The sequence below is a fragment of the Ambystoma mexicanum genome, chromosome 1q (assembly GCF_040938575.1).
Source record: "Ambystoma mexicanum isolate Mex_15411 chromosome 1q, UKY_AmexF1_1, whole genome shotgun sequence".
NCBI classification, from domain to species: Eukaryota; Metazoa; Chordata; class Amphibia; order Caudata; family Ambystomatidae; genus Ambystoma; species Ambystoma mexicanum.
This window is the reverse complement of record NC_090922.1, coordinates 1,551,235,320-1,551,469,868: the sequence shown is the minus strand read 5'-3', so window position 1 is coordinate 1,551,469,868 and position 234,549 is coordinate 1,551,235,320. Positions and strand designations below refer to the sequence as shown.

The following is a 234,549-nucleotide window of genomic DNA, read 5'->3' as shown; positions in this document are numbered from 1 at the left end:
TTACATGTGGTGTGTATCCCTGATCTCCCAGCCTTGGAAAGGATGCTTCTGGGAGGCTGTTTACATGTGGTGTGTATCCCTGACCTCCCAGCCTTGGAAGGGATGCTTCTGAGAAGCTGTTTACATGTGGTGTGTATCCCTGATCTCCCAGCCTTGGAAAGGATGCTTCTGAGAAGCTGTTTACATGTGGTGTGTATCCCTGATCTCCCAGCCTTGGAAAGGTTGCTTCTGAGAAGCTGTTTGCATGTGGTGTGTATCCCTGACCTCCCAGCCTTGGAAGGGATACTTCTGAGAAGCTGTTTACATGTGGTGTGTATCCCTGATCTCCCAGCCTTGGAAAGGATGCTTCTGAGAAGCTGTTTACAAGTGGTGTGTATCCCTGATCTCCGAGCCTTGGAAAGGTTGCTTCTGAGAAGCTGTTTACATGTGGTGTGTATCCCTGATCTCCCAGCCTTGGAAAGGATGCTTCTGAGAGGCTCTTTACATGTGGTGTGTATCTCTGATCTCCCAGCCTTGGAAGGGATACTTCTGAGAAGCTGTTTACATGTGGTGTGTATCCCTGATCTCCCAGCCTTGGAAAGGATGCTTCTGAGAAGCTGTTTACATGTGGTGTGTATCCCTGATCTCCCAGCCTTGGAAAGGATGCTTCTGAGAGGCTGTTTACATGTGGGGTGTATCCCTGATCTCCCAGCCTTGGAAAGGATGCTTCTGAGAAGCTGTTTACATGTGGTGTGTGTATCCCTGATCTCCCGGAGGATGCTTCTGAGAGGCTGTTTACATGTGGTGTGTATCCCTGATCTCCCGGCCTTGGAAAGGATGCTTCTGAGAGGCTGTTTACATATGGTGTGTATCCCTGAACTCCCGGCCTTGGAAAGGATGCTTCTGAGAAGCTGTGTGTATCCCTGATGTCCGAGCCTTGGAAAGGATGCTTCTCAGAGGCTGTTTACAGCCTTGGAAAGGATGCTTCTCAGAGGCAGTTTACATGTGGTGTGTATCCCTGATCTCCCAGCCTTGGCAAGGATGCTTCTGAGAGGCTGTTTACATGTGGTGTGTATCCCTGATCTCCCAGCCTTGGAAAGGATGCTTCTGAGAAGCTGTTTACATGTGGTGTGTATCCCTGATCTCCCAGCCTCGGAAAGGATGCTTCTGACAGGCTGTTTACATGTGGTGTGTATCCCTGATCTCTCATCCTTGGAAAGGATGCTTCTCAGATGCTGTTTACATGTGGTGTGCATCCTGATCTCCCGGCCTTGGAAAGGATGCTTCTCAGAGGCTGTTTACATGTGGTGTGTATCCCTGACCTCCCAGCCTTGGAAGGGATGCTTCTGAGAAGCTGTTTACATGTGGTGTGTATCCCTGATCTCCCGGCCTTCGAAAGGATGCTTCTGAGAGGCTGTTTACATGTGGTGTGTATCCCTGATCTCTCGGCCTTGGAAAGGATGCTTCTGAGAAGCGGTTTACATGTGCTGTGTATCCCTGATCTCCCAGCCTTGGAAAGGATGCTTCTGAGAGGCTGTTTACATGTGGTGTGTATCCCTGATCTCCAAGCCTTGGAAGGGATGCTTCTGAGAGGCTTTTTACATGTGTTGTTTATCCCTGATCTCCCAGCCTTGGAAAGGATGCTTCTGAGAAGCTGTTCACATGTGGTGTGTATCCCTGATCTCCCAGCCTTGGAAAGGATGCTTCTGAGAAGCTGTTTACATGTGGTGTGTATCCCTGATCTCCCAGCCTTGGAAAGGATGCTTCTGATAAGCTGTTTACATGTGGTGTGTATCCCTGATCTCCCGGCCTCGGAAAGGATGCTTCTGAGAGGCAGTTTACATGTGGTGTGTATCCCTGATCTCCCGGCCTCGGAAAAGATGCTTCTGAGAAGCTGTTTACATGTGGTGTGTATCCCTGATCTCCCGGCCTCGGAAAGGATGCTTCTGAATAGCTGTTTACATGTGGTGTGTATCCCTGATTTCCAGGCCTCGGAAAGGATGCTTCTGAGAAGCTGTTTACATGTGGTGTGTATCCCTAATCTCCCGGCCTCAGAAATGATGCTTCTGAGAGGCTGTTTACATGTGGTGTGTATCCCTGATCTCCCGGCCTCGGAAGGGATGCTTCTGAGAGGCTGTTTACATGTGGTGTGTATCCCTGATCGCCCGGCCTCGGAAAGGATGCTTCTGAGAGGTTGTTTACATGTGGTGCGTATCCCTGATCTCCGGGCCTCGGAAAGGATGCTTCTGAAAAGCTGGTTACATGTGGTGCGTATCCCTGATCTCCCAGCCTCGGAAAGGATGCTTCTGAGAAGCTGTTTACATGTGGTGTGTATCCATGATCTCCCAGCCTCGGAAAGGATGCTCTGAGAGTCTGTTTACATGTGGTGTGTATCCTGATCTCCCAGCCTCGGAAAGGATGCTTCTGACAGGCTGTTTACATGTGGTGTGTATCCCTGACCTCCCGGCCTTGGAAAGGATGCTTCTAAGAGGCTGTTTACATTTGGTGTGTATCCCTGACCTCCCAGCCTTGGAAGGGATGCTTCTGAGAAGCTGTTTACATGTGGTGTGTATCCCTGATCTCCCGGCCTTGGAAAGGATGCTTCTGAGAGGCTGTTTACATGTGGTGTGTATCCCTGATCTCCCGGCCTTGGAAAGGATGTTTCTGAGAAGCTGTTTACATGTGGTGTGTATCCCTGATCTCCCGGCCTTGGAAAGGATGCTTCTCAGAGGCTGTTTACATGTGGTGTGTGTCCCTGATCTCCCGGCCTTGGACATTATTTTACTTGAGCATCTGGGCTGCATCCACATTTGTAAAGAGATGTTGATTACCCCTGGTGTTCCATTAAATGCAGTTCAAATAGATGGTGGTTTGCAGTAGTTCGTTTATCAGGTGATCATTTCTCAGAATATCCTTAATTCCACAGGGCTGAGGTGATTTGTCCCCAATCTTTCATTTCTCCGAGTTGTCCTCTAAATGGTGCAGGGGTCCGTTGTTCCTGAGTATTTCTTTATGGTCGAAAAACCTTTGTCTGGTTACCCTTCTATTCAGCCTCTGTTAGGGAGAATTCTCATAAATGTCTGATTTCCCTTACCTAATGGGTCCCTCAGCAGCTTTGCTGGATTTCTAGGGTTTATTTTTTTCACTTAGTAAGAGTGTGAGCCTTTTTCCCACTCTTACATGTGTTTTGCTGTGTGTATTTTTACCAATTGTGTGATCTTGGGCTCTGGAGCCTCACCTACTCCATGAGCATAATTTGTATGTGTGTTACACAGCACATCATGGCAGTTACACAGGGTTGTCATTTAGACTTCCCACTGACTCAATTTTTCTGGGACTGACTACTGTCCCCCAGAAACAGGTAAAGTTGCCATTAACTTTATGTAGTCTGTTTAAATCACAGACCCAGTATAACCCATCTAACATGGAGTATTGGAAAGGGTTAACTCTTATCCCTTTTTGTCTGCATCTCTTGGAGCATTGTTTCGCACCCTTTTCATCACGTCTGGGCTGGTGGCAGTGGTAACTACCTTATTTTTCATACTGTGGTTATCTTAAATAACCATGGTATTGTTTTAGGCTATTATATTAGCCTCAAATATAAACCTGCTTGACCAAATATATTTTATTTCGGCTCCGGCTGGGTTTATTCGCCATTTCTTTTTGTTAAAGTCTTTCTCGTGTTTTACTCTGCGTGCCAAACCAGGTTTGGTCCCTTTGTTCCCCGTCTTTTCACGGGCTTCTGCACAGAAGCCCTCCTTAAGGCGCCTGAAAGTCTGGGTATGCAGGATGTGATGTCGGATCTTAGGACCTCTGCCATGGGTTCCCTTGGTAACCCAAGTCGCACTCCTGTTTGATTGGCTGGGTGACTGTCCTTGCCAGGACAGCCACCCTGCTGTGTGATTGACAGCCAGGCTGTGTGAATGGGGGAAAACTGCATAAAAAAAGGTTTCTGGGACTGGAAAGGCAGGGTCGCCACTGGAACAAAAGAACCAATGAGGAGCTGACAGAAGAGGACCCCTACAATGACTGAACCGCCCGGTGAAGCCCTGCTGCAGGTCTGAATCTTCATAATCCGACGACAGACAAGATCCTCCGGGAATCATCTTCCCTTGAGCTGGTGGGACCATCCAGTTTGCCCAAACTTCAAGCCAGGACCCCTCCTCTGGTCGAATTCGCTGTACAGAGCTACAGTGGGCCAGATAGCCAGGAAGGTCGGATCAGCTTGGGTTTTAAGGAGCGCACCTTTTGTTTGTTGTTTCGCTCTGCTGCTGGTTTCTTCCCTGGGTAGCGCAGGACCCTCCAGTCTTACTACTTCTTGTCAGTCCGACAGTCACTTCAGGAACCATGAGCCTGCAGGAACTACCAGGAACGTCCGCCTCAGCTACAGCTTCTTCTCCGTTTTAAGGTAATGTGCAAATCCGGTTGTTCGTTTTGTTCAACCGCGGTGAAACTCTGAGTTGTCCTCTAAGTGGTGCGGGGGTCCGTTGTTCCCGAGTATTTCTTTGTGGTCGAAAAACCTTTGTCAGGTTACCCTTGTATTCAGCCTCTGTTAGGGAGAATTCTCATAAATGTCTGATTTCCCTTACCTAATGGGTCCCACAGCAGCTTTGCTGGATTTCTACTGAAAGTGTTTGAAATCTTTCTCCAATCCGAGGGCTTGTCCTTCTCTTCTCTTTGAACTAACATTTCTGCCAACCAACCTCTTCCGGAACCCGTGGCACGAACTTTACCGCGAACTACCCTGAACCGTGTGATCTTGAGCAAAAGAATTTTGACCTATTGACTTTGGCCATAAGCCTTTTCTACCTGATTCTATCACTGTAGTTCCTCTTGCTCAATTGTCTTGCTCAATTGCCCCGAGTACCTACCTGTTGGTGTGGTTCAAATTCTATTAACTTTGTCTTTCCCTCCCTTTTAAATTGCTGGAGTGCCATTTTGCTCCCACTTCATTTTGTGAGCTTAACTTGTCTGGAACTTATTGGGAGTGGTGTGGTGTATTAAGAGTGTGATTTTTAAACTGCTGAGAATAGATAAATGTTATACGACTGAAGAGTAAATAAATGTATATTCTTTTACTTGGAAACCTTGAGTCAGTGTTTGTTTGCATCATAGTAACTGCTGTCCTTTGTGTAACTATTTGTACTGTCACATGTTCTTGAGATAAGTCTGGCTGCTCAGCCATTGCTACCACTTTACTGTGTAGTACAGGCTTGTACCAAAGGTGAATTTGTACTGTCACTTGTAGTCCTAATTGTGTGTGGTGTTCCCAAAGGGTACTGCATATAATTCTGCCTAACAGCCTCATTTTGCCTTTTATTAGGGGTCTGTTCTAGCTTCAGGTTCTTAATTTCGAAGCACAGCTCTCTCAACTCTTCACTTTGACCCATTACCAAATTGAGAACAACCCTTGACTTAAAAACGATATTAGTGATGTCGCATCGGCCTTTAAGCGGGAAGAAGATCCTCTCTAGGTCACATGAAGACAACAGGGATAGTGATGGTAATTGTGAGAAAATTTCCAAGACATTGGGCCTCATTACGAGCACGAGCTACCGCCATGCTCGCTACTGGCCCCGCCCCCGCCCCCGCCCCCGCGATTGGGCAATAGCCAGCCCATTACGAGTTGAATGGGCCGGTAATTGCAGATTCGCGGGTGGCTGTATTGCTGGGCTCCCGATCCCCATTCTGCCCCATAGGGCAGAATGGGGGTTGGGGAGCATGGTTGCACCGGCACCGTTGATAATGGTGCCGGTGCAATCACGAGTTCTGCGTGCAGGTGCCGATCTGGCGGGCTGTCGGGAACCCGTGAGCAGACCTCGTCATGCGGCGGGACGGAATGAACGGTGCCGGTGCCTTACCGGCACCGTTCATTCCGCCACCGCCAGGGTCCTAATGAGGCCCATTGCCTCGGTTCAAAAAAACTGGAAGATCCTCTCCCCAGAGGCTCAATATCTGTATAACGTCTAAATATTCAATTTCAGCAGTTGATATCACACAGTGGGCCTCATTACAAATTTGGCGGTAGCCGTGCTGGTGAAACTGGCACGGCTGCCACCAAACTCGTCAAAATACTGGCACCCGACAATGAGGAATTACTGGGGTATTCCGACTTTGCCGAACCCGATAATACCTCCATTACCGGGTGCCGGTAAATGTCAGTCCCCATTCCCATTGGAGCCTCATAGGGCTCAATGGGAATGGGGATGTTGGATGCACCGGCACCGGCCAGTGACTTTCCTTATTCCCCCTTAATTCCTGCCTATCCAGATCCTGATGTTCAGGGCCTCTAGCCCCTCTAAGAAAAGTGCAGTTCCCCATATTATGTGGTCTCAGTTGTTTTCTATCATAAATCCCAAATGGTTTGGAGTTAAAGTCCCCCATCTCTGCTCTAACTGGAGGCTTTGGTGCATATAGCTCTTCCAAGAAATGTAAGTCGGGTTGAGGTTCCCTCTTAGTTCTAAAATTGTCTCTCATCTAACACTTCTCGTCCTAACATATGTAGCAGATTTAGAATTAGGGGCATTTTGCTCCATGATGGGCACTATAGCCTTAGCGGATCCTACCACCGTATTAGTACCTTGAGTATAGAGCTCTTGCGGTCGCTATATCAATTAATATAGGGCTCTTTATCTCAGGAACCTGTGCTATTATTGCTATTATTGGCTCTGAAACCGACACCTGAGGGTTCTGGTTTCCAATTGGGGCAGGATTGTTATTTCCCTCCTCTTTATTAGTAGGGTCTACCATACCGCAGACTCCATTTGCAGTTTGCGCTCTTAAGTCGTCCGCTAGAGCTAAATGAGGAGCCGCCACTACAATTGGGGCCAGCACCTCAGCTACCACAGGTTGGTCTGTTTGGATTCCTGTATCTACCCTCAAAGGGTGTATAACTTTATCCTGCTCACTATTTGTTAGACAGGCAGTGGAGTCGGGTATGGATGGATATACTGTGGCAGGAGAATACTCACAAACCCTAAGGGAATCCTTAGCCACCGTACTAGCTACTGGTTTATTCTCCGAGCAAGAATCCACATGATTGGGGGTGACCCTCCCTTTACAGTGTAGTATTTCAGGTATAGTCCAGTTTCTTAGGAATTTAGATGTTAAAGAATTGCGTTTTTTTAGGTCTTTTTGATTTTTTGTTTGCCGCAACTTTATTTTACCTATCAAAATCTTTTTTTACAGGGCATATCCTCTTTAGTTAAACCGATAATTCGAGTCTCCTTATTTATTACAGAGTTCGCCGTCTTGGTGGGTATACACTCATCATTTATCCGAATCTCGTGATGTATCCCATTACTAACATCATAAGTAGGATCCTGTTTGGCGGGTATAAAATGGGCAATATCTTGTCCCTTCTCATCTATGCCCTTCCCGGATTCAAATATTGTCCCGTTGGCTAGTTCGGGCTTAGCAATATTAACTACCTGACCACCTATCTCAGTTAACAGTAATGGTTTAGGGGCAAATAGGACCAATGCTATTAACTGGGGGTGGTACAACATGCCTTAGCTGCTTCACCAAACTATCAAGGCCTTCCAGTCCCTCAAGTCTACTGTATATTGCCGTAAGGAGGTCGGTATGCCCATATGTTGTCATAGAGATTGACAAATGTGCTTAAGACCATATTTAGTGCGGAGACCGTAGGTTGGGTTAGTCGAATTCTTTCGTCGGCTTCCCTTAATGTATGATGGAGAGGGGCATTGTCGGGAATGTCTTTTGGTATTTCCGGCAGTAGTCCTCTCTCTCTCAGCCAATGTTGTTTCTCTGTGTACTCATCAATGAAATTGGTGCGTTCAGAGGGGGATCCGATGTATGAGGCATCAAAAGTCTGTTGGATAACACTGTTAGATTGGCTAAGCATATGTCCCCGGTTACTTTCTGCAATCGCCTGATCGGCACATTCAATAATACTGAGGTCATCTATATCATTATGTGTTAGATCACTAACTGCCAGATTTTTAACAACTTCAGCCAGTAAAGAATGATCTAGTCTGGCAACAGAAATGGCCGAAATAGCTGGTTTGATTTATTTGCTTGTAGCAGTTCTCTTGACAAAAAAAATAGAATTTTTTTTGCCAGCAATTGGGACTCCTATAACGTACTGTTAGCTGGATTTTTGTGTGGGATTTTGCCCAAATTTCCAGCTATTGATGTTTTTTCCCTAGATGTAAAACTCTCTTGAGTCTGCTCTAAGACAAGGGGCCTCATTACGACCCTGGCGGTATGGTGATAACGGTGCTGGTAAGCTTACCAGCACGGTTGTCACCGTACCGCCATACTACGAGTTGTGCTTGCGGGTCTCGCTTTGCCCACCAAGTCCGACCGGGCGAGCAGTGCGGCAACCGGCAGCACAACTCGTGGATGCACCGGCAGCGTTATGAACGGTGCCGGTGCATCCAAGCTCCCCATTCCCATTCAGCCCTATGGGTCCGAATGGGAATGGGGAGCCCCTTATCACCGGCATCCGTGAATGGGCAATTTCCGGGTCCGCCGAACTTGGCATGACCCGGTATTGCCCATTCGTGGGTGCCGGTAAAATCATGGGTTTGGCGGCAGCCGTGCCTGTGTTACAAGCACGGCTACCGCCAAACCTGTAATGAGGCTCAAGGTCTTTCTTAACGGATAGTAACTTCAGTTTTCTCACTGATGGAAAACATTTTAATGGTGGTTTACTGAAAAAAGCCCAATTTTTGGAATTACAAGTATTAGTATTGTGTCCCAAATGACTATAGTTACACCCTGGAGTGCCATTTTTGATCATAGAGTCGAGGGACTGCATAGCCTTAATGGCTTCCTTAGTAAACCTGTTAAACTATCCTTTTGCCCAATTGGGGTCTCCAAAGCTTCTATAATGGAGATCCCATCCTTCTCATTTCGCCCCTCACTATATCAATTATTTGTTGTACTACTGCCTTCCACAAATGTTGTGCCAGTTTGGCCACTAATCTATCCTCCTGATCATTAATAGAAATAGTATTGCTTCCCTGCAGGTTACAGCTATTGCCCCTCGCCACTTCCCATGATTTGGGTAGATAATTTTTGACAATGATTGGAAGCTCACCATCTCTCTGATTGTGCACTTGGGCCACAATCAAACCAATATGATTCCCTGGAACCCCAGCATCGAAATTAGAGCTCCCAGAGCCTTCCTCTATTATTACCTCTTGCTCAACTAGAGGGATGATTTCTCTAGACAAATCGAGAGTTCCGACATTAGTAACCATCGCGGTAGAGGTATTTATCGGGCCACTAAAACCTTTTGCTTCATCTGCGACCAGTTGGCTTCTAAGGCCTGTACGGGCCATAGTAAGAGATAACGATATTCCCTTTTAAGACTAGAGGAGAGGTCAAACAGCCCCACCTGTACCAGGCCCAAGACGAAATGAGGATTTACTGCCTTTGGAACTTACGTTTTTTTTAGAAAGAGAACATTTACCTGCCTCTCACAGCACAGCACTGCGAGCAGAGTGTGGCTCTTGCTGTGCTCCTGTTGCTTCCTGAAGGAGGCGGAGCAAAGCGGCGACACGTGACTGATCACGTGACACCACCTGGCCTTATCTTCAGCCGTGAGCCGCCCGAGCGGAGTGTTTTAATGCCTTTGGAACTTTCGTTTTTTTTAGAACGAGAACATTTACCTGCCTCTCACAGCACAGCACTGCGAGCAGAGTGTGGCTCTTGCTGTGCTCCTGTTGCTTCCTGGAGGAGGCGGAGCAAAGCGGCGACACGTGACTGATCACGTGACACCACCTGGCCTTATCTTCAGCCGTGAGCCGCCCGAGCGGAGTGTTTTAATGCCTTTGGAACTTTCGTTTTTTTTAGAAAGAGAACATTTACCTGCCTCTCACAGCACAGCACTGCGAGCAGAGTGTGGCTCTTGCTGTGCTCCTGTTGCTTCCTGGAGGAGGCGGAGCAAAGCGGCGACACGTGACTGATCACGTGACACCACCTGGCCTTATCTTCAGCCGTGAGCCACCCTTGCGGCGTTAAGCCCTGGAGGTAGTAAGGGCTGGAGCCGCTGTTTGGCTGTTCGGCTGTGAGTAATCTGGTCTACTGCTACTAACTTTTGACCTACGTCCTTCTTAAAGCTTCCAAGGTACGGGGTGGAGAGTCGGACTCTGGCAGCTCCACTAGCCGCCGGGCGTTCCCAACCCTGCAACTGAGTGCTTTTTTTAAACCCATTCTTTAAATGTGGATATTTCCAATAATTATGCTTCTTAGCTGACCCAATTATAATTATATTAGAGGCCGCAAGCTGATCTCCCCTCAGGGTGTTCTTTTTTTTCTAATCTAATATTTTTTAATATATTTCTTTTCTGGTTTTTTTCTTTTTTTATAATATGCCCGCACTTAGAAGCGGGTTTGAAACTGCGGTGTGTCAAGCTACTAAGATAGTAGAGGTCCAATCAGGCTCTCTGACTCATTGTGAGGCGCTTATTAGTATTGACCACACTGAAAATATGGCTGCCTCGATTTTATTGGCTGAGAATATTAATGAAAATTCTAATATTAGAGCTGAAGGGAGCCCGAAGGGATATCCCACCACAGATCCTGCAACTTTGAATGTTGTAGCCTTGACTGAGGTAAATGTGGACATACCAGACAGAGGATACGGGGGCTAATAGGAACATTCCAGACTCCAGACAGGAACTTACAGATGAGGAATGTCTTCAAAAAAGTCGAATTGGTACTAAAAGGGTAGTTCGGTATCATGCGTCCACTCCTCTTCAGAAGAGGATTATTACTGGGAAATTACAGGCAGGGGATAATCAATGCGTGGAGTCTCTGATATGGAAGGGGAAACAACCGTGTGGAACTCTGCAATTCACGCATATTTCACCGGCAACATTTATCTTTGGGAAGGATAATAAGGATAAGGTTCAGTCGGGGAGCTCTAAGCAGGCTGGAGGGGGGGACCAATCTAAAGAGACCCCCATTCGTTCTAAGTATAATCTTAACCAGCCCATTGGGGAGAGTGATTTGGATGATTCCTTCTTTATTACGGCAGATGCTACAGGTCATTTGCTGAGGGAAATTGTTGATCTAGAGATACCAGTAGGTAGATTTCTGTCCAAAGACAAGGGGGCGAGGAGCCTATCAGAGGGTGCGTCTATTGATACACTCTCACAAAATAGAAACACTCCTATAATGTGGAAACAACAAGAGGGTAGGCACCTATCCCCTATTAGACCGATTATAAAGACATTTATACCACCTATATATAGTAAGACCAGCTATACCCAAACTGATAAGGAAAGGGATTACTTACCCATAACGGTAGATAAAGCTACCGACCCTCAGCAAACCATATTGGAAAGTCGTGGGGTAGACGAAGATAAACAGGAGTCTCCTGGTTTGAGAAGGGAGGAGAGAGGAGATTACCTGATACCACTTCTATCCAATATACACATTAGCTTGAATTTGGCTTTGAAAACCCTAGGTGAATCCCAAGAGACTATTGGTTGCTCTATGGTAGGGCAACAAGCGGCCTTTAACCAATTAGTGACTCGTCTGGCTTTCTTGGAGGGTATAGTGGAGGCTAAGAACATTAATGAACAGATTACTAAAGAAAAGAGTCTACTTGATAAATACAGAGAGGAACAAGAGACTAGGTTAATGACCATGGATGCTAAGATTACTACTCTGTTGGAAGTTATGCTTACAGGAGATCGCCCCACCTCGTCAAATACAGTGGTAGAGGATTTAGTCTCTCAGGGTAAAGGAGATAATAAAATCAATAATGAAAACTATGGAAAGGATCTGAGCTGTCCAGATAGTCCTTCGGTCCTTCTGGATGCCATAATAATGGCAACAGAAGGGCCTATTCAGGAACAGGACACGGAAAAGTCCAGCGCTCAGATGCAGGTGAGAGAAATTATAAAAGAGGGGGAATGTTTAAACATTAGTAGTGAGGGTTCAATAATCTCCCAACATACTTCCTCTAAAAAAGGGCAAAAATGTAAACAAAAGACAAAATGTATAGAGGAAAAATTAGCAGTCCAGGTATTAGAAATAGGTTCAAACATGAAAAATGATGTAACAGCTCCAGTAAATAGCTTGGACTACGATATAAATGAGATGCCCCAATCCCCTGTAGGTAGACGAAAAAAGACAAAAAAGCAGGTTAGGATGTCCAAAAAAAGCAAAAACATGCCTAACATAAAAATTAAAGGCAGAAATGCGAATCTCAAGGGAATTAGAAATATCCCGCTTCAGGAAGAGCCAGATGATGGGGGGAGCCATAAGGCATCTAATAAGGAAGAGGGTCAGGTTCGGGGGGAGCCTATTAATAAAGACTCCCCGCCCAGGGGGGAAATTAATACTGACCTAAGTACGGAGGAGAATAATATACTAAAAGTTGGCCTAGAGCGCCTACAAACTAAACAAACAAAGATGACAGCTTTTGGCAAAATAATTAGTACTAAACACGCTAGAACATCTATAGGCACACAACAAATTGGGCACCCTATTATTTCCCAAGAAATTCCAGTAGTAGTATGTCCGAATATCACCGCCTTACAAGGGCTGATGGTGTTACCTGAGAAGGGGATTGATTCCACTAGTAATAATACGGGAGATACCCCCCAAGATATACATCTCTCCAAAACCCAAGATCCTCAAGAAAAGGCTGTGTTCAAATCTAGTGTGGATCACATAAAGAAGCAATCTATTCCGGCCCAGCCCCCTTTAAAGATCTGTACAGGGAAGATACTGGGTTGGATTAATAATAATAAAACGGACTCGCAGGTTTATTTAAATAGAACCTACCTTCTAAGCCTGTTTAAAAAGATTCCCTTATTACGAGCAATTACAACAGATGATATAGACGCCATCTTTTTACCCAACCATAATAACCATCGTATGGTAAGCTGTTTTCATTCAGCGATGGTAGCAGACATGGTACGTGCTCAAGAAAAGAATCTTAACTTTGGGTTATGATATATCTACTTTAGTAGATGACACAGAGGTTGATAAGTTTCTTCAATATAAGGAAACAGATAACATCCAAACCCAACAAATCCCACAATTAGGTAACAATAAACTAGAAAACTTTGGTCCAGGGTTGGCTTTAATTTCTAGCCTTCTAAATACTGGCCAGGATTGGTCATGGTTACAGCCAGCGCTTAAAACCTTGGAGACACTCAGACAGGATAGTGGGCGTTCCTAACAGCTCTAATATCGATGTGATTTCCTGGAATTCATGCGGGGGAGCACACCTCAACACGTTTTTGAATAAAAGGGATAATTATGTGCACCCCCGTATTTATTTTTTTCAGGAAACCATGATGCTGTCTGATATATATATAGAAGGTTTCTATACTTTTTCCTCTTTAGCATCGCGTGGACCTTTGGGCAGACCTAGTGGTGGTCTGATTATTGCCATTGATCGTAATTTGGGGTTTCACGGGGAGGTGATCTTCAGGAGTGATTGGCTCTTGGGTATTATTCTCACTTCGGAGAATAGGGTAGAGCCGATCCTCATGTTGAATCTCTATTGGAACGCGTTAAAAGTGGCTATTGATGAAGTGGAAGATACTCTCAATATGATTCTGGGAGGATGGTTCGAGAAAGGGTTTGGTAATCGCATTATCTTGGGAGGGGACTTTAACTCGGCCTGTGCTGAGGGTTCCACATTAAATGAAAAGGGGGGTGATTCCTAGATTGCTCCTTCCACATATCAAAAGAGGTATATGGTGGGATAATTATCTTGATCAATGGGACTTGGGTCTTTTAGATCATGCCCGGGATTGGAACTTACCGAAATTTACTTGGAAAAGAGGAAGTAATAATTCTAGAATAGACTTTTTCTATGTTTCAAATAGCTGGAAGCAAGCCTGTGGAAACTTGATACTTATGGAGGTAGAACTGGGTGATCATAGTCCCTTATGTTTTTCTCTTTCCATTCCCAATGTGGGTAATTATATTAATCCCACGCTGTGTGGTCTAAAGGCTGGAAATAATGGGAGAAAGGTTGTATGGAATAAGAAAATAATTACGAAATTTAATAGTCTGGTTTTGGGTAACCTATCCAGAAGGCTGCCTCATATTATTAGAGGTGAAGACATCGAATTGGGGGGATTCTTCTATAATACTATATTGTCATGTGTTTATAAAATTAGTAGCACCAGTGAGAGGGAGGTCATAAAACCTAGGATGAGGGTGGGCGACTCCAGAATTCAAACCTCCAAGCGTAATAAATACAGTGAAATTAAAGCCTTGAAGAAACTGCCCATTCCCTTTTTCGAATTACAGCTTAGAAAGAAAAAAATTATATTGAAACACAAAAATCTTATCAAATCACTGAGAATGGATCAATATCATGAAGCACATCAATTGATGATGCATAATCTTTGTAAGGGCAGAGATGTTAAATTTTGGGCAACTATTAACTCTATGCTCATGCCTGCAAAAGACAAACTTGACTGCCCGATCCAAGCAGAAGTGTGGAGTGCCTTCTATAAGCAAAAGTTTGCATTACCTGTTTACTTTACAAGGGAACAGGATTTGGATTTAGGTCTCCCCGTGGTGGAAGATTGTGGGTGGGATTTAGAGGATATCAAATGGGCCATTAATAAACTCAAACCTTCTAGAGCACCAGGCCCGGATGGCATTCCCCCCTTCATCATAAAGACATCCCCTGGAATATGGGCTGATTTGCTCAAACCTATATTTGATGATATTTTTAAATACCATACTATTCCTAAAACTTGGGCCCAGAGTATTATTGTCCCTATATTTAAAAAAGGGGACGTTCTTAACCCTCAGCATTATAGACCTATAGCCCTTTTAGATGCAGCTAGTAAGGTCTTTGGCATTCTACTTTTAAGGGACATCAATAAATTTACTAGAAGGAATGCCTGCTTCAGTAAATTTCAGGTTGGCTTTAGAGAAGGCTTGGGAACAGACTTGAACGGAAATATTTTGGCTCATTTAAGAGATACAGTCCATCAAACTAAAATGGGCGAAGTCTATATGGCATCCTTGGACCTCTGTAACGCTTTTGACGGGGTCATTAGAGATAGACTGTGGACCAAAATGTTAGCAATGAATTTTCCACGTAAGACTGTTCAACTCTTGGCTCTTTTACATAGAAATACCTCTGTCAGGGTGCGCTTATCCTACGAAGGTTCCCTTTCTGATGCCATAGAGACTGAGGTGGGGGTTAAGCAGGGCTGTTCACTTGCACCCACGCTCTTCAACCTGTATGTCAGCGATGTGGAGGATATGTGGCGGGGTCCTTCCATCGCTCCCGTTAGGATGGGAAGTTTGGTTATTGAGTGGATGGCATTTGCGGATGATTTCATTCTTTTTGATCGTACCCCTCGGGGTCTCCGTAGAAGGATGGATATCTTCTACCAATATGCTATGATGAATAATCTTTCCCCCAATGCATCGAAATCTCGAACGATTGTAATCTCTAAGAAGAGAGTTGTCAAATCTTGTGTCTGGAATATGGGGGACAATCTGGTGGAACAGGTGCAGGCCATAACATACTTAGGCTATAATTTTTCTAACAATTCTAGCCTAAAGAGGTGGAAATTGAGCCTTGCAGAAAAAGCGTCTAAATTAAAGACTCAAATGAAATTTTTGAGGATTCGAGTATGTACATTTTCGCTCCTACATATTACACGTTTCTACCTTGCTAAATGTGAGCCGGTTCTTTTATATGGTCTGGATATTTGCACAAAGGATATGAGTTCCTATTTAAATGTGGTTCAGGGGAAATTATGGAAGGAAGTAATGGGCCTTTCCATGGCAATCCCCAATGCCATTATCCGGCACAAACTATGTCTTGTCTCACTCAAAGCCAGATATTTGTGGAGACAGCTTTCCTTTTTTTAGAAAAATGAATGATCCTCGTATAAATACCCTGTATGAGTTGTTGAATAGGGTGATTAAATCTGGGTCAGTCCAATCAATTAAGGGATTCAGCGACAGAATGAATGCTTTGTTATATATTTTAGGCTCTAGTTTAGACGACTTGGTGCAACGACCCGGCCTAGTTAAGAAACTGTTATTCAAGGGGGATTGGGTGGATACAGTCAAGGAAATAGAGTCCTATGCAACCTATAAGGAATATGCCAAATGTGTACATGCAAGGGAATGTATCCCCGTTTATTTACTTCGATTCCCCCGTTATAGGGCGAGAACTACATTTATGCGTTTTAGACTTAACCAGATGCCGACCCTAGAAAGAATTCACTATTGGATACATAAAGAAAAGGTGCTTAATTATATTGTACCTAGCCTTACATGTCGTTTTTGTGGAGAAACTGACATGTTAGAAACTCTCAAGCACCTCGTCTTAACATGTGTCCATTTTGGGTCGAAACGAGCTCTATACCTCACCGATAGATTTGATGAGGATTTAGAAATGTCGAAAAATCTGTTCTGGAGTTGCTGCATGTGGGGTGCTAATATCTCCCTAACTCTCGCTTTGAATTTATTTCTTCAAAATATAACGGAGGAATTGGAAGCCAAAAATAAAGAATTAATTGTGTAGGTACCTATAGGGTAAAAACGGGTAATGATATTAACAAGGCATATAACTTCTATGTAATTTGATTTTAGGGCTGGGAAGGAATCTTTTAAGAATTTTGTAAAATGCTGACGTCTTAGATGTTTTAGATGAAATTTCTTTCTCTGTTTCTTTTTTTTGTATGGTATGATAACTTTGTCTCCATCTTATATATCAGTGCATTCTTATATGCTTATGTATTGGTTGTATGAAAGGTATAAATGTGTTTTTCTTTTGTGCTATATGTTGTATAAGGTTTTATGCAAACTAATAATACAACAATAAAAAAAAAAAAAAAAAAATTACAGTTTACTGCCCACTTTATAATACACTGGCCAAAAGAGCACCCACCATCAATTGACCTGGACTGGCAGTGGGTATAGTAAACAAAGAAAGAGGGGAAAACAGAAAAAGAGAGAGTGACCCGTTATAGCCTATTGGCTGGTAGGGTCTACACAGAGTGAATCCTATCAAGGTTCTCCAATATTGTCTACTGGTTTTCAGTGGAATATTACATTTTAGTGTACAATAAATAGTGTGCATTCACACAAGGAATACGGTGTACTTAAAAATGATTTGATTTTAAAAGGCTGTGTCTGAATAGAAGTATACAATAAAATCACATTATAATACAACCATAAAGTTATTAATATCAGTATAAACAGCAGCAGACGATAAGCAGAATAGCCAATGCTGGATAAAACCAATAAATTACATTAGCAAAGAGCTGGGAAAAAAGAAGAAAAAAGGACTTTACGTTCCTAAGGAGATATTTATGTTAATCAAACATCATCAAATGGGTGTAGAAGCCAAATCCAAGGCCCCGGAAAGCAAAAAGTTATTTGCAACTCGTGTAATAAAAAAGATTGTAAGTAGGCTTTTTAGGATGCAGTGTTGTATAACAGTAAAGTTCAGAGGGGAGAGGCAACTTTGCAGCCCCTTGCTATATTATTGCCGCAGTCAATGTGAAGTGAGAGTTCCCAGGAAGCACAGGGGGGTGGATGCTCTCACAGCTTCCCAGAATAGATAAACAGAAAGACTGCGCAAGTATATGTCACTCAAAGATCAAGGGGAGAGGCGACCCCGCAACCCCATGTAATTAAATTACTATTATAAAAAAAGAAAACAAAAAGTGAATAACAATATAGAGTTGCTGTCACAAACAAATAAAAGTACGCCTTATGTGAGTCCAACCGTACCGGTAAACGGGGCGAGGAACGCCTGACAGCTCAGGGAGCAGCCAGAGTCCGTCTCTCGCCCTCGCCCTGTAATATACCGAGCAGTGGATAAGTTGAGTGCAAAACAAGAATAGCCAGGAGGAATAGATTATCACTCATGCACACTGGTCTCTCCACAATTCCTTAACTTGGAATCAATCATAGTGCAACGAGGAGGATTTGAGCGCTTGATGACACTTCACGGAGTGTAAAAAAAAGGCATCTTGCATCCCGCTTCCAGCCAAACAGCTCCAAACAGTGCAGAGAGGCGCCCTTTACTCCTCAGCAGGCATAACGCTGCAAGGGTGCTGGCGTGGTCAATTTATGGTCCCACTTCCTGGATGGGCGTGTTCACAGCCCGTAAAGCGGAATGGACCGTTAGAATTCCAGGAACCTTTAACCAAGGTAGCGTTCTCCTCCGCAGCGTTATTTCACAGCAATTTACAGCAATTTCTGTACTCAATGCTACCACCTCTCTCTTCACCCCACCCTACACCCCTTATCTCCCCACACATCCTAATGATCTCCTCTATTCCTCTACCCACCCATCTTACCCCATCTTCCTAATTCGGCTCACCCTTCCTCTAACACTCGCGCTTTATTTCTTACCATCTCACACTCACCCTTTCTCACTCATATTTCTTACTGATGGCACGCTCTATCAATGACTTCCTCCCTTGCTCTATTCCCCTTCTCATTCTATTGCATACCTGCACCGTTTATTTATTTATTTATTTATTTATTGTTCGCTTGTTATGTGCTTGTACAGCAAGTAAATACAGTTTCAAAGCACCCACAGGGGATGGAGGGAACAAGGGAGTGGAGGGAACAAGTAAAAAAGAATGAATCTACTATGCCTTGTGAGTATTCAGAACGTGCAAGTGCAGCAAGGAAGAGGGCAGAGGGTGTAGGTGCTGAAGTGTCTGTGTTTGTGGGTGAGCCACAGATGAAGTGCATGGTATGGTGAGTGCTTCACTGCCTGGAGCCGCGTTGGGTGTAAGTGCCAGCCTCCAGGGTGTATGTTGTGCCAAGGCAAGTGCTGAGGGTAGACAGAAGCTGGGCGATTGGTTGTGGAAGGTCAGGGCCCTAAGGATGCATATGGCCCAGGACACCAATCACAGCAACTGCATCCTCCCTATCGCATGCCAACATTCCGGGGCACCTGGGAGGGAGATTTCGACAAGGAAATCGGGAGACTATTTTTTTCATAGAAATGCATTGGGACTACAGTTATTTTAGGTGGCAGACAGTGAAAATTGCAATATTTTTCACTGAAAAATCAGATGTCCCCCGCATAAATCGGGAGGGTTGGCATGTATGTTATTGCATCGTCCTTTTAAACTTTGCACCTTTTAAAGTTTGCACCTCTCCTTCTTTGCATCCTGGTGCAGATTGCAAAGAACAGCAGTAAACGCCAACATGTTTGGCATTGCCGATGCTTTTTTTTTTAATCATGCATTGGGGCCTCATTACGACCCAGGTGGTCCCGTAATGAATGGTGCCTATCGTCAGCTGCCGAAGTATTTCAGCACGAAATTCTCAAAGTTCTCACTGGCCTAGAAGGGACAACAAACATTAGCGATGACATCATCGTATAGGCCACTAACGAAAAAGAACACCTCAAGCGCCTCATGGCGGTCCTACGCAGACTAGAAGAAGCTGGACTAACCCTAAAAGCAGAGAAGTGCGAATTCGGAAAGGAAGAACTATGCTTCTTTGGATACATCTTTAACGCAAGAGGGGTGTCGCCGGATCCTGCCAAAGTTAACGACATCAAAAGCACTAAGGCCCCACAGTCTGCCACTGAAGTAAGGAGCTTCATGGGAATGGCAACGTACTGCGCGAGATTCATCCCTGACCTCGCTACCATCGCAAGCCCCCTCCGCGAACTAACAAAAAAGGACCAAAAGTGGGAGTGGTCGTCCACTCACCAACAAGCATTCCAGCGAATCAAGGACACACTGTCCGCCGCCACAACAATGGCATTCTTTGACATTGAGAGACACACTGAACTGCTAGTCGATGCCAGCCCAGTCGGCCTAGGGGCTGTGCTCATCCAAACAAAGAAGGGAACATACACCCCATTGCTATTACCAGTCGTGCGCTAACCAAAACTGAACAGAATTACGCACACATAGAAAAGGAGGCCCTTGCAATCCTGTGGGGATGCAGACACTTCAAAGTCTACCTGTTAGGCAAGCAAGCAAAGGTGTTCTCCGACCACAAGCCACTCATTCCAATATTCAGATGGTCGGTGCCACATCCCCCAGCACGCATCGAAAAGTAGATGCTAAAACTTCAGCCCTACAACATAGAGGTAGAATACTGGGCGGGTGCGGATAACCCAGCCGACTACCTGTCCCGCCACCCGCGGTATGCCACCGATCAGGAGGAGACTGACGAACACGTGTGCCATGTGATAGCCTGTGCCCGACCACGGGCCCTGCCCCTGCAAGAGATAGCCAACGAGCCTGAGGCTTACGCCATTTTAACACACACCACTCTCGCCATCCAATCAGGGAATTGGAAGAACTTCTTGACCTCCATGGATCAGCGCACCACATCCGCCCAAGAAAAAGTACAAACACTGTTCGGAATCCGCCATGAACTTACCGTAGCCCCTGAAGGGGTGATAGTCAAAGGCCATCGAATTGTGTTGCCCACATCACTAGAAGAAAGGGCCCTCAAGCTAGCTCACAGCGGGCACCAAGGAATTGTGAAAACTACTGCGTACCTAAAGTCCAGGATGTGGATGCCCAACATGCGACAGCGAGTGATGGACCTAGTGGGGTCATGCGCGGCCAGCCAAGCTACCAGGAGAGCCGAGAACCCAGAACCCATCATCAGCACCCGGACAGGCAGGTATACCGAATATCAGCCGGTATCCCGAAGTTGAAACACGTGGCGTCCACCAACGCAGAGACCATGACTCTAGCATTAGAGAAAATATTTGCAATACACGGAATCCCATCAAAAATCAAAAGCGACAACGGGCCACCCTTCACCAGCCAAGAGCTACGCTAATTCTTCCAGGAGCTCAACATACGTCACAAGCGGATCACCCCAGGATGGCCACAAGCAAACGGCGATGCTGTGCGATTCATGGGGTCGCGCAATAAAGTCATCCATATCCCAAAGGAACGAGGAAACTCCTGGCTAAAAGCAGTATATCGTTTCCTGAGGACCCACAGGCAGGCCCCACACTCCTCGACAGGGATCAGCCACACAGCACTTATGTTTGGGGTACCCATACAGGCAGAAATTCCCATGCACCCAAAGTGGGTGGCACCTGAGCCAGACATCGCAGCCATAGACGCCAGGAGGGCTAAACGGAACGAACAAGAGAGCCTCACTCGAAGAGCTAGCCACCGGGAACTAGTGCCCGGAGACACTGGGCCTCATTACACGGAAGGCGGTAATGGTTAACGGCCACCGTTAATGGTAACGGTGACCGTTAACCATTACCGCCTTACTACGAGGTCCCTTAGCGGGTTGGTGCTTTAACGCCTGCTTTTTGCAGGCGTTAAAAACCAACCCGCTAAGGGACCTCGGAGCTAATTACGGCACCGCAAAATTGTGGTGCCGTAATTAGCGCCTTCCCCATTCCCATAGAGCCCTATGGGGCAGAAATGGGAATGGGGAAGGGCAATGGCGGAAGGGGGATTTACCGCCCCACCAACCTTGGAATGGGGCGGTAAATCCCCTTTCCGCCAAGGCGGTGCCGGTATTTTACCGGCATGAGCCATGGTGCTAATAGCGCCATGGCTCACCGCCTTCCGTGTAATGAGGCCCACTGTCTTAGTTAAGAATCGAGCCACGCCCAAAAAGATGTCCATGAATTTCGAGTTCCAGCCCTGGACAGTCAGCGCTGCGAATCATAGCATGATCACCGCCACCAGAGAAAGTGAGACAGTGACTAGGAACATATCGCACTTCAGGAAAGTACCGCCCGAACTGTGGGAAGAAAACCCAAGTGCCGCAAGTGAAGAGACTAGGTCACCCTGTCGGCCACAGGACCAGGTGACACCTGGAATTTACGAAGTGCCCCGAGAGCCAAGGACACCCAACCGGCACGAAGAAGTAATCGTGCCGGAAAGCCACCCTGCGGAATATCCAGAGAGAAACACCCCCGATACCACCTGCGGGAAAGGCCAAGACCATCCTCCCGCCTCCAAGGGTATGTCGTAGACGGGATCTACCAGCAGGTGAGCCTGCCCAGGCGCAATCTGAGAGAATAGAATGAACTACAGCTGTTGTGATGTGATACTGTTAAATGTTGTGAAAACCATTCCAAGTTGGGGAGGAATGTGGTGTCACGTGCCGGAATCCTCCGGTCACGTGTGAGGGGCGGGGAAAAGGAAATAAAGGCATCACCAGAACTGGCACGAGTCAGTCCAGGTTTATGCAACACAGCGTGTGGTCCTGTTATCATTACGCGCCACACGGCCTTATCCAGACACCCTCTCTGCTGCCGGGCCCTGCGACGCCATAGGCCCAACATCACAGCCCTATTACGAGGTTCCCTTGCGGGCCCCGCCCACAGCCACACAAGACTCCGCCCATTTGCACACGGCTCCACCCACACGCCCCGCCACCTGTCAAAAAGGTAAACTCGGTCGTTGTAGCCTTCAGTTTGGTTACCATAGCATTAATTGAAAGCTATAGTAAGCAAAATGAACGTGGCACCACCGTCGTAATAATGGCATGGATTGAAAGCACTATTATTATAGTGGTGCAGGCAGTGGGCAGGAACATTTCGCGCCGTTTCCGGGTCCAGTCATATTGGCCACCTGATTGGCTACGGCGGCAGGCCGTGCGCATGCGCCTCTCAGCGCGCTCTTTTCTTCGCGTGGGCTGCGGGTCCGTATCTTGGCAATGCGCATCCTCCTCCTGTCACCCCTTCCTGCCTCTGCTCTCAGAAACCATCTCGTCAATGCGCAGGTGCAGGAGAGCCGGCCTTCGTTACTGCGCATGTGTAGGAGATCAGTATATTATCACTGCGCATGTGCACGTGGTCAGTGTCTTGTCACTGCGCGTGTGCAGAATATCCATTTCTCGTCACTGCGCATGTGCAGGAGAACCGGCTCTCCTTACTGCGCATGTGTAAGAGAAAATTTCTCGTCACTACGCATGTGCTTGTGAACCGTCTCTCGTCATTGCGTATGTCCAGGAGACGATGTCTCGTCACTGCGCATGTGCAGGAGATAAATATCTCCGCGATGCGCAGGTTTGTTCCTCGGCTCTGCATCCCGGGCTGGCAACTCTGCAACCCCCCCCTCCCTCCCCCCCCCCCTCCCCCCCTCCCTCCCCCCCTCCCTCCCTTCCCCGCGAGGCCCTGCTGATGGTGGACGCGCTCTTGCAGGTGACCCCTCCCCTGCCTCCCCCTCATTTATAGCCCAAATGCTGAATATTGCAGTGGGAGGCGCTTCACAGGGGACGAGGCAGTGATTATGGGATGATAATTCCCTGCAGGTGGGGTCAGTGCTTTAAATGGAGTATTGAGGGGGGCTCAGTTGGGGGCGTGGCGTGAACAGGGGTGGTCTCCTCTACATAACTAAGCGCATACTGCAACACTGCTGCTACACCCAAAACCTGTGATCCTGGGCACATCATTTCATTGCACTGTTGAGGGTGAGGCTTTTTAAAAAGAGAGAAAGTTGACTGCTTTTAATATAAAATACAAGCAGTCCTTGCATTCGGGGAGGGGGGCTACTCAGGGGGCTTGACATATAAAAGTTTGTATACCACTGCCATTGCCCAATGCTGCCAGGGCATGGTTGCAGAGCCCAGCGCCTGCACGTGGGTGGGCTGCTGACAGGGTAAGGTGACAGGTGGGAGATTGGCTACGAAAGCGCACTACCGGGGGCTCTCGTATCCTCCCACCCCTCATGTCCTCTCGCAGGGGCCATTGTGTAAGAAATAAGAGACGGTTATGACCGTGTGAAGAAGAGAGGGGGAGAGCAGGGGAGAAGCGGGGCAGAGGCGGTCGTGTGCGTTTGGGTGCCACTGATACGCCAAAGTTGTTTTCTCCGTCCGTTCTCAGCTCTGTTCTGTTTATGCAGATGAAATAACAATGACCGGCCGTCAAGTGGTGGGACTGGAGGGCTCCGGCTCGGCCTCACTTTTTGGAGTCTGCGGGACTAAGCCCAGGCAGGCCCCAGCCCACTTAAAGCACTGGGTGAGGGACAGGCAGAGCCCACACTCTTCTCGATTCAGGAGAGATGTCGCCCTGGCGCTACTGCTCCTCCATGAACATCCTGTCAGGCCTCCCTCCCGTGCATGTGATGGGGGTGGGAACTCTGTAGTGATTTAGATTATATATTTTCTCTGAATGTCATATGAATGCTTCGAGTAGTTAATTCAGATCATTCTTATTGTAGATTAATCATATGATAACTTTTGCTTTCCACAGACCTGAACACTTTATTGGTGTGTCCTCATGTTCAGAAAAAGTCAGGATCACAGACTACAAAGGGTAAGTAACTGCTGTGATATGTGTCTGTCTCTCTAAACACATTGTGCTTTGCTTATGAGACAGCTTGTCGCCTGCCCTGCCCGTCACCTCTTCCCTTACTCTGCTCTTTTTACAAACAAGATGCAGCCCGCCATTTGGACCACAAGTCTGTTTAAGACTGTGAAACACAGTGGGACACTATTTTCAAACTAATGAGATTCCTTTACCCACATTGGAAATGGTGAACAGCTCGCCTTTAATCTTTTTATCCATTAGTAATACGGAAGAAGTCCACAACATCTCACAGCATCCTGACGGCTTCAGAACATGCAATTATTATATAGCAGGTGTCATGTTCCGACATCGTTCTGTGGACGTTGGGCTAGGGTGGGGGCGAGACCCAAGGGAGGGGAAGTGATGCGCGGGACAGGGGAAGAGTTGGTCAATAAAGAAAGGAGTTGAGACCGGACGTCTTCCATGTGGTCCTGCGTTATTCGTAGTGGTGCTGCGCATTTACTTGAGCGGCTACAGTGGTGACTTCACCCTAAGGAGAGGACGCACACAGGCTGCAAAGGCCTCCTGGTGGCCACACTTGCTACCAGCATACGGAGAAGGCCCAATCCCTCCAAGAATGGTGTGTGATACAGGAACACCCTGCACAGAGAAGTTGGGTGTGGTGTGGCCCATCCCACGTGCAGCCAGCCAAGAAAGGCCTCTGCGGACAGCAAGCACACACTGCTACCAGCACAAGCCAGTCTTCTGCCTGCAAAAAGAGCAACATGTTAAAGGAGAATGTTGGAGGAAGACACCCCAGCACTGTGCCAACACGGCTTTCAGAAGCCATCCCACATGGCCACGGTGAGACTAACCAGTGGCAACTGCCACAGGCATCAGATCTCAGAGACACAGACAACCTAGGACCCCGGTGGGTCAGATGGATGAAAGACTTCAAAGTGTACATGGGGGCAATGGACCCCATGGACGAAGAGAGAAAAAAGAACATCCTGACGGCAGTGGGGACTGCTGTGAGAGACATACTCTAAGAACTGGATAACGAGGAAAAAGCAACGTACCAAGTGATCTGAGAGGCACTTGACACCTATTTTGCCCCACACATCAACTTTAGTGCAGTGACACAGGGATGTCTTTTAGACTTCCCTTGTGAACTCCTTTTCTGGGGATGACTACTGTCCCCCAGAAACCTGTAAAGTCACCATTGGCTTTACTAGTCCTTTTAAAATACAGATCCAGTACAAACCATCTTACCATGGAGTACTGGAGGGGAATATCTTTCCCCTGTCCTTCTGTACCTCAAGGGGCACTTTGTGTCCCCCTTCCCGACTCGACATGGCTGGTGGGAGTGGTAACTATCATTTTTACATGGATCCCCGTGTTAGAGTTCTGGCTGTGGTGACAGACTTGAACATAAAATCCGCTACCCCATATAATTTTTATTTTGGGTCCTAACATGGTTTTTCGCCATTTCGTGTTGGAAAGGTCTTTCTTGTTGTTTGCTTTTCACGCCAAACCAAGTTTGGTTTCCTTGTTCTCCGTCCTTTGGCGGGCTTCTGCGAAGAAGCTCTCCTTTGGCGTCTGGGTGTCTAGGTGGGCTGAATGTGAGGGAGGGGTTTAGTAACCCCCTGCACAGGGTCTCTGTGGAGACCCAAGTCGCACTTTGTGTCCATTGGCTGAAGTGGTTGTCTGGGCTGGAAAACCCCCCTGCTGTGTGATTGACAGCCAGGCTGTGTGAATGGGGGAGTTTGGCATAAAAGGCAGGACTCTTGGGCTGGAAGTCTGAGTCGACACTGGAACTACAAGAACCAAAGAGAAGTGGACAAGAAGACGGCTGCTGCAACTCCTGGATCCCGGTGAAGCCCTGCTACAGTCTTGAGCTATCTACCCTTCAACGACAGAGGAGATCCAGTCCGGAGTCTCCTTCCCTTGTGCCTGGTGGGATCAACCAGCTCCCCTTCTACAGCCAAAGAATCCTCTTCTGGGTCGAAATCACTGCACTGAGCTGTAGTGGTCCGGATAGCCATCAGAAGAGCCCTCCCCTGTATTTAAGGAGCGCACCTTTTATTCATCGTTGCTTTGCTGCTGCTGGCTTCATCCCTGGGTAGTGCAGATCGCTCCAGACGTCCTCCGTCTTGTCCCCACGACTGAAGCTTCAGGAACCGTGAGTCTGCAGGAACTACCAGGAACAACTGCCGTAGCACCAGCTTTCTTCATCCGAATAAGGTACTGTGTCCATTTGGTCGTTCTCTCCGTCCGACCTTGAGGAATCGGGGTGAACCCTTTTCCTCTCCGAAGATTTGTCCTTTCTTTCTTCCATCTTATAACTTTTACCTCCCTTTGACAATATCCAGTACTCCTGGCAACATTAATCTTGAACTGTTCTCCCCTTGTGATCCTCGACAACAGAGCCCTGCTCCATTTGACACTGGCGCAGGCCTATTGACTTTTATCTGCCTCTTAGAACACGTCCTCTGATTCTATTGCCTTGACAAAAGTATTGCCTATGATTTGTATCCATTATTCCCTTGTTTTAATTCTTTGTGCTAAGTGTGTTTGACTACGGTTACATTTCTTCCCGCGGGTACGGTTTTCTTTAGTAAGACCGAACTGTCATTACTGTCAAAAAGTGATTGCGTAAGAACCCACGGTAACACATTTGTTTCGAAACACCAGTCTGTCAAATCCTAATGTACCTACATTGAATTGACTTGAACAAGGGGAATTGGTTGTGTGTAGTATATTTAGAGTGTGGTTTATTTAATAGAAGTGAAGTGTTTTGTGAACAGATGGTTTAAAAATAAATGTACTTATATTTTTAACCAGAAACCTTGAGTCAGTGTTTGCTTGAGTCACAGTAATTGTAGTCCTTTGTGTAATTCCTATTACTGCTCATTTGCTCTTGAGATAAGTCTGGCTGCTCAGCCATCGCTACGACTTTACTGTGTAGTAAAGGCTTGTACCAAAGGTGAAATTGTACTATCACTTGTGGTCTTAATTGTATGTAGTGGTCCCTAAGGGTACTACATATGATTCTGCCTAACAATAATCTACATGAAGTGTGCAGGGCCCTGGAAGCAGCCAACGTCACGCTCAACAAGTAAAAGTGCGAATTTGTAAAGCAAACCCTCAAATTCTTTGGCCACACATTCTGTGACCAAGGCATGAGATCAGACCCGGAGACGGTCAAGGCGCTACAAGACACCCCACAGCCAATGGACGTGTGGGACCTCGGGTCATTCCTAGGGCTAGCTAGCTGCTGTTTGCGCTACCTGAAAAACTTTGTGACAGTAAGTGCCCCACTGAGAGAGCTGACCAGGAATGGCCAGGAATTAATCTGGACTGCCGAAGGTGAGACTGTTTTCACAGACATTCGCGCCCGCATTTCATCGACCTCAGACATGGCCTACTTCAGCCCTGCCAAAGACACTGAGGATGCCGGCCCCGAGGATTTGGACAGATATTGGCACAATATGACCCCAGAAGCCCCCACGTCAAGAAAGTTGTGTCATACGCCAGCTGCAGCCTCTCCACAACTGAACAAAAATACTTGCAAGCAGAGAAGGAAAGCCTGTCGTTAATCTGGGCCACTTGACATTTCCATCTGTTCTTGTTCGGAAAAGCATTAACTGTGGTCACCGACCACAAAGCCTGCCTCACCATTTTTGGCAACCCCCAGGCCCAGATGCCCCTGCGGATAGAAAAGTGGGGACTCCGCCTCCAGGTCAAGAACCCACTCGACTATGTCTCCCGTCGCTCCACAGTGCCGCCAGTCCCAGAACAATCAAAGACATAAATCTGCAGTACATCATGCACCAGCTAAAATCTAACAACCCTGTACTGGCCATCCTCGCCCAGTGCATCAGCCAAGGAAAACTGAAGCCTGCAAGAGAACGAACAAACCACCTTGAGGAATCGCTGCAAGGGGATGTAAAAGCGATGCTGCTAGTAAAGAGGCACACACCACTACAGAAGAACAAATAATAATGAAAGGTTTTAAATCGTCCTGCCCAAGTCACTGCAACAACAAGTGGTCGATCTCGCCCACAAAGGACATAGAGGTGTAGCTTCAACAAAAAAACTTCTGGGACAGAAGATCTGGTTTCCAGGGCTGGACAAACAAGTGGAGGACACCCTAAAGAACTGCGCAATCTGCAGCGCCATAGTGCCAGTCCCGCACCCAAACCCATTGCAGATGTCACCACTCCCTGGGGCATATGGGAGGAGCTGGCCGTCGACTTCTTTGGACCCCTCCAAGACTGCACATAACCCTTAGTAGTGATTGACGAATAATCAAGGTACCCAGAAGTACAAATCGTACCTTCCACGGCCGGGAACAGTGGTCATCACTTCTCTGAACCACATACTCACGGCCTATTGCATCCCTCAAATCATAAAGATAGACAATGGCCCAACTTTCACCAGTCTGGGCTTTGCAAACTTCGCCCAGTACATGGGCTTCAAACATCAGAACATTACGCCTCTCTGACGCCAAGCCAATGGCATGGCCGAATGCTTCATGGGCAATCTCAAGAGAGTGTTGCAGGTGGCGCATCTGTCCCACAAACCTGTTGAGCAAATGTGGTACCAGCTCCTCCGTGACTACCGCCTCACCCCCCACAGCTCCACTGGCAAATGCCCTGCAGACCTCTTGTTTGGTTGCAGATTGATGACAAGGCTGCTGCAGAGACCCCAGGAGGGCAACAACACACCGGAGGATGACAAATTGAGGGCAAAACAGCAGAAAATGAAGAACGCGGTCGGTGAAGAGAGGGGCGCCAGAGAACACAGTTTCAAGGATGGCAAAAGAGTGCTGGTACGTCAGGCCCAGAGAAGGAACAGAGACTCTCGCTTTGCACTCAGCCCCCTCACAGTCACTAAGGTTAAAGGCGGTGGGCAGACAAATATGAAGCTCAAATCGGTATATTCATTTTATTAAGATTTGTCTAAAAAAACACATAGACGCATATTAATTTAATTAATTCTAAAAAGCATTTTACCAATCATACATCCATACATTCACTCTCTAATGCAATATTTAAATAGTATATTGACATGCTAAGAATTTACAGAAGCTGATCATTTCATTAAACCACTTCTTTTCCATTGTGCTGTAAATCATTCACAATGTAATTAATCACAGTTCATTCCCAATATAATATTGATAATAGATTTTATATTGGGAATGAACTGTGATTAATTACATTGTGAATGATTTACAGCACAATGGAAAAGAAGTGGTTTAATGAAATGATCAGCTTCTGTAAATTCTTAGCATGTCAATATACTATTTAAATATTGCATTAGAGAGTGAATGTATGGATGTATGATTGGTAAAATGCTTTTTAGAATTAATTAAATTAATATGCGCTATGTGTTTTTTTAGACAAATCTTAATAAAATGAATATACCGATTTGAGCTTCATATTTGTCTGCCCACCTTCTTCAGTCTCTCTTGCTCTCCTGGTACCATTTTTGTTCATATTACTTGGTGTTACCGCTAGGTATCAGTGAAAGTTGAGGTTCCCACTTTGGGTTTGTTGTTTTTTACTAAGGTTAAAGGCACCATGGTCACAGCGGTGGATGCAGGACAGACAAGTAGAAGGAACGTGTCACACTTCAAAGAGTCCTGGGGGGACATGTCATCCTGGTAAGCTTCGGAGGAGAAACAGGACTGTGAAGACCAAGTGACGTGGACTGATGCAGAAGACCTGTATTGGGGAGATGAGGAGGTCTCTGGCGGAGAGGTCACAGGTGTTGGTGTTGAGTGACTTATGGACTGACCCCCCCCCCCCCATACAGCCCAGAAATGCGAAGGGCAAACCACCCCATCCTGGCAAAGACTAAACCCATAAGACTCATTGAAGAGATGGGTTAGCCCCGACTCCGTATTTAAAAAGGGTGAAGGTTGTCATGTTCCGACATATGGTTCATCCACATCGTTATGTGGAAGTTGGGCTAGGGTGGGGGCGGGACCCAAGGGAGGGGAAGTGATGCAGGGACAGGGGAAGAGTTGGTCAATAAAGAAAGGAGTTTAGACCGGACGTCTTCCATGTGGTCCTGCATTCTTCGCAGCGGTTCTGCGCAGCGGTTCTGCGCATTTACTTGAGCGGCTCGGTGGCTAACCTGTTCTGTCTTGATGGTCGTTCAGATATAAAATACCTCCGTCCCCAAGTACCACACGAGCAGAAGAAAAACCACTACTCATGCAATCATTGAGGCCACAGGTGTAGAGTGTCGTAGGCCTGGAACCAGGAACGCCGGAAGAACCCCAACCACTGTAAGGCAAGGAATGATGGTTAAACAATGGCAGTGGCGTTCCACAAACAACAAAGGGACAGCACCAGGGGCTTACTTAATAATAAATGGAGGGAGGCTCTGAAGAACAGGGTAGTAGCAGAACAACCGGCAGCAGCAGCAGGCTGATGATATCTTGTGGACACTCTGAAAACACACCTGAGCAGAGGCAAAGCAAGAACGTGATCCGTAATCAGTCCATAGAGCAATCCGAGGTCGAGAAACAAGGTGGCAGCCATAGTCCAGAAATAATCTGAATGCAGAATCAGGGAACAATCCGAGGTCAGTTACCAGAGAGTGATCAGCGCATCAAATCCAAGGGTAATCCAGAGACAAAGTCCAAAAAACATCCCGTGGTCGTGAAAGGAGCCAAAAACAAGAGCAAAACAAAACAGCAAACAGTCCTCCGAAGAAGCAGCTGTGAAGCGAGGCATTTGCGTTCCCTCGATCCATTTGAATACGAGGGTTGTCACGTGAAGCAAGTCACGTGACCACGAGCAGCGTGTCACGTGTTCCATGTAGTAGCCAGTGATTGGTGTTGCTTTGCGTGCGTCCGCTGCTTACGGATCATGTGAGGCCGCTGTTTCCTGATCACATGACGTGACAGTCCCCGAATGCTCGCGCGGCACCGCTGAGCATGGGGGAATCGCCATGGCAACTTCCAATGCAAGAATGGCTGCAAGTTACCAGTAGGTAGACCCTGCTTCCGGGTAATCCGCCGCTGCTGCCGTTGGGTATGTTAGCGGGACTGGGGGATCTCGGGATTTTGGCGGGCGGTGGATAAGTGTGAATGTGTAACATCACCTCAGAATGACACACATACACTCCGACCACAGGCTATAGCAAACAGCTCCCCTTTGTTCATTTCACCACGCTTCATGGGAACATATAAAGTACCTATCGGTATAGATGAAGCATGGAGCAGTGTAAATGGAGTGAAAGGAATTCTCAGGGTGCGTGCCGCAAACACCCTGTGGCTGCCAACACCCGCTGCCCTTTACCTTGCTTGATTAGTGCATAATGTGGTGATCCCAATGAGTGAAGGATTGCATGATGGGAGTTGTTTGGTATACTCCATAAACATAACACAGAGACACTGATAACTGAAAGGCACCCCAAATAGACAGCAGATGAGCTGGTATTGAGTGAATGAAAGTCTTTCTTTTTATACTGAAAGCACGAGATAAGGAGATTCCCTAAGCAACACATCTATCTGCTAACCTTTTCCCATTTGCTACATCGATTTTCAAACAATAAATCCTGTTGGTTTGCTTTAATCTGACTTCAAGAACAACGCAACGTGGGATCTAAACATATACGCATTCTAATATCTTTATATAAACACAAAGAACACAAGTCCAGGCCAATAAGGTACTAACCAAGAATAAATGCTTTATTAGGACACACTGGTCATAGAAAACCCTGTGAATAAAGCACTGGCATCTTTTTATATAAATGCACTAGGAGCAGTTCAGCTATTCAAGATCTGCACACACACAGAGGCGTTCACAATCTGTACAGTTCCGTGCTGGTGAGTAGCCTCCAGAGGCACAGATACAAAACAGAGTTAGATGTGGGTCGTTAATTCTTCACACATCTCTTAGACCTAGACAATTCCAAATACACCACATGTACATAGCAAGGGAAACATGACAGTTTCAAAAGGATTCCTCGGGCTACCGAAACTGCACAGGAACATTGTGAAGCGGGATACAGAACGTTCAAGAAGGCAATCCAAATTGGTGGCTGTAACCGGATGGCATCTATTGTACTAATGAAGCTTTAAACGCCCATCTAGAAAAAGTGGATTTAATCATAAAGAAATTGGCTTCAAAAGAAAATATACTCAATTAAAAAAAAAAAAATTGCACAAAGAGGGCAATATGCTAACATGGATTTGGTATTGGGTAATACTATGTCATACTTGTTCAGTAGCCCCTTAAAGTCCTTGAGCATGCCAGCCAGGGCATCAATAACTGAATATCCCTTCCACTCTGCATTGATGCCATGTCCGCCACCAAGATAAAACAGGTCTGATGGACTGTCACAACTGGAAAGTAGTTCCCATAGACTTGGGCGCTGACCCTTCCATCCTAGATCAACGCCACACCACAGAGATACTCTGCCCAGGGAAAATGGGGGAACCAACCAAGTAAAAGCAGAAACTGGCTCTTCACAGGATCACTGTGAAGCCCAAAAGAACACAAGCTGTCTGTCCTTGTCCATCTGCCAGGGCCAGCAGTGCAGGCGAGGCATCTCTAGGGCTTGTGGAGGCAGCACCCCGATGATACTGCGATGGTGCAGATAAGTCCAGTGGCGCGCCAGACCACGCACCCGGCAGTCCCTAATCGAGAACGGAAATATAGAATAAGCAAAACAGTTTGGTTATAGTTCTTTGTTTCTTTGTTTTATTTTATTGTTTATTTCTTACGCGCACCAGGCAGAGAAACTGCATTCGGGCGCAGATGTTAACTACAAGTCGAATTCTATCTGTGATGGACTATATATGCCCTTGATACTTAGAGTTATTTGAATAGAAAGGTTTTCAGTTCTTTCCTGAACCTTTCCAATGGAGTGCTCGCCAAGATGTGGAAACGTTCCCTTTTTCTTAGATGAGCAGTTAGCCTGACTGCCACATTCTGGGCCCTCTGGAGTCTCACCATCTGTTTCACAGGAATCCCTGTCATCAGACTATTGCAATAGTCGAGATGGGAGTTTACCAGAGCTCCTACAACCATGGAATGATATGATATGATATGGCATTTGTAACGCGCCTATACACAAGTGTTTCAAGGCGCGACGAGGCAGGGGGGGGGGGGAACAAGGGGAGACAGACAACGATCTTTCTAGGCCAGGTGTCATTCAGATCGCGCAAGTGCAAGGGTAGCGGGGAAGGGAAAAGTGCATGGGGGAAAGGGAGAGGGGAAAGTGCAGTACAGGGTTATAAGCATACAGCATACAGGATAAATAACAAGGGCCAGCTGGTGGCAAGTGCGAGGTAAGTGCAGACAAGTGCTGGGAAGGGGGGCTGTATGGATACAGACACAGTCCCGTAGTGCAGGGGTTGCCGTGGAGGCAGTGCAGGGGAGAGCGGCTGGGCCGAGAACGGTGAATGGCCCAGTTGCAGATTCAGTGCAGTTTCAGTAGTATTAGCAGGGGAGAGGGGGAGAGAAAGCGGAGGCAAAGAGGAAGGTTTTGAGGTGCTTCCGGAACCGGAGGTGGTTCTCCTCAAGTTTCAGGGAGGTAGGAAGGCTGTTCCAGAGGGAGGCCCCTGCAGTGGAAAGAGATCTGCCCCCAACTCGTTGTTTGGAGAAGCGGCTGACCCTGAGGGAGTTGGAGGCGGATGAGCGAAGAGCTCGAGGATATTTAGGAAGAGAGAGTTGAAGGTATTTTGGCCCAAGGCCCCAGACGGCCTTGTGGACAATGCAGAGGGTTTTGAACTTGATCCTCGCAGTCACTGGGAGCCAGTGTAGTGATTTCAGTCCTGGAGAGATACGGTCCCTGGGCTTGAGGCCAAGGACAAGTCTTGCAGTCCTGTTCTGGATGAGTTGCAAAGGGCGGAGAGTAGAGGCGGGCAGATTAAGATAGAGGCTGTTACAGTAGTCCAGCTTAGAGAGAACCAGGGCTCTAGAGACAGTGAGCTTCTGGGGGAAGGAGAGGAAAGGAAGGATACCTCTGAGGAGGTGTAGCTGGTAGTGTGACTTCTTAGATACGTCGGATATGTGAGGAGAGAAGGAGAGTGTGGAGTCGAAGATGACCCCAAAGTTTTTTGCCTTGCAGGTAGGAGTAGGAAGAGGGCCCAGAGAGGCCGGCCAGAGAGCAGCAGGGAAGGAGGGAGTGGGAGTGCCGATGAGTAGAATCTCAGTCTTACTGGTATTAAGGCAGAGGTCGTTGGCGGCACACCATTCCTGGATAGCAGAAAGACAGTCAGAGATGAGAGAAGGAGAAGAGGAGGCCGAGGGTAGCCTGAAAATGAGTTGGGTATCATCCGCATAGCACTGAAAGTAGGGGCAGAGAGCGGCGATGTGGTGGGCGAGAAGTGCCAGATACTGGTTGAACAGCCAGGGAGAGAGGTTAGATCCCAGGTAGAGAAGAAGATGTCAGAGAGGAAAGACCCCAGTTGGACCTGGGAGGGTCGATTTGAGAGGAAAGAGGTCAGCCACGCCAGAGCCTGACCAGTGATACCGAGGTTATCACGGAGACGGTTGAGCAGGATGGTATGGTTGACAGTATCAAAGGCAGAAGAGAGATCAAGCAAAATGAGAACACATGGAATGTTAGAGTCAAGGTTCGAGAGCAGGTCCTCACGGATGTTCAGGAGAGCAGTTTCCGTGCTTCTGGCAGCTCTGAAGCCAGACTGATGGTCATGAAGACTACCAACACATTCAGCATGGAGATTAAGCTGGGAGATGGCCAGTTTCTCCAGGAGCTTGCCCAGGAAGGGAGTGATAGAGATTGGGCGATAGTTAGCTGGGCAGGAAGGGTCGGAAGAGGGTTTCTTAAGAATGGGGTGCACAAGGGAGTGCTTGAGAGGGGATGGGAAGACTCCAGAGGCGAAGGAGTGATTGCAGAAGTCAGCAAGGGCAGGAGCCAAGGAGTCAATGTGGTCCTTGATAGTTTTGGAGGAACAGGGGTGGACCTGTTTTGATGAGACTTTCATAGATCGGACTTGTCTTGAAACCTCGTCAGCAGAAAAAAGGGGAAAGGAAGAGAAGGAGAGAGGAGGGGTGGCTGCAGAAGAGCCAGAGGAAGGGCAGGGAATAGAGGGGGGGAGGTTATAGGAGGAGAGTGAGGACAGGATGTCCTGAGTTTTTGAAATGAAGTGAGAGGCCAGTGCCGTGCAGAGGGCCTGGGAGGGGACAGGAGAGGTAGAGACTGCAGCAGGGTTGGCCAGCTCCTTGCAGATTTTAAAGAGTTCGGCCGAATTGTTAGATGCCGCAGAGATACGAGCTTGAATGTGGACTCTCTTCTTGGTGAGAACGGAGAGCCGGTATTGCCTTTGGAGCAGGCGACGGGCCAGTTTGTCAGAGGATGAACATGAAGCACGCCATTTCCTCTCTGCCACCCTGCACTTGCGCTTAATGGTGACGAGATCCGAGTCATACCAGGAGTTACATTTGGCTTTGGGCTTCAGGCGGACTCTCATGACAGGGGCAAGGATATCAAGAGTATCAGATATAGCGGAGTGGAGAGGGCTGTGTCAGGGTGGGAGTCAGCCGAAGGGGGAGGAGGGGGCAAGAAGGTGGCAGCGAAAGCCTCAACTGACACGCGCTTCATGGGTCGGATGACCGAGAAGGAAGGTGGCAGTGATGGGGGTGGCTTTGCCTGTGGGGTAGGGAGGGTGAGGTGGGAGGAGAGGAGAAAGTGATCACTCCAGGAGAGAGGAGTGGAGAGAGGGACAGAGAGGGGAAGGTCGGAGGAGATCAGGGCATCAAGAGTGTGCCCTGCAGAATGAGTCGGCCCAGACGGGAGAATAGAGAGTGAGAGAGAGTCGCAGAGGTTGCGAAAAAGTCCAGAGGGGGGACAGGAGGCATCCAGGTGGATGTTGAAGTCTCCAAGAAAGAGGAGTTGAGTGGTTGAGGACAGGAGTGAGGAGGAGAGGTCCGCCCACTCGGAGAGGAAGGAGGAAATTTGACCAGGTGGCCGATAGGTAGTAGCCACGGTAAGGGAATGGCTAGGAGAGAGAGAGAGTCGGCAGACAAGACATTCAAAAGAGGAGTAGGTCTGCATGGGAGTAACAGTGGCAGGAATCCACTCAGGGAAGATAAGGGCCACACCTCCCCCCGCACGGTTGGGCCTGGGCACAGAGAGGATCTTGTAACCGTCGGGTAGGAGTGTGTCAAAGCTGGTGACAGAGCTGGCCGTGAACCATGTCTCAGTGAGACTGAGTACGTCAAGGTCAAGTTCCTCAAGAAGGCGGCAGATATCAGAGGAATGTTTGACGGCAGAGCGAGAGTTAAGAGTGGCAATGTGGAGAAGTTTGCCATCTTTGAAGGACTTCCGGGGAGGGGTACAGATCAGAGGTACGCCCTGCGGAGGTGAAGAAGGAGCATGAGAGGGGGTGGGGAGGGAGGGAAGAGGCAAGTTAGTCGAGGACAGAGAAGGGGGCACAGCAGGAGAGGAGAGGAAGTTGATGAGGCGTGGGAAGCGTCTATCGAAGAGGTGAAGGTTGGCCTGAGGGCCTTGGACCAAGACGGTCCCATTAGCATAGACATTAATGATGGCCTTAGAGGAGTGGAAGGAAGCCAAGAGGACATCCCAACGGGTGCCACCATTAATGGGGGAAGAGGAGAAAGGAGAGAGCACAGAGACCATATGAAGGGTCCATAGGTCAGGAGAAGGCATGACCCCACCAATTTGGTGTCGGACCTGAATGATCTTGAGGTGCTAAAAACGGGAGTACATTCCTAAGCATACGCAGGGAGTAGTGCACTGCTTTTACTTTGGCCCCTATATGGGCTTCGCTGGCCAGATTTTCTTGCCAGATACAACCAAGGTTGTTCACTCTCTTTGAAAACGGAATGTCTACACCCAGGATCTGCAGTGTTATATTAGTTTTTTCCTTTCTGTTTTTTTTCTCTGATCTAAATAATATTACTTCTGTTTAAGTTGCTTTCAGCTGTAGCTGGTTGCATGCCATCCATTATTTTATGTCTTGCATGCACCGGTCGATCCCTTCAAATGCCTCAGGCAGATTATCTTTCTCCATGTAGATCTGCGTGTCGTCAGCATATGAGTGGAATCGTAGACCGTGTTTCCTCAGAATATGAAACAGCGGTCGGATATACAGATTAAAGATCAGAGGTGAAAGTGCTGAGCCTTGGGGGGTCTCCACATCTCAGTTGTATTAGCTCTGAAAGAAAGGCTCCCAATATCACCTGCTGGGTTCTATCCTGTAAGAAGGAGTCAAACCAGTCCACCACTACTTTGGCAGCTCTTCCTATTTTTCCAATCCATTGAAGGATGATCTTATGATTAATTGTGTCGAACGCTGTCGACAGGTCGAGCATCAGTAATATCGTATCGCTTCCCCTGTCTGCAGCTTCCAACAAGTCATCCTGGACTGCCAATAAGGCAGTCTCTGTCCCATGATTTGGGCGGAACCCCGATTGATATTCATCTAAGATATTTTTACTGTCTAGAAACTGCTGGAATTGGTTGCAGACAATTTTTTCCAAGATTCTAGTGGGCCAGCATAAGTTGGCCACTGGGCAGTAGTTTTTCAACACCATAGGCTCTAAGTTGGGCTTTTTTAATAGAGGTTTTACCAACGCTCCCTTAAGTAAACATGGGACATAACCTCTGTTAAGGATTTATTAACAAAGGTAGTTATAAATGGGGTAAGATTAGCTGCCAACGAATGGCAGTACATGCTGGCATAGGAAAAGCCAGGTCCTTTGTGGGTTTTAGTTGGAGTATTAGTGCTTGTACTGCTTCCTTCTCAATGGATTGGAAGCAGAAACTCTCCTCATTTTCCTGGTTTTCTACCACTTCTAGCTCTTCTCTAGATACTTCCCACTCTTCCGCAATCATCACTTTGTTAATACTCTTCTGAATGTCCACGATTTTTTGTTCAAAAAAACCATTGAACTTATTAGCCTGCTCCTGTGAGTCGGCGGTGGGTGCTGCCATACATTTAGGGTTCCTAAACCTTGTCACTACGTCGAATAGAGCTTTAGCCTGATTACCTGCTAGCTTGATTTCTCCTTCGAGGAAATCCTTTTTTGCCACAAAAAGGGCATTTTTATATTCCTTTAGGCGGGCTCTCGCCTTCTCAGCATCTTTATCTAGTTTGGAGGACCTCCAAAGTTTGTTAGCCTGGCGTACCTATTTACACATCAGATCCAATGCTGGACTAATCCAGGATTTGGATTTTTTGGTGGTCTTGAGTCTAAGTGGTGCTTATTTATCACAGATTTCCTTTAGCAAATCTGCCCCGTTACTGAAAAACTCTTCACATGCCAGATTAATGTCCAGGCATGCCAATCGATTTTCAACTTCCTCCCCAGGGAGTTTTTCTAGATCTGACGCCTTCCGACACCAAATTGGTGGGGTCTCCCGTCCTTTCCCCCTCTGTGGTCCCGTTCCCCTAACGGTAAATAATTGTAGACAGTGATCCGACCACAGAAGTGGAATGGTCTCACTGAATTGAACGACTCCTCCTCTTGCTGCTAGGAGATCTAAGCAGTGAGCCTTCTTATGAGAGAGTTCCCTAGTAATGACCTCCAGATCATGATTATTTAGGAGATCCATCGGGGCAGCGTGGTTAGGAGGAGAATTGTCCCTCTCCAGCAAATGTTCCGGTCTCCTATGCATAATAGGTAGTAATACTTGCTCCCCATTAGTGTAAGGTGAGCATCTAAAGTTTCCAGAACATTCTGTAGGGGTCCAGGTGGTCTTTAGCCCAGCAATACTTTTAATGCTTGAGTATGTGACACAGAGATGGACAATTCCCCAAACTGGGTATTGTCATTCCAGTCCAATCTCTCCAAATGTGAGATGGCCATGGATGACTTGTATATTATAGCAATGCCCCCTCCTCTCCTGTCCTTTCTATTGACAAACTGAATAGTGTACTTCTCTGGTACCAGCTTGTGAAATATAGTTTGAGACCCTTCAGTAAACCATGTTTCAGTCAAACATAGCAGCTCCAGGTCTAACTCTTGGATGAGTTCTCCTACTTCAACAGCATGTGCCACTGCTGAGCGTGCATTAAGTGAAGCCACTTTTATAGTACGCTTCTCCTCCTGCCATGTCGTCTGTGTATCCCTTTCCAGTCCGTGCTGCCGGATTTTATTTAAACATCTAAGGTGCAAATGGCCCTGCATATAGTTCCAAGATCTCAGCTGTGTCGCCGTATAACTGACTGTTAGGCAGAAGCATGTGCATTTCCCTTAGGGACCACTGCAAGAGATTTAGAACTACCGGTGGTTGGCAGTAAACCCAATTGGTAGCAGTCTGTACCACCCAGATTTACCTGATAGCTGTGGCTGAGCAGTCAGACTTCTCTCAAGAAGAGTTGGGCAGTATATAGAGTATACACAATAGGTACAGAGACACAGTAGCACAAGCAAACACTGACCAGAGCTTTGGTGTAAAAGTATATAATTATTTATTTAAAGACACACTTGTAAATTACACTAGCACAAAAAGGTAAGTATGTTCGACACACAGTCACTATTATAGATATACACCCCTGGTTACTTAATTAGACAAGTCTTAGTTAACACCACTTATTTCCAGACAGAGGTGAGCGCTTAACTAAAGATGGCACTCTAATAAGTTTCATGAACAGGGAGGAAAAACAAAGGTAGAAGCATATAATACCAATACTTTAAACAGCACCACAGTTTAGGCAGGATAGGCAGAGTCTACTGGAGAGCAAGGAAGTTCAATTGCCAGGCCCCTCTTAGAGAGTGCAAGGTGAAATGTGCCCAGGATCACACAGTGGGGTTATGCCCAAAAAGTCTTTGTAGATAATGTCAAAAAGAGTTGGATCAGTTCAGAGAAAGTTAGTTAACATGCCCCAGGCTAACCCAGGTTAGAGAGCCGAGGATTTACTGTCACCCTGTGCAATCTGTCGCAAGGGAAGCCAGGTGGGACACAGTACCTGAAATGGTGAGAACGCTGCAGCGGGGGCAGTTGTTCCTGGCAGCGGGTGCAAGTCGGTGTTTCATCCAGAGGAAGAGGAAGTCTCGACGTGGAGGAAAGATGAAGGTCGTTGCACTGCCAGGGAAGAAACCAGCCACGGAATTCTCCGGCTAAAAGGTACTACCCTTTTATTCGCGGTAGTGGTAAACCGCGGTATACCGGTTGCCGGGGTGCTTGGCACAGGCAAGGCGGCCACAAAATGATCCGGGAAGGCGAAAAAGAAGGCAGGCTGGTTATCCCCAGCAGTCAAAGGAAGAAGACTCTCCGGACTGGAGATCTTCTCTGTCGTCGGGAAGTGGTGAGGCGATTCAGCAGGGCTCCACCGGTGGTGTCGTCGTTGTAGGTCGGCTCAGCTTCTCCCTCTTCGGATTCTTTGGTCCTGTGGCGACTTCTCAAGTTCCAGTCCCAAAGGCCCTGCTTTTATGCAGAAAAAAACCCATTCATCAGTCCTAGCTGTGGCTCACCACTGGGCCAACCAGAGAAGAGTGTGACTTGTGTTGCCAAGGCAACGCAGTCCAGGGTGCCTAAACCCCCCTCCACCCCTCCTAAGGAGTGGCACCACTTTGGGGGCTTCTGTGGAGAAGCCCGCCAAAATAGTGGAACAAAGTGCTCGACCTTTGTTGGAGTCACAGAAGCGAACACAAACGCCATTTTGGAACCGAGTTCTGGCAAAAAATACCAACCGGTGAATTATTATTAAATAAATAAACCAGCGGTATGTTCGAGGCTATATTAATTACTTATTAAAGTTGGTAGCCTCGAACAGTGGGAAAATCCTATAGGGAAATATTCGCGGTCGAATATAAAAAGTGGTATCCACTGCCACCAGCCAAAACTCGATCAGGGGGGACGGAGACGTGCCCCCTCGAACAACAGACCCCGGGGCAATTGAATTGCCCCAACCAGTACGTCCACAATATGATCGTTTGTACTGCTTCTGTTCAGAATTTAAGACTAGTAAAGTCAATGGTGACTTTACATGCCCTGGGAGACAGTAGTCAGTCCCATGGTATGGAGTCTATTTTGGGGGTCACTATGACACCCCTGTGTTACTGCACTGAGGGTGCTGTGTAACACACATACCAAAAACACATGAAGCCCTATGGAGTAAAAGGCCCCATAGCCCATTAAACATATCTAAAGTCAAAGGAACACACTCAAATCATGCCTAAGAGTGGGAGTAAAAGAGTCTCACTCTTAGCAGGAGAAAAAAATAAACCCCAAAAATCCAGCAAAGCTGCTGGGGGACTCACTAGGTTTGGGAAATTAGCCTTTACAGAGAATTCTCCCTAACACTTACTTTCACTTTCGAGTACTCCATCTTCTGAAGCTTGGCTTCCAAGATATAATTATACAACCCCGCTGTACTGAAACCGGCAGCGTTTCACGCCGCTCGCCGCTCCAGGCCACTCCAGGCCGCTCCAGGCCGCAAACAGGCCTAAACAGCCTTTGTGTCAGCGCTTCACACTGACGCGAGCCAGTTAAAGGCTGTGTCTAGCGTTGATGACGCGCAACAAGCGCGACCTGCACTCGGGCTTCTGGGAAGCGAAGTCCGTGTGAAACTACACCAGGCTTACGCTCTGCCCAGAGTTTCGAGTGCATACATTAATGCACACAAAAGGATGTGATGTGGCAGTAAAGGTAGGTAAACAATTAATGAGCCAAATTTGGGTGTGTTGGGTGTGTTTATAGAAAGTCAAATTTGGGTGTGTTGGGAGTGTTTTAGAAAGTCAAATTTGGGTGTGTTGGGTGTCTTTTAGAAAGTCATATTTGGGTGTGTTTTAGAAAGTCAAATTTGGGTGTGTTGGGTGTGTTTTAGAAAGTCAAATTTGGGTGTGTTTTGGAAAGTCAAATTTGGGTGTGTTTTAGAAAGTCACATTTTGGTGTGTTTTAGAAAGTCAAATGTGGTTGTGTTGGGTGTGTTTTAGAAAGTCAAATTTGGGTGTGTTTTGGAAGTCAAATTTGGGTGTGTTGGGTGTGTTATAGAAAGTCAAATTTGGGTGTGTTTTAGAAAGTCTAATTTGGGTGTGTTGGGTGTGTTATAGAAAGTCAAATTTGGGTGTGTTTTGGAAAGTCAAATTTGGGTGTGTTTTGGAAAGTCAAATTTGGGTGTGTTTTGGAAGTCAAATTTGGGTGTGTTTTGGAAAGTCAAATTTGGGTGTGTTGGGTGTGTTTTGGAAAGTCAAATTTGGGTGTGTTTTGGAAGTCAAATTTGGGTGTGTTTTAGAAAGTCACATTTTGGTGTGTTTTAGAAAGTCACATTTGGGTGTGTTGGGTGTGTTTTTTAGAAAGTCTAATTTTGGTGTGTTGGGTGTGTTATAGAAAGTCAAATTTGGGTGTGTTTTGGAAGTCAAATTTGGGTGTGTTTTAGAAAGTCACATTTTGGTGTGTTTTAGAAAGTCACATTTGGGTGTGTTGGGTGTGTTTTGGAAAGTCATATTTGGGCGTGTTTTGCACTTGCCCTCAATTGTAACCTACTAGCCCAGTGACTATACCATACCGCTGCATTTGCTTATCTCTCCCACTGCCCCCTCTCTCTACCTGCCCATGACGCTATCTGTTTCTCCTATCTACTCAAACTGCTTTACTATCAACTATCCTTCCCTTCTCACTAAGACTGGTAAAAAGAAATTTAAAAAGGATATCTTGGCCTCCAACCCAGGTCTCCCCATTGTTGATACCTATTCCAGCGCTTCCGCCAGACAAACCCTCACTGACATCCTTTTTGTCATTCCTTCGCCAGATCTCTGGACCCCTCATATGATCTCTGTGCTCTGTCCTGTCTCTTCCTCTCCCATTAATGGTGGCACCCGCTGGGAAGTTCGTATGGATTCCTTTGACTCCCCCGGAGTCATCATTAATGTCTACCTAAATGGCACTGTCATGGTGCAAGGTCCTCAGGCCAATCTCCTTCTCTTTGATAGGCGATTCCCTCTCCTCCTCAACTTCCTCTCATCTCCAGCTGTACCCTACTCTCCTCCCTTGGCTACCTTGCCCGTTTCTTCTTCCTCATCTTCCCCATCTCATGCTCCCTCTACTCCTGCGCAGGAGAAACAGCCAATGGAAATACTGTTGCCATGCAAGGTACAAAGAAAGAGGTGGATGTTCCCAAAATGGGGAACTCCCGTCCCCTGCACCCTGTCTAGGGTCTGTAAAAACGGATCAATAATTTAGCCATATGGTGTGTGTGGTGTACAATGTGCCTCATTACGAGTCTGGCGGTAACCAATGGCACTATTAGCGCCATGGTTGCCGCCGGAATCATAACGAGTCCGCCATTGGCGAATGGGGAAATACCGCCCCATTCCGAAGTTGGCGGGGCGGTATTTCCCCATTCACCAATGGCCCTTCCCCATTCCCATTTTTGACCCATAGGGCTCAATGGGAATGGGGAAGGCGCTAAGTACGGTACCGCAAATTGCGGTACCGTACTTAGCACCAAGGTCCATTTGCGGGTCCCTACTTTAACGGCTGGTGTAGACCAGACGTTAAGGTCGGGTCCTGCAAAGGGACCTCATAATCAGGCGCTAATGGGTTAACGGCGCCGCAGGCTTTTACGGCGCTGTTAACCCATTAGCGCCAGGGTCGTAATGGGGCCCAATGTGTTATACAAATCACCATATGTAGTTTATGGTATTTAAATATAATATATACTGTTCATATATAGTAGATGAAAAACACATTTTTCATAAAATCATTAATAAATGACAATTTTCATAATGAACAGAACTTCAGTTTAATTCATCATTTGATGGCCCAACGCGTTTCGAGTATTCACTCTTCATCTGTGATCTAGGATGCACCTCGGCCTTCCCAGTACACACACTCTCCTCACCTGAGCTGCTGGAAGTGTCAAGGTCTTGCAGGTGGCGTCTCGCGAGGTAGTCCTTCTGTTTTTTGGGAAGATGGTGCTTGTCACGGAGGGAAGCCACAGTGACTGCTGTTAAAACAGCTGTCCCGCAACTCCTTTCCGGAACCAAGCCAGAAATTGGGGGAAAAACCCCCAAGGGGGGAAAAAACCCTGCAGTGGAGCAGTGACGCTCTTCAATCCAGATGTCAGTATGGACCGTTGGCAATGATCGAATCCGAGGCAGAGTACAGTGTCTGTAGCGAAGGGATAGTCCAGATGCCAGGAGTGCAGGAGCAGCAGAGTACGGGGAGCTGCGACCAGTATGAGGCAGGAAGGAAGGCTGGACCTGGAAATGGGACCGCTGGATGAGGTAGAGCCTCAGGGAAAGCAGAGAGGCCAGGTAAGGAGAGGGAAGGAGAAAAAGGAAACAAGCGGCAGGTGCCGCAGTGGAGAGAGAGAGAGAGAGAGACCGGCAGAGCCCTGCTCCGCGTAGCGGGGGAAGGAAGGTGCCGACAGAAAGGATCCGGAGAGAATAGAGGGAAGCACCGAACAGCACAAGTAGGAAAGTTTCCGTAAGAAAGCCGAAGCCGGAGTACAGAAACAACACAGCGTGTTAACCCGGAAGCAGGAAAACATCCAGAAGAGGGTTGCAACGCAGCGTCGTGCCGGAAGGCAGGGCCTTAAATACGACCGGCCGCGCTGCGCTGCATTGCTGGAGACGCAGACACAAAGAGGGGACTAAACTCTACCTCCGCGTCTCCAGCTCCAACGCGGAAGCAACCGCCAATCTCGGCTGCGGCCAGCCTGGTGGATGACATCATCAGGGGCAAAAGTGACAATTTCAAAGTTTCTACAAAAATAAAACAAATTGTGGAAAAAAGTATTAATGAAACGTATTACAATACTTAGTAAGTTCTACTGTGCAACAGAAACGTGTATGTAACAAAAACTCAAACAAATATGTTAAATTCACAATATGGTTGACTAGTAAGAAGTTATTTTACTTTGTCATCATCCCAACACTATACATTTTTGAATTAACAACTCGGAGTTGTCTGTGGAATTGAAGGCTCCATAAAAATTATCCTGTAGTGTAGTATGCGGGTGAAAGAAAAAGAAGCAAATACAATCTGCTGACCTTGTGTTTAGGCTATACTTTCCCAACTGGAATAAAGGATTCAAGAAGATGTGTAACCTCTGGCAGCGTATGTAGAAGGAAAGGGCTTCTCCCAAAGGGTACAGGATACTACCTGCGAAGAGTGGTGACATGGGGTCCATAAAAACTCAATAGATAATTATGTGTGAAATAACTGAAGAAGGGCAAATGCTGACCTTATTTGTAGTACATGCCACGTGATGGCACTCCAGACATTAAGGTTCTTGTCCACTCTCTCCTCCTCTCCCACTCCTCTCCATTCTCCTTCTCTGCTTGCTGACCCACCCTCAGCAAACCACCCTCCCTCTTTCTCCTCCTTTCCTCTCTTCTCCCCCGATGAGGTCGCTAGACAAGTCTCATCTATGAAAGCCTCATCAAAACAGGTCCATCCCTGTTCCTCTAAAACCATTAAGACCACATCGATGCCCTTGCTCCGTCCCTTGCCGATTTCTGCAACCTCTCCTTTGCCTCTGGGTCTTTCCCCTCCTCTCTGAAGCGCACTCCCTTATGCATCCTCTCCTCAAGAAACCCACAGCTGATCCTTCTTGTCCGGCTAACTATCACCCAATTTCCATAACTCCCTTTTTGGGTAAGCTCCTGGAAAAGCTTGCCATCTCTCAGCTTAACCTTCATTCTGACTCTGTTGGCTCTCTCTACGACCACCAATCTGGCTTCAGATCAGCCAGAAGCACGGAAACAGCTCTCCTGAACATCTGTGAAAACCTGCTCTCCACCCTTGACTCTAACATTCCCTCTGTCCTCATCCTACTTGATCTCTCCTCTGCTTTCGACACAGTCAAACATACCACCCTGCTGAATCGTTTCCGTGACAACCTGGGTATCACTGTTCAGGCTCTGGCCTGCCTGACCTCTTTGCTCTCTGATCGACCCTCCCAGGTCCAATTTGGGTCCTTCCTATCATCTACCTCCCTCTCTACCTGTGGTGTTCCCCAGGGATCTAACCTCTCACCTGGCTTTTCAACCAATACCTGGCAACTCTCGCATACTACATTTCCATCTTTTGCTCAAATTTCCAGTGCTATTCTGATGACACCGACTCATTTTCAGGCTTCCTTCAGCCACCTCCTCTCCTTCTCTCATCTCTAACTGTCTCATCGCCATTCAAAATTGGTGTGCCGCCAACAATCTCTGTTTAAATGCCAACAAGACTGAGATCTTCCTCATTGGTACACCCTCTCCATTCTTTCCCCTCACTCTCTGGCCAGCCTCCCTTGGCCCTCCTCCTGTCCCTACCTGCGAAGCTAAGAACCTCGGGTTCATCTTTGACTCCACACTTTCCTTCTCCCCACACATCTCTGATGTCTCTAAAAAGTCAAACTTCTTATTCCACCTCCTTAGAGGTACTCTTCCTTTCCTCACTTTCCCTCAGAAGCTTACTGTCTCCCAAGCTCTGATTCTCTCTAGGTTGGACTACTGTAACAGCCTCTTTATAAATCTACCTGCCTCAACTCTCCGCCCTTTACAACTAATCCAGAACAGGACTGCGAGACTTGTCCTTGGCCTCAATCCCGGGGATCGTATCTCTCCAGCTCTGAAATCCCTTCATTGGCTCCCAGTGGATGCAAGGATTCAATTTAAAACCCTTTGCATCGGGGCGTGGCTTGGCGCCATGGTGAGCGGTCTGGTCCGGTGAGAGCTCCCGGCCGAGACCGTGTTGCAACCGTAAAATGCCCCAGTAAAACTTAGTTTTCTGCAAATACAGCCGGTGCCCAGCAGAGCCGAGAGGCTGGTGCAGCGCATGCCGCAATCTCTTCGTCCTAAGTTGGGGCTGGACCGAGTTTGAAGCGAATCCCCAGCGAGATGGGCCGACATCGGTGGTGTCCCAAAATGGCGGGCTACAGAGCTGCGTAGTCCGGCCTCCCTCCTAGTGCCTGAACCGAGCTGGAACTGCGGGAGCCCTGAGGAGGACCTGTTGCAGCCCACTTCCCTGTGCCAGGAAGAAGCGTGAAGAAGCGGAGCCTACCGACTGCCCTCGGGAGAGCGGGGCACCAGCGGCGGGGCGACCCCGACAGCGGAAAAGCTGCAGATCCCTCATCCACACCTGGTGAGCCCCGCCATCGCCCCGGCCTGGGGGAGGCGAGGCATCGGGTCCGCAGACCATCAGCGGCAGTGTGGGGGGCCACGCCATAGAGGTTGCCGGCGCAGGGCTCTGCTCTCCTCTCCCCCTCCCTGGGGCCACCGACTCTTCGCTGTCCCCAGCCCGGGGTAAGCACCCGCATCCACAGCGCCCGACACTGGAGGGTGGGGGGCCCTGCCTCCCGACGGCGCCCGGAGATCTCCTCTACTCGGCGGCGTGAAAGCCGAAGCGTCGGGACCAGAGCCCACCAGCGGTAGGACAGCGAGACCCGCCCCCGATCACACACCGCCTGCTGCCCGGGACGAGTGCTCGCGGGGACTTGGGAATCTGGCAACCCCAGACTGACCCAGAGCAGCGAATACAGCCCCTCGGCGGAGCCCAGAGATCCCCTTCAGGCCCCAGTGCGGGGGGATCAGTGCATCGGACGCTGGCAGAGGGGTGAACCCTGCCATAGAGGGGAGCGGTGCCTGGACCCGCCAGCTTCCCAGCGCCTGCAGTCCGGAGTGTGCGGCCCCTCGCCGGAGGAAGGTAGGGCGGCACCTGCCGCACCACACAGCGGCCCCGGATCCAGCGGGGCCTGGTTCCGAATTGGAAGAGGAGGACGCGCCCCTCCCTCAAAACTGATTCCCGTAGCTCTGGGCACCCCATCATACTCTCTCCCAGGAGGCCCCGTCCAGCCCCCAAAGAAGCAATCTGACTGGGGGGTCCTGTGGCCCTGCTGCTCCCTACTGGAGCCCCGAGACATCCATAGACATAACAGCTAACTAATCGGAGCTCCCTGCAGGGGGGGCCCTAGACTAACCCACTCAGCTGAGGGGCCTGGGGTGGGGAGAACCTCCTTACTCTCCAAAACAGTACTCCCTCCGGGTGGGGCAGTCCGCTTTCCGTCTAAGCCCCAAGGAGCTATGTCCAGGAACCTGAAATCGACCAAACAAACAGACATAGCGACCCTACTATCCTCCACCATGGGGGAAAAGACTAAGAAAGGAGAGCGCAATGACTCAGTGGGATCATTTCTGGACCCTATCACCGAACCGTCGGCACAAGTAGTCACTAAAGCGGACTTCCAGGAGCTCCTATCTGCCATAACTAAGGAGTATCAAAAAGGCACAGAAGAACTAAAAAGCAAAATCTTGTCTCTCGACAAGAGAGTGGGGGAAGTCGACACCAGAACAGAAGAAATAGAAACCACCTTGTTTGAGCAAAACTTCGAGATCGGGGAGGGGTCGGACAGAATCACTGCGCTGGAGGCCAGATGCGAAGCCCTCGAGAACAAACGAGAGGAAGCCGAAAACAGGTCTAGGCGCAACAATATCCGCTTGAGAGGAATCCCGCTCTCGGTTTCTGATGAAGAACTCAACGCCTATGTCGTCAACCTATTTCGCTTCATCCTAACGCTCCCAGACGGCGCCCCCCCGGAATTGGACAGGGTTCACAGGGTTAGAGCTAAACAAAGCGCAAACTCCACGCCAGATGTCCTAGCCAGAGTCCATTTCTACAGAGTCAAGGAAGAACTCATGCAGGAAGCCAGAAACTCGGCCCGAATTGGCTTCCGAGATGCCGAGATATCCCTGTACCAGGACTTAGCAGCAGCCACTCTTGCCAAAAGAAAAGCCCTCAAACCACTGGACGAATGGCTCAGTGAGAGAAAGACGACCTACCGCTGGGGCTTCCCTACGGCCCTAATCTTCAACTGGGAAGGCAGGCCCCAGATAATCCCCTCCCCCAGAGAGGCAGAACGATTCATGAATCCGAATGGCGAGGAGGGGGCCTCCTCCGAGGCCGCAGAGGCCCAGGGGGGTTCCCGCAGGGACTCCTCTAGAGCCTGGTCCAAGATATCGGGAAGGCGCAGACCCCGAGGCCCACCGAGCAAGAGTAAAAGGGATAACATCCGCTGAGTGGGAGGCTCCTACTGCCATCTGCCGGGGGGCGGGAGGTGGCCTTGTGCTCCCTCCTGGACTGACCACCTACATCGCAAGAAGATATACCAAAAGGTCTCAGGATGTCCCCTTCCGTCTGCCCCCAGGCCCATCAAGCAAAGGCGCCCAGGTGGCCCACTACCCTGCCTAGTTTGGGATTAGAGACTCGAAAACCACTGGAACCTGCGCCCCGAGCTCAATGTTGACAAAGAACTGGAGCCCTGCATCCTCAACCTGAGTTTTACTGGTCAACAGAAGAGGCACAGTTGGCCTCCAAGCAGAGTTGTTGCACCGGTCCGGCCGAATGCCCCGTTGGTCGAAGGCTGGTCCGGAAACCTTGTTATTGTTGGGGGGTTGGGGGGAGGGAAGAGTTGGGGGGGCGAGGAGGAAGGGGGAGCCTCATGGAGGGGGGAACAGAGGGGAATGTAGCGCTGGAACACAGGGAACAAGATACCTTCAAGGAAGACTATGGACCGACCTACTTTAGACTCAGAGGATGGGTTCGCTAAACAAAACGCTCACTATCTCGACTTGGAATGTACAGGGGCTCAACGCACCAAGAAAGCGGAAATCGGTGGAGCACAAGCTTGACCAATTAGCAGCTGATATCGTCTACCTCCAGGAAACCCACCTGACAGCAGAGGATGAGAAGAGAATTTGTTTCCGACACTTTCCGAAATGCTACTTCGCCTCAGCCGCACAGAAAAAGAGAGGAGTCGCAATCTTGCTAGGCCAAGACCTCCCATTAACGCAGATTACGATCAAAAGAGACCCGGAGGGTAGATTCCTGCTCCTGAAAGGTCTCATAGTGGAACTTCTGATCACCCTGGTGGCAATCTATGGGCCAAACAAAGAGCAAGACCAATTCCTCTGCAGCCTTCTGCCTACGATCACAGCCTTCTCAGCTGGCCACTTACTAATCGGAGGAGATTTTAACCTCCCCCCAGACCCGAGTGTGGACAAAACGCTCCCAGCCTCTAGGGAAGACTTCAGCAAATCCTTGGCCTTGGCGGAGTTCCTGCGGGAAACCGAGACCATAGACATATGGAGACTACGCAACCAGGGAGAAAGGGACTACGCCTTCTTTTCGCATGTGCACAGAGGATATTCGCGGATCGACCTCTTATTAGTCGCCAATACTATGGCCCCCTGTGTGGGGGAGGTCCTAATCGGTCCTATCGCAATCTCGGATCACGCACCAGTCACGACGACGCTGCTTCTTCACGGAGTTTCTGAACCTACCCGGCGGCAATGGAAGATGCAAGACTACATCCTCTCCGACATAGTGGCCAGCTCCGACCTCGAGGAGGTGATTCAGAACTACTTCACTGAGAATATTACCCCTGACTCCTTAATGGCAACAGTATGGGACGCCATGAAGCCGGTAATCCGTGGGGTGGCAATGGACTCAACAGCCAGACTTAAGCGCCAAAATCTGATGAAGAAACGAAAGCTGGAAGAAAGTCTAGCAGCACTAGAAAACAAGCTCAAACAACGCTACATGAAAACAACGCACCGAGAACTAAAAAGAATGAAAAGAGAGCTGGAAATCCACCTAGCAGACTGGGCAGCTAGGGCATTACTCTACACTAAGCAGTACTATTACCTTAACAGTAACAAAGCAAACCGGCTCCTAGCTCATAAGCTGAAAAAGCTCCACACCAGGAACCACATCCAAGTCCTGCTGGACAGAAATGGCTCTCTACACCACCTGGACCCTGAAAAGCTTGAAATAATGGTGCAGCACCATGAGGAAATCATGGCAGGACCTCCGACGTTAGCCCCAGCCATCGCCCGATTCTTGGCCCCTATCCCAAAGATACAGCCGTCCCCATCAATGTCCGACCTGAAAGGCCAATCTCAGCGGAGGAAGTTAGCGACACGATCCGCCATCTGAAAAACACAACGCCTGGGCCGGTCGGGCTCACTTCAAAATTGTACAAGAAGTTTGCTCACCTGCTATCTCCACACCTCGCAACCTGTACAACTCATTCCTCTCCTCTGGCTCCACAACGGCGTCTATGAACGAATCAATAACTGTGCTAATCCCAAAGCCAGGGAAAGACCGGAAACAATGCGCATCATACAGGCCCATAACGCTTCTAAACAATGATGCGAAAATATTCGCCAAAATTCTGGCAAATCGGCTGGCCCCATCCCTCCCAGAGATCATCCACCCGGACCAAACAGGCTTCATCCCGGGGTGAGGCACCCAAGACAATATCCGCAGAACCGTCAACATAATAGAGTCAGCGAACAGGTTGGGCTCAAAACTGACAGTCCTTTCCTTGGACGCCCACAAGGCATTCGACATGCTCGACTGGGGCTACGTGGAGGAAATCCTACGACATTTCAGCTTTGGCCCAAACTTCGTAAAATGGGTCTTAGCCATCTATCGAAACCCCTCTACGACCCTGCGCCTAAACGGAGCCAAATCTGGCAGAATAAACCTAACCAGAGGCACGAGACAAGGCTGTCCACTCTCCCCACTTATCTTTGCCCTATCAATGGAGCCATTCGCGGACAGGGTCTGACGAGATCCATCAATACAAGGCCGTACGATTAAGGAAGAATCCTACAAAATCGCCCTTTACGCTGACGATGTGCTCCTCACACTCACCCGACCTGCAGAATCAATAAGAGCCCTATGGCAAACCCTGGAAGAATTCCGTGCAGCCTCAGGGTTCACAATAAATATCTCCAAATCGGTGACACTGGGCATCAACATCCCAAGTAAGCTCAAAGCCTCTCTGGAAGCCGAGTTTCGGATCACCTGGGCAAGAAGCAGCATCAGTTACTTAGGAGTTCAGCTACCCAACAAAACTGAGAAGTTGTACAAGGCGAACTTCCCAACACTCTTCGGGGACCTGAAAAAAGACATTGGACGATGGAGAAAACAAGAAATGTCATGGTTCGGCCGTATCACGGCGATAAAAATGAATCTAACCCCACGGCTGCTATACTTCACACTAGCCTTGCCTGTGGTAATCCGGGAAAAGGCCCTACGAAAGCTGCAGGGAGAAATACTGAACTTCGTCTGGGAAGGAAAGAAATCACGCATCCCGAAACGCATCATGCTCCGAAGTGCCGCCTTGGGGGGACTAGGGTTCCCAGACGTGGAGAGGTACTGCCTTGCAGCCCAATTAGCCCCAGCTTTCGCCTGGAAGCTCCCTGTCAACCGCCCCCGATGGTTACAACTGGAAGAAGACTGGAGTAAGGCCCCGATTGAATCTCTTCCCCACCGCAAAGAAACCAAGGAGACCCAAGCCCTGGGCCCCCTACCAGCAACAAGAAATACGGTGGCGAGCTGGAAAAAGGCAGCCCGCCGGTGGCAATGCAGAAGCACAATGGGACCCCTGACACCAATCTGGGACAATCCAGACTTCTCCCCGGGAATCTCGCCAAACCTGTTCACGGAGTGGAGAGCGGGGAGCTTAGTGACTATGTCAGACTTCTTCGAGAATGGCCTCCCGTTAAACTTCGAGGAGTGTAAAGCAAAATTCAAGATTCAGGAACCTAAAATGTTCCGCTATACGCAACTGAGGCATTGGTTATCGAACCAGCAGGTCAGGAAACAGGGCAGTAGAGAACTAACGGCATTAGAACTCACTCTCTCTGCAACCCCTCCGAGAGGGAAAAATCTCCAAACTGTACAAAATGCTAGACAGAACGGACTCCACCAGAAAAGAACCTTATATGTTGAAATGGGAAGAGGATCTCGGAAAGACGATTCAACCTGAGGAATGGCTCCATATCTGGGCCCGCGCACATAAAAGTTCAAAATGTGTGACAAACAAAGAATATGCCTTCAAAGTCTGCTACAGGTGGTACCAGACCCCCGTAATCCTAAACAAATGCAATTCAGCGACTCAGTGCTGGAGGGGCTGCCCAGACCGCGGAACCCTGTTCCAACTCTTCTGGACTTGTCCGAAAGTCACCCGATTCTGGAAGAACATCTTGGAACAAATCAAAGCAATCACAGGGCTCACCATCCCCTGGGATCCAGGAATCGTGCTGTTAGGGGTGACAGGAGACGGCCAATTCCCCCTCATGGGCTGTCTGGCGGACCTCTGTTCCCACCTGCTCACAGCCGCTAAAATCACCTTTGCCAGACTCTGGAAAAACCCGGAGGGCCCGTCCACACAAATGTGGTGGTCCAAATGCTGGGAGATTGTTGCTGCTGAGAAAGTCATGGCTATCAGATTAGACAATAAGCCTAAATTCGAGCGCATCATCCTCCATCTACTGAAATATTCACACATAACACTAGCTCTTGCACAGCCACACTGACTCCTCAGCAGCATCCCTGCCCCCCAGCAAGCCATACCAAAGGCAGCAGCCAGACTCATCCTCCACCCACTGAAATATTCACACATCTCCCCAGACACTGACTCCCCAGCAGCATCCGTACCCCCTGCAAGCCATACCAAAGGCAGCAGCCAGACTCGTATTCCATCTACTGAAATATTCACACATCTCCCCAGCTCTCACCCAGCCACACTGACTCCCCAGCAACATCCGTGCCCCCTGCAAGCCATTCCAAATGCAGCAGCCAGAATCATCCTCCACCCACTGAAATATTTACACATCTCCCCAGCTCTCGCCCAACCTACTCAATCCATAGCAGCATCCTTGCCCCCTGCAAGCCATACCAAAGGCAGCAGAGACTCATCCTCCAACCACTGAAATATTTATACATCTACCCAGCTCTCGCCCAGCCTACTCAATCCATAGCAGCATCCTTTCCCCCTGCAAGACATACCAAAGGCAGCAGCCAGACTCATCCTCCACCTACTGAAATATTCACACATCTCCCCAGCTCTCACCTAGCCACACTGACTCCCCAGCAGCATCCTTGCCCCCCTGCAAGCCATACCAAAGGCAGCAGCCAGACTCATCCTCCAACTACTGAAATATTCACACATCAACCCAGCTCTCACGAAGCGACACTGACTCCCCAGCAGCATCCATGCCCCCCTGCAAGCCATACCAAAGGCAGCAGCCAGACTCATCCTACACCTACTATAATATTCACACATCTCCCCAGCTCTCGCCAAGCGACACTGACTCCCCAGCAGCATCCTTGCCCCCTGCAAGCCATACCAAAGGCAGCAGCCAGACTCATCCTACACCTACTGAAATATTCACACATCAACCCAGCTCTCGCCCAGCCACACTGACTCCCCAGCAGCATCCATGACCCCTACAAGCCATACCAAAGGCAGCAGCCAGACTCATCCTACACCTACTGAAATATTCACACATCTCCCCAGCTCTCGCCAAGCGACACTGACTCCCCAGCAGCATCCCTGCCCCACTGCAAGCCATACCAAAGGCAGAAGCCAGACTCATACTCCGTCTACTGAAATATTCACACATCTCCCCAGCTCTCACCCAGCCACACTGACTCCCCAGCAACATCCGTGCTCCCTGCAAGCCATTACAAATGCAGCAGCCAGAATCATCGTCCACCCACTGAAATATTTACACATCTCCCCAGCTCTCGCCCAGCCCACTCAATCCATAGCAGCATCCTTGCCCCCTGCAAGCCATACCAAAGGCAGCAGCCAGAATCATCCTCCATCTAAAGAAATATTCACACATAACCCCAGCTCCCGCACAGCCACACTGACTCCTAAGCAGCATCCCTGCCCCCCTACAAGCCATACCAAAGGCAGCAGCCAGACTCATCCTCCACCTACTGAAATATTCACACATCTCCCCAGCTCTCGCCAAGCCACACTGACTCCCCAGCAGCATCCGTGCCCCCCTGCAAACCATACCAAAGGCAGCAGCCAGAATCATCCTCCATCTACTGAAATATTCACACATCAACCCAGCTTTCACCAAGCTACACTGACTCCCAAAAAGCATCCTTGCCCCCCTGCAAACCATACCAAAGGCAGCAGCCAGAATCATCCTCCATCTACTGAAATATTCACACATCAACCCAGCTTTCACCAAGCTACACTGACTCCCCAGCAGCATCCATGCCCCACTGCAAGCCATACCAAAGGCAGCAGCCAGACTCACCCTACACCTACTATAATATTCACACATCTCCCCAGCTCTCGCCAAGCGACACTGACTCCCCAGCAGCATCCTTGCCCCCTGCAAGCCATACCAAAGGCAGAAGCCAGACTCATCCTTCACCTACTGAAATTTTCACACATCTCCTCAGCTCTCAGCTAGCCACACTGACTCCCCAGCAACATCCTTGCCCCCCTGCAAGCCATACCAAAGGCAGCAGCCAGACTCGTCCTCCACCCACTGAAATATTCACACATCAACCCAGCTCTCGCCCAGCCACACTGACTCCCAAGCAGCATCCATGCCCCCCTGCAAGCCATACCAAAGGCAGCAGCCAGACTCATACTCCATCTACTGAAATATTCACACATCTCCCCAGCTCTCACCCAACCACACTGACTCCCTAGCAACATCCGTGCCCCCTGCAAGCCATTCCAAATGCAGCAGCCAGAATCATCCTCCACCCACTGAAATATTTACACATCTCCCCAGCTCTCGCCCAACCTACTCAATGCATAGCAGCATCCTTGCCCCCTGCAAGCCATACCAAAGGCAGCAGCTACTCATCCTCCAACCACTGAAATATTTATACATCTCCCCAGCTCTCGCCCAGCCTACTCAATCCATAGCAGCATCCTTGCCCCCTTGCAAGCCATACCAAAGGCAGCAGCTACTCATCCTCCAACCACTGAAACATTTACACATAACCCCAGCTCTCACCTAGCCACACTGACTCCCCAGCAGCATCCATGCCCCCCTGCAAGCCATACCAAAGGCAGCAGCCAGACTCATCCTCCACCTACTGGAATATTCACACATCTCCCCAGCTCTCGCCAAGCGACACTGACTCCCAGCAGCATCCTTGCCCCCCTGCAAGACAAACCAAAGGCAGCAGCCAGACTCATACTCCTCCTACTGAAATATTCACACATCTCCCCAGCTCTCGCCAAGCGACACTGACTCCCCAGCAGCATCCTTGCCCCCCTGCAAGCCATACCAAAGGCAGCAGCCAGACTCATCCTCCACCTACTGGAATATTCACACATCTCCCCAGCTCTAGCCAAGCGACACTGACTCCCCAGCAGCATTCTTGCCTCCCTGCAAGCCATACCAAAGGCAGCAGCCAGACTCATCCTCCACCCACTGAAATATTCACACATAACCCCAGCTCTCACCCAGCCACACTGACTCCCCAGCAGCATCCCTGCCCCCCTGCAAGCCATACCAAAGGCAGCAGCCAGACTCATCCTCCACCTACTGGAATATTCACACATCTCCCCAGCTCTCGCCAAGCGACACTGACTCCCCAGCAGCATTCTTGCCTCCCTGCAAGCCATACCAAAGGCAGCAGCCAGACTCATCCTCCACCTATTGACATTTTCACACATAACCCCAGCTCTCACCCAGCCACACTGACTCCCCAGCAGCATCCCTGCCCCCCTGCAAGCCATACCAAAGGCAGCAGCCAGACTCATCCTCCACCCACTGAAATATTCACACATCTCCCCAGCTCTCGCCAAGCGACACTGACTCCCCAGCAGCATCCGTACCCCCTGCAAGCCATACCAAAGGCAGCAGCCAGAGTCATCCTCCAACCACTGAAATATTCACACATCTCCCCAGCTCTCGCCAAGCCACACTGACTCCCCAGCAGCATCCGTGCCCCCTGCATGCCATACCAAAGGCAGCAGCCAGACTCATCCTACACCTACTGAAATATTCACACATCAACCCAGCTCTCAGCTAGCCACACTGACTCCCCAGCAGCATCCATGCCCCCCTGCAAGCCATACCAAAAGCAGCACCCAGACTCATCCTACACCTACTATAATATTCACACATCTCCCCAGCTCTCGCCAAGCGACACTGACCCCCCCAGCAGCATGCTTGCCCCCTGCAAGCCATACCAAAGGCAGCAGCCAGACTCATCCTCCACCTACTGAAATATTCACACATCTCCCCAGCTCTCAGCTAGCCACACTGACTCCCCAGCAGCATCCGTGCCCCCTAGCAAGCCATACCAAAGACAGCAGCCAGACCCATCCTCCACCTACTGAAATATTCACACATCTCCCCAGCTCTCACCCAGCCACACTGACTCCCCAGCAACATCCGTGCCCCCTGCAAGCCATTCCAAATGCAGCAGCCAGAATCATCCTCCACCCACTGAAATATTTACACATCTCCCCAGCTCTCGCCCAACCTACTCAATCCATAGCAGCATCCTTTCCCCCTGCAAGCCATACCAAAGGCAGCAGCCAGACTCATCCTCCATCTACTGAAATATTCACACATCTCCCCAGCTCTCGCCAAGCGACACTGACTCCCCAGCAGCATCCTTGCCCCACTGCAAGCCATACCAAAGGCAGAAGCCAGACTCATACTCCTTCTACTGAAATATTCACACATCTCCCCAGCTCTCACCCAGCCACACTGACTCCCCAGCAACATCCGTGCTCCCTGCAAGCCATACCAAAGGCAGCTGCTACTCATCCTCCAACCACTGAAACATTTACACATAACCCCAGCTCTTACCTAGCCACACTGACTCCCCCGCAGCATCCATGCCCCCCTGCAAGCCATACCAAAGGCAGCAGCCAGACTCATCCTACACCTACTGAAATATTCACACATCTCCCCAGCTCTCACCCAGCCACACTGACTCCCCAGCAACATCCATGCTCCCTGCAAGCCATTACAAATGCAGCAGCCAGAATCATCCTCCACCCACTGAAATATTTACACATCTCCCCAGCTCTCGCCCAGCCCACTCAATCCATAGCAGCATCCTTGCCCCCCTGCAAGCCATACCAAAGGTAGCAGCCAGACTCATCCTCCACCTACTGAAATATTCACACATCTCCCCAGCTCTCGCCAAGCCACACTGACTCCCCAGCAGCATCCGTGCCCCCCTGCAAACCATACCAAAGGCAGCAGCCAGAATCATCCTCCATCTACTGAAATATTCACACATCAACCCAGCTTTCACCAAGCTACACTGACTCCCAAAAAGCATCCTTGTCCCCCTGCAAGCCATACCAAAGGCAGCAGCCAGACTCATCCTCCACACACTGAAATATTCCCACATCAACCCAGCTCTCTCCCAGCCACATTGACTCCCCAGCAGCATCCATGCCCCACTGCAAGCCATACCAAAGGCAGCAGCCAGACTCACCCTACACCTACTATAATATTCACACATCTCCCCAGCTCTCGCCAAGCGACACTGTCTCCCCAGCAGCATCCTTGCCCCCTGCAAGCCATACCAAAGGCAGCAGCCAGACTCATCCTCCACCTACTGAAATATTCACACATCTCCCCAGCTCTCAGCTAACCACACTGACTCCCCAGCAGCATCCTTGCCCCCCTGCAAGCCATACCAAAGGCAGCAGCCAGACTCATCCTCCACCTACTGAAATATTCACACATCTCTCCAGCTCTCACCTAGCCACACTGACTCCCCAGCAGCATCCCTGCCTCCCAGCAAGCCATACCAAAGGCAGCAGCCAGACTCATCCTCCACCCACAGAAATATTCGCACATCAACCCAGCTCTCGCCAAGCCACACTGACTCCCCAGCAGCATCCATGCCACCCCTGCAAGCCATACCAAAGGCAGCAGCCAAACTCATCCTACACCTACTGAAATATTCACACATCTCCCCAGCTCTCGCCAAGCCACACTGACTCCCCAGCAGCATCCATGCCCCCCTGCAAGCCATACCAAAAGCAGCAGCCAGACTCATCCTACACCTACTATAATATTCACACATCTCCCCAGCTCTCGCCAAGCGACACTGACTCCCCAGCAGCATCCTTGCCCCCTGCAAGCCATACCAAAGGCAGCAGCCAGACTCATCCTCCACCTACTGAAATATTCACACATCTCCCCAGCTCTCAGCTAGCCACACTGACTCCCCAGCAGCATCCCTGCCCCCCAGCAAGCCATACCAAAGGCAGCAGCCAGAGTCATCCTCCATCCACTGAAATATTCACACATCTCCCAGCTCTCGCCAAACCACACTGACTCCCCAGCAGCATCCGTACCCCCTGCAAGCCATACCAAAGGCAGCAGCCAGAGTCATCCTCCATCCACTGAAATATTCACACATCTCCCCAGCTCTCGCCAAGCCACACTGACTCCCTAGCAACATCCGTGCCCCCTAGCAAGCCATACCAAAGACAGCAGCCAGACTCATCCTCCACCTACTGAAATATTCACACATCTCCCCAGCTCTCACCTAGCCAGACTGACTCCCCAGCAGCATCACTTTCCCCCAGCAAGCCATACCAAAGGCAGCAGCCAGACTCATCCTCCACCCACTGAAATATTCACACATCAACCCAGCTCTCACCTAGCCACACTGACTTCCAAGCAGCATCCATGCCCCCCCTGCAAGCCATACCAAAGGCAGCAGCCAAACTCATCCTACACCTACTGAAATATTCACACATCTCCCCAGCTCTCACCTAGCCAGACTGACTCCCCAGCAGCATCCTTGCCTCCCATCAAGCCATACCAAAGGCAGCAGCCAGACTCATCCTCCACCCACAGAAATATTCACACATCAACCCAGCTCTCGCCCAGCCACACTGACTTCCAAGCAGCATCCATGCCCCCCTGCAAGCCATACCAAAGGCAGCAGCCAAACTCATCCTACACCTACTGAAATATTCACACATCTCCCCAGCTCTCGCCAAGCGACACTGACTCCCCAGCAACATCCGTGCCCCACTGCAAGCCATACCAAAGGCAGCAGCCAGACTCATTCTCCATCTACTGAAATATTCACACATCTCCCCAGCTCTCACCCAGCCACACTGACTCCCCAGCAACATCCGTGCCCCCTGCAAGCCATTCCAAATGCAGCAGCCAGAATCGTCCTCCGCCCACTGAAATATTTACACATCTCCCCAGCTCTCGCCCCCAGCCTACTCAATCCATAGCAGCATCCTTGCCCCCTGCAAGCCATACCAAAGGCAGCAGCTACTCATCCTCCAACCACTGAAATATTTATACATCTCCCCAGCTCTCGCCAAGCCACACTGAATCCTCAGCAGCATCCATGCCCCCCTGCAAGCCATACCAGAGGTAGCAGCCAGACTCATCCTACACCTACTGAAATATTCACACATCTCCACAGCTCTCAGCTAGCCACACTGACTCCCCAGCAGCATCCGTGCCCCCCAGCAAGCCATACCAAAGGCAGCAGCCAGACTCATCCTCCACCTACTGAAATTTTCACACGTCTCCCCAGCTCTCGCCAAGCGACACTGACTCCCAAGCAGCATCCCTGCACCCCTGCAAGCCATACCAAAGGCAGCAGCTACTCATCCTCCAACCACTGAAATATTTACACATAACTCCAGCTCTCACCTAGCCACACTGACTCCCCAGCAGCATCTGTGCCCACTGCAAGCCATTCCAAATGTAGCAGCCAGAATCATCCTCCACCCACTGAAATATTTACACATCTCCCCTGCTCTCGCCCAGCCTACTCAATACATAGCAGCATCCTTTCCCCCTGCAAGCCATACCAAAGGCAGCATCCAGACTCATCCTCCAACCACTGAAATATTCACACATCTCTCCAGCTTTCGCCAAGCGACACTGACTCCCCAGCAGCATCCGTGCCCCCTGCAAGCCATACCAAAGGCAGCAGTCAGAGTCATCCTCCAACCACTGAAATATTCACACATCTCCCCAGCTCTCGCCAAGCCACACTGACTCCCAAGCAGCATCCATGCCCCCTGCAAGCCATACCAAAGGCAGCAGCCAGACTCGTCCTACAACTACTGAAATTTTCACACATCAACCCAGCTCTCGCCCAGCCACACTGACGCCCCAGCAGCATCCATGCCCCCCTGCAAGCCATACCAAAGGCAGCAGCCAGAGTCATCCTCCAACCACTGAAATAAGTACACATCTCCCCAGCTCTCGCCAAGCCACACTGACTCCCCAGCAGCATCTGTGCCCCCTGCAAGCCATACCAAAGGCAGCAGCCAGACTCCTCCTCCACCTACTGAAATATTCACACATCTCTCAAGCTCTCACCTAGCCACACTGACTCCCCAGCAGCATCCCTGCCTCAGCCCCCCAAAGGCAGAAGCCAGACTCATCCTCCACCCACAGAAATATTCACACATCAACCCAGCTCTCGCCCAGCCACACTGACTCCCCAGCAACATCCGTGCCCCCTGCAAGCCATTCCAAATGCAGCAGCCAGAATCGTCCTCAACCCACTGAAATATTTACACATCTCCCCAGCTCTCGCCCAGCCTACTCACTGCATAGCAGCATCCTTGCCCCCTGCAAGCCATACCAAAGGCAGCAGCTACTCATCCTCCAACCACTGAAATATTTACACATCTCCCCAGCTCTCGCCAAGCCACACTGAATCCTCAGCAGCATCCATGCCCCCCTGCAAGCCATACCAGAGGTAGCAGCCAGACTCATCCTACACCTACTGAAATATTCACACATCTCCCCAGCTCTCAGCTAGCCACACTGACTCCCCAGCAGCATCCGTTTCCCCAGCAAGCCATACCAAAGGCAGCAGCCAGACTCATCCTCCACCTACTGAAATATTCACACATCTCCCCAGCTCTCGCCAAGCGACACTGACTCCCAAGCAGCATCCCTGCACCCCTGCAAGCCATACCAAAGGCAGCAGCCAGACTCATACTCCACCTACTGAACTATTCACACATCTCCCCAGCTCTCGCCAAGCGACACTGACTCCCAGGCAGCATCCTTGCCCCCCTGCAAGCCATACCAAAGGCAGCAGCCAGACTCATCCTCCAACCACTGAAATATTCACACATCTCCCCAGCTCTCGCCCAGCCACACTGACTCCCCAGCAGCATCCCTGCCCCCTGCAAGCCATACCAAAGGCAGCAGCCAGAATCATCCTCCATCTACTGAAATATTCACATAACACTAGCTCTCGCCCAGCCACACTGACTCCCCAGCAGCATCCCTGCCCCCTGCAAGTCATACCAAAGGCAGCAGCCAGACTCATCCTCCACCCACTGAAATATTCACATATCTCCCCAGCTCTCGCCAAGCGACACTGACTCCCCAGCAGCATCCGTACCCCCTGCAAGCCATACCAAAGGCAGCAGCCAGAGTCATCCTCAAACCACTGAAATATTCACACATCTCGCCAAGCCACACTGACTCCCCAGCAGCATCCGTGCCCCCTGCACGCCATACCAAAGGCAGCAGCCAGACTCATCCTACATCTACTGAAATATTCACACATCAACCCAGCTCTCGCCAAGCTACACTGACTCCCAAAAAGCATCCTTGCCCCCCTGCAAGCCATACCAAAGGCAGCAGCCAGACTCATCCTCCACCCACTGAAATGTTCACACATCTCCCCAGCTCTCGCCAAGCCACACTGACTCCCCAGCAGCATCCATGCCCCCCTGCAAGCCATACCAAAAGCAGCAGCCAGACTCATCCTACACCTACTATAATATTCACACATCTCCCCAGCTCTCGCCAAGCGACACTGACTCCCCAGCAGCATCCTTGCCCCCTGCAAGCCATACCAAAGGCAGCAGCCAGACTCGTCCTCCACCTACTGAAATATTCACACATCTCCCCAGCTCTCAGCTAGCCACACTGACTCCCCAGCAGCATCTGTGCCCCCTAGCAAGCCATACCAAAGACAGCAGCCAGACTCATCCTCCACCTACTGAAATATTCACACATCTCCCCAGCTCTCACCTAGCCAGACTGACTCCCCAGCAGCATCACTGTCCCCCAGCAAGCCATACCAAAGGCAGCAGCCAGACTCATCCTACACCTACTGAAATATTCACACATCTCCCCAGCTCTCACCAGCCACACTGACTCCCCAGCAGCATCCCTGCCCCACTGCAAGCCATACCAAAGGCAGCAGCCAGACTCGTACTCCATCTACTGAAATATTCACACATCTCCCCAGCTCTCACCCAGCCACACTGACTCCCCAGCAACATCCGTGCCCCCTGCAAGCCATTCCAAATGCAGCAGCCAGAATCATCCTCCACCCACTGAAATATTTACACATCTCCCCAGCTCTCGCCCAACCTACTCAATCCATAGCAGCATCCTTGCCCCCTGCAAGCCATACCAAAGGCAGCAGAGACTCATCCTCCAACCACTGAAATATGTATACATCTCCCCAGCTCTCGCCCAGCCTACTCAATCCATAGCAGCATCCTTTCCCCCTGCAAGACATACCAAAGGCAGCAGCCAGACTCATCCTCCACCTACTGAAATATTCACACATCTCCCCAGCTCTCACCTAGCCACACTAACTCCCCAGCAGCATCCTTGCCCCCCTGCAAGCCATACCAAAGGCAGCAGCCAGACTCATCCTCCAACTACTGAAATATTCACACATCAACCCAGCTCTCACCAAGCGACACTGACTACCCAGCAGCATCCATGCCCCCCTGCAAGCCATACCAAAGGCAGCAGCCAGACTCATACTCCACCTACTGAACTATTCACACATCTCCCCAGCTCTCGCCAAGCGACACTGACTCCCAGGCAGCATCCTTGCCCCCCTGCAAGCCATACCAAAGGCAGCAGCCAGACTCATCCTCTAGCCACTGAAATATTCACACATAACCCCAGCTCTCACCTAGCCACCTTGACGCCCCAGCAGCATCGGTCTCCCCTGCAAGCCATACCAAAGGCAGCAGCCAGACTCATCCTCCACCTACTGAAATATTCACACATCTCCACAGCTCTCGCCAAGCCACACTGACCCCCTTCAACATGCGTGCCCCCTGCAAGCCATACCAAAGGCAGCAGCCAGACTCATCCTCCACCTACTGAAATATTCACACATCTCCCCAGCTCTCGCCCAGCCACACTGACTCCCCAGCAGCATCCCTGCCCCCTGCAAGCCATACCAAAGGCAGCAGCCAGAATCATCCTCCATCTACTGAAATATTCACACATAACACTAGCTCTCGCACAGCCACACTGACTCCTCAGCAGCATCCCTGCCCCCCAGCAAGCCATACCAAAGGCAGCAGCCAGACTCATCCTCCACCCACTGAAATATTCACATATCTCCCCAGCTCTCGCCAAGCGACACTGACTCCCAAAAAGCATCCTTGCCCCCCTGCAAGCCATACCAAAGGCAGCAGCCAGACTCATCCTCCAACCACTGAAATATTCACACATCTCGCCAAGCCACACTGACTCCCCAGCAGCATCCGTGCCCCCTGCACGCCATACCAAAGGCAGCAGCCAGACTCATCCTACGCCTACTGAAATATTCACACATCAACCCAGCTCTCGCCAAGCTACACTGACTCCCAAAAAGCATCCTTGCCCCCCTGCAAGCCATACCAAAGGCAGCAGCCAGACTCATCCTCCACCCACTGAAATGTTCATACATCTCCCCAGCTCTCGCCAAGCCACATTGACTCCCCAGCAGCATCCATGCCCCCCTGCAAGCCATACGAAAAGCAGCAGCCAGACTCATCCTACACCTACTATAATATTCACACATCTCCCCAGCTCTCGCCAAGCGACACTGACTCCCCAGCAGCATCCTTGCCCCCTGCAAGCCATACCAAAGGCAGCAGCCAGACTCGTCCTCCACCTACTGAAATATTCACACATCTCCCCAGCTCTCACCCAGCCACACTGACTCCCCAGCAACATCCGTGCCCCCTGCAAGCCATTCCAAATGCAGCAGCCAGAATCATCCTCCACCCACTGAAATATGTACACATCTCCCCAGCTCTCGCCCAACCTACTCAATCCATAGAAGCATCCTTGCTCCCTGCAAGCCATACCAAAGGCAGCAGAGACTCATCCTCCAACCACTGAAATATTTATACATCTCCCCAGCTCTCGCCCAGCCTACTCAATCCATAGCAGCATCCTTGCCCCCTGCAAGCCATACCAAAGGCAGCAGCCAGACTCATCCTCCACCTACTGAAATATTCACACATCTCCCCAGCTCTCACCTAGCCACACTGACTCCCCAGCAGCATCCTTGCCCCCCTGCAAGCCATACCAAAGGCAGCAGCCAGACTCATCCTCCATCTGCTGAAATATTCACACATAACCCCAGCTCTCGCACAGCCACACTGACTCCTCAGCAGCATCCCTGCCCCCCTGCAAGCCATACCAAAGGCAGCAGCCAGACTCATCCTCCAACTACTGAAATATTCACACATCAACCCAGCTCTCACCAAGCGACACTGACTCCCCAGCAGCATCCATGCCCCCCTGCAAGCCATACCAAAGTCAGCAGCCAGACTCATCCTCGACCTCCTGAAATATTCACACATCAACCCAGCTCTCACCCAGCCACACTGACTCCCCAGCAGCATCCTTGCACCCCTGCAAGCCATACCAAAGGCAGCAGCTACTCATCCTCCAACCACTGAAACATTTACACATAACCCCAGCTCTCACCTAGCCACACTGACTCCCCAGCAGCATCCATGCCCCCCTGCAAGCCATACCAAAGGCAGCAGCCAGACTCATCCTACACCTACTGAAATATTCACACATCTCCCCAGATCTCACCTAGCCACACTGCCTCCCCAGCAGCATCCTTGCCCCCCTGCAAGCCATACCAATGGCAGCAGCCAGACTCATCCTCCACCTACTGAAATATTCACACATCAACCCAGCTCTCACCCAGCCACACTGACTCCCCAGCAACATCCGTGCACCCTGCTATCCATTCCAAATGCAGCAGCCAGAATCATCCTCCACCCACTGAAATATTCACACATCAACCCAGCTTTCACCAAGCTACACTGACTCCCCAGCAGCATCCATGCCCCACTGCAAGCCATACCAAAGGCAGCAGCCAGACTCACCCTACACCTACTATAATATTCACACATCTCCCCAGCTCTCGCCAAGCGACACTGACTCCCCAGCAGCATCCTTGCCCCCTGCAAGCCATACCAAAGGCAGAAGCCAGACTCATCCTCCACCTACTGAAATATTCACACATCTCCTCAGCTCTCAGCTAGCCACACTGACTCCCCAGCAACATCCTTGCCCCCCTGCAAGCCATACCAAAGGCAGCAGCCAGACTCGTCCTCCACCCACTGAAATATTCACACATCAACCCAGCTCTCGCCCAGCCACACTGACTCCCAAGCAGCATCCATGCCCCCCTGCAAGCCATACCAAAGGCAGCAGCCAGACTCATCCTCCACCCACTGAAATATTTACACATCTCCCCAGCTCTCGCCCAACCTACTCAATCCATAGCAGCATCCTTGCCCCCTGCAAGCCATACCAAAGGCAGCAGCTACTCATCCTCCAACCACTGAAATATTTATACATCTCCCCAGCTCTCGCCCAGCCTACTCAATCCATAGCAGCATCCTTGCCCCCTGCAAGCCATTCCAAAGGCAGCAGCTACTCATCCTCCAACCACTGAAACATTTACACATAACCCCAGCTCTCACCTAGCCACACTGACTCCCCAGCAGCATCCATGCCCTCCTGCAAGCCATACCAAAGGCAGCAGCCAGACTCATCCTACACCTACTGAAATATTCAGACATCTCCCCAGCTCTCGCCAAGCGACACTGACTCCCAGCAGCATCCTTGCCCCCCTGCAAGACATACCAAAGGCAGCAGCCAGACTCATACTCCTCCTACTGAAATATTCACACATCTCCCCAGCTCTCGCCAAGCGACACTGACTCCCCAGCAGCATCCTTGCCCCACTGCAAGCTATACCAAAGACAGCAGCCAGACTCGTCCTCCACCTACTAAAATATTCACACATCTCCCCAGCTCTCACCTAGCCAGACTGACTCCCCAGCAGCATCACTGTCCCCCAGCAAGCCATACCAAAGGCAGCAGCCAGACTCATCCTACACCTACTGAAATATTCACACATCTCCCCAGCTCTCGCCAAGCGACACTAACTCCCCAGCAGCATCCCTGCCCCACTGCAAGCCATACCAAAGGCAGCAGCCAGACTCGTACTCCATCTACTGAAATATTCACACATCTCCCCAGCTCTCACCCAGCCACACTGACTCCCCAGCAGCATCCCTGCCCCACTGCAAGCCATACCAAAGGCAGCAGCCAGACTCGTACTCCATCTACTGAAATATTCACACATCTCCCCAGCTCTCACCCAGCCACACTGACTCCCCAGCAACATCCGTGCCCCCTGCAAGCCATTCCAAATGCAGCAGCCAGAATCATCCTCCACCCACTGAAATATTTACACATCTCCCCAGCTCTCGCCCAACCTACGCAATCCATAGCAGCATCCTTGCTCCCTGCAAGCCATACCAAAGGCAGCAGAGACTCATCCTCCAACCACTGAAATATTTATACATCTCCCCAGCTCTCGCCCAGCCTACTCAATCCATAGCAGCATCCTTGCCCCCTGCAAGCCATACCAAAGGCAGCAGCCAGACTCATCCTCCACCTACTGCCATATTCACACATCTCCCCAGCTCTCACCTAGCCACACTGACTCCCCAGCAGCATCCTTGCCCCCCTGCAAGCCATACCAAAGGCAGCAGCCAGACTCATCCTCTAACTACTGAAATATTCACACATCAACCCAGCTCTCACCAAGCGACACTGACTCCCCAGCAGCATCCATGCCCCCCTGCAAGCCATACCAAAGGCAGCAGCCAGACTCATTCTACACCTACTGAAATATTCACACATCACCCCAGCGCTCACCCAGCCACACTGACTCCCCAGCAACATCCATGCCCCCTGCAAGCCATTCCAAATGCAGCAGCCAGAATCATCCTCCACCCACTGAAATATTTACACATCTCCCCAGCTCTCGCCCAGCCCACTCAATCCATAGCAGCATCCTTGCCCCCTGCAAGCCATACCAAAGGCAGCAGCCCGAATCATCCTCCATCTACTGAAATATTCACACATAACCCCAGCTCTCGCACAGCCACACTGACTCCTCAGCAGCATCCCTGCCCCCCTGCAAGCCATACCAAAGGCAGCAGCCAGACTCATCCTCCAACTACTGAAATATTCACACATCAACCCAGCTCTCACCAAGCGACACTGACTCCCCAGCAGCATCCATGCCCCCCTGCAAGCCATACCAAAGTCAGCAGCCAGACTCATCCTCGACCTCCTGAAATATTCACACATCAACCCAGCTCTCACCCAGCCACACTGACTCCCCAGCAGCATCCTTGCACCCCTGCAAGCCATACCAAAGGCAGCAGCTACTCATCCTCCAACCACTGAAACATTTACACATAACCCCAGCTCTCACCTAGCCACACTGACTCCCCAGCAGCATCCATGCCCCCCTGCAAGCCATACCAAAGGCAGCAGCCAGACTCATCCTACACCTACTGAAATATTCACACATCTCCCCAGATCTCACCTAGCCACACTGCCTCCCCAGCAGCATCCTTGCCCCGCTGCAAGCCATACCAATGGCAGCAGCCAGACTCATCCTCCACCTACTGAAATATTCACACATCAACCCAGCTCTCACCCAGCCTCACTGACTCCCCAGCAACATCCGTGCACCCTGCTAGCCATTCCAAATGCAGCAGCCAGAATCATCCTCCACCCACTGAAATATTCACACATCTCCCCAGCTCTCGCCCAGCCACACTGACTCCCCAGCAGCATCCCTGCCCCCTGCAAGCCATACCAAAGGTAGCAACCAGAATCATCCTCCGTCTACTGAAATATTCACACATAACCCCAGCTCTCGCCAAGAGACACTGACTCCCCAGCAGCATCCGTGCCCCCCAGCAAGCCATACCAAAGCCAGCAGCCAGACTCATCCTCCACCCACTGAAATATTCACACATCTCCCCAGCTCTCGCCCAGCGACACTGACTCCCCAGCAGCATCCGTGCCCCCCTGCCGGCCATACCAAAGGCAGCAGCCAGACTCATCCTCCACCCACTGAAATATTCACACATCTCCCCAGCTCTCAGCTAGCCACACTGACTCCCCAGCAGCATCCATGCCCCCCCTGCAAGCCATACCAAAGGCAGCAGCCAAACTCATCCTACACCTACTGAAATATTCACACATCTCCCCAGCTCTCACCTAGCCAGACTGACTCCCCAGCAGCATCCTTGCCTCCCATCAAGCCATACCAAAGGCAGCAGCCAGACTCATCCTCCAGCCACAGAAATATTCACACATCAACCCAGCTCTCGCCCAGCCACACTGACTTCCAAGCAGCATCCATGCCCCCCTGCAAGCCATACCAAAGGCAGCAGCCAAACTCATCCTACACCTACTGAAATATTCACACATCTCCCCAGCTCTCGCCAAGCGACACTGACTCCCCAGCAGCATCCCTGCCCCACTGCAAGCCATACCAAAGGCAGCAGCCAGACTCATTCTCCATCTACTGAAATATTCACACATCTCCCCAGCTCTCACCCAGCCACACTGACTCCCCAGCAACATCCGTGCCCCCTGCAAGCCATTCCAAATGCAGCAGCCAGAATCGTCCTCCGCCCACTGAAATATTTACACATCTCCCCAGCTCTCGCCCAGCCTACTCAATCCATAGCAGCATCCTTGCCCCCTGCAAGACATACCAAAGGCAGCAGCTACTCATCCTCCAACCACTGAAATATTTATACATCTCCCCATCTCTCGCCAAGCCACACTGAATCCTCAGCAGCATCCATGCCCCCCTGCAAGCCATACCAGAGGTAGCAGCCAGACTCATCCTACACCTACTGAAATATTCACACATCTCCACAGCTCTCAGCTAGCCACACTGACTCCCCAGCAGCATCCGTGCCCCCCAGCAAGCCATACCAAAGGCAGCAGCCAGACTCATCCTCCACCTACTGAAATTTTCACACATCTCCCCAGCTCTCGCCAAGCGACACTGACTCCCAAGCAGCATCCCTGCACCCCTGCAAGCCATACCAAAGGCAGCAGCTACTCATCCTCCAACCACTGAAATATTTACACATAACTCCAGCTCTCACCTAGCCACACTGACTCCCCAGCAGCATCTGTGCCCACTGCAAGCCATTCCAAATGTAGCAGCCAGAATCATCCTCCACCCACTGAAATATTTACACATCTCCCCTGCTCTCGCCCAGCCTACTCAATACATAGCAGCATCCTTTCCCCCTGCAAGCCATACCAAAGGCAGCTCCAGACTCATCCTCCAACCACTGAAATATTCACACATCTCTCCAGCTTTCGCCAAGCGACACTGACTCCCCAGCAGCATCCGTGCCCCCTGCAAGCCATACCAAAGGCAGCAGTCAGAGTCATCCTCCAACCACTGAAATATTCACACATCTCCCCAGCTCTCGCCAAGCCACACTGACTCCCAAGCAGCATCCATGCCCCCTGCAAGCCATACCAAAGGCAGCAGCCAGACTCGTCCTACACCTACTGAAATTTTCACACATCAACCCAGCTCTCGCCCAGCCACACTGACTCCCCAGCAGCATCCATGCCCCCCTGCAAGCCATACCAAAGGCAGCAGCCAGACTCATCCTCCACCCACAGAAATATTCACACATCAACCCAGCTCTCGCCCAGCCACACTGACTCCCCAGCAACATCCGTGTCCCCTGCAAGCCATTCCAAATGCAGCAGCCAGAATCGTCCTCAACCCACTGAAATATTTACACATCTCCCCAGCTCTCGCCCAGCCTACTCACTCCATAGCAGCATCCTTGCCCCCTGCAAGCCATACCAAAGGCAGCAGCTACTCATCCTCCAACCACTGAAATATTTACACATCTCCCCAGCTCTCGCCAAGCCACACTGAATCCTCAGCAGCATCCATGCCCCCCTGCAAGCCATACCAGAGGTAGCAGCCAGACTCATCCTACACCTACTGAAATATTCACACATCTCCACAGCTCTCAGCTAGCCACACTGACTCCCCAGCAGCATCCGTTTCCCCCAGCAAGCCATACCAAAGGCAGCAGCCAGACTCATCCTCCACCTACTGAAATATTCACACATCTCCCCAGCTCTCGCCAAGCGACACTGACTCCCAAGCAGCATCCCTGCACCCCTGCAAGCCATACCAAAGGCAGCAGCCAGACTCATACTCCACCTACTGAACTATTCACACATCTCCCCAGCTCTCGCCAAGCGACACTGACTCCCAGGCAGCATCCTTGCCCCCCTGCAAGCCATACCAAAGGCAGCAGCCAGACTCATCCTCCAACCACTGAAATATTCACACATAACCCCAGCTCTCACCTAGCCACCTTGACGCCCCAGCAGCATCGGTCTCCCCTGCAAGCCATACCAAAGGCAGCAGCCAGACTCATCCTCCACCTACTGAAATATTCACACATCTCCACAGCTCTCGCCAAGCCACACTGACCCCCTTCAACATCCGTGCCCCCTGCACGCCATACCAAAGGCAGCAGCCAGACTCATCCTCCACCCACTGAAATATTCACACATCTCCCCAGCTCTCGCCCAGCCACACTGACTCCCCAGCAGCATCCCTGCCCCCTGCAAGCCATACCAAAGGCAGCAGCCAGAATCATCCTCCATCTACTGAAATATTCACATAACACTAGCTCTCGCCCAGCCACACTGACTCCCCAGCAGCATCCCTGCCCCCTGCAAGCCATACCAAAGGCAGCAGCCAGACTCATCCTCCACCCACTGAAATATTCACATATCTCCCCAGCTCTCGCCAAGCGACACTGACTCCCCAGCAGCATCCGTACCCCCTGCAAGCCATACCAAAGGCAGCAGCCAGAGTCATCCTCAAACCACTGAAATATTCACACATCTCGCCAAGCCACACTGACTCCCCAGCAGCATCCGTACCCCCTGCACGCCATACCAAAGGCAGCAGCCAGACTCATCCTACATCTACTGAAATATTCACACATCTCCCCAGCTCTCGCCAAGCCACACTGACTCCCCAGCAGCATCCGTGCCCCCTGCACGCCATACCTAAGGCAGCAGCCAGACTCATCCTACACCTACTATAATATTCACACATCTCCCCAGCTCTCGCCAAGCGACACTGACTCCCCAGCAGCATCCTTGCCCCCTGCAAGCCATACCAAAGGCAGCAACCAGACTCATCCTCCACCTACTGAAACATTCACACATCTCCCCACCTCTCAGCTAGCCACACTTACTCCCCAGCAACATCCGTGCCCCCTAGCAAGCCATACCAAAGACAGCAGCCAGACTCATCCTCCACCTACTGAAATATTCACACATCTCCCCAGCTCTCACCTAGCCAGACTGACTCCCCGGCAGCATCACTTTCCCCCAGCAAGCCATACCAAAGGCAGCAGCCAGACTCATCCTCCACCCACTGAAATATTCACACATCAACCCAGCTCTCACCTAGCCACACTGACTCCCCAGCAGCATCCTTGCCCCCCTGCAAGCCATACCAAAGGCAGCAGCTACTCATCCTCCAACCACTGAAACATTTACACATAACCCCAGCTCTCACCTAGCCACACTGACTTCCCAGCAGCATCCCTGCCCCACTGCAAGCCATATCAAAGGCAGAATCCAGACTCGTACTCCATCTACTGAAATATTCACACATCTCCCCAGCTCTCACCCAGCCACACTGACTCCCCAGCAACATCTGTGCCCCCTGCAAGCCATTCCAAATGCAGCAGCCAGAATCATCCTCCACCCACCGAAATATTAACACATCTCCCCAGCTCTCGCCCAGCCACACTGACTCCTCAGCAGCTTCCCTGCCCCCTGCAAGCCATACCAAAGGTAGCAACCAGAATCATCCTCCATCTACTGAAATATTCACACGTCTCCCAAGCTCTCACCAAGCTACACTGACTCCCAAAAAGCATCCTTGCCCCCCTGCAAGCCATACCAAAGGCAGCAGCCAGACTCATCCTCCACACACTGAAATATTCCCACATCAACCCAGCTCTCGCCCAGCCACACTGACTCCCCAGCAGCATCCATGCCCCCTAGCAAGCCATACCAAAGGCAGCAGCCAGACTCACCCTCCACCCACTGAAATATTCACACATCAACCTAGCTCTCGCCCAGCCACACTGACTCCCAAGCAGCATCCATGCCCCCCTGCAAGCCATACCAAAGGCAGCAGCCAGACTCATCCTACACCTACTGAAATATTCACACATCTCCCCAGCTCTCAGCTAGCCACACTGACTCCTCAGCAACATTCGTGCCCCCTGCAAGCCATACCAAAGGCAGCAGCCAGACTCATCCTCCACCCACTGAAATATTCACACATCTCCCCAGCTCTCACCTAGCCACACTGACTCCCAAGCAGTTTCCATCCCCCCTGATACCATACCAAAGGCAGCAGCCAGACTCATCCTACACCTACTGAAATATTCACACATCTCCCCAGCTCTCGCCAAGCGACGCTGACTCCCCAGCAACATCCGTGCCCCCTGCAAGCCATACCAAAGGCAGCAGCCAGACTCATCCTCCACCCACTGAAATATCCACACATCTCCCCAGCTCTCGCCAAGCGACACTGACTCCCCAGCAGCATCAGTGCCCCCTGCAAGCCATACCAAAGGCAGTAGCCAGAGTCATCCTCCATCCACTGAAATATTCAAACATCAACCCAGCTCTCACCCAGCCACACTGACTCCCCAGCAACATCCGTGCCCCCTGCAAGCCATACCAAAGGCAGCAGCCAGACTCATCCTCCACCCACTGAAATATCCACACATCTCCCCAGCTCTCGCCAAGCGACACTGACTCCCCAGCAGCATCCGTGCCCCCTGCAAGCCATACCAAAGGCAGCAGCCAGACTCATCCTACAGCTACTGAAATATTCACACGTCTCCCCAGCTCTCACCAAGCTACACTGACTCCCAAAAAGCATCCTTGCCCCCCTGCAAGCCATACCAAAGGCAGCAGCCAGACTCATCCTCCACACACTGAAATATTCCCACATCAACCCAGCTCTCGCCCAGCCACACTGACTCCCCAGCATCATCCATGCCCCTCTGCAAGCCATACCAAAGGCAGCAGCCAGACTCATCCTACACATACTATAACATTCACACATCTCCCCAGCTCTCGCCAAGCAACACTGACTCCCCAGCAGCATCCTTGCCCCCTGCAAGCCATACCAAAGGCAGCAGCCAGACTCATCCTCCACCTACTGAAATATTCACACATCTCTCCAGCTCTCACCTAGCCACACTGACTCCCCAGCAGCATCCCTGCCCCCCAGCAAGCCATACCAAAGGCAGCAGCCAGACTCATCCTCCACCCACTGAAATATTCACACATCAACCCAGCTCTCGCCCAGCCACACTGACTCCCAAGCAACATCCATGCCCCCCTGCAAGCCATACCAAAGGCAGCAGCCAGACTCATGCTCCACCTACTGAAATATTCACACATCAACCCAGCTCTCACCCAGCCACACTGACTCCCCAGCAGCATCCTTGCCCCCTGCAAGCCATACCAAAGGCAGCAGCCACACTCATCCTCCACCTACTGAAATATTCACACATAACCCCAGCTCTCACCAAGCGACACTGACTCCCCAGCAGCATCCGTGCCCCCCTGCAAGCCATACCAAAGGCAGCAGCCAGACTCATCCTCCACCTACTGAAATATTCACACATCTCTCCAGCTCTCACCTAGCCACACTGACTCCCCAGCAGAATCCTTGCCCCCCTGCAAACCATACCAAAGGCAGCAGCCAGACTCATCCTCCACCTACTGAAATATTCACACATAACCCCAGCTCTCACGTAGCCACATTGATGCCCCAGCAGCATCGGTCCCCACTGCAAGCCATACCAAAGGCAGCAGCCAGACTCATCCTCCACCTACTGAAATATTCACACATCTCCACAGCTCTCGCCAAGCCACACTGACCCCCTTCAACATGCATGCCCCCTGCAAGCCATACCAAAGGCAGCAGCCAGACTCATCCTCCTCCTACTGAAATATTCACACATCTCCCCAGCTCTCGCCAAGCGACACCGACTCCCCAGCAGCATTGTTGCCCCCCTGCAAGCCATACCAAAGGCAGAAGCCAGACTTATCCTACACCTGCTGAAATATTCACACATCAACCCAGCTCTCACCAAGCGACACTGACTCCCCAGCAGCATCCGTGCCCCCCTGCAAGCCATACCAAAGGCAGCAGCCAGACTCATACTCCACCTACTGGAATATTCACACATCTCCCCAGCTCTTGCCAATCCACACTGACTCCCCAGCAGCATCCTTGCCACCCTGCAAGCCATACCAAAGGCAGCAGCTACTCATCCTCCAACCACTGAAATATTTACACAACCCCAGCTCCCACCTAGCCACACTGACTCCCCAGCAACATCCGTGTCCCCTGCAAGCCATTCCAAATGCAGCAGCCAGAATCATCCTCCACCCACTGAAATATTTACACATCTCCCCTGCTCTCGCCCAGCCTACTCAATACATAGCAGCATCCTTCCCCCTGCAAGCCATACCAAAGGCAGCATCCAGACTCATCCTCCAACCACTGAAATATTCACACATCATCCCAGCTCTCACCCAGCCACACTGACTCCCCAGCAGCATCCGTGCCCCCTGCAAGCCATACCAAAGGCAGCAGCCAGACTCATCCTCAACCTCCTGAAATATTCACACGTCTCCCCAGCTCTCGCACAGCCACACTGACTCCTCAGCAGCACCCCTGCCCCCGAGCACGCCATACCAAAGGCAGAAGCCATACTCATCCTCCACCCACTGAAATATTCACACATCTCCCCAGCTCTCGCCAAGCGACACTGACTCCCCAGCAGCATCCCTGCCCCCCTGAAAGCCATACCAAAGGCAGCAGCCAGACTCATCCTCCATCTACTGAAATATTCACACATCTCCCCAGCTCTCACCCAGCCACACTGACTCCCCAGCAGCATCCCTGCCCCCCAGCAAGCCATACCAAAGGCAGCAGCCAGACTCATCCTCCACCTAATGAAATATTCACACATCTCCCAAGCTCTCGCCAAGTGATACTGACTCCCCAGCAGCATCCGTTCCCCCTGCAAGCCATACCAAAGGTAGCAACCAGACTCATCCTACACCTAGTGAAATATTCACACATCAAACCAGCTCTCACCAAGCTACACTGACTCCCAAAAAGCATCCTTGCCTCCCTGCAAGCCATACCAAAGGCAGCAGCCAGACTCATCCTCCACCTAATGAAATATTCACACATCTCCCCAGCTCTCGCCCAGCCACACTGACTCCCCAGCAGCATCCATGCCCCCCTGCAAGCCATACCAAAGGCAGCAGCCAGACTCATCCTACACCTACTGAAATTTTCACACATCTCCCCAGCTCTCGCCAAGCGACACTGACTCCCCAGTAGCATCCCTGCCCCCCTGAAAGCCATACCAAAGGCAACAGCCAGACTCATCCTCCACCCACTGAAATATTCACACATCAACCCAGCTCTCACCCAGCCACACTGACTCCCCAACAACATCTGTGCCCCCTGCAAGCGATTCCAAATGCAGCAGCCAGAGTCATCCTCCAACCACTGAAATAAGTACACATCTCCCCAGCTCTCGCCCAGCCTACTCAATCCATAGCAGTATCCTTGCCCCCTGCAAGCCATACCAAAGGCAGCAGCTACTCATCCTCCAACCACTGAAATATTTACACATAACCCCAGCTCTCACCTAGCCACACTTACTCCCCAGCAACATCTGTGCCCCCCTGCAAGCCATACCAAAGGCAGCAGCCAGACTCATCCTCCACCTACTGAAATATTCACACATCAACCCAGCTCTCACCCAGCCACACTGACTCCCCAACAACATCTGTGCCCCCTGCAAGCCATTCCAAATGCAGCAGCCAGAGTCATCCTCCAACCACTGAAATAAGTACACATCTCTCCTGCTCTCGCCCAGCCTACTCAATACATAGCAGCATCCTTTCCCCCTGCAAGCCATTCCAAATGCAGCAGCCAGAGTCATCCTCCAACCACTGAAATAAGTACACATCTCTCCTGCTCTCGCCCAGCCTACTCAATACATAGCAGCATCCTTTCCCCCTGCAAGCCATACCAAAGGCAGCAGCCAGACTCATCCTCCACCCACTGAAATATTCACACATCTCCCCAGCTCTCGCCCAGCCTACTCAATCCATAGCAGCATCCTTGCCCCCTGCAAGCCATACCAAAGGCAGCAGCCAGACTCATCCTCCAACCACTGAAATATTCACACGTCTCCCCAGCTCTCACCCAGCCACACTGATTCCCCAGCAGCATCCTTGCCCCCCTGCAAGCGGTACCAAATGCAGCAGCCAGACGCATCCTCCACCTACTGAAATATACACACATCAACCCAGCTCTCACCAAGCTACACTGACTCCCAAAAAGCATCCTTGCCCCCCTGTAAGCCATACCAAAGGCAGTAGCCAGACTCATCCTCCACCTACTGAAATATTCACACATCTCCCCAGCGCTCACCCAGCCACACTGACTCCCAAGCAGCATCCCTGCCCCCTGCAAGCCATACCAAAGGCAGCAGCCAGACTCATCCTCCACCCACTGAAATATTCACACATCAACCCAGCTCTCGCCCAGCCACACTGACTCCCCAGCAACATCCGTGCCCCCTGCTAGCCATACCAAAGGCAGTAGCCAGACTCATCCTCCACCTACTGAAATATTCACACATCTCCCCAACTCTCGCCAAGTGACATTGACTCCCCAGCAGCATCCTTGCCACCCTGCAAGCCATACCAAAGGCAGCAGCTACTCATCCTCCAACCACTGAAATATTTACACATAACCCCAGCTCCCACCTAGCCACACTGACTCCCCAGCAACATCCGTGTCCCCTGCAAGCCATTCCAAATGCAGCAGCCAGAATCATCCTCCACCCACTGAAATATTTACACATCTCCCCTGCTCTCGCCCAGCCTACTCAATACATAGCAGCATCCTTTCCCCCTGCAAGCCATACCAAAGGCAGCATCCAGACTCATCCTCCAACCACTGAAATATTCACACATCATCCCAGCTCTCACCTAGCCACACTGACTCCCCAGCAGCATCCTTGCCCCCCTGCAAGCCATACCAAAGGCAGCAGCCAGAATCGTCCTCCGCCCACTGAAATATTTACACATCTCCCCAGCTCTCGCCCAGCCCACTCAATCCATAGCAGCATCCTTGCCCCCTGCAAGCCATACCAAAGGCAGCAGCCCGAATCATCCTCCATCTACTGAAATATTCACACATAACCCCAGCTCTCGCACAGCCACACTGACTCCTCAGCAGCATCCCTGCCCCCCTGCAAGCCATACCAAAGGCAGCAGCTACTCATCCTCCAACCACTGAAATATTCACACATCAACCCAGCTCTCACCAAGCGACACTGACTCCCCAGCAGCATCCATGCCCCCCTGCAAGCCATACCAAAGTCAGCAGCCAGACTCATCCTCGACCTCCTGAAATATTCACACATCAACCCAGCTCTCACCCAGCCACACTGACTCCCCAGCAGCATCCTTGCACCCCTGCAAGCCATACCAAAGGCAGCAGCTACTCATCCTCCAACCACTGAAACATTTACACATAACCCCAGCTCTCACCTAGCCACACTGACTCCCCAGCAGCATCCATGCCCCCCTGCAAGCCATACCAAAGGCAGCAGCCAGACTCATCCTACACCTACTGAAATATTCACACATCTCCCCAGATCTCACCTAGCCACACTGCCTCCCCAGCAGCATCCTTGCCCCGCTGCAAGCCATACCAATGGCAGCAGCCAGACTCATCCTCCACCTACTGAAATATTCACACATCAACCCAGCTCTCACCCAGCCACACTGACTCCCCAGCAACATCCGTGCACCCTGCTAGCCATTCCAAATGCAGCAGCCAGAATCATCCTCCACCCACTAAAATATTCACACATCTCCCCAGCTCTCGCCCAGCCACACTGACTCCCCAGCAGCATCCCTGCCCCCTGCAAGCCATACCAAAGGTAGCAACCAGAATCATCCTCCGTCTACTGAAATATTCACACATAACCCCAGCTCTCGCACAGCCACACTGACTCCCCAGCAACATCCGTGCACCCTGCTAGCCATTCCAAATGCAGCAGCCAGAATCATCCTCCACCTACTGAAACATTCACACATCTCCCCAGCTCTCAGCTAGCCACACTTACTCCCCAGCAACATCCGTGCCCCCTAGCAAGCCATACCAAAGACAGCAGCCAGACTCATCCTCCACCTACTGAAATATTCACACATCTCCCCAGCTCTCACCTAGCCAGACTGACTCCCCGGCAGCATCACTTTCCCCCAGCAAGCCATACCAAAGGCAGCAGCCAGACTCATCCTCCACCCACTGAAATATTCACACATCAACCCAGCTCTCACCTAGCCACACTGACTCCCCAGCAGCATCCTTGCCCCCCTGCAAGCCATACCAAAGGCAGCAGCTACTCATCCTCCAACCACTGAAACATTTACACATAACCCCAGCTCTCACCTAGCCACACTGACTCCCCAGCAGCATCCCTGCCCCACTGCAAGCCATATCAAAGGCAGAATCCAGACTCGTACTCCATCTACTGAAATATTCACACATCTCCCCAGATCTCACCTAGCCACACTGCCTCCCCAGCAGCATCCTTGCCCCCTGCTAGCCATTCCAAATGCAGCAGCCAGAATCATCCTCCACCCACCGAAATATTAACACATCTCCCCAGCTCTCGCCCAGCCACACTGACTCCCCAGCAGCTTCCCTGCCCCCTGCAAGCCATACCAAAGGTAGCAACCAGAATCATCCTCCATCTACTGAAATATTCACACGTCTCCCAAGCTCTCACCAAGCTACACTGACTCCCAAAAAGCATCCTTGCGCCCCTGCAAGCCATACCAAAGGCAGCAGCCAGACTCATCCTCCACACACTGAAATATTCCCACATCAACCCAGCTCTCGCCCAGCCACACTGACTCCCCAGCAGCATCCATGCCCCCTAGCAAGCCATACCAAAGGCAGCAGCCAGACTCATCCTACACCTACTGAAATATTCACACATCTCCCCAGCTCTCACCTAGCCACACTGACTCCCAAGCAGTTTCCATCCCCCCTGCAAACCATACCAAAGGCAGCAGCCAGACTCATCCTACACCTACTGAAATATTCACACATCTCCCCAGCTCTCGCCAAGCGACGCTGACTCCCCAGCAGCATCCCTGCCCCACTGCAAGCCATACCAAAGGCAGCAGCCAGACTCATCCTCCACCCACTGAAATATTCACACATCAACCTAGCTCTCACCCAGCCACACTGACTCCCCAGCAACATCCGTGCCCCCTGCTAGCCATACCAAAGGCAGCAGCCAGACTCATCCTCCACCCACTGAAATATCCACACATCTACCCAGCTCTCGCCAAGCGACACTGACTCCCCAGCAGCATCAGTGCCCCCTGCAAGCCATACCAAAGGCAGTAGCCAGAGTCATCCTCCATCCACTGAAATATTCAAACATCAACCCAGCTCTCACCCAGCCACACTGACTCCCCAGCAACATCCGTGCCCCCTGCTAGCCATACCAAAGGCAGCAGCCAGACTCATCCTCCACCCACTGAAATATTCACACATCAACCTAGCTCTCACCCAGCCACACTGACTCCCCAGCAACATCCGTGCCCCCTGCTAGCCATACCAAAGGCAGCAGCCAGACTCATCCTCCACCCACTGAAATATCCACACATCTCCCCAGCTCTCGCCAAGCGACACTGACTCCCCAGCAGCATCCGTGCCCCCTGCAAGCCATACCAAAGGCAGCAGCCAGACTCATCCTACAGCTACTGAAATATTCACACGTCTCCCCAGCTCTCACCAAGCTACACTGACTCCCAAAAAGCATCCCTGCCCCCTGCAAGCCATACCAAAGGTAGCAACCAGAATCATCCTCCGTCTACTGAAATATTCACACATAACCCCAGCTCTCGCCCAGCCACACTGACTCCCCAGCAGCATCCATGCCCCTCTGCAAGCCATACCAAAGGCAGCAGCCAGACTCATCCTACACATACTATAACATTCACACATCTCCCCAGCTCTCGCCAAGCAACACTGACTCCCCAGCAGCATCCTTGCCCCCTGCAAGCCATACCAAAGGCAGCAGCCAGACTCATCCTCCACCTACTGAAATATTCACACATCTCTCCAGCTCTCACCTAGCCACACTGACTCCCCAGCAGCATCCCTGCCCCCCAGCAAGCCATACCAAAGGCAGCAGCCAGACTCATCCTCCACCTACTGAAATATTCACACATCTCTCCAGCTCTCACCTAGCCACACTGACTCCCCAGCAGCATCCTTGCCCCCCTGCAAACCATACCAAAGGCAGCAGCCAGACTCATCCTCCACCTACTGAAATATTCACACATAACCCCAGCTCTCACGTAGCCACATTGATGCCCCAGCAGCATCGGTCCCCACTGCAAGCCATACCAAAGGCAGCAGCCAGACTCATCCTCCACCTACTGAAATATTCACACATCTCCACAGCTCTCGCCAAGCCACACTGACCCCCTTCAACATGCATGCCCCCTGCAAGCCATACCAAAGGCAGCAGCCAGACTCATCCTCCTCCTACTGAAATATTCACACATCTCCCCAGCTCTCGCCAAGCGACACCGACTCCCCAGCAGCATCGTTGCCCCCCTGCAAGCCATACCAAAGGCAGAAGCCAGACTTATCCTACACCTGCTGAAATATTCACACATCAACCCAGCTCTCACCAAGCGACACTGACTCCCCAGCAGCATCCGTGCCCCCCTGCAAGCCATACCAAAGGCAGCAGCCAGACTCATACTCCACCTACTGGAATATTCACACATCTCCCCAACTCTCGCCAAGTGACACTGACTCCCCAGCAGCATCCTTGCCCCCCGCAAGCCATACCAAAGGCAGCAGCCAGACTCATACTCCAACTACTGAAACATTCACACGTCTCCCCAGCTCTTGCCAATCCACACTGACTCCCCAGCAGCATCCTTGCCACCCTGCAAGCCATACCAAAGGCAGCAGCTACTCATCCTCCAACCACTGAAATATTTACACAACCCCAGCTCCCACCTAGCCACACTGACTCCCCAGCAACATCCGTGCCCCCTGCAAGCCATTCCAAATGCAGCAGCCAGAATCATCCTCCACCCACTGAAATATTTACACATCTCCCCTGCTCTCGCCCAGCCTACTCAATACATAGCAGCATCCTTCCCCCTGCAAGCCATACCAAAGGCAGCATCCAGACTCATCCTCCAACCACTGAAATATTCACACATCATCCCAGCTCTCACCCAGCCACACTGACTCCCCAGCAGCATCCGTGCCCCCTGCAAGCCATACCAAAGGCAGCAGCTACTCATCCTCCAACCACTGAAATATTTACACAACCCCAGCTCCCACCTAGCCACACTGACTCCCCAGCAGCATCCGTGCCCCCTGCAAGCCATACCAAAGGCAGCAGCCAGACTCATCCTCAACCTCCTGAAATATTCACACGTCTCCCCAGCTCTCGCACAGCCACACTGACTCCTCAGCAGCACCCCTGCCCCCGAGCAAGCCATACCAAAGGCAGCAGCCATACTCATCCTCCACCCACTGAAATATTCACACATCTCCCCAGCTCTCGCCAAGCGACACTGACTACCCAGCAGCATCCCTGCCCCCCTGAAAGCCATACCAAAGGCAGCAGCCAGACTCATCCTCCATCTACTGAAATATTCACACATCTCCCCAGCTCTCACCCAGCCACACTGACTCCCCAGCAGCATCCCTGCCCCCCAGCAAGCCATACCAAAGGCAGCAGCCAGACTCATCCTCCACCTAATGAAATATTCACACATCTCCCAAGCTCTCGCCAAGTGATACTGACTCCCCAGCAGCATCCGTGCCCCCTGCAAGCCATACCAAAGGTAGCAACCAGACTCATTCTACACCTAGCGAAATATTCACACATCAAACCAGCTCTCACCAAGCTACACTGACTCCCAAAAAGCATCCTTGCCTCCCTGCAAGCCATACCAAAGGCAGCAGCCAGACTCATCCTCCACCTAATGAAATATTCACACATCTCCCCAGCTCTCGCCCAGCCACACTGACTCCCCAGCAGCATCCATGCCCCCCTGCAAGCCATACCAAAAGCAGCAGCCAGACTCATCCTACACCTACTGAAATTTTCACACATCTCCCCAGCTCTCGCCAAGCGACACTGACTCCCCAGTAGCATCCCTGCCCCCCTGAAAGCCATACCAAAGGCAGCAGCTACTCATCCTCCACCCACTGAAATATTTACACATAACCCCAGCTCTCACCTAGCCACACTTACTCCCCAGCAACATCTGTGCCCCCCTGCAAGCCATACCAAAGGCAGCAGCCAGACTCATCCTCCACCTACTGAAATATTCACACATCAACCCAGCTCTCACCCAGCCACACTGACTCCCCAACAACATCTGTGCCCCCTGCAAGCCATTCCAAATGCAGCAGCCAGAGTCATCCTCCAACCCCTGAAATAAGTACACATCTCTCCTGCTCTCGCCCAGCCACACTGACTCCCAAGCAGCATCCCTGCCCCCTGCAAGCCATACCAAAGGCAGCAGCCAGACTCATCCTCCACCTACTGAAATATTCACACATCTCCCCAGCGCTCACCCAGCCACACTGACTCCCAAGCAGCATCCCTGCCCCCTGCAAGCCATACCAAAGGCAGCAGCCAGACTCATCCTCCACCTACTGAAATATTCACACGTCTCCCCAGCTCTCGCCAAGCCACACTTACTCCCCAGCTGCATCCCTGCCCCCTGCAAGCCATACCAAAGGCAGCAGCCAGACTCATCCTCCACCCACTGAAATATTCACACATCAACCCAGCTCTCGCCCAGCCACACTGACTCCCCAGCAGCATCTGTGCCCCCCTGCAAGCCATACCAAAGGCAGTAGCCAGACTCATCCTCCACCTACTGAAATATTCACACATCTCCCCAACTCTCGCCAAGTGACACTGACTCCCCAGCAGCATCCTTGCCACCCTGCAAGCCATACCAAAGGCAGCAGCTACTCATCCTCCAACCACTGAAATATTTACACATAACCCCAGCTCCCACCTAGCCACACTGACTCCCCAGCAACATCCGTGTCCCCTGCAAGCCATTCCAAATGCAGCAGCCAGAATCATCCTCCACCCACTGAAATATTTACACATCTCCCCTGCTCTCGCCCAGCCTACTCAATACATAGCAGCATCCTTTCCCCCTGCAAGCCATACCAAAGGCAGCATCCATACTCATCCTCCAACCACTGAAATATTCACACATCATCCCAGCTCTCACCAAGCTACACTGACTCCCCAGCAGCATCCATGCCCCCTGCAAGCCATACCAAAGGTAGCAGCCAGACTCATCCTCGACCTCCTGAAATATTCACACGTCTCCCCAGCTCTCGCACAGCCACACTGACTCCTCAGCAGCACCCCTGCCCCGAGCAAGCCATACCAAAGGTAGCAGCCAGACTCATCCTCGACCTCCTGAAATATTCACACATCAACCCAGCTCTCACCCAGCCACACTGACTCCCCAACAACATCTGTGCCCCCTGCAAGCCATTCCAAATGCAGCAGCCAGAGTCATCCTCCAACCACTGAAATAAGTACACATCTCTCCTGCTCTCGCCCAGCCTACTCAATACATAGCAGCATCCTTTCCCCCTGCAAGCCATACCAAAGGCAGCAGCCAGACTCATCCTCCACCCACTGAAATATTCACACATCTCCCCAGCTCTCGCCCAGCCTACTCAATCCATAGCAGCATCCTTGCCCCCTGCAAGCCATACCAAAGGCAGCAGCCAGACTCATCCTCCACCCACTGAAATATTCACACATCTCCCCAGCTCTCGCCCAGCCTACTCAATCCATAGCAGCATCCTTGCCCCCTGCAAGCCATACCAAAGGCAGCAGCCAGACTCATCCTCCAACCACTGAAATATTCACACGTCTCCCCAGCTCTCACCTAGCCACACTGACTCCCCAGCAGCATCTGTGCCCCCCTGCAAGCGGTACCAAAGGCAGCAGCCAGACTCATCCTACACCTACTGAAATATTCACACATATCCCCAGCGCTCACCCAGCCACACTGACTCCCAAGCAGCATCCCTGCCCCCTGCAAGCCATACCAAAGGCAGCAGCCAGACTCATCCTCCACCCACTGAAATATTCACACATCATCCCAGCTCTCGCCCAGCCACACTGACTCCCCAGCAGCATCTGTGCCCCCCTGCAAGCCATACCAAAGGTAGACTCATCCTCCACCTACTGAAATATTCACACATCTCCCCAGCTCTCACCAAGCCACACTTACTCCCCTGCAGCATCTTTGCCCCCCTGCAAGCCATTCCAAATGCAGCAGCCAGACTCATCCTCCACCTACTGAAATATTCACATATCTCGCCAGCTCTCGCACATCGACACTGACTCCCCAGCAGCATCCGTGCCCCCCTGCAAGCCATACCAAAGGCAGCAGCCAGACTCATACTCCACCTACTGGAATATTCACACATCTCCCCAACTCTCGCCAAGTGACACTGACTCCCCACAAGCATCCTTGCCCCCCTGCAAGCCATACCAAAGGCAGCAGCCAGACTCATCCTCCACCCACTGAAATATTCACACATCTCCCCAGCTCTCGCCCAGCCACACTGACTCCCCAGCAGCATCCCTACCCTGCAAGCCATACCAAAGGCAGCAGCCAGAATCATCCTCCATCTACTGAAATATTCACACATAACCCCAGCTCTCGCACAGCCACACTGACTCCCCAGCAGCATCCCTGCCCCCCCAGCAAGCCATACCAAAGGCAGCAGCCAGACTCATCCTCCACCCACTGAAATATTCACACATCTCCCCAGCTCTCGCCAAGCGACACTGACTCCCCAAAAGCATCCTTGCCCCCCTGCAAGCCATACCAAAGGCGGCAGCCAGACTCATCCTGCACCTACTGAAATATTCACACATCAACACAGCTCTCACCAAGCTACACTGACTCCCCAAAAGCATCCTTGCCCCCCTGCAAGCCATACCAAAGGCAGCAGCCAGACTCATCCTCCGCACACTGAAATATTCACACATCAACCCAGCTCTCGCCCAGCCACACTGACTCCCCAGCAGCATCCTTGCGCCCCTGCAAGCCATACCAAAGGCAGCAGCCAGAGTCATCCTCCAACCACTGAAATAATTACACATCTCCCCAGCTCTCGCCCAGCCTACTCAATCCATAGCATTATCCTTGCCCCCTGCAAGCCATACCAAAGGCAGCAGCTACTCATCCTCCAACCACTGACATATTTACACATAACCCCAGCTCTCACCAAGCCACACTGACTCCCCAGCAACATCCTTGACCCCCTGCAAGCCATTCCAATGGCAGCAGCCAGACTCATCCTCCACCCACTGAAATATTCACACATCTCCCCAACTCTCGCCAAGTGACACTGACTCCCCAGCAGCATCCTTGCCCCCCTACAAGCCATACTAAAGGCAGCAGCTACTCATCCTCCAACCACTGAAACATTTACACATAACCCCAGCTCTCACTCAGCCACACTGACTCCCCAGCAGCATCCATGCCCCCTGCTAGCCATTCTAAAGGCAGCAGCCAGACTCATCCTCCACCTACTGAAATATTCACACATCAACCCAGCTCTCACACAGCCACACTGACTCCCCAGCAACATCCATGCCCCCTGCAAGCCATTCCAAATGCAGCAGCCAGAATCATCCTCCACCCACTGAAATATTTATACATCTCCCCAGCTCTCGCCCAGCCTACTCAATTCATAGCAGCATCCTTGCCCCCTGCAAGCCATACCAAAGGCAGCAGCTACTCATCCTCCAACCACTGAAATATTCACACATCTACCCAGCTCTCGCCAAGCCACACTGACTCCCCAGCAGCATCCGTGCCCCCTGCAAGCCATACCAAAGGCAGCAGCCAGAATCATCCTCCAACCACTGAAATATTCACACATCTCCCCAGCTCTCGCACAGCCACACTGACTCCCCAGCAGCATCCCTGCTCCCCAGCAAGCCATACCAAAGGCAGCAGCCAGACTCATCCTCCACCCACTGAAATATTCACACATCTCCCCAGCTCTCAACAAGCTACACTGACTCCCAAAAAGCATCCTTGCCCCCCTGCAAGCCATACCAAAGGCAGCAGCCAGACTCATCCTCCACCTACTGAAATATTCACACGTCTCCCCAGCTCTCACCTAGCCACACTGACTCACCAGCAGCATCTGTGCCCCTCTGCAAGCGGTACCAAAGGCAGCAGCCAGAATCATCCTCCACCCACTGAAATATTTACACATCTCCCCTGCTCTCGCCCATCCTACTCAATACATAGCAGCATCCTTTCCCCCTGCAAGCCATACCAAAGGCAGCAGCCAGACTCATCCTCCACCCACTGAAATATTCACACATCAACCCAGCTCTCGCCCAACCACACTGACTCCCCAGCAACATCCGTGCCCCCTGCAAGCCATTCCAAATGCAGCAGCCAGAATCATCCTCCACCCACTGAAATATTCATACATCTCCCCAGTTCTTGCCCAGCCTACTCAATCCATAGCAGCATCCTTGCCCCCTGCAAGCCATACCAAAGGCAGCAGCCAGACTCATCCTCCACCCACTGAAATATATACACATCTCCCCAGCTCTCGCCCAGCCTACTCAATCCATAGCAGCATCCTTGCCACCTGCAAGCCATACCAAAGGCAGCAGCTACTCATCCTCCAACCACTGAAATATTCACACATCTCCCCAGCTCTCGCACAGCTACACTGACTCCCCAGCAGCATCCCTGCCCCCCAGCAAGCCATACCAAAGGCAGCAGCCAGACTCATCCTCCACCCATTGAAATATTCACACATCTCCCCAGCTCTCGCCAAGCGACACTGACTCCCCAGCAGCATCCTTGCCCCCCTGCAAGCCATACCAAAGGCAGCAGCCAGACTCATCCTCCACCTACTGAAATATTCACACATCTCCCCAGCTCTCACCAAGCTACACTGACTCCCAAAAAGCATCCTTGTCCCCCTGCAAGCCATACCAAAGGCAGCAGCCAGACTCATCCTACACCTACTGAAATATTCACACGTCTTCCCAGCTCTCACCTAGCCACATTGACTCCCCAGCAGCATCCCTGCCCCTCAGCAAGCCATACCAAAGGCAGCAGCCAGACTCATCCTCCACCCATTGAAATATTCACACATCTCCCCAGCTCTCGCCAAGCGACACTGACTCCCCAGCAGCATCCTTGCCCCCCTGCAAGCCATACCAAAGGCAGCAGCCAGACTCATCCTCCACACACTGAAATATTCCCACATCAACCCAGCCCTCGCCCAGCCACACTGACTCCCCAGCAGCATCCATGCCCCCTAGCAAGCCATACCAAAGGCAGCAGCCAGACTCACCCTCCACCCACTGAAATATTCACACATCAACCTAGCTCTCGCCCAGCCACACTGACTCCCAAGCAGCATCCATGCCCCCCTGCAAGCCATACCAAAGGCAGCAGCCAGACTCATCCTACACCTACTGAAATATTCACACATCTCCCCAGCTCTCAGCTAGCCACACTGACTCCTCAGCAACATTCGTGCCCCCTAGCAAGCCATACCAAAGACAGAAGCCAGACTCATCCTCCACCCACTGAAATATTCACACATCTCCCCAGCTCTCACCTAGCCACACTGACTCCCAAGCAGTTTCCATCCCCCCTGTAAGCCATACCAAAGGCAGCAGCCAGACTCATCCTACACCTACTGAAATATTCACACATCTCCCCAGCTCTCGCCAAGCGACGCTGACTCCCCAGCAGCATCCCTGCCCCACTGCAAGCCATACCAAAGGCAGCAGCCAGACTCATCCTCCACCCACTGAAATATTCACACATCAACCCAGCTCTCACCCAGCCACACTGACTCCCCAGCCACATCCGTGCCCCCTGCTAGCCATACCAAAGGCAGCAGCCAGACTCATCCTCCACCCACTGAAATATCCACACATCTCCCCAGCTCTCGCCAAGCGACACTGACTCCCCAGCAGCATCAGTGCCCCCTGCAAGCCATACCAAAAGCAGTAGCCAGAGTCATCCTCCATCCACTGAAATATTCAAACATCAACCCAGCTCTCACCCAGCCAAACTGACTCCCCAGCAACATCCGTGCCCCCCTGCAAGCCATACCAAAGGCAGCAGCCAGACTCATCCTCCACCCACTGAAATATTCCCACATCAACCCAGCTCTCGCCCAGCCACACTGACTCCCCAGCAGCATCCATGCCCCTCTGCAAGCCATACCAAAGGCAGCAGCCAGACTCATCCTACACATACTATAACATTCACACATCTCCCCAGCTCTCGCCAAGCAACACTGACTCCCCAGCAGCATCCTTGCCCCCTGCAAGCCATACCAAAGGCAGCAGCCAGACTCATCCTCCACCTACTGAAATATTCACACATCTCTCCAGCTCTCACCTAGCCACACTGACTCCCCAGCAGCATCCCTGCCCCCCAGCAAGCCATACCAAAGGCAGCAGCCAGACTCATCCTCCACCCACTGAAATATTCACACATCAACCCAGCTCTCGCCCAGCCACACTGACTCCCAAGCAACATCCATGCCCCCCTGCAAGCCATACCAAAGGCAGCAGCCAGACTCATGCTCCACCTACTGAAATATTCACACATCAACCCAGCTCTCACCCAGCCACACTGACTCCCCAGCAGCATCCTTGCCCCCTGCAAGCCATACCAAAGGCAGCAGCCACACTCATCCTCCACCTACTGAAATATTCACACATAACCCCAGCTCTCACCAAGCGACACTGACTCCCCAGCAGCATCCGTGCCCCCCTGCAAGCCATACCAAAGGCAGCAGCCAGACTCATCCTCCACCTACTGAAATATTCACACATCTCTCCAGCTCTCACCTAGCCACACTGACTCCCCAGCAGCATCCTTGCCCCCCTGCATACCATACCAAAGGCAGCAGCCAGACTCATCCTCCACCTACTGAAATATTCACACATAACCCCAGCTCTCACGTAGCCACATTGATGCCCCAGCAGCATCGGTCCCCACTGCAAGCCATACCAAAGGCAGCAGCCAGACTCATCCTCCACCTACTGAAATATTCACACATCTCCACAGCTCTCGCCAAGCCACACTGACCCCCTTCAACAAGCATGCCCCCTGCAAGCCATACCAAAGGCAGCAGCCAGACTCATCCTCCTCCTACTGAAATATTCACACATCTCCCCAGCTCTCGCCAAGCGACACCGACTCCCCAGCAGCATCGTTGCCCCCCTGCAAGCCATACCAAAGGCAGAAGCCAGACTTATCCTACACCTGCTGAAATATTCACACATCAACCCAGCTCTCACCAAGCGACACTGACTCCCCAGCAGCATCCGTGCCCCCCTGCAAGCCATACCAAAGGCAGCAGCCAGACTCATACTCCACCTACTGGAATATTCACACATCTCCCCAACTCTCGCCAAGTGACACTGACTCCCCAGCAGCATCCTTGCCCCCCGCAAGCCATACCAAAGGCAGCAGCCAGACTCATACTCCAACTACTGAAACATTCACACGTCTCCCCAGCTCTTGCCAATCCACACTGACTCCCCAGCAGCATCCTTGCCACCCTGCAAGCCATACCAAAGGCAGCAGCTACTCATCCTCCAACCACTGAAATATTTACACAACCCCAGCTCCCACCTAGCCACACTGACTCCCCAGCAACATCCGTGTCCCCTGCAAGCCATTCCAAATGCAGCAGCCAGAATCATCCTCCACCCACTGAAATATTTACACATCTCCCCTGCTCTCGCCCAGCCTACTCAATACATAGCAGCATCCTTCCCCCTGCAAGCCATACCAAAGGCAGCATCCAGACTCATCCTCCAACCACTGAAATATTCACACATCATCCCAGCTCTCACCCAGCCACACTGACTCCCCAGCAGCATCCGTGCCCCCTGCAAGCCATACCAAAGGCAGCAGCCAGACTCATCCTCAACCTCCTGAAATATTCACACGTCTCCCCAGCTCTCGCACAGCCACACTGACTCCTCAGCAGCACCCCTGCCCCCGAGCAAGCCATACCAAAGGCAGCAGCCATACTCATCCTCCACCCACTGAAATATTCACACATCTCCCCAGCTCTCGCCAAGCGACACTGACTCCCCAGCAGCATCCCTGCCCCCCTGAAAGCCATACCAAAGGCAGCAGCCAGACTCATCCTCCATCTACTGAAATATTCACACATCTCCCCAGCTCTCACCCAGCCACACTGACTCCCCAGCAGCATCCCTGCCCCCCAGCAAGCCATACCAAAGGCAGCAGCCAGACTCATCCTCCACCTAATGAAATATTCACACATCTCCCAAGCTCTCGCCAAGTGATACTGACTCCCCAGCAGCATCCGTGCCCCCTGCAAGCCATACCAAAGGTAGCAACCAGACTCATTCTACACCTAGCGAAATATTCACACATGAAACCAGCTCTCACCAAGCTACACTGACTCCCAAAAAGCATCCTTGCCTCCCTGCAAGCCATACCAAAGGCAGCAGCCAGACTAATCCTCCACCTAATGAAATATTCACACATCTCCCCAGCTCTCGCCCAGCCACACTGACTCCCCAGCAGCATCCATGCCCCCCTGCAAGCCATACCAAAGGCAGCAGCCAGACTCATCCTACACCTTCTGAAATTTTCACACATCTCCCCAGCTCTCGCCAAGCGACACTGACTCCCCAGTAGCATCCCTGCCCCCCTGAAAGCCATACCAAAGGCAACAGCCAGACTCATCCTCCACCCACTGAAATATTCACACATCAACCCAGCTCTCACCCAGCCACACTGACTCCCCAACAACATCTGTGCCCCCTGCAAGCGATTCCAAATGCAGCAGCCAGAGTCATCCTCCAACCACTGAAATAAGTACACATCTCCCCAGCTCTCGCCCAGCCTACTCAATCCATAGCAGTATCCTTGCCCCCTGCAAGCCATACCAAAGGCAGCAGCTACTCATCCTCCAACCACTGAAATATTTACACATAACCCCAGCTCTCACCTAGCCACACTTACTCCCCAGCAACATCTGTGCCCCCCTGCAAGCCATACCAAAGGCAGCAGCCAGGCTCATCCTCCACCTACTGAAATATTCACACATCAACCCAGCTCTCACCCAGCCACACTGACTCCCCAACAACATCTGTGCCCCCTGCAAGCCATTCCAAATGCAGCAGCCAGAGTCATCCTCCAACCACTGAAATAAGTACACATCTCTCCTGCTCTCGCCCAGCCTACTCAATACATAGCAGCATCCTTTCCCCCTGCAAGCCATACCAAAGGCAGCAGCCAGACTCATCCTCCACCCACTGAAATATTCACACATCTCCCCAGCTCTCGCCCAGCCTACTCAATCCATAGCAGCATCCTTGCCCCCTGCAAGCCATACCAAAGGCAGCAGCCAGACTCATCCTCCAACCACTGAAATATTCACACGTCTCCCCAGCTCTCACCAAGCTACACTGACTCCCAAAAAGCATCCTTGCCCCCCTGTAAGCCATACCAAAGGCAGTAGCCAGACTCATCCTCCACCTACTGAAATATTCACACATCTCCCCAGCGCTCACCCAGCCACACTGACTCCCAAGCAGCATCCCTGCCCCCTGCAAGCCATACCAAAGGCAGCAGCCAGACTCATCCTCCACCTACTGAAATATTCACACGTCTCCCCAGCTCTCGCCAAGCCACACTTACTCCCCAGCTGCATCCCTGCCCCCTGCAAGCCATACCAAAGGCAGCAGCCAGACTCATCCTCCACCCACTGAAATATTCACACATCAACCCAGCTCTCGCCCAGCCACACTGACTCCCCAGCAGCATCTGTGCCCCCCTGCAAGCCATACCAAAGGCAGTAGCCAGACTCATCCTCCACCTACTGAAATATTCACACATCTCCCCAACTCTCGCCAAGTGACACTGACTCCCCAGCAGCATCCTTGCCACCCTGCAAGCCATACCAAAGGCAGCAGCTACTCATCCTCCAACCACTGAAATATTTACACATAACCCCAGCTCCCACCTAGCCACACTGACTCCCCAGCAACATCCGTGTCCCCTGCAAGCCATTCCAAATGCAGCAGCCAGAATCATCCTCCACCCACTGAAATATTTACACATCTCCCCTGCTCTCGCCCAGCCTACTCAATACATAGCAGCATCCTTTCCCCCTGCAAGCCATACCAAAGGCAGCATCCAGACTCATCCTCCAACCACTGAAATATTCACACATCATCCCAGCTCTCACCAAGCGACACTGACTCCCCAGCAGCATCCATGCCCCCTGCAAGCCATACCAAAGGTAGCAGCCAGACTCATCCTCGACCTCCTGAAATATTCACACGTCTCCCCAGCTCTCGCACAGCCACACTGACTCCTCAGCAGCACCCCTGCCCCGAGCAAGCCATACCAAAGGCAGCAGCCATACTCATCCTCCACCCACTGAAATATTCACACATCTCCCCAGCTCTCGCCAAGCGACACTGACTCCCCAGCAGCATCCGTGCCCCCTGCAAGCCATACCAAAGGCAGCAGCCAGACTCATCCTCCATCTACTGAAATATTCACACATCTCCCCAGCTCTCACCCAGCCACACTGACTCCCCAGCAGCATCCCTGCCCCCCAGCAAGCCATACCAAAGGCAGCAGCCAGACTCATCCTCCACCTAATGAAATATTCACACATCTCCCAAGCTCTCGCCAAGTGATACTGACTCCCCAGCAGCATCCGTGCCCCCTGCAAGCCATACCAAAGGCAGCAGCCAGACTCATCCTACACCTAGTGAAATATTCACACATCAAACCAGCTCTCACCAAGCTACACTGACTCCCAAAAAGCATCCTTGCCTCCCTGCAAACCATATCAAAGGCAGCAGCCAGACTCATCCTACACCTACTGAAATTTTCACACATCTCCCCAGCTCTCGCCAAGCGACACTGACTCCCCAGCAGCATCCCTGCCCCCCTGAAAGCCATACCAAAGGCAGCAGCCAGACTCATCCTCCACCCACTGAAATATTCACACATCAACCCAGCTCTCACCCAGCCACACTGACTCCCCAACAACATCTGTGCCCCCTGCAAGCGATTCCAAATGCAGCAGCCAGAGTCATCCTCCAACCACTGAAATAAGTACACATCTCCCCAGCTCTCGCCCAGCCTACTCAATCCATAGCAGTATCCTTGCCCCCTGCAAGCCATACCAAAGGCAGCAGCTACTCATCCTCCAACCACTGAAATATTTACACATAACCCCAGCTCTCACCTAGCCACACTGACTCCCCAGCAGCATCTGTGCCCCCCTGCAAGCCATACCAAAGGCAGCAGCCAGACTCATCCTCCACCTACTGAAATATTCACACATCAACCCAGCTCTCACCCAGCCACACTGACTCCCCAACAACATCTGTGCCCCCTGCAAGCCATTCCAAATGCAGCAGCCAGAGTCATCCTCCAACCACTGAAATAAGTACACATCTCTCCTGCTCTCGCCCAGCCTACTCAATACATAGCAGCATCCTTTCCCCCTGCAAGCCATACCAAAGGCAGCAGCCAGACTCATCCTCCACCCACTGAAATATTCACACATCTCCCCAGCTCTCGCCCAGCCTACTCAATCCATAGCAGCATCCTTGCCCCCTGCAAGCCATACCAAAGGCAGCAGCCAGACTCATCCTCCACCCACTGAAATATTCACACATCTCCCCAGCTCTCGCCCAGCCTACTCAATCCATAGCAGCATCCTTGCCCCATGCAAGCCATACCAAAGGCAGCAGCCAGACTCATCCTCCAACCACTGAAATATTCACACGTCTCCCCAGCTCTCACCTAGCCACACTGACTCCCCAGCAGCATCTGTGCCCCCCTGCAAGCCATACCAAAGGCAGCAGCCAGACTCATCCTCAACCCACTGAAATATTCACACATATCCCCAGCGCTCACCCAGCCACACTGACTCCCAAGCAGCATCCCTGCCCCCTGCAAGCCATACCAAAGGCAGCAGCCAGACTCATCCTCCACCTACTGAAATATTCACACGTCTCCCCAGCTCTCGCCAAGCCACACTTACTCCCCAGCTGCATCCCTGCCCCCTGCAAGCCATACTAAAGGCAGCAGCCAGACTCATCCTCCACCCACTGAAATATTCACACATCATCCCAGCTCTCGCCCAGCCACACTGACTCCCCAGCAGCATCTGTGCCCCCCTGCAAGCCATACCAAAGGCAGTAGCCAGACTCATCCTCCACCTACTGAAATATTCACACATCTCCCCAGCTCTCACCAAGCCACACTTACTCCCCTGCAGCATCTTTGCCCCCCTGCAAGCCATTCCAAATGCAGCAGCCAGACTCATCCTCCACCTACTGAAATATTCACACATCTCCCCAGCTCTCGCACATCGACACTGACTCCCCAGCAGCATCCGTGCCCCCCTGCAAGCCATACCAAAGGCAGCAGCCAGACTCATACTCCACCTACTGGAATATTCACACATCTCCCCAACTCTCGCCAAGTGACACTGACTCCCCACAAGCATCCTTGCCCCCCTGCAAGCCATACCAAAGGCAGCAGCCAGACTCGTCCTCCACCCACTGAAATATTCACACATCTCCCCAGCTCTCGCCCAGCCACACTGACTCCCCAGCAGCATCCCTACCCTGCAAGCCATACCAAAGGCAGCAGCCAGAATCATCCTCCATCTACTGAAATATTCACACATAACCCCAGCTCTCGCACAGCCACACTGACTCCCCAGCAGCATCCCTGCCCCCCCAGCAAGCCATACCAAAGGCAGCAGCCAGACTCATCCTCCACCCACTGAAATATTCACACATCTCCCCAGCTCTCGCCAAGCGACACTGACTCCCCAAAAGCATCCTTGCCCCCCTGCAAGCCATACCAAAGGCGGCAGCCAGACTCATCCTGCACCTACTGAAATATTCACACATCAACACAGCTCTCACCAAGCTACACTGACTCCCCAAAAGCATCCTTGCCCCCCTGCAAGCCATACCAAAGGCAGCAGCCAGACTCATCCTCCGCACACTGAAATATTCACACATCAACCCAGCTCTCGCCCAGCCACACTGACTCCCCAGCAGCATCCTTGCGCCCCTGCAAGCCATACCAAAGGCAGCAGCCAGAGTCATCCTCCAACCACTGAAATAATTACACATCTCCCCAGCTCTCGCCCAGCCTACTCAATCCATAGCAGTATCCTTGCCCCCTGCAAGCCATACCAAAGGCAGCAGCTACTCATCCTCCAACCACTGACATATTTACACATAACCCCAGCTCTCACCAAGCCACACTGACTCCCCAGCAACATCCTTGACCCCCTGCAAGCCATTCCAATGCAGCAGCCAGACTCATCCTCCACCCACTGAAATATTCACACATCTCCCCAACTCTCGCCAAGTGAGACTGACTCCCCAGCAGCATCCTTGCCCCCCTACAAGCCATACTAAAGGCAGCAGCCAGACTCCTCCTCCACCTACTGAAATATTCACACATCTCCCCAGCTCTCAGCTAGCCACACTGACTCCCCAGCAGCATCTGTGCCCCCTAGCAAGCCATACCAAAGATAGCAGCCAGACTCATCCTCCACCTACTGAAATATTCACACATCTCCCCAGCTCTCAGCTAGCCAGACTGACTCCCCAGCAGCATCCTTGCCTCCCATCAAGCCATACCAAAGGCAGCAGCCAGACTCATCCTACACCTACTATAATATTCACACATCTCCCCAGCTCTCGCCAAGCGACACTGACTCCCCAGCAGCATCCTTGCCCCCTGCAAGCCATACCAAAGGCAGCAGCCAGACTCCTCCTCCACCTACTGAAATATTCACACATCTCCCCAGCTCTCAGCTAGCCACACTGACTCCCCAGCAGCATCTGTGCCCCCTAGCAAGCCATACCAAAGATAGCAGCCAGACTCATCCTCCACCTACTGAAATATTCACACATCTCCCCAGCTCTCAGCTAGCCAGACTGACTCCCCAGCAGCATCCTTGCCTCCCATCAAGCCATACCAAAGGCAGCAGCCAGACTCATCCTCCACCCACTGAAATATTCACACATCTCCCCAGCTCTCGCCAAGCGACACTGACTCCCCAGCAGCATCCGTACCCCCTGCAAGCCATACCAAAGGCAGCAGCCAGAGTCATCCTCCATCCACTGAAATATTCACACATCTCCCCAGCTCTCGCCAAGCCACACTGACTCCCCAGCAGCATCCGTGCCCCCTGCACGCCATACCTAAGGCAGCAGCCAGACTCATCCTACACCTACTATAATATTCACACATCTCCCCAGCTCTCGCCAAGCGACACTGACTCCCCAGCAGCATCCTTGCCCCCTGCAAGCCATACCAAAGGCAGCAACCAGACTCATCCTCCACCTACTGAAACATTCACACATCTCCCCACCTCTCAGCTAGCCACACTTACTCCCCAGCAACATCCGTGCCCCCTAGCAAGCCATACCAAAGACAGCAGCCAGACTCATCCTCCACCTACTGAAATATTCACACATCTCCCCAGCTCTCACCTAGCCAGACTGACTCCCCGGCAGCATCACTTTCCCCCAGCAAGCCATACCAAAGGCAGCAGCCAGACTCATCCTCCACCCACTGAAATATTCACACATCAACCCAGCTCTCACCTAGCCACACTGACTCCCCAGCAGCATCCTTGCCCCCCTGCAAGCCATACCAAAGGCAGCAGCTACTCATCCTCCAACCACTGAAACATTTACACATAACCCCAGCTCTCACCTAGCCACACTGACTTCCCAGCAGCATCCCTGCCCCACTGCAAGCCATATCAAAGGCAGAATCCAGACTCGTACTCCATCTACTGAAATATTCACACATCTCCCCAGCTCTCACCCAGCCACACTGACTCCCCAGCAACATCTGTGCCCCCTGCAAGCCATTCCAAATGCAGCAGCCAGAATCATCCTCTACCTACTGAAATATTCACACATCTCCCCAGATCTCACCTAGCCACACTGCCTCCCCAGCAGCATCCTTGCCCCCTGCTAGCCATTCCAAATGCAGCAGCCAGAATCATCCTCCACCCACCGAAATATTAACACATCTCCCCAGCTCTCGCCCAGCCACACTGACTCCTCAGCAGCTTCCCTGCCCCCTGCAAGCCATACCAAAGGTAGCAACCAGAATCATCCTCCATCTACTGAAATATTCACACGTCTCCCAAGCTCTCACCAAGCTACACTGACTCCCAAAAAGCATCCTTGCCCCCCTGCAAGCCATACCAAAGGCAGCAGCCAGACTCATCCTCCACACACTGAAATATTCCCACATCAACCCAGCTCTCGCCCAGCCACACTGACTCCCCAGCAGCATCCATGCCCCCTAGCAAGCCATACCAAAGGCAGCAGCCAGACTCACCCTCCACCCACTGAAATATTCACACATCAACCTAGCTCTCGCCCAGCCACACTGACTCCCAAGCAGCATCCATGCCCCCCTGCAAGCCATACCAAAGGCAGCAGCCAGACTCATCCTACACCTACTGAAATATTCACACATCTCCCCAGCTCTCAGCTAGCCACACTGACTCCTCAGCAACATTCGTGCCCCCTGCAAGCCATACCAAAGGCAGCAGCCAGACTCATCCTCCACCCACTGAAATATTCACACATCTCCCCAGCTCTCACCTAGCCACACTGACTCCCAAGCAGTTTCCATCCCCCCTGATACCATACCAAAGGCAGCAGCCAGACTCATCCTACACCTACTGAAATATTCACACATCTCCCCAGCTCTCGCCAAGCGACGCTGACTCCCCAGCAACATCCGTGCCCCCTGCAAGCCATACCAAAGGCAGCAGCCAGACTCATCCTCCACCCACTGAAATATCCACACATCTCCCCAGCTCTCGCCAAGCGACACTGACTCCCCAGCAGCATCAGTGCCCCCTGCAAGCCATACCAAAGGCAGTAGCCAGAGTCATCCTCCATCCACTGAAATATTCAAACATCAACCCAGCTCTCACCCAGCCACACTGACTCCCCAGCAACATCCGTGCCCCCTGCAAGCCATACCAAAGGCAGCAGCCAGACTCATCCTCCACCCACTGAAATATCCACACATCTCCCCAGCTCTCGCCAAGCGACACTGACTCCCCAGCAGCATCCGTGCCCCCTGCAAGCCATACCAAAGGCAGCAGCCAGACTCATCCTACAGCTACTGAAATATTCACACGTCTCCCCAGCTCTCACCAAGCTACACTGACTCCCAAAAAGCATCCTTGCCCCCCTGCAAGCCATACCAAAGGCAGCAGCCAGACTCATCCTCCACACACTGAAATATTCCCACATCAACCCAGCTCTCGCCCAGCCACACTGACTCCCCAGCATCATCCATGCCCCTCTGCAAGCCATACCAAAGGCAGCAGCCAGACTCATCCTACACATACTATAACATTCACACATCTCCCCAGCTCTCGCCAAGCAACACTGACTCCCCAGCAGCATCCTTGCCCCCTGCAAGCCATACCAAAGGCAGCAGCCAGACTCATCCTCCACCTACTGAAATATTCACACATCTCTCCAGCTCTCACCTAGCCACACTGACTCCCCAGCAGCATCCCTGCCCCCCAGCAAGCCATACCAAAGGCAGCAGCCAGACTCATCCTCCACCCACTGAAATATTCACACATCAACCCAGCTCTCGCCCAGCCACACTGACTCCCAAGCAACATCCATGCCCCCCTGCAAGCCATACCAAAGGCAGCAGCCAGACTCATGCTCCACCTACTGAAATATTCACACATCAACCCAGCTCTCACCCAGCCACACTGACTCCCCAGCAGCATCCTTGCCCCCTGCAAGCCATACCAAAGGCAGCAGCCACACTCATCCTCCACCTACTGAAATATTCACACATAACCCCAGCTCTCACCAAGCGACACTGACTCCCCAGCAGCATCCGTGCCCCCCTGCAAGCCATACCAAAGGCAGCAGCCAGACTCATCCTCCACCTACTGAAATATTCACACATCTCTCCAGCTCTCACCTAGCCACACTGACTCCCCAGCAGCATCCTTGCCCCCCTGCAAACCATACCAAAGGCAGCAGCCAGACTCATCCTCCACCTACTGAAATATTCACACATAACCCCAGCTCTCACGTAGCCACATTGATGCCCCAGCAGCATCGGTCCCCACTGCAAGCCATACCAAAGGCAGCAGCCAGACTCATCCTCCACCTACTGAAATATTCACACATCTCCACAGCTCTCGCCAAGCCACACTGACCCCCTTCAACATGCATGCCCCCTGCAAGCCATACCAAAGGCAGCAGCCAGACTCATCCTCCTCCTACTGAAATATTCACACATCTCCCCAGCTCTCGCCAAGCGACACCGACTCCCCAGCAGCATTGTTGCCCCCCTGCAAGCCATACCAAAGGCAGAAGCCAGACTTATCCTACACCTGCTGAAATATTCACACATCAACCCAGCTCTCACCAAGCGACACTGACTCCCCAGCAGCATCCGTGCCCCCCTGCAAGCCATACCAAAGGCAGCAGCCAGACTCATACTCCACCTACTGGAATATTCACACATCTCCCCAGCTCTTGCCAATCCACACTGACTCCCCAGCAGCATCCTTGCCACCCTGCAAGCCATACCAAAGGCAGCAGCTACTCATCCTCCAACCACTGAAATATTTACACAACCCCAGCTCCCACCTAGCCACACTGACTCCCCAGCAACATCCGTGTCCCCTGCAAGCCATTCCAAATGCAGCAGCCAGAATCATCCTCCACCCACTGAAATATTTACACATCTCCCCTGCTCTCGCCCAGCCTACTCAATACATAGCAGCATCCTTCCCCCTGCAAGCCATACCAAAGGCAGCATCCAGACTCATCCTCCAACCACTGAAATATTCACACATCATCCCAGCTCTCACCCAGCCACACTGACTCCCCAGCAGCATCCGTGCCCCCTGCAAGCCATACCAAAGGCAGCAGCCAGACTCATCCTCAACCTCCTGAAATATTCACACGTCTCCCCAGCTCTCGCACAGCCACACTGACTCCTCAGCAGCACCCCTGCCCCCGAGCACGCCATACCAAAGGCAGAAGCCATACTCATCCTCCACCCACTGAAATATTCACACATCTCCCCAGCTCTCGCCAAGCGACACTGACTCCCCAGCAGCATCCCTGCCCCCCTGAAAGCCATACCAAAGGCAGCAGCCAGACTCATCCTCCATCTACTGAAATATTCACACATCTCCCCAGCTCTCACCCAGCCACACTGACTCCCCAGCAGCATCCCTGCCCCCCAGCAAGCCATACCAAAGGCAGCAGCCAGACTCATCCTCCACCTAATTAAATATTCACACATCTCCCAAGCTCTCGCCAAGTGATACTGACTCCCCAGCAGCATCCGTTCCCCCTGCAAGCCATACCAAAGGTAGCAACCAGACTCATCCTACACCTAGTGAAATATTCACACATCAAACCAGCTCTCACCAAGCTACACTGACTCCCAAAAAGCATCCTTGCCTCCCTGCAAGCCATACCAAAGGCAGCAGCCAGACTCATCCTCCACCTAATGAAATATTCACACATCTCCCCAGCTCTCGCCCAGCCACACTGACTCCCCAGCAGCATCCATGCCCCCCTGCAAGCCATACCAAAGGCAGCAGCCAGACTCATCCTACACCTACTGAAATTTTCACACATCTCCCCAGCTCTCGCCAAGCGACACTGACTCCCCAGTAGCATCCCTGCCCCCCTGAAAGCCATACCAAAGGCAACAGCCAGACTCATCCTCCACCCACTGAAATATTCACACATCAACCCAGCTCTCACCCAGCCACACTGACTCCCCAACAACATCTGTGCCCCCTGCAAGCGATTCCAAATGCAGCAGCCAGAGTCATCCTCCAACCACTGAAATAAGTACACATCTCCCCAGCTCTCGCCCAGCCTACTCAATCCATAGCAGTATCCTTGCCCCCTGCAAGCCATACCAAAGGCAGCAGCTACTCATCCTCCAACCACTGAAATATTTACACATAACCCCAGCTCTCACCTAGCCACACTTACTCCCCAGCAACATCTGTGCCCCCCTGCAAGCCATACCAAAGGCAGCAGCCAGACTCATCCTCCACCTACTGAAATATTCACACATCAACCCAGCTCTCACCCAGCCACACTGACTCCCCAACAACATCTGTGCCCCTGCAAGCCATTCCAAATGCAGCAGCCAGAGTCATCCTCCAACCACTGAAATAAGTACACATCTCTCCTGCTCTCGCCCAGCCTACTCAATACATAGCAGCATCCTTTCCCCCTGCAAGCCATTCCAAATGCAGCAGCCAGAGTCATCCTCCAACCACTGAAATAAGTACACATCTCTCCTGCTCTCGCCCAGCCTACTCAATACATAGCAGCATCCTTTCCCCCTGCAAGCCATACCAAAGGCAGCAGCCAGACTCATCCTCCACCCACTGAAATATTCACACATCTCCCCAGCTCTCGCCCAGCCTACTCAATCCATAGCAGCATCCTTGCCCCCTGCAAGCCATACCAAAGGCAGCAGCCAGACTCATCCTCCAACCACTGAAATATTCACACGTCTCCCCAGCTCTCACCCAGCCACACTGATTCCCCAGCAGCATCCTTGCCCCCCTGCAAGCGGTACCAAATGCAGCAGCCAGACGCATCCTCCACCTACTGAAATATACACACATCAACCCAGCTCTCACCAAGCTACACTGACTCCCAAAAAGCATCCTTGCCCCCCTGTAAGCCATACCAAAGGCAGTAGCCAGACTCATCCTCCACCTACTGAAATATTCACACATCTCCCCAGCGCTCACCCAGCCACACTGACTCCCAAGCAGCATCCCTGCCCCCTGCAAGCCATACCAAAGGCAGCAGCCAGACTCATCCTCCACCCACTGAAATATTCACACATCAACCCAGCTCTCGCCCAGCCACACTGACTCCCCAGCAACATCCGTGCCCCCTGCTAGCCATACCAAAGGCAGTAGCCAGACTCATCCTCCACCTACTGAAATATTCACACATCTCCCCAACTCTCGCCAAGTGACATTGACTCCCCAGCAGCATCCTTGCCACCCTGCAAGCCATACCAAAGGCAGCAGCTACTCATCCTCCAACCACTGAAATATTTACACATAACCCCAGCTCCCACCTAGCCACACTGACTCCCCAGCAACATCCGTGTCCCCTGCAAGCCATTCCAAATGCAGCAGCCAGAATCATCCTCCACCCACTGAAATATTTACACATCTCCCCTGCTCTCGCCCAGCCTACTCAATACATAGCAGCATCCTTTCCCCCTGCAAGCCATACCAAAGGCAGCATCCAGACTCATCCTCCAACCACTGAAATATTCACACATCATCCCAGCTCTCACCTAGCCACACTGACTCCCCAGCAGCATCCTTGCCCCCCTGCAAGCCATACCAAAGGCAGCAGCCAGAATCGTCCTCCGCCCACTGAAATATTTACACATCTCCCCAGCTCTCGCCCAGCCCACTCAATCCATAGCAGCATCCTTGCCCCCTGCAAGCCATACCAAAGGCAGCAGCCCGAATCATCCTCCATCTACTGAAATATTCACACATAACCCCAGCTCTCGCACAGCCACACTGACTCCTCAGCAGCATCCCTGCCCCCCTGCAAGCCATACCAAAGGCAGCAGCTACTCATCCTCCAACCACTGAAATATTCACACATCAACCCAGCTCTCACCAAGCGACACTGACTCCCCAGCAGCATCCATGCCCCCCTGCAAGCCATACCAAAGTCAGCAGCCAGACTCATCCTCGACCTCCTGAAATATTCACACATAACCCCAGCTCTCACCCAGCCACACTGACTCCCCAGCAGCATCCTTGCACCCCTGCAAGCCATACCAAAGGCAGCAGCCAGACTCATCCTACACCTACTGAAATATTCACACATCTCCCCAGATCTCACCTAGCCACACTGCCTCCCCAGCAGCATCCTTGCCCCGCTGCAAGCCATACCAATGGCAGCAGCCAGACTCATCCTCCACCTACTGAAATATTCACACATCAACCCAGCTCTCACCCAGCCACACTGACTCCCCAGCAACATCCGTGCACCCTGCTAGCCATTCCAAATGCAGCAGCCAGAATCATCCTCCACCCACTAAAATATTCACACATCTCCCCAGCTCTCGCCCAGCCACACTGACTCCCCAGCAGCATCCCTGCCCCCTGCAAGCCATACCAAAGGTAGCAACCAGAATCATCCTCCGTCTACTGAAATATTCACACATAACCCCAGCTCTCGCACAGCCACACTGACTCCCCAGCAACATCCGTGCACCCTGCTAGCCATTCCAAATGCAGCAGCCAGAATCATCCTCCACCTACTGAAACATTCACACATCTCCCCAGCTCTCAGCTAGCCACACTTACTCCCCAGCAACATCCGTGCCCCCTAGCAAGCCATACCAAAGACAGCAGCCAGACTCATCCTCCACCTACTGAAATATTCACACATCTCCCCAGCTCTCACCTAGCCAGACTGACTCCCCGGCAGCATCACTTTCCCCCAGCAAGCCATACCAAAGGCAGCAGCCAGACTCATCCTCCACCCACTGAAATATTCACACATCAACCCAGCTCTCACCTAGCCACACTGACTCCCCAGCAGCATCCTTGCCCCCCTGCAAGCCATACCAAAGGCAGCAGCTACTCATCCTCCAACCACTGAAACATTTACACATAACCCCAGCTCTCACCTAGCCACACTGACTCCCCAGCAGCATCCCTGCCCCACTGCAAGCCATATCAAAGGCAGAATCCAGACTCGTACTCCATCTACTGAAATATTCACACATCTCCCCAGCTCTCACCCAGCCACACTGACTCCCCAGCAACATCTGTGCCCCCTGCAAGCCATTCCAAATGCAGCAGCCAGAATCATCCTCCACCTACTGAAATATTCACACATCTCCCCAGATCTCACCTAGCCACACTGCCTCCCCAGCAGCATCCTTGCCCCCTGCTAGCCATTCCAAATGCAGCAGCCAGAATCATCCTCCACCCACCGAAATATTAACACATCTCCCCAGCTCTCGCCCAGCCACACTGACTCCCCAGCAGCTTCCCTGCCCCCTGCAAGCCATACCAAAGGTAGCAACCAGAATCATCCTCCATCTACTGAAATATTCACACGTCTCCCAAGCTCTCACCAAGCTACACTGACTCCCAAAAAGCATCCTTGCGCCCCTGCAAGCCATACCAAAGGCAGCAGCCAGACTCATCCTCCACACACTGAAATATTCCCACATCAACCCAGCTCTCGCCCAGCCACACTGACTCCCCAGCAGCATCCATGCCCCCTAGCAAGCCATACCAAAGGCAGCAGCCAGACTCATCCTACACCTACTGAAATATTCACACATCTCCCCAGCTCTCACCTAGCCACACTGACTCCCAAGCAGTTTCCATCCCCCCTGCAAACCATACCAAAGGCAGCAGCCAGACTCATCCTACACCTACTGAAATATTCACACATCTCCCCAGCTCTCGCCAAGCGACGCTGACTCCCCAGCAGCATCCCTGCCCCACTGCAAGCCATACCAAAGGCAGCAGCCAGACTCATCCTCCACCCACTGAAATATTCACACATCAACCTAGCTCTCACCCAGCCACACTGACTCCCCAGCAACATCCGTGCCCCCTGCTAGCCATACCAAAGGCAGCAGCCAGACTCATCCTCCACCCACTGAAATATCCACACATCTACCCAGCTCTCGCCAAGCGACACTGACTCCCCAGCAGCATCAGTGCCCCCTGCAAGCCATACCAAAGGCAGTAGCCAGAGTCATCCTCCATCCACTGAAATATTCAAACATCAACCCAGCTCTCACCCAGCCACACTGACTCCCCAGCAACATCCGTGCCCCCTGCTAGCCATACCAAAGGCAGCAGCCAGACTCATCCTCCACCCACTGAAATATTCACACATCAACCTAGCTCTCACCCAGCCACACTGACTCCCCAGCAACATCCGTGCCCCCTGCTAGCCATACCAAAGGCAGCAGCCAGACTCATCCTCCACCCACTGAAATATCCACACATCTCCCCAGCTCTCGCCAAGCGACACTGACTCCCCAGCAGCATCCGTGCCCCCTGCAAGCCATACCAAAGGCAGCAGCCAGACTCATCCTACAGCTACTGAAATATTCACACGTCTCCCCAGCTCTCACCAAGCTACACTGACTCCCAAAAAGCATCCCTGCCCCCTGCAAGCCATACCAAAGGTAGCAACCAGAATCATCCTCCGTCTACTGAAATATTCACACATAACCCCAGCTCTCGCCCAGCCACACTGACTCCCCAGCAGCATCCATGCCCCTCTGCAAGCCATACCAAAGGCAGCAGCCAGACTCATCCTACACATACTATAACATTCACACATCTCCCCAGCTCTCGCCAAGCAACACTGACTCCCCAGCAGCATCCTTGCCCCCTGCAAGCCATACCAAAGGCAGCAGCCAGACTCATCCTCCACCTACTGAAATATTCACACATCTCTCCAGCTCTCACCTAGCCACACTGACTCCCCAGCAGCATCCCTGCCCCCCAGCAAGCCATACCAAAGGCAGCAGCCAGACTCATCCTCCACCTACTGAAATATTCACACATCTCTCCAGCTCTCACCTAGCCACACTGACTCCCCAGCAGCATCCTTGCCCCCCTGCAAACCATACCAAAGGCAGCAGCCAGACTCATCCTCCACCTACTGAAATATTCACACATAACCCCAGCTCTCACGTAGCCACATTGATGCCCCAGCAGCATCGGTCCCCACTGCAAGCCATACCAAAGGCAGCAGCCAGACTCATCCTCCACCTACTGAAATATTCACACATCTCCACAGCTCTCGCCAAGCCACACTGACCCCCTTCAACATGCATGCCCCCTGCAAGCCATACCAAAGGCAGCAGCCAGACTCATCCTCCTCCTACTGAAATATTCACACATCTCCCCAGCTCTCGCCAAGCGACACCGACTCCCCAGCAGCATCGTTGCCCCCCCTGCAAGCCATACCAAAGGCAGAAGCCAGACTTATCCTACACCTGCTGAAATATTCACACATCAACCCAGCTCTCACCAAGCGACACTGACTCCCCAGCAGCATCCGTGCCCCCCTGCAAGCCATACCAAAGGCAGCAGCCAGACTCATACTCCACCTACTGGAATATTCACACATCTCCCCAACTCTCGCCAAGTGACACTGACTCCCCAGCAGCATCCTTGCCCCCCGCAAGCCATACCAAAGGCAGCAGCCAGACTCATACTCCAACTACTGAAACATTCACACGTCTCCCCAGCTCTTGCCAATCCACACTGACTCCCCAGCAGCATCCTTGCCACCCTGCAAGCCATACCAAAGGCAGCAGCTACTCATCCTCCAACCACTGAAATATTTACACAACCCCAGCTCCCACCTAGCCACACTGACTCCCCAGCAACATCCGTGCCCCCTGCAAGCCATTCCAAATGCAGCAGCCAGAATCATCCTCCACCCACTGAAATATTTACACATCTCCCCTGCTCTCGCCCAGCCTACTCAATACATAGCAGCATCCTTCCCCCTGCAAGCCATACCAAAGGCAGCATCCAGACTCATCCTCCAACCACTGAAATATTCACACATCATCCCAGCTCTCACCCAGCCACACTGACTCCCCAGCAGCATCCGTGCCCCCTGCAAGCCATACCAAAGGCAGCAGCTACTCATCCTCCAACCACTGAAATATTTACACAACCCCAGCTCCCACCTAGCCACACTGACTCCCCAGCAGCATCCGTGCCCCCTGCAAGCCATACCAAAGGCAGCAGCCAGACTCATCCTCAACCTCCTGAAATATTCACACGTCTCCCCAGCTCTCGCACAGCCACACTGACTCCTCAGCAGCACCCCTGCCCCCGAGCAAGCCATACCAAAGGCAGCAGCCATACTCATCCTCCACCCACTGAAATATTCACACATCTCCCCAGCTCTCGCCAAGCGACACTGACTACCCAGCAGCATCCCTGCCCCCCTGAAAGCCATACCAAAGGCAGCAGCCAGACTCATCCTCCATCTACTGAAATATTCACACATCTCCCCAGCTCTCACCCAGCCACACTGACTCCCCAGCAGCATCCCTGCCCCCCAGCAAGCCATACCAAAGGCAGCAGCCAGACTCATCCTCCACCTAATGAAATATTCACACATCTCCCAAGCTCTCGCCAAGTGATACTGACTCCCCAGCAGCATCCGTGCCCCCTGCAAGCCATACCAAAGGTAGCAACCAGACTCATTCTACACCTAGCGAAATATTCACACATCAAACCAGCTCTCACCAAGCTACACTGACTCCCAAAAAGCATCCTTGCCTCCCTGCAAGCCATACCAAAGGCAGCAGCCAGACTCATCCTCCACCTAATGAAATATTCACACATCTCCCCAGCTCTCGCCCAGCCACACTGACTCCCCAGCAGCATCCATGCCCCCCTGCAAGCCATACCAAAGGCAGCAGCCAGACTCATCCTACACCTACTGAAATTTTCACACATCTCCCCAGCTCTCGCCAAGCGACACTGACTCCCCAGTAGCATCCCTGCCCCCCTGAAAGCCATACCAAAGGCAGCAGCTACTCATCCTCCACCCACTGAAATATTTACACATAACCCCAGCTCTCACCTAGCCACACTTACTCCCCAGCAACATCTGTGCCCCCCTGCAAGCCATACCAAAGGCAGCAGCCAGACTCATCCTCCACCTACTGAAATATTCACACATCAACCCAGCTCTCACCCAGCCACACTGACTCCCCAACAACATCTGTGCCCCCTGCAAGCCATTCCAAATGCAGCAGCCAGAGTCATCCTCCAACCCCTGAAATAAGTACACATCTCTCCTGCTCTCGCCCAGCCACACTGACTCCCAAGCAGCATCCCTGCCCCCTGCAAGCCATACCAAAGGCAGCAGCCAGACTCATCCTCCACCTACTGAAATATTCACACATCTCCCCAGCGCTCACCCAGCCACACTGACTCCCAAGCAGCATCCCTGCCCCCTGCAAGCCATACCAAAGGCAGCAGCCAGACTCATCCTCCACCTACTGAAATATTCACACGTCTCCCCAGCTCTCGCCAAGCCACACTTACTCCCCAGCTGCATCCCTGCCCCCTGCAAGCCATACCAAAGGCAGCAGCCAGACTCATCCTCCACCCACTGAAATATTCACACATCAACCCAGCTCTCGCCCAGCCACACTGACTCCCCAGCAGCATCTGTGCCCCCCTGCAAGCCATACCAAAGGCAGTAGCCAGACTCATCCTCCACCTACTGAAATATTCACACATCTCCCCAACTCTCGCCAAGTGACACTGACTCCCCAGCAGCATCCTTGCCACCCTGCAAGCCATACCAAAGGCAGCAGCTACTCATCCTCCAACCACTGAAATATTTACACATAACCCCAGCTCCCACCTAGCCACACTGACTCCCCAGCAACATCCGTGTCCCCTGCAAGCCATTCCAAATGCAGCAGCCAGAATCATCCTCCACCCACTGAAATATTTACACATCTCCCCTGCTCTCGCCCAGCCTACTCAATACATAGCAGCATCCTTTCCCCCTGCAAGCCATACCAAAGGCAGCATCCAGACTCATCCTCCAACCACTGAAATATTCACACATCATCCCAGCTCTCACCAAGCGACACTGACTCCCCAGCAGCATCCATGCCCCCTGCAAGCCATACCAAAGGTAGCAGCCAGACTCATCCTCGACCTCCTGAAATATTCACACGTCTCCCCAGCTCTCGCACAGCCACACTGACTCCTCAGCAGCACCCCTGCCCCGAGCAAGCCATACCAAAGGTAGCAGCCAGACTCATCCTCGACCTCCTGAAATATTCACACATCAACCCAGCTCTCACCCAGCCACACTGACTCCCCAACAACATCTGTGCCCCCTGCAAGCCATTCCAAATGCAGCAGCCAGAGTCATCCTCCAACCACTGAAATAAGTACACATCTCTCCTGCTCTCGCCCAGCCTACTCAATACATAGCAGCATCCTTTCCCCCTGCAAGCCATACCAAAGGCAGCAGCCAGACTCATCCTCCACCCACTGAAATATTCACACATCTCCCCAGCTCTCGCCCAGCCTACTCAATCCATAGCAGCATCCTTGCCCCCTGCAAGCCATACCAAAGGCAGCAGCCAGACTCATCCTCCACCCACTGAAATATTCACACATCTCCCCAGCTCTCGCCCAGCCTACTCAATCCATAGCAGCATCCTTGCCCCCTGCAAGCCATACCAAAGGCAGCAGCCAGACTCATCCTCCAACCACTGAAATATTCACACGTCTCCCCAGCTCTCACCTAGCCACACTGACTCCCCAGCAGCATCTGTGCCCCCCTGCAAGCGGTACCAAAGGCAGCAGCCAGACTCATCCTACACCTACTGAAATATTCACACATATCCCCAGCGCTCACCCAGCCACACTGACTCCCAAGCAGCATCCCTGCCCCCTGCAAGCCATACCAAAGGCAGCAGCCAGACTCATCCTCCACCCACTGAAATATTCACACATCATCCCAGCTCTCGCCCAGCCACACTGACTCCCCAGCAGCATCTGTGCCCCCCTGCAAGCCATACCAAAGGTAGACTCATCCTCCACCTACTGAAATATTCACACATCTCCCCAGCTCTCACCAAGCCACACTTACTCCCCTGCAGCATCTTTGCCCCCCTGCAAGCCATTCCAAATGCAGCAGCCAGACTCATCCTCCACCTACTGAAATATTCACACATCTCCCCAGCTCTCGCACATCGACACTGACTCCCCAGCAGCATCCGTGCCCCCCTGCAAGCCATACCAAAGGCAGCAGCCAGACTCATACTCCACCTACTGGAATATTCACACATCTCCCCAACTCTCGCCAAGTGACACTGACTCCCCACAAGCATCCTTGCCCCCCTGCAAGCCATACCAAAGGCAGCAGCCAGACTCATCCTCCACCCACTGAAATATTCACACATCTCCCCAGCTCTCGCCCAGCCACACTGACTCCCCAGCAGCATCCCTACCCTGCAAGCCATACCAAAGGCAGCAGCCAGAATCATCCTCCATCTACTGAAATATTCACACATAACCCCAGCTCTCGCACAGCCACACTGACTCCCCAGCAGCATCCCTGCCCCCCCAGCAAGCCATACCAAAGGCAGCAGCCAGACTCATCCTCCACCCACTGAAATATTCACACATCTCCCCAGCTCTCGCCAAGCGACACTGACTCCCCAAAAGCATCCTTGCCCCCCTGCAAGCCATACCAAAGGCGGCAGCCAGACTCATCCTGCACCTACTGAAATATTCACACATCAACACAGCTCTCACCAAGCTACACTGACTCCCCAAAAGCATCCTTGCCCCCCTGCAAGCCATACCAAAGGCAGCAGCCAGACTCATCCTCCGCACACTGAAATATTCACACATCAACCCAGCTCTCGCCCAGCCACACTGACTCCCCAGCAGCATCCTTGCGCCCCTGCAAGCCATACCAAAGGCAGCAGCCAGAGTCATCCTCCAACCACTGAAATAATTACACATCTCCCCAGCTCTCGCCCAGCCTACTCAATCCATAGCAGTATCCTTGCCCCCTGCAAGCCATACCAAAGGCAGCAGCTACTCATCCTCCAACCACTGACATATTTACACATAACCCCAGCTCTCACCAAGCCACACTGACTCCCCAGCAACATCCTTGACCCCCTGCAAGCCATTCCAATGGCAGCAGCCAGACTCATCCTCCACCCACTGAAATATTCACACATCTCCCCAACTCTCGCCAAGTGAGACTGACTCCCCAGCAGCATCCTTGCCCCCCTACAAGCCATACTAAAGGCAGCAGCTACTCATCCTCCAACCACTGAAACATTTACACATAACCCCAGCTCTCACTCAGCCACACTGACTCCCCAGCAGCATCCATGCCCCCTGCTAGCCATTCTAAAGGCAGCAGCTAGACTCATCCTCCACCTACTGAAATATTCACACATCAACCCAGCTCTCACACAGCCACACTGACTCCCCAGCAACATCCATGCCCCCTGCAAGCCATTCCAAATGCAGCAGCCAGAATCATCCTCCACCCACTGAAATATTTATACATCTCCCCAGCTCTCGCCCAGCCTACTCAATTCATAGCAGCATCCTTGCCCCCTGCAAGCCATACCAAAGGCAGCAGCTACTCATCCTCCAACCACTGAAATATTCACACATCTACCCAGCTCTCGCCAAGCCACACTGACTCCCCTGCAGCATCCGTGCCCCCTGCAAGCCATACCAAAGGCAGCAGCCAGAATCATCCTCCAACCACTGAAATATTCACACATCTCCCCAGCTCTCGCACAGCCACACTGACTCCCCAGCAGCATCCCTGCTCCCCAGCAAGCCATACCAAAGGCAGCAGCCAGACTCATCCTCCACCCACTGAAATATTCACACATCTCCCCAGCTCTCAACAAGCTACACTGACTCCCAAAAAGCATCCTTGCCCCCCTGCAAGCCATACCAAAGGCAGCAGCCAGACTCATCCTCCACCTACTGAAATATTCACACGTCTCCCCAGCTCTCACCTAGCCACACTGACTCACCAGCAGCATCTGTGCCCCTCTGCAAGCGGTACCAAAGGCAGCAGCCAGAATCATCCTCCACCCACTGAAATATTTACACATCTCCCCTGCTCTCGCCCAGCCTACTCAATACATAGCAGCATCCTTTCCCCCTGCAAGCCATACCAAAGGCAGCAGCCAGACTCATCCTCCACCCACTGAAATATTCACACATCAACCCATCTCTCGCCCAACCACACTGACTCCCTAGCAACATCCGTGCCCCCTGCAAGCCATTCCAAATGCAGCAGCCAGAATCATCCTCCACCCACTGAAATATTCATACATCTCCCCAGTTCTCGCCCAGCCTATTCAATCCATAGCAGCATCCTTGCCACCCTGCAAGCCATACCAAAGGCAGCAGCTACTCATCCTCCAACCACTGAAATATTCACACATCTCCCCAGCTCTTGCCAAGCGACACTGACTCCCCAGCAGCATCCGTGCCCCCTGCAAGCCATTCCAAAGGCAGCAGCCAGACTCATCCTACACCTACTGAAATATACACACATCAACCCAGCTCTCACCAAGCTACACTGACTCCCAAAAAGCATCCTTGTCCCCCTGCAAGCCATACCAAAGGCAGCAGCCAGACTCATCCTCCACCTACTGAAATATTCACACGTCTTCCCAGCTCTCACCTAGCCACATTGACTCCCCAGCAGCATCCCTGCCCCCTGCAAGCCATACCAAAGGCATCAGCCAGACTCATCCTCCACCCACTGAAATATTCACACATCTCCCCAGCTCTCGCCAAGCGACACTGACTCCCCAGCAGCATCCATGCCCCCTGCAAGCCATACCAAAGGCATCAGCCAGACTCATCCTCCACCCACTGAAATATATACACATCTCCCCAGCTCTCACCCAGCCTACTCAATCCATAGCAGCATCCTTGCCACCCTGCAAGCCATACCAAAGGCAGCAGCCAGACTCATCCTCCACCCATTGAAATATTCACACATCTCCCCAGCTCTCGCCAAGCGACACTGACTCCCCAGCAGCATCCTTGCCCACCCTGCAAGCCATACCAAAGGCAGCAGCCAGACTCATCCTCCCTCTACTGAAATATTCACATTTCTCCCCAGCTCTCGCCAAGCCACACTGACTCCCCAGCAGCATCCTTGCCCCCCTGCAAGCCATACCAAAGGCAGCAGCCAGTCTCATCCTCCCTCTACTGAAATATTCACACGTCTCCCCAGCTCTCACCTAGCCACACTGACTCCCCAGCAGCATCCCTGCCCCCCTGCAAGCCATACCAAAGGCAGCAGCCAGACTCATCCTCCACCTACTGAAATATTCACACATCTCCCCAGCTCTCGCCAAGCGACACTGACTCCCCAGCAGCATCCCTGCACCCCTGCAAGCCATACCAAAGGCAGCAGCCAGACTCATAATCCGCCTACTGAAATATTCACACATCTCCCCAGCTCTTGCCAAGCGACACTGACTCCACAGCAGCATCCTTGCCCCCTGCAAGCCATACCAAAGGCAGCAGCCAGATTCATACTCCACCTACTGGAATATTCACACATCTCCCCAACTCTCGCCATGTGACACTGACTCCCCACCAGCATCCTTGCCCCCCTGCAAGACATACCAAAGGCAGCAGCCATACTCATCCTCCACCCACTGAAATATTCGCACATCTCCCCAGCTCTCGCCCAGCCACACTGACTCCCCAGCAGCATCCCTGCCCCTGCAAGCCATACCAAAGGCAGCAGCCAGAATCATCCTCCATCTACTGAAATATTCACACATAACCCCAGCTCTCGCACAGCCACACTGACTCCCCAGCAGCATCCCTGCACCCCAGCAAGCCATACCAAAGGCAGCAGCCAGACTCATCCTCCACCCACTGAAATATTCACACATCTCCCCAGCTCTCGCCAAGCGACACTGACTCCCCAGCAGCATCCTTGCCCCCCTGCAAGCCATACCAAAGGCAGCAGCCAGACTCATCCTCCAACCACTGAAATATTCACACATCTCCCCAGCTCTCGCCAAGCGACACTGACTCCCCAGCAGCATCCTTGCCCCCCTGCAAGCCATACCAAAGGCAGCAGTCAGACTCATCCTACACCTACTGAAATATTCACACATCAACACAGCTCTCACCAAGCTACACTGACTCCCAAAAAGCATCCTTTCCCCCCCTGCAAGCCATACCAAAGGCAGCAGCCAGACTCATCCTCCACACACTGAAATATTCACACATCAACCCAGCTCTCGCCCAGCCACACTGACTCCCCAGCAGCATCCTTGCGCCCCTGCAAGCCATAACAAAGGCAGCAGCCAGAGCCATCCTCCAACCACTGAAATAATTACACATCTCCCCAGCTCTCGCCCAGCCTACTCAATCCATAGCAGTATCCTTGCCCCCTGCAAGCCATACCAAAGGCAGCAGCTACTCATCCTCCAACCACTGACATATTTACACATAACCCCAGCTCTCACCAAGCCACACTGACTCCCCAGCAACATCCTTGACCCCCTGCAAGCCATTCCAAAGGCAGCAGCCAGACTCATCCTCCACCCACTGAAATATTCACACATCTCCCCAACTCTCGCCAAGTGACACTGACTCCCCAGCAGCATCCTTGCCCCCCTACAAGCCATACCAAAGGCAGCAGCTTCTCATCCTCCAACCACTGAAACATGTACACATAACCACAGCTCTCACCCAGCCACACTGACTCCCCAGCAGCATCCATGCCCCCTGCTAGCCATTCCAAAGGCAGCAGCCAGACTCATCCTCCACCTACTGAAATATTCACACATCAACCCAGCTTTCACACAGCCACACTGACTCCCCAGCAACATCCATGCCCCCTGCAAGCCATTCCAAATGCAGCAGCCAGAATCATCCTCCACCCACTAAAATATTTATACATCTCCCCAGCTCTCGCCCAGCCTACTCAATTCATAGCAGCATCCTTGCCCCCTGCAAGCCATACCAAAGGCAGCAGCCAGACTCATCCTCCACCTAATGAAATATTCACACATCAACCCAGCTCTCACACAGCCACACTGACTCCCCAGCAACATCCGTGCCCCTGCAAGCCATTCCAAATGCAGCAGCCAGAATCATCCTCCAACCACTGAAATATTCACACATCTCCCAGCTCTCGCACAGCCACACTGACTCCCCAGCAGCATCCCTGCTCCCCAGCAAGCTATACCAAAGGCAGCAGCCAGACTCATCCTCCACCCACTGAAATATTCACACATCTCCCCAGCTCTCAACAAGCTACACTGACTCCCAAAAAGCATCCTTGCCCCCCTGCAAGCCATACCAAAGGCAGCAGCCAGACTCATCCTCCACCTACTGAAATATTCACACGTCTCCCCAGCTCTCACCTAGCCACACTGACTCACCAGCAGCATCTGTGCCCCTCTGCAAGCGGTACCAAAGGCAGCAGCCAGAATCATCCTCCACCCACTGAAATATTTACACATCTCCCCTGCTCTCGCCCATCCTACTCAATACATAGCAGCATCCTTTCCCCCTGCAAGCCATACCAAAGGCAGCAGCCAGACTCATCCTCCACCCACTGAAATATTCACACATCAACCCAGCTCTCGCCCAACCACACTGACTCCCCAGCAACATCCGTGCCCCCTGCAAGCCATTCCAAATGCAGCAGCCAGAATCATCCTCCACCCACTGAAATATTCATACATCTCCCCAGTTCTTGCCCAGCCTACTCAATCCATAGCAGCATCCTTGCCCCCTGCAAGCCATACCAAAGGCAGCAGCCAGACTCATCCTCCAACCACTGAAATATTCACACATCTCCCCAGCTCTCGCACAGCTACACTGACTCCCCAGCAAGCCATACCAAAGGCAGCAGCCAGACTCATCCTCCACCCACTGAAATATTCAGACATCTCCCCAGCTCTCGCCAAGCGACACTGACTCCCCAGCAGCATCCATGCCCCCTGCAAGCCATACCAAAGGCAGCAGCCAGACTCATAATCCACCTACTGAAATATATACACATCTCCCCAGCTCTCGCCCAGCCTACTCAATCCATAGCAGCATCCTTGCCACCTGCAAGCCATACCAAAGGCAGCAGCTACTCATCCTCCAACCACTGAAATATTCACACATCTACCCAGCTCTCGCCAAGCCACACTGACTCCCCAGCAGCATCCGTGCCCCCTGCAAGCCATACCAAAGGCAGCAGCCAGACTCATCCTCCACCTACTGAAATATTCACACGTCTTCCCAGCTCTCACCTAGCCACATTGACTCCCCAGCAGCATCCCTGCCCCCCAGCAAGCCATACCAAAGGCAGCAGCCAGACTCATCCTCCACCCATTGAAATATTCACACATCTCCCCAGCTCTCGCCAAGCGACACTGACTCCCCAGCAGCATCCTTGCCCCCCCTGCAAGCCATACCAAAGGCAGCAGCCAGACTCATCCTCCCTCTACTGAAATATTCACATTTCTCCCCAGCTCTCGCCAAGCCACACTGACTCCCGAGCAGCATCCTTGCCCCCCTGCAAGCCATACCAAAGGCAGCAGCCAGTCTCATCCTCCCTCTACTGAAATATTCACACGTCTCCCCAGCTCTCACCTAGCCACACTGACTCCCCAGCAGCATCCCTGCCCCCCTGCAAGCCATACCAAAGGCAGCAGACAGACTCATCCTCCACCTACTGAAATATTCACACATCTCCCCAGCTCTCGCCAAGCGACACTGACTCCCCAGCAGCATCCCTGCACCCCTGCAAGCCATACCAAAGGCAGCAGCCAGACTCATAATCCACCTACTGAAATATTCACACATCTCCCCAGCTCTTGCCAAGCGACACTGACTCCCCAGCAGCATCCTTGCCCCCTGCAAGCCATACCAAAGGCAGCAGCCAGACTCATCCTCCACCTACTGAAATATTCACACATCAACCGAGCTCTCGCACAGCGACACTGACTCCCCAGAAGCATCCGTGCCCCCCTGCAAGCCATACCAAAGGCAGCAGCCAGACTCATACTCCACCTACTGGAATATTCACACATCTCCCCAACTCTCGCCATGTGACACTGACTCCCCACCAGCATCCTTGCCCCCCTGCAAGACATACCAAAGGCAGCAGCCAGACTCATCCTCCAACCACTGAAATATTCACACATCTCCCCAGCTCTCGCCCAGCCTACTCAATCCATAGCAGCATCCTTGCCCCCTGCAAGTCATACCAAAGGCAGCAGCCAGACTCATCCTCCACCCACTGAAATATTCACACATCTCCCCAGCTCTCGCCCAGCCTACTCCATCCATAGCAGCATCCTTGCCCCCTGCAAGCCATACCAATGGCAGCAGCCAGACTCATCCTCCAACCACTGAAATATTCACACGTCTCCCCAGCTCTCACCTAGCCACACTGACTCCCCAGCAGCATCTGTGCCCCCCTGCAAGCGGTACCAAAGGCAGCAGCCAGACTCATCCTACACCTACTGAAATATGCACACATCAACCCAGCTCTCACCAAGCTACACTGACTCCCAAATAGCATCCTTGCCCCCCTGCAAGCCATACCAAAGGCAGTAGCCAGACTCATCCTCCACCTACTGAAATATTCACACATCTCTCCAGCGCTCACCCAGCCACACTGACTCCCAAGCAGCATCCCTGCCCCCTGCAAACCATACCAAAGGCAGCAGCCAGACTCATCCTCCACCTACTGAAATATTCACACGTCTCCCTAGCTCTTGCCAAGCCACACTTACTCCCCAGCTGCATCCCTGCCCCCTGCAAGCCATACCAAAGGCAGCAGCTACTCATCCTCCAACCACTGAAATATTTACACATAACCCCAGCTCTCACCCTGCAAGCCATACCAAAGGCAGCAGCCAGACTCATCCTCCACCCACTGAAATATTCACACATCAACCCAGCTCTCGCCCAGCCACACTGACTCCCCAGCAGCATCTGTGCCCCCCTGCAAGCCATACCAAAGGCAGTAGCCAGACTCATCCTCCACCTACTGAAATATTCACACATCTCCCCAGCTCTCGCCAAGCCACACTTACTCCCCTGCAGCATCTGTGCCCCCCTGCAAGCCATTCCAAATGCAGCAGCCAGACTCATCCTCCACCTACTGAAATATTCACACATCTCCCCAGCTCTCGCCAAGCGACACTGACTCCCCAGCAGCATCCCTGCACCCCTGCAAACCGTACCAAAGGCAGCAGCCAGACTCATACTCCACCTACTGAAATATTCACACATCAACCCAGCTCTCGCACATCGACACTGACTCCCCAGCAGCATCCGTGCCCCCCTGCAAGCCATACCAAAGGCAGCAGCCAGACTCATACTCCACCTACTGGAATATTCACACATAACCCCAGCTCTCGCACAGCCACACTGACTCCCCAGCAGCATCCCTGCCCCCCCCCCAGCAAGCCATACCAAAGGCAGCAGCCAGACTCATCCTCCACCCACTGAAATATTCACACATCTCCCCAGCTCTCGCCCAGCCACACTGACTCCCCAGCAGCATCCCTACCCTGCAAGCCATACCAAAGGCAGCAGCCAGAATCATCCTCCATCTACTGAAATATTCACACATAACCCCAGCTCTCGCACAGCCACACTGACTCCCCAGCAGCATCCCTGCCCCCCCAGCAAGCCATACCAAAGGCAGCAGCCAGACTCATCCTCCACCCACTGAAATATTCACACATCTCCCCAGCTCTCGCCAAGCGACACTGACTCCCCAAAAGCATCCTTGCCCCCCTGCAAGCCATACCAAAGGCGGCAGCCAGACTCATCCTGCACCTACTGAAATATTCACACATCAACACAGCTCTCACCAAGCTACACTGACTCCCCAAAAGCATCCTTGCCCCCCTGCAAGCCATACCAAAGGCAGCAGCCAGACTCATCCTCCGCACACTGAAATATTCACACATCAACCCAGCTCTCGCCCAGCCACACTGACTCCCCAGCAGCATCCTTGCGCCCCTGCAAGCCATACCAAAGGCAGCAGCCAGAGTCATCCTCCAACCACTGAAATAATTACACATCTCCCCAGCTCTCGCCCAGCCTACTCAATCCATAGCAGTATCCTTGCCCCCTGCAAGCCATACCAAAGGCAGCAGCTACTCATCCTCCAACCACTGACATATTTACACATAACCCCAGCTCTCACCAAGCCACACTGACTCCCCAGCAACATCCTTGACCCCCTGCAAGCCATTCCAATGGCAGCAGCCAGACTCATCCTCCACCCACTGAAATATTCACACATCTCCCCAACTCTCGCCAAGTGAGACTGACTCCCCAGCAGCATCCTTGCCCCCCTACAAGCCATACTAAAGGCAGCAGCTACTCATCCTCCAACCACTGAAACATTTACACATAACCCCAGCTCTCACTCAGCCACACTGACTCCCCAGCAGCATCCATGCCCCCTGCTAGCCATTCTAAAGGCAGCAGCCAGACTCATCCTCCACCTACTGAAATATTCACACATCAACCCAGCTCTCACACAGCCACACTGACTCCCCAGCAACATCCATGCCCCCTGCAAGCCATTCCAAATGCAGCAGCCAGAATCATCCTCCACCCACTGAAATATTTATACATCTCCCCAGCTCTCGCCCAGCCTACTCAATTCATAGCAGCATCCTTGCCCCCTGCAAGCCATACCAAAGGCAGCAGCTACTCATCCTCCAACCACTGAAATATTCACACATCTACCCAGCTCTCGCCAAGCCACACTGACTCCCCAGCAGCATCCGTGCCCCCTGCAAGCCATACCAAAGGCAGCAGTCAGAATCATCCTCCAACCACTGAAATATTCACACATCTCCCCAGCTCTCGCACAGCCACACTGACTCCCCAGCAGCATCCCTGCTCCCCAGCAAGCCATACCAAAGGCAGCAGCCAGACTCATCCTCCACCCACTGAAATATTCACACATCTCCCCAGCTCTCAACAAGCTACACTGACTCCCAAAAAGCATCCTTGCCCCCCTGCAAGCCATACCAAAGGCAGCAGCCAGACTCATCCTCCACCTACTGAAATATTCACACGTCTCCCCAGCTCTCACCTAGCCACACTGACTCACCAGCAGCATCTGTGCCCCTCTGCAAGCGGTACCAAAGGCAGCAGCCAGAATCATCCTCCACCCACTGAAATATTTACACATCTCCCCTGCTCTCGCCCAGCCTACTCAATACATAGCAGCATCCTTTCCCCCTGCAAGCCATACCAAAGGCAGCAGCCAGACTCATCCTCCACCCACTGAAATATTCACACATCAACCCATCTCTCGCCCAACCACACTGACTCCCCAGCAACATCCGTGCCCCCTGCAAGCCATTCCAAATGCAGCAGCCAGAATCATCCTCCACCCACTGAAATATTCATACATCTCCCCAGTTCTCGCCCAGCCTATTCAATCCATAGCAGCATCCTTGCCACCCTGCAAGCCATACCAAAGGCAGCAGCTACTCATCCTCCAACCACTGAAATATTCACACATCTCCCCAGCTCTTGCCAAGCGACACTGACTCCCCAGCAGCATCCGTGCCCCCTGCAAGCCATACCAAAGGCAGCAGCCAGACTCATCCTACACCTACTGAAATATACACACATCAACCCAGCTCTCACCAAGCTACACTGACTCCCAAAAAGCATCCTTGTCCCCCTGCAAGCCATACCAAAGGCAGCAGCCAGACTCATCCTCCACCTACTGAAATATTCACACGTCTTCCCAGCTCTCACCTAGCCACATTGACTCCCCAGCAGCATCCCTGCCCCCTGCAAGCCATACCAAAGGCATCAGCCAGACTCATCCTCCACCCACTGAAATATTCACACATCTCCCCAGCTCTCGCCAAGCGACACTGACTCCCCAGCAGCATCCATGCCCCCTGCAAGCCATACCAAAGGCATCAGCCAGACTCATCCTCCACCCACTGAAATATATACACATCTCCCCAGCTCTCACCCAGCCTACTCAATCCATAGCAGCATCCTTGCCACCCTGCAAGCCATACCAAAGGCAGCAGCCAGACTCATCCTCCACCCATTGAAATATTCACACATCTCCCCAGCTCTCGCCAAGCGACACTGACTCCCCAGCAGCATCCTTGCCCACCCTGCAAGCCATACCAAAGGCAGCAGCCAGACTCATCCTCCCTCTACTGAAATATTCACATTTCTCCCCAGCTCTCGCCAAGCCACACTGACTCCCCAGCAGCATCCTTGCCCCCCTGCAAGCCATACCAAAGGCAGCAGCCAGTCTCATCCTCCCTCTACTGAAATATTCACACGTCTCCCCAGCTCTCACCTAGCCACACTGACTCCCCAGCAGCATCCCTGCCCCCCTGCAAGCCATACCAAAGGCAGCAGCCAGACTCATCCTCCACCTACTGAAATATTCACACATCTCCCCAGCTCTTGCCAAGCGACACTGACTCCCCAGCAGCATCCTTGCCCCCTGCAAGCCATACCAAAGGCAGCAGCCAGATTCATACTCCACCTACTGGAATATTCACACATCTCCCCAACTCTCGCCATGTGACACTGACTCCCCACCAGCATCCTTGCCCCCCTGCAAGACATACCAAAGGCAGCAGCCATACTCATCCTCCACCCACTGAAATATTCGCACATCTCCCCAGCTCTCGCCCAGCCACACTGACTCCCCAGCAGCATCCCTGCCCCTGCAAGCCATACCAAAGGCAGCAGCCAGAATCATCCTCCATCTACTGAAATATTCACACATAACCCCAGCTCTCGCACAGCCACACTGACTCCCCAGCAGCATCCCTGCACCCCAGCAAGCCATACCAAAGGCAGCAGCCAGACTCATCCTCCACCCACTGAAATATTCACACATCTCCCCAGCTCTCGCCAAGCGACACTGACTCCCCAGCAGCATCCTTGCCCCCCTGCAAGCCATACCAAAGGCAGCAGCCAGACTCATCCTCCAACCACTGAAATATTCACACATCTCCCCAGCTCTCGCCAAGCGACACTGACTCCCCAGCAGCATCCTTGCCCCCCTGCAAGCCATACCAAAGGCAGCAGTCAGACTCATCCTACACCTACTGAAATATTCACACATCAACACAGCTCTCACCAAGCTACACTGACTCCCAAAAAGCATCCTTGCGCCCCTGCAAGCCATACCAAAGGCAGCAGCCAGAGCCATCCTCCAACCACTGAAATAATTACACATCTCCCCAGCTCTCGCCCAGCCTACTCAATCCATAGCAGTATCCTTGCCCCCTGCAAGCCATACCAAAGGCAGCAGCTACTCATCCTCCAACCACTGACATATTTACACATAACCCCAGCTCTCACCAAGCCACACTGACTCCCCAGCAACATCCTTGACCCCCTGCAAGCCATTCCAAAGGCAGCAGCCAGACTCATCCTCCACCCACTGAAATATTCACACATCTCCCCAACTCTCGCCAAGTGACACTGACTCCCCAGCAGCATCCTTGCCCCCCTACAAGCCATACCAAAGGCAGCAGCTTCTCATCCTCCAACCACTGAAACATGTACACATAACCACAGCTCTCACCCAGCCACACTGACTCCCCAGCAGCATCCATGCCCCCTGCTAGCCATTCCAAAGGCAGCAGCCAGACTCATCCTCCACCTACTGAAATATTCACACATCAACCCAGCTTTCACACAGCCACACTGACTCCCCAGCAACATCCATGCCCCCTGCAAGCCATTCCAAATGCAGCAGCCAGAATCATCCTCCACCCACTAAAATATTTATACATCTCCCCAGCTCTCGCCCAGCCTACTCAATTCATAGCAGCATCCTTGCCCCCTGCAAGCCATACCAAAGGCAGCAGCCAGACTCATCCTCCACCTAATGAAATATTCACACATCAACCCAGCTCTCACACAGCCACACTGACTCCCCAGCAACATCCGTGCCCCCTGCAAGCCATTCCAAATGCAGCAGCCAGAATCATCCTCCAACCACTGAAATATTCACACATCTCCCAGCTCTCGCACAGCCACACTGACTCCCCAGCAGCATCCCTGCTCCCCAGCAAGCCATACCAAAGGCAGCAGCCAGACTCATCCTCCACCCACTGAAATATTCACACATCTCCCCAGCTCTCAACAAGCTACACTGACTCCCAAAAAGCATCCTTGCCCCCCTGCAAGCCATACCAAAGGCAGCAGCCAGACTCATCCTCCACCTACTGAAATATTCACACGTCTCCCCAGCTCTCACCTAGCCACACTGACTCACCAGCAGCATCTGTGCCCCTCTGCAAGCGGTACCAAAGGCAGCAGCCAGAATCATCCTCCACCCACTGAAATATTTACACATCTCCCCTGCTCTCGCCCATCCTACTCAATACATAGCAGCATCCTTTCCCCCTGCAAGCCATACCAAAGGCAGCAGCCAGACTCATCCTCCACCCACTGAAATATTCACACATCAACCCAGCTCTCGCCCAACCACACTGACTCCCCAGCAACATCCGTGCCCCCTGCAAGCCATTCCAAATGCAGCAGCCAGAATCATCCTCCACCCACTGAAATATTCATACATCTCCCCAGTTCTTGCCCAGCCTACTCAATCCATAGCAGCATCCTTGCCCCCTGCAAGCCATACCAAAGGCAGCAGCCAGACTCATCCTCCAACCACTGAAATATTCACACATCTCCCCAGCTCTCGCACAGCTACACTGACTCCCCAGCAAGCCATACCAAAGGCAGCAGCCAGACTCATCCTCCACCCACTGAAATATTCAGACATCTCCCCAGCTCTCGCCAAGCGACACTGACTCCCCAGCAGCATCCATGCCCCCTGCAAGCCATACCAAAGGCAGCAGCCAGACTCATAATCCACCTACTGAAATATATACACATCTCCCCAGCTCTCGCCCAGCCTACTCAATCCATAGCAGCATCCTTGCCACCTGCAAGCCATACCAAAGGCAGCAGCTACTCATCCTCCAACCACTGAAATATTCACACATCTACCCAGCTCTCGCCAAGCCACACTGACTCCCCAGCAGCATCCGTGCCCCCTGCAAGCCATACCAAAGGCAGCAGCCAGACTCATCCTCCACCTACTGAAATATTCACACGTCTTCCCAGCTCTCACCTAGCCACATTGACTCCCCAGCAGCATCCCTGCCCCCCAGCAAGCCATACCAAAGGCAGCAGCCAGACTCATCCTCCACCCATTGAAATATTCACACATCTCCCCAGCTCTCGCCAAGCGACACTGACTCCCCAGCAGCATCCTTGCCCCCCTGCAAGACATACCAAAGGCAGCAGCCAGACTCATCCTCCAACCACTGAAATATTCACACATCAACCCAGCTCTCACCCAGCCACACTGACTCCCAGAAAGCATCCTTGCCCCCCCTGCAAGCCATACCAAAGGCAGCAGCCAGACTCATCCTCCCTCTACTGAAATATTCACATTTCTCCCCAGCTCTCGCCAAGCCACACTGACTCCCCAGCAGCATCCTTGCCCCCCTGCAAGCCATACCAAAGGCAGCAGCCAGTCTCATCCTCCCTCTACTGAAATATTCACACGTCTCCCCAGCTCTCACCTAGCCACACTGACTCCCCAGCAGCATCCCTGCCCCCCTGCAAGCCATACCAAAGGCAGCAGACAGACTCATCCTCCACCTACTGAAATATTCACACATCTCCCCAGCTCTCGCCAAGCGACACTGACTCCCCAGCAGCATCCCTGCACCCCTGCAAGCCATACCAAAGGCAGCAGCCAGACTCATAATCCACCTACTGAAATATTCACACATCTCCCCAGCTCTTGCCAAGCGACACTGACTCCCCAGCAGCATCCTTGCCCCCTGCAAGCCATACCAAAGGCAGCAGCCAGACTCATCCTCCACCTACTGAAATATTCACACATCAACCGAGCTCTCGCACAGCGACACTGACTCCCCAGAAGCATCCGTGCCCCCCTGCAAGCCATACCAAAGGCAGCAGCCAGACTCATACTCCACCTACTGGAATATTCACACATCTCCCCAACTCTCGCCATGTGACACTGACTCCCCACCAGCATCCTTGCCCCCCTGCAAGACATACCAAAGGCAGCAGCCAGACTCATCCTCCAACCACTGAAATATTCACACATCTCCCCAGCTCTCGCCCAGCCTACTCAATCCATAGCAGCATCCTTGCCCCCTGCAAGTCATACCAAAGGCAGCAGCCAGACTCATCCTCCACCCACTGAAATATTCACACATCTCCCCAGCTCTCGCCCAGCCTACTCCATCCATAGCAGCATCCTTGCCCCCTGCAAGCCATACCAATGGCAGCAGCCAGACTCATCCTCCAACCACTGAAATATTCACACGTCTCCCCAGCTCTCACCTAGCCACACTGACTCCCCAGCAGCATCTGTGCCCCCCTGCAAGCGGTACCAAAGGCAGCAGCCAGACTCATCCTACACCTACTGAAATATGCACACATCAACCCAGCTCTCACCAAGCTACACTGACTCCCAAATAGCATCCTTGCCCCCCTGCAAGCCATACCAAAGGCAGTAGCCAGACTCATCCTCCACCTACTGAAATATTCACACATCTCTCCAGCGCTCACCCAGCCACACTGACTCCCAAGCAGCATCCCTGCCCCCTGCAAACCATACCAAAGGCAGCAGCCAGACTCATCCTCCACCTACTGAAATATTCACACGTCTCCCTAGCTCTTGCCAAGCCACACTTACTCCCCAGCTGCATCCCTGCCCCCTGCAAGCCATACCAAAGGCAGCAGCTACTCATCCTCCAACCACTGAAATATTTACACATAACCCCAGCTCTCACCCTGCAAGCCATACCAAAGGCAGCAGCCAGACTCATCCTCCACCCACTGAAATATTCACACATCAACCCAGCTCTCGCCCAGCCACACTGACTCCCCAGCAGCATCTGTGCCCCCCTGCAAGCCATACCAAAGGCAGTAGCCAGACTCATCCTCCACCTACTGAAATATTCACACATCTCCCCAGCTCTCGCCAAGCCACACTTACTCCCCTGCAGCATCTGTGCCCCCCTGCAAGCCATTCCAAATGCAGCAGCCAGACTCATCCTCCACCTACTGAAATATTCACACATCTCCCCAGCTCTCGCCAAGCGACACTGACTCCCCAGCAGCATCCCTGCACCCCTGCAAACCGTACCAAAGGCAGCAGCCAGACTCATACTCCACCTACTGAAATATTCACACATCAACCCAGCTCTCGCACATCGACACTGACTCCCCAGCAGCATCCGTGCCCCCCTGCAAGCCATACCAAAGGCAGCAGCCAGACTCATACTCCACCTACTGGAATATTCACACATAACCCCAGCTCTCGCACAGCCACACTGACTCCCCAGCAGCATCCCTGCCCCCCCCCCCAGCAAGCCATACCAAAGGCAGCAGCCAGACTCATCCTCCACCCACTGAAATATTCACACATCAACCCAACTCTCGCCCAGCCACACTGACTCCCCAGCAGCATCCCTACCCTGCAAGCCATATCAAAGGCAGCAGCCAGAATCATCCTCCATCTACTGAAATATTCACACATAACCCCAGCTCTCGCACAGCCACACTGACTCCCCAGCAGCATCCCTGCCCCCCCCCAGCAAGCCATACCAAAGGCAGCAGCCAGACTCATCCTCCACCTACTGAAATATTCACACATCTCCCCAGCTCTCGCCAAGCGACACTGACTCCCCAAAAGCATCCTTGCCCCCCTGCAAGCCATACCAAAGGCAGCAGCCAGACTCATCCTACACCTACTGAAATATTCACACATCAACACAGCTCTCACCAAGCTACACTGACTCCCCAAAAGCATCCTTGCCCCCCTGCAAGCCATACCAAAGGCAGCAGCCAGACTCATCCTCCACACACTGAAATATTCACACATCAACCCAGCTCTCGCCCAGCCACACTGACTCCCCAGCAGCATCCTTGCCCCCCAGAAAGCCATACCAAAGGCAGCAGCCAGAGTCATCCTCCAACCACTGAAATAATTACACATCTCCCCAGCTCTCGCCCAGCCTACTCAATCCATAGCAGTATCCTTGCCCCCTGCAAGCCATACCAAAGGCAGCAGCTACTCATCCTCCAACCACTGACATATTTACACATAACCCCAGCTCTCACCAAGCCACACTGACGCCCCAGCAACATCCTTGACCCCCTGCAAGCCATTCCAAAGGCAGCAGCCAGACTCATCCTCCACCCACTGAAATATTCACACATCTCCCCAACTCTCGCCAAGTGACACTGACTCCCAAGCAGCATCCTTGCCCCCCTACAAGCCATACCAAAGGCAGCAGCTACTCATCCTCCAACCACTGAAACATTTACACATAACCCCAGCTCTCACCCAGCCACACTGACTCCCCAGCAGCATCCATGCCCCCTGCTAGCCATTCCAAAGGCAGCAGCCAGACTCATCCTCCACCTACTGAAATATTCACACAACAACCCAGCTCTCACACAGCCACACTGACTCCCCAGCAACATCCATGCCCCCTGCAAGCCATTCCAAATGCAGCAGCCAGAATCATCCTCCACCCACTGAAATATTTATACATCTCCCCAGCTCTCGCCCAGCCTACTCAATTCATAGCAGCATCCTTGCCCCCTGCAAGCCATACCAAAGGCAGCAGCTACTCATCCTCCAACCACTGAAATATTAACACATCTCCCCAGCTCTCGCACAGCTACACTGACTCCCCAGCAAGCCATACCAAAGGCAGCAGCCACTCATCCTCCACCTACTGAAATATTCACACAACAACCCAGCTCTCACCCAGCCACACTGACTCCCCAACAACATCTGTGCCCCCTGCAAGCGATTCCAAATGCAGCAGCCAGTCATCCTCCAACCACTGAAATAAGTACACATCTCCCCAGCTCTCGCCCAGCCTACTCAATCCATAGCAGTATCCTTGCCCCCTGCAAGCCATACCAAAGGCAGCAGCTACTCATCCTCCAACCACTGAAATATTTACACATAACCCCAGCTCTCACCTAGCCACACTGACTCCCCAGCAGCATCTGTGCCCCCCTGCAAGCCATAACAAAGGCAGCAGCCAGGCTCATCCTCCACCTACTGAAATATTCACACATCAACCCAGCTCTCACCCAGCCACACTGACTCCCCAACAACATCTGTGCCCCCTGCAAGCCATTCCAAATGCAGCAGCCAGAGTCATCCTCCAACCACTGAAATAAGTACACATCTCTCCTGCTCTCGCCCAGCCTACTCAATACATAGCAGCATCCTTTCCCCCTGCAAGCCATACCAAAGGCAGCAGCCAGACACATCCTCCACCCACTGAAATATTCACACATCTCCCCAGCTCTCACCCAGCCTACTCAATCCATAGCAGCATCCTTGCCCCCTGCAAGCCATACCAAAGGCAGCAGCCAGACTCATCCTCCACCCACTGAAATATTCACACATCTCCCCAGCTCTCGCCCAGCCTACTCAATCCATAGCAGCATCCTTGCCCCCTGCAATCCATACCAAAGGCAGCAGCCAGACTCATCCTCCAACCACTGAAATATTCACACGTCTCCCCAGCTCTCACCTAGCCACACTGACTCCCCAGCAGCATCTGTGCCCCCCTGCAAGCCATACCAAAGGCAGCAGCCAGGCTCATCCTCCACCTACTGAAATATTCACACATCAACCCAGCTCTCACCCAGCCACACTGACTCCCCAACAACATCTGTGCCCCCTGCAAGCCATTCCAAATGCAGCAGCCAGAGTCATCCTCCAACCACTGAAATAAGTACACATCTCTCCTGCTCTCGCCCAGCCTACTCAATACATAGCAGCATCCTTTCCCCCTGCAAGCCATACCAAAGGCAGCAGCCAGACTCATCCTCCACCCACTGAAATATTCACACATCTCCCCAGCTCTCACCAAGTGACACTGACTCCCCAGCAGCATCCGTGTCCCCTGCACGCCATACCAAAGGCAGCAGCCAGACTCATCCTCCACCTACTGAAATATTCACACATCTCCCCAGCTCTCGCCAAGCGACACTGACTCCCCAGCAGCATCGGTGCGCCCTGCAAGCCATACCAAAGGCAGCAGCCAGACTCATCCTCCAACCACTGAAATATTCACACATCAACCCAGCTCTCACCCAGCCACACTGACTCCCCAGCAGCATCCTTGCCCCCCAGAAAGCCATACCAAAGGCAGCAGCCAGACTCATCCTCCAACCACTGAAATATTCACACATCAACCCAGCTCTCACCAAGCTACACTGACTCCCAGAAAGCATCCTTGCCCCCCTGCAAGCCATACCAAAGGCAGCAGCCAGACTCATCCTCCCTCTACTGAAATATTCACATTTCTCCCCAGCTCTCGCCAAGCCACACTGACTCCCCAGCAGCATCCTTGCCCCCCTGCAAGCCATACCAAAGGCAGCAGCCAGACTCATCCTACACCTACTGAAATATTCACACATAACCCCAGCTATCGCACAGCCACACTGACTCCCCAGCAGCATCCGGTAGCTCAGCATTCAATGGTGGATCTGTTTGGCATAGAATGTTCATCATAACAGGGCAGACTGGTATCTCAGCATTCCATAGGAGGATCTGTTGGACACAGAATGTCCATCATAACAGGACAGACCAGTATCTCAACATAGCATTGTGGATCTGTTTGACAAATAATATCCATCATAACAGGGCAGAGCGTTATCGCAACATTCCATGGTGAATCTGTTTGAGCCAGAAAGTCCATCATAACAGGGCAGACCAGTATCTCATCATTCCATGGTGAATCTGTTTGAGCCAGAATGTCCATCATAACAGGGCAGACCAGTATCTCAACATTCAATAGTAGATCTGTTTGACACAGATTGTCTATCATAACGGGACAGACCAGTGTCTCGACATGCAATGGTGGATCTGTTTAACACAGAATGTCCATAACCGGGCAGACCAGTATCTTAGCATGTCATGAAGGATCTGTTTGCCACAGAATGTCCATCATAACAGGGCAGACAAGTATCTCAGCATGCAATGGAGGATCTGTTTAACACAGATTGTCCATCAAAACAGGGCATACCAGTGTCTCAGCATTCAATGGAGGATCTTTTTGACACTGAATGTCCATCAAAACAGGGCAGACTGGTATCTCAGCATTCAATGGTGGTTCTGTTTGACACTGAATGAACATCATAACAGGGCAGACCGGTATCTCAGCATTCAATGGTGGTTCTGTTTGACACTGAATGTCCATCATAACAGGGCAGACCGGTATCTCAGCATTCAATGGTGGTTCTGTTTCACACAGAATGTCCATCATAACAGGGCAGACCGGTATCTCAGTATTCGATGGAGGATCTGTTTGACACAGAATGTCCATCATAACAGGGCAGACCAGTGTCTCAGCATTCACTGGTGGATCTGTTTGACACTGGATGTCCATCATAACAGGGCAGACTGGTATCTCAGCATTCAATGGTGGTTCTGTTTGACACAGAATGTCCATCATAACAGGGCAGACCAGTATCTCAGTATTCGATGGAGGATCTGTTTGACACAGAATGTCCATCATAACAGGTCAGACCAGTGTCTCAGCATTCACTGGTGGATCTGTTTGACACTGAATGCCCATCATAACCGGGCAGACCGGTATCTCAGCATTCAATGGTGGTTCTGTTTGACACAGAATGTCCATCATAACAGGGTAGACCAGTATCTCAGTATTCGATGGAGGATCTGTTTGACTCAGAATGTCCATCATAACAGGGCAGACCAGTGTCTCAGCATTCACTGGTGGATCTGTTTGACACTGAATGTCCATCATAACAGGGCAGACTGGTATCTCAGCATTCAATGGTGGATCTGTTTGACACAGAATGTCCATCATAACAGGGCAGACCGGTATCTCAGTATTCGATGGAGGATCTGTTTGACACAGAATGTCCATCATAACAGGTCAGACCAGTGTCTCAGCATTCACTGGTGGATCTGTTTGACACTGAATGTCCATCATAACAGGGCAGACTGGTATCTCAGCATTCAATCGTGGTTCTGTTTGACACAGAATGTCCATCATAACAGGGCAGACCAGTGTATCAGCATTCACTGGTGGATCTGTTTGACACTGAATGTCCATCATAACAGGGCAGACTGGTATCTCAGCATTCAATGGTGGTTCTGTTTGGAACAGAATGTCCATCATAACAGGGCAGACTGGTATCTCAGCATTCAATGGTGGTTCTGTTTGACACAGAATGTCCATCATAACAGGGCAGACCAGTGTCTCAGCATTCACTGGTGGATCTGTTTGACACTGAATGTCCATCATAACAGGGCAGACTGGTATCCCAGCATTCAATGGTGGATCTGTTTGACACAGAATGTCCATCATAACAGGTCAGACCAGTGTCTCAGCATTCAATGTAAACCGTATCCTCATTTCATTCACAGGAGACTGACTTGGGGCTATTTGAGCTACAGAGGGAGCCTGATAGCGCATTCAGTTGTATGTGACAACCCAAATTTGGAGGGAGAAATCTGATGACCGCATCGGTGGGAAACCATTGCCACCAGTGTATTGTTATGTTGTGTATTCAGATGGAGATTGGAAAACATGTGTATTATTTGAAAATGTATCACAACTAAAACAAATAAAACATAAAATTATCATTATATCGGCTGCTTGTGGTCACACTTTGGTACTTAACCCCCCCCTTCTCAGAAATAAATATCAGGGATAATATTATTCATAGCGATCAGGAAGTGGGCAGCGGTGTCGCTATGCACTCACTATCCCCAACACCTTGGATGATTGTGAATACCTATCTATAAAACTACAGAGTGATCACAATTCCACTATTCATGTTTTAATTTTATATCGTCTACCTTCTGTCGCACCTAATTTTGAAGAACAGCTAATAGCTTTGGTCTCTGATGAAGGCAAACCTTCCTGCCTGGACACTGTTCTGGGAGATTTTAACTTATGGGGGTTTAATGAAAGGATAACCTTTACACTCTTCATTCCAGTCCATGGGCTCTAATCTAATTATATACGAGCCCGCACACACAGCTGGCCATATACGAGACTGGGTACCAACCCTATGCTTGGAAACATCTACTCCTAATATTTCTTCATGCCCATAGACCGGCCATTATCTAATAGCTTTGGACTAAGTACTTCCTGCCCCATACCAAAAGATCAATATGAATCTAGACACAACATAAAAACCAGAAACTTACGTAATATCTCACTTGAGGCCTTCAAACAGGCTGTTGGCCCCATGACTACAAACCTATCTATAACTAATGATGTACATATTCTTACTTACAAGTTCCTGCACATTACTTTAGTCTGAACTAAAATATTACAAACTGAAGCACGTCATAAATATTGGTTTTCTTCGGATATTCTTAATCATAGGATCTGGTGGAAAAACCCTAGCGCCCTTACACTCGCCACATACAAAGCTGCAGTGCCTTGAACTATAAACACACTATGCTGTCTGCAAAAAAGGACCTTTTTAACATCAGAATCTCCAAGCAAATTCAGACAAAGAGCTCTTTTTAATCCTCAAAGAACTAGAGGGAACAACAACCCCTTTTGCCCCGAGGCAACCTAGCAACACCTGGTGTAAACAAAATCCAAGATGGCTTTATTGAAAAATCCAAACCCATTCGGGACACCATCAAGGCTCAGTTTCGAGATCTCGTTCTTCATGATGTGTCTATTAAGGATCCCATTCTAATCTCTGTTGCCATTCCATCATTCTCTCTTGGTCCTGGAGATCCTCTCCTTGACATTATCTCAGGTTTGAAACCCACTGTTTGCCCTGGTGACGTTTGTCCAGGTCCTGTTGTCAAGGACTGCATCCAAATGTCTTGATCCTCTAGTTATTGAACTCGTTAACTCCTCCGGTTCATGTGCGGCAGTACCTGAATGTCTTAAGGAGGTCTGGATTACTCCCGTTCTCCATAAAATAACACTTTATCCTGAGATAGTTGGGAATTAATGCCCAATTACTACCGATCCTTTTTTGTTGAAAGTTATTGATGATCATAATGAACTAGGTGTTCACCAGTCAGGGTTTCGTGCCATGCATGTGACGGAGACTGCCATGTTAAATTTGAGAGAGAATCTTGTTGAGATCACTGAAAGGGGTAAAGTTGCTCTGTTGATGCTGCCTAACCTCTCAGCAGCTTTTGACTTTCTAGATCATTCCAAGCTGCTGGAGAGGCTGAGCAGTCTCAGGAATTGCTCCGGGCATAATATAAATTGGATGTCATCCTTTCTCAGTTCAAGATCAGCCAGGGTTGCTATTGGTGGCTTCCAATCACAGCCAGAGATCCTAGCATGTGGCGTCCCACAAGGTCCATGCCTTTCGCCTACCTTATTTAATATCTATGTACGTCCCTTATTTGATATGCTTGATGGTATAGATGTAAAATATACAAATTATGCTGACAATACTCAGCTTGTGTTTGAGCTTTCTGGAAACTATGATCTCAATCCTGAAAATGTGATCCAAACATGGATGGTCATGAACTCACTTGCTTTGAACAATGATAAAACCGAGCTCATGCTTGTCGGCCCAACTAATCAGCTCAAAAGAATTACTTAAACATGTCCTATAGATCAAGGCCTCGTTTTCCTATGTAAATAAACTTTAGCGCCAAATCAAACCCCATCTCACACCCACCAACCTTGCATCGGTTTCCTCAGCATTGGTTAATTTCCGTCTTGATTATTGCAACAGTTTGATGATTGGCACCACTGAAAACAACCTTAGAACATTGCAGGTGATTCAGAATGGGGCCGTTTTTGGAAAGAACAACAGAGATCACACAACTTAAGCCAGGAGGTCTCTGCACTTGCTGCCAGTACGCCATTGCATCACACACAAGATTCCTACACATACCCATTGCATTTCTGGACAAGTCTCCAGTTTGATCAGGACGGAGGCCAACAGGGTCCCATCAATACCCTCAATAAGGGCAACCTGCGCTTTTTGCTGGGCTAGGATCCTGTTTTTTCTTGTATAACTTGCTGACATTTTCGATCATTTACCACAAGGTGTCTGGCTCAGACAGGAACATACTTATCCATATACTCTTCTCATAGTTCCTGCCTGAATAAGATCACGTCGGTGTTCGACATCCCCTGTGCTTCCAGAGTTACCAAGTCTTGAGCTACTCCAGAAGCGTAACAAGAATCTGAATATGTTGTGTGGTTTGCAGAAGCAGGCAGGCTACTGAATGGGGCACAACCGCCTCAACAAGAGATCCCAACACAATATCCTCCCTCTGTTCTAATGCCAATGCCAATGTCATAGTTGCCACTGATCTGCAGGACCTGTGACTAACCCTATGATGTAGAACACTATTGGTGGATGCTATGGTTCCGAGACAAAACCTTTCTGCTCATGAAATTATAGTGTGAAGACTTTCTTATAATCAGGACACTTTCTGTTCTTTATGGCTTCTTATTATGGCTAACTGCAAACTATCTGCTTCTCTACTGTTCCATATTCATTGTTCCCCTACACGGGCTATCACTATCTTCACCGTTCATCTTTGCTTTGCATCTTGGAATGGCTAACCTAGTCTCTCCTTCTCTGCTGGACACTACAGGAAGCCAAAGATCCTCCTCCGGTATCGACAAAGAGGATCTCAGCAAATTGGCCACGGCCAGCATCCTTTTTTCAGTACACTGCATTCAAGCTTTCCTTTCCTTAGTTCCTGTTCCACCATCTTTTCTGTGCACCTTAGAGCGTGTCAGCTGACCACAACCAGCCATGACCGGCTGACAGGATGGCCTTCATCCTCAGTGACCGAGCTTCACCACCCTCTGTCAATCCTGGCTGTTGGCCAGTGTGGCACTTCTTTATTGATTTCAGTGCCAAAGCATGATGTGGGAATGGTCAGTGGGCCATACATTTCATGATATCTGTGTTAATCCTTTTCATGAGATTGTGGATCAGTTATGCTACCCATTTAACAAGTGTCTTCTAAATAATTCAGTAGTGTTCCAGGATTTGTATTAAGTGAAAACATGCCTATTTTCTTTTTCAAACGAGAATGTATGTGTCACTTGTGGAAGACTAATCCTGTGTTTCTTTTTTCCTTCAAACAGGGCCATAAAAGCAAGAATGGAAAACAATAACATGTTGTGAAAAGATTCTGTTAAAAAAAGAAAGGTAACGCTGATAGCTGGGACTTGGGAAAGTCTGCTTCATCATGACAGCCAGTCCCAACGTATAGCTTCTAACCATGGGACAAATATTCCACAGACTGCAATTGTTTATCTTTTTAGTGGAAATATCTGGTTCCTATGTCCAGTCAATACCAGTCACTTGGCAGGTCTTCTTTGTCCAACCCATATGATATCTCTGTTCCATCAAAGCGTCTTCGAGCCATCACATTATATTCACAATTAAGGTTGCACCAATATGCTCAATGTAGCATTCTGTAACGTAGAGATAAGTAACTGCATATGGGAACATACACGCAGGAGATACTAAGCCCCAGAGAGTCTATAGAAATGTTCTAAATGGGATGCCTCCTCCTCTGTGAAGACTTTAAAGAATACACTAAGGAGAGGCTAACAAAAGGCACCTTACAAGTGCCCGCACATGCCAAAACATGCAATACAAATGGCCAGCTATGACAAGTATTCCAGGACATAGCGCCATGTAACGGTAGACCACTGAATCCATACCAGAGAGAGGAGAGAATATGAATGGACAGACAAGAGGGAAATGGCACCCACTTTGAAGTAGAGTCTTTGTACCTTCATGCATTGGGACTTGTAGACACTCTTTACACATTGTTTTCTAAGGCAAGACACTGGTGTACCACATTCAGTGTGAAAAAGGTGCTCAACACCAACTTTGCAATTGATGCTTCAAAATCGATAACACCCCATGCTGTGGAGCTAGTCAGTAGTTGCTGATGTTTCTGTAAAATATGGCAGCATTTAAAGCCCAAAAACCATAAGTCTAGAAACTGTGCTCTGGACATAGAAAGGTTACAAGCACAAGCCTTTGTCTATTTTCGGACTTGCCTGCTCTGGCCGAGGATTGCGGTTCATTCTTGACACTTGTGTGAAGAAATGCACTTGACCTGGTGAGACCAACAGCGAGAGTCAGATCATTATACAAATTCAGAGAATTACAATTTAAAGATAACATCCTAAAAATGGAGGAACCTTCTGATTTAACAGAATGTGAAGCTCCTTTCAAGGAAACGAGTCCTCGATGTAAACAGAAGACATTTCACTCTGAAGAGAAAGAACATAAGTGTTCTGAATGTGCCAAGGCTTTTAAAGAAACAAGTCATCTATTGATCTATCAGAAGAATCACACAAGGAAGAAGCCATATGCATGTTCTGAGTGTGATAAGGCTTTCACTGCAAAGAATACCCTAGTGAGACATCACAGGAATCACAGTGGGGTGAAGCCGTATGCATGTTCTGAATGTGATAAGGCTTTCCAGCAAAAGGGTGAACTATTGATACATCAGAGAAGTCATACTGGGGTGAAGCCATATGCATGTTCTGAATGTGATAAGGCTTTCACTGTGAAGAGTAACCTAGTGAGACATCAGAGGAATCACACTGGTGAGAAACCATATGCATGTTCTGAATGTGATAAGGCTTTCAAGCAAAAGGGTCATCTATTGATACATCAGAGAAGTCACACTGGTGAGAAGCCATATGCATGTTCTGAATGTGATAAGGCTTTCAAGCAAAAGGGTAATCTAGTGAGACATCAGAGACGTCACACTGGTGAGAAACCATATGCATGTTCTGAATGTGATAAGGCTTTCAAGCAAAAGGGTAATCTAGTGATACATCAGAGAAGTCACACTGGTGTTAAGCCATATGCATGTTCTGAATGAGATAAGGCTTTCAAGCAAAAGTGTGAACTATTAATACATCAGAGAAGTCACACTGGGGTGCAGCCATATGCATGTTCTGAATGTGATATGGCTTTCAAGGGAAAGGGCGATCTAGTGAGACATCAGAGAAGTCATACTCGTGGGAAACCATATGCATGTTCTGAATGTGATAAGGCTTTCAAGCGAAAGGGTGAACTATTGATACATCAGAAAAGTCACACTGGTATGAAACCAAATGCATGTTCTGAATGTGATCAGGCTTTCGCTGTGAAGAGTAACCTAGTGAGTCATCAGAGGAATCATACTGGTGAGAAACCGTATGCTTGTTCTGACTGTGATAAGGCTTTCAAGAAAAAGGCTAATCTAGTGAGACATCAGAGAAGTCACACTGGTATGAAACCATATGCATGTTTTGAATGTGATAAGGCTTTCAAGCAAAAGGGTAATCTATTGATACATCAGAGAAATCACACTGGTAAGAAACCATATGCATGTTCTGAATGTGATAAGGCTTTCGCTGTGAAGAGTAACCTAGTGAGTCATCAGAGGAATCATACTGGTAAGAAGCCGTATGCTTGTTCTGACTGTGATAAGGCTTTCAATCGAAAGGGTAATCTAGTGAGACATCAGAGAAGTCACACTGGTGAGAAACCATATGCATGTTCTGAATGTGATAAGGCTTTCAAGCAAAAGGGTCATCTATTGATACATCAGAGAAGTCATACTGGGGTGAAGCCATATGCATGTTCTGAATGTGATAAGGCTTTCATGCGAAAGGGTGAACTATTGATACATCAACTGAATCACACTGGGGTGAAGCCATATGCATGTTCTGAATGTGATAAGGCTTTCACTGCAAAGAGTAACCTAGTGAGACATCAGAGGAATCACACTGGTGAGAAACCATATGCATGTTCTTACTGTGATAAGGATTTCAAGCGAAAGGGCGAACTATTGATAGATCAGATGACTCACACTGGGGTGCAGCCATATGCATGTTCTGAATGTGATAAGGCTTTCAAGCAAAAGGGTGAACTATTGAAACATCAGATGAATCACACTGGGGTGAAGCCACATGCATGTTCTGAATGTGATAAGGCTTTCACTGCAAAGATTAACCTAGGGAGACTTCAGAGGAATCACACGGGTGTGAAACCATATGCATCTTCTGAATGTAGTAAGTCTTTCAGTGAAAAGAGTAACCTAGTGAGACATCGGAGGAGTCACACTGGGAGGATGCTATGCATGTCCTCAATGTGATAAGGCTTTCAATTGAAATGATCAGCTTGTGTGATAGATCAGTGAAATCACACTGGGGTGAAACGATATTCATGTTCTGAATGTGATAAAGCTTTTATGCTGAAAAGTTGTCTATTGATAAATCAGAGAGATCATACTGGTGAAAAAACATATACATGTTACATACCATATACATACATTTGCCTCTGCTCCCCACTTCTATTCGCCTCTTACTCTCCTATATCACCTGATGAGGTTTCTAGACGAGTCCGCTCTATGACAGCCTCATCAAAACAGGTGCTCCCCTGCTCCTCTAGAACTATCAAGGACAAACTTGCCATCCTTCCTCCAGCCTTGGCTGATTTCTGCAATCGCTCCTTTGCCACTGGATCCTTCCAGTTACTCCTCAACCACTCCCTGGTGCATCCTCTCACCATAAAGCCTTTCTGACTGGCAATATACCACTCTATCTCCATTACCCCCTTCCTGGGCACTCTATTGGAGAAGCTGCCCATCTCCCAGCTTATCCACCACACTGACTTTTTTGGTTCTCTTCATGAATATCGGTCTGAACACCTGTGAAGACTTGTTCTCTAATCTCGATTCCAACTCTTTTTCCGTTCTCATTGTTCTTGAACTTTCCTCTGCCTTTCATACAGTCAATCATGCCACCCTTACAAATCGGCTCTGTGATACCCTTGGTATCACGGACCTGGCTCTGGATTGGGCCCTTTTCTCTCCTCCGTCTCACTCTCTACCTGTGGTTTCCCTGAGGGCTATAACATCTCACCTTGGGTTTTCAACATCTACCTTGCCCGTCTAGCCTTCTCCCCAAACTTCCAGTGTTATGCGGATGACGCTCAGCTCTATTCAATCTTCTCTCCTCTGTCTCCTCCACTTCCTCTCCCAGTCCTGACTGTCTGTCTGCTATTCAGGCATGGGCCACTGCTACCAATCTCTGCCTTAATGCCAGTAAGACTGAGATCCCCAGCTCCCTCCGTCTTTCCTACACTCTGGTCTTGTTCCAGATGTGCTCATGGCCCAGTACAAGGTTAGATCGAGGTAACAGGCTGACAACCACCTTCATGATCTAGACCAGCTCACTACTCCAGCAGCAGGGATCCTGGTTGCCATTGTACAGATGGGAAGGAGGTAGAATGTACCCCTTCCTCCAGCATGTTACACAACTATCTTCAACGCCTCTGTAACAGAGTTTACAGCATATGAAGTTCAGCAGTTCAACCACTCCTACAACTCGGTGAACAAGACAGTCATGAAGAAAGGTGCATGAGATCTGCTCCAGAAAGGCACCATCACAAGGAATGGCTTGAACTGGACAGATCTTAAGAAAAGCGTTGACAATGACACATTTGTAGCAGAGTGCAATCTAACTGATTAAAAACAAAAACATGTTTTTTAATAAAAGCCACACTACAGGGTTAAATGATAAACTTGAATAGACACATCTATGAACTGGTAGGCATTTATCATATCATTTTAACACACTTGTACTACACAGTTAGAATGCTGTTCTATTTTATGCAGATTTACGTCATAGATCGAGATCTACAATACAATCTTTCATTGCTTAATGCCTCTGTAGCAGCCCTTTATTCTTGATACATTGGGCCTCATTACGAGGAAGGAGGTAACCATGCTGCTTTTTGCGGCATGGCTTCCCCCATTCCGGGTACTGGGTCCGGGATCCCGGAATGGGGAAGTACCGGGCCATTCCGACTTTCGAGGGCCCGGTAATTCCCCATCCCAGGAACCCATCCCCGGTACATCCCCATTCCCATTCGAGCCCCCATAGGGCTCAGTGGGAATGGGGAGGATGCAAACACCAGGTCCGTTAATGACGGGCCCGTTGTTTGCATCCTGGTCTGCTCGCGGGACCCTCCAAGGACGCCTGGTAAAACCAGGCGTCCTTTGCGGGTCCCGCAAGGAGACCTCGTAATTGGGCAGTAGAGGGATTACGGGGCTGGCATCCCTACCGGCCCCGTTATCCCTCTACCGCATACCTCATAATGAGGTCCATTGTTTCTTACATGCCAGTTTCCTTACGCAGGTTTACAACATAACTATGATGATGGTACACACACTCAGATAATGGTGCATTGCAAAGCTATCAAAAAGGTTGTGGTAAATTACCACTTACAGGCCGCCTCAGCTACAGCCTTCTTCATTTAAGTTACTGTTCAAATCCGGTCATTCGTTTCGTCCAGCCGCGGTGAAAGCGTGTGAAACCTTTCGCCAATCCGAGGGCTTGTCCTTCTCCATTCTTTAAAGTAACTTTTCGTCTGACAAACTTCGTTCTGAACACTTGGCAAAAACTTAACTGCAAACCGCCCTGAACTGTGTGATCTTGAGCAAAGACTCTGTTCCATTGACTTTGGGCCAGGTCCCTTGAATCTGATTTACTCATTGTAGTTCCTTTTTCTAGATTGCCCTGCTCTATTAACTTGTTGGTGCTGCTCAGTTTCTGCCTAACCTTTGTCTTTCCCTCCCTTTTAAATTGCTGGAGTGCCATTTTGCTCACACTTCATTTTGAGCCTAACTTGTACAGAATCTATTGGGTGCGGTGTAGTGCATGAGTAACGTGATTTTCTAACTGCTTAATAATAGTGAATTGTGTGTGGTGTTCCCAAAGGGTACTGCATATAATTCTGCCTAACAAACGGGCATCAAATACATGCTCATGTACCCGGCTAGATTGAAAGTAATACATGACAGAAAGACACATTTTCCGCCTGAAGGAAGTGAACATGTGGATGGACCACAGCGGAATGCTGGCTGAAGAGGTTTGCACGACTCAAAATAACAAAGGTGCAGCCCCTTAGTCCCCTCCAGTGATTTGGGAATGATTAGTTGACCTTTCCGAAGGAATAGCTCTTGCTTACGGATACAATACTGATGGCCTAGGAAATCTGTTGTGGCTGGAACTGGCCGTCTGACATGAACCAGCCTATGCTGAAGTGCCGAGCTGACAGACAGGAGCAATTGCCCTGCTTCGGAGCTAGAACCCTTTTTTGATTGAACATGAACAGGTGCCATCAAGGACACCACATATGGTATGGCTGATTTGTTACCCGCAGACCACAGAAAGCAAGGAGGTGGGAGCTGGGTGCCGCTACCCACTGGATGAGACTGTGCAACCCCCAATACAATTGACCTTTGGCAGCGGCCTGTTGCTGGTGCCCTGCCCCAGCACCCGATGGCCCTGAATGGCTTTGGAAGTGCCGGTAGACCTGAATGGCCTGTTGCTGGTGCCCTGCCCCAGCACCCAATGGCCCTGAGGGCTCTGAAAGTGCCGGTGGACCTGAAGGGCCTGTTGCTGGTGCCCTGCCCCAGCACCCAATGGCCGCAAAGGGCTCTGGAAGTGCTGGTGGACCTGAATGGCCTGTTGCTGGTGCCCTGCCCCAGCACCCAATGGCCCTGAAGGGCTCTGGAATTGCTGGTAGACCTGAATGGCCTGTTGCTGGTGCCCTGCGCCAGCACCCAATGGCCCTGAAGGGCTCTGGAAGTGCCGGCAGACCCGAATGGACTGTTGCTTGTGCCCTGCTCCAGCACCCAATGGCTCTGAAGGGCTCTGGAAGTGCCGGCAGACCTGAATGGCCTGTTGCTGGTGCCCTGCCCCAGCACCCAATGGCCCTGAAGGTCTCTGGAAGTGCCGGCAGACCTGAATGGCCTGTTGCTGGTGCCCTGCCCAAGCACCCAATGGCCCTGAAGGGCTCTGGAAGTGCCGGCAGATCTTAATGGCCTGTTGCTGGTGCCCTGCCCCAGCACCCAATGGCCCTGAAGGGCTCTGGAAGTGCCGGTAGACCTGAATGGCCTGTTGCTGGTGCCCTGCACCAGCACCCAATGGCCCTGAAGGGCTCCGGAAGTGCCGGTAGATCTGAATGGCCTGTTGCTGGTGCCATGCCCCAGCACCCAATGGCCCTGAAGTGCTCTGGAAGTGCCAGCAGACCTGAATGGCCTGTTGCTCGTGGTAACAGTGTTACCAATGTTTCTACACTGTTTTATACACAAATCCATTCTGTATATTTGTCTCAATCGTTTATTTTTTACCCCTGTCGCTATACATCGACAGTAGCGATTTGCACTCTGTTCACTGTTTAAGTAACTTTTGACCTGATGTTTTGTTGTCTTATGTACATTTTTTATTTTTGTATTTTATTTATTTGTAACGCGCACCATCCGGCCCAGGGGCATCAGGGCGCAAAACTTTGCAATTATTTACATACATAATTACATACAAGTATTTACAGCAGTAGTTGTAGTGATAAGATATAAAGGCAGACATGTAAAACGAGCAGGGGTCATTGCATTGGGATCAGACTATAACAGGGAGAATAGACGACGGTCATAGTCTTAACAAGTTTGGCTAGTAGAATATGCCATAAATTAACATGGAGTCAGAGGCAGAAGCAGGTGACTGCGAACTGTGGTGCATGGAGCAATAGCGGAATGTCTCAGTTCTGAGCAAGGAGCCATGATTTTACTTTCAACTTGAAGGTGTTAAATGAGTCCTCGGATCTGACGGCAGCAGGGAGAGTGTTCCATAGCTTAGATGCTAGTACAGGGAAGCTCACGCCACCCGCTTTTTGATGTTTGAACCTTGGGATCGATAGGCAGTGGGTCTGGGCGGTTCTTTGAGGTCGGGTGGAAGTGTGGAGGGAGAGTTGGTTGCAGAGGTAGAGGGGGGCCTTGTTCGCCAGGCATTTGTGAGTGAGGGCAAGTGTTTTCAGTGAGATTCTCTGCTTGACAGGTAACCAGTGTAGGTTAGTTCTGGCTTCAGAAATGTGGTGGTTTCTGGGAATGTTTAGAGCTGCCCTGATGGCATTGATCTGGGTGATTTGTAGTTTATTCAAGTTCCCTTGACTAGTCCCCAAGTAGAGGGCACTACAATAGTCAATTTTTGACATGATGAGCATTCTGGCTAGGGTGATGCTGTTCGGAGTAGTCAGAAAAGGTCTACAAGCTGCAATACGTTTACAGGTGTAAGCAGAGGCTGATCTAACTGCATTTGTTTGTCGTGACAGTTACAGAGTGGCGTCAAGATAGAAACCTAATGTTTTTGGGTCTTTTTAGACCTTAATGATATTTCCATCTATGATGAATGACTGGTAGGATGGATCTAGTTTGTTGAGACGTTGCCAGGAGCCCAAGATGAGGAGCTCCGTCTTGTCGTTAAGACATAATTCGTGTTGGGCCATCCAAGCCTGGATGACCACATAGACGTCGTTCAAGGCCTTGGTATCAGCCATGTAATCGCCAGTGATGGGGATGAGTATCTGGGTGTCGTCAGCATAATTAGTGTAGGAGACACCCAGATAGTCAAGTACATCAAAGAGAGGTTTCGTGAAGACGTTATAGAGTGTTGGTGACACGCAGGAACCTTGAGGGACTCCACAGTGAATTGGAGCAGGGGCAGCGGCTGCAGAGGGTGAGAAGACCCTCATAGATCTGTTACTCAGAAAGGATTTGATCCATGCCGTGGCTGAGTCAGAGAAGTGGGCAGCAGAATGAAAGTGTCGGCATAGGATTTGGTGATTGACCAGATCAAAGGCTGCAGAAAGGTCTAGGAGTAGTAGCAGGGCTAGTTTCCCATTGTCTTTCAAGACCTCAAAACTGTATGACTTTACTTTGAAACTTGTGATGTTTAGCACTGTACCAAAAACAATACAAAAATAGATGCTGTCACATATAAAAAACAGTATTTGATACATCCAGGTGCAGTACTCAATTTTTTTCTGCTTTAACGGTGATTGAACAGTTAAGGGCGTGCACCAGTGCCACCGACCCATTCACTTGTATCTTTGTTTCTCATGAAGCCCTCCTGGGCAGAATGGGGTTTTTCCAGGAGCCCTGATTTATTAATCTGACATTTAAAAATGGGCAATACCTAGCATGTATAATCTTCATATGTGAGCAGAGGGGTTTAATGTTATCCATTATAGCCTTTTTCCACATGGTAATGGGGGAGGTGTTACAAAGATTATATCCGAAGTGCTTGATAGATAGAACCGTTCAATTTTTGTCCCTGCCAGACTCCATTTATTAGATCTTATTCTCCTTCTATTTTGATTAAATGTAATAATGTTAGTTCTGATGCTTGTTAATCTGCTTGGAATCAAATGCTGTGCATATGGTCCGACATCCAGTGGTAACCGCAGAGTATTGCATCTTGTCTTTTGGGGACCGAAAGGGGACGTCGGCATAGGCGTGTCTGTAACACTATCCCTATCGTGACGTGTGTAGTACCCAAAATCCCTCACGCGCCGAGGTCGCTCAGATTGTTTTTTTCTGCCCAGATACTGGTCGCCCTTTAGCGGAGCTCTTACTAGAGACATTGTTTATCTTTACCGAATTGTCGGTTTATTCCCCGTTAAGTCACTTCGCCCAATAAGAACATCTTCGACGAAGACTACGGGGGAATCGTCTACGGCTGTGGGTTTCGGTGCCTAAGATCCGGCGTCCGGATTTCCACGTGGTCGGGCCCTCTGGCCGATCTATACAGTTGGGAGAGTGGGTTTGGTGTGGCCATATTGGTTCCTCCTTTCCACTGTTTTCCCTTTCGGTATGGTCATCCTTCAGTTTTGCTATGGAAAGGACTCCCTTTAGATTCTGCCCTGTGTGTAGAGTCAGATATCCTTGGAAGGACGAACACAGGACATGTAACGCCTGTCTCCCCCTAGAGCATGACAAAAAGCGGTGTTCGGCGTGTAAACTCCTTAAGCCTAAAACCCTTAAGGATCGCCGGGTAAAGCAGTGGGGCGCTTATGGCATGTCACGCGTGGAGCCTCCCTCCCGTACCGTGACACCAGCCGAAAGTGACGGGGGTACTTTGGATGACCAAACGTCCAATGCGGATGTTATTGACCTTGAGGTGGACACTTCTAGGTCTGCCACGCCCGTCCCCGACCCTTCCAGGTGTCAAACTTATAAGGAAATAGGGGTCTCGATCCCCTCTTCCGAACCACAGAAGCCAAATAGATTGACCCCTCCCACTGTGGTTGGCACGGGCGCCTGAAACTGATATCACAGGTAGCCACGTGGCAGCCAATGAGGGGAAGATGGAGTTAGGGAAAGGGGATGGAGTGACAAAGGAAAGGAAGGGAACAAAAACAAGCAAGTACATACAATATACGCAATACTCCTATACCTGTACCTCTACTTCCTGAACACCTAGCCTACCGTCCTATACATGTAATGAACCTGCTACATACCCACAGTAGTGCACCACATTAGTGGTCCTAAAAGACTCCACTTTGCACACCACAAAACATAGGATTATACACTTAACATAGAACTTGAACATAACATAACTTGCGCCTTAGGACATATACTTCTTGAAAACACATAGGGTTGCATATGAGCAAAATGGCACAAACCAAGGGGTGTCCCTTTTCATGAAGATACAAGACTCATGGCCCGCTGGGCACAATGAAGCAACAAACAAGGGTTTAGCACAAACACACAAAACACATGCCTTTGTGCTGTGTGCACCCTAAAGAATGAATCCAAAACAAGTGCGCTTTAAAGGATAGTCTCCTATTTTCCCAGTGCCCTGTTTTGTCAGTTATGTGAGATTCATAGCGTGTTTCCTCACACATGGCGTGTCTCACACATGGCGTGTTTCATCACACACTCACCGCCGTGTTAGTATCATAAATCAACAAGCGAAAATAAGCACACTGTAAAACATGAACAATGTTGTAGAAAACTTAACTGATGGTCCGGATGCCTCACGAGGACATCCGGAACCTGAAGTTCGATGCCCAACACTTGGGAAGGAGCCTGATTCACCGCCACCGCGACTGCTTTTCTCCTGTTTAGTTTGCTTATCACCGTCGCGGCCCGGGGAAAGCTCCAAAAGTCCTTCGGCGTCCGTGCATGCCCTTGCTTCTTCAGCTGCTGCCGCCAGTGCTGATAATCTGTAATTACCTGCACCGAGGCACGGGCGGCAGCAAGTTACTGCTAATGAGCAGCTGGCGTACCGCGCAAAAGAGGAACTACACGCATCCCAACGCCTGATGGGAAATGTAGTTTATCGCTTCCTGGAAGACAAGAAGCGATGTCCTCTACCCCAGATCAGATTCCTCACACCAGGCTTGACTCCGGTCTTGCTACAGGGACCACACCCGGCGACAGGGGCGTACAATCGCAACACGCTAAACACACAACCCACACGCCATCTTCGACACCTTTTTCGAAAAAAGCGAAAGCGGCAACGGGCCCGTCGAAAACTTCGACGGTTCCCTCGGATCGTTCAGATCCAAAGCCTTCCCTGCATCTGCAACAGCGTCTGATGACTGGGCAAACAAAACATAATAAGGGCGCTACTCCCCAAATTACACACGCCGATGTTTCGGCACCAGAAACTTTGATGATTTCCAAGGCCTCTTTAGGCCCGAAAACTACGGCTAGGCCTCTACCCGGAAAACCGGCTGCTGGGCCTTCTGGTACCATGGATGGTGTTTCTGCTTCCGACGCATCATCGGAGGCTTTGTCTCACGACGATTCGGCTTCTATCCGAAAGAGCATCAGTAGGATCGCAGCAGCGGTGGTCCTTATGCCAGTTCCGCCGAAAGTTATGGGCCAATCCGCGGAAAGGTTTTCGACGGATTTGGGCCGCGATTCCGATGAAACTTACGAGGATAGCCAAGAGCCCCTCTCAGATACCCTGAGAAGCTCCTCTCGACACCATAGGTCGGAGAACGTTGTTTCTTCTCACCTAGGTCCATTTGGATCCTCTAAATGGACTACAGAGAAATTTGAGGGGTGTGTGGTTCGGCTGGAGCAGTGTATCAGTGTTTCTGATCAGCCTCCACCGAAAAAGGCTCGGGTAGACCCTAACCTTCAAATACAAGATGTTCAGCCCCAAGTTTTCCATCAAGAAGACGTGGTCCAGATGGACACATATATGGACATCTACACTGAAGAAGAAGAGTCCTCTTTTCTTTAAAATTATGAAGAAGATCAACAGCAACGGACAACTGGGAGGAAACCCAGCAGGAAGAGCAGGATCAGGATCCTTGGTCACATCAAGATCAGGACTCTGATATTTTGTGTGTTGATTCTCCTCCTTCCACCCCAGCTCGCCAGGCCTCCCCTGTGGATGACCAAATGGCTTTCAACTCCATGTTGAAAAAAGCTGCAGAATTCTTCAAGATTGCCACTCAAGAGGCTTTGCCTGAGTAGGATTTTGTGGAGGACATTATTGAAGAAAAACCTCTGGCAAGTCAATCCATTCCCCTCCTTAACTCTGTTAAGAGGCAGATAGCTCCATCCTTAGTCACACCTGCACAGACAAACTGAGAGTCGAAAAGTTATTTCGGCCCTCTCCCACCGACCCTCTGTATATTAAAGGGCATGCCATCCCGGACTCACTGGTAGTGACCACCACTCGTAAGAGGGCAGGGGTTCCCCTTGCCACGAGAGAGTCACCTCCGGACAAGGAGTCCAAGAAATTGTATGCCTTAGGCAAACGGGTCACGTCAGCAGCTGCTTTTACCATTTGGGTTGCTAACAACACTACGCTGCTAGCAAGCTATGCTGATGCCTAATGGAACTTGCTCCAAGAAGGCCTCCAAGAGGTTCCTGAACCAGCCAGAAGAAAGCTTCTCGCCATTGTTGCGGAGGGAAAACTGGTTAATCTGCAGGCTCATCACAAGAGCCGACTCCATCGATGTCCGCAACCAGAGGGTCTGCGTACGGATCTGGGCATTGCTAAGGTACAAGAGGATATTCTTCCAACAAAATCTAAAGAATCCTATTCGATATTCGAGAAGACACAACAACAAAAACTCCAATTCCACAAAAATGATGGAAAAATCAACTAAACAAGGGAAATGTAAAAGAAAAACAAAAAAACATGCCCAAACAAAAAAACATGAACGCGAAGAACACATCCGAGATCTTTAGAAACATCAAATCTCTAAATGTAACAATCCAAAGTATAGAGCAAAAGCCTCATGGCCATCCGGGTGAAGCCGCGGCTCTAACCAAACAGTTTGAAATTAAAGATGCTAACATGGAGGATAATCACAGAAATCATATTATACTTGTAAGTGAAGAGGACATAACCACTGAGGACTTGATGAACTTGTCGACTTATAACAGCACTGTCGACGAGGATGAGGAGGTGGAGTAATCAGCCTTTGTATTCTGACGAGGAGACGGACGTGGAAGACATATCACAACTAAAAGTGGCTCTGGCGTACCCCAGAGGTTCTAAATGTGTTTGTTCTGTCGCCCCTTCACCCAAGAAAAATATGACACAAAACAATACTGAGAATCCACCAAATTGCGAAGAAAAGTTTCTTTGTACAATCAAAGACCGCAAAAAAAACCACACAAGAACGATGCAGTAAACAAACGTACTCTGAGAGAAATAACTCAAGAACTGCAATAAGAGATCCCTCACTTAAAGAGCATTCAAAAGTCACGAATACTCGCAAACCAGAAGATGACGAGCTCAATGGAACAAATTGGAGAATAGACAACAGCGTGATGGATAAAACGCCACGCACAAACTCGTATAAGAACTCCATGAAATATCATGAATATTATATAGTCTTGGAGCGGGTCATGAAGTCTGGAGATGGGCTAATCTTCAATAGGTAAAATGTTCTACAATTGCTCCATCACGAACTGGCACTAAAGTCCATAAAGTCCAATGACATAAAAAGAGTTGAATTCATCCAGGAGGACACTCTCGGCCGAGTGTTACTCCATATGTACTCTAGATCAATTTGCAATCTAATTTTAGATTGCAAACAAGATATCCTTAAAGTAGGATTTTGAATGTTTGAAGTGAACAACACTGGCGATGATGCATCAATCAAAGCACATACTGGTGAAAGAGATTTACAAACTGTGAGCTGGACAGACAAGAATATCTCCCAAAGGCAGAACAAATCGGAGGAAGTAGGAAGAAACCGGAGGAGGAATTCCATACCACGAGTGTATCTGAAGAGAGCCCCTCTAGCTATCCTTCAGAAACCATGAGAAAACAAATAAAAATAACTTTCCAAACTAGTAAGGGAGACTCAATTAGTTATAGCAACCGCAAAGATCTTGCTACAAAAAAAACAATCTGATGACACCTGGAGCTGGGTAGCTGAAACCTTAAATGGCAACTTGGAAAGCTAACTCCCTGCCCAGCGGTTGTAAACTACACTCAGTACTTTGAATACTAGGGGCCTTGTCCACCTGTTACATGCGCCCTTTAATGCTCTGAAATCGTGCAATATTATCTGTCTGCAAGAGACTTGGTTGTCAACAATGCCATGTATTGATGGGTTTGCGATAGTGATAAACACAGCTATACTATAGAGAAAAGGCATACCAATGTCTGGCCTACTCACCTTAGTCAAGCGGGATAGTGGATTCCAAATAACCAACTCATATAATACATCACCATATACTCATCTGTCTACGGTGGAAGCAAAATCAAACGCAGGGACGGCTAATACAAAGGTTTACATCATTCATGTTTATTGGAACCATCAGGCCACCGGGAGCTCAGAATTTGTAGACTAGAATTTTAAGTAAACAAGTGAATCATAACATCCTATTGTGCGGAGACTTGAATATTGACTTAACTGGAACAAAAATTCATCTAAGGCAGAAAAATAACAGTAAAAAGGCCTTAAAATGTTTGAAAAATATATGGATGGAAGAAATGGATACCAGAAGTATGCACCTAATTAATGGAAATGTACAAGGAGACATACCTCCCATGACAACTTGGGAAAGAGGAAACCAAAAATCCATCCTTGATTACTTCTTTGTCTCTGAAACAATGGCTAGTGAAATCATTGATCTAACAGTTATCAAGACGCCGCAAAGTGATCATAACCTAGTCAAGATCTCCTGGAGACAAGGAAGCATCAATCCTGCAGATCTATGGAAGCAGGACATAAATCTGGAACAAGGCCGAAACCGCTTGAGACTGGATAGCATGAAAATCACTAACATGACTTCCAAACTAAGGACTACTGGTGTGAATGCAAAAAAAGACCACATAGAATAATGTCACCTCCTGGAGATCTACATAGTACGAAGTATGGGGTCGAAAAAACTGTTATTCATGAAACGTGTGTGCGATCCTGAAATTGTCACAAAAAAAAGAGAACTGCGAAAAAGCATCAGAAACATCAGCAAAAACCATGGAGTAAATCAAATCAAGATGAAAAAGAAACTACAGATGCAATATAAAAACTGGATCTCGTCCCATAAAGTAATCATGGCCCAACTAACATCTTGAATTAAGACAACCGGTGCATTTGATATCCGACAAACAGGATTCATCAGAGGAGTGGGCTGTGGTTTGAACCTCTTCATCCTTAACATCCTAAAAATGGAAGCCATCAGAAAAGGTACTACAATCTACCTTGCGTTGCAGACTTGGCACACGCTTTTCATGGGGTAGATCGCAAGTTATTATGGTCCAAATTGGAGAAAAGAGGTTGCACTGCCAGTTTAATCTTGGCCATAAAAGAACTATATTCTGACAGCAAAATTCAAATTTGCTTGGACCGAAATGGGCATCTCTCTGCGCCGATAAAAACATCGAAAGAAGTGAAACAGGGGTGCACCCTTGAAGCCACACTTTTCAACTTCTATATATATATGTTTAGAGAGGCATTAGAGGCTGTGCCCTCGTTTCCGCCAAAATTAAATGGAACTCATATCAGCCGGATACTTTATGCCGATGACATTGTGCTTCTCGATGTAACTCTGATAGGATTTCAGTGGAAACTAAATGCCCTGAAAAACTATATCAATCATTATGGCCTGGAAAACAACATTGCAAAATCTGACATCTTGATCTTAAAAAATCTAAAACGATCTAAAGGCAAAAACGAAAGATTTCAATGGTCATTGGGAAAAGCGAAGTTGGAATGAGTTCTATATACTCAGTACTTGGGAACTATTGTGAACTCAAGCATCAATGATATGCCCATGACTAAAAAAATCATTAGCAAATGTAGAAATTGGCAGCTCAAGGTGCAGTGATCCAGAAGTACGGAAAATTCTCATATAAGCCCGTGATAAGCTTTTATAAGAGCAAAGTTGTCCCAGCATTAATCCATGGAGCAGAAAGTATGCTTGGATGCTCTTACAGAATCTGGTCACAATGTGAAAATATATTTTGGAAAAGAATCCTGCAGCTCCCACAAGGATTTCCAACGGCATGTATTCGTTATGAACTGAGCTTAACGTCTATTAATGCAAGGGTTGCCTGGAATATAATTGCCCTGTATAGGAAGACTCTAGGAGCCTTCGATCTACCCCAATTCAGGCTGACGCATGGGTCTCAGGAGAGCGAGTTACTGCTGTGTAGATGGCGACAAAAATGTAAAGAGATCTTGCAGCAATTAAACACGGACAAAAAAACGGACAAAAAAACATTGGTGCAAAATCCAAATGCCGTCAAAAGAAAACAAGTACAACAAGATTGGATTGATACCATCTACCAGAGAGCTGATCACAGGTGTGTGAGGAATAAAGCACCAGAAGCAAAAGCAATGAACAGCTTGCCAAAATATATGGAAGAATGTCCTTGTAAGCAAATGCGAACAACTTTTCTGAAATTCAGACTGAACCCCTTCCCCACTAAAGAAATCAAAAATGTGAGGAATTAAGTTGTGGGAAACGAACTTGTATGTAGATTCTGCAATAAAGCAGAGGAAACATTGAAGTCCTGAGAGAATCAAGAATAAAAGCAAAAAAGGAAATATAGAAAAAGGCAAGAACTGATTATACCAACTTACTAATAAGGATGTTCGAATGTCTTAGGGCATAACAGATTTTATGTTGTGATTTTTGAGTGTGCTGTTTTTTTCGCTTTTAAAAGTTTGTAATAAACTAATATATATATATATATATTTTTTTTTTTAAAACAGTAGTAGCTGCCAGGAGAGCGATACAAACGTCGGGCACTCAGACTAGGGGGTCACACTGTGGTCTGGGTGTTGGCATTTAGTGATACACGGAAGATTGTAATTAGCAGATACACTTAACACCCACGATATCCTTTGACAACGCAGTCGTTTTATCACTTAGGACACAACAGTGTGGTGTGAACATTAGATCTTGTTTCCTGGTGATTTAGTAGTGCCCCAGGTCTAATAGATGACGGGCTCACACGTGGGGCACTGGTCATGGCACATAAAGAGCTTGTGACAACTTATGTGTTTTATCAATGATATGTGCACTTGACCATCATATTACTTTATTTTTCTGTTTTTCTCTCTCTCCCTATCTTTTCTTTTTCCCTCTCTACTGGTGCTCCTTCTCCAACCTTTTCGATTTTTTATGTATTTGTTAAACATGACAATGTTTCTACGTAACACAAACATCAATGTTTTGTGTTGACTACTGTCTTGCCTCATGATTTGGATGTACTATGTGTTTTCTGCTAACCATTGAGGAACGGCGGGGCCTATATTCAACTGCACTGAATGCTGTTTCACTTGATTGCTAATATGAACAATGTAATCTACTTCTCATTCTTCATGTCGAATCTCATTGTATTATGTATGGGTAGCAAAAAACAAGGGGGGTCCTGGGAGTCCCTGTGTCAGACATTAGTCCCTGTTACGAGAGCCTTATCCAGATTCTTTAGCTCCCTATCTTTCACAGGGGGCAAATATCCAAAACATATCAGTCTTTGTCCTGCCCTGGGCAGTCCAGCACCGAAATGCTAGGCAATTCTCCTCTGAACAAGAGTACCAACAGCAACCCCAGACACGTGTTTCGGTTTGGTTCGACCTCATCAGTAGGGTGGAGCTGTGCCTCTCTAAGAATAGTGAGCAAGGGGTCCACATCTGGATTCCCCTAATAACTTAGGGTGAGATCCAAAGTTACTTAAATCATGCAAAAACAAGAGGGGTCCTGGGACTCCCTCTGCTGGCCATTAGTCCTGCTTACGAGAGCCTTACCCAGATTCTTTAGCTCACTATCTTTCACAGGGGGCAAACATCCAAAACATATCAGTCTTTGTCCTGCCCTGGGCAGTCCAGCACCGAAATGCTAGGCAATTCTCCTCTGAACAAGAGTACCAACAGCAACCCCAGACACGTGTTTCGGTTTGGTTCGACCTCATCAGTAGGGTGGAGCTGTGCCTCTCTAAGAATAGTGAGCAAGGGGTCCACATCTGGATTCCCCTAATAACTTAGGGTGAGACCCAAAGTTACTTAAATCATGCAAAAACAAGAGGGGTCCTGGGACTCCCTCTGCTGGCCATTAGTCCTGCTTACGAGAGCCTTACCCAGATTCTTTAGCTCACTATCTTTCAGAGAGGAGAAAAATCTGAAACATATCAGTCTTTGTCCTGCCCTGGGCAGTCCAGCACCGAAATGCAGGTCTTCCCGCGTGTTCAAGAGAGCATGTTCTGTGTCTCAGGATCCTCTGTAGCCAGACTGATGGTCATGGAGAGAGCCAACAGATCCGGTTTGGTGGATCAGTTGGGAGATGACCGAATTCTCCGAGAGTTTGCCCAGAAAGGGGTTAATTGAGATAGGGCAGTAGTTAGCCAGACAGGAGGGCCTGGCAAGTGGCTTTTTTAGGAGAGGGTGCACAAGGGAGTGCTTGCATGATAGTGGGAAGGATCCAGTGGTGCAGGAGTGGTTGTAGAAATCAGCCAGGGCAAGAGCGAGAGAGGAAATATTGTCCTTAATAGTTCTGGAGGAGCAGTTGAGCACCTTTTTGGGGGAGACTTTCATAGAGCCGAAAACTTTAGAGACCTCGTCCGGGGCTATAGGCAAGAAGGAGATGAGTAAAGGGGAGGGAGGGAGCGAGGTAGGCCAAGAGAGGCCTGAGTTCAGGTGGGGGAGTAGGGAGGGGAGTAGAGGAGAGTGAGGACAGGATGTCCTGGGTTTTGGTTGTGAAATGGGAGGCCATTGCAGTACAGAGGGCTTGGGATGGAAGGGGAACGGTAGAAACTGCAGTAGGATTGGCGAGTTATTTCCAGATTTTAAACAATTCAGCCATATTGTTGGTGGTCCCAGAGATGTGAGCTTGGATATGGGCCCTCTTCTTGGAGCAGATGGAGAGACGGTATTGTCTTTGGAACAGGCGACAGGCCAGTTTTTCAGTGGATGTGCTGGAGGCCTGCCCTTTCCGTTCAGCAACTCTGCACTTGTGTTTCAGAGAAGTTAGGTTGGAATCATACCAGCTGTTGCGCTTAGAGGCAGGCTTCATGGATATCCTCATGACGGGCAATGATGTCAACGGTGTTGGAGATGAAGAGGTGAAGGTTAGGGAGGGCTATGTTGGTGGGAGAGTCAGTAGCAGGGGCAGGAGGGGGGGTGAAAGTGGTGGCAAAAGCAGTGACTGACACTCTTTTCATCGGTAGAATGACAGAGAAGGAGACGGTCAGTGCGGGCGGAGGCTGAGCCGGGGAACCCAGGAACTGCAGATGAGTGGAGAGGAGAGCATGGTCAGACCAGGAGAGAGGTGAGAGGGTTAGAGATAGGGATGTCTGCTGAGATGAGTGCATCCAACGTGTGTCTGCCTGAGTGAGTCAGACCAGAGGGAAGAATGCTGAGAGAAAGAGAGTCATAGAGTTCACGGGAGTGTACAGTGGCCGCATGTGAAGAGTCAAGATGAATGTTGTGGTCTCTGAGGAGGAGAAGCTTTGAGGTGAACGTCAGGAGAGAAGAGGTGAGGTTGGCCCATTCAGAGAGGAAGTGTAATGATCATTAAGGCTAATTGCCCGCATCAGACATATTCCATCATGGCCGCCCCTGAATGTGGCCACATCACAATCAACAGACCAGTCATTCTTTCCCAGGATGCAATGCAGGGCGCTGAGGTCACTTCCTTTCCTGCATATCAGCAGGGAATCCCAGGAGATCACCGCGTTGCTACTCTCATAGGAGTATACAAACGCTGCGTGAGTATAGGATTCGTTTTGCCACCTTATATACTCCATATAACTTTAAAACGTTTTCTATCTACACTTCCTATATCCTTTCTATTTCATTCTTTACTCTGATTGTTCCTCAGAACGTTGCATTAGATCAACACGGGACGTTAGAAACTGAAAGGAACAAGCCACGCCCCTTGTGTGCGCGACTATATTCGGCTTCGTTTTGTGGTTACAATCCAGGTCAGGTTTCCCCACATAAGACCGCATTATCCCCGATCCACTCTGTGCCTTCATTCACATCATTTTTCACGGAAGGCAATTTACTTTCACTTTCCGAGCAGTCCCTCGCGCTCTGAAAGAAAGCTCCAGGTGGGAAGCCGTGTCTCTGCGTTCAACAGTCGAGAACTTTCATGTAAGTGTCTGGCTGGTAGGACTCTGCTCACCCCTATTATTCCTCTAATACTGTTCCTTTCTTGTACTTGTTCTTTACTCTATTCTGATTGTCCCTCAGTTCTCCTTATCACCCAATGTACACGTCTTCCAGCAACTAGACTGTTCTGACATACTACCTCCAGTGGTAAAACCCCAATATCTCTAACTTTAGATTTTCACTTGGTGTCAGGCTAGTACATTATACTGAACTCTCTCCTTTCTCTCGTCTCCTATCAAGTCATTGATCAGTGCATATTAGACTAGAGTTTAGAGAGTGACCTCCATTTCACCCCTGGTCATCTCGTGGAGACAACGCACCCCAGCAGCTCTTCGCAGGGTTTTATTCCCTGTGAGGGTTTCCCTGTGAGCCACTCGGTGGCCAAGCCTGTGTGCCGGGCCACAGAGTGGGTTTCGGGGGATTTCTTAATTCAGCTGGGAAACAATTGAGTCCACTGACTCAATCAGATGTATACTTCAAACCTCAATCGGATCAAGAACCTACCTTACACACATTCCAGGTAGGTGATTCTTTGCTTCTGTTCCATTTGGTTTGGGATATTAATATAACAAGATAAATTGGGGATTTTAACATAACAGTAACAGTGGCAACGCCCAAAAAGACTGCGCAACACTTTTGTCGGATTGCCCTTAAGCTATTGGATCGGAAACAGAGAATTCCAAAGGATGGATCCGCAACAGCAACAGCAGATCCAGCAGCTGATAGCTGCAGTACAATCATTGGCCACAGAGGTTCAACAACTCAAACAAGAGAATGCTGCCTTGAGACAAAACCAACAACAGGCAGCCAGAGAGCGTACACACAAAGCAGGCACTGGGCACTGTGGCAGCAGATGGCAATCAGGAGGAGGCTACAATTCTCAGGGCACAACATCCAAAGGGGGCAGGTGCGCAATGTGAGGCAGGAGAAACCCGTGGACCGGAGGGACAGGATTTTGTTCCGTGTTCCGGAGATTTGGGCAGCAGATCGGAGCATAGAGGCAGCGGGCTCGGGAAGCGAGGATTGTGTTGGCCAGGGCTGGGATTGTGCTGCGGCCGGGCGAGGAGGTGGGCTGCCATTATGGAGGCCACTTGCAGGGAAGCCGAGGTGATAGAGACACAGATGCTGGAGACCCTCCAGGCAAGAACGGAGTTCCGCCTGAGTAGTGAGGACGTGGCGCTGGACTCAGCCCTGGTAGAGAGCCTGAGTGAGATTGGCAAGGAGGAGTTGGATTAGCCCGCTGCCTGTGTCAATAGTTATTTAGGTGTAGGTTTCCTTTCTTATTAATTTTTTTATCCAGAATTTTCAGACATTCCTTCTCCGATTTTACTGTATATAGTTCTTTAGGCTTAAGGATTTCTTTTTAGAACATATTTTACATGGACTATTTTTACCTTCATTTGAAGATTTTTTCTGTACATATTTCTTCAATATATATCATTCTGTTGGTGAATTCCACGCTTTGTGCAGTAGATTTGTGTGTCGACATGTTTGCTAGTTCTATTTTCAGCCAGTGCATCTCTCCATTGCAAGTCATGCGTCTTGTTGCGTGCAGGCTTGTGTATTGTTGTTGCTGGGATGGTTGCGGATGGCAGGATGCACAGGTGCCTAACATGTGGTGGTGTGTCCATTAGATGAATAGGAGTACACTGTATATTTGGATTTGCATTGACCTGTGCTGCATCACTCTCTGGTTGATATCAGTGTGGTTGGGGTGGAGGGAGGTGGGCTCACTGTGTGGGTGTTCCATGGTCACGTTCATTGCCCATTACTTTATTATTGCTGTGTAAAACACATGTCATGCATACACCTTCAACAGCATGTGCAGTCACACAATGCCTTCTCTCATGTGTTGGTCAACCTCTACCAGTGGAAATCAGTAGTGACACATATTTGATTATCCTGAGTGGCTGCACAATTCACCAGTCTCTGTGAGTCATGTTCTCTCTGACTGCCCTACCATCACCCATGCATGGACTGGTCATGTGATAGTTCCCTGACAGGTATTTTGCCACTTAGCTAACACATGCTCAGGCTGTGACACGCCTGGCCATTGTTTGTGGCTCTTGCAACAAATTTTGGTATGTTTGCTTCTGTCATGTGCACGCATTCTATCACTGTGCTTTGATGCCTTGGCAATGTGGCATGCGCAGCAAACACATGCTTTTGCACTTACTTGTCATGTGTATGTTGGGGGATGATCAAGGCCGGGAAGGGTGTGTGAGCAAATGCTCCACTCATGGGTTGACCTCCAGTGATTCCAGTTCAGATTTGCCGGATACATTTTCATGTTGCAATTCATGGTGCTGTCACACCACAGACGTTTAGGTGAGCAACAGACATGAGTTGCAGTGGTAATGTGTCTGACTGTCAGGGTGCTGCCTGTGGGGGGTGTCCCGTCTTGAGGGATCTGCCTGTGGGGGGTGTTCTATCTGGAGGGGTCTGTCTGTCGGTGGTGTCCCATCTGGAGGGGGCTGCCTGTGAGGGGTGTCCCGTCTGGAGGGTGCTGCGTGTGAGCTGTGTCCCGTCTGGAGGGTGCTGCTGGTGGGGGGGGGGGGGTCCAGTCTGGAGGGGTTACCTGTGGGGGGTGTCCAGTCTGGAGGGGGCTGCCTGTGGCTGTGGCCAGTCTGGAGGGGGCTGACTGTGGGGGGTGTCCTGGCTGGAGGGGGCTGCCAGTGCGAGGTGTCACAGCAGAGGGGATGGGTGGTGGTGCCCCATCTGGAGTGGGCTGCCTGTGGGGGGGTTTCCCATATGGAAGGGGCTGCGGTGGGGGCTGTCCCATGTTGAGGGGGCTGCCGTTGGGGGGTGACACATGTGAGGTCGGGCTGGGGGATGGTGTCCCATCTGGAGGAGGCTGCCTGTGGGGGGTGTCACAGCAGAGGGGTTGGGTGGTGGTGCCCCATCTGGAGGGGGATGCCTGTGGGGGGATGGTGTCTAGTCTGGAAGGGGCTGCCTGTGGGGGGTGTGACAGGTGAGGGGGCTGGGTGGTGGTGTCCTGTATGGAGGGGGCTGACTGTGGGGGGTGTCCCGTCTTGAGGGGTCTGCCTGTGGGGGGTGTTCCATCTGGAGGGGTCTGCCTGTGGGTGGTCTCCCATCTGGAGGGGGCTGACTTTGAGGGGTGTCCCGTCTAGAGGGTGCTGCCTGTGAGGGGTGTCCCGTCTAGAGGGTGCTGCTGGTGGGGTATGTACAGTCCGGAGGGGGCTACCAGTGGGGGGTGTCCAGTCTGGAGGGGGCTACCAGTGGGGGGTGTCCAGTCTGGAGGGGGCTGCCTGTGGGGGGGGGTCCAGTCTGGAGGGGGCTGCCTGTGGGGGGTGTCCAGTCTGGAGGGGGCTGCCTGTGGGGGTGGCCAGTCTGGAGGGGGCTGCGTGTGGGGGGGTCCTGGCTGGAGGGGGCTGACTGTGGGGGTTTTCCTGTATGGAGGGGGCTACCTGTGGGGGGTGTCACAGGTGAGGGGGGTGGGGGTATGTCCCATTTGGAGGGGGCTGACGGTGGGGGTGTCCCATCTGGAGAGGGCTGCCTGTGGGGGTATCACAGGTGAGGTGGGGCTGAGGGATGGTGTCCCATCTGGAGGGGGCTGCCTGAGGGGGGTGTCACAGCAGAGGGGATGGGTGGTGGTGCCACGTCTGAAGGGGGCTGCATGTGGCGGGTTTCCAGTCAGACAGGGGCTACCTGTGGGGGTTGTCCTGTCTGGAGGGGGCTGCCTGTGTGGGGTGTCACAGGTGAGGGGGCTGGGAGGTGGTGTCCTGTCTGGAGGGGGCTACCTGTGGGGGGTATCCTGTCTGGAGGGGGCTGCCTGTGGGGGGTGTCACAGGTGAGGGGGCTTGGAGGTGGTGTCCTGTCTGGAGGGGGCTGCCTGTGGGGGGATCCTGTCTGGAGGGGGCTGCCTGTGGGGGGTGTCACAGGTGAGGGGGCTGGGGGTGGTGTCCTGTCTGGAGCAGGCTGCCTGTGAGGGGTATCCCGTCTGGAGGGGGCTGCCTGTGGGGGCTGTCCCGTCTTGAGGGGTCTGCCTGTGGGGGGTGTTCCATCTGGAGGGGTCTGCCTGTGGGTAGTGTCCCATCTGGAGGGGCCTGCCTGTGAGGGGTGTCCCGTCTGGAGGGTGCTGCCTGTGAGGGGTGTCCCGTCTAGAGGGTGCTGCTGGTGGGGTGTGTCCAGTCCGGAGGGGGCTACCTGTGGGGCGTGTCCAGTCTGGAGGGGGCTGCCTGTGTGGGGTGTCCAGTCTGGAGGGGGCTGTCTGTGGGAGTGGCCAGTCTGGAGGGGGCTGCGTGTGGGGGGTCCTGGCTAGAGGGGGCTGACTCTGGGTGGTGTCACAGGTGAGGGGGGCTAAGGGGTATGTCCCATTTGGAGGGGGCCGCCTGTGGGGGGTATCACAGGTGAAGTGGGGCTGGGGGATGGTGTCCCATCTGGAGGGGGCTGCCTGAGGGGGTTGTCACAGCAGAGTGGATGGGTGGTGGTGCCACGTCTGAAGGGGGCTGCATGTGGGTGGTTTCCAGTCTGGCAGGGGCTACCTGTGGGGTTTGTCCTGTCTGGGGGGGCTGCCTGTGAGGGGTGTCACAGGTGAGGGGGCTGGGAGGTGGTGTCCTGTCTGGAGGGGGCTACCTGTGGGGGGTATCCTGTCTGGAGGGGGCTGCCTGTGGGGGGTGTCACAGGTGAGGGGGCTGGGGGGTGGTGTCCTGTCTGGAGCGGGCTGCCTGTGAGGGGTATCGCATCTGGAGAGGGCTACCTGTGGGGGCTGTCACAGGTGAGGGGGCTGAGGGTGGTGTCCTGTCTGGGGGGGCTGCTTGTGGGAGGTATCGCGTCTGGAGGGGGCTGTCTGTGGGGGTGCCACAGGTGATGGGGACTGGGGGGTGGTGTCCAGTCTGGAGGGGGCTGCCTGTGGGGGGTGTCACAGGTGAGGGGAGCTGCCTGTGGGGGGTGTCCCATCTGGAGGGGGCTGCCTGTGGGGGGAGTCACAGCCGAGGGAATGAGGGTGGTGCCCGGTCTGGAGGGGACTCCCTGTGGGGGGTGTCCTGTCTGGAAGGGGCTGCCTGTGGGGGGTGTCCTGTCTGGAGGATGCTGCCTGTGGGGGTGCCACAGTTGAGGGGGCTTAGGGGTGTGTCCTGTCTGGAGGAGGCTGCCTGTGGGGGGGTGTCACAGATGAGGGGACTGGGGTGGTGTCCTGTCTGGAGGAGGCTGCCTGTGGTGGATGTCACAGGTGAAGGGGTTGGAGGGTGGTGTCGTGTCTGGAGGGGGCTGCCTGTGGGAGGTATCCCGTCTGGAGGGGGCTGTCTGTGGGGGGTGTCACAGGTGAGGGGGTTGGGGGGTGGTGTCCTGTCTGGAGTGTGCTGCCTGTGAGGGGTATCCCATCTGGAGAGTGCTTCCTGTGGGGGCTGTCACAGGTGAGGGGGCTGGGGGGTGGTGTCCTGTATGGGGGGGCTGCTTGTGGGAGGTATCACGTCTGCAGGGGGCTGTCTGTGGGGGTGCCACAGGTGATGGGGACTGGGGGGTGGTGTCCAGTTTGGAGGGGGCTGCCTGTGGGGGGTGTCACAGGTGAGGGGAGCTGCCAGTGGGGGGTGTCCCATCTGGAGGGGGCTGCCTGTGGGGGGTGTCACAGCCGAGGGAATGGGGGTGGTGCCCGGTCTGGAGGGGGCTCCCTGTGGGGGGTGTCCTGTCTGGAAGGGGCTACCTGTGGGGGGTGTCCTGTCTGGAGGGGACTTGCTGTGGGGGTGTCACAGGTGAGGGGGCTGGGGGGATGTCCTGTCTGGAGGGGGCTGTCTGTGGGGGGGTGTCACAGGTGAGGGGACTGGGGTGGGGACCTGTCTGGAGGAGGCTGCCTGTGGTGGGTGTCACAGGTGAGGGGGCTGGAGGGTGGTGTCCTATCTGGAGGGGGCTGCCTGTGGGGGGTATCCCGTCTGGAGGGGGCTGCCTGTGGGGGGTGTCACAGGTGAGGGGAGATGCCTGTGGGGGGTGTCCCATCTAGAGGAGGGCTGCCTGTGGGGGGGTGTCTCAGGTGAGGGGGGCTGAGGGATGGTGTCCCATCTGGAGGTCCAAGTAGAATAGAAAAGGAAGAGCGACTCAGGAAGAAGTCATTTAACGCCCTCCCAGGAGGAACCGCAACAGCAACACAGTGCAGGAATTGTAATTGTCATTGTTTATTTGTACAGCACTTATACACAAGTGAAGTGCTTCAAAGCGCGTCAAGGCAGGAAGGGGGCAAGGGGGCAAGGGAAAACAGTAGTCATTCTTAGGCCTTGAAGTTTCCGAATGATCTAACAGAAAAGTAACTGGCGTACCGGGACACCGGGAAGGGAGCAGGAAGGACCAGGGCTGGTCCAAAGTGGAAGGACCACATGGCGAGCTGGCGGAGAAAAGCTCCCGGTGTTCATAAAGTTTGAGAAGCGTGTGGAGGAAAAGCCATGCTGCATGGAGGAAAATTGAACTGTGGAGACACGGCAGATGGAAGGCAGACCCAGAGAGCTGGCAAGGTCCTGTGGCAGACTACAGGCACCCCCGAAGGAGGAGCCAGAACACTTTGCGGACCACAACAATAGGTACACAGGGTGCCAGACAGCTGCTGGGGACCCAACGGGGTGGTGGCAAGTTAGAAGGCGACAGTATAGTGTCTGCTACCCTCAAAGATTTGGAGAAACACTATCACATGTTGGGGCGTATGATATGTTAGGACCATTTTTCTGAAGTCCAACTAAGGGTTTAGTAAAACCATTCAACTGAGGCAGTACATGACTCCACTCTTAGTATAAGGCTGTATCATCTAAGTTCATGGTAGCGTAGACAGAGCAGCCAGGCTGATCTTAGGAGGGAGAGAGGGCTGTAGAATCAGTTCAAATGAAATTGTGATACAAATGGTCCAAAGAAACACTATGTATGTAAAATTAAATAAAAGTAGGCCCAGATAAATCTAGGGGTAAACAAGTACTAACACATTATATGTAACCACAATACTATGCTTGAAGGCACACAGACCAAAGCATAAACCTTATTTGGAACACCTAACAGTAGTTCTAGGGAAGTAAAAATCTTTTCATACACATTCGGTATAGGTCACATCGTTTCTTGGGAGGAAAAACCAATGGTTACTTTCAGATTACATTCAGCAATTCAAGGGTAGTAGACCCTACCAGTTGCACCATGACACTCAGCAGCAAATGATATAATCAGTCAACTGGACAGTATATGTTTTGTGAATAGTGGAACACTTGATATGATATGATATGATAGGTTATTTATAACACACTTAAAACCCAGAGGTTTCTAAGGGCGGACCCGGGGATCGAACCAGTGTTGCTCCGTTTTGTCTTGCTTCCAAGGTGAGCACGTTGCCGCTGAGCTATCCTCCTGGGACTTATTCTAGGTACAGTAAAAACATATAACATATAACTGCTTTTGTGATAACAGTTATACTAGGTGAGTAAAAACCTAAGGATGTAATATTCAATTGCAGGTGCTTTTGAGATCAGTGAAACACAGATTGAGATAAGCAATAACTCTGGTAACTTATTTTTGGATGGCACACAGCTAACACAAGGTAAGTAAAACCCTTATACTTTTTCAAGGAGCTATCAGCAACTTGGGGCAGGTATAAACCTACGACTCTTTTGTGTCTGTCTAAACAGCACAGGCAAAGCAAAAAACAATGTTACACTTTACTGAATGACTCAGTTATTCTAGGTAGGCAACGACCTAATGCAGACTTATTTTGGACAGGCTCACAGCAAGTCAGGGGAAGCAAGACCCAGTTGAGGGAGCCTCATACAATTATGCTAACAGAAATAACCTGCTGAAACCAACACATTACTTTTGAACCTACAATAGTTTTTTAAAGGCGTTCTTATAAAGAAATCCCTTAGACCTAGAGGGGTCTCAGGTATCCTAGTTGGGGGGGTTGTGGCAAAGCATTGTACATGCTTACGCTTCCTCTTAGATTTAGTTTTAGATCTTGAAACAGCAGGCTCTCCTTTCACAGGAAATGTGTCAGAATTCAATCAAATATTTAGGACACCCACAGTAGCTGGGCACAGGAGCTGCATTCACAGGAAAGTGGCACCCACAGAAGCTGGACCCATGAGCTGCATCCACAGAAAATGGGTCAGAATTCAATCAAATATTCAGGACACCCACAGAAGCTAGACCCATGAGCTGCATTCACAGGAAAGGGGTCAGAATTCAATCAAATATTCAGGACACCCACAGAAGCTGGGCACAGGAGCTGCATTCAAAGTAAAGTGGCACCCATAGAAGCTGGGTGCAAGAGCTGCATTCACAAGAAAGGAGCACCCACAGAGGCTGGGCGCAAGAGCTGCATTCACAGGAAAGGGGTCAGAATTCAATCAAATGTTCAGGACACCCACAGAAGCTGGGCACAGGAGCTGTATTCACAGGAAAGGGGCACCCACAAAAGCTGGGTGTTAGGCAGAATCCTGTGCAGTTCCCTTAGGGAGCACTACAGAAGATTAAGACTACAGGTATATGCAATAAATCCCCTTTGGTATCAGTCTGTACCACAAAGATTTAGTTGGTAGCTGTGGCTAAGCAGTCAGACTTATTTCAAGAGGGAGATGAGCAGTATTCAGGGTTTACACATTAGGACTACAGTACTATGGAACAAGGAAACACTGACCAAAGCGTTGTATCAAAAATAATATATATTTATTTTACACTCTTAAGTTTACACACAAATCACTATCTTTAAAGTAAGTTAAAACAGTATTGAAAAGTATACACAACTCCCTATTTAAATTGTAGACAAGTTTGAGCAAGAGTGAAAACTGAGCAAAACGGCACAGTGAAAACCAGCAGAAATGGCACTCTAACAATTTCTTCAGAGGGAGGGAAAGAACAAGTTATACAGGGTTAGACTCCTAAACACACCAGCAACACTTCCCAATTGGATTGTGAACAAGTTATGCAAGGCAGTACTTTAGCATCAGCAATACTTCGGTGAAAACCGAGCAAAATGGCACTTTAGCAATACATACAGGGGAAGGAAAGGTGGTTATAAGAGTTTCAGCAGGTGCACCAACACATTTCTTGATGAGAAACAATCTAGAGAAGGCAGTTGTAACAGATCTAGCCAGAGTAAAGAGGCTTGTGCCAGAGTCAGTGGCACAAGGCAAAGTGCCTAGGTGCAAAATGTTCTAGTAGCTGCAATCAAGTCTTTGTTAAACGTTGAAAAAGGCGGTTGCAGGACATAGAAAAATAATGTTAGACAAAAAGGTGGCCAGCCCAGAAGGTAAGTAAAGGATTTAAAACACCTTTAGCAATACTCATCGAAACGGGAGGCCTGGCAGAACAATGTACCTTGAATAGTGGAAGAGGCTCCGGTGGTGGCAGTAGTTCCTGGCAGTTCCTGCAGAGGAAGAGAGGCTCTCGTCGTGGAGGAAGGTTCGAATCTCTGCACTGCCCAAGGAAGAAGCCGGCCGCAGTGATGCCAAAACGGAATAAAAGGTACGCTCCTTTAAATCAAGGTCGTGGTGGACGGATGCCTGGCTATCCGGTCTCCTAGTGCTTGGCACTGGCGATTCGACCAAGGCAGGTCCTGGGAGGCGATTGGTGAACAGGTTGGCCCCACCAGCTCAAGGGAAAAAGACTCTTGCAGGTGAACATCTTGTCGAGTCGTTGGAGAAAAGTGGTGAGGATCTGCAGCAGGGCTTCACCGGTGGTTCAGTCGTTGCAGATGTCTTTGGCTTCTCTCCTCTTCGGCTTCTTAGTTCCAGTGGCGACGTCTTGTCCTTCAGTCCCCAGGATCCTGCTTTTATGCAGCAGGACCCCCATTCATACAGCCTAGCTGTCACTCACACAGTGGGGTGGCTCTCCTGGCGGGAGAACCCCCCAGCCTATCAGGGCAGAGTGCGACTTGGGTTGCCTAGGTAACCCTGTTCAGGGTGCCTATTCCCCCTCCCACACATCCTGTCTACCCCAGACTCAGTAGCGCCGAGACGAGGGCTTCTGTGCAGAAGCCCGCCAAAAGGACGAACAAAGGATCCCCGACCTGGGTTAGGATTTCAGAGAAAGACACAAGAAAGAAATAATGTTAAAGTTCTGGCAATAAAAACCTACCGGAGTAAAGTTAATATTAAACTAAACCGGCGGTATGTTAGAGGCTGTCAGTAAAAGTGGTAGCCTCGAACAATGGGAAAGTCCCAGAGGTAAATATTTGCAGTCGAATATTTACGGTAGTAACCACTGCCACCAGCCAGAAACTTTGGAGAGAGGGACTGCACGGTACCCGCTCGAAAATGAACACCAGGGAAAAACTATTAACCCTTCCCAGTACTTCCATAGTAAGATGGGTTGTACTAGTTTTGTTCATAACTATTAACTAGTAAAGTCAATGGTAACTGTACATGCCCTGGGAGACAGTAGTCAGTACCAGGGTATGGAGTCTATCTTTGGGGGTCGCTACGACACCCCTGTGTCACTGCACTGAGGGTGCTGTAGAACACACAAGTAAATCCAACCAGCAATTCTTCTCAATAGGCCTGGGCCAAAGTCAATGGTTCAGAGTCTTTGGGCCTCCAAACTCGGGTCCGGGTTACCTGAATGGGGAAATACAGTGCCATTCTGACCTTGGAGGGCCCGGTATTTCCCCATCCAGGAAACCCGGACCCGGTACATCCCCATTCCCATTCGAGTCCCCATAGGGCTCAATGGGAATGGGGAGCATGCTAACAACGGGCCTGTTAATGACGGGCCCATTGTTAGCATGCTGGGCCACTCGCGGGACCCGCTAAGGACGTCTGGTAAAACCAGGCATCCAGAGCGGGTCCCGCGAGCGGGCCTCGTAATGAGGCGGGATGGGGTTAATGGCGCCGGCAGCTCTACCGGCGCAGTTAACCCCATACCGCCAGGGTCGTAATGAGGCCCTTTGTATAAGATAGCACAGTTCTGGTAGATAACGGTTAAGTCTTTGCCACGGAGATTAGAAGAATTTGGCTAGGCAAAAAGTTTGACGAATGTTTAGGGAAGGACAAACCTGCGAAGTTGAGAACGTTTCCACAAACGTGCGCCTTGGCCGAAAAGATTTCCGGACCGCATTTGCACAGTACCTTGTTAGTGAAGAAGAGCTGTAGCTGAGGCAGTTGTTCCTGGCAGTTCGAGCAAATCTCGCTGTTCCTGAGCTTCAGTCATGGGGACAAGAAGGAAGACGTCGGGAGGTTCCTGCACTCTCCAGGGATGAGGCCAAAAGCTGTAGCAAGACGCTGGTTTAAGGTGTGAGTGCCTTAAAGTCCAGGAGCTGGTTTTCTTCCCTCTGGCTATCCGGTTTTCAACAGCACTCTGATGAAAATTTAACCAGTTGGGTGGGGCGTCAGGTGGCTTGCGAGTTGGTTGTTCCCACCAAACTCAAGGCAAGAAGTTAACCTTGAAGGGCTTCTCTGTCGATGGAGTTTTAGGCAATTTGGAAATGCAGCAGGGCTTCACCGGTCGTCCAGGAGTTGCAGCAGTCCTCTTCCTTCAACTCGTCTTCGGTTGTTACGTTCCAGTGGCCGACTCTGCTTTCCAAGTCCCAGAGACCTGCTTTTAAACAGTTTTCTCCCATTTATTTCAGCCTGGCTGTCACTCACATAGCAGGGTCACTGTCCTTGCCGCACAGCCAGCCGGCCAGTCACACCAGAGTGCATTCAGGTCTCCTAGGAGACTAAGCACAGGGAGTTTCGGGCACCTCCCTCACATTCTGTCCACCCCAGACACTCAGGCGCCAGAGAAGGGCTTCAGCACTGATGCCCGCCAAAGGCCAACGAACAAAGGGACCAAAGCTGGTTTGGCGGACAGAGACAAACACAAGAAGGACCTTTTGTTAAGCGGAAAACCTGTGCAGTTCCCTCTGGGACCACTGCAAAAGATTTAGGCTTACAGGTGCTGGCAGTAAACCCACTTGGTAGCAGTCTGTACCACACAGATTCACCTGGTAGCTGTGGCTGAGCAGTCGGACCTCTCTCAAGAAAAGTTAGGCAGTATGTGGAGTATACAAAATAGGGCAATTTACACATTAGAACAAGCAAACACGGAACAGAGCTTGGGTGTAAAGATATATAGGTATTTATTTATAACAACACATCTATGGAAAACACTCTGGCACTAATACGGCAAACAACTTCAATTACAATCACTATAAATAAATCAATCCTCCTAACAATAGTTCGACAAGTCTAGGTTCAACGGCACCACTTATTTGCAGACAGAGGTGAATGCTTTAACCTAGATGGCACTCTAATATTCATTAGGACGGGAGAGAAAAGGCAGGGTATGAAATCAACTCGGTACCAACACTTTTACGAACAAATGCAAGGCAAGTAAGGCAGGGTCTACTGTAGATTGCAAAGTTCAGAGGCCAGGCCCACTCGGAGAGAGGCAAGGCGATATGTTCCAAAAAGTATCACAGTGGAAATGCACTTTGAGTCTTTGTCGCAAATTGTTATAGAAAGATTGGACCAGTTCAGAAAAGAAAGTTAAGAAAGCTTGGAGGCGACCCAATGGAGAGGCGAGGATTAAGACCCCTCACGCTACCCGTTACGAGGGAAGCCAGGCGGACACAGTACCTTGTATGTGGAGAGACAGCTCCGGCGGGGGCAGTTGTTCCTGGTGGTGGATGCAAGTCGGGGCTTTGCCAAGAGAAGAGATGATCTCGCCGTCGAAGGAAAGTTGAAGATCGTTGCACCACCAGGGAAGAGACCAGCCACGGAGTGCTCTGTCACAAGGCACCACCTTTTGGTCGCGGTATGGGCTAGTGGCTATCCGGTTGCCGGGGTGCTCAGCATGGGCAATTTGACCACTAGGCCCTGGAAGCGAAGAAAAAGCAAAGGGGACTGGTTGTGCCCACCAGTCAGGGGAAGTAGACTCTCCGGCAGGGAGATCTCCTCTGTCGTCGGGAAGTGGTGAGTCGGTTCAGCGGGCTCCACCGGAGGTGTCGTCGTTGCAGGTCGGCTCAGCTTTACCCTCGTCGGATTCTTAGGTCCTGTGGCGACTTCTGAAGATCCAATCCCAAAAGCCCTGCTTGAATGCAGAAAACCCCCATTCATTCAGCCTAGCTGTCAATCAAAACACGCTAAGTGGTGAGCGGGGTGGCTCACCACTTGGGCCAATCACACCAGAGTGCGACTTGAGTTGGCAAGGCAACTCAGTCCAGGGTGCCTAAACTCCCTCCCACACCCCCTGTGGTACCCAGACAGAATGGCACCACTTTGGAGGGCCTCTGTGCAGAAGCCCGCCAAAAGTGGAACAAAGGGCTCAACCTTTGGTTTAGGAGTTACAGAGACGAACACAGACGCCAGTTCTGGCAGAAAATACCAACCGATAGATTTGTTTAAGACAAATAAACCGGTGGTATGTTAGAGACTAACGAGAAAAAGTATTAACCTCCAACAATGGGAAGAATCCTATAGAGTTACATTCGGGGTCGAATATAACAAGTAGTTTCCATTGCCACCAGCCAAAACTCGACGAGGGGGGACGGGACAGTGCCCCCTCGAATAATAGACCATGGGGTAATCGAATTACCCCTACCAGTACGTCCACAATAGGATGGTTTGTACTAGTTCTGTTAGTAAATTTAGGTCTAGTAAAGCCAATGGTGACTTTACATGCCCTGAGAGACAGTAGTCAGTCCCATGGTATGGAGTCTATGGTGGAGGTCCTCTAGGACGCCCCGGTGTTACGGCACGGAGGGTGCGTTGTGACACACATAGCAAAACATATGAGACCCTATGGTGTAAAAGACCCCATAGCCCATAGAACACATTGACATTCAAAGGAATTAACCACATTCATGTCCAAGAGTGGGAGAAAAGAGTCTCACTCTTGGCAGGATGGAAAAAAACAAACTCCAGAAATCCAGCAAAGCTGCTGGGGGACTCACTAGGTTAGGAAATTCAGCCTAAACAGAGAATTCTCCCTAACACCTTTCCTAAAAGAAATGGCGAAAAAAGATGATCAGAGTCAGTTTTTACAGATAGGTATGGGCGCCATATTGAAAAATATGGCTGACCTGATTTTTTGCTACCGTTGTTAGCAGTCGGGAAAAATCACGGTAGTTGATCTAAACCCCTGCCACCAGCCATATAAAGTAGCAAAGGGTAACATTTGACTGTTACAGGAGTGTTTTGAATCAGGGAAGCTAGGCAACCCCTCCAGCACTCTATAGGAAGATAGTGTGTGCTGGGTCAGTAAATTTAAAGAGACTAGTAAAGCCAATTTAACTTTACATGCTCTGGAAGACAGTAGTCAGTCCCAGAGAAGGTATTTAAACCTTGGGAAGTCTGAAAGACTTCCCTGGGCCACTGCACTGAAGGTGCTGGGTGACACACAAGAAAAAGAAGCCTATGGAGTTGTTTTAAAACTACATAATAAAAGAACACAAAAGTAAAATACACATCAAAATGAAAAGTTCAAAGTCCCAAAATATAGCAAAAGAGCTGGAGGACTCTAAGGTAGAGGGAATTTAGCACTTGGGTGAGAATTCTCCCTAACACTGGGCGCAGGATATGCAACCACAGAAAAGGGTTCAGAATTCAATCAAATATTCAGGACATCCACAGAAGCTGGGCGCAGGAGCAGCATTCACAGCAAAGGGGTCAGAATTCAATGAGGTATTTAGGACATCCACAGGAGCTGCGTTCAACACAAAGGGTTTCAGAATTCAATCATATATTCAGGACACCAATAGAAGCTGGGTCCTGGATCTGCATTCAACACAAAGGTTTCAGAATTCAATCAAATATTCAGGACACCAACAGAAGCTGGGTGCAGGAGCAGCATTCACAGGAAAGGGGCACCAACAGAAGCTGGGTGCAGGAGCAGCATTCACAGGAAAGGGGCACCCACAGAAGCTGGGTGCAGGAGCAGCATTCACAGGAAAGGGGCACCAACAGAAGCTGGGTGCAGGAGCAGCATTCACAGGAAAGGGGCACCCACAGAAGCTGGGTGCAGGAGCAGCATTCACAGGAAAGGGGCACCCACAGAAGCTGGGTGCAGGAGCAGCATTCACAGGAAAGGGGCACCCACAGAAGCTGGGTGCAGGAGCAGCATTCACAGGAAAGGGGCACCCACAGAAGCTGGGTGCAGGAGCAGCATTCACAGGAAAGGGGCACCCACAGAAGCTGGGCGCATGAACTGCATTCACACATTGGGCCTCATTACGAGTCCGGCGGAAGCCGTGCCGAAAAAACCGGCAGGCTGCTGCCAGACTCGTAGTGAATTACCGCCTTCGTGATTGCCGGAATCACCGGGGTATTACTACCCCGTTGACCCGGTAATTGTTGGAGAATCTTATTGAGTCTATCTACTTTTTTGAGAAATGTAAAGTACATGGAGTCTATAAGATTATTTCTTTTAGTCTATTTTTTAATTGTGAGAGGTGGTTCCTAAAGGAACCTTTTTTTTATTGCAGGAGAGGTCAGAAAGTAAGGTTGGGAGGGAATTGAGGGAAGAGGAACCAGGGGAAGATGTTGTGCGTATTTTACATCTAAAGTACTTAAAAGTAAAGGATGGCCACCACACTACTTAAAACAAATAAACGTGCCTGTGTTCCAGGAAGAAGTTTATTCCAAAGATTTAACATATAAATGGAGGTACTACTAACAATGTATTTTTACATATAAGCTGAAGTTCAATATTCTTTTAATCAGCATTTCATTCAGTTCATGAACACAGGTAAGGTTTACATTCGACGTGTCAGCTTATCCAGGACTAATTTCATTTTGTAAACATTTGTGTTCACTCTTCCTTCTTGTAATTCAGAGATAATGGCTATGATATTGTTACACCCACAACACTTTCATTTTAGACTAAAAGGCACCATTTCATTTCCGAATGTGCATGGGTTTATTGTCTAACAACTCAGTGAAGAATTCTATTCGCCCTTTCTACTCTATTCATAAAATGTTACCTTTTTTAATTCATTAACTTACATGTGAATGTGACACTTGACATCTATGCCATGCTCTTTCTTTTAAAACTGTGCTTTGAGAGTGGCCATGCAGCCTCCCTTATGCAATTGTATCTCCACATGCTGACCCCAGGCCAGGCAACTATCTACTAATATTGTGTGCTCCAATAGAGATAGGCAATAGTGTAAGACACTAGCGGGGGTCCTGAGGAGAAGAGTGTTCCACTAGAGACAGACAATAGTGTAATACACTAGAGGGGATGCTGAGGAGAAGAGTGTTGCTCTAGAGATAGGCAATAGTGTAAGACACTAGAGGGGAGCTGGGGAAGAAAGGTGTTTCACTAGAGATAGGCAATAGTGTAATACACTAGAGGGGAGCTGGGGATGAAAGGTGTTTCACTAGAGCTAGGCAATAGTGTAATACACTAGAGGGGAGCTGGGGAAGAAAGGTGTTTCACTAGAGATAGGCAATAGTCTAATACACTAGAGGGGAGCTGGGGATGAAAGGTGTTTCACTAGAGCTAGGCAATAGTGTAAGACACTAGAGATGATCGAGAAGAGTGTTCCACTAGAGACAGACAATAGTGTAATACACTAGAGGGGATGCTGAGGAGAAGAGTGTTCCTCTGGAGATAGGCAATATTGTAATACACTAGAGATGATCGAGAGGAGAAGAGTGTTCCACTAGAGATAGGCAATAGTGTAAGACACTAGAGGGGAGCTGGGGAAGAAAGGTGTTTCACTAGAGATAGGCAATAGTCTAATACACTAGAGGGGAGCTGGGGATGAAAGGTGTTTCACTAGAGATAGGCAATAGTGTAAGACACTAGAGGGGACCCGGAAAAGAGTCTAGTGCCCTACAATTTGTTGTAAAAGTGGAAGACTGCAGCGTTTAGCGCGCAGGGCATTCCAGGTGTGCCATTCATAGAAATATTGGAAATTCCAGTTTTATGGATTCCATTCTCCATGTTTTCTCCCTGATAAACGTTGCCTTTTCCCATGTGATGTGCCAAGCTTAGTCTAATTAGCCATGTGAGAATACAACCTTCTCCGACTGTGATAGAGGGCATCATTTGGAATGTTGTAGTGGTGTAAAAATTGAATTCTCATTCCCAATAGAGGCCCTTTTTAAAGTAATAGAAAATGCAACATCTTTGTAATTCACGCTTCACTACATATAACAATTCATGTAAAATAAAATATGCATTTGTTCTTTACAGAGTCTCTACAAATCATGGAACAGTTTGCGCCATATATCCAATGAGGGCCTATAGTCATTGATTCAACGACTGAGTCTATAAGCTTTTTCAAAATGTTGGTGCACATTAATTTAGGCAAAGTGTTCCATAGGATGGGTACCTTAACACAGATGGTACAGCCTCCTTTCAGAATATTCCAGAAGGGATGATTTTCAACCAGCAGAGATTCAACCATAATTAGCCACTATTTGCGTGCTAAAGGAAACTGGGAACAGCTGTGGAGGCAGGCTCATAACAGTTTTAGTAAATAGCCAAATGCTGTCCTATTGAAGAATCACTGCTTCCTCTCTGAATTTTCAATTGCAGAAGAGATTTCACCACCCACATGTCCTCCCTCCTGGTGGATAAGAACATCCTGTGCACAGAGGTATTTCCCATATTAGGTACACTGAAATGAATACTCAAGTTTATGTTTACTCTGGTGCCTAATAAGGTTACTGCACAGACTGAAGCTTTTTCCACATTCTGTGCACACATGTGGTTTCTCACCTATATGTGTTCTCTGGTGGCTAGCAAGATGTTCCTTCTCAGCAAACCCTTTCCCACATTCATTGCACTCATAAGGTTTTCACCTGTATGTGTTCTCTGGTGGCTATTAAGATCTCCCTTCTGAGAAAACCCTTTCCCACATTCCGTGCACTCATAAGGTTTCACACCTGTATGTGTTCTCTGGTGGATACTAAGATTATCCACCCGAGCAAACCCTTTCCCACATTCAGTGCACACATGAGGTTTCTCACCTGTATGTGTTATCTGGTGGATACTAAGACTATCCATCCGAGCAAACCCTATCCCACATTCAGTGCACACATGAGGTTTCTCACCTGTATGTGTTATCTGGTGGTTAATAAGATGCCCCTTCTGAGCAAACCCTATCCCACATTCAGTGCACACTTGAGGTTTCACACCTGTATGTGTTCTTTGGTGGTTAATAAGATCTTTCTTATCAGCAAACCCTTTCCCACATTCAATGCACAGATGAGGTTTCTCACCTTTATGTGTTCTCTGGTGGTTAATAAGATCTTTCTTATCAGCAAACCCTTTCCCACATTCAATGCACAGATGAGGTTTCTCACCTTTATGTGTTCTCTGGTGGATACTAAGACTATCCACCCGAGCAAACCCTTTCCCACATTCAGAACATACATGAGGTTTCTCACCTGTATGTGTTCTCTGGTGGCTAATAAGATGTCCCACCTGAGCAAACCCTTTCCCACATTCAGTACACACATGAGGTTTCACACCTGTATGTAATCTCTGGTGCATAATAAGACCTTCCTCGTGCGCAAACCCTTTCCCACATTCAGTGCACTCATGAGGTTTCATACCTATATGTGTTCTCTGGTGGATAGTTAGATCTGACTTCTGAGAAAACCCTTTCCCACATTCAGTGCACACATGAGGGTTCTCACTTGTATGTTTTCTCTGGTGGCGAGTAAGATGTCCCTCATCAGGAAACCCTTTCCCACATTCAGTGCACACATGAGCTTTCTCACCTGTATGTGTTTTTTGGAGGCTAATAAGAGGTTCCTTCTGAGCAAACCCTTTACCAAATTTAGTGCACTCACGAGGTTTCTCAGCTGTATGTGTTCTCTGGTGCTTAATACAATTTCCCTTCTTAGCAACACCTTTTCCACATTCAATGTAAACATGGGGTTTCTCACCTGTATGTGTTCTCGGGTGGTGAATACGATGTCCCTTCTGAGCAAACACTTTCCCACATTCAGTGCACTTATGAGGTTTCTCACCTGCATGTTTTTTCTGGAGGCTAATAAGACGTACCTTCTGAGCAAACCCTTTCCCACATTCACTGCACACATGAGGTTTCCCACCTGTATGTGTTCTCTGGTGGTGAGTAAGATGTCCCTCATCAGGAAACTCATTCCCACATTCAGTGCACACATGAGGTCTCTGGCCTGTATGTACTTGTGGTTGGCAGATAAATGCATTATGCAAATGGAAAGTATTCTCAAATTCAGTGCACTGATAAGGGTTTTCACCTAGGTCTTGATGTGGGCAATACGTATGTTCTTCAGATGGCAAACGTCTCCACATTCTGTGCACATGTAAGGTTACTCGTCAGTTTATTTTGTCCAGTGAAACCTTTTCACTGAACCCTTCCTCAAATTCAGGGCACAGGTGAGCTATTTCATCTGTAGATCCTTTCTGGTGACAAACACACTTTTTCCTCTGACTGAACCTTTTAAAATATTCAGCGCATGGATAGTGGTATGTTAAATTTACTGGTGTTTCAAAACAATTATTGAAACAAACTAGCCTTACACTCTGAATGTATATAAACTAGCACTCGTATGTGTTCTCTCTGAAATAATAGGCAAAACCAAAAACCTTTTCTTTTCTGCACATCAAACACTGTTGCTATCCTTAGCTAGTACTCTTGCTATCCTTAGCAAGCACTGTTGCTATCATTATCAAGCACTGTTGCTATCATTATCAAGCACTGTTGCTATCCTTATCAAGCACTGTTGCTATCCTTAGCAAGCACTGTTGCTATCCTTAGCATGCACTGTTGCTATCATTATCAAACACTGTTGCTATCCTTAGCAATCACTGTTGCCATCATTATCTAACACTGTTGCTATCCTTAGCAAGCACTGTTGCTATCCTTAGCAATCACTGTTGCCATCATTATCTAACACTGTTGCCATCATTATCTAACACTGTTGCTATCCTTAGCAAGCACTGTTGCTATCATTATCAAGCACTGTTGCTATCCTTAGCAAGCACTGTTGCTATCCTTAGCAATCACTGTTGCCATCATTATCTAACACTGTTGCCATCATTATCTAACACTGTTGCTATCATTATCAAGCACTGTTGGTATCATTAGCAAGCACTGTTGCTATCCTTAGCAAGCACTGTTGCTATCATTATCAAGCACTGTTGCTATCCTTAGCAAGCACTGTTGCTCTCATTATCAAGCACTGTTGCTATCCTTAGCAAGCACTGTTGCTCTCATTATCAAGCACTGTTGCTATCATTATCAAGCACTGTTGCTATCCTTAGCAAGCACTGTTGCTCTCATTATCAAGCACTGTTGCTATCCTTAGCAAGCACTGTTGCTCTCATTATCAAGCACTGTTGCTATCATTATCAAACACTGTTGCCATCATTATCTAACACTGTTGCCATCATTATCTAACACTGTTGCCATCATTATCTAACACTGTTGCTATCATTATCAAGCACTGTTGGTATCATTATCAAGCACTGTTGCTCTCATTATCAAGCACTGTTGCTATCATTATCAAACACTGTTGCCATCATTATCTAACACTGTTGCCATCATTATCTAACACTGTTGCCATCATTATCTAACACTGTTGCTATCATTATCAAGCACTGTTGGTATCCTTAGCAAGCACTGATGCTATCATTATCAAGCACTGTTGGTATCCTTATCAAGCACTGTTTCTATCCTTAGCAAGCACTGTTGCTATTCTTAGCAAGCACTGTTGCCATCGTTATCAAGCACTGTTGGTATCCTTATCAAGCACTGTTTCTATCCTTAGCAAGCACTGTTGCTATTCTTAGCAAGCACTGTTGCCATCGTTATCAAGCACTGTTGGTATCCTTATCAAGCACTGTTGCTATTCATAGCAAGCACTGTTGCCATCGTTTTCAAACACTGTTGCCATCGTTTTCAAACACTTTTGCCATCATTATCAAACACTGTTGCCATCATCAGTCTGTAATGCTGGTTTGAAGCTTTGCTCTTTAATAGTCCAGGGAATTTAACAATCACTGTTGTTGCGTGTTCTGGGCCATCTATCACCTATTGAAGTAAAAGGAGAAGCACAATATTAGTTTCAACACGTTCACAGTTGCCGGCATCACATGTAACAGGCAGACGGTTCTCAGTAACATTGTTGTGCATTAGTTGCTCACATAGTAACTAACACAACTTTGAATAATAGAGTGCCATTTGTTGGGGACAGGCACCCCGATAGCTGGCAGAGTAGTGTTGCTCCAATGATAACATGTCATGTGACAGAGATGACATGCAGTAGAAATAGTGAGTATTTTATTTATTCTGAAGATGTTATCATCCAAGAACATAAGGACAAAAAACATTGTGGGTGACAATCAGGTTAAGAGAATATGTTAATCATCAGGGCCGCCATTCAAAGGAGTTGGGGGGGTTAAACTCAATTTCATTTATTTATTATTTAGTGGTGGCTCTCAGAAGAACCTTTGTTTTTTGGGGTTTGTTAACAAATACCTTTTAGCCTTTTTTTGTTTTTATGTACAGTAGTACTGTACACTGTAAATCTTCCCTTACAATTTTCTTACAGGAACGTTTTCAATGCAATCCTAACATTGTAAAGAAAAAACACATTTCTGACATCTGTAAAATGAACTCCATCTTCATGAAAATAATTCTCCATCTACTTTACATTTTTCGGTACAGATGTTTGACTCAGGATTCTCCAACATTCCCATTAGCATGTTATACTATGCTAATGGGAATAATAGACAATTGCATAGTACAGAAAGAGAAAAACGCACAGAAATCCTTTTCTGTCCCAAACACATTTCTCTAGCATACAAGGACCATAATCCATGCACCTTTATGACTATCCTCAGTCTCTGCACTATTCCCTCTCCACTCCGTGCATCATTAAAAACCCGGATTGCACGTGCACACCATCGCAGAAGACAGCCCGTCTACCCTTTTTACTGTTATGTTTGTAACACTCCCTCATTGCCTGCTTACAGTCACACAAATATCCACTAATCAGTTAAACAAGGTTCCATGTCTTAAAATCACGGGAATAATGGCCGTGTATACAAAATATTGCGGCAAAAAATGCTGTGGTTTTGCTGCCACGATCATTTAAAAGGTGCAGGGGACACCCCTGCAACCCCTGGACCCATTATGCCATTTAAGGTGAGCAGGGGACACCCATGTAACGCCCGCTCACCTTAAATGGTATAATGGGGTACACCTTTACCGGGTCAAACCACAGCATTTTTGCCGCAATTATTTTTACTGGTGACATTTTTGCTGCAATTTTATTACCTGATACCTTAAACAGACTCTATATGAAAGCCTATCAACATAGTCAACTTCCACAAACCAACTGCCACTTAAGAATGTTCTACAAATGGGGGCGCTGTTGAGCAGCCATAAGATGGCTGCCTTTCCCTGAGCACCGGAACATGCCGCTTGCATAATGTGCTGTGGATTCCGCTTAGAGGGGTCGGAGGGGTGATATAATACGTGCCACCGATGCTGGGAGACTCACTGCTTGTGTCCTGAAACTTTGGTGAACATCTGTTCGCGGGGGCTGGTGTGCCTTGCCGCTCTCAGTAAAATGGTCTGAGTGGCCTGCAGGCTGGTGACGTGGCAGCCGACTCTGGGGACCGGTGCGGTGCGAAGACTCCTGCCGCCTGGTGGGGAACGCAAAGGAGGCCAAGGTCCGTGGCTGCTGTGGGGAAAGAGGCACAGGCAGAGAGATTGCGCTCTAGCTGGGTGCTGCACATATCCCAGCTACTTTATATGCCTGTGTGGAAGGAGAACCCCAGTGGCCCTCCACCAGAGTAAAACGCGGGCGAGGAAACGCTCCAGCTAGACTGTCTGGCATGCAATTGAGACGCTACACAGCTGCTTGTTGGAAGGGCTATCGTGTGGGCCGGATGCTTGACACAGCCCCCTGCCCTCTAAGTGACACAAACGTATGCGGGCAGGCTGGATCTCTGAGTTGAGGCACAATTTACTGGCCCAGCTGCGGGGACACCAGGTACACGCATGCTCTGAAGTTGCTCCTGATTTTGCAGTGGGTGTTACTTGGGGCTGCAGATTAGGACCACGGGCAAGCTGTTGGTGGCTGTATCATCTAGTCCAAGCAACGTTGAGGGGGAGGACTAGAAGATTGGCAGACTGGAACTGGGCATCACATTGTACTGCTTGTGGCAGAGGACCTCTTGAAATGTCAGACCCCATACTTTTGCAACTGCCTGCCCATCTACAAACCTACACCCGTAACCATGACCAAGGGGGGAGTCAGCCAGAGGAAGCAAAATAAAATAGAGGCATTTGTGTGTCAATCTAGCCAGCCCCAGGCAGAGGCATCCCCTGCGACCCAGGTGACAGCGAGCCACATGGATCCGCCTGCTGATGCCCCAAACGTTCAATAGCTGATGGAAAGCATGCAAGCTGGCTTTGCCTCCATGACGGACAAGTTAGATGGCATTCCAACAAACATAAACACCCTCAATTGCAAAATGTAAGGTGTATGGGCCAGAATGATGGAGGCTGAAACGTGAATTGTGACAGCTGAGGATGTTCATATGATTAAGTCCCAGGTGAAGACAATTGCCACAGACCTAAAGAAGGCCCTATCTAAAGCGACCTCGAGTCTGGATCAAGGAGGAGTAACATACGCATTGTGGGACGGTTGGAAGACTTTGGCAGTGGCACAATCGAAATGGTTATTGAAAAACTGCTCAAAGACTTGCTTGGAGACCAGAGCTTTTCCGCTATGTGTGTTGTTGAATGTGCCCATAGAAGACCAACTGTACAGGCTTGCCTGGACCCCCACCCCCCACCCCAGGGCAATTATTGCAAAGCTCCTGAATTACCGGGACCGTGATGCTTGCCAGGGAGAAGGGTCCTCTCAATTATGAAAACACGACAATACACATCTACCTGGATTTCTCTGCTGCAGCCCAGCTGGAACGAAAATCTTTCATGGGTGTTAAGTGCATGCTCTGTGAGATGGCCACTTCCTATGCAATGCTTTTTCCGGCAAGGTTTGCATACAGCACTGGGGTAAAATTTAGTTTTTTATGATTCCAGAGGAGGCTGTGGCATACATTGAGGCTAACATACCAATCACCCCCAACTGTTGGTGAATGGTGGAGATGGGGTGGAGTCCACGCCAGCTGAATTCCACCACAAACTAGTAATCAGACCCAGATACACCATCGGATGTGCCTACTCAACACAGACTTGCTAACACTATGAAGCGTGTGTCAGATGAGGCTTTCGCTGCCACTTTCTCACCCCCTTGCCCCCCTTGGCTGACTCACACCCTGACACAGCCCTTTCCATGCTCCACTCTGCTATATCTGATACTCTCGATGTTCTTGCCTCTGTCATGGGGATCCGCTTGAAGCCCAAAGCCAAGTGCAACTCTTGGTACGACTCAGACCTCGTCACCCTTAAATTCAGTGCAGTGTGGCTGAGAGGAAATGGCGTGCTTCCGGTACATCCTCTGACAAACTGCCCTGCCGCCTGCTACACAGGCAATACCGGCTCTCCGTCCGCACCAAGAAGAGAGCCCTCATCCATGCCTGCATCTCCACGGCATCTAAAAACTTGACCGACCTCTTTAAAATCTGCAAGGAGCTGGCCAATCCTGCTGGAGTCTCTACATCTCCTGTCCCTTCCCAGGCCCCCTGCACAGCCCTGGCTTCTCATTTCATCTCTAAAACTCAGGACATCCTGTCTTCTCTCTTCCTTTCCCCCTCCTCCCTCTACTCCCTGCTCTTTCTCTGGCCCTTCTTCGGCCACCTCTCCTCCCTCCTTCACTGCCTTTCCCCTGTTCTCCTCAGACGAGATTTCTAGACAAGTCTGATCTATGAAAGTCTTGTAAAAACAAATGCATCCCTGTTCCTCCAAAACCATCAAGGACCACATTGACACCCTGGCTCCTGTTCTGGTTGACTTCTGCAACCACTTCTACGCCACTGGAGTCTTCCCCTCCCCCCTGAAGCACTCCCTTGTGCACCCTCTTCTTAAGAAACCCTCTGCGACCCTTCCTGCCCGGCTAACTATCGTCCAATCTCCATCACTCCTGTCCTGGGCAAACTCCTGGAAAAGCTGGCCATCTCCCAGCTTAATCTTCACACTGAATCTGTTGGTTGTCTCCACGACCATCAGTCTGGCTTCAGAGCTGCCAGAAGCACAGAAACTGCTCCCCTGAACAACCGTGAAGACCTCTCCAACCTTGATTCCAACACCCCCTGTGTCCTCATCTTACTTTATCTCTCTTCTGCCTTTGACACGGTCAACCATGCCATCCTGCTCAACCGTCTCCGTGATAACCTGGGTATCACCAATCAGGCCCTGGCTTGGCTGACTTCCTTCCTCTCTGATCGACCCTCGCAGGTCCAACTTGGGTCCTTCATCTCCTCTATCTCCATCTCTACCTGTGGTGTTCCCCAGCGGTCTAACCTCTCCTCCTGGCTGTTCAACCAATACCTGGCACTTGGTGCCCACCGCATTGCCGCTCTCTGCCCCAACTTCCAGTGCTATGGTAAATGTTCAAGGTATACATTAGGTGCATGGCTATATCACGTGATTTTTGGGTACTGCGCACTATACGTAGGGACATAGCAGACAACAAAGACCAGCTTAAAACCCTGGAGCTAGCTGCATTTAAAACTAAATTAGAGGATTTCTGGAAGTTGGCAGACAGGGAAATTAAGTATTTTGCCAGACCCACTGCAGCGAGACGATAGGTCGAAGGAGAGAGTCCGGGAAGAACTCTGTCTAATATGGTAAGACCAGAAGGGGGCCGGTGCCATATAGTGGGTGTTAGGGATGAACACCAGGTGCAGCGCCACTCGGAGCAGGCCATTAATGAGGTGTTTGTGCAGTTTTACAGAGCCCTCTATCAAGCACAAAAACAGGGTGAAGAGCAGGGCCTAAAAGACCTATTAGAATCCATCCCCATGTCTATACTATCGCCGGCTGCTCGCGCTCAAATAAACAGGGACTTTGTAGGGACTTTTCAGCAAAATTAATTTCACATGTGATGACATCAGCAATGTCATCAATGACATTTGTGATGTCATTTTTGATGTCCTGGGTGTTAGTTTTAGCAGTGCACGGTGGTGGCGCGAGTTATGGTTGCTTAGCTTACCATAACTGCCTGACTTCTGAGGTTTTTCATTTTTACTTGTAGCCATAATGTCCCTTTAACAAAGTTTTTTCAGTGAATTTCATAGGTTATTAGTGTAACTTAACCATAACGTCCCTTTAACAAAGTTTTTTCAGTGATTTAAATGGGTTTTCACCAGCGCATGCTAATTTCCTCCAACTTCCTACTTTCATACTTACACCAATATAACACATTTTTGTCCAATTTACAAAATGTCACCTTAAAACGTTGCCATTTCCCACCTTTTGGCATCATTTTTAACACTTCCATACACTTTTTGCAACTTTTTCCATGGATTTTGAGTTTGTCGACATGCGCAAACTTCTGACATCATCGCAGACTTTCCGGACCGTCTCACGTGACCTCACGTGGGGCATGTTGACGTGTTTGCAATCAGGTACGTACTTTGTGGACAGTTCTGAACTGCATTTACTACTGATCTAGGAACTTATAAGCTCAAAATGTACCCTTGCACAGCTCCTACACCTATTCCTACTCATGTTAGGGAGAGGTGGTCCTTCCCACCCTCCTTGACATTCCAGCGTAAAATGGGGTCAACTAAAGGTGGGAGACTACCCCCCCCCTGTTTGTCTGCGTGCTTAATTCAGACTTAATACTAAAATTATAAACAAAAGCAAGAGACAAAGGGGGTCATTCCGAGTTTGGAGGCAGCCATGGTGCTATTAGCACCATAGCTGCCTCCAAACCCGGGTCCGGGTCCGGGTCTGCATAGACAGAATGGGGACTTTCCGGGTCATTCCAACCTAGAACGACCCGGAAATTCCCCATTCTGAAAACCATTCCCCATTCCCATTCGACCCCCATAGGGCTCAAAGGGAATGGGGAAGGCGCTAATAACGGGCCTGCAAATAGCGAGCCTGTTATTTGCGCCCTAGTTCCCTAACCGGACTCGCTGAGGACCAGACGTCCTTAGCGGGTCCCGTTAGGGAACCTCGGAATAGGGCGGTAAGGGGTTACCGGCACCGGCATCCTTACCGGCACCTGTAACCCCTAACCACCCAACTCGGAATGACCAAAGACTTTACACTGAGACTCCATTTTGTGCCGTCCCGAACGCCATGTTTTGCTAAGCCCAGGAATGATTTTTAAAAGGCCTGTCTCTCACTCTCCCCAGGGCCGTGCACAGCCAGCCCTGGCTCCCCCCTCCACCACCCATCAGCTCCGCACAAACTCTTTCTTGCAGGTGCCTGGCCCTGTAATGTGGTGAATGTTTAGTATCCTTTCAGTGTCCGCTGAGATTACTGCCCTGTGTGTGATTGGAGCCTGCTCCGGTCTATTTGCCCATTTGTCTCCATGAACCTGCCGATGTTCCCCCTCACCTACACCTGGCCAGACCACAGCCTTCGTGCCAATGCCGCCATGCTCTTTGTTACTGATACACATCTGACCCCCTCACAGTGACCAAGTCAGGACAAGTCGGTGCTGACCGTACGCAACCGACGCAAGGCAACGGTACGCTGCCTCTTCGTACCTCCACACACTCCCTAACTCGCTCGTGTGACCAGTTTATGCCCCTCTACTGAGCGGGCACTAGCAGCCATGTGACGGATGCTCACCCATTCCAACCCAATCACAGTAAAACTGCTCAGCCAAAGTGCTCGACTGTGTTCCATAACCTCCATCACTTGAACATACCGGCAAGCGAAAAAGCTTAACATACTGGCCCACGGCATCTATCTGGAGCTAGAATACCGGCCACTAGACTGAACCCGCCTGACGTTTATTGCTATTCATCCCTGATGTACACTTGCCTATAACACTTGCTTACGACACTATGCCTGACAAATATGTACTGTGTTAGATGCCCACTGCCACATATGTGAACCAGCAGGTCGATTTAACGTTTGAAGGGAAGCCCCTTCTCGATTGCCCGAGTGGATTGCCACTATTATTTCCTATCCGCTTGAATTCCTCCAGCCCATACTCCTAGATTTGTATCCAGGCAGTGGTATAAATGCATCTGTTACCGACCACTACTGGCATTTTGATCCCATATGCTGAAAATTGTATCTAGGTACTGTAGAAATGTTAAACCTGTACTTGTGACACTACCTAGCATGTCCTGCCTATAGTCTGAAATTCGTATCTAGGCACTGTACTTGTGACAATACTTAGCTTGTCCTGCCTATACTCTGAAATTCAAATCTAGGCATTGGTATAAATGTATCTATGACCTACCACTACATAGCATTTCCTGCCAGCACTGAATAAAGATTCTAGGCAGCGCTGTTAGTGCTATACAGACAAGCCCCCCCACTCCAACCGAGCAGTCTTCCACCACTGTTCCTCCACTCCAATAGATACATTATCACACTAATCTCTCTCGCCACACACCTGCTGCACGCACTCACCTCAGTGACTCCCCCACTATCATGTTGCCCAACCTACCATACTCCATTCACAATAAAGAGCCACTCACCTTCTCTCCCTGTGCCACACTCAGACTAACCATTCTAACAACCATCGCTTTAGCCTTCACAATAATGGCCCCCATTCCTCCTCACCCACACCTGGTACACCACAATCACGGCACTGCATTGAACTCACTCGTCATATTACCAGTCGATAACAGCACACAGTCTCAGCCCCCCATTCCAGCAGTCAGACTTCATAGACTTAGAACCCAAACACTTCCCAGACATCTCCTTTGTTCACCCACTGTTAAGCGGAAAAGCTGTGCAGTTCCCTCTAGGACCACTGCAAAAGATTTAGGGTTACAGGTGTTGGCAGTAAACCCACTTGGTAACTGTCTGTACCACACAGATTCACCTGGTAGCTGTGGCTGAGCAGTCAGACCTCTCTCAAGAAAATTTAGGCAGTATGTGGAGTATACAAAATAGGGCGGTTTACACAGTAGAACAAGCAAACACGGAACAGAGCTTGGGTGTAAAGATATATAGGTATTTATTTATAACAACACATCTATGGAAAACACTCTGGCACTAATACGGCAAACAACTTCAATTACAATTACTATAAGTAAATCAATCCCCCTAGCAATAGTTCGACAAGTCTAGGTTCAACGGCACCACTTATTTGCAGACAGAGGTGAATGCTTTAACCTAGATGGCACTCTAATATTCTTTAGGATGGGACAGAAAAGGCAGGGTATGAAATCAACTCGGTAACAACACTTTTACGAACAAATGCAAGGCAAGTAAGGCAGGGTCTACTGTAGATCGCAAAGTTCAGAGGCCAGGCCCACTCGGAGAGAGGCAAGGCGATATGACCCAAAAAAGTATCACAGTGGAAATGCACTTTGAGTCTTTGTCGCAAATTGTTATAGAAAGATCGGACCAGTTCAGAACAGAAAGTTAAGAAAGCTTGGAGGCGACCCATTGGAGAGGCGAGGATTAAGACACCTCACGCTACCCGTCACGAGGGAAGCCAGGCGGACACGGTACCTTGTATGTGGAGAGACAGCTCCGGCGGGGGCAGTTGTTCCTGGTGGTGGATGCAAGTCGGGGCTTTGCCAAAAGAAGAGATGATCTCGTCGTCGAAGGAAAGTTGAAGATTGTTGCACCACCAGGGAAGAGACCAGCCGTGGAGTGCTCCTTCACAAGGCACCACCTTTTGGTCGCGGTATGGGCTAGTGGCTATCCGGTTGCCGGGGTGCTCAGCACGGGCAATTCGACCACTACGCCCTGGAAGCAAAGAAGAAGCAAAGGGACTGGTTGTGCCCACCAGTCAGGGGAAGAAGACTCTCCTGCGGGGAGATCTCCTCTGTCGTCGGGAAGTGGTGAGTGGGTTCAGCAGGGCTCCACCGGAGGTGTCATCGTTGCAGGTCGGCTCAGCTTTACCCTCATCGCATTCTTAGGTCCTGTGGTGACTTCTGAAGATCCAGTCCCAAAAGCCATGCTTTTATGCAGAAAAACCCCCATTCATTCAGCCTAGCTGTCAATCAAAACACGCTAAGTGGTGAGCGGGGTGGCTCACCACTTGGGCCAATCACACCAGAGTGCGACTTGAGTTGGCAAGGCAACTCAGTCCGGGTGCCTAAACCCCCTCCCACCCCCTGTGGTACCCAGACAGAATGGCACCACTTTGGAGAGCTTCTGTGCAGAAGCCCGCCAAAAGTGGAACAAAGGGCTCAACCTTTGGTTTAGGAGTCACAGAGATGAACACAGACGCCATTTTAAAAACCGAGTTCTGGCAGAAAATACCAACCGATAGATTTGTTTAAGACAAATAAACCGGTGGTATGTTAGAGACTAACGAGAAAAAGTATTAACCTCCAACAATGGGAAGAATCCCATAGAGTTATATTTGGGGTCGAATATAACAAGTAGTTTCCACTGCCACCAGCCAAAACTCGACGAGGGGGGACGGGACAGTGCCCCCTCGAATAACAGACCCAGGGGTAATCGAATTACCCCTACCAGTACGTCCACAATAGGATGGTTTGTACTAGTTCTGTTAGTAAATTTAGGTCTAGTAAAGCCAATGGTGACTTTACATGCTCTGGGAGACAGTAGTCAGTCCCAGGGTATGGAGTCTATGGTGGGGGTCCTCTAGGACGCCCCAGTGTTACGGCACGGAGGGTGCGGTGTAACATAGCAAAACATATGAGACCCTATGGAGTAGAAGACCCCATAGCCCATAGAACACATGGACATTCAAAGGAATTAACCACATTTATGTCCAAGAGTGGGAGAAAAGAGTCCCACTCTTGGCATGATGGAAAAAAACAAACTCCAGAAATCCAGCAATGCTGCTGGGGGACTCACTAGGTTAGGAAATTCAGCCTAAACAGAGAATTCTCCCTAACACTCGCCCCCCCCCCCAGACTAAGGGACAGGAGGATTTAATCCACTCCTGGATGAATCTCATACCTCTAGTCGATGACATACATCCTAGAGAGACTATCAGCATTTTGGTGGTGACTCCCTGACCTGTGCTCAATGGTAAAATCAAACCCTTGCAGGCAGATCGACCATCTCAGTAGTTTTGGGTTTTCCCCTTTCATTTGCATTAACCAGCTCAAGGGTTGGTGGTCAGTCTAAATGACAAAAGTAGAACCATACAAGTATGGCCTAAACTTCTTCAGAGCCCACACGATAGCAAAGCACTCTCTTTCGATTGTTGCCCACCTTGTTTCAGGATCCTTCAGCTTGCGGCTGATGAAGCAAACAGGGTGCTCCCTACCTTTCCCATCCAGTTGACTGAGTACTGCACCTATTCCTACATTTGAAGCATCTGTCTGCACAATGAAAGTTTGGCGGTAATCAGGAGCTCTGAGTACTGGGGCTTGGCAAAGAGCCTTTTTCAGGTTTTCATAAGCCTGATTGCACTCCTCGTTCCATCTAACCTTTTTAGGAAATTTGGGCGAGGAGATGACATTCAGAGGAGAAGCTATGGTCCCATAGTTCTCAATGAAATTCCTGTAATACCCAGTGAGTCCTAAGAAGGCTCTCACCTGGGTCTGAGTAGTAGGTGTTGTCCAATTTTGCACAGCTTCAATCTTACTGAGCAAAGGCCTTATTTTTCCACCTCCTACCTCATGTCCAAGATAGACTACCTTACTCTGTCCAATTTGGCATTTACTCGCCTTTATGGTCAGATTGGCTCGTCCAAGAGCCTGCAAAACATCTCTTAGGTGGGTTACATGTTCTTCCCAGGAATTGCTGAACACTGCTATGTCATCCAAGTATGCCATGCAGAAGTCCTCCATCCTATTCAGAACCTGGTTTAGCATCCGTTGAAATGAAGCAGGTGCATTCTTCAGTCCGAAAGGCATTACCTTAAACTGGTATAAGCCAACGGAGGTAGAAAATGCAGTTTTCTCCTTGGCATGGTCTGTCAGGGCTATTTGCCAATAGCCTGACGTCAAGTCAAATGTGCTGAGGAACTTGGCGGCGCCAAGTTTATCCACCAACTCATCTGTTCTTGGCAAAGGGTGGGCATCAGTCTTGGTGACTGCATTAAGAGCTCTATAATCCACGCAGAATCTAAGTTCTTTAGATCCGGCCTTTGGTACTAACAGAACTGGGCTAGACCATGGACTAGTAGAGGGCTCTATTACCCCGAGATCAAGCATCTTGCTGACCTCACCTTTGATGTGGGTTCGTACGTTTTCTGACATTCGGTATCCTCTGCTTTTGACTGGCAGACAGTCACCAGTGAGTATGTCATGCTGGCCCCAAGGGGTCAAGCCTGGTGAAAGTGAGAACAGAGAGGCAAACTGATTCAACATAGATTTGCACTCTTCTTGTTGCTCAGGTGTCAGATTTGAAGAGAGATTTACTCCTTCAATTTTTTCATCTAAAGGTAAGCCTCTGAGGAGATCAGGAAGAGCTTCACTCTCTTCTCCTTCCTCGGATGATGCTAGAAGCAACGCTCCTACATCAGGTCTCGAGACATACGCTTTGAGTCGGTTGGTGTGGAAGACTGTCGGAGCCTCCTTGGGATTGCCCAAGTCCACCAGATAGTTGACCTCTCCGAGTTTACCCGCAACTCTGAAGGGTCCCATCCATTTGTCTTGCAAGGCCCTCTGCCTTGTTGGGATCATAACGAGAACTAGCTGGTCTTGAGTGAACTCAACCATGTTAGCCTTTTGATCATGCCAGTGCTTGGCCAAGGTTTGTCCAGCTTTCAAGTTATCGCTTGCTTCTGTCATCATGTGCGACATTCTCCTCCGGATACCTATCACATAGTCAGTCACTCTGACTGGCTTGGGGGAAGGAGCACTCTCCAACCCCTCCTTAATTAGGGCCAATGGACCTCTGACGGGATGACCATAGAGGAGCTCAAAGGGAGAATAACCTACTCCCTCCTGAGGGACTTCTCTATAAGCAAAGAGAGGCATGGCAGTAGAAGGTCCCACTTTCGTTTAAGGGGTTCTTCTAAAGCACCTATCATGCTCTTCATGGTTCGGATGAACCGTTCTACCAACCCATTGGTTTGGGGGTGGTAAGCTGTCGAGAACTTGTAAGTAACTCCACAGGTTTTCCACATGGCTTTCATGTAGTGGGACGTAAAGTTTGACCCCCTGTCAGAGATTACTTCCTTAGGAAACCCGACCCTGGTAAAAATACCAAGGAGGGCCTTAGCCACCCGGAGCTGTAACAGTCCTCATAGGAATTGCCTCAGGATACCTAGTAGCATGGTCTACTACAACAAGTATAAACCTGTTGCCTGAGGAGGTTGGAGGATCAAGGGGACCAACAATGTCAATCCCTACTCTCTCAAATGGGACTCCCACAACTGGGAGAGGCACTAAAGGTGCCACATTCTTGGCGCCAACCTTAACAGAGGTCTGGCAGGTGTGGTAGCTCCTGCAGTGTTTTTCTACTTCGGCCACTATCTTTGGACAATAAAATTAGAGAGATAGCCTTTCCTTGGTCTTCTTGAAACTCAAGTGACCAGCCAAAGGAATCTCGTGGGCTAACTACAAGAACTGTGGTCTGTTCTCTTGGGGTACTACAAGTCGTTTGTAGTCTCCAGGTGCAGACTCGGTCGGTTCACTGTAGAAGAGGCCATCTTCCCAAGGCAACCTGTATTTCCCAGGCTCTTGCCCTTCAGCCTGAGCTTCTGCCTGGTGGTGAAGACCTTCCAGAGTTGGACATTCCCTCTGTCCCTTACTGAAGTCTGCCCGGTTGGGTCCACCTTCTGCCAGTACGACTGCAGCTCAGGATGGTCAACAGGATCCAGATCTCCAATGAGTTCCTGGCCTTCCATTAGCTCTTCTTCAGAGTCTAACTCTACCACACAGGGTTGTACCTCCCTCTCAGCCGCAGCTGGAGGTGGAGTTACGGGTGTAACTTTGGACAACCGCGGGAAAGTACTTGTTAGCTGCACGGAAATGCTGGCTGCTGGTTTTGGTATAGAAGTCTTAGGTTTCCCTTTCGCTTCTGATTTCTTTGAGACAACAGCTGACAATTCCAGTGGAGCAGGAGTGATATCTTTCTTCATCATCTCCTGGAGATTTCCTCACATGGTTCTCTCCCTTGCAGGTCTGGTTAGCTCCTGTAACCGTTTACTAGGAGGTCTGGGGGTATGCGACACAACTCAGAGAGTTTTCAAATCGTTACCCAACAGAACGCATCCCGGTACCTCACTCTGTATGCTGACAGGTATCTTCACAGTCATGTCGTTACACTGGATGAGAACTGGTAATTGGGGAAGCATCTGCAAAGGCCCTCCAGCTAACTTGGTGAGGCGTTTGGGTGCCTTTGCAACATCCTCAGCCTGAAAAAACTATTTATCCACCACAGTTATGCTGGCCCCAGTGTCCCTAATGGCAGGAGTCTCCTGACCATTCACCTGGACACTGGGCCTCATTACGACCCAGGCGTTAAGGGTTAACGCCGTCGTTAACCCTTAACGCCTGATTCTGATTTTAACGGCTGCTTTTAGCAGCCGTTAAAATCCATGGCGCTAACCCGCCATGATGCTAATTACGCCACTGTAATTTACGGTGGCGTAATTAGCGCCTTCCCCACTCCCATTATGCCCTATGGGGCAAAAATGGAAATGGGGAAGGGAAAATGGGAAATGGGGATTTACCGCCCCACTCACCTTGGAATGGGGCGGTAAATCCGCCATCCACCATGGTGTAAACATAGTTTACACCATGGTGGTAAAGTTGGCGTACTTAGCGCCTGGGTCGTAATGACCCCCACTGTCCTTATAATACTCTTTAGTATTATCGGGGATAGAATTATAGACATCTAAATTCTGTTGTTCCCACAACCCCACAGACACTAAAGAAACACTGGCTGAGACTCCAATGGGTTCATCAGCCAGCAGTAGAAAGTTTCCAATTGCCATTTGGACTTCCTCCTCTGGAGCGAAGGCTAAGGAGACAAGCTGGACCCCTGAAGGTTTACCCTTACATCTGGGATCCCCTTTCACGTGGTCAGTCGAGCCACAAACAAAGCATTTACTGAATGCTTTCTGGAATGGTGGCTTGTTCTGGCCTCCTCCCAGTTTGGCACCAGAAGGCACACTATTCTGCTGCAGTTTTCCTTATGGCTTACCCTTCTGGTTTTGTTTGGGGCCTTCTTTGGAATTTGAGTTATTAGAATTCTCTTTTGAGTCTTTTTTAGGCTGTTTTCCCTCATCCTTTTTCTGAGTTGCTCCAGAATCCTTATGAGTAGCCCTCTTGGCAACCCACAAGTCAGCAGCCTTAGCTAGCTTCCGGGAATCCAATTCCTTCGACTCAGCCAAGTGCTGTCTGAGCTCAGGAGAACAGGCATCATAAATAGACTCCAACATAAAAAGATTCTTCATACCCTCATAAGTGTTCACCTTGTAACCCTTAATCCATCCCTCTAGGTTTTTCAACCCTTCACTCACCCAGGTAGCCCAAGGGGTACCATCATGCTTTTTGAGGGTTCTAAATCTCTTAAGATACTGGGAAGGGGTCTTCCCAAATCTAGCTATCAAAGGTAGTTTCACACTTTCATACTCTTTCCTATCCTCCTCCCCCAACTCCATTACCACATCAGTTGCAACAGGGGGGAGCCTAGAGAACAACCAGGTAAGCAACTCATTACCTGTGATGTTCTGGAGCCCATGATTGTACTCAAACAAACTCAGCCAATCCACCACATCCAACTTTGGTTCATACATACCAATTAATTCCTTCGGCATCCGGGGTCTTTTGGGACTGGAACTTCTAGAGGAGCCAGAGACAGAAGCAGTTTCGACAGACAACTTTTTCATTTCTAACTCATGCTTGAGCTCCATTTCTCAGAGCCTAAGAATTTGTTGCATTTCTTGGTGTTTCTGTTCAGTTTGAGCAGTAATCCTTCTGAATTCCAAGTCTATTTTCATTTGTTCTAGTTCAAGGGCTTGTGGGACCTGTTATAGGCCCTGTAGGTACAGCTGGTAAGGCAGACAGAGGAGCAGGGGAGACAGTTTCGTTAGCCTCTCCTTCCTCTTCAGCCTCTTCATCGCTATCATCAGAACTTTGATTTAGATCAACACCATTACTGTTATCTACATTTGCTGGAGAAGTTGGCTCCTCTGAACCGGTACCCAGACTTTGTTTTTCCAGCAATCTTGCTATCAGTTCTACTTTCTTGCCTCTTACCGAAAGATTCTCTTGTCTACAGAGAGCTCTCAAACTCTCAGTATTTTCACCTGACAAGGACTCTTGACTGTAAACTTCCATAGTAGACATGTTTTTTGAAAGTTGCTTTTTAGTGCTAAGCTTTGTGGTTAGTTATCCTAAAGTGTTGAAAAGCACTCTAAACTGTATACTCGATACAAATCCCACCGCTGTACACCAGTGTTAAGCGGAAAACCTGTGCAGTTCCCTCTGGGACCACTGCAAAAGATTTAGGCTTACAGGTGTTGGCAGTAAACCCGCTTGGTAGCAGTCTGTACCACACAGATTCACCTGGTAGCTGTGGCTGAGCAGTCAGACCTCTCTCAAGAAAAGTTAGGCAGTATGTGGAGTATATAAAATAGGACAATTTACACAGTAGAACAAACAAACACGGAACAGAGCTCGAGTGTAAAGATATATAGGTATTTATTTATAACAACACATCTATGGAAAACACTCTGGCACTAATACGGCAAACAACTTCAATTACAATTACTATAAGTAAATCAATCCCCCTAGCAATAGTTTGACAAGTCTAGGTTCAATGGCACCACTTATTTGCAGACAGAGGTGAATGCTTTAACCTAGATGGCACTCTAATATTCGTTAGGATGGGAGAGAAAAGGCAGGGTATGAAATCAACTCGGTACCAACACTTTTACGAACAAATACAAGGCAAGTAAGGCAGGGTCTACTGTAGACCGCAAAGTTCAGAGGCCAGGCCCACTTGGAGAGAGGCAAGACGATATGTCCCAAAAAAGTATCACAGTGGAAATGCACTTCGAGTCTTTGTCGCAAATTGTTATTGAAAGACTGGACCAGTTCAGAACAGAAAGTTAAGAAAGCTTGGAGGTGACGCAATGGAGAGGCGAGGATTAAGACACCTCACGCTACCCGTCACGAGGGAAGCCAGGCGGACACGGTACCTTGTATGTGGAGAGACAGCTCCGGCGGGGGCAGTTGTTCCTGGTGGTGGATGCAAGTCGGGGCTTTGCCAAGAGAAGAAATTATCTCGTCGTCGAAGGAAAGTTGAAGGTCGTTGCACCACCAGGGAAGAGACCAGCCGTGGAGTGCTCCTTCACAAGGCACCACCTTTTGGTCATGGTATGGGCTAGTGGCTATCCGGTTGCCGGGGTGCTCAGCACGGGAAATTCGACCACTACGCCCTGGAAGCGAAGAAAAAGCAAAGGGGGACTGGTTGTGCCCACCAGTCAGGGGAAGAAGACTCTCCGGCTGGGAGATCTCCTCTGTCGTCGGGCAGTGGTGATTCGGTTCAGCAGGGCTCCACCGGAGGTGTCGTCGTTGCAGGTCTGCTCAGCTTTACCCTCGTCAAATTCTTAGGTCCTGTGGCGACTTCTGAAGATCCAGTCCCAAAATCCCTGCTTTTATGCAGAAAACCCCCCATTCATTCAGCCTAGCTGTCAATCAAAACACGCTAAGTGGTGAGCGGGGTGGCTCACCACTTGGGCCAATCACACCAGAGTGCGACTTAAGTTGGCAAGGCAACTCAGTCCAGGGTGCCTAAACCCCCTCCCATACCCCCTGTGGTACCCAGACAGAATGGCACCACTTTGTAGAGCTTCTGTGCAGAAGCCCGCCAAAAGTGGAACAAAGGGCTCAACCTTTGGTTTAGGAGTCACAGAGACGAACACAGACGCCATTTTAAAAACCGAGTTCTGGCAGAAAATACTAACCGATAGATTTGTTTAAGACAAATAAACCGGTGGTATGTTAGAGACTAACGAGAAAAAGTATTAACCTCCAACAATGGGAAGAATCCCATAGAGTTATATTCGGGGTCGAATATAACAAGTAGTTTCCACTGCCACCAGCCAAAACTCGACGAGGGGGGACGGGACAGTGCCCCCTCGAATAACAGACCCAGGGGTAATCGAATTACCCCTAACAGTATGTCCACAATAGGATGGTTTGTACTAGTTCTGTTAGTAAATTTAGGTCTAGTAAAGCCAATGGTGACTTTACATGCCCTGGGAGACAGTAGTCAGTCCCAGGGTATGGAGTCTATGGTGGGGGTCCTCTAGGATGACCCGGTGTTACGGCACGGAGGGTGCTGTGTAACACACATAGCAAAACATATGAGACCCTATGGAGTAAAAGACCCCATAGCCCATAGAATACATGGACATTCAAAGGAATTAACCACATTCATGTCCAAGAGTAGGAGAAAAGAGTCTCACTCTTGGCAGGATGGAAAAAAACAAACTCAGAAATCCAGCAAAGCTGCTGGGGGACTCACTAGGTTAGGAAATTCAGCCTAAACAGAGAATTCTCCCTAACACCCACGACCATCACCTTAAGAAATTCCAGACTGGGGACCCGCTCTACGCCAACATATCAAACCAACACAGGCAAAAACACTGCCTCGACTTCATCACCATTTAAACCTGCCGCAGCACTACCACATACCAAACCCCACAATACAGCATACCACAACAAACACACAACATCGCTCCCTAATACAAACATACTTATAGGTACACAATACCCACCTCTCAAATGTGCACTACTAAACGTACGCTCGCTACCTGCACATGCCCTAGAGATAAATGACCTACTATCTACCCACGATCTTGACCTACTAAGCATCACAGAAACATGGCTAAATGATGCATCTTGCCCAGCTATTGCACTAGCCCTTCCCCCAGGCTATGCCATCATAAAACAAGACAGACCGGACAGGATTGGAGGGGGAGTCGCCCTTACCCACCAAGACTAGATTATCCATCAGGCTATCAGACCCTAGTACATGGGATGGAAACGCAGATATCCTCTAAGTTAAGCTTACGCTCTCTCCAAACAATGTAATTAATATCCACATCTTGTATAGACCTCCTGGACTCCCAGCGTATTCCAAGAGCACCTCTCTCACGGTCTCAGTAACAACATCAAAAATTCTTCTAAGATCCTCCTACTAGGAGACCTAAACTTAGGATATAATGACCCTAAAGTTAAAGCTGCCGCAACCCTAGCAAAAGAACTAATAGACTTAGGATTCTCACAAGGAGTACTCACCCCAGCCCACTCTAAGGGCTGCACCCTCGACTGGGTCATGGATCACAACTGTGCTTCCAACATTATCTCAACATTGCCTATCTTTGGACAGACCACACTTGCATTGAATTCCTCACACCCACTACCCCTATCCCCAAATCTCTCACTCACGTGCCAACTGCAACAACAAGAAGCTCAAAAAAACTTCATGCAGACAACCTCCGACCCCACCTCAATGCACCTTGCTTAGCACCCCCTTTCTCTCAGGATCCCAATGTGCTATCAGACTTCTTCAACAACACTCTCACCAATGCCATAAACTCAATAGCACCACTTGAAAGCAAGAAAGAAAAAAAATCATTTCACTGCAACTCTTGGTTCTCAGACGAACTCCAAACGCTACACGCACAAAAGCGTCAATCACAAAAAAACTGGCAAACTGAGGCTAGTGACCTCAATAAGAGTCTCTTCAAACAGATAGCACTACTTTATAAAAAAGCTATCATCACAGCTAAATCAAACTATTTTAACGAGAGGATTGCAAACTCGCAAGCCAAAGAAATATTCACAATCTTTAACGAATTAGTCACACCCCCAGCAACCACAGACGAGATAATTAAAGACAAGGCCTGGTGCGACAGCGTCCAGTCTGCTATGCTAAATAAAATAAAGCTCCTCCAAAATAAAATTCACAACCACTGCAAAGCCCTCCCTAAACAAAAGGCCAACCACCTAACTCAAGCAAAGAGTAGTAACCACAAACACACCCAATTCGCCTTCAGAGATACTACCGAATCCGAGGTCCTTGAACTTATCAAAAACCTCAAACCATCTCTTTGCAAAGGAGACATATTCCCCCCTAAAATTATCAAGGTGTGTGCCAACGAACTAGCCCCCTTGATTACTGCCTTCATTAACGCATCATTCAAAACAGGATCTGTACCAAATAGTCTCAAAGAAGCGTGGGTGCGACCCCTCCTCAAAAAAACAACACTTGACCCAGTGCAGCCCAACAACTACAGGCCTATAACGACATTTCCGTTCCTTCCGAAAATCTTGGATAAGGCAGCCCATAACCAGATACAATCATACATTGAAGCCCATTCCATACTGGGTAAAAGGTAATCTGGCTTCCGAGCGGGGCATGGAACAGAATCAGCCCTGCTTGACTTAAAAAATCAAATTGCACATATAATGGACAAAGGAAAACCTGCACTACTCCTCCTTCTCGATCTATCAGCAGCTTTTGACCTGGTAGACCACAAAACACTAACTACCCATCTCACTCAGGCAGCAAACTTCTCTAAACAAGCAGCATCATGGATCATATCCTTCCTCAAAGGTAGAGCCATGAAGGTTTTCCCCAACACAGCTAACGCCGACCCTACCACCATCAGTTGCGGTGTCAACCAAGGATCAAGCACAGCTCCCGCCATCTATAACCTCTTCACAAAACCCCTTTTCGACCTACTTGACGCACTGGGTGTTGCATATACCAATTATGCAGACGACACACAAGTACTCATACCTCTATCGGGTCTCTATCACCAAGACGCCACTGCCCTTCACGACATCTATGCAACCATCCAAGCATGGATGGCAGTCAATGGCCTATGTCTTAACAGGGAAAGAACTGAAATCCTTATCCTAGGCCAGAAGAACACAATAACAAAGCTAAACCACCAATACGCCAACTTTAACATAGATAACTCCACCATCACTATATCGTCCTCCGTTAAGACTTTAGGTGTCTACATTGACGCAAACTCATCGATGAACAAACATGTCAGCGCCATAGCCTTGGCATCAGCCTACAGCACCAAACTTATCAATGCCATTAAACCCTACCTGTCTGCTCCCAACTGTTTGGCAATAGCCAGAGCAACGATAGGCCACAAACTCGATTATTGCAACGCTCTCCTAGCTGGCACCTCCACTAAAAACATCCACAGACTACAAACCACACAAAGCAATGCCCTGAGAGCCGCTATGAACATCCCCAAAAGAGACCATATATCCCAAGCCAGACAAACAGCACAATGGTTACAGGTCAAAGACTGCATCAATCTCAAAATCCTTACTATCGCGCACAGATGCATCAACAACATTGCTCCCACATACCTATCTGAAGCCATATCAAGAACCACATCCACGCGCCCTACCAGAACTCAGTACTCCAGCCAGCTACACATACCACACATTAAGAGAGCCACAGCGGGAGGGCTAGGCTTTTCTTACATTGCGCCCAAACTATGGAACTCACTCCCAGCCACCCTCAGAGCTGAAAATTCCATCTTTGTCTTCCACAATAAACTTAAGACCACTCTCCTTAACTAACACTTCTACCATTGCCTGTGCCCCTAACATGTCATTTGTAATATAAACTCACATGTAATATATTAGAATGTAATCCTTGTATATATATTGCACCTCTGCACTCAATTGCCGAATATGTAACAAATGTCTATTTTATATTGTATGTAACTAAGCTTTGTTCCTGTAACAAGTGCCACGATGCTCACGGGCTGTTGTATGCTATATAAATACGAATAAAACAAACAAACAAACAAACAAACACCCACTACAGCCTTAACCCCATGCCCGCATTCTCCTACCCAGCAATAACGTGTCTATCTAAATAAAAGAACATCAGGTAAATCAATCACCCCCTATTGGTGGCATTTGAGTCTGGGGGTCTACGGGTGCGGTGGTTTATAGACCCTTGGGTGTAAAGTGTATCATACTCATAACTGTCAGTGAACTCTAAAGCACCTCTCATTCCAGTCTATTGTTTATGAGTGTGGGTTTCTTACGTTCTCATCACCTGTGATTAGAATTAGTCAGTTAGATTAACTGTGTAGTCATCTGCAAGCCTGACCTTCAACCCGCGGAGTTAAGCCCAGTTTACCATGTGCATCCCAAATGAAGGAGACAAGGCTAACCAATGGGATGCAGACATCCCTTATGGAACTAGGTTCAATATATGTGTCCAGCCAATCCATTCTTCTGAAACGTTACTTGTAATGTCACACATGACGCTTGGTGCCTTCTTAAAGTGCTGTCAGTGTATCATTGGCCAGAGCGCTCTCAGGCAGCAGAGTACTCTGCGTGCATTATTTACATGATATAAACTTTGTTCAACTTACAATCTATCTACTGGTCTCATTCCCTACTGGGGTGCGTACATCATTCAGAGTTTTGGATGCTGTGTTTGGGGATGGGTCCTTTCATTTGGTGACCTGTCCAACGTGATTGTTTCAAGACGTCCCCCGTACTGCAGTGAGAGCCGGGGCTTCCCCAGAAGGGCCGCCGCCACCTACGGCTGACCAGTGTTTTAAACACGTACACTTCTGAACAGGTTCTGCGGGTCCAGGCTTTGCGAATATCCAACTGCTCGCCGGAGCCGGGTACGGCCCGGAACGGGAAGGCCCCTACTTGTGGATAGACCACAAACAGAGGCTCTCGGAACACCACGGGCATGTAAGTATTGATTGCAAGAAGAATTCAAGTGGGGAAGATATGGAGCAGATTGAATAGAGAGGTAATGGAAGGGATGGATTGGATATGAATGAATGGAGTGATTGGTTGAAACAAAGAGCTTCTTTTTCCATGGTCATTAGGTTTTTATATTGATGAAAAAAGGTGATGAAAGAAGAGGGGATACAGGAACCTAGCTCTGAAAGGGGGTGGAAGGTGACGCCGCGTTGCACTGTCACGACTAGTGCAGGAAATAAGAAGAAAGGAAAAAGTAGGAGCCTCATATATTTAGTAGGCTCTGGAAAATAGTAGTGTTCATTCTTCTTTAGTATTCTTTAACTTTTTGGAGGAAGGCTCAGGAGGGGCAGGAGTGATGTGAGTGTAGAATTTTTAAATCGGGATAGTAAAAAGGGCTAAACGGGAAAATAGGCTCCAGGGAATAAGGAATGGTTATGAGTTTTGTGTTATTTGTTTGATGTTGTCTGTTTAACCGTTGGTATATCATGTTAAAATGTTCTTGTGGTCAATGTTTTTGTAATGACAAATGCATAAGTAATATTGTGACATCCAGGTAGAATTATAAATGTTAGCATGTGCCACACTTAGATGGAATTCTTAAATTTAGTCTGTGTGGCGTCCGGATAGAATTGTGGATGTTGGCATGTGCATGTTGTGGATGTTGGCATGTGCCAAACTTAGATGGAATTCCTAAATTTAGTCTGCACCACTTCTAGATAGAAATGTGATTCAATGATTGACATACGATTCACCTGCCGAGCCTGGACCAAGAGTACAACCGTGAATCAATAACCAACTCACTAACAATTTTTTCCTCTGCATACACCTCTCAAACTCTAAACAAACACAACCACAACTCTGTAGCACAACAAACCTCATGCCTGGGGACAAGTACCCATCCAGATTAGGACAGCCCACGGGGAGCTCTTGCGTGTCCAGTCCTATCAACTACCTTGCGCCCAGATGAGGAACCACTGGTAGGGCAGAGATAGGAAACCAACAGTTCATCTTTATGGTGGATTTAGGGGTGGCGGAGAAATCATGACTATGTGAAGGCAATTTTCTGCTCTCTGGCGAAAATCTTGAGATGCAGGGATTCTCTGGGGCTGTGGTCACGGTTCCTTATACTAAAGATTTGGATGTAAAGATAGGGGGAAAGACAGTGCAGGCACCCCTGTTGTACTACAAAGAGTCGCCCATAAACTTGCTGGGCCGAGATTTGATGAGTAAGCTTAACATGACCATAGCATTCACAGACAGAGGCATTGTATGTTCTACCCCAGGGATGTGCACACTTCGAGCAATGTTGTTGATACATACCGTGGTGAATGAAGTAATGGTGCGAGGTATCCCCACCAACGCTGATATGCTTGTCCGTGGTATACAAGTGCTGGCAAGGGTGGTGCCAGAGATAACACGAAAAGATTGGAGAGTCCCATCTGACTTTGTTTTCCGTCCAATAGCCACCCCTGAAATACTATCTAGGACTGTCCTCTCATTAGACTTGTAAGGGGTACAGGTGTCAGCAAAGCACATTGTGGAAATTGGGCTGGACATGCATGGGTGCGAGTGGAGGACTGTATTGTGCATAGACACAAACATCGCTTTGCACAATCTAACAGATGAGCAACTGTTCACTGACGATGACAGTATGAGGAAATTATAATGGAAATATGCATACCATGTGACATAATGATAAAAAACAGAGTAGTGGCAAACCCCCTCATGGCCATTGTTGGCGCACAACCCTCATTCTGTTATGATGATTTACAATAGGTACCGCCAAATCTATGGACCACAAACCCTCACAATGTTGGGTTATTAAGAGAAGTGACCCCTGTAAAAATTAAACTCAAGCCTGGAACGGCTTGACCCCGAGTAAGGCAGTACCCCTTGTCAAGGGAGGCAGAGGAAGGAATAAAAGACACTATGCATGCATTACTACAACAGGGCATTATAATACCTTCCAATTCTCCATGCAATACTGCAATTTACCGCATTAGAAAGGGGGATTTTGGAGTATGGTGCAGGACCTTCGCCCTCTTAATGATATTGTCCAAAAGGAGATACCTCTTGTCCCAAACCTGGCATCCATCTTGTGTAGCATTCCAGAAAAGGCCACCGATTTCACTGTGGTGGATTTGAAAAATGCCTTTTTCTCAGTACCCTTTAATCCAGACTCCCAATACCTGACTGCATTCACTCTGGGGGGGAGGGGGGATATGAGCATTCTCAGTTGCCCCAAAGTTACTGTGAAAGCCCAAGCATATTTAAAAGGGTATTGCATGAAGATCTTGGTAACATTGATGTCGAAAGTACCATAATACAGTACCTTGATGACCTTTTGGTATGCAGTGAGGGAGAAGAGGTATGCAGGAGATACTCTGTAACATTGCTCAAATTGCTGGCCCGCAAGGGGTACAAGGTCGACAAGAACAAACTTTAATTTTGCCTAGCAGAGGTATTGTACTTAGGGCAATTAATCTCCAAAGATGGGAAGAGAATCATACCAGACAGAGCAGCCATGGTGCGGGCGGCAGTAAGGCCTCACACAGTGAAGGACATGCAAAAGTTCCTTGGTATATGTAATTACTGCAGTGCCCCTGCTGTTCTACAGAGCTACATGTTTTGCTGAGGAATCCAATCCTCTTTTGCTGTTTGCTGCCAATACGGACACAAGGCCCATTCCATCAAAATCTTTACAGCACTTAACTGTCAGCATTGGAGATTAATAACATTAAAAACAAAGACTGATGCCGGGACAACAATTTTTGACACGTGATCCACGTCCTTGCTCCTCGGAAGGCAGAGAGCTGAGGCATATGAGATCACAGAGAACACACTGAACCAGCTGAATTACGCTGTTACAGCCGAGCAGAAACAGTAGGATCACGAAACGGAGGAGTGGTCCTTTTTAACATTGCTTGCATACTCCACGCAGATACCTATTCTCTGGCTGCCTGCAAGGGAGAATATGTATTCCTATCCCCAACAGGACTTATGCCACGCCAAATTCATGGCATCTTCTCCACTGCTGGCCTCACCAGCTTCATTTCTGTGGTCACTTTTCATCATCACTGGTCCTCTTCTAAAAGTATCACTTACTTTTGTTGATGCCAGAAGAAGTGGGTCTTCCTTGCTCCTCCCCACCTTAGCCCTGGGTGATGGGTCTCTTACTTGTATGTGGGGGCAGTGCTGACCACCACTTTGTCCTCCTCTCTCCTGCACCCCCCGCAGCAGGCTCCTTCAGACTTCAACTTCTTATTATGTGCGCAGGTTCTTCTTGAAAGACCTCCTCGTCGCCAATGTTGTAAAGTGACTTCCAGGCTTTCTTGTGTTACTTCTTAGGTTTATTACAGGAACTTAAGGACACAATTACAGGAAGGATAAATACATGAGAGTATGGACTATATATCAATATATCAGCACTGGCCCCATCACCCAGGCAGGGGAGCTCTAACTGCCTCAGTATGGAACCCTCAGATAAACATTCCACCATCCACACAGTGACACTCCATGTGACATCACAGGCTCACAGCAAGACAGCATTACACAGACAGCCCCTACATAACATAATGCACGGACACATGTGCAATAGCATGCTTTCAGGTCCTTGCCAATGCTCCTTACATGGGTTTGCTGAAAATCTGTCCATGTTTTATTTTTTCAAAAGTGTAAAAATGTATGTACATACAATAGGCATATAACTTAGCCCCCACTTGATAAAATTCATTCAGACTTTGCACAAACATTCAAGGTTGGCCTATAATCTTTCTGAAAACTTGTGTCAACATTAGTCAATTGGCAACAAAGTTATAAGCCATCTAACAATGTTGAGACCCTCCCTCTAATTTAGCCCCCTCTTGACAAAATCCCACCAAACTTTGCAAAAACATTTATATCTAGATCTAAAACCTTTTTGCAAACATTTGTACAGATTTGTGAAATGGCACCAGATTATAAGCCTTTACAATATTTGGAACACCCCCTCTAATTTTTGTTCACTCTTCACAAAGCAGCACCACACTTTCCAATATCATTCAGAATCAGGGCTAGAATGAAATTCCAAAATGTCATGCAGTTTCATTGAGTGGCGCCAAAGTTATAAGCCATCCAAAATCTGCTTTTCACCAACCATGTAATTCACAAATAAGCATAGAAGCCCCGGAACATCCAAGATGTTCACGGACATCACAGGAATGTCCTGGATCGTTAGCAGACATCGGGGAAGAAAAACACCAGTTGTTTGTTTTTTTTAAGACCATATCCCATACCACCCTCATCTCCCCAGAGATTGTTTGATAAGTTTGACAAGTGCAATGTTGTGTTTTTTTATATGTTTTTACTGTGATGTTCGCAGACAAGGGCGGGTGTTTCCAAAATTCTGACGCACCTCATGCTTTTCACCATCCAATCAGTGGGAGCGTCCGATGTCCGCAGACCTCATGCTGGCCCCTGTATCAATCGGAGGCCCGTTCGTGGACCGAAAAGGGAAGTGAGTATGCAGACCGAACCCAGATATCCCAAAAAAAGTTACCTACTTTTTGGTCATTTTGAAAAAAACTACTGGACGACAAATTTACAAAAGCACGATTTCGGGACCAGGCCGCTGCTCCTGCCGCCAATTTGGTGAAAATCCATTCAGCGGTTTCAGCTGTAGGTGTGACCAAATATTTTTCCATTGCGTCTATGGGTAAAAACTCACATTTTGGGACCCCCTATATAGAGTGTGACTTTACTCAAATAGTATATATATATTAGTGACCATTTATAAATTGCACACACAAAGGCCCTCATTACGACCCTGGCGGAGTGGGATACCGCCAGCGGTAATCGCGGCGGACCCGTCCGCCGTACTACGAGTTCCCTTAGCGCCATGGAGGTTTTCTCCGCCTGGTTTTACCGGGCGGAGAAAACCATGGCGCTAAGGGACCTCGTTGTTAATTACGCCGCCGTACTTTACGGCGGCGTAATTAACTCCTTCCCCACTCCCATTATACCCTATGGGGCAAGAATGGGAATGGGGAAGGGTAAAATGGGGATTGGGGATTTACCGCTCCGCCAAGGTCGGCATGGGGTGGTAAATCCGCCAACCCCCATGGCGCTATCGGCGGCTTTCCGCCATGCTCCGCGGTGCATTTTGCACCGCGAAATCCGCCAGGGTCGTAATGAGGGCCAAAGTCTTGACTGTAAGATGACAGATTTTTAGATCTCTACATTTCGTTTGTTTGAGTGGAAAGAGAAATGGGTCTCTAAGGGGCACCTTGTATAAGTTAAACATATTTAAAATCCATACTATTGCTCTCATCCAAACTTTCTCTTGATGGTTGGGATTGTTTGTTATGCTTCTATGAAAAGAATTTCCAGGGCGTGTTTTGGTTACTAGTCCACGGATAGGGTAAGATAGGCGGGCCGGGGGGTTACTGTACAGAAAGGGAAGAGGAGACAAGGAGGGCACAAGTACGTAGGCCAGGAAACAAGCCACTTCAGACACAAAGATCAGAGAGAAAAACATATATCACAATAGTTGTTTACCTTTTGCAGGCTGTGATCCTGACGTTTTGCTGAACACGAGGACACAACAGTAAAGTGTTCAGGTCTGGAGAAAGCAAACATTATCTTATGATTAATTCAGGTACAATAAGAACGATCTTAATTAAATACCCCATTCACTTACATGACAGAGAAAATATATTGTTGAAATGTTTAAAGAAAGAGTTGTGTTTCTCACCCTCCACCTCCTGCTCCAATATCATAACACCCCCTCCATTCAGAGGTCAAAGTGGGCGAGAACTAAAGGGTATGACAATCCCTTACTTTCCTGTGCAATCCTTCATCGTTCCCATACTTTATGCAACTGAGAATACTGTTCCAGGAAAGCAACTTTAAAATAATACTTTGTTGTTTACTTCAACTATATACAGGGGACTCGAACCAGAGCCCAGAGGAAAGCAAACCAGTGCACCAGCGGACTGAGCTATCTAAAGGTGCTGGATTCGGGGTTATTTATTTCAATAGATTGTACCCACTCCCAGGCAGCCACAAAGCACTGCATTACAGCAATCTGCGTATGAATGGCTGCAGGCCCCGCCTTGTTTGCAGGCAACGAGAGGGGCATGTGTAGCTGGGCACGTTCTTTAAGAGGTGTGAATGGTGGGTGGTGAAAGGGAGGCTGCATCCTGAAAAGACGATGCACATCCACGAGAACAGCATTTCGGCCTGGTCCTCCAGGTGAGTGCTGCGCTTTTTCCGACCCTCCAGGGTCTTGATTGCCCATATTTGTAAAGGTGTTAGAGGCCCCCAGCCCTGGCAGCCACCTTCTCTTTCCCCAATCCTCTTCCACCTAGGCTCCCTTCCCCTCCTTCCTCCTGCCCCTCCCTCCTCCCCCTATTGGCCTGGTTGCTCCACTTAACGAACTCCCCAGGGCAGCTCCCTGCCTATGCAAAGGGCCCCAAGGCACAGGGCAGCTCCTGCAGAGGCAGTTCCTTATCGTGTCTGCAGGTATCTGCATGAGAAGCCAGTGACCAGCCGTCAACCAGCAGCGACTAAGCAAGTTAGGAGTTGCCCAGGTTAGGAATAGAGCCTGCTATCTACCTGGACAACCCTGCCACATAGCGACTCTCAGACTTAGGTGTGTTTCTCCAGTAGTTAAAACAAAATTGTATTCTGAAAGTATTTGAAATTGCATTGTGAAACGTAGGCCTTTTCCTCCTATACGGACTCTCAGACTTAGGTGTGTTTTATCTCCAGTATCTAAACTAAATTGTGAAAGTGGTGCCACTCTGGGGTTCTGATTTCTTAGCAAGGCATTCAACTAGCAAACTTTCTACCATTGTCGGAGCGCATGTCATCTTGTCCAACTTTCTTGTCTCTCTCTGTCTAGCCTGCCTGCGCCACTCCCTGTGTCCTTCTGTAGTGTTCTCCCCCATTCCTCTTCCCTTCTCTCCCCACCTACTCTATGGTGTTCTTTGTCTCTCCTATCTTTTCCAACTGCTTCTCTATCGACTACCCTGCTCTCCACTCTAAATCTGGTAGGAAGAAGTTTAAAAGGGAAATCCTGGTCTTCAAACCAGGCCTCCCTTTCGCTGACACCTATACCAGTTCCTCTTCTAGGCAAACCCTCACCGACATCCTCTTTGTCGTTCCCTCGACAGAGTTATTAACTCTACATATGGTATCTGTGCTTCTCCTCTCTCTTCTTCCAGTAATGGTGGCTACCGGTGTGAGGCGCTCCTGACCTCCTTCGACTCCTCTAAGGTCATCATAAATGTTTACCTGAATGGTACTGTCTTGGTCCAAGGCCCTCAGGCAAGTCGTCTCCTCTTTGATAGATGCTTAACACGCCTCAACAACTTCCTTCTTGCTCCTGCTGTCCCCTCTTCTCCTCCCCCTGGCTTCCTTGCCTCCCTCTGATTGGCTACCTTGCCCTCTCCTCCTTCCTCTTTTGCCCCCCCAGGCTTCTTCTACACCTCCGCAGTGCGTACCTCTGATCTGTTTCCCTCCCCGGAAGTCTTTCAAGGACCGCAACCTTCTCTATATTGCCACTCTTAACTCTCGCTCAGCTGTCAAACACTCCTCTGACATCTGCCGCCTCCTGGAAGAACTTGACCTCGATATCCTCGGTCTCACCGAGACATGGTTCACGACCAGCTCTGTCACAAGCTATGACATTCTACTCCCTGACGGCCACAAGATCCTCTCTGCACCCAGGTCCAACTGTTCCCGAGGGGCTGTAGCCCTGATCTTCCCCGAGTGGATTCCTGCCTCTGTCATTCTTACGTAGGCCTACTCTTCTTTCGAATGCCTCATCTGGCCATTCCCTTCCTGTGGTTACCATCTATCGGCCAACTGGTCAGATCTCCTCTTTCCTCTCTGGGTGGGTGGACCTCTTCCCTCCTGTCTCAACCGCTCACCTCCTCCTTCTTGGAGACTTTAACATCCACCTGGATGCTTCCTGTCCTTCCTCTGGACTCTTTTGTGACATCTATGACTCTCTCTCACTCTCTATTCTCCCCTCTGGCCCGACTCACTCTGCAGTGCACACTCTGGATGTTCTGATCTCTTCAGACCTTCCCCTTTCTGTCCCTCTCACCACTCCTCTCTCCTGGAGTGATCACTTTAACATTTCCTCCCAGCTCACCCTCTCTACCCCTCAGGCCAAGCCACCTCCAGCACTGCCACCCACCTTCTCGGTTATCCAAACCATGAAGCGTGTGTCAGTTGAGGCTTTTGCCGCCACTTTCTCACTCCCCTCCCACTTCAGCTGACTCACACCCTGACACAGCTCTTTCCATGCTCCACTCTGCTATATCTGATACTCTTGATGTTCTTGCCCGTGTCACGAGGATCCGATTGAAGCCCAAAGCCAAGTGCAACTCTTGGTACGACTCAAACCTCGTCACCCTCAAATGCAAGTGCAGGGTGGCTAAGAGGAAATGGCGTGCTTCCCGTACATCCTCTGGCAAACTGGTTTGCCGCCTGCTCCAAAGGCAATACCGGCTCTCTGTCCGCATCAAGAAGAGAGCTCACATCCAAGCCAGCGTCTGTGCGGTTTCTAACAACTTGGCCGAACTCTTTAAAATCTGCAAGGTGCTGGCAAATCACGCTGCAGTCTCTACCTCTGCTGTCCCCTGCCAAGCCCTCTGCACGGTTCTGACTTCCCATTTCATCTCTAAAACTCAGGACATCTTGGCTCTCTCTCTTCCTCTCCCCCTCCTACCTCTACTCCCTGCTCTTCCTCTGGCCTTTCTTTGGCCATCTCTCCTCCCTCCTTCTCTGCCTTTCCCCTGTTATCCCCAGACGAGATTTCTAGACAAGTCTGGTCTATGAATTTTTCATCAAAACAGGTTCACCACTCTTCTTCCAAAATCATGAAGGCCCACATAGATCCCCTAACTCCTGCTCTGGCTGACTTCTGCAACCACTCCTTCGCCACTGGAGTCTTCCCTTCCCCCTGAAGCACTCCCTGTGCACCCTCTTCTTAAGAAACCCTCTGCCGACTATCGCCCAATCTCCATCACTCCTTTCCTGGGCAAACACCTGGAAAAGCTGGCCATCTCCCAGCTTAATCTTCACAACGAATCTGTTGGTTGCCTCCATGACCATCAGTCTGACTTCAGAGCTGCCAGAAGCACATAAACTGCTCTCATGAAAATCTGTGTAGACCTGCTCTCCAACCTTGATTCCAACACCCCCTGCGTCCTCATCTCTCTTCTGCCTTTGACACGGTCAACCATGCCATCTAGCTCAACTGTCTCCGTGATAACCTGGGTATCACTGATCAGGCCCTGGCTTGGCTGACTTCTTTTCTCTCTGATCAACCCTCCCAGGTCCAACTTGGGGCCTTCCTCTCCTCTATCTTTATCTCTACCTGTGGTGTTCCCGAGGGGTCTAACCACTCTCCCTGGCTGTTCAACCAATACCTGCCACTTCTTGCCCACTGCATTGCCTCGTCGCGCCTCGAAACACTTGTATAGGCGCGTTATTAATGCCATCATATCATGTTCTCACTGCAAAAGTGCGCAATGCGCAGAAATTGGGTTCTGAGAGTAGCATGCCCATTGACGCACTACTACTAAATTAGACTCGGAAATCATCCGTACGGGAAAGGCAGGCATCAGAGGAGACACTAATATGATCCAAAATGCATTATTTCTATAAACCATGATGCGCAGTGCTGAGAAACCCTGATCGGAGCACGCGCATATAGGGGTTAGTGAAAGCGCATGCGCGGTGATGAAACAGGATCTTCACTCAGACCCTCACGGAGATCACTGAGCTCTCCATCATGATCTATGGAGATAGCCACAGACATGCGCACTGCTTGACTATGAGATCTGCGCATGCGCAGTAAGGAGAGGCGGGGTAGAGCATGCGCAGTGATGCCCCAGGGCAGACTCAGAAGTCACCCCAGCACAATACAATATCAACACAATTATCTGAAAGAGAATGTCAACATTCTGGGCATGTGGGAGGAAGATTTCACCACAGAAAGTGCGAGAAATTAATCTTCCCATAGGTTGCAATAGAGTCTGCTGAGTCTAGCAGTTAGTGGAGTCGGAACGTGGCATACCTGCCAACACTTTATGACCAAAAATATGTAGGATTTTTTAAGTTTCAAAAATAATACTTAGGATAACAATGACATCCCAGGAAATTACAAAACATACATTGTTGGCACCATTGGAGCATTCTAAAATGTACAACCCATAAACAGCACAACATGGAAAGATGCTCAAATGTTTAACATGTATATTTGTGATTGGCAAGTTAACACCGCATTCAATTAACCAACTTTACAGAAGGTAATCACACTTAACTGGTAAGGCAACGCTTGCCACTGCTCTGTAGCAGCAGCCCGGGCAGTACATATGTATTCCTGCAGTGCAAGGTGAAGACTGAATGACATGGAGATTGATACCCTCCTCAGTCTGATAGGCAGATGCTGTGTGTTGGTGGTACACTCTGCTAGTTGCCTTCACTGGTGGTGCACCCTAGGGTCTGTCCTGTCAAGAGTGCAGGGCAGAGTCATGTATCTGTCAGGTCAATGGATTGATATGAGCCCATCACTCAAATGTATCACTTACCCGCCCGCGGCACAGTCAAATGAATTGGCTTAGAATCACATACTTTACCTGCCACTGTAAAAAGCAGTATCATCTGTTGCCCAAAATGTAGGTGGTAGGACAGCTTAAAAAGCGGTAGTCTACTGCCTAAATCAGTAGGATTGGCAAGAATGTGCTGGTGCTGCAGTCTGTTTTCTCTGGCTGTTTGTTGGTACTGCAAGGAGGCAGTGCAAAACCTGCCTTCAGACACGGAGTGCCGCAGAGTCTGCTGAGCCTAGCAGTTAGTGGCAGTTGGTGGCGGGAGGTGATCCCGGCTGCTCCGCTATGGGCATTGGCATTAGTGATCTCGGCACAAAGAAAATGTCGACCCAGATTTGACACGAGCCCAAACAAGACGACAGACCCGAATCCAAAGGGAAGTGTCTATCTACCCCCGCTTCTACACCCCGAATAGATGATCAAGCCATCACATCCATCGCACACCCGGACAGAGAGGTGAGTCCCCCCCACTGGCCCCCCAAAACCCTATCGTCCCATACAGCTTTTAACAAGGCAACACTCTTTGAACTACTTAAAACATCAATGACTTCCCACCTAGATATTACCGATGAGGAGATGCTTGGTGTGGAGGGGTGGGGGGGCTGCCTTTCCACAATTACCTCAGAACCCTGAAGGAGGGGACATTTTGGGAAGCCCAGTGGCAAAAGAGTCTGTTCCCGACCCCCCAATGGAAGGAAAGGGACTGGGCTTTCAATCCCCAAATGTTACACCTTTTCGTCATCGCTGCTTTGTACACTTACATAGGTGGAGATTGTGCAGTTCCGCGCTTTGTTGTGCAGATGCGCGGTCTATTCCTGTCAATACTACCGGTTCTAGCGGTACTGTTGTTCCACGTTGCCAGTGCACGTCAAGAACAGGTCACATGATTCTTCCACGCAACCAGCTGACTATTACGACATGTCATGTGACACTATTTCAGAACCGAAGGCTTTCGCCTTCTCGCGTCGCTTCTGTCTTTCAGGACGCTCCGTAAGTTCGAACTCTAGGTACTCCTTACTCTTGTGTATCCAAACTTGCCTGTTATTACTTATTCCTTTTTCTCTCTTACCGTATAGTGTGCCCCTCCAGCGCTTCCTTCCAACCATTTCTACCTTTCACTCCGAGGACTCTCCACCTCTCAGCAACAGCTAGATTCTTCCAACTCTATCAGTAAGAATTCCCTCTCCTATACTAATTCGATTCTACTATTCCGCTTTCCTCCTATATTTACCTGTTATTTTCTCCCGATAGAACCTGTGATACTGCCATCAAGCCGGGAGGTCTGTGCCTTGGATAGCCATCTTTCTGCAAGGATCTCCGACAACACGCCCAGGGTTTTTTCCCCTTTGAGGGTTTCCCTGGGGGTCCTGCCTCTCCCTGTTGAGGTTTTCTTTCCTTCCAGCGGAGTAGGGGTCTCAGGACTCTCAGGGAGGCTTTCATTTCCGCCGTAGCTGTCCCGGTTCCGGCGTTCTGACCAGGTTGGTGGAAATTTATATCTCATTCTGGACTATCAGATTAAGAGTGTTACAGTAAGCGACGCCATTAAAAAGAAAGACTCACTAACTTGGTCGGAGCGGCGGTACAGGGATGGAACAGCAAATGCAACAGTTGATGGCTGCTATGCAGTCTATGTCTCTTGAAATGCAGAGTCTTAAACAGGACAATGCACAATTAAAGCAACAGTTGACTCGGGCCTTTTCTGAAACCCCTCCCGTTACTCTCTCCTTGGGCAAGTATGATGGTGACCCTCATAGGTTGAAAGAATTTCTTGATAGTTGCACCATTCAGTTTACGTTTAAATCTCGATTCTTTCCCACTGATAAGGACAAAGTAGGTTTTCTCATTTCACACCTAACGGGTCCTGCCCTTGCTTGGGCTACTCCGTTAGTCACTTCCGGAAACGCTATATTGGATTCCTATCCAGCGTTCTCCAACAGTCTCAGGTCCATGTTTGGTCGGCAAGAGATTTCGGTAGCCACGCAGGAAAGGCTTTTAGATCTAAGGCAAGGTCAGAAGGACCTTATGTCCTATATTACCCGATTTAAACAGTTATCTTCAGAAACCGGTTGGCCTGATGACGGACTACTCACTCTCTTTCGACGAGGACTTGCTGAGGATTTGAAGGATGAGGTGTCCAAGATCCCACGGCCAGCTAATCTGGCGGAGATGATATCTTTGACTATGCAAATAGACTACCGCCTTCAAGAACGTTCAATAGAAAGGAAGAAAGGGAAAGGTCCTCGTCTCAACCCTGATCTCTTGGCCCTACAACATAAGACCATTCCTTCTGAGGAACCCATGCAGATAGGATCTGTTAGAGGTCCTATTTCAGCCATAGAGAGAGAATGAAGGAAAGCCTTAAACCTGTGTCTGTATTGTGGGTCTTCTTCCCATTTGTTGCGAGATTGTCCTGTTGTTCCTCCTCGCAGATCCAGACCTTTGCCGTCGGGAAACGCCAAGCCCCTACCGTAAGGGGAACCACGGTAGGAGTACAACTTCAGGGTTCCCCGATAGAAGAAGAGTCCACTCTTGAACCGTTGGCTAATAACCCATCCATGATTGTACTTTCATTAACCATCTTGTTGCCTGACCGTAACTTGATGGGCATACCGGCTCTGCTCGACTGCGGAGCCGCTGGAAACTTCATTGATGATAAATGGGCAGCCAAGAACGGGATAGACAGAACTCCTAAACCCTTTACTACACCCATCTTAGGAGTCGATGGTAGTCCATTAAGCTCGGGACCTATACGAGAACAAACCAAACAGCTAACTTGTTTGATCGCCTCTCATAAAGAATCATTGGTGTTTGATTTAATCAGAGCGGCTCACTTCCCCATTATTCTTGGTCTGCCTTGGCTACGATTACACAACCCCTACATAAACTGGAAGGCAGGAACACTTTTTCTGGGCTCGGAGTATTGTGTCGCACATTGTCTTTCACACAATTCGGTAGGCCTTTATATTCCATCAGAGTCTCCTCCTGCCACCGAATTGCCTTCCATCGGTCACTTGAGTCTGATTCCCGAATGTCATCAACACTTTCTCAGGGTGTTCTCTACTCCACAGTTTCCAACTCTTCCACCTCATCGAAGGGATGATTGTCATATAGACCTGCTTCCAGATCAACCGGTTCCGTTTGGACGAATGTATGTTTTGTCCCAACGTGAGAAGAGTGCCCTTCGAGAATATCTCCATGCGAATATTCAGAACGGTCTCATTACCGAATCTAAATCTCCCGCTGGAGCTTCCTTATTTTTTATTCCAAAGAAAGATACAGAAGAATTGAGACCGTGCATCGATTATAGAGGGCTTAATAAGATCACTATTCCTGACAAGTATCCTATGCCATTGATTAAAGACATTCTCGAAGCCGTCCGTGGAGCGGCACTCTACACTAAATTAGACCTTAGGGGAGCCTATCATCTCATCAGAATCGCTCCTAATGACGAATGGAAGACGGCCTTTCGAACCCCTTTTGGACACTTCCAGTATCAAGTCATGCCCTTTGGCCTGGTTAATGCGCCGGCTGTGTTTCAACGGTTTATGGATCACCTTTTCGCCGATTTGCTTCTTCACTGTGTCGTCATTTACCTCGATGACATTTTGATATTCTCAGATACGCTTGAAGACCACATTCAGCACGTCAATCTAGTTCTGAGTCGCTTGCAGACGAATCATTTGTATTGTAAGGCAGAGAAGTGTGAGTTCCATCAAGCTCAGATAACCTACCTTGGATTTGTCCTCTCTGCAAATGGGATCTCTATGGATCCAAGAAAAGTTTCTGCCGTGCTAGATTGGCCAGCTCCTTCCACCGTAAAGGAGGTTCAGCGATTCCTCGGATTCGCAAATTTCTATCGGAAATTCATTCCCTGTTATTCTGAGACTATCCTACCTATTACTCGACTACTCAAGAAGGGGATCGCCTTCTCTTGGAATCCTTCTGCCCAACAAGCCTTTGAGACCTTAAAGGGTTTATTCATCTCTGCCAGGGTTTTACTCAACCCGGATCAATCCCGTCAATTCATCCTTGAGACAGACGCTTCTCATCATGCTCTAGGAGCTGTCCTTCTACAAACTACAGATTCTGGGGAGGAGAGACCGGTGGCCTATCTGTCAAAGACGTTTAACTCCTCAGAATTACACTACTCTGTTCTTGAAAAAGAGTTATTGGCCATTAAGAAGGCTTTCGAAGAATGGAGACATCTTCTACTAGGATCTCCCCATGCCATAGTGGTCCGTACAGATCATCAGAACTTGAAAGTACTACAGCAGGCTCAAACCACCAATAGTAGACAAGCACGGTGGGCGTATTTCTTTTTGCCTTACCGAATCGAATTCACCTTTCTCCCAGGAAGCCAGAATCTCAGAGCCGATGCCTTATCTCGAAAGAAACCACATGTTTCACAATTCTGTTCAGAGAAGATGTTTCCTCAAGCGAGATTTGTGGCAGTCATTTCCGACTTTCTACATCTACTAAAGCTGGATACCATTAAGAATCAATCTGAATGTGAGAATCTTCTTTCTACTCACCATCTTACAAGGGATCAAGGATTATATTTCCACGCAAAACAAGTCCTAATTCCTTCCAGCGTTCTTCAATCTGAGGTTCTTCGGATGTGCCATGACTCCCGAGCCGCAGGTCACCGGGGAATACAGACTACTCTGGATTTGATACAACGATATTTCTGGTGGCCAACCCTTCAGGTCGATGTTCATGATTATGTAAATTCCTGTACAACATGTATCCAGTCTAAGGCTTCACGAGCTCCTCCCTTTGGGTTACTTTCCCGCATGCCTATTCCCGAGAAACCTTGGCAAATCATCTCCACTGATTTTATAGTGGATCTTCCCCCTTCCTCGGGTTACACAACAATAATGGTCACCATTGACTACTTGACCAAGATGGCTCAATTCATTCCCTTAGTTAAATTGCCTGGGGCAGCCCAAATGGCTAGGATCTTCATTTCTGAAGTGTTTTCCAGACACGGACTACCTGAAGTCATAGTCTCTGACAGAGGGCCACAATACACTTCTCAATATTGGAAGGGAGTCTGTCACTTCCTAGGCATCAAGAGGGCACTCAGTTCGGGATATCATCCCCAGACCAACGGGCAGACGGAACGTCTTAACCAAACACTAGAGGGATACCTACGTTGTTACGTCTCAGCAGCTCAGGATAATTGGTCTGAACTGTTGTCAATAGCAGAATTTGCTTACAATAATGCCAAGCACACTGCTCTTAAGACTAGCCCCTTCTTCTGTTCATACGGATTTCACCCTTCTTTTGTCCCTACCACTACTCCCTCCCCCTCTAAACTACCAGGGGTAGACTGTTTAATAGACAACATCCAGTCTGGCCAAAAGAAGGCTCGGTTGGCTCTTCAAGAAGCCCAGGATTGAGCCAAGCGATATGCAGACCGACATCGACGCAAATTTCCAGAACTACAAGTAGGGGACAAGGTTTGGTTGGCCTCTCGGTTTCTCCCGAAACACTTAGTCCCTTCTAAGTTATCTCCTAAGTTTTTTGGTCCTTTCAAGTTGTTATCCAAAGTGGGCTCGGCAGCTGTTCGACTGGCTCTCCCAGCTGCCTGGTCTCGCATTCATCCTGTTTTTCATCTATCTCAAGTGAAACCAACTGTAGCCGATCAATTCCAACGCTCCACTAAGACCATTCCACCTCCGGTAGTCACTGATACCGGGACAGAATATGAGGTGGCCGGTATTTGTGACTCCCGCTACCACAGGGGTCAACTACAATTTCTTATTGATTGGAAGGGGTATTCTCCGGCAGAAAGAACGTGGGAACCTGCTTCTGGTGTTCACTCTCCCCTTTTGGTTCAACGTTTCTTTCGTTTACACCCCGGGAAGCCCGGATCGCCCCCCAGGAGGAGAGGGCATACTGTTACACCTTTTCGTCATCGCTGCTTTGTACACTTACATAGGTGGAGATTGTGCAGTTCCGCGCTTTGTTGTGCAGATGCGCGGTCTATTCCTGTCAATACTACCGGTTCTAGCGGTACTGTTGTTCCACGTTGCCAGTGCACGTCAAGAACAGGTCACATGATTCTTCCACGCAACCAGCTGACTATTACGACATGTCATGTGACACTATTTCAGAACCGAAGGCTTTCGCCTTCTCGCGTCGCTTCTGTCTTTCAGGACGCTCCGTAAGTTCGAACTCTAGGTACTCCTTACTCTTGTGTATCCAAACTTGCCTGTTATTACTTATTCCTTTTTCTCTCTTACCGTATAGTGTGCCCCTCCAGCGCTTCCTTCCAACCATTTCTACCTTTCACTCCGAGGACTCTCCACCTCTCAGCAACAGCTAGATTCTTCCAACTCTATCAGTAAGAATTCCCTCTCCTATACTAATTCGATTCTACTATTCCGCTTTCCTCCTATATTTACCTGTTATTTTCTCCCGATAGAACCTGTGATACTGCCATCAAGCCGGGAGGTCTGTGCCTTGGATAGCCATCTTTCTGCAAGGATCTCCGACAACACGCCCAGGGTTTTTTCCCCTTTGAGGGTTTCCCTGGGGGTCCTGCCTCTCCCTGTTGAGGTTTTCTTTCCTTCCAGCGGAGTAGGGGTCTCAGGACTCTCAGGGAGGCTTTCATTTCCGCCGTAGCTGTCCCGGTTCCGGCGTTCTGACCAGGTTGGTGGAAATTTATATCTCATTCTGGACTATCAGATTAAGAGTGTTACACCAAATGCATCACATCTATTGAAATGAGTACCCCCGCCCTCCAATACATCATCGAGGGCCGAGACTAATTCGATAGATCCATTGGAGAATGAGGGGCTCGAGGTGATCGTCATCATTCAGAAAGAATTCCCAAGTGCCTATGAGTCATTTGCTGCACAACCCTAAGGGAAATGAAGGGGTTGAAACTCCCAAGACAATGGCCCTCATTACGACCCTTGCGGAAAGCGACTGACCGGACCGCCACAGCGTAAATAGCGTTTCCGCCATTGCACGAAGGAGCAAAGTGCGGCCCATTCCGACCCATCGGGCACGAGCACCACGGCATGGCGGAAGTGCAAAGTCCGCGATGGCGGAAATGACCCCAAAACGGCCCACACCGCCGCCGTACGGCGCCCCAGGTGCAATACCGCCACCCCTCTTAGCGATCACCGCAGTGTGCGCCTACCGGAAAGTACGGTGGCCGGAAATATACGGAAACGGAAGTTAAAACACGGGCCCGGAACGGGAAACATCCCGGCGTACACCTATAAATACACTAAAACCACACAACCACTAAAAACACTACCCTGAGACACACCCCACCCCGTCAACCACCCTAGCGAAACCAAGAAAAATGGGAAAAGTAGCGAAGAAAGCGTGCGACCGCAAGCGGCAGGTCCACTTCTCCCGTGAGGAACTCACCGTGCTAACAGAGACCCTCCAGGAGAATGCTGCCGTGGTCTTCTCCACGCAAATGACCAGGACGGCACTTGCAAACAAGAAGGCCATATGGGCTCTGGTGGCACAGCGGGTAAGTGCGGTGGGGACCGCACCCCGCACCCCACAGCAATGCCGCAAGCGATGGGACGACCTGCGGATACGCGTCCGCAGCATACTCTCTGCCAACCGCAACATTGCCACAGCCACCGGGGGAGGTCCTGAATCACCCATCAAGTTGACCCCCTGGGAAGAAATATGTGCCTCCACCATCGGAATGGAGAGCATAGAGGGAGTCGGAGGGATGGAGAAAGGAGTGCAGACATCCGAAGATTCAGGTAGGTGGGCCAGATAAAACAATCCACACAGTCCATCCATGTGAAGTACCATGCGTCCACATAGTGCAACAGAAACACATGTCCAGGAGAACGTCCACACACATCGGCCTGATAGCGCACGTTAAAAACCACAATAAATACATAAATAATCAAAAACCCCTAAAACACGCACTACACGTGCAGCAGGCACACCCTAACTGCAGGCTGCCAAACAACTGCACCCTCACTCCACACACAAATCAAAGCACCTCCAAGGCCCCGACCCAAAACACCCTCAGGTACCACCCCAAAGCATGTGATACAATGCCATTCCAATTCCCACAGACCCATCAATAACCCTCGCTCTCCTTTACTCCACCACAGGGTCCGATCCAAACGACGAGCAACAGGACACACCTACCAGCACACCTGCAAAGAGGGCCAAGACCAACGGCCAGAGACCCTCCACCTCAGCTGCACGCATCAAGACACGGCAGCAGCACAAATCAGGTGGCAGCACAGAGGAGGGAACATCAACAGGCACCCCAGCAGCCAGCATGCCCACAACACCACCACCACAGGTCCCCCCAATGGATGCCACAGAAGGCACTGCCTCTGGTGGCAGCAGCACCATAGGTGACACCCCATTGATGGCAGCATGCTCGGACACAGAAAACGGGGATGCCGAAGTCAGATCCATCCATGACCTGTCCCAATCACCCTGTCTGTCCCATCCCGTACAACATGAGGATACCACGCAGGGGCACCCACAAGACGACGACTGGCCATCCCCCCCAAGCCCTGTGGGAAGGCAACATGAGGTCAACAGCCCCTCTGCGACACCCCCGCAAATGGCCATGGCCCAGCAGAGGCAACAGTCCCTCGACCAGTTGATCGAACAACAGCAGCAACTGGCCACACTCCTCAAGGACCATGCCGATGAATGTGGGGGCACCAAGGCAGACATAGAAACATCAACTGAGACACTTAGGGCAGAAATGGAGAGAGGCACAGAGACGCTAAGGTCACAAATTGAGAGAAGCACCGAGAGCCTGAGGGGGGAACTGCATGCGACGTCCAAAGACGTATGTGCCGAACTTGCCGCAGTGCGCCGTGTGCTCACTGAGCTCTCGCAAACCCTTAGGGACATGCATGGACGTGAGCAGGCAGACACATCATCCGTTGCAAGTTCCGTCCAGGGCAGCCCCCAACGTAGATCTGGGAGGACCCGGCGCTCCACAGGCAGGGGTGCCCCTGATACCCGCAGAGGGGGCATGCAATAGCGACAGCCCACTGACAATGAGCATCTTTGAACACTGGTGTTCGGGGGGGAGGTAGGAGGGTGGAGGGGGTGTGTTGGGCTCACTTGGGTGGCGGGTCGATAGGGTGTACAACATGATATCACATATGCCATAAACAGTGCACGATCAACCAATGAGATGTGTGGACATTGATCTTTGTGTACTAGGCCATCATAGCCGTACAGTCCATTTTGTGCATGTTCCAGACACACACAGTGCCACGTGTCCCGTGTCCATGTATCAGCCACCAGGCATGAGTGCTAGAAGCATACATCAATGAGATGCTGACGAATGTCACGGGCCTCCGGTGCCTCGCAGACTCCTTGAGGTGCTGCCACATCCCCACCCTCATCATGACCATCATCCGGTGCTTGCAGTTCTGCGTCAGGGGGCATGGGCACATTTCTACGTACGCACATGTTGTGGAGCATGACACATGCCATCACCATCTTTGCAACCTTCTCATGGCGGTACAGGAGTGCCCCGCCAGACCTGCTGAGGCAGCGGAAACGGCCCTTCAGTAGGCCGAATGCCTGCTCAATGACTACACGGGTACGTGAGTGGGCATGGTTGTAGTCCTCCTCATGCTGGTCCCGTGGGTTCCGGACTGGTGTGAGGAGCCATCTCTTCAGTGGATATCCAGCATCACCTGTATGTGGACGAGAAACGTAGGATGTGGAATGCCATTGATACGTACGCACACCCCCCCCCCTTCCTGCCAGTACATTGCCAAATCACATACCCCACATCATCATGCATGCAATGAGACTCACCGAGTAGCCAGGATCTGTTCCCTGCGTGTCGCTCCATGTAGCGTGGTATGGTAGAGTTCCTCAAGACCATGGAATCATGGGTTGATCCAGGGAATCGGGCACAACAATGCGTAAAGATCCTGTTGGAGTCACACACCATTTGTACATTCAGGGAATGAAATTGTTTTCGGTTGCGGTACTGGGCCTCCATGGCATGTGGCACGACCAATTCAACATGGGTGCAGTCGATGGCACCAATGCAACCCGGTATGCCGGCAAGTGCATGGAATCCCACTTTTGTGTTGGTTATTTCCTGCTCCGAGCGTGGTAGAGAGATGTAGTCGTCTGCGTGCTGCAGGAGGGCATCGAGCACTTGGAATAGTGTCCGTGAGAACAGTGGCTGAGAAATGCCATGCAACTGTCCGACTGTGTGCTGGTAGGTGCCTGTGGCCAGGAAGTGGAGTACAGACACCACCTTCAGTAGGGGTGGGATGGCGGTTGGGCTATCTATCATGCTGACTAGGTCAGCCTGTGTCATGTCCACAATGGCGGCTATGGTGTCCCGGTCCAGACGGTAGAGGGTGTGGATCTGCTCATCAGTGAGGTTGAACGGATGTGCTCGGAGGCGTGGGATTGCGGGCTGCCTGCGTGGTGGTAGTGGCTGTGCTGCTGGGCCTTGCTGGCCCTGCCTTGGCCTCCTCCTCCTCCTGCGTCTCCTCCGTGCGGCTGGTTGTAGTTGTTGTTCGTCTTCTTCTTGGAGTCAGAGCACTTGCAGTGCTATCAGGTCCCCCAGGGCCAACATCGCGAGTCCTGCCGGTAGCATTTCGCTGTGGTTGTGGGAGGAGACTGGCTGTGCAATTTATGTGTTTCCAGGCTGTATGGCCTCCACCTGTGGTGATTGATTCCACCTGTGCAAACTGCTCTCCCCTTTGGCCGAGCACGTCCCGCGCACAACGCTGCAAATCGGGTAATGGTATCTTGCTATTGCAATCATGTATTTGTACCCGATGGGCGTGTAAGATTGGTTGATATGTTCATTCTGCTGTGGTCCCATTGTTTCCCATACTATCTGTGCAGTCGCGAACGGACTTGTGAAGGGTCAGTGGAACGTAGTACTCGAGTAACGGTGGGCCCTCATGCATCACTGTACCGAGTTGCAACGACGGGCGGGGCGTCCCATTTGTGGGTGAAGGCATTTGCCATTTTCACACACAGCCGCACTCGATGGAATAATTAGTGATTTCAAACGGCCACAGATGCCTTTTCGACGTGATGTTGCAAATGAGGAATTCGAAGGGCGGCGCTTTCGGTTTCCAGCTAGCGGCGAGGAGATGCCCACAGGTCTGACTGCAAATATAACGTTCTATTGTTCTATGTCCTTGAGACAGGGCCCATGGCGAGCGAGCAATGATTGATATGAATAGTTTGGGATGCGCAATAGCTACGTGGGCGATGAGGCCGGCCATTCCCAAATACATGTTACTTCACAACACTGGATTTACGGGCTGGGGCACTGTGGATTTAGCAGGCTGCATTACGCACAGACTCAATGGACGTTTCTAATGTCATGTGAGTAATTATTCAGGCGTTTTGATCCCGGGATGAGGGAATGATGAATGGATGCATGGGCAGGTGATTTGATGCAGAGTTTGCCATGTACAGGGCTTCTTGGGATCTATCCGCCTCCCCTACGCTATGTGATGCAGGGCTGCCATAGTGGGACCATCGTCTATCTGGCCTTGTTGAGCCCTCCCTGTCTCGACGCGCCCTCAGACACTTGTGTCCATGCACGTTAACATTCCCATCTGATGGATTCTGTTTTGGCAGACGCATGCACAGGTACACTCGTTCGTGATGGTGTTTACACCTAGGTATAGATGGTTATGAGTCGCAAGTGGCTTTGGGGTGGTGATGATCCGTTGGAGTGGGCTAGCATGCATATGGCTGTGGATTTCGTGTGCTCATTGAAGTGAGTTGTTCGAATGTAGTTCTGATGGCCATTCTGTTCTTGTTCTTTTCTTTTGGTTGACAGGTATCTCCTCCCCTTTTGCCACTGCCATCTGTATGCCACTCCTGCAGATGGATTTTACTCCCGACACCTGCTGCTTCGTGTTAATCGGTGGAGCAGCATTACGATCTTATGGGACGATCGCCAGTGGCCCACATGCCCTTACGCAGTACTGGTGGCTCGGAGCAACATTTCGGCCTTTCAGCTGGACTAGTGCCTCCCCATTGGGACGGCCCTGCGGTTCTGTGCGCTTCCATGTTGCCTTTTCGTACGAGATTGTGGCTCTGTGTACCATGATGGGACAGGGCGTCACACAAGTAGTGGCTGGTCATTTCTTGCGGATGCAGCCCACAATGGTGAAATGTGTTTTGGAGTTCATGGCCTGATGGCTGTATGGGCTTGGTGATTTTGTTGTGCATTAAATTTCTATTCTGATTTGGCCCGTGTAGCGTTTTTCTTTGCAAGTGATGTGGCATGTGCCTATTTGTGGGGCGATGTATTGTGAGGAGATCTGCATTGGGTTCCTGCTTCGGGGTTTAGTTGCGTGGTACTGTGCTGGGCGCGTTTGCCTACTGAGCCCGTGAGGTCAGGGATGGGGGCTGCCTATATGACAGTTTGGATGTTGTCATGCTCAGGGGCGGGGGATTGGGTTTTGTGTAACAGATGGCGGTCAGCCAGGTGGACTGGTGGAATGATGTGATTTTCGGAATGTTGCTGGGCACAGGTGCCTGTGTTTGCGTGCGTTTCTTGGTGGGGGACTGTGGTCATGTCCATTGGGATGGCTTCTGTATTCGTGCCATCTGTGCCCTGCAGCTCCCATTGGCCCCTCTTGTGTTGCTTTTGTTCGTTGGCATGCATGGGTGCTTTGTACATTTCAATGGTTGCATTGTGACTTCGTTGCACCTACAGGGAGTTGTACTTTGTGGGCAGGGAGCGGTGTACAGGCACTCAGTGGGGCCGTTTACGGTTGATTCGCGATGCCGTACTTCGCCATGGCGGAATGGTCCATTCCGCCATGCCTGATGGCGTTAGGTACATGTCCGCTAGGGTCGGAATTGGCGTACCGTTGCACCATGGTGGTGTTTGCGGTTTGGCATGGCGCGCGCGCGCGTGCTTAGTGCAGTTAGCGTTGGCGTTCACTACGGTGTCGCTAATGGCTTCGTACTTTGCGGTGACGGGTCATAGTCGCACCGAGCGCTATTCGATGGCGGTATTGCATTTCCGCCATCGTTTTCCCCTTTCCGCCAGGGTCGTAATGAGGGCCAATGTCAAGCTCCATGTGGGCCCTAAGGTTATCGCAGGCCATTGCGCGCATTCAATCCTCTCTAAACAATAAAGCTAATTGGAAACTGAACAACCATTCTTCTCAAGTGGCGGAATTGTTAGCAGAGCTCGCCTCTCCAATCCCCTGGGGAAACATTTCTCATTAACTTCTCCATTCCCTGCTTCACAAGGGGGTGACAATGGGGATGGGGTGCCAAATCTGCCAGTGATTGCGGATGGGGCAAAAGAGGTGGAGCCACGTATTGTCAACTCCTCGCAAATGGAGTCCACTGCTATCACCACAGTTGACTTGCGCAGATCTCCCTTGCCATCTGCAATCCATCGAACTCCACGCCTGCATTGTCTGTGCCTAGCCTCAATGATTCGTTTTTTTCTCCAGAAATTCCAGTGCGAGAGAAGCAGGATTTGAGGATCAAACGCAGATTCAGTTGGCCTCATTACGAGTCAGGCTTTAAGGGGTTAACTTAACGCCGACCCTTAACGCCTGATTCCGAGGTCCCTTTGCGCCATGGTGAGTTTAATGCCTGCTTTTTGCAGGCGTTAAAATCCATGGCGCTAAGGGGCCATGGTGCTAATTACGCCACCGTAATTTACGGTGGCGTAATTAGCGCCTTCCCCACTCCCATTATGCCCTATGGGGCAAAAATGGGAATGGGGAAGGGTAAATGGGGCGGTAAATCCGCCATCCACCATGGTGTAAACATTGGTAAGAGTACGACCCAGGCGGTAACTTACCGCCTGGGTCGTAATGTTGGTCGTAATGAGGCCGAGTGTATTCTTACTCTGTGCAATCTTATTCATACTCCGTGCAATCTTATTCATCCTCCGTGCAATCTTATTCATCCTCCGTGCAATCTTATTCATCCTCTGTGCAATCTTATTCATCCTCCGTGCAATCTTATTCATCCTCCGTGCAATCTTATTCATCCTCCGTGCAATCTTATTCATCCTCCGTGCAATATTATTCATCCTCCGTGCAATATTATTCATCCTCTGTGCAATCTTATTCATCCTCCGTGCAATCTTATTCATCCTCCGTGCAATCTTATTCATCCTCTGTGCGATATTATTCATCCTCCGTGCAATCATATTCATACTCTGTGCAATATTATTCATCCTCCGTGCAATCTTATTCATACTCTGTGCAATCTTATTCATCCTCTGTGCAATATTATTCATCCTCTGTGCAATCTTATTCATACTCCTTGCAATCTTATTCATACTCTGTGCAATATTATTCATCCTCTGTGCAATCTTATTCATACTCCGTGCAATCTTATTCATACTCTGTGCAATCTTATTCATCCTCTGTGCAATATTATTCATCCTCTGTGCAATCTTATTCATACTCCGTGCAATCTTATTCATACTCTGTGCAATCTTATTCATCCTCTGTGCATTATTCATCCTCTGTGCAATCTTATTCATCCTCTGTGCAATCTTATTCATACTCTGTGCATTATTCATCCTCTGTGCAATCTTATTCATCCTCTGTGCAATATTATTCATCCTCTGTGCAATCTTATTCATACTCCGTGCAATCTTATTCATACTCTGTGCAATCTTATTCATCCTCTGTGCATTATTCATCCTCTGTGCAATCTTATTCATCCTCTGTGCAATCTTATTCATACTCTGTGCAATCTTATTCATCCCTTGTGCAATCATATTCATACTCTGTGCAATCTTATTCATCCCTTGTGCAATCTTATTCATCCTCTGTGCAATCTTATTCATCCTCTGTGCAATCTTATTCATACTCTGTGCAATCTTATTCATCCTCCGTGCAATCTTATTCTTATTCATCCTCCGTGCAATCTTATTCATCCTCCGTGCAATCTTATTCATCCTCTGTGCAATCTTATTCATCCTCCGTGCAATCTTATTCATCCTCTGTGCAATCTTATTCATCCTCCGTGCAATCTTATTCATCCTCCGTGCAATCGTATTCATACTCTGTGCAATCTTATTCATCCTCCGTGCAATCTTATTCATCCTCCGTGCAATCTTATTCTTATTCATCCTCCGTGCAATCTTATTCATCCTCCGTGCAATCTTATTCATCCTCTGTGCAATCTTATTCATCCTCCGTGCAATCTTATTCATCCTCTGTGCAATCTTATTTATACTCTGTGCAATCTTATTCATCCTCTGTGCAATCTTATTCATCCTCTGTGCAATATTATTCATACTATGTGCAATCTTATTCATCCTCCGTGCAATCTTATTCATCCCCCGTGCAATCTTATTCTTATTCATCCTCCGTGCAATCTTATTCATCCTCCATGCAATCTTATTCATCCTCTGTGCAATCTTATTCATCCTCCGTGCAATCTTATTCATCCTCTGTGCAATCTTATTCATCCTCTGTGCAATCTTATTCATCCTCCGTGCAATTTTATTCATCCTCTGTGCAATATTATTCATACTCTGTGCAATCTTATTCATCCTCCGTGCAATCTTATTCATCCTCTGTGCAATCGTATTCATCCTCCGTGCAATCTTATTCTTATTCATCCTCTGTGCAATCTTATTCATCCTCCGTGCAATCTTATTCTTATTCATCCTCCGTGCAATCTTATTCATCCTCTGTGCAATCTTATTCATCCTCCGTGCAATCTTATTCATCCTCTGTGCAATCTTATTCATCCTCTGTGCAATCGTATTCATCCCTTGTGCAATCCTATTCATCCTCTGTGCAATCTTATTCATCCCCCGTGCAATCTTATTCATCCCTTGTGCAATCTTATTCATCCTCTGTGCAATCTTATTCATCCTCCGTGCAATCTTATTCATCCTCTGTGCAATCTTATTCATCCTCTGTGCAATCTTATTCATCCCTTGTGCAATCTTATTCATCCTCTGTGCAATCTTATTCATCCTCTGTGCAATCTTATTCATCCCTTGTGCAATCTTATTCATACTCTGTGCAATCTTATTCATCCTCCGTGCAATCTTATTCATCCTCTGTGCAATCTTATTCATCCTCCGTGCAATCTTATTCTTATTCATACTCCGTGCAATCTTATTCATCCTCCGTGCAATCTTATTCATCCTCTGTGCAATCTTATTCATCCTCCGTGCAATCTTATTCATCCTCCGTGCAATCTTATTCATCCTCTGTGCAATCTTATTCATCCTCCGTGCAATCTTATTCATCCTCTGTGCAATCTTATTCATCCTCCGTGCAATCTTATTCATCCTCTGTGCAATCTTATTCATCCCTTGTGCAATCTTATTCATCCTCTGTGCAATCTTATTCATCCTCTGTGCAATCTTATTCATCCCTTGTGCAATCTTATTCATACTCTGTGCAATCTTATTCATCCTCCGTGCAATCTTATTCATCCTCTGTGCAATCTTATTCATCCTCCGTGCAATCTTATTCTTATTCATACTCCGTGCAATCTTATTCATCCTCCGTGCAATCTTATTCATCCTCTGTGCAATCTTATTCATCCTCCGTGCAATCTTATTCATCCTCCGTGCAATCTTATTCATCCTCTGTGCAATCTTATTCATACTCTGTGCAATCTTATTCATCCTCTGTGCAATCTTATTCATCCTCCGTGCAATCTTATTCATCCTCCGTGCAATCTTATTCATCCTCCGTGCAATCTTATTCATACTCCGTGCAATCTTATTCATCCTCCGTGCAATCTTATTCATCCTCTGTGCAATCTTATTCATCCCTTGTGCAATCTTATTCATCCTCTGTGCAATCTTATTCATACTCCGTGCAATCTTATTCATCCTCTGTGCAATCTTATTCATCCTCCGTGCAATCTTATTCATCCTCCGTGCAATCTTATTCATCCTCTGTGCAATCTTATTCATCCTCCGTGCAATCTTATTCATCCTCCGTGCAATCTTATTCATCCTCCGTGCAATCTTATTCATCCTCCGTGCAATCTTATTCATCCTCTGTGCAATCTTATTCATACTCTGTGCAATCTTATTCATACTCTGTGCAATCTTATTCATCCTCTGTGCAATCTTATTCTTATTCATCCTCCGTGCAATCTTATTCATCCTCCGTGCAATCTTATTCATCCTCTGTGCAATCTTATTCATCCTCCGTGCAATCTTATTCTTATTCATCCTCCGTGCAATCTTATTCATCCTCTGTGCAATCTTATTCATCCTCCGTGCAATATTATTCATCCTCTGTGCAATCTTATTCATCCTCTGTGCAATCTTATTCATCCTCCGTGCAATATTATTCATCCTCTGTGCAATCTTATTCATCCTCTGTGCAATCTTATTCATCCTCCGTGCAATATTATTCATCCTCTGTGCAATCTTATTCATCCTCTGTGCAATCTTATTCATCCTCCGTGCAATATTATTCATCCTCTGTGCAATCTTATTCATCCTCTGTGCAATCTTATTCATACTCCGTGCAATCTTATTCATCCTCTGTGCAATCTTATTGATCCTCCGTGCAATCTTATTCATCCTCTGTGCAATCTTATTCATCCTCCGTGCAATCTTATTCATCCTCCGTGCAATCTTATTCATCCTCTGTGCAATCTTATTCATACTCCGTGCAATCTTATTCATACTCTGTGCAATCTTATTCATACTCTGTGCAATCTTATTCATCCTCCGTGCAATCTTATTCATCCTCTGTGCAATATTATTCATACTCTGTGCAATCTTATTCATCCTCCGTGCAATCTTATTCATCCTCTGTGCAATCTTATTCATCCTCCGTGCAATCTTATTCTTATTCATCCTCCGTGCAATCTTATTCATCCTCTGTGCAATCTTATTCATCCTCCGTGCAATCTTATTCTTATTCATCCTCTGTGCAATCTTATTCATACTCTGTGCAATCTTATTCATCCTCTGTGCAATCTTATTCATCCTCCGTGCAATCTTATTCTTATTCATCCTCCGTGCAATCTTATTCATCCTCCGTGCAATCTTATTCATCCTCTGTGCAATCTTATTCATCCTCCGTGCAATCTTATTCATCCTCCGTGCAATCTTATTCATCCTCCGTGCAATCTTATTCATCCTCTGTGCAATCTTATTCATCCTCCGTGCAATCTTATTCATCCTCTGTGCAATATTATTCATACTCCGTGCAATCTTATTCATCCTCTGTGCAATCTTATTCATCCTCCGTGCAATCTTATTCTTATTCATCCTCCGTGCAATCTTATTCATCCTCCGTGCAATCTTATTCATACTCCGTGCAATCTTATTCATCCTCTGTGCAATCTTATTCATCCTCCGTGCAATCTAGCGACTCCTTTTCACCTTGGGCTGTTTCTTTTCATCTATTTGTTGAGATCGCCTCCCTGATTAGTGTCTATTCGGGTACATGCTTTATTCTTTAACCATGCTACCAAAGGACCCTGCTGCCTACTCTTATTTTCCCTTTTATTTATTTATTAGTTTGAATTTTTGTTCAACCAATTGGATTTCTGTGTGTTTCTTTACATTTTACAGCCTTTAAGGATATTTAAATTAAAGTCTGAGATATCTTTCAGCACTCATTCCTACATCTTATTTTTACATGATTTATTTTTACTCAAACATTTCTTTCCTTTCACTGCCTGGGAATCTTTAGTAATTCTCTGACTCTCCTCCTCAGCAATAGCCACACGGGATATTGACATATCCTTGTGTAATGTTAAAATAGTCATTTTCCCTACATACTGCATAAGAGAAATCACTGTTGTTGCTATTCAGTTTCTTTCTTTCATCCCCTATTTGGTCAGCCTTCAATAGCTGTAAATAACTGTAGCCATTTTGTATTACACAAAATCACATCAACCAATTTAATGAGGCCCTCTTTGAGTGACTGCTGTTCTCTATACATTGATTAACACAACGTGAACAATGCTTTTACAATTCTTAAATGTTCAGGTTCCTTGTCATCATCTTCACCCGATGAACCTGCAGTAGAGAATGGTGACCCCTCCATGCTGCCATTTTAACTAAATCCGGCGATCTGGCTGAGTCTGGATGTCCATAGTAGTAACCTCAATAGGATTCACAATCATTTGTAATGGGGCTATTGTATTTTTTATGATTGTATCGCGCCTCAGACTCAAATAAAACTTTAAGAGCGAATTGTTATCTATCGGGTCCAATTCTGATGTTCTATTAATGTCAGAGCTTCCGATGGTGACATGCAATTAGGGGCGTATTCGTAAAGGTGAGAGGAGAAGATTTATGTATAGTCGGTTCTAAAAGGTCAGTGATTTCTCCTCGGCCTATGGTTTGCCTCTTTTTTTGCACACAGGTTGTATTAAGGCCACAGCTGCCCCCTTGGATTGCAATTTGCTTTTGATTTTATTACTGAGTGTCTTTCCTACACCGATAGTCAATGTCCGACTGCACAGTGCTCTGGCGGCACCATGCTCTGGCGGCACCGTGCTCTGGGTGCACAGTGCTCTGGGTGCACAGTGCTCTGGCGGCACCGTGCTCTGGCGGCACCGTGCACTGGCGGCACCGTGCTCCGGCTGCACAGTGCTCCGGCGGTACCGTGCTCCGGCGGCACCGTGCTCCGGCGGCACCGTGCTCTGGCTGCAAAGTACTCTGGCGGCACAGTGCTCTGGCGGCACAGTGCACTGGCGGCACCGTGCTCTGGCTGCACCGTGCTCTGGCTGCACAGTGCTCTGGCTGCACCGTGCTCTGGCTGCACCGTGCTCTGGCTGCACCGTGCTCTGGCGGCACAGTCCTCTGGCGGCACAGTCCTCTGGCGGCACAGTGCTCTGGCGGCACTGTGCTCTGGCGGCACTGTGCTCTGGCGGCACCGTGCACTGGCTGCACCGTGCTCCGGCTGCACCGTGCTCCGGCTGCACCGTGCTCCGGCTGCACCGTGCTCCGGCGGCACCGTGCTCCGGCTGCGCAGTACTCTGGCTGCGCAGTCCTCTGGCTGCGCAGTCCTCTGGCTGCACAGTGCTCTAGCTGCACAGTGCTCTGGTGGCACTCTTTAATTGATATTTTCTTTTTGTAGCAGGCATTCTGCCTAAAAAGTACTGTAAAAAGTTTGTCATCAACATTTGCAATTGTCTGATTACCAAAAAATGCCGACATATGCAACAGTAGCAAATATAGTCCTCTCATATATACCCACGTTTACCCACACATCTCCCAAAATGTGCTTCAAACTCCCCTACTTTGTAGTTCACATCAATGTCCGCGTCCATCCAACGCATGGACAATTTGTGATGAGTTGCTTTCACCAGAAACAACACATCCACACAATTCCTTTGCAGCCCGGTCAAGCTGATCTCAAAGTAACTTTACTGCTTCAACCGAGTTACTCTTCATTGAATTGCCAGAATCAGTCAGCTCTCAAGCATATATTCAGGAGTTTCAATGTTTATAAAACTTTGATGATTAAAAAGATTGGCCTGCACCGTGTTGGTAAAACCAGCAGGTAGCCTCCCAACCGTAATGATTTACTGGCGCCTGACTTGCTGGAAACACCAGGGCATTACAACCTTGGCGGTCCAGTAAATTAGGCGCCAGTAAAAACTTGATCCCCAGTCCCATAGAGTGCCATAGGACTCTATGGGAGTGGAGACCTTGGAAGCACCGGCACCATTAACAATGGTGCCGGTGCTTCTGTGAAAGTCTGCAGGCGGGTGCCGTTCCACCCGGCAAGTCAGACCTGCCGGGCAGACTTGTACTTTGCTGGTCCAGAAACAACAGTGCCGAATGTTGTAATGAGCCCCACTGTGTTCCTAGACTGCTCACCGTTATCGCTCCAGTGTTGAAACAGCACCAGTCCCCAAACTCCCAAAACACGGAAACACTTTCCGCTCTCACTTTGCACCCGCACTTCACGCAGGCGTGAGTTTATGTAGCTGGTAGTTGGAATTAAAGGCACAGTGCTGCAATCTTCCTGGAACCAACTTGGAGCAGCAAAACCAAACATCTGGTGCACAGGTAACACAGAAAATATTTCCGCCCTAAATTATTCCTATTTTTAAAAAAGGGGATCCAACCATTCCATCCAAGTACAGGCCATTACGATCCTGGACGCTTCCAGCAAACATTTTGCGTCTCTCATCTTGGTGGACTTGAATAACTGGATTTTCACGTCTCGGAATATTATGCTTTCAAGTTAGGTTTAGGCAGCCCATGGGTATTTCATTAAAGTGTAGAGGAGAGTCAAATACCCCTGCTAAAAGCTATGCCCCCAAGTTGCCTATATGCTGGGAACAGGAAATTGCAACATGCGCATTACCAGTGAGGGTGCCTATACCGCAAAGAATCCTTGAGACAAGGTATCCATTAAGAAAACCCTATATACATTCACGAAGAAATAACGGTCCTCTGGAAAGAGTCACGGAAGAAGCATGAAAATGAATGAGAAAAAAGACAGGTGACATCACACAAAACAGAGCTGATGCACCCAGAAAAGACACAAATGAAGAAAGAATATAGACATTCTATAAGATCTGAGAATGAGGAGTCAAAGTAAAGCAACATTTTACGATCAAAATGAAGATGCTCATGTGAAGAAATACTGAAGAAAATGCAAAATCATTTCACAATTGTACAGAAGTCACCCTGAGGCTGGCTAACTAGTGAATAGATTGCGTGATGTGCCATTGTATACTCATAGGAATGTATAGAATCTGGATGTTTCACAATGCACTTTAGCAAATTTAAAGTCTGTAAATGGAAAAGGCTTGAAGTGTGGCACAGTTGAATATAGCTGATGGTGAAAGAGAATCCAAAAAGGCTGGCTGTCCCAGCACCAAGAGTCGAGGCCACCGATAGCCTAGTTGTCTGTCAAGAAGCTACATGAACGTGAGAAAGAAACAAACTTCTGTTTGAGGTGAAATGGAAAAACACTGGAGGTGCTGAGAGTTCATCATTTAATAGTATTTTATGCAGCGAAAAGCTCGAAAACATGCTCTCCGGTCACATGGTCATATGGAAATAGACTGTGGTTCGAGCTACACCGAAACCAAAACATAAGACCATGCCACACTCCCTTTTATTCTCAGGCACAGTAATGGGTTGTGTTAAGAGGTTGAGAGTAAATTATTTATTTATTTAGTCGTTGATGGTATCGACTGAATAGGTATACTGAAGTAAAGTTGGACATAGAGGTTTGGAGCAGTGACGATTGGTGCACGCTCTTATTTTATTGTTCTTCTGAAAAGCGTTTTTGTGTAAAATAACGGTAAGTATCGACAGTCGAATGGTACTTGTCATGATGGGGGATGACACATCACTTATGCACCTATGTAAGCAACTGGCAAAACACGCACCCAAGCTTAAGCACTATAGTGCAGAATGGGTTAAGGGCACAGCAGATAAAATGTTCATGCCATGGCCACAAGTGGGATCACTGTCAAAAGTGGTTTTGCAGCACATGACCACATATTTGCACGCTGCATATAGGGGAAAGAAATTGCAGAAAAGGTTAGCCAGCTTAGAGCTTTGGAAGATGTACCTGGAGGAACGGGAAGACCCCCCGCCTGAAGACTGGATACTTAAGCAGTGTAAAGAGGGGGTTGTTGAGCAGTCTGCTCCCCCTACCGTGCCTGAAGTAAATTGGCGATATTGCAAAAGATGAAGGATTGTATCCATTAAGGGAATTAAAAGCAGCGACAGGATATAGTAATCTGATGCATTAACCGCCTGCTTATAGCAGCTTATAGCAGCACTCCAGAAAGGCAAGTGATCTCTAAAGACTTCCAGGACAAAGCGAAAAGTGAACGGCCGAGTGTGACCCTAGACATAGAATGGGGAATTAAGAGATGGAAAGGACAAAAATCAAAGCTGATGACATAGCGCTTATACAAAACGAATGGATGGGTGGTCAGATATTGCTCAAACTTAATGAATATAGCATCGAGGAAGTAAGGCAAGAGGAAGATCAAGATGATCAGAATAAAAAAGACAGGAAATGAGAAAAACGAATGAAGGAAGACGAGTATAAAAGAAAGAGTAGACAAAGACGAGAACCAATGTATCAGGAAGAACAGTTAAGAAAGGAAGAAAGAGCAGAAGAGCAAAGAAAACATGACAATAGTCAAAGAGCAATCGAAGAATGGGATAGATTAGGGACGAAGAGGAAGAACAGAAATCAAGAGATAAAAGAATGCAAAGACAAAGGGACGAAGAGGTGCTTAGGGCAAATGAAAGGAGAGAATCGAAAAAAAAGGAAGGGGAAAGGGTTAGAGGGGAAGCAAAGAAACAAACGGAATTTGATGAGGAAATGAAATGAAAGAGAAGACAGAAGGCACGTGATATTGATCGCATCAAGAAAGAGCTAATGGAACCAAGTCCAGTAGTATTATGGGGCGACATAGAGGAGTTTCTCCCAAGAGAAGCAATACCAGGACCCTTCAGGGTAGACCTAGAGGAGAATTTTATGATAGGAAACATCAGAGACAGAATCGAAAAAGCTTATCAGGAGATAAGGACAAAAGGTGAATTAAGGAACAGAGGGAAAGAAGTTTGATCTGAAATTTCCCAGTCACGAGGCAAGAAAGGAAGCTTGTTTAGTCTCAAGCATCGAGCCTTATCTTTGGACAGGCTGACTCTAAACAGAGACGAGAAAGATGATAGCCATACTATTTGGGGACACGACATGTCAGACGAAGACAGGGAAATCTTCCGTGAGAAGGGTGTCAGTGCATGCGGTCCTGAGGGATGTTTCAAGACAGATAAGGAAGTAAGATGGTCAGATTTGTACCAACCTGAAGAAAGTATGGCAGAGCCTATGGCATACCCAGAGAGACTGAAAAGGGGATCTCATAGTGAGAGGGGGGAATCACTTCCATATGTGAGCAGACTGAAGTCATTACCAGGAAGAAGGCAATCAGGAACCATTGTCCCTACTATGGATAGACAGACAATGGGAGCCGATTGCAATTTTAGGATTTCGCTATTCCATTTGTTAGAGAAAGGATGGGCCAGAAGCAGTATATCCAAATGGATAAAGATAATTTATTATGCAAATAGCCTAGCTTGACAGCAGGGGCAGGGAAATGAATTAATGAATTAGAAAGAATGAGACGAGGAAATACTTTAGCTATAGGGGATATTAAGGGTCTTCTAGCAACTATCCCTGAGGAAACGGCTGACGACATTTGGACGAGAGCAGGATACTCAAGCATCACAGCACAGAACACAACGCTTGATGGAGCACTGTTTAATGATTGCAGAGTGATAGTCTGGAAAGTGCTTAGAGTACAATATCCTGATGCATCGGATAGGGGTGCAATTATGGCATGTAAGATGCAGGAAGGCGAAAGACCTACTTGCTTATATTCAGAATTTTAAGGTACGGTGGTCTTTAGAAACTCAATAGCCTTGTGGGAAATCAATACCTGTAATCTATCATAGTCTGTGTCAGAGACTACCAGAGCAGGAAGCAAAACTGTGGGCAGAAATACAGCTGACCATTGCGCACTATTGCAGATTGTTGAATGAGAAAAATCGGAAGACGGAAGATGCTAGAAAACTTGAGGAAGCCAAGTAAGTTCAGAAGAAATTGTCAAAAAATGCTATAGAAGGAGTGATGTTGACAAACAGAGAGGGGCTGGGGACACAGCAATCAAAGACAATTGGATCAAGCAGGGAATAGTTTCATGCTGAGAGGCAGGGGAACAGGTTTCCGAGGAAGAGGAGGCATTCAGAATAATCAAGGAGGCTTTCAGAATAACCATGCTGGTTTTCAGAATATGCAGAATGATACTCAAGGCATGCAGGGAGGGCAAATTAGAAGACTCCCTCCTGTGTGTTGGACATGTGGAATTACAGGGCACATT

At 49.8% G+C, this 234,549-nt stretch overlaps 1 protein-coding gene and 1 pseudogene across 1 annotated transcript; one reads left to right on the top strand and one right to left on the bottom strand.

Moving 5' to 3' along the window:
- Nucleotides 1-23,044: 23,044 nt before the first annotated feature.
- LOC138552126 (zinc finger protein 268-like) lies at nucleotides 23,045-140,764 on the top strand (annotated as a pseudogene).
- Nucleotides 140,765-174,112: 33,348 nt separating this feature from the next.
- On the bottom strand, nucleotides 174,113-175,678 carry LOC138563380 (zinc finger protein 615-like). Its single transcript, XM_069642856.1, has one exon. The coding sequence runs from the start codon at nucleotides 175,676-175,678 to the stop codon at nucleotides 174,113-174,115; it is 1,566 nt and encodes a 521-aa protein (XP_069498957.1).
- Nucleotides 175,679-234,549: the final 58,871 nt, after the last annotated feature.

What these genes read in the sequence shown, in the direction of transcription:
- LOC138563380 (XM_069642856.1), bottom strand. Translation starts at nt 175,678, where the DNA reads ATGTGGAGACGTTTGCCATCTGAAGAACATACGTATTGCCCACATCAA.